Here is a 282,500-nt window from a genome sequence, read left to right on the forward strand (position 1 = left end):
TCTGCTTTTAATTATTGGTGATTAAATGGTAAGAGCCCACACTTAAACTAGGCAGTTCAGATCCCTTTATCACAAGCAGAAAAAAAATTATCTTAAAATAATTAAAATAAAATAAGTTCCTGGGGGAACTCTTCAAAATAAAATGCAAGATATGGTAAAATCCCCTTTTGCTCGAAGAGGCTTCAATCCCCACCTCCCTCTTCCCAGGAAAACATCATTATTCTGTGGCCAATTTCAGATTAAATGTCTCTTGCTTAAACGTCTTACACCGTCCAGCACAAAGAGAGGACGCACGCTTAGCAGTTATCAAGTGTATATATAGATTATACAAGCTATTAATTTCTTTTACAGAGTGTCTTAGCATAAACAATTGCTCAGACTGAGGCGAGAGCAGCTGGGCACCCAACTGAACAGAAACAAGGAGCGTGCGTGGGGGGAGGTTAAGCATGTAAGATATGCAGCCATCTGCAGCACTCGCCGGGGACTGCTGGTAACACTCTGCATAACCAGCCAGACTGAAGAGATTTCCTCTTGCTAAAACGTACACAGAGACTGGAACACAGATATATTAAAATACTGCATCCATAGCAGGGTATGAGGGAAGTGCCCTCGTCCCCTCCCGTGTCAGAAATCTCAGAGAATGCAGGGGAGGAGTTGAAGAAACAAAGAAAGAAATCATGCAGAAATAAGTGCAGCAGACGAGAGCTTTGCTCAGAACTCCAAATCCCAGCTCTGGCAGCTGAGGTGACGTCGTACAAGTTCCAGCTGAAAGAGGCCCTTGGACGAGCAAGCTGGAGTCGCATTTTGTATTTCCCTTGAAGGTTTCAGTCTCTGCACAGCACACTGAAGCCTCCCAGCTTTTGTCTCAGCTCTGGTGTTGGAATGAAAGACAGAACCTACAAGGATGCTTTTTCTCCAAAAGGGCATGAGGAACATGAGGCTGAGGAATGATGCTGGAGAGGGACCTGCATTCTCAGACACATTTGGGAAATGCAGGCTGAGGAAGGCATTTCTTGGGTTGCTGGGGTCTATCCCAGAGCAACGTTCTACAAGAAATGACAAGATTAGAACAAGGCTCTTGTGAGTTGTGGATAGTTAAAAGGGTCAATCCCAAGCAAAGCTCAGCATTTCACAGCATTTGTTTGAGATTTTAACACACAGAGGCCTAATATAAATGTTTTATTTAAAGTAAAAAGTGTGCACAAACAAAGGAAATGATTACACAACAACATTCAAGACCATATTCCATATGAAACAGGAAAATAATAGTGACAATATTAACTAGCAGAGCACCCATAGGAATCCAACTCACATACAAAAAAGGAGGTTACTCCACATAAATACATCATGCTTCTGATGCAGACACGTTCTCCAAAAAACAAAGCCTACTGCACTGGACTGTTTACACCCAATGTCCCTTCTGAATATTTATGACAGTTGCTATATGCTTAACAGTGAAAAATAACAGTTAATATCATGGCACTTTGGAAAAAATTAAAGTTTAAAACTGGATTTACAGTAATTTAAGATATTTGTCACTTTTGCAACATTCTTAATGGTTAGATATGTAAATAGAAAAAGTATCTTTTCTGTGGCATTATCTATGTTAAAAAGAAAAATTAAGTTTTGCTTTACTCTTCTGTGATAAATGGCAGAAATGTCCTTCCTTACATAAAGCCGTTTTCCTTAATACCCCATAGGAAACTAAGCCACTGTAGAGACAAGGCTTTTCTTGTTTAAATAGCTTCTGCATTTAATATCAGTTCTGCCCTGATGTCTAAACCAGCCATGTGGGTGCAGGAGTCAGAGGCTGAACAATCACCATTTTAAAACTGCACGTAAGCAGTTCACTTGACATAAGCGTGTTGAAGGTATTAGCTGCTCTTTAAAAGGTTTACTCTGATATTTTACATTTGAAAAGACACAACTTGAGTTTAAGGGAACATGATTTTTAACAGTGTGGAGGTTCAACACTTCCCTGAAACCGAAGCCTCTCAAATCACTTCCCAGTTTTGAAAACTCAGCCCAGTATAAAGAGTTTCCTATTCTTGTTGCAAAGAAAAATATGAGCTGACTATGATACCATGACACCAGCATGTATTTGTGCAATCTCTCTCCTTCCAGCTCACATGGAAGTGAACAAACATAGACAGGAAGATTTGTACTATGAATTTACAGTGTTGCAATACAAGGATTTTCAAGGAGAGACACTGGCCAAGCAGAAAGTCTTTGTAAAAGCTCCAGGTAATGTCTGCTAACTTGTGCTTGCAGATACTCAGACCTGCTTTCAGTGACACTTAGCTTGTCTTGCAGCTCTTACATAATACAGATTCCTTTCTTCAATGTCTCTTAATCCCTTTTCCCCAAAGCAATAAAAAAAAAAAAAGTGGTACATTTGGCATTTCTTCAGCCCAAAACATTCATAACTATTGCTTAAACATTACAAATAAGAATTACCTGTGCTGTATATTACACTGCTTACTAACATGAAATGTAAGAAACACACCTCCTAGTTTGAACCATTCTTTCAATTGCTTTCCTTGAGCCTGCTCCCAACATTTCAGGTTTGACTGTGATTACAGATCACCATCTCTAAGGGGAGGAGTTAAGGGAGTTATTGTGGACAGCACCTATTTTTATTCTAGATGTGCTTTTTCCACTGGCAAAGTGGAACACATTCCCAACAATGTGGCAGTAAGATCAAAAAGGAACCAACGCCCTGATCCAGGCCCCAGCTGTACCGTGTGCAGTTCTGATGCAGTTAAGACAGAAAGTGTAAAAACAATAAATAGTATGAGGCTCTACATCTGTCAGTATTAGCTGCCCATTACCGCTAAACTATGCTGTAGAGATTTTAACTTCTCAAAGTGTTAACTGAATTCTTTATTTAAACTGACACTTGATGCCGTGTCCAACCCTTGCTGACAGGGCCAGGCTAGAAAGGCACTCTCTGCATCAGCATGTAATTCCTAGTGTGAATTCTGGAGCAAAGTCTACCAATTCTAATATTGAGTTAATCATCTCCTTCAGGACAGGATCAATAAACCCTGTGAAAGCAGCCATTCTTGACCTGTGCATTTCAATCTGTCATTTCAATCTGAAGGGCGCTAACATAGCTCTAAGCATAAAACAGGGAAATCAGATGTTTAGAGAGAAGAGATTCAGAACTACAGAAGTGATAAGTTCTTACTCATCTTGCTGAAAAACCTGAAATCCTTGAATGATAATTAATTACATCACCTGATGCAATTTGTGTTTATTAAGCACTAAAAACCTCTCCTTCCTCAGAAAGCTGTACTGGCAACCTATACAGCCAGACACCTTTGTTCAGGCACAGGAGCCCCATAGACCAACTCCTGTGTTAAAATTCAAGTTTGGCAAAACTGCTGGAAAGTTTAACATTTTAAATCTGGCAGCTGAAGGTTCAGCGTAACAACTGTCCTGGACAACATTAATACAAAAAGAAAATTAGTGAGTAATTCACTGGTGGCAAGGGCAGGATGTTCAGTTACTCATTCTATGCAAGTGCATCCAAATGGAGAGATGTTTATCCATGCAGAAACAAACAGAGTAACAATTGGCACAGTCCAGAAATGGAGAATTCAGACACATTCCTCAGCTGACATCAAAAGAGGATTTATGTATTCAAAGCCTTCAAATTCAGACTGGTCAATCTTCTTCACAATATCACTATTAAGATTAAGAAACAGTCATTAGTTCAGCAAAATTTAAAAGATAACAATATTAACTAATAGTTCGACTTAAAATTTAAACTTGCACAGTGGATTGCAATTGAGAACATTTCCCTTCTCTCTTTTGTTCTTCTCTACCTTTATAGTTACCACTGTTTTTTTTCTAACCCTTATAATGGTACTGAAACACAAAACCCCTCAGGAGCAGTGACTGGGCTGCATGTTCTCACACAAAGCAATCTACAAGGTCTGCAGTTTTAAAACTTTCCCTAAACAGTCAGTTTTGTAAAAACCTGAAAACATTAGATGTGACAGATACTGCACCTGCATCAGGAACTTTTCTACACTTTATTTGCACATTCCACATTTAGAAAGGGATGAAGAAGGAAGCTGGATCTCAGACCTGATTAAGGTGCACAGGTAACATTTAATGCTCACTGTGTTAATGTGCTACATGAATGTTACATAAAACCCTAGAAAAATTCCTGAAATGTGAACAGCAGTGACTCAATCAACCTAGAAAGGCCCTTCCCTCCTCATCCCAAATCAGGGTCCCTCCAGAGTAAGGAACCACAAATCCACTACCAAAATCAACCACATTATCATGCATTTTACCAAGGCTTTTCAGCCAGGATAACCTCACCTGACTACTAACAATTTAAAATACCCAAACAAGCCAAACCAAGCATCTTCTCTTGTTCAGATAAATTCAATTTAAACCCAACATTCTAGAAATAACATTGCTTGAAGCAATGCAAAAAGAAACTACTTGACAAAACAGGTCTTTTCCTTCACACATTCATTTCTTGCAGATGATACCACTAAAACTTGTGAAATAGCACTTGTTTGTCTTTTCCTGAACTAAGATTCTTTATAGCAACTTTTCCATGTTAGTTGATTTTTACATTGTGCCAGAGTAAATTGTTTAATCCAGAAATACTATGTCTATCATGAGGACACACAACAGAATTTTCTTTGAACTAACACAAGAAAATGCTATTTACTGCTTTAAATATCCTTTCGTGTACTACAACTACAGCCAGTAAATGAATTTTGACAACCTCTTCACTGATTTAATCAGAACTTTGTAAATTCTCCATTACTTACTCATCGTCTGGAGTGAGCTGCACAGGTTCATTGGTGAACTGGGAATCAAAGTTATCCAGACCAAACTCTCCAGATATATTTGGCTTAAATGGAGGCACCACTTGTTTTTGCTCCATCTAAGAATAAATGCACTTAATAAGTGACACCAAGAACGAGTTACAACCTATTGAATTGCTTTTAAACAAGGCTGGAAGTTACTACTACGTTTTATATTTTCTACAATCATTCTATTAATCTCCTGGCACTTACTGTGTGTGAAAGGGTTAAAAGATTCTGCATTGCAATCATGGTATAACATAAATTAAGAGCTCAAGGGTTTTGAGCTTAGTCATCTCTTGTGCTCAATACGAGTTTTCAAGCCAATTACTGTAGCAAAGAAAATCAGCCAAGCCAGTGGGCTCTCACATACCAGATCCCAATCCACATTGCGGAAGAAGGGATGTCCCTGGATATCTGCAAACCCTGTTTGAGGATGGCAGCCCAAACGCTCCTTTGGATCCTGTGCAGGGAAGAAAGTATTTCTAAATAAGTGCCATGGCCTATTCATGGTGCCATGAATGGAATGCAAATGCTACAAATCCCACAAGAAACGAAACACCGGAGTCACACGGGACACTGAAGAACTAAGTTCACATTATTTACTTTGGAAACTGCCCCAATTCACTGTCTGAAATAGGCACAAATATATGGAAGCCCCTAACTGAATGTTATATCAACGACCATGCCATCTTTCTTCATTTGTATTCAGACCTTTTTAAACACACCACATGTTTCAGAGCAGGTGTGGTTAGATTACTAATTAATTTGATTTCTAACCCATACCCTCCCCTGCTCCTCCCTGAGCAGATTATGCCAGGCAGTCACACTGGGGCAGTAACTGCAGCTACTGGTAAATACTGTGGAAAGAAGGCTATTTTAACAAGACAATTCCACCTCCATGTACAGCTCTCCTACCAGGGAGTTATAACAGTGTGCAGTGAGCAGTGTTATTTTCTTAAAGTAATTTAACCAAATCTGGTTTCTCCTGTTCCTTTCTTCCTACTCATGCAACTCTCACTGAAGGACAGCACGTGCTTGGACTCATCCACTACTAAATGAGCACCTTCTGACCCTCAGGCTGGAGAGCTCCCAGCAAGCAGTGAGCACATCCTGCCTCTGCATTCCCTCCCTGGAGTCATCAGGAGGTGTTAAAGTGATTTGTTAAGCTGCTTCTGTAAGAACCAAAATAAATCTGATAAGTTTGTTCAGTTCCCCAGGTTAAAGAAATCACCTGGAGCACGTCTATGCCTTTCACTTTGAAATTTCCTTACAATCCCAGCCTGAGATCCTGCAGCTTCACGTTTTCAGACAAGTGTTCAGCCCCACTAAAATTCTGTTTTAGGCTCACGCCTTTTCTACTCTGTTTCTCTATATGGCAGACAAAGTACATCAGCTGCACATCAGTCAACAGGTATTCAAAAATCCAGCTGCTCTTGAGAAGCCTTCAATAAACCCCTTTAGCTCTTACCTTGTTAAGGAAACTCTTTAGAACACCTGCTGCTTTAACAGAGAGGGATCGGGGAATTCGGATCTGTTTTTCCAAAATTACTGCAAGAAAACAAGGTTCCTATCAGCCTTCACATCTTTGAAGTCAGATTAAAGGTAAGCAGAAGCACAGCACTGAAGTGTAGAGTGCAGAAGCACCTATGGTCCTTACCTTGGAAGAGATAATCTTCTGTGTTCTGATCAGGATTGTCAGAACTCCCCACGATGTCAAACGGTGACCGGCCCGCCATCATCTCAAACATGAGCACGCCAAGAGCCCACCAGTCTACGCTGAAGCCTAGAATTCAAGAGAGAAAACACCACTGGAGACATTTCACAACAAAAATACCAACACTTTTGAGGCTAAAAACAGTCAGAGAAGAAAGAATAAATTAAAAAATGTAAGTATTGCCAGTCTTTCCAATCAGCTGAATAAAGGAGAGATAATGGTTGTACCAGACGTTACTTGGATCATTACGTGCACAACAGGAGGGGATGCTGTACAGAGACAAGGAAATGGAGAGTTTAAAGGTTGGTGTTAAGACCTTAACAAAGGTTTAGATAATACTTAAGCTACTCATTACTAACCAACAGTGTGTTATCCAGGGAGGGAGATAAGGACAAGGAGGAAGTATGTGATTCCTAACAGTAGCAAGTCAGTCATTCACGGAGCAAAGCACATGTACTCTGCTAAAGGAAAATCCCAGTAGCCAGGCTGGGACTGATACAGTCTGTCTGGCCTAGAATGTTTGTGATAAGGAAGGAAGATCTAAAGCCAGTCTGAAAGAGACATTTGACTGAAATAAAATGGTAGATTAAAAAAAAAAATACACAAACATCTACTATCTAGGCCCTTTGCAATGCATTTGTATCTAATCTATCACTGCTGCCAAATGTAAAGCTCCAAAGCCAAACACAATTCCAGACTGCAAGTATATCATTAGTAGTATCTAAAATAGTTATAAACAATAATAAATTTGAAAGACTCAAGCTATTCTTCAAGACTGGCAAAAAGAATTTAAAACAGGGAAAGCAGAGTCTCTCATTTGCTTTGTGTGATGTTTTCTGCTCTTCCTTTGAAGGCTTTATTTACTTTTTCAGACAGGATGATGAATTAAGACTTCTAATGGAGATTTAGACTTTCTACTGCTAAGCAACTCACGTAAGAAGTAAGAGAAAAGGTGGAAGTTATGAAGTAGCACCAAAAAAATTCCATTTACCATAATCCTCTCCCCGGAGAATTTCAGGTGCAATATAGTTTGGAGTCCCACAGAATGTGCTGGTTGTGTCACCAGGCCTCAGACCCTCCTTTGAGAAGAGACAGGAAGAAAATACTTTACAGTTAACCAAAGATCCCACACTCTCTCTCTATTAAGAAGTTAATTTTGAGTTCATTTAAGTGTCCTTAATAACCAGCATAACGGCAATTCCAGGGCAAAGTCAAACTTGTGCTCCAGAGTCTTTGTAGTGACAAAAGTTTTTCCAGGGGAAATGGGCAGAGTCACAGGATCCAAACAGAACCAAGCAGGACTGACACATTTCAGCCTCTTGCTCTGTTTGAAATCCAGCTGCCCTGACTGTTCAGTCAATCCCTCCCAGGCAAGTTGATCCAGCAGCTTTATAAAAACACAGAGAGTACCTACACTTGTAGTCTGTGCACTTTGGCATTTGTCTTTTCTCCATGCGTGGAAGTGAAATGAGTAAACAGCTCATGAGCCCTGTGTCCAAATCCATACCTTGACATTTCACATTTTTAAGTCTCTACACCTTTTAATTTATGACAACTTCTTAATTGTTGATTTCCCTGGTTAGCAAGAAAATAAAGCTTACCTTGCACATGCCATAATCTGTGAGTTTGATATGCCCTTCAGAATCTAGCAGCACATTATCCAGTTTTAAATCCCTGTAGATTATCCCTCGTTCATGTAAGTAGTTCAATGCCAGACTGATTTCAGCAGAATAAAACCTGATGTAGAAAGAGATATTGATTGCTCAAGTGATCAAAACCCAACCCACAATAACACAAGTCTTGGTAGTATGATAGTTTTGAAACATAATCCCATGTATTCTCTTATTTTTCCACAGAGAAGTGGCAAGTTGTTTATAATCATCCAAATGTTTCTATCCACTTCAAAATTTGTTTTTAATTAATATTAATGACTACTGCAATCATCTCTTTCATCTCACCATCTGAGATTAAGCATATGCACCAAGAACTCAGCATTTGCCTGGACAGCTGGTAGTGGTTGTTATAAGAGAAACACATTGATTTAGACACGTAAAAAAATACCACAGAACTGTTTTTCTAGAGAAAAAAAAAAAATCACACTCAAATCATACAGGGTAATGCCAATGCAAACAATACCTAAGGGATTCCTACTACAGTTCCTCCTTGAAATGAAAGTACGGAGGCTTGCAGCACCAAAATGAGGATGCAGTTCCACATTGCTTAAATCCTTAACATCTGGAGAGGATTTGCTGGCTCATCCTCATAATCTCTGCACTGTTTTGATGCAAGAAATCTGGAATGAGACACACCTGGCATGCTCCTCTGGCAGCTTCCTCTGCCTCTGCATATGGAACATCAGGTCTCCTCCATTCACATATTCTATAACAAAGAATAACCTGGAACACACAGGATTGTTACAAATGATTGTGCACATGGCTGAAAGGGGTTTGAGATGCTACAGGTCTGGTATCAGTGAATGCCAATTCCATTCCTCCCACCTCTCTTCTAATATGGCTGGTTTCACCACTTCCCCTCCTTTTGGATAAATTTCCAGTGTTAAATATAATATAAAAGTATACTAAGTTTCTCTAGGTAATTCCTTTATTGCTAAAAGAAAGTAGGTAAACCTTTCCATACTCCTAGATTAGAGCTAGTGCTTGTCATTATTATTATATCTATGACTACATAAATAGATGTACATCAGTTTCTATGCACAAATCAGGAAAAAAACCCAAACTGATTTTCATTCCTGATCCCTTTAATCTCCTTTGTTTGTGGATAATACTTTCTTCTCAATTCCCTCCCCTAGCTTGTCACCTTTACAAAACAACAAGAGTATTATTTAAATATACAATAACTGTATTTTATAGGTACTTAAAGTTATTACTATATAGAGTAGGAAAACAATCATTTTCATCTCTATTACTTGTGCTTTCCTTTTAAAAATCCAGATTCTATTTTCTGAGTCTTGCCCAGAGATTCATCTTCAGAGAATCCAGGCAAGTTTGAGACCAATTTCCTCATTGTTTAAACTTATGATTTTCCTCTCGCTTTTCCCCTCCCATTTCAAGGTCCTTTATATCTCATACTCTCAAGCCTTTTTTCCCCACTAGCTGCACTTCTCTTTCTGTCCAGAAATCTTCACATCACACCTAACAGTACTTTATATTCTTTTGCATCTTTCCCATCTGAAAACCTTAGATGAACACGGGATTTGGCTCATAAAATGCTACAATGATTTACAAAACATTGACTTTTGCTACCTGCCTACCACCTTATGCTTTAAATAGGCCTTTGAGGTGCCTAACAGGATGATTTTTTTTTTTAATAAGACTATCTTCTTATTATCTTATGACCTTTACCTGCTTTCTGTCTGAAAGCAAGAGTGCAGTCCAACCAGAAAGGGATGGTTTGAAGCCTGTTCAAAGACGTGTTTCTCTGTCTGAACCCAATCAATATCCTGTTTATTGAAGAAAAGTGACATTCAGAAAAAGGACTGTTGCACTTCTTACGTCAAGTATTAATGACAATTAGCAGAAAGACTTCCAAGTGCTTTGCTGCCCTTATTTTACTTGCAAGAAATTAAATATTACATAGTTCTGCAATGTGAAGCAATACAATACAGTATATTCCATTTTTTTCCTGAACATCCTGTACTTTTAACCTCAGTGTGTAACCACACTTGTGAATGAAACCATCTATCAAAGATAAACTGGTGCAGACAAATGTAAAGTAGCACCAAGAGGTGGAGCAGAAATTAATGGCAGACTGAGAAATAAATGTAAAACCTCTTGGACAGCAAGTCACAGTCACTCAAATCTTTTCAGAGTAGCCTAAAGAAACCCAAGGAAATCCTCACTAACAGGAGGTTTTCAGCAGTTTAACACTGCAGTTGCTGACAAGTTTTCACTCATCACTGTGCAAGGTACAAAAATTGTTAAGATAGAGGTCTGATTTAAACAGCAATTCAAATAACATTGGGAGATTCCTTCGTGACAAAAAAACCCCAGACTTGAACATAAGAAAATCAGACTCCACCCACTTCATTTCAGCCCAGCAAACCAACATAAGAGGAGTGATACAGAATACTGCTCCAAAACAAGGAATCAATCCAGGCTTATTCACTTCAATTCTGCAGGAGTGCTGCTGCAGACAGTGCTGAGTATGGAAGGAGACACTGAGAGCAGAAATCATGAGGCCCATGACAGAACCACAGGCACAGGAGGGTGGCTGGGAGCCACCAGCCTGGCAGAGAAGATCCCAAAATCTGTTACGTGCCTTGTTTACCTTCTATAGTGCAGTATAATAGTACATGTTTAATTTTCCATGAGTGCTGCAGCCCACAGCCTGGCTCCCACCTCGTGGGGGATACTGGAGCTCTTGGGAAGAGCTGCCCAATTCACTGACAAACCCCCTGCCCACCTCATCATCGTTGACGAGCTCTTTCTTCACCACTTTCATGGCGTAAATGCGCTCGGTTTTCTTCAGTCGGACCAGCAGCACTTTGGCATAGCTGCCTCTTCCAATGACTCGGAGCAAGTCAAAATCCTGAAGGCCCAGGCTGGAGGAAGCTTTGCCGCTTTCCCTGATGCTCATTGCCTGTGGATAAAGACACTTGGGAATGGGGAAGCAGCTTGCCAATGTGAGCAGCTGCAGAAGTCGGCATTTCGAACAGAAGAGCCAAATTAATATAAACAAGTAATTCAATTAACAAGTTGTTATTCTTAAAACTGCACTGTCCTGGAAAGGAATGTGAGGGGAAAAAAAGGAGGCAGAGGAGAGGTGGTAGCTAAGAAACAAACCGGACTGGAGGAATTTGGAATACTTTCTAAATCAAGTGAAGGTTCAAAACAAAACAGTGAGCAAGTCATACATGCACACACCTGAGTGAGCAACCCGAATGTGCCTTATGTGCTCATTTTCAGTTTGTGACAAATTAGATTACCAAAATCTACAAACTGAGAGACATACAGGCTTTAAGATCTCTGAGGATCCTCATGGATCCCTTCCAGCTTGAGATATTCCATGCACAGAGTTAGCCTGGTTAAGCTATTTTACCTCTTTTTCTTCACCAACATGGTCCAAGCTCTCATGACTCGAGGGATTGTACGGAATCACTAGAGGTGAAAGAAGAATTATTAGACCAATGCAGCACAAGTATTTTCTTTTGCCCTAAGATTTCCACACTCAGATACACAATTTAAATGCATCTATGGCAAGTATTCAATTGATGGGTTTGAGTTAGAACCATCACTCTGACTGCTACAAGAATAAACTGTTTGGTTACCACTCCAGTAGAAACTCTGCTGATGCTGGAAAGGGTTGGATTTTTTGCTTGATCAGGGCATTTAAAGCTTACTGATGGAAAAATGTAACTGCCAGCCTAAATTCTCTGGTTTTAGTCAAGTTTCTTAAACTGATATGAAAAACTGGAATTTTTATATTTACATCCCCCTGATTATTAAGAAGCTGTCTTACTTCTCTTATTCTACGAAAAAGTAAAGAAGGGTTTTTTAAATAATTTTACTTCAAAGTTCATGTTTCAGCAGGTTGCAATAATTTAAAGAAATAAAATTATTGATGTTACCTGATTCTACATTATCTGAATGCACTGATGATGGATCCATAGGCATTATTGGCTCCTGCAAATATGCACAGAATTCTTGTAATAAACTGTCCAAGCGTGAGAAGCATTATTTTAGAGTCAATAAATGAAATTAATGATCCCTAAGGAATACAATCTAGCTACTTTTTAACTTGACTAGTCAATATAATTACGGCTCTAACCCTTAAACAACAAAAAACCCCAACTGCAGTCCTTATTTTCCCTATTTTCTGGAAGTTACGAGATTTCCAGAAGCTGTTGAAGTGACAACTCAGTACAACATAGGACAGAAGGACAGCAGATGAGAAGTGAGAAAAACCTTAAGTACTTCAGCAGTACATATATTTGTCAAAAGAATTCATAAAATGTAGACTTGTAGCTGTCTGCTTTATTAAACCAGAAGCAGTAATAAAATTTTCTGGTGACTTAAGAACTAAGGATGATTGAAACTTCTTGGGAGAAAAGTTAAGTCTTCTACACTTCATCTTCCTTTTCTGTAAATTGGAAATAATCCAATAATCTAACTGACAGTCAGAGAATTTATTTTACCTGTACTTCACTTTGAAGATGTAAAATAATGTGCTATGTAATGATATCGTGAAGGATGAGATAAATGTCACTTGTATGCTTATACTTGACACAGATGTGAAAACCAGACTCCTGTCTTGCTACTAATTCTGCTCAGTGAATGCCAAATTTTCTTGCAAAAGTCACATTAACCATAAAAAATGATGTTTCATCTACTGTGATCATTTGCAGGCTGCAGTCAGAAAACCAACAGCATAAAATCTTTTGGTTGTTTGATTGGCTGGTTGTTGCTTTTTCAAGACAACCTCTTGGGTAACTTTTACTTACTGGCTGTAGTGTGTGACGGCCACAATCACTGCTGACAAGCTTGTGACACTTCTTGTGAACCAGGAGTTTGCAGTTGATGCACTTGTAGCCCTGGCGCCCCAGGCCCCATATCCGGTCAGTGCAGATGGCACAGTGAGCTCTCTGCAATCATAAACCAACCCTGATTAAAGAGCAAAACCAAACCATAAAAACCATCCAGCCACATTTTCAGTAACCAAGCTCATTTGCTGTGTATCTCATCTCTCTGTGCATAGGAGTCTTTAACAGAGGAAGGCAGGAGAGCGAAAGCTTCAACACATTAAACCACCAGATAACGGGAATGGGAAGATCACAACTCACTGACAGTCACAACACAGCTCTAAAGATCCACAAAAACAGGGTGCCTACAGAGGCAAGAGTGGGAAGTGATTAAACTATGGTGCCTTGACAGCCTCTGACCTGCATGAGGTCAAAAAACAAAACAAAAAAAAAGCCAAAGTTAGATATGAGGATGCTCAAGATGAAGTTTAGTGGAGACAATCTCAAGCATTAAGCACACAATACACTAAGCTTAGAGAAGAAGGAAAGATCATTGAAGCTGTCAAGGGACCTGACTTTTTCCAAATATTTTGGGTTTGTTTTCTGCTGTGTCTTTTTCTGAATACAGCAGACAGCCTTCTGGGTCCTTCACTAATTATATTTGACCACTGCTTCTTGAAAATATTCCAAATGGTTTGTTATTTTCAGTCAATTACATGGCACCAGAAGCAGGCAGTTTTAAAGGAGAAAACTGAGATGTTTCTCCAAAGTAACGAAAGAAAAGTCTATGCATCATAAGCAACTTCAGACCTTTTTACCCCCAGAACTTAAAGAACTGAAAATGCACTTCCAGCTCACAGACATCTAATGCCAGCATCTCAGTTTGCCCTCTGGGAAGATTTTAAGGGAACACAGGAGCTTTTATATGATTGATATCATGGTTTCAAAGTATATGTAAAGAAAATTTATGCAACCAATTTATGTTTTTCTATTTTAAAGTTCCTGATAATTTAATATTAAGTTTCCTGAAAGTACAGGGTTACCAAAAGCCTACAGACAAACAACAAAAATGAGAATAAAACCACCTTACAACTTTTCAAGGCAGTGACATTATCGTTATGAAAGTAAGACATCCCTGTATCATGGCTTTAAGTACCCAACAAGAGTCTCACCCTGTTAAATCGTTTGGCTTGGAAAGTGTGACCATTTGCACAATAGAGCTTTCGCCACCGGCGGGCGCCTCGGCGATAAATGGATTCTAAGAGGAAAAACACAGGATTATCTCCATACAAATACAAACACAGAACTACAACAGCTGCTCATGGACCTTTCTGTGTAGAGGGATTTGCAGAGTAAAGTTTCACTCCTGCACCTTACAGGAAGACAGAGGAACGTTCCAAGTATCTTTTGAAGTTTTGGAAAAATTTGAAATAGAATATCCCAATCAATGCAGTTGATTTTGATTTTCCAGAATTAAAAGGAAAAGTGAGTCAAGAGAAGGAAAGCTGTCCAAACAATACAAACACTGGTGTGCAAAGTATGCACCTGCCTTACCTAAACTTAGGGAGGAGCTGTGGGAGAAGGGGAAGGAGGAAGGGATGTGAATTTTGGGAGCATGTCCTGATTTATATGATGGCTTGACAAATCCTCCAGTGTTTTAGATCCAAAGCTGACACTGTTTGGTTGGTTTATTTTTTTTTAATTATTACTTCTATTTTTTCTTACTTGAGGCATATCAGGAAACAAAACTGAAAACTAAGATATACAAAACCACACTGAGCTGCAAATCTCTTCCTGATTCAGCCTGCAACCTCATTTTTTTCAGACATTCTGCCCAAGTTAACTGCACATTTGCATTTGTCAGAGACTTGGACACCAAGCTGACAGATGTGAGTGTGCATAACATATACACACTCTTTTATAAAACTTTAAGACTGAGGGGAAATTACCCCTCTAATGCCTAGAACATCAGCTAACATAACTTAGGGGTTTTCAGAGAATCCTCCTGATAGTACCTAAAGATCCATTTTAAATCAATTAACCACAGATCTGTAAATGGTGACACAAGTCATTACCACTGGTTACCACTGGTTACAAGCCTTACATTTGTCACCCAGCAATCTGTCAACTCCCAAAAAGACAGGAATAGGATAAAAAACTGTCACGATAGAAAAGGCAAAAGCAAGGAAAGCAGAGTGACATGGATAGTTAACAGGAATGTGAAATGCTTATTAACAATGAGTCAGAAGTGACAAACAACATTAAGTTTAGCAAGACTTTCTATTCCTTTTCAATATTTAATTTATACAGATTTGCATTATTAATATTCATAAGTGTGGGATGCCAAACCATAGAATAGCAGAATCTGCTAAAACAGGAAATCTGAACTGGTTTTCTGTACTTCTCAAATAAGATGCCCACTTACTGTCTTCTCCTGGACAAGGCATGCCAGGCCGCTCTGGTACACAAGGAAACACTGCAACAAAGACATTAACTTCTGATGAATTTTTATTTCAGACAGAAAATAAATCTTTGGGTTAAATGCAACACTCCTGAAAGGCATTCAGCCATATGGGAGGACAACACTGACTGCATTTCAACAAAACATGAGAAATACGAGCAAAAAGCAGAATAAATGAAGTTATTTCCTAAAGAAAGTAACCAGAAAAAAATAATGATTCTGGTTTCTCATGTGACCAATCTTCACAGTTGGTCAAGATTTCCAAATACTATAAATGTATTATATGACAGTGTCCCAACAGCTACATATGATGTTGACAACGTGTCTTTTTTTCTCCAGTTTATTTAGCTTTAGTAACACTACCCATTTTTTACAGTTTATTCAGTTTCAGAACTGTCAAAGAGAAGTATAACTGCGGAGAGACAGCCCTGGTGCCAGTTTAATCAGAAGCTTATCAAATACCAAAATAAATGGAGAAAGGGCAGATCAAAAAGTAAAGTAATATACAGAAACCCGGTGAAATACATCTACAAACAGATTACAGTCTTCTTCCACATTTTAAAACTCCCTGTGGGAAGCTGAAAAGCTTCCTCTTCCTTTCAAATGGGCTGATGGTGAACTAGATTTTTTGCACCCTTTTAAGAGCAGGAGCATGTTAAGACACTGTAATGTAACACAACAATACTTCACAATGATCCCCTGCTCTTCTGCTCTAATCTGGTAAACCAAGATCAACATTCTACTTGCAAAAACTTACAAACAACAAGAAAAATACTTTGCAGAAGCTGCCAAAATAGGCATATAACCCTGAAAAATAAAAATTGAACAATTCCACATCAAACAGGGGCACGATATTATTGGGTTTAAAACTGGTATTGGGTTTAAAACTGAAGTACTTAGTTTTAGAAAAGCCAAACTTTTGACTCATCTGGCATCACAAGTGGAGCTTATTAACTTTTTTCCTAATATAGATGCTGCTCTAAACCACTCATCAATAACAAAGTGCAGGATAGTAAATAAATTTAATAAATAAACCAAACAAATAAACTGCACTGCATCCCTTTTCCCATTCACTGCCAGCAAGTGTATGCAGGCACTTGGGTTGAATGAATGAAGAGACCTTGAAGTCTGTCAGGAAGATTGTCCTTCATCAATAAACTACCAGCAGATTATTTTTCCCCCCTTAATTTAATAAAGAACAGCTAAAATCACAGTGCAAGGTCATCAGCATCCCCCCGACACAACTCCACCACAGGCTTTAACCAAGGAGGACGTGCAAAAGGCACAGATAATGCAAGGTCAGAATTCCACTCTTCACAGGTACAAACATGAGCAGCAATACAGCAAATTTCCCCTTACCATGAATCAGAAGCTCTGAATCCTTGTTTAGTTCATACAACCGAAAGGCCTCTTCTAACTCCAGCTGAGAAGAAACTGTACATGGATCTCCTGTGGAAAGATAACAGAACAACACAGCACTCATCCCAATTTGTTCTGTGCCATTCCACAGTTCCCTCACAGTTGGTTCTGAGATAATTATTGTAACAAAGCAGAACAACATTCTCAATTGTGGTAGTATTTATTTTTAACTCTCTTCAGAGAGTACATCTGAAAATACATTCATATTGAATGCTTTCAGGGGAAATAAAAATATGGGATATTCCCAAGAGGCAAGCAGATCATCATCCCAAAATATCACTGGTTTGGTCTGCTACAAGCATGGGCATAGATCATCTCAGTACAGGGGGTGCAGGTTATGGTCCTGCACCTAAAAACCTTCTGAGATTACATTTTATTTAGCAGATTTTTAATTAGAACAGAGTCAATTCTATTTTCACAGCTGCTTCAACACTGCCAAGAATTTAACCAGAGGTGCAAAAGCAGTTACACCTCTAGTCTCTCCTCAAACCTCAATGAAAACTTCTGACAAATAACATAATCTAAGCACAACATTCCATTTCTCTGATTTTTAACTACTACTTTCACACTCTCACTTTTTTGAAATAAAATCCCTTAAAGAAAGGGCACCAAGGCTGGAAAAAAAGTGTGGGTTGGCTGGTTTTGTTTCTTCTTTTTTATAAAACAATTGCAGTTTTGTCAACCATTTGAGAGGTGCAGGTTAAATTACATGCTAAATACTTGATGATAGAGTTTCTCTGACAAGACTGTGTTTTCTTTGGTGTCTGATGCAGATTAGAAACATTATAAAAAAACTGTCCCCCTAAACCAGTAAGCCTTTTTCAAAATAATACTACAATTACAACTGAAACATTTTTAAAACAATGTTGAATCTCAATCATCTGCCCCAAAGAAAGAAAATATTTCTAGTTATTAGTTCAATTTTTTCCCCCTCTCTCCACCTACACAAGATGTTCTGTGCAAGAACAAGGGATTTATCTCTACCTGCTTGTACTGCAACATGAGCAGAACAAGATTCTTTCTAGCCAAAACCCCACAGAGCAAGTCTGCTGCCATATAACACTTCCAATTTTTAAAAGAAATGCTACTTTTCATGTCCTTAAGTGGTAAACTGGAAGAAGGCAGGACAATTCCCATCTCAGCTGAACTGGATCCACTCTGGAGGTTTTACTGCTCTGAGTCTTTGGTCAAGACCATGGTTTGAAAGTTAACGAGCAACAGCCTATTAACTATTTAAGCTCACTATTAAACTCACCCCACAGAAGTTTTTCCAGTTAATTTGTTTTGTTTCTAATGTATCATAGTGTATTTGTTTCTAACGTCTCTTCCCCCAGCACAGGAAGGACATGGACCTCTTGGAGCAAGTCCAAGGAGGTCACCAAGATGATCAGAGGGATGGAGCAGCTCTGCTGTGAGAAAAGGCTGAGAGAGTTGGGATTGTTCAGTCTGGAAAAGAGAAGCTTTGGGGTGACCTTATTGTGGCCTCCCAGTACCTGAAGGAGCTCATAAGAAAGATGGAGAGAGACTATTTACAAGGGCCTGGAATGACAGGACAAGGGGGAACGGCTTCAAACTGACAGAGAATAGGTTTAAATTGGGTATTAGGAAGAAGTTCTTCCCTGTGAGAGTGGGGAGGCCCTGGCACAGGTTGCCCAGGGAAGCTGTGGCTGCCCCATCCCTGGAAGTGTCCAAGGCCAGGTTGGACGGGGCTTGGAGCAACCTGGGCTAGTGGAAGGTGTCCCTGCCCATGGCAGGGGGTGGAACTGGACAAACTTTAGGGTCCCTTCCAACCCAGGCCATTCTGTGATTCTGTCCATTCTTTTCTGTTGCTAAAATAGTAATAAATGTAAATGGTCCATTTGCAGTGTTCTGCCTCTATTGTTTTCTGCACATCATAATCCCTCAGATGAGACTTTGAAGCCACCTGCCATCATTTTCCATCCATTTCCCTACAATTGGCCAACCTGAACATCCCACTGCCCACCCACTCCACAAACTTACATCGTGCAGAGCACAGGGAAGAGAAGGAACAACTTATTTACTTAGACTCACTATTGGAATCAACAAACCAGTTTCTCTTCATTTGTTTTTGACATCTGTACAAACAGCTTTGTGTTTCCTTTTGGCAGAAGCAAAAGAGGGTCTCAAGAATAAGCAAACCAGGAACAGAAGTTGATAGACATCTCTTTCAACAAGTTCAAGCAGTACAAATATTGCAGTCAAAGACAGCTGGGACACACAGGAAAATATTTACTTTTGAGTTATACAGCAAGAAACAACAGACTGAGGACACACACAAGGCCAGTGCCCATCCCACAGGATGTTTCAGGAGACAGAGGGAAGATGAATCAGCCATATACAGATAAAATAGAAATTTGTCTAAAACCAAATCAAGTTAATCCTATTTTCCAGTAGCATCTGAGAATTTTGGAAGTGATTCCACTCAACTAAATTAGATCTGTCTTTGTGTGCCATTACCTCTATGACACAGGAGTAGTTACACATGATGCTTTCAGCTTGCAAAGGCTAAAACCACACTTAGTATATGCCAAATAAAAGCCTTAGTGACCAGGTAAATCCAGTTCAGTCACACACATGAACGGGCAGTTCAGTCAGGAAGCAGTGATGCCTTAGATCTTTTCTTATACTATAAAAAGCATGAGCAATAGTGTAACACGAACCAGCCCACAACACACATTTCCTCATGTTACTATTAAAGAGCAAACTTCAGTTTTAGTGAAGAGGATGTGATACAGGAATTTTCCAAGAAAGCAAAGCAGGTTTCTAGAAAGAATATCTACTGAAAACACTTCAGAGCAGTGGAGAGAGAGGAGGCAGGGGTCTGGGCAAGAGGCCATGCATTTTTCATGCAAGAATTACTCACAAAAAAGACAGAAGGATTTTTTAAAATACACTCCTCATCACCAAATTAACTTTTTATCCACTGACATTAAACTGTAAGTCAATGATTAAAGCAAACACGGCTTGCTCATGGAAATTAATTCCTTTGTGAACATATGAATATAATTCAGTCAAACTGCAGCATTCCTTTTTTCTTAACTTATGTCTAATTAAAGAGCAGAAATTAAGACAGAACAAACTGTGACTTCAAAGAAATTATTGAATCAGCACAACATTTTTATTAAAATATATATACTTCTTACTATGACAGACACTGCAGACTCTTCCTCTGCAGTGAGGAATCCATTATCCTCCTCATGATAAAACAACACAGCCAGCTTACTGTGAAGTAAATGTTCAACTCCAATAGCTCTGCTGTATGATCAGTCATAAACACTTCATTTTACTGTACTGCATCTGCCTGGTGTAAATAACTGTGGCATAATGAGAGGAAATAAAACCCCCACCCCGCTCAGACTCCCAAACCCACATAATCTTCAACACACCTGCCTACAGGGCTCTTCCAAAAATCAGCTCTGGTCCATGTTTAGCTTTCAGCTCCAAATAAACTGGCAGTCATCCAATTTTGAAAGGGAGAAAACAGTTCTATAAGCACCTTTTAGGCTGATGGCTGCCTGCAAACACCAACCACGGCCAACAAATCACTGCACACTGCAGCCCTTTATGTACTGCATCAGCTAAAACAACTCCACAGCCATCCCATAACCCAGATGTGTCTTTGCTGGGGCTCAAAACTATGTGCAGAATAAACTGATTGCACAGAGAAAATAGGACCTACAAATAACCTTTAAAAAAAAAAATACTACTGTACACATACAGCTCGACTGGATGACATCTGCTAAGGAACAGGGAGAACAGCCTCCGGACTTTCTTCATCCAAGGTAAACTTTAAGATGGATACTGTAAGTGCTAAAGATGACAGGTTCTCAGCTAAAGTTGTTATTGCACTTTGATGAAAAGCAACTATACATCATTCAGACAAGTAATTTCCCTTTTAATATTTAGAAAAGGTTTTATTAGAAGCTATGTGTTAATAGACTTTAGGTTGTTAAAGTAACAGCTGATAACACTCAAGATATAATGTTTTTGGTTACACATACAACTCAACTATATATTAATTTGCACCAATATTTTAGATAAATACTGCTATTTGTATAATTCAGTGTCAGTTGAACTGTTTTTCAAAAATGTAAGACGTAAAGGGAATCATGGTCTTCTTCAGCAGTACAGGGGAGTACTTTCTGTTCCCTTCATAAGAAATCACGACATTAAATTAACATTTTGATATTCACTGAGATCTTACTTTGTTTAAAAAGAGAGAAAGTTACACACTCAGCAGTGTGAAACAACCACCTTTTCATTAAGCTACATTTACTTAAAGGCACTGGATAACCATTATCTTTGGAGTCAGATTTACTATTTCTGCGCTTTATAAGAAGGCAGAGGGAAAGGAAAAGATGGAAAGAAAAGCTGGAAAGTTGAGCAGCATATTGATGAGCATTGATTTACCTTCCTCATCAATCCACTTCATGGTGAACAGCTGCTCGTTGTCGAAGGAGCACATGTCCCGAACTTCACTGCACAGTCCCTCAAACGAGATGGAAGGTTCAAAATAGGTTATCATGATGTCCCTGAGCAAGAGAAAACCAGATTTGAGAAATTACACTGCAAAATGTAGCACTTGACCATCACCTCTAACACTGTTCATATGCCACCAATATAAAACCCACCCCTGATGCAGCCTCCCTCCAAAATGTTAAAGTGAAGTACAGAGGTTCCCCTCCTATAGAAAAGTCAGGCTCCTAGTGATTTTTATTACTTGACATTTAATCCTCCAGGTATCTGCTTCAGAGAAACTAAGATTTAATGCTCAAATAATTATGGAGTGAGTTGCAGCAGATATTAGCCACACAGAGAAATCAGATATATTACACCAATGGAAACTCAAGAATGAAATGCTGCAAATGTTTTGAATAATGTTAACAGCATATTTTTGGTTTTACTTGCTCTGTAACAGTTATTTTGTCATTAGATATCAAAATGTAAAAACATACACATCTTCTCTGACTAATTTCTGATTGTGTAGATGTTATAAAAAATTAATGACAAATATTAAACAGGTTTTCTAGGACATTTGGGGGGATGTTCCAAATATTGAAAGTGCCTTTAAAACAAGAATGGTGTTTCACTCTATGAAGAGAAGGCTGACAGAGAGCCATATACTTAGAATTCAAATTTATCTGTTAAGCAGAATGGGTATTTCTGTGATAATTGAGATTAAAAGTGAGTTAACCTGTTTTTAATACATTAGCATAAAATGCTGACCAATTGTGTTGGTATTGTCTGGCCTTAAAGGGGAACAGGTGACTCAGGGTTCAGTCCCTTAAACAAAGGAGTCAGAAGATACAGTTCAGAGGAAGGTGGAAGGCTGTTTATAACACACTCCTCCTCAAACAACTCATTTAAACCCAATGTCTGAGCTACAAGACTAATTTTCCCATAAAAACCTCAGCTAGCTGGATTTGCATCAGTGGGTGCCAGCTCCCAGGACTGTTTGGTGGGGGGAAAAAAATAACCAAAGCAACAGAGAAAGTTTTTATCTGGTCAAAATTCACATCAAGCTTTCCACCAGAATGAAGTGTACATATGCAGCAAGTCAAATGTCTTTAAATCACCTTGTGCATGGGCAGAGTGGGATCAAGGAGGTGACTTAATGTAACAGTTATGGTCACGGAACCGGAACGACGCTCCAGAGTGCAGAGAGCACACGATAAACAAACTGCTGGCCTGAGGTTCCTCCAGGTTCAGCAGCAGGAATAAAATCAAGCAGCAGTTTCTAAGCACTCCAGAAGAACAGCGAGCCTGCTTCTGGATTTATGAGCACGATCAGCTGGTTCAGGTACAGGAAAGACTCCAGTAAATAGGACAGAGGTGTCCAGGTTAGACACCTCTTCAGTAATCTGAATAAAGCAGTCAAAAAGTTGCTACATGGTTTGGTTGAGGAATTGCTCCTCATCTTTCCACATGAGACAAGATGCAAACCAAAACATTTGGAGCCCAGTATTTAGGCACAATACAGCAATTTGGGGCAAATGAGGCTTCATTTGAAAGCCCCAACTGTGCTCACTCCACACAGCAAACTCTTCTGTGCAACACAAAGGTCTCCCTTTGCATCCTCCCTAAAACCAGCAATAACTGGGAACCCAATTCCAACGTTTGTGTCCCTGAGGGAGGTGGATCTGACAGCGTGTTACTGTCACAGACACACGGGCACCCCCCACAGAGCAGCTCCGTGTTGGGAGGCAAAGCCTTAACCTGTATTTCCTGTTTTTCCGGGAAGGAAATAAGGCACTGCTTACCTGGCAGCTCCACTGATTTGGTGCTAAAGTTTACCATTCCTTTGTTTATCCATATTTTAGTCCTTCAAATAAAGGCTAGTTTAATTATTTTAGAATTTAAGCAAATCCTCTAGATTACTATCTTAATAACTCCAACAGGACATGTATCAGACAGTTATCAGATAATTTGGAAGATCTCCTCTGCTATACCAAACACTGATCACTGTTTCAGAGAACTCTAGCTCAGAGCAATATTAAAAGAAAAAGATTATATTAAGTATAAAAAAGGTTCCACAAGCAACATCTACAAAACAGCCTAATGTATCCCATATTATGTATGTGGAAATACAGATACATTATACATATTATCTACATACCCATGTATTTATCACACACCTGGGTCAGTCATTAAGGCTTTTGGTAATGTCTAATTACAGACCACTGAAATGAAGCCACACAGGATTCCTGGGGAATTCTGCTGTGTCAGGGTCATTTCTGTGCCATAAGGGACAGGCACTGACACTCACAACCATTTAAAGCATTTCTTTCCCCTGTGGAGGTCTGAGGTATCAAACTACCTGATCCCACAATCAGTTTTTCAGGAAAAAATGTACTTTTGCAAAAGTAAACCAGTGTTGAAACAGCAAGAAGGGATGAAAGTGTCTCCATAGGCTTAGACCAAAGCTTTCTTACGCTGAACAATCTCCTTGATCATCAACAGACAACCCAAGACATTATGCTTAAGAATTGGTCAGAAAGTATTCAAGACAAAGAACAATAAAAAGAAAGTATGCAAGAACTCAAGAATCCTTTAGAAATTAATTTTATGGAAATCCTTATGGAGGTACATTTTGATTTTACAATTAAAATTCAATTTTTTTCACCCCTCTTTTCCCACTCATGCAACTACATTAAAATTAAGAAAAGAAGCAAGTTTAACATGTATCACGAGAGGACTGTCAGGAGTATTTTTCATTCGAACCAAGTCAAACTGAAGGCAGGCAGAGCACTGGTAACTGCTTTTTTATTAAAAATCTAACCTACATTACAGCATACACAGCTAAAACCAGCATAAAACCTATGTCAGGCACTGAAAGAATACAAGCTAGGATTTCTAATCATGACAGAAAAATGGTTCTTATACTTGATTGGGTTTGCTTCTTTTTTTAAATCAACAGCATGAATTCTACAGGGTCCCTTGAGCACAAGCAGCGTGTTATTCCCACCTGTTCTCTGCTGCAACAACATGTATTAATGATATAACAACTTGTGCTGACCTGACAAAAAGCATCTACAACAAATGAGATAAGACAAAAGGCAAACTTTGAATATCATCAGAGAGCTGAAATGGGTGTAATTACAGATGCTGATCAGTGCCATAAGCATGGAGCTGCTATACTTTTGTTACTGCATCAACAAAAAACTATGTAAACTTTTAGAGTAATAAATTCCTAAAAACTCCGTGAGGACCCTCTATTACTGCACAAATCACACTAACTCTTTACAACTGGTAACACTACTTTAAGCGTTTTAAACAACCAGCCCTATGAGAAAGATAAGCAAAGTTCACCCGAGAGAAGGAAATACGTGGACAAACTCAACCCACTGCCCTAGTTCCCAAGTCTCCGGGAATTCCCCACCCCCTTATTCTCATGATCTCTGTTCATTTTCAGGAAAATTTTCCTTCCTGTTTTAACATCTTTCATGAATTTAAGATAAAGAATTAGCACTGCACAGTTCAATGAAACAAAGACTCTTCAAAGGGTCCTGTGTGAAGTCTTTGTCTTGGCTGAGAAAAGCAATTGGGCTCCTGGCCAGACCCATGTTTTAGGAATTCAAGTTCGGCTCTTTTCCCCAGGCAAGTATCCCAACTATCAGATTCACAAACCTTTCAAGAACAACTCTGTGCTTCGAAGTGGCTGTTGGTTTTTGGTTTTTTCTTTAACCAGAAACTCCTCCTGGAAGATGAAAAGACCTTCCCAGCAAGACTTTCCGAATAACTTCTACAACCCACTTAAACGCTTCTATTAAAATGAAATTAAGAGAGATTAACATTTCCTGATTAACACTATTTCCCATTAAATCCTCGATCCAGCTCTAATCTCGAGATGGTTTATTTGAGGAAAGGGGAAAAAGGTGCCTTTGATATCAGCATTCAGATCCTCAGTCTCCAAGTCATTCCAGGGTAAGTGCAAATAAAGTGTTTGGCTTTGATACCCATTTGATAATGGGAGTCTGAAAAGGGGCTTGAGACTTTCTGTTGTAAGAAAGTGGAGAGAATAATTTGCTTATATCTCAAAATAAATCATGACTAAGGCATTCAGCCTGTTAGTCTGTAGGTATTCACAGTGGTTAACCAACACCCTCCATGACTCAGTGATGTTATTAAACTGATAACTGCATTAACAGAGAAAAAGTCAATGGATAAGACTCAAAAGAAACATTCCAATATCCCTGAAATTACCAGGGTCATGAGCCAGCATTTCTGCCCAGTGTAGCAGATTTTTTCCTCACTCCCACACCCTTGAGCTGCTTTCTCCCTTCCTGCTCCACAGCCTCCCTCTGCTAAAGCAAGAATTCATGTGATTGCACGTGAAAATGATCAAGATTAGAACTGACCCAGCAGAAGAAAAATAAATGGTTTTAACGCAGAACAATTCCCCTTTTAGTTCACTGTCTGACCAAATGAATGCTTCTGCCAGCTGATAGCCAGGGGCATCTCCACTTCCTTAAGAAAAGGTAGATTAAAGAGACTGTGAAACAAAGAGCTGAGAATTTCACATACTATTACTTTGACAGAGTCTCACACATCCTTTAAGGCCACAGACTGTGCCAGTCTCTAGAGTAACTTCTGCAGACTTCAGGCAAGAAAAGCCCCAAATCAGACACAAGCCAGAAACTAAACACAGCAGCAAATGCCAAATGCTCAGTGTGGTTTCTATACCTCTCCTTAAAATTATAGGGCCAGAGATAGCAGAGAGTAAATACTGAAGAAGTAATGCACCCCTTCTTGTGCTGAACACAGATAACCGCAAGGAAGCTGTCAAGTGTCATGTGTTCACTCTTAATCCAAAAATGCAATCTACATTTTTTGCTGCTTAGATCACCTCCACTCAGACTTAATGGCTCAATGAACCACTGGCAACCCTTGCACTCAAACTTTTTAAGTCCTGTAACTGTTACTATTTAATAGGGGGCCATGAGCCCAAGACAGAACATTTCTTCTGCCTTATATGTTATTGCTGGAGAGACACTGAATTAGGTCAACAAAATTCACATTTCCATTCTGCAGACCTGTAGTATTTTGCTTTGTTTGTTTTTAACAGTAGAAGCATAATCGATGGTGCATAATAATAATAATCTTAGTTACCACTCATAGGCTCCCTTGGAAGTCACTCAGTCCCTGGGAAACAGCCTAAAAACCTATGAAACAGATTTTCATACAAACATCCTCTTTTTCTAGATCTGGACATCACCTAATACAGAGCAACCAGGACCAAAGCTGGACCCTGAACACACGAAGTATGAATTCTGGCGTGTATTATGAAGGAATATGCAGTTGTTTCTGCCAGCAGGGCCTGGGGATGAAGGGAAGCAGGGTGAGCAGGGCAGAGAGGCTGCTCAGGTACATCCTTGTTCATCGGGAAGGCCATCCCAGCAAGAGGGAGGATCCAGCTCCCCCAGACCCCAACACACGGAGGGGAGGCTCCTCCGGACACAAGCGCCGCGCTTGAAACCCATGTAAACACGGCTGGACGGTCGTAGAGGGTTCATCCTACCTTCTCTCCCTCCTCCCCTGCAGTCAGGGGATACCCAGGGCTGGAGCCAGGGGTGTCCGGGGGATCCCGTGCCGGGCACCCCGGACCCCGCTCCCCGCCCGCGGGGCTCGACGCCGCACTCACCCCTTGTAGTAGGCTTTCACCCGGACCTGGTGGGCGCCGTCCCCGCCGAGGCTGCCGCCGAGGCCGCCCGGAGCCGACATGGTGCTGCCGGCGGTGCCGTCCCGCTGTGTCGGCATCGCCCCCGGGCCGGGCCGGGGGATCCTCAGGGAGGGACCAGGGCCGGGAGCGGGGCCGGGGCGGCGGCGGCTGCGCGACCCCCGCGCCTCAGCGCGCCCCGCCCGCGCCGGGCGGCACTACGTGCCGGGAGGGGGGCGGAGGGCAGCGCGCAGGAGAAGCGGGTCGGGGGGAGCCCGGAACCGCGCGGGGCGGCACCGGAGGGGAGCGTGGGATTTTTTCGGAGGAGTCGTTCTGAGAGGAGCCGGGCGGCAGCTCTGCTGCACAGAGACGCGGGTGACAGCGCCCTGTGTGTGCCCCCCCCCGCGAGCTGCGTGGGCTCTCCCCGGCGGGACTCCACACCTCTGGGGCGGGATGTTCCACGCCGGAGCGGAGGGGAGAGAGGGGGCGGCGGCACGCAGGTAACAGGGGCCGCAGTGGCGGAGTCGTCGCAGCCGCCGCTCCCAGTCGGGCAGGTCTGAACCCGTCGGACGGTCCCTCTGCTCCCTTCGCCGCCCCCGGAGCGGGGCCGGCACCGCGATCCACACACAACTCCCCGGCACTTGGTACGGCCCAGCGCGGGGCATGGCGGGGCCGCGGCGCCGGCGCGGCGGGAGCGCAGCAGGATGTGGGGTATTGGATATTCAGCGCCGGGACGGGGAGCTAAGGAGGAAAACTCGTTTTACCCAGGTACCGACGGGGCTCATCCCCACAGCGTGGGCAGCAGGCGAGGGAGGGATTCTCCCCCTCTGCTCTGGGGAGATCCCACCTGCAGTGCTACTTCCAGCTCCGGGATCCTGGACACGAGAAGGTCGTGGAGCTGCTGGAGTGAGTCCAGAGGAGGATCGTGAAGATGCTTCGAGAGCTGGAGCCCCTCTGCTCTGGAGACAGGTTGGGAGAGCTGGGGATGTTCAGCCTGGAGAAGAGAAGGCTCCAGGGAGACCTGAAAGCCCTCTTAAGTGCCTAAAGGAGCTCCGAAAGAGCTGGAGAGGGGACTTTGGACAAGGGATGGAGTGACAGGACACACAGTAGTGGCTTTAAACTGAAAAAGAGTTAGGATTAGATATTAGGAAAAAATTCTACCCTGCGGGGGACGTGAGGCCCCTGGCACAGGTTGCCTAGAGAAGCTGTGGCTGCCCCATCTCTGGAAGCGTTCAAGGCCAGGTTGGATGGAGCTCTGAGTATCCTGGTCTAGTGGAAAGTGTCCCTGCCCATGGCAGGGGGTTGGAACGAGATGATCTTTAGTGCTCCAACCCAAACCATTCTGCAGTTGTTCTTCTTTTAAGGCTGAAAGAGCCAGAAATGCCTATAGAGGTACTGGCTGGACGTAGCTCTCCATCTGTGGGCCAAGCTCCAGCTGAGCTGTTCCATGAAACCAAACCCATCACTGCCATCCCAATGCCAGGAATAAAAAGCATTGGACACATCTAACTAAGCTCCTTCGCAATCAGTTCACACCATGACTCCTCCACTGTTGTGGCTAATCCCAATCTGATTTGAGAGGTGACAGAAAATTCTGGATGTTAACACAAATCCGTGGCAAAAGCAGCCAGTGCAGAGCTGATGGGCAGCAGGAGCTGTTCAGAAATGATGGCAATGCATTTCTTACAATTACCAGGGACCAAAGTGTTTTCTGTGGGAATTCTCAAGACTCCATGCAGGGTGGACTCCCCACAAGACAATATGGTCAGTTCAGGCGAAGCTTTAATTCCCATACATACTTTTTTTAGAAAAGTAACATGAAGGATTTGTTTTCACTGAGAGGGTAAAGAGGGTGGTTAACAAAAGGTATTTTGATTAAAGCTGTTAATCATAAGCCACCTTATCACTGCAAGCAGTATTTCCTCTCAGCTTTGCCTATTTAACATCAATAACTTTGACAACACACATTTATTGCCTAACACTTCCTGAACTGAGGGATGCTTCCGGCAGTCCTAAGAAAATGAGAACATTTTTTTTCTTCTGTAACAGTAAAACAATTCCTTTTTCCCACTGCCCCCTCCAATCAGTATTGGAGCACCCTGGAGTTCAGCTTTTTGTTACAGGCTGCTGCACTTCCAAAGTAACACACTTGGCTCTTCCTCATGTTTGTGATAAAACAACTTAGAGCCTTATTTTCTTTACTTTAGTTGTGGTTGCAAAGTACAGCTTTTTTTTGCTACCTGACCTTCCTGCAGGGATTTGTTCAGTTCTTTGTTCCCCAGAAGCAAGTTATTTGCTCCACCCAGCATCCACAGAGTCTTATTTGTACAACAGGAAGTACCTTGGTTTACCTGAACTCACCCGTGTCTTGCACCAAGACTTCCAACATGTTTTCTGCCTCCTGCTGGGTCTCCACCTCCCTGGGCAGCCTCTTCTAATGTCTAGCAACCCTTCCCATGAAGAAATTCTTCCTGATATCCAACCTGAACCTCCCCTGGTGCAGCTTGAGGCTAAATGTCCAGTCAGCAGTTGGTCAAGCATTTCATTCTCATTCATACAGCTGGTTCTGTATAAAATATTTAAACTGCCATGAACCAGCACTCCTGTCTGAGGTAGCAGTTCTCTGCCTCTCACTGCATGGAGCCACTCTTTCTGTATCCTTGGGAATACAACAGCTTTGGAAACACCGGTATACCTAAGGCTGTGTAATAATGTTGCATAATTCTAAGATACAGAAGACGTTGCTTCATCACAGAAATATATTTCATGAAGAGGGATGAGTTTATCAAGATGTCCCACGTAAAATTTGAATTGGGTCTGTGAGGTGGAGCGACTAGTTGTCTTCACGGAGTTTGGGCTTTGCTCATCTATGCCTGGTAATATGCAGGAGCTGCTAATTTCAGACTGGAATTATTGACATAATTCAATTCTGATGAATCATGGTTAATTTAGGGGGAGGGTTAGTCTTCCCCATAGCAGGGAAAGCTCTGAGGCAGTGTTATATAGGAAGGAAGTTAAAACTCGCTTAACAGGGATAAAAGGCTGTTTCACATTCCTCAGAGAAGTTAATAGTTCACCAGCAGTGCCCTGGCTGGAGCTGCTGAGGTCCTTGAGCAGCAGGTATTCATATATGGAGAAGCACTACAAGCAGGTAATTCCCTGACCTTAACCGTGGGAACGAGGAAGGTGTCCCTGTCCATGGCAGGGGGCTGGAACTGGATGATCTTAAAGATCCCTTCCAACCCAAACTATTTTGTGATTCACCTCCCAACAGCACTCTCCAAGCAGCATCTACCACATCCTCCATTTTCCTACTGTAGCTAAAGCATGAAAAAAATAAAGCTCATTTGTCACAGGCCCAAGCAACACATACCTGAATTCTACCACTCCCACAGGAACCTTGCAGTACCTGTCCCTGCAGCTGTGCTCACTTTGTTGCAAAATGCGGAATATGTTAGAATTATCTGAAGTCAGGATGTTCTGTGATGTAAGATCTTTGTATACTTTCAAGCCTAATCAGCAAGAAAGGAGAACTCATCGGTGGGACAGGCAGCAGATGCATCCCTTAGTCAAGGACATCCTGGAAGCAACAAGCTTTAAGGAAGCAGTAAATCAAGTTGTTGATGTCTATGCATACAGTGCTAACTTGGCAAAATACTCAAGGTCCCTGTATACTATAGCTGAACTATCTTCATTGTAATACCAAAAATCATGCCTACAGGTCAAAAAGACCCTGGCCAGGTGCAGACCCTTCCCTGGAGCATGTGTAGAAGTTAGCTGGGATTACGTACTTTAGAAATTAATAATGAATCCTAATGTCCAGAGGAGGCCACCTAGATGATCAGAGGGATGGAGCATCTCTTCTAAAAGGAAAGGCTGAGAGAATTGGGATTGTTTAGCCTGGGAAAGAGATGGCTCCAGGGTGACCTAACTGCGGCTTCCCAGTGCCTGAAGGGATCCTACAAGGAAGACACAGACTATTTACAAGGGCCTGGAGTGACAGGACAAGGGGGAATTGCTTCAAACTGACAAAGAGGAGGTTTAGATTGGGTATTAGGAGGAAGTTCTTCCCTGTGAGGGTAGGGAAGCACTAGCACAGGTTGTCCCATCCCTGGAAGTGTCCAAGGCCAGACTGGACGGGGCTTGGAGCAACCTGGTCTAGTGGAAGGTGTCCCTGCCCATGGCAGTGGGGTGGAATGAGATGAGCTTTAAGGTACCTCCAACCCAGGCCATTCTGGGATTCTTTGACTCTAATAGAGGGGCTGTGCTTGGGAAGTGACTAACTCCAAACTTCTGTGTATAAATGACAGTGTGGAAAGTCCAGTGGGGTGTGCTGGATTTGTGGGATACCACCAAGCATCTGGGCTTGGGCAGCTCTGAAATAAATAATCCATGTCGCTCTCAAGTGTGTCATTATTGGCTTGTTGCACACTGGGGAATGAGCCTGATTTTGTTCCCCAGACAGTAACCTGAATGACCTCACAGTACCACATGCAGAGCTGTGGGTGTGATGGAGACTGGGCCCCTCACCACAACCTCCCTGCACTGGTATGAAGCTGGTCACTGTCTCACAGTGATCCCACAGCTGCTGGGGCATCCCCCAGCCTGGCTCTCACATCCCCATCCCCTTCAGGAGGATCACAGGATCAGTTAGGTTGGAAAGGACCTCTGCAATCATCGAGTCCAACCGATGACCGAAAGCCACCATGTCAACTTGATCAGAGCACCAAGTGCTATGTCCGGTCTTTCCTTAAACACCTCCAGGGACAGTGACTCCACCACCTCCCTACACAGTCCATGCCAAATGGACTTCCATTCCAAATGGAATTCCAAAAGTCCATTCTGAGATCCCCCAGTGCAGCTGCCACAGTACCTATGGTGATGGGCAAGGGAGGTTACACAGGATTTATCCTGAAGGCACCTCTCACAGCCATCCAAATACATCCAAAACCCGTAAGTATTGTCAAAGTGCATATATATCAGTGATGCAGGAGAGACCAGAGATACTGTTTTAACTCATATTCACACAGTGCTTCGAGCTGATGGGTGGCAGGAAGGGTGTAATGAAGCAGGCAGAGCCTCAAAAAGGAAAGTTGGATGGCTGTGCTGCGATTAAGAGCGAGAAGCTGCTGATAGCATCGAAGCAGCAGCTGCTAAATGTAAGATGCACTTGAAAGAGTCTCTATTTTGTTATACATGGAAATGAGTAGGTTATTTTGATTGAGAACACCGCATTTTCCAAACCGCCGACCCCTCACGGGCAGCGCCAACATGGCGGTGGGCCCCGTCACGTGCCCGGCGGCGGCCGCGCCCCGCGCGCGCGCGGCGCCTCCCCCGTGAGGGAGGCGAGAAAATGGCGGCGGCGGCGGCGGCGCCTTGAGCGGCGCGTCCCAGGCGAGTGTCCCGGCGGGACGCGCGGGGCGCGGGCGAGCGGCAGCCGCGGGGCCCCGTCCGGGCCGCAGGGGCGGGGAACGCGCGCCCTGACCGCGCCCCGGCGGCGGACCGGCCCCTCCCGCCCACCTTTCCTCCCCTGAGGGGGCGGCGGCGGGGCCGGGCTGGGCGAGGCGGGGGCTGAGGGTGGGTCCGGGCGGGGGGCGTCCGGCGAGGGGGCCGCGGGGCTGCTCAGCATGGGGACGGTTCACGGCGTGGCGTGGGGTGTATTCCCACAGAGCATACCTTCGTTATTTGTTTTATTGTCATTTTATTACCTTTTTTTCCCGTTATTTAATTATTTCTTTCAGTGCCTTCTGCCACATACCAAAATGCCTGTGGGTGGTTAGGCTTGGAGGAAATTTTCTGGTTTTTTGGGTTTTTTTTTGTGGTTTGTACCCTTGGAGTTGTAGCGGGAGGTTGTGAATGGAAAGAATAAGACTAAATGTATATATTAAAAAGAAAAAAAAAAGCCCCGACTATTTTTAGATAACAGTTATGGTTGCGGATTGTCAGCAACGTTTGTTATTATCATGGTGTTTACCAAACTTTATAAAACATGAGCTGTGATATTCGTGTGCACCGTGAAGGTAATTTAACCTTACTGGCATAGACTAGCAGGTATTTTTTTTTACTTACGATGTCTGATTTCACCAAAAACTATAAAGCAACAAAACTACTGAATATTTACCTTATGCACAGTAATTTGAAGTTATGTGGCATCTTGTACTGTTACTGCTTGAATAAACACTTATTTTCAATATAGTTTTCTGTTGTGCTTTGTATTTTGGGCTCGCTTAAATCCATAGTGGTGGTTTAAAGTCACTTTAGTGCGTTTTTTAAAACTTACTCTGTATTACGGAAGTTCTTTGACTTAAAAGTTGCTCGAGAGCATCATTGCAAGGTCTTCATCATTAAAAAGGATTAATTTTACTCCAAATTAGCATATCATACCTGCTTGAAGTGTGGTGTCGGAGGAGATGCTGGGCAAAATTTTAGGTGCTCTTTCCTGTTTTCATTGTACATCCATTATGGGAACAACTTGGGCAGTGACAGCGTTATTTTTGAAAATGAGACACTCTGAGCTAAAGGATTAACAGCTCTCATGGGGTGAACTCGTGATGGAATAGTTAGCAAGTGGGATATGTTGCACATCTTGCTTATAACACATCCAAAATGTGGCTGAGAATGAAGGAAATGATACATCCAGTGTTGTTTTCTTAGGCTCATTTAACTGGTTGCATAACTTTGCAAAAACTAGCTAGACAAGTTGTAGGTGTAAATATTTTGAAGTGCTTTTAATGTCCTCTGGAGGAGACAGGACTGGTTTTTTGAGGTACTTTTCATTATGTGAAATTATTGTAAAGTGGTTTTAGAAGTGATGCTGGTTTTATTGCAGTTGGAGTGGTAACCTGTGTGTGTTAATTTGTGCCCTGATGTAGGCAGACAAATGGCATCGATAATGCACAGCACATCTGAATTTTTAACAGCAGATCATACTTCTTCTTTAGTTCTAATAGCAGGGAATCTCTACTTTTAAAGCATCCTTCATTGCCATGAATTTTTTTTGATGGCAAAGTATATGCAAGGATCCAATATGATGATGGGCAAGAGGTCCTTAGGTGACCATATATCTGTTAAAGTTTAGTTCTTGCAGGTGCCCAGGAGCTGGAGCATCGTGTGCAGCTCTGCTCGCAGAGTAGTTGTGTTTTGGGAGGTGAAGGTGGAGCCTGGCACTGTAGTGTTCTGCTTCCAGCTGTGTGAGCTGAAACTCCTAATTATGTTCCCGTTTGATGCAGCATCCAATGGGTGGTTTGTTAAGCACTTGGCAAAGCTGCTTTTTTTCCCAGTACGTACAGCTCTCTCTGATGATTTCTCTGAGCCCTTCTTTATGGTAAGAAGGAAACACATCTTCCCCTCCTCCCTTTTATTAACATCCTTCTAAAAGCAATAAACAGCCACTATGCTGTTTCCTGTTAATTATAGTACTAAGACTGAAAAAGAAACCAAAGTAAACACCCCTCATATATTGAGGTTTGTGATTCATTTCAGTTTTAAAGATGACATTTTGGGAGAGAGATTGTACTCTGCAGCAGAGGGAATTATCAGGCTGGGGAGGATCATCTGAGGTGATTAGATAGGTAGTTTCTTCCTTGTTTCTTGCTGCATTGTGTGAGGTATTGCTGTAAAAAGCATTTTTCAATATATCCTTTCCCTTTCTTTCCAAACAAAACATGCCACCAGTGATTTTTACCAAGAACAGGTTTTGCTTTTTGTCCAGGATCAACCAGCAGTTCAGTGCTGGGCTGTGAGGGAGAGGGATATGGCAGTATGCCTTTGTAGCTGGCTGGAAATCTTGCATGTATTCCTGAGCAACTTTTGATGGATCTTAGATTATAACCACATTTCTCAGTAAATTTCATCAAGCAATAGCAAATACTACAAATTTAGATTAGGTATTAGGAAGAAATTGTTCCCTCTGAGGGTGGTGACTGGGACAGTTGCCCAGAGAAGCTGTGGCTGCCCTGTCGCTGCAAGTGTCTAAGGCCAGGTTGGACGGGGCTTGGAGCAACCTGGGCTAGTGGAAGGTGTCCCTGCCCGTGGCAGGGAGTTGGGCCGAGATGATCTTTAAGGTTTCTTCCAACCCAAATCATTCTGTGATTCTACAAATCTTATCCATTTGAAAACCGTCTGTTATTTTATCTCAGCAAAACTTTGATTTTTTTGTGTTTAACATCAATGCGTGCTGGCCTTGTTTGTGATCACTGTTATCTCCGTCCTGCCAGGCTGGACGGGCGCTGCACAGCGATGGAGAATGAACCAAACACAACAACATGTTCTGCACCTACAACGACTGTCGCCACCACCTCCACCTCCCGGACTGCGCTCCCACAGATCTCCGTCTACAGCGGCTCCGACAGACATGCTGTCCAGGTACTGGGCTGTGGGATGTTCTCCCCTGTCCTGTACAGAGCTCTCAGTACAGGCATTGCACAATACTTTACACAGGATTAACTTTCCAGTCTTAATTGCTGTTGTCTGTCTGCATAGCTGACTTACCATTTTCAGGAGGTGTTGTCTACTGAAGGATGTCAGACCACTTAAGGACAGTGCAGGGTACAGACCTGACTCCCAAATAAGGGAGGGGGGAAATGCTACACTAGAAAGTTTGGTTGGTTCATCATGTGCTAAGGGTATGGATTATTAACATAAACCTTTACAAAATAAAGCTGTTTGAGCAACATTGACTACCCAGAGGTATCTGTGTGGGATCCAGCCCCTTCTTGCTTCTCTTGAAATTAGGTCTCCTTGAACTCTGTACAGTCTATTCTGTTGGGTTTCGTAATTGGGTCTCTCACACACTACCCTGGTCTCTCAAAAAGCAGAACATGATGTAGGATGTGTTGACAAGCAGCTGAGAGGCTGGGATGTTGTGTTGGGAATGATGCTGTATTGTCAGGCTGTCCTTGAGAGCATGAATATATTGATGCTGACAATGCTCTGTGACTTTAGCAAGAACAGTGATGGAGCAAGTTCAGTATTACAAAACTGGTGTGAAAAGAATTTATTTGGTTGTGTCTCCTTGTAAAGGTAAACTTCAACATCATGTCAGCATGGTGTGTGCTTTGTAATTGTAATTAATTACCTACTGATTCATCACAGGTTATTCAGCAGGCCTTGCATCGTCCTCCTAGCTCAGCTGCTCAGTACCTCCAGCAGATGTATGCAGCCCAACAGCAGCATCTAATGCTGCAGACTGCTGCTCTGCAGCAGCAGCACTTAAGCAGTACCCAATTTCAGAGTCTGGCAACTGTTCCACAGGTGAGAGTGAAGATTACTGACAAAGAACGGTGTATTATCTAGAGCAGGGCTACAGTCGTTGTCAAACGTAATAACAGCTTAAGTGCCTGAGCTTAAAGCCTCACCATAATTCACTGTTATGTTCTAATGACATTGTTATTTTAAATTGTATCTTCCTCCAAACAGTTTGGAGGGTTTTGTCTAGTGGTATAGATGCTCCAGTAGGCAACCATTCCATGCTTTATTGCATGCATTATAATGCATCATGTAAATCATCAAGCAGTAATAAAATAAATATTAAAAATAGACTACTTCAATCTTCATCCCATGATTTTCTCTAAATGTTGATGGGGAAAGCAATAAATAGCATTGTATCCTAGTAAAATCAAATAAAAATAATGAACATCTTAGTGTGTTTTACCTCACATCTGGCTGCATTGTAAGTAATAGTAAAATTCAGTTGTAACTCTGAGTGTGAAAATGTAGGAGGTAAATGACATTTCATTTCTGAAACACAGCTTTTAACATTAGTGAGCACTGGAGGAGACCCATTTTGAGCTCAAGCAGTGGCAGCATTTCCTTTGACCTCAGTTGACCTTAGATTGAGAATATGATTTTGCAGAGAGAGGTGGTTGTTAACGATTTTACACATGGAAATGCTAAAATGGAGTTAAAGACCTCAGGGGAATGGCTGCTTGGTGTCAGAACTGGACTGGCTCTTTTTGGCTCCTGGCTTTTCCTTCTACACCTTTTTCATTAGATTGTGGTAATATATTGATTTGTCTTTTTTTGTTGTGATGTATTTGTGTGTGGATATACAGTTACTGAGACAGAGCAAAGGAAAGCAAGCTGGGGGAGGCTGAGAGGTTTTGGTATCAGACTGTTCATACAGAAACCTAAATCCCTGTCCCTGTATCATCAGAAGGGCTGGAATAGCCTGCTGTGAAAGACTCTAGATGTGCATACATAATTTACCATTCTGGAATATGAGGGTGTTCTTTACGGCATTTGTAAGGCTTGTTTTATTTTTTTGAGGAGTCTAATTGTAGTAAAAATATGTGAGTTTTAACAATGACAGTTTTCAATGATGTCACATTTTAAGTTCTGAGTGTCATAGGTAGTGAGCTGACCTGTAAGCTCCGTCATTAACAGCTTGATAGACTTTACCTCTGATAGGTTTTGTTCAAGTCTTGATCTGATAGAACCTTCATGCCTGAAATTGGGTAGGAATTCAAGGAATTTAGCACCTTGCAGATAGGATTCCACAGTGCAGAGCGCACTTCGCTGAAAACTGTTTCCACTGAGAAAACTATTTTTACTGTTAACTCAGACAAAAGGTAAAGGTAGAGAGGGATATTTCTCGTGGTTTATGCAATAATATGAACAACACTTAAACCCTTTCTGATTTCAATATTTGACACCTATTCTTGCTATTTAGGCAAGCCTGTCAGGTGGGAGGCAATGTACTTCCCCCCCTGGGAGTGTCACTCAGCAGTCAAGCATGTCGCAGACCTCGGTACGTAACTGAACACAGCCCTCCATCCATTCCCAACCCTGCTTGGTTGTTACATGGCTACTGGGAAAAGCAGAAAATATGTCAGGATTTAAAATTGTGCGGTTAAAATTGGTATTGCAGAGTAAACTGCAAGACTCCGTAGTAAGCGTTGGGTGCTGTCTGCTATTGTTGCTGGCCAGTGTTGGCTTCCCCAGTCCCAGACCCCTCCTGGTGCTCTGAGGGGCAGCTCCTCACTCCAGAAGCACCAGCGATTGTTCAAACTCCTGCAGGAGTCACTCCCTGAGCTCTCATACTCTTACTCAATTTCTTATTGGATTTTCCACGTTAGTTTCTTTATTGAGGGCACTACAGTAGATTAAAATCATTTACTGTGTATCAGTGATAAAGAGCACCGAAGCTAAAGAATCCAAGTCAATGCTAACGTATATTTATGAAACTGATGAAATGTTTATAGCATTCATTCTTTTATTGATTATCATCTTTTATCATGCATCTCTTTCGCACTTTCACTTCCCATAATCTAGGCATGTGCTCAGGTTTCAGTTTTGAGCAGCTCTGTGTTCAGTTCATGTTGTATTTCTTTAAGTGGCATCTTCAGACATATAATTTGCACAGTCTTTACAGTTTTACAGTTGTCTGGCGTTGGATTTGTTAGTCCTGCAGACATCCTGCTTATTAATCACACCCTCGAGCTGTTCATGACTCCAGTGCATAGCTTCAGTGATTTAACTGTATATTTTTTTAAGCTCTCATAGCTTGGCTTGGCTTGGCTTACAGTTGTTAGAAGTAAAATCATTCATTCATTAAATTTAGGAGGGAAAGTCTTTAAAGATGTCTGATGTTAAACTAACAGAATAATTGGGCTGGGGTTTTTCAAGGAAATCTTTTAAGTAAAAGAGCTGGGCACTTAACTCTGTTAGACTGGTTAGAAAAGAAAAAGGAAAAAGAAAACCAAACCACAACAGCTTTTTTTTTTTTTTTTTTGAGAAGATGCTACAGAGCAGTTGTTGAGGAACATTTAATATGAAATTAGAGAAAGTTGTAGTCTTCAGTCATTTTTCAATATGCATATGGAAAATGAGGATTTAAAGTCCCTATGTGGTGGCACAAAGAAGTATCCTGATAAGGTTGCATAACAAGCATAACAGAAGATACCAATCCAGGCAGATAATATAAACATTTAAAAATGCTTCAATATTAAAATTCATGTGTTTTTGTTAAAATATTGTGGGCTCATGCTACTTCTTCTATAAATGTGTATTTCTATGAGGTATATTTTTCAGACTTCATAATATCATTGTTTATACTCGTAACTGCTTATTATTATTTACTGCAAAGTGGTTGCTTGCAGTTTAAGAACCAAAACGTACAATCTTGCCAGAATTCAGTTTTGTGACGATTGGGTCAATATATTTTTGATCCCTTTACAGTTCAGAGATTTCAACTGCCCCTGCCATTTTTGTCAAAGGCTTTCTGGCTTTAGACCATAGGATGACTGAATTTCCATGACAGAGGCAATATTTTTGTTTCCTTAGATTAACCTCTCCACCTCTCCCACACCTGCACAGATAATAAGCCGTTCTCAGACCTCCAACACCACCAGCAGCAGCATCACCCAGCAGACGATGTTGCTGGGCAGCACCTCTCCCACCCTGAGTGCAAGCCAGGCTCAAATGTACCTACGAGCTCAGATGGTAAGTTTGGATTACAGTCCTTAAGACTGGCTTAGGTCCAACCCTGTTGTCTCCACAGCTCTGCTTGTTAAATAACGTTTTGACACACTGGAAGATTGAAGTTCTCTTTCTTTATTATAGTAGATATTGGGCTGCTCTCTTGTCTTTGTTTCACTCACTTGTAATATTGCAGGGGAAGTCCTCTTGTGTAACAGATCATAGGTGTATTTATAGATTTCAAAGGTTTTTCTCAACATGTAGAACAAATATTTTAAATTATTTTCATTTAGTTTTATTTACTTAAAACTACCATGATAAATTGTTCTTTAAGTAAGTTAATCTAACAGTAAAGTAGTGAATCTTAGAATCTGTGCATCAGTACATGTAATTTATGTATCTCCTTAAGGTGCTGCATTTCTTTTACAGATTTAAAAAATTTCAGTCTGTTGGCATATATTTTTTTCTTGCTTAACAGCTTATTTTTACTCCTGCGACCACTGTGGCTGCTGTCCAGTCTGACATTCCTGTTGTCTCATCATCCTCCTCATCTTCCTGTCAGTCTGCAGCTACTCAGGTGAGCTTGTGTAAACTTATGGAAGGTCTGTGCAGTAGAGTGGGCCAAAACTTAAAAGGAAGGAAACATTGTGTGCTTATAAAAACGGCTCACCCCAGACCTTAGAGCAGCTGAGCTGCTGGAGGGCTCCTGCCAAACTCAGCTGTTCCTCTCTCCTCTCATGGATATCTCAGGTGGGTCACCTGATCTGTGAAGGTGTGCTGAAGGTTGAGTTGTACTCAGAACAGGGTTTGAACACTTCCTGTGGTGACATGCTGAGCATGTGAGAAGTATAAACTAGCTGTTCATTACAGGAGTGCTAAATGCTGAGTAAGGAAGGGGTCATGTAATCAAAATAGTGGATGGTGGTAATAATTAGTCCTCTTTTTCATGTAAATATGATGTAAATTAGTGTACAAGTCATTATCCTTGAAAATAAAATTCTAGCTCAGCAATAGGATTGGAGATCTGGGATCATTCTGTACAGAACCTGGCTGTGATATAACAGACTTCAATGAAAATAATCTCTGCCTGATTTACTTCCAGAAGGCAAACCTGTTGTTTCATGTGACGCTGGAGGTGTCAGGAAAAGATAGATTAATATCACTGTAGAAACAAAGGTCTCAGTTTTGTTAATGCATGGATAACACAGAGCAGATTTTGATCCCACCGACCACCCAAGGTCTGCTTTATGTTGGTGTCTGGAGCTCACTCACAGGCAACTGCACTTGTGCAGTGTCTGTATGAAAATAAAATTGCTTTTGCTTAAGATGCTTTGTGTCATTCACTTTGAAGGCACAATAAAAGAAAAAAAGTTTTAATTCAAATTAATGAACAATTTCCATTTCTTTTGGAAGTTCAATAAAAGACTTTTCTGTGTTTTCTTTATTGCCAAAGTAATAAAGAGCCCTATCCTTCTCTAAATTTTATAGCTTATGCAGATTTTTAGATTCTTTTAATCACATGGGATGAGAAATATTACTTAATGTGATTTTTTTTTTTTTTTTTGCTATTTTTGCCTGATGTTTGTCGTGGACGTTTAAATAGTTTGGGTTTTTTCGTGTTTTGCTCGTTTCCCAGGTTCAGAACTTGACGTTGCGCAGTCAGAAGCTGGGTGTGCTGTCAAGTTCCCAGAATGGCCCACCAAAGAGCAGCAGTCAAACCCAGTCATTGTCCCTGTGCCCGAATAAACCTGTCACCATTTCCAAGGGCAGCCAACCAGATCCCTCAGAAAGCAATAGGAAAGGCGAGAGCCCAACTCCGGAGTGCCGGAGCACGCCGGTCACACGGACATCCAGCATACATCACCTAATAACACCAGGTAGGCTGAAAACAGAGCGACAGGACACTTCTTTTCATTAAAATAATTGGTATGTTACGGTTCTGTCAGAGTTCAGCGCTCTCTGACAGAGTTCTTTTAGATATTCCACATGAATGGAGTTTAAATTTTAATAGTAAATTTATTTATTTGTTGATATTGGATGTTGCACAGGATGTTGACTGAGCAGATGCAGTGATGCAGGAATGTTCTTAAATCACACTACAAGCACAATATAGCAATTGCAATACACAGTTGAATCACAGCACAAACCAAGGCTCTCATTCCTGGTCTCCCTGTATACTTATTGTCAGGCCATGTCATCCCCAATCTCTGGGAAGCATTATGTGGGCTGAAACCCTGTCAAGCCTCTTGCTCTCATCAAAATCTATTTGTTTGTGGTTGGTTTGTTTTCTTCTGTCTTGTCTGTGTCATCAGAATGTTCCTCTATCAAGTACCTTTATAAATCCATAGGTAATAATGCTCAGAATCTTAGTATTTTGTATTAAGAGATAAATGAAAATAACCTGCACTTGGTTAGATAAGCACTTTCCATTGCATGCAGCTTATTTGCATCTTGGCTTCCTTATTTTGAAAGAGTGAGGGTAGTTTAGACAATTGTTCTGAATTCTGTGGAATTCAGCTTGGCTAATGGCAGCTTTTAGAGAAAGAGTGGGATTTGGAGGCAGACATTCTGGAGGTACTGAGCCCTAATGCTCTCAGAGCTCAGTTTGGTAAGGAAAAAATCCATCCTTAGTAGCAGAATAAATCATAAAAATCCTACATAAATGAGTTTTTTCTCAAGTGGACAAGACAAAGCAAGAAGAGGTTTGGATGTGGAGGACAATATGTGTGTGTGCTGTAAGGAATTACTAGTGAGTTACTGGTTCACTTTAAGGTGGTATCTCTGGAAGCTGCACTATTTTTAGATTGTACCTCTCAGTCTGTGTATTCAAGTTCAGGCAAATACTTTCAGTGGTTTAAATTTATACTGAATTCTTGGAGTTTTAGATAATACTATTCTTAGAGACTAAATAAACTTTTAACTTAGCAGTTATCAGTAAATCCTGATGATTGTGACATACTTATAATTTCTATTCCAGTCTGTTTCAAAGCAAAGGTTTAATTCCTTTAAGGTTGCATGAAATTCTTGAATAAGCTGGATCAACTTAAATAGATAAACATAATAAACATAAGCTTAAATAGGCTGGATCTTAGAACTGGCTCCAAAAAGATAAGTTTATGTACTTTTATCTAGAAAGTACATATATGTAAAAAGCATGGCTACGTTTCTTTATTCATTGCTGCATTTTCCTTTGGGAATGGATATATTCTCCTAATAAATTGTTCTTGTGTACTGTGTGCTATCAAAGAAGATATTTCTAAACATGTATCTTAAGTGTTTGAAAAATTGTGCTGATCTTTAAAGCGAAAACTTTTTAAAGTATTTTATAATGTTTTCAGGATTTGAAGAAATAAATACTAATTGTCAGGTGTGGTTTTTTTTTTTTCCTCTCACAGCTTCATATTCTCCATTGCAACCTCATTCTCTAGTAAAGCATCAGCAGATCCCACTTCATTCACCACCTCCAAAGATTTCCCATCATCAGCTGATATTGCAGCAGCAGCAGCAAGTCCAGCCGATCGCACTCCAGACTCCTTCGGGCCAGGAGCCGCCTCCATCCCAGCACTGTCTGCCCCTCCCGAGCCACGGGCTTCCTCCGGCTCCCAGCAGTGTCCCGTCCCACTGCTCGCCGATCCACATCCATCCTCCGCCTCTAACGCTCTCTCCCAGCCCATCCCAGTCAGCGCAGCAGTCGGTGGTGGTGTCCCCTCCGTCGTCGCACTCCCCGAGTCAGTCCCCCACCATAATTATTCACCCCCAAGCCCTTATCCAGTCCCAGGCGAACTCCCTGGTGCCGGCGGCGCTGCAGCCGGAGCCGGCGGCTCCCCCGCCCGCTCCCAGCACCCCGGTGCGCCCGGTGGCGCAGCCGCTCAACCTCCCGCCGCACCTCCCGCTGCCGCCCTCGCCCGCCGTGCACATCGGGGCGGTGGAGCAGCCCGGCCTGGTGTCCCCGGGACAGCAGCTCGTGCCCTCCACGCCACACCAGCAATATCCCGCCCTGCAGTCCGCTCCCATCCCTCTGGCTGCTCCTCCCCAGCTCTCGGCATCGTCCACCCAGATTCAGCCGCTGCCCTTGCAGTCTGTGCAGTCTTTACAAGTGCAGCCTGAAATTCTGTCCCAGGGGCAGGTTTTGGTTCAAAACACTTTGGTTTCTGAGGAAGAACTTCCTGCTGCAGAAGCTCTGGTCCAGCTGCCATTTCAAACTCTTCCACCACCACAGACTGTCGCAGTAAATCTGCAGGTGCAGCCATCGGTTCCCATTGAAACTCCAGTGGTAAGTGGTAACATTACATCCTTTATTCTTTATCCTGGGCTTCTGCAGAGCTGTGACTCTGGACCATTGACTTCAGAGGGAGCTAAGCCAGGTGCTAGACAGAGGACAAGAAGAAAGCTATTGACTATAGAAATGAGTTTTAAGGAAACAATAGACATTTTTCCTCTGGTTTATTTTTTGTTGGCTTTTTGTAATGGATCATCAGTCAAGAATATCAACCAGGAATCATAGAAGTGCAAATATGGAACTTAGAATCTTATCTTTTAGTGAAATTGCAGTATGTTTAAAGTTAAAAAAGTAAATATATGTTAATGATTATGTTAAAATGAACTTTTATAAATGTACCATATGGACTGTAAGCTCTTACCTCTATCTTAATACGAATATAGGCGTTCCAAATTTTGAGTAAGAGAAGCATCTCTATACTAAATGTGAAGGTGTGTAGCAGATTATTAAGATAATAGGGTTCTGAATAATTATTTTTATACTAACATAGCAAATATCCTCATCATAAAAGAATAAGGCAACTTTTGATGCTGTTTTGGTAACCCCCAGCACTGCCATTTAATTGGTTCAGTGTTAGTTTCAGATGTCTGCAGTTTGTAACTGAAGGTTTTGGCTTCAGTCACTGACCTAAAATCATGTACAGTGAAATAAAATGATGTGCAAATAATGCATTTAAGATGCCATCGAGATTAACTTGAGCAAAAGAATCGACAGGTCTTCTAGGCTTTTTTTGGGCTATCAACAGGTTAAGGAAGGAGGTGTGGTGTTCATTTTTAACTTATATTAAGAGTTAATAATCTCAACTGTGATATTTCATGTAGAAATCAGGCAAAAGAGTATAAACCAGGTTTGCTTTTGACAAGGTGGTGTTTTACATTTTAATCTGCTCAACTGACTCAGTAATTCATGTAAATTTAATAGTTTTGAGGAAACTACTTTAGAATCTCTTAAACGCTTATGCTTGATAGTCTTGGTGTACTCTTCTGAAATACTGAGTTTGATTATGCTGCTGAATAAGTTAGACAACAATTTGCAGTCTTGTCATTAAACCTGTGTTTTGTAGATGTGTTTAAGTAGCATCAAATATGTGTGTAAATAAAAATACAGTTAACTACACAGATCAAAAAAGTCAAATTCTCTGGTCTCTTTATATTTTGCTATTTGTAACAAAATACTTTAATTTTGCTCTCATAGACATTGCGATGTCCTCAAAGTTCACTGTTTGGTGTGCAGTTTGGAAACTAGTATTTTATTAGGAGATTAGCATATTTGAACTGGTAATTTATTTTAAAAACTGTATTTATGCAACTCTTTTAAGGTATTAGGATAGAATGGAAATCTCTCTAAAGCAATAGTTTGTTGGATGCAGATTTACCAAGTGGAGAATGTGTGTGAAGAAGAGATGCCCGAGGACTCGGATTGTGTACACATGGCAAGGACACCTACACCACCCACCTTGTCTCCACCAGCCATAACCTTGGGGAATGGAGAGGCCCTTAATTCAGATGATCCTTTGTCAGGTGAGGACTAATGTCCAACTAAGGTAGCTTTTGACATGTGGATTTGTGATTTGTGTAAGTAATTAATGGCCAACTATGCTTATGGTCAGTAGATATTGAGTAAAGGAAAATGTTTGTGTGAGGAGTGTGTGTTTGTGGAATATATAGTCTGTCTAGAGAAACAATCTTGTTTTAGGGGTAAAATCTATAAATCATAGGGAAGAGCCTGTTAGGTGGTGCAGAAATGGGTCTATCACCTCTTATTTCTAGAATTCTGAGCCAGTGGTTGGACATCAGTGATAAAAACATAACATACTTGTTATCTTTTTCAGAACACGGGGGACTGCCTTCAGTGACATCATCAGTCAGTGCCTCAGTAATTAAATCTCCATCTGATCCTTCACATGCCTCTATTCCACCACCACCTCTTTTGCTTCCAGCAGCAACGACAAGGAGCAACAGCACCTCAATGCCCAACAGCATTCCTAGCCTAGAAAATAAACCTCCGCAGGCTATTGTTAAACCCCAGATCCTGACCCATGTCATCGAAGGCTTTGTGATTCAGGAGGGGTTGGAGCCATTCCCTGTAAGTGTAGAAGTTGCTAAGAATTTTTTACTACTGATCTTTGAAACAAACTGTTTGTGAGGATGATATTTGTGGCTAGTAGGTATTTAGATCCTGAATTATTTTTCAGGTGTTGGTTTTGATCTTTTGTCTACTGATTGGTGAGTTGAGTAGTAGGTTATATCTGGAGATAAATACAGAGAGTGATTTTAGGCTGCCATTTGCAGTAACGTTTTTACATTTGTCTGTCTCCAAGATCCCTCAATTTTAGTGATACCTTAATTTAAACCTCAGAGCTGAGTCTGTGTTAAAATTCCAAAATGTTAAAAATTGTTATTTAAAGCACTGGCAAACTCCTTAGGGGGCTAGGTGTGATTAGTGCTGTGCCTGGTTAAGAATTACTGTTGAAAATTTTAAATCCACAAATGGGCAATTTAAGACCTGCCTTATTAACTAATTTAATGTGTATCTCATTTCACCATTCCTTCATTTGTGTAGATATAATGTGTTTCTTCCTTTGTTAAATGTAATTGCAAAGTGTGCAGAGCTGAGTCTTTTATTTGTTAGAGAAGGGGTATTTAGAGCTTTGGCACCACATAATGATTCATGGATAGGGAGTAGAAACTGGTCATCTGCTCGGGTACAACTGCTAAGTCACAAATACCATTTTTAGTTATTCCCTGTTGCTTTACTTTTACTGCAATAGGTCAGTCGTTCGTCTTTGCTGGTGGAACAGCCTGCAGAAAAAAGGTTGCTGGTGGAGGGTCAGATCATGAGTGTTGTGTGTGTGGAGTCAGACTTGCAGAACACGAAACACGCAGACAACTCATCGGACACAGAAATCGAGGATATGATTGCAGAAGGTTTGTGGGTTTTGTTTAAATACCCACTTTTTCCCCTTCAGTTTTGTGTGTAGTACAGAATCCCATCCTGTCTGTACTTCTGGAATCTTCCTCCAGTCTTTACACTGTCTTTAATATAAACTATTTTCAAATGTTTTTTGCTCACTACACACCAACACAAATGTCAAGGCATTATGCACTTGTCCTGCTTAGAATACAGTGGTCTCCAGCACACCTCATGAGCTAAATTGAGTTCCCCATGCAGTGTCCAACACAATCATCATCATGGACTTTTTAGAACTCAGCAGTCAACTATTTTGGATGTGTAACACCACTGTTATTGTTCAAACCCACATGTAGATAGCCTTGTGTGTGTGCTGTGAAATGGAAATCAAACTGTGGCCTGCCCCAGAAAAGCAAAGTTATTCTGTGAACGTACATTTTTGGATAAATTCATCCAAGATTTGAACGTTCAGAATTTTTTAGCCACCTCTGGATTTTCTCTTCCACAACTTGAGTCTTTGTTGCACCAGAGCTGGTTTTGGTGATCTATTTAAATTTGTCTTAATGCATCTCTTTGTTTCATTCTCTTAAAATAGTTCTTTTCCCACTTTAATATAAAAACTGCAGTGAGCAGAGTAAGAAGGGACAAATCCAGTGCCTGCTGCTGCCCCGGGTCTGCATCAGGGAAGCTTGGTTTAGAAAGCACTCTGAACTGAAGCAGAGTGTTTGTTGGTAGTGAAGACAAGTAAACGTGGCTGGAATTTTCGATTGAGGGTGATTTACTTTGCTACTCAGGCAATATGTATCTCTGCTTAAAATTAAGAATATATTTTTACTTATAGCACTGAATTTTAGTAGGAGCTGGTTTAGCTTGGAAGCGCAGCTCTGAAAGGAAATATTGATAGATTGTAGCCCTCCTACTTGTTGATACAACATCAGTGCAAAATCAGAAACTGTGAAAACAGTGCCTGAAAATCCATAAACCAGGGTTTCCTAGGTTGTGGCTGATGATATGATTGCATTTACTAGGATGTCTCTGGATAGTCCAGGGCCCTTCATTTTGCAGTAACAGCCTAATTTAGGCTATGGCAGATATTTGAAGTTCTTTGCTTTGTGACTTTCTTTTGATTATGTTGTAATAGTTGTAATTCTACATAGAAAAATGAAGAAACAATTTTTAGAGTCCTTTTTTAAAGTATATTACACAATATTCTACTACAAGATAATCTGAGGCCCATACCTTATCCTTCACAAACCTTCACGTAGGCATGTCAAACTAAATTTTAGAAGGCAAACATCTGGCACCTTAATAGTGAAGAGTTGCAGTGGGACTGGAAATTTTCTATATCTTTAATTGAGTTTAAAATTGCTGTTGATTTTTGTATCATCTCCCAGTGAGGGGCTTACATTTAACCAGTTCTTTGAGAGGGAAGTCCGGTGATATGAAACCATCAGGCACATCAAAAAAGGTCATCTGGTAAATTGTTTGACTTGTTTGGCATTCTTTGGTTCTTTTGCAGCTCAGTGGAGTTATACTGATTTTCTACACAAAAATGAGACCTGTAAATCTCCTGTCTACTGATTGTGCTTAGTAAATTGATGTTAAATAAACTTTCTTGATCAAAAGTATCGCTCTTTTTTAATATCGTATTTCACCCAATATATTTCAAACAAAATAAACTTTTTGCCCTCTGGTGTATCTTCTAGAATGTTTGAAGCTCTGCTTGCAATAGTTATTTTGCCCTTAATTTGTTACACTAGATGTTAATTCAGTTTTGTTTTCGGTATGAACACTATGCTGTTTCTCAGATTTCAAACAGCTTGTCTGTTTTATGGAATTCCTCAAACATTCATGGATTTGCTTTTAGTTATTGTTCCTGACAGCTGGTGTTAAGTTTATGTACAAAAGTCGTAACTACTCATGAGATGAACTAGTAGGAAACATCCAACGTCAAGATGCATCCACATATGCAGAAGTTGAGCAAAGATTTTCTTGTAGTGAACGAGGATATGATTGTGTTTGTGGTAGAAACACCCTTCAAATACGCTTTTTGGTGTTTCCAGCTCTTTGCTGCCCTAGTGCTTTTTGTGGAGCAGGAAAAGAGCCACCTCATCTCACCAGTAACAGAAAAATATTCTGTACCAGGAGGCTACAAATCAGCAGATACCATAATCCTCTTTTTTCTTGCATGCAGCTTGTCTTTTTCATAGATTCAGTATTCCGTAGATTCAAGATTCAATGTTTTCCTTGCTTTCACGAGTCACAGTTGCTTATTCAAAGAAAGTATTTAAAAGGTTACTGCATTATGTCATTACAGGAGAGCTTGAATTTAGACTGTGGAAGACCTGATTCTCTTAAAGAACTCTTTATAAAGTAATTTATGAAGACTGTAACTCTGTTTAACTGTTTGCTAAGTTCGAGGACATACTTGCTCATGGATGGCTTGAAATACAGCAAAAAAAATGATTAAATTCATTACATAAGTTAATTGAAGGTTCAGTAAGGTTCAGTTTGCTCAAGATCTTTTCCACAGAGAATGAAATCTACAGCTTGCTCAGCTTTGCATAATGGTCTGTTAATCAAAGGATTTAATTAAATGTGTTAGATATTTGAAAATCTTTTACCTCCCTGCTTGAGGTGAGAAATGTGAACATAATTCGTGTCATTGAAACCGACTTCTTTGTGCCTCACTCCTTTCTTTAGAGGGACTGGATGAAATCGAAAATGAACTTCTGAAGTGTGAATTTTGTGGAAAAATGGGGTATCCCAATAAGTTTCTACGATCAAAAAGATTCTGCTCCACATCCTGTGCCAAAAGGTAACTCTGTCTAGTTATTGCTTATCGTTAAGTGGTTAATGGATTAACCTCTCTTGGTTAAGAGAGGAGGAACTCCCAGTCAACATCTGAATATAAAGTCTTCCATCATTACAGCTGGAAAGTTGACATTTAATCCCAGATGTTTTAGAAATGGGGAATAGTTTCCCATTTCTAGTCACTGCTTAGGTCTTTTGTTTGCATTCGTGTGCCTGGAGGTGACCTTTCTCTTTGTGTCTGCTACATTCCCATTTTAAGTACTGGGAGTTTATATTTTTCATTTGGTACTTGTTGGGGCACCACCAGTGAAATAAATTTAAGAAAGGGTTTGGTCCCTTAATCTTAACATGGGATTTTTGCCTCCATCCTCTTTTGACTGGGTATCAGCCAGGTAGAGAAAATGGAACCAAAATATGCAGTGTGATTTTAGGTTTTTAGTGGATATTTCGGAGAAGCAAAACCATATTACGTGATAAAATGCAAAGGTATTTCTGTCATGGAAACATTTTAAAAATGGGAAGGACAGACATCTTCCAGGGATGATCTAGGTGTACTTGATCCTGCATCAAGATGAGGGGCTTGAGTAAGTGGCCTTTGAGATACCTTTCTCTTTTATTGCTGTGACAGCTGTTGTTTTAATTAAGCAGCATTTCTGCAACACTGTGATTTTATGGTTACTTGATTGAATTCAGTCCAAAAAACCATTAGTGCATTATTGAATATATCTTACTTCTTTAGGCACAGCCTTAGTTGCACTAAGAAATTTGGGCTGTTTACATCAGACAAGACCAGTCGTTGGAATCGGAAGTCAGATAGCCAAAGTCTTGGGCGACGCGGGCGTCGGCCGAGCGGCCCTGAGGGGGCGTCACGAGAGCATTTTCTTAGACAGGTCTGTGGAATATTTGCTTAAAACTATGGCATTGCTTTGGGAATTGCAAATAAAGCCTAATACTGTAGTGTATTTGTACTGCGTTTTCCAGCTTCCAATTACTTATCCATCTGCAGAAGAGGAGCTGGCTCCTCACGAAGACGCTGTTCCAACGGCCATGACCACGCGGCTGCGGAGGCAGAGTGAGAGGGAGAGGGAACGGGAGCTGAGGGAGCTGAGGATCCGGAAAATGCCAGAGAGCATCGACCTGTTGCCAGTGGTGCAAACTGACCCCTCAGGGTGGACTGTGGATGAAGTTTGGGCCTTTATCCATTCTTTGCCTGGTATGTTATGTGCAGTAACTTGCTCTCTTGTTCTTTAACAGTGAAGTTCCTTGCGTTATAGCATCCCTGTGATGAGGAGGTGATGTGGTTACAACACTGGTGTACTCCATAGTTGCTCATAGAGACTGGAATGTGATTTGTTTCCTCTTGCTTGTTCCTTCAGCACAAATCCCATGTTGATAGAACTAGTCCCACTTCTGCTGTTGCATCCCAGCTGATGGAGTTTAGAGCTGTTCCTTCCTTCAGTCTGACTTCTCTCAAGAGGTCAGTAGAGAGGTCAGACACACTTCCTCCTTGTTACAGTTCTCTCTTCCCTCCTCACTTGCTGATTATTGAGTAGAAAAAGGAAGAGCAGTGTTATTTCCCTTGATACAACTGATACAACTTGATACAAGTTTGAAAGACCTATCCTGATACAAGTCATTAAAAAAGAATAAGCAAGTTGCTTCTATAAGGTTAAAGTTTATTTTGCATAGCTTTGCTCAGAGAACTCCTGCCTAGAGATTCTGTTTACTGGTAGGCACAGTTTGTTCTCAGAGTAATTGAAGTGGCACATAAGCACAATTCACTTGCAAGTATGAAACAAAAAATGTTATTCTTAAAATGCAGTTTCTGTTTTGAAACATTACTTTTAGAATATTTCACCAGCAGCTGGAATTAGGGTGGCTTTGTATTATATAAACAAGATAATCTTTGATTTTAAATTAACTTTACACTTCTCTATACTTAATGAAAATTTATTGTATTTACTCATTCTCATCTATATGAAGGCCTAGTTTCTCTAATACTTTTTTAAAAAGTTCTTTAAACAGTATTATATTCACAACTGGCCAGAATTATTATTGTTACATCTACAGCTACATTCATGTTTATTGACAGTTTCGGTGTTTATTCTGTTCAATATATTCTCAATTTACTCTCTTGAAAAAATAGTTTTTCATATGCTGTCAGAGTTGAATAATATGAAAAATAATAGAATTGATTTTCATTATGCTGGTTTATATTATGTATCTCCTTGGTGCAGTCCCTGCAGACCATCTGCCATGTTGTAGGAGATGGTGATTTGTCACCTTTCCACAAACATCAGGGACATCTGTTCTGGATTACAGCTTTTGGTGTAGTCTGTAGTTGAGATCTGAGCTCCTCTGGAGCCTTTTGGAGAAATGAAGATTGTAGGACACTTCTGCTGTTACCTCTTTTTTCTGGGAGAAGAGACAGCCACAGTTTAAGGACAATTTTCTCCTTTCTTTCTTCAGTTGCAAGATAAATGGCCCTTCACTCGCTTCCCATCCTTTTTTTATTTGGCCAAGTTATTGCACAAGAAATAGTTGCAAAAGTGCTTAAGAGTACCCAGATGTGCTTGGATTAGGGAACTGAAATACATTCAGCTTCCATCCTCTGCTTTTCCAAAATGACTTTGATAAAAAGTATTTCAGAAGTTGCATGGAAATTCTTTGTGTCCTGCTTAAAGGAAAAAGCCTGCAACAACATCCAGTTATCTGTTTGAATAGGACCAGTTTTGTTCTGAAATGCAGGAATTTCTCTTGATCTCTCAGATGCTTTATAAATGCTGTGGTCTGACAATCACAGTGTCATTAAGTCAGACGTGCCATGGTACCTTTCACAGGAATACTCAATATTTGACTTACAGGTGTTTTATCTGTTGTCAGCACTTCAACAGGAAAACCTTTATGATGATGTTGTAGTTAATTGTTGCATGAGGTCTGTTTAACAAATCATTAAGAAGAAAAGTTGTGCTTTGTTCTTTGTTTAAAGCCAATGTTTCCCAACCTTGAATGTTATGACCTTTACACAGTAATAGTCCAAATTAATTCAAGTTTGGATGTCAATACTGCCTTCCGTGTTTCCTTTCCATTTATCTTGTACACATTTGTAAATCCATCAGGAAATTAGACTGTCTGTTCTTGATAGAGTTTAAATCTGAACACACAAGAGGACATGACATGAATTGCTCTCATCTAGGTAGAAGAGGAGTTCTTCAGAGTAATTTCATATCTCTGTAATAGTATACATTTAAAATGGGAAAATGTAGAAATGCCAAAAAATAGGCTTAACTGAGGAATAATTGAAAGCAGAAATGGAAGGTGGAGCACAAATTAAAGTGTGTCTGAAAGGCTCTGAGACAGATGGAGAGACCACTGGACTGAGAACACAAATATCTTTAAAACCATGAAAAACATGGCTAAGGGGAAAGAAGCTTCAAATAAACAGCTGACAATGGATGCTCTCTTCACATCGTCCATCTAACAGAGCTGCCATGGATTCAGACACATAACTGGCTGTTTCTGCTTAACAGATGTCCAGAACACCTTTGGAGAAACCTTTGTGTCCACAGTGTTCTTCAGTGGAAAAGGACCCTCAATTACTTGGGGCAGTCCAATCCATGGAAGAGTCTTTTGTCTCATGTTGCAAACCTCGGTAACCTGAGACCAGGTTATTTCATGTTCAGAGTTTAACGTGGAAAAAAGATCCAGCTAGTTTAAAGTTGTGCTTGTGAAGTGAGTTACTGCCCTGTATAGATGACAGATATCTTCATGAGATGGTTGTGCTAAAGCCCATAAATCAAAACTTTGTTTCCTCAACCCAGTGGTGTAACACGAATGGACTTAACACCTTTTGGAAATGGTAGCTATGTGGATGTTCTCCTTGAGTTGCACATAGCAGTAGAATATAGTATCTTTCATAACAGTACATAGTAGTATCTTTTTATTTCTGGAAAGAACCTATTTGAATTATGCTCTTGATTACTATGTCAGTGCTGTTTTCCCAATTTCTTCCAATTGTGGGAGGTTGTTCCTCATAATGAAATTTCAATTCTTAATTGAATTTCCCAGTGAGTTACGGTGTAATTAGAGGCTGTATTAGAAATTACTTTCAGATTATCTCAGAAGTCCCCATCGTAATATTGAACTCTTGCATATACTTCAGGTTCTGCAAGCTAAAGGGATGAGCACTGGAAAAGGTGTAGCTGAAAAGCTCTAGTGTGGACAGAATCATTACATCTAAGAATGCATATTTCTAACCAAATAAATCTATTTTTTGTCGCCTTTTAGGTTGTCAAGATATTGCAGATGAATTTAGAGCACAAGAAATTGATGGACAAGCTCTCCTTTTGTTGAAGGAGGATCACCTAATGAGTGCAATGAATATTAAGCTTGGACCTGCATTGAAAATCTGTGCACGTATCAATTCCTTGAAGGAATCCTAGGAGGTGAACACGAAGGTTTAAACAACAGTTTCTCAGTGACAGAACTGACAGTAATATGCCAACATCTTCACTGTGGCATGAGTGTTACTGTGATGTTTTGTTAAATTGATGGGGTTTTCCCCACATAAAGACTTAAAAACGTTCCTTTGATTATACCAAGTAGTCCTCTGTAGTTTCCAACAACTAATAGGTTCATGGTAAAGCCTGAGTAATATTTTGAGTTGAAGTTTTTCATGTAAAAACATGGAGTGAAATACGCTGTCATAGGTTAAATATTCCCCATCATGTACTTCATCTTATGAGTTTAAGGTTAACACCCCAGCCCCTACCCCAGTCTAAACACCTTTTAGATTGTGTTGCTGTAATCTGAAAGATTTTTTTCCCCACATACAGCAGTGTTTGGACTGAACTGACAGAAGTGTCCACAGGCCCTGTGGAAGCACTAGTACCAGTAAAATGCTATGCATTTAGTTGTGCTCTCTGAGTTTCTTTTAGTCTTGAGCTAATTGTTTGTAAGGGGTAGGTTGGCAGCTGGCTTACCCTCATCTCTGCCACTATAGTATTTTCTTGAAGTCTGTAAAATACTATAAACCTTATAGATGTCTCATCAAAATCCTCATGATCAGGCTACTGACACTCCTGCCAGAGGTAACTGAAGCACATGTTACTTTACTCTTTGAATGCTGCTATGCACTAAGGGGGCATTAAGTGTTAGGTTTGTAGTTTCACATGCTGCTAGTTAAGCTAGACCAGCAGTTCTCAAATGGGAGATCAGAGTGGGCCCTGAGGAGGTGTGTGAGCCCTCAGGGTTCAGGTTCCCAAATGCCTGGGTGTGAGGGGCTGAACGCTGCAGCCAGAAACAGTATTGAGACAAGTTACTGGAGAGGCTGGAGGTAGAGAAGGGACAGCATAGCTCAGATGTTCTTTTAACTGATACCTCTTCTGACATGTCTTTCCCTGTAGTGCATTCCCATTGGCCCACTGGAAGCTCCCAAGCACCTTTGTTTGTCCCCTGGCCGGTGTGAGCTGGGCTTGCAGGACTCTGAGGAAGGAGCACAGGGCATTGCTCCATGAGGCCCCTTCAGAGCTCGCTGTAGGAGCAGCTGCTGCTGGCATGAGGGAGCCCAGAGCTGTGGGTCAGCAGAAGGAATACCAACACTTGGCAGCTCTAGGAGAAATCTCCAGGGGCCCTGCTTTGTCCCTCTGGTAGGAGATTTTGTCTTGGATGCTGCAGATTTAGGCAGTGGGATTTTAGTGTCTCCCACCATTTTCCTTCTCACACTCTTTGTGGAACAAACACGTGTTTCCCCAGTTTCTGATGCTCTTGGGAGCTGCCTGAGCTCTGAGGCAGCAGCACCTTCTTGGCCTTTGCTTCTCCATCACCTGTGCACGGATGTTCATGGATGTATTTTGTACCTTCTGTGCCCTCCCTTTTGCAGCTCCACTCCCCTTGTGTACAGACCTGGATCCCTAAACTCTTGTGTAGGGAAAGAAGGGTACGTGTGCTGGTAGTTGTTGTGTATATTTGAATTAAATATGTGTACTTGTCTGCAAATAATGTATTTTGTATTTTATGCAAATTAATGCATTATATGTGATTGTGTAAGGAGGTATTCGGGAGGACTGTAAAGTATTCCTGCAAAAAGAGGAACTGACCTGAAGTTTGAGAACTGCTGCCCTAGATCAAAAGGAGTCAATGCACATACACTGGCTGAAAGGCAGGTTTGTGTATTATTATGTATAATATTTAACTGATGACTTTAAAGAGTAAGTTGGGATTACAGAAAAATCTGTGCTTCATTTTCCTTTAATTAGATCATTACTTTGTTTCCACTAACAGACTTTCTATCCTTATCTTCTGGAGATCAACATTAGAATAATTGTTTTTAATTACAACTGTTTGAGCTTATTAATAGCAGATATCATCGATATTTTTATTAACCACTGAAGCTCCAAGTTAGGACAACCCATTGCTGTTACACATTGGTATGTGGTGAGAGCCCTTGTCCAAATGTCACCAAAGGCTTTAGAGAAGGAATTGATGCCTGGGTTTATTTTGGAGGGAAGTTGCTAAGCACTTTCTAATTTGTTTTTTCTGTCTTTGATTACTGTTGTAAAATAAACTTCTTAGTTGAAGGTCCAGCATTTGGCAATGTTCATCTGAAAGGTGTTCAAATGATGGAGACAGTGTGTTCCCATTTGTAGCATTTCTGTAAGATACACAGTGTAGCATATCTGTAACATATGTTCTAAAGGATATGTTCTGTTTTGATGAGCTAATTGAAGACTAAAGATATCTTAGATATTTATCCTTTGGCTTTTGTCTAAAAGTTTTATTATTTTTATACGGAAAGTTCACTGGCTAATTTTTAATCTGTCTTCTGATTGTACTGTTCTTAGGCAATGTAAAAAGTAGGGCTGCATAAGTGTGGTTTGTTAATGGCTTAAGGCATATTAGAAAACGTGGACTTAGGAGTCTTATTTAGACCTGCAGTTAATCAGTGTTACATGCATGAGAATTTCATGGCTGTTTTAATTTTGCTTTATTAGGCAGCTTTCAGGAGAGCTCCTCCAGCTTGTGTTTGTCCAACTCACTGCCAGGTGCCAGGAGCTCAGAGCAGACCCCAGAAAGGCACATCTGTTCCTGTTCTTCTGGTGCGTGACATTCCCTGTGGGTTTGGGAGAGCCACAGATAGTGAGTTGTGCTTTAAGTATTTTTGAATGCAGCAGCTAAGAATGTGGGCCTTCTGCAGATTGGAAGTTTTTTCTCCCTCACTTATTTTGGTATTAAACTGGAACTTAAAAGCAGACACAGCTGTACCAACCTGTGCTGGTAGAACTGCACTCCTGTGGGAGTGTTTGCCAGCATAGCTGTGTCAATAAAATCAGATTTAAAAAAAAAAAAAGGCACACTTGTATGTGAAAATAGGCTGGAAAATTTCCAAGTGCAGCTGAAGACTACTTCAGAAGCTTTTGAATTTACTCAAAAAAAGCAATATAATACTTAGACTAATAGTCCTCCAGAACCATTTTACTTACCAACCACTTTTTGCTGTTCAAATAGGTGAGGTTTTCCCAGGCTTATACTACCATTTCCCATGGCTTTCCCACACATGAGGCTGGACCCCCTTGAAAAGAGGAAGTATTGCAGGTTTTAATTGACTGGTTTTTAGCACTTGCTCCCACTGGATGTATCTACAAGAAATCCTTTTAATTAGCTTTATTTCCTGGGGTTTTGCTTTCTGTATTCAGACTTCTGCTGTTGTGGGCTACATCTCACAGTAATCCCTGCAGTATTTCAGTTCCTATGGGAAGAAATGCAGGATGTTGTGGGATCTTTGCTCAGAAGGGAGGTATTTTGCATGGCTTTTTCCCTTCCTTTTTCTCGAGTAGTCCCCATCCTGCCCTACTCCTGAATGCAAACTGCAGCATTAGCTCAGGGCAAACCCTTTTACAGAGCACTGGGCTGAATGTGGCTGTCAAGGTTTCATCCAGTAGAATTAGAATTATTACACTTGTCTCAGCTTCAGGGTTTATTTGGGGTTTTAAGGAAATACACAGGAATGATCAAAATGGGTGCTCAGCCTCCCCTGCTTCATCTGGCTCACATCGCTGAGCTTTGCAGCAGGAGCAGGGAACTCTGGTGAGGAAACTTGGCCACCTTGTCCCCGATCACCAGAGAGTCTTTGAAGGGTTTTTAGACAGACAGTTTTGTAAATCCCTTCTTTACCCATTAATCCATCATATTTTTTCCAGAAGTGAAGTTCTGGATGGCAGGTAAAACCTTTGCTAGGTTTTTATCCATGAGATATCTTAAACGGAAGGTTTATGTCCTGCAAACATCCATTTCCTCATTTCTTTCCTGTGAAAATATTTTTTTTTACCCCCTGACTTCTTTTTGGACAAATCACAGTTAGTAATCCAGCCTTTCAAATAGAAAAATGGAGTCTACCCTAAGTGCAGATGTGGCAGCAAGAGGAAAGGAATAGGATAAACCCAAGTATTTCGAGCAGGTCTGTGACAGCTGTGAGGAAACATTAGGAAAGGTGTGGGTTGAATGAAGTTTCTTATGAGGCTGGACTGGGTGTAGTGTGTCACTGCCTGGCATGCCAGCTAAAACTTGTGACTGTTCTCATTTTAATATCACAGTATCATTGCAGGAACTTCCAGCTCAACAGCTTAACCGATTTCTTACACTCTGACAAGTGTAGAGCTCTGAGTGATCAGAGAATTCAGTGACACCTTTTTTAGGAGTCCCCTTTTTGCAAATAATTAGGCATCCACATAATTTATAACATGAGTAGTTCTGATTCTATTGAGACTATTCAAGTTCATTCAAAGTAAGCATGTATAAAAAAGCTTGCAGGGTTATTTTCTCACCAGTATTGCATAGAGATGTCCTGTTAGCATATATTTAGAAATATAGTTGTTATCATTAACCAAACTTCTACTCATCGATTGTTCCAGGCTGCAGATAATGACTCTGCAAAAGAATCAATCTGGGGTACTTTTTTGTAATGTTCAACTTAATTAGTTTATTAGAGATGGAGACAAACTAACATTTCAGAGTATTTTGTTTTCAATACGTTGTTTCTGTTCAATGCTGAGTGGAACAGGTATGAGCAGAGCTATAAATGAGTAATTTCAACGTAAGCTGTTAGTTGCTCGTAGTGAGTTAATTTTCAAGTCATTCTTGCTCAGTGGGCTGCAGTTTGAGACAGGAAATATTGTGAGGAGAAAGAAATATAAACTCATTTAATGCTTAGCTCATTTAAGATAACCCTAAAATAGGTTAATTTTAAAAGAATTTGCCTTTAGTCTTGAGAATTTATTTAGACCTGATCGGTTCCATGTAGTTACATCCCCTGGATGGCTTTGCAAGTACTGACATTTAAACAAGAGGTGGTGATTATGGGCCAGACAAGTGCCAGCTGTGTCCTGCTTTATCCCCTGGGTCTCGTGGTCAGCACTTTCACATGTGCTCAAGGCCCCACCTTAAGCTGTGTAGGTTTGTGTAACCTCAGCATTAAAATCCCCACACACCTGCTCATTCCCTTGAAGGTTGTGTGCAGTATTTACTGATCCCTTACAGTGATGTGGAAGGAAAAAAGCAAAAGTTCAAAGTCGTGAAGATGTTTTTCATTGCAGGTATATAGGAAGCTCATATTCCAGCTTTTGTAGCCATGGATCTAACTTTTCCAGAGTGTGGTTCTGGGAGTCAGTGTTGTGAACAGTTTTCAAGTTAAAAAATGTTAAACTTCCAGCATATATTCCTTCTAAATTATCCAAAATAACTCTGTACAGCAAGGAGCTACAAAAAAGAGACTTAAAAAGATTTTTCCTCTTCAAGTAATTATAACTTGAGCACAATTGTACATTCATAGAATAGTGATCATAATGTTTAAGTGCAATACATAACACTTAAGGAGCATTCTAATTGTGTTTTAAAAGCACTGTGTTGGTTCATAGGGTTGTTGAGAGGCTTGTAGTGTTGTTCCTAGTCCTAAATGAGGGTATGTGTGCTGATTATGGGATTAGGCTCCAAGCAGAGATGTATTCGATTCCTGAGGTATATCTGCCCTGTGGATGAAGCCCAGGCAGCCTGTGGGAAGGCTTGTGTTGTCCTCCACTACCTTGCCAGGATATTCCCATCCTCTGGCAGCCTTTTGCAAAGTCATTTTTGGAAAGAACAGTAAGAGATTCTGCACACTCAGCTTCATTTTTAAGTAGTCTTTGTGTCACAGAGTGAGCAAACCAGTACTGATCAGGAAAGGTGTAAAGATGAAGGGTTTTATCATTTAGTGCCAAACACTCAGAGTTGAAAAGACATAGAATATCTCATTAAAATCAGTGTTGATTTGTAAGACATTCTTTATATGAGGAAAGTACAGAAGTTTCTCATTAAGGGTTAACACTTTGGCTGCTCTTACCATTAATATCAAATAATCCTATAAGAATTAAAGGCTGTAAAATATTTGAAATGTGTAAGGCTGATGTACAGAGGAGATGCAGCAGTGGTTGTCTGCAGTTCTTTTATTTCAGGTATTACCACCATCCTGGCATAGTTTCTGTCCTTCCTGGCAGTGAAACTGTCACCCTGTTCTAGAGAGGAACATGGTCCAGGGCTGCATGGCTGGATCCAGGGATCAGTGTTGGGACGGCCCAGAGGCACCAGGTGTAAAAGAAAATGCACAGAGGAAAAGCCATAATTGCTAGGAAGGCAATAAATAGGATGGAGATCACTGCACAACCGGTATCTCCCTCCATGAACAACGAGGATGGAAGTGGGCTTACAAAGAGAGGTACCATGAATATGTTTTAAAATACTTAACTCGGGCTCAGACGCCCCAGTGGATGCTACGTGGAGAGCTGCAGTGCCACTGCTGCCACAACAGCCTAAAGGCTGATGCTCTTTGGCACTTTCCCCTAAAAGTATGGAAGAATAAATTTAACAGTAACATCAATCCATTAATGTTTGTTTTGGCTGCATGTTGTGGATTCCCCGTGGAAAAAAAAACCAGAGTTTTAAAAACTTCAAATGGCTTTAGGAGCACTGCAGCAACTCTGGCAATTCTGCCATGTTGTGTGAACTGTAATTAGGGGTTGGGCAGCTGAACCACACTGATAAATAAAACACCTCAACAGCCTCACCCAGCTTGTTGCAGTTCCAGTTCTGTGTATGTTTGTGAATCAGAGACCATGAGACCGTGCTAAACACACCTGAAATGGACTGGAAAATAACTTTGCCTTCATCTGGTGTTAAATTAATTTTAAAGGAATTTTTCCCTGCCTGCCTAGTCTGTAGGAATTAGTTATTTCATTATCTTCTGAAATGCCTGGTGCATTACTGTATTTGAGGTATTTGCTGGTTTTTAAATGGAATTAGGTTTTGTAAATATTTTGTCAGCCCCGTTTCAGTGGGTGTCCAGTTTATATAAAACCTGAAGAAATGCTGTGTCAAAACCTTGTGTTTAGCCATGGTTATCCTATAGCATCTCTGCACTGACAGCAATTGCAGTTTGAGAGAGCAGGGAGTGATTGCTTAAGGTTGTTTTTCCAGTTAACATTGTATGTGCTTTCCCACTTTTAACATGGAAGTAGAATTTCCTCCAAGTACGTTTTCCAGCAGAAAAAATGAAATAATTTGTGGTGCCAAACACTTCAAAATATGTTGCTAAGTGTTGCCTCCTCTTATTGCACTAGTTTTAAAATTCAGTTTTTGATCACTTACTGTCCTTTTGATGGCCTTTTTAACAGATTTTCCCCCCAAACCACTTTCTACTCCTGAAAAATGTTTGTGTCCTTTTGATTACATCATGGAAGCCTCAAAGAAATTTACCCCAGACTGTGGGTGAAAGAAGCACTATGTGGGGTGAAGTAATAAAAGAAAATAATCAGACTTTAATATGTTTCAGAAATGTAAGATTAATTTATGATTCAGATGTGATTGTGTATTCTTATGGAGTGAAATATTGGAATATTCTTTTATAAGAAAATTTAGCCCACATAGTGTTAAATTCTGCAATTAAATCTATCTCTATAATTGATATATAATAATGTAAATTATAACCCAAAAATTTAAATTTTACAGTGGAAGAGCACACAGTGAATTATGTAAAAGTATGATCTTCACTTTGTGAGTCATTTTTAAGAAGCACTTTCCTATTACCAACTAGCATGTGAATGATTTTTAGATTCTCTCATTTGTTATGATCTGTAGAAGTGAAACTTCTTTAATCTGTCTGTTAATGGGTAAATCCATCCTACAAATGCTGAAACAAAGCACCTTATACTATGCTGCTTAAACTTGCTTGTAATTGCACCTTTTGTTATCTGCAGAGTTTTCTTAATGAGTATTCTTGTGTGAAATCATTGTTCCCTGTGGGTCTGGGGGAATGATTAACCAACCTACAGCATCATTTAGTTTCTCTTCCAATACAACATTGTATTGTGAGTTCAGTGCTTCAGAAATAAATGCTACTTTCATTTGTCTGCTTTGGTTGCATATCATTTATTTCTCTTCTACAAAATTAAACCAAGTCGTTTATAAAACGGTAAGAATTTGGAAATTAAGAGTATTTTTGCTCGAAGCCTGACTAATTCTTTCCCTACCATAGTCACCCTTCATATTTAACTATTTTAAAGTAATTTTGACTTCAAAATAAACTGTATTTTAATTTAAGCCATTCTTTAGCCTTGGGCATGTATTTATATATAGCAATTAACCTTGTTGCTTAGATCTCTGACTGTAGTAATTTAATTTTTAATATGTACTTATACATTACAGGAGCAGCAGCAAAGAAACAGCGAAGCTTCAGCACCTCTGCTGTGGCTGTGGAAGTTGCACATCTTGCACTGTTTTTGTACCATGTAAAGTTTCCATTTCTGTAGGAGCTGTAGCTTTACATTAACTAAAAAAATTTATTTCTTGTTAGACAACGACCCTTAACTTCAATCAAGCTGACACAAAGCCAGACTTTAACAAGAAAATACACTGCAAAAAAATCACAGAAGTTGTTTGAACTTTGGATCAGCACCTGTATGTAGCTCTCGCCTTGAAGACTTTATTGCATTTTGTACTGTAAAACCTGAGATCATTCCATGTAAAGGAAATGTAAAATTCTGTCATAAACATGAGGTTTAACAGAAAACTGGGCTTATATAAGCAGTGGTCTTTTAAACATGTAATCTGAGGTTGAATCCTGTGAACTGACAGTGCTTGCAGTGCACTGGGACCAGAGTCCTGCACTCCAGTGCAACATTCACTACAATATTGGACTTTTTTCCATGGAGTGTAGCTCTGGAGCTGTTTCCTTGTGTTGTCTGTAAGGACCCAGCCACAGAACCTCAGCGCCCACACTTATTGCAGCCTTTCCAGCCAGCAGCTCATTAACAGATGACAATCACCACACCCGGCTCATCAGCTGGCTCTGTGTTTTCATTGTCAAACGGCACAAAGCAGAATTTCCAGCTGACAAACGGGTCTGAGCTCCACGTCCCCTCTGCCAGCTCGACCTCGTGGCACCGGCACCAGTACACGGCTGCCAGGAGGAAGCTGTTGATGAAGTACAGCCAGGGCACGTTCATGTCCACGTAGGCCGGAATCCGCGCTCCCAGGAACACAACCACGACCTGGAGAACAACTAAAGGTGCCCAAGTGCCAAGGAAGCAGATGAGGAGTCTGCTCAGGAGCTGCCACTTAAAGCAGGTGGTGGTGTTGGACGTGTAGGAGAACATCAAAGCAGGCTGACTGGAGATGGAGACGAGCCTGGCAGACAGCAGGGTGGTCACCACCTCCTTCCAGCGAGCCAGGAGAGCAGTGCCCAGGAGCAGCACCATGGCACACGAGACTGAGTAGCTCTGCAGGCTGGCAGAGACAGGGCACTGGTAAGGAGAGACACTCTTCTGAATTTCCAGCTCTTCATAGACAGCGGGAACTTTCAGAATACAGAAAAATCCTGAAATCCATATAACCACCACAGCGAACACGTACAGTAATTTCTGGCCTCTTTTAGAGAACTGGGATGTCTGGGAGACAGTGGTGTAATAGTCCAGAGCAGCCACGAGGTACACGGGGTAGTGCAGAATCCCGCAGGTGAGAGAGGTGATCTGGGTGAAGAGGCAGATGTGGTACCTGGTGAACCGCATCCCCCAGAGCGCAAAGTCCTCAAAACAGAAAATGAAACAGAAGATCAGCAGCAGCGTGAGATCGAGAAGTGCCACTGAAATGCAAAAGTATCCCATAAAACTGGCTTTCACGTTTTTTGGCTTAACTTGCAACATGAAGAAATCAAGGAAGACTTTTCCGAGCATGATCAGGAGCAACACGCAGCTGGTTTCAAGAGTTTGGTTGCCGTGGGTGCAGTGGTACTGACCAGAACCATTTTCACAGAGTCTGGCAGCCATCCTCCAGTGGTGAAAACAGCAAAAAGCATCACAGGGCACAGTGCTTCATCTCTGAAAAGGAAAAAGTTAAAAAAAATTTATTTCTTGGTACCTCTACCAGTTAGTTAATTCTCCATCATAGCAAGTACCCAATTTACTCTGAGTTTTCCAGGCTCCTTAAGAGTAAATAACTTCACTAACACATCATTAAATTGCCAACAAGTGTTTAAATTTTATGTTCTTCAAATTACATCTTTGAGAGTTACAAGGTCAACGTAGACATAAGTTACTTTTCTAGTTACTGTCCCAAGGAAAGGTTTAGGAAATAAGGGTGACTGTGCTCCTTTCCTTTAGAAAGCATAGAGGTCTTTCTGTGCAGCTGGGCAGAGGGATGGAGGTTCAGAGCTCCTACACATTTTGAAGAAATTAGACAATTACAGAAATTGTACAAGAGATATCGCAGTGTGGCCTCACAGTTCGTGATGCTCATACAACCTGTGAGAAATTCAGGCTGCAGAACTGTCCTAAAAGCAGAAAAAGCATCAATGCAGCCCATCCTTTTCGGAAGTCCTGGAACTCCGAGGCAATCCAAAACACACAGGCTTCATTAGTGACTGGCCTTTTTTGTTCACCTTTAAACAATGTGAGTGCTACAATGACAGACACCTCAGAAGAGCTGGTTTTCCTTCGGACTTCCGTAAGTTTCCTTATGGTAACTCTTTTCTGTATGTTAATTCCTAAGGAAAATGAACACAGGATGGCTTCATGTAAATCAGCAAGACAAATTAGACAAAGCTTTCCATGCTTTCTTCTCTTTCCTTGAAGAAGCAGGATGGCATCAGTGACCTCAGTGAGAGCAGAGAAGAGCCGAAGTAAAGAGGAGTTGCCTCTCTAGGCTCTGTGTTATCCGCTGGATTTAAATAGGCAGCTGTGTTTTGTCACCCACTTGCCAGAGTCATTGAACACTGGAGTTAGTGCACGTTTGAGTTCGTGTGTCCTGAAAGGCAGAGTTGGAGCAACTAGAAGTCCTTGGCAGTACAGCTTGAGAAGTATCAACAGATACACAGATACGTATTTACAAGCCTACCTGGGCTCAGCGCTTCACTCTTTATCGGCTCAAGTGCATCCTCTAACACCTGATACGTCTCACAGAACGACTTAATTCCGTCCATGTTTCGTCTTCACGTACCGGAGGCTGCGCTCCTGTCCGCGGAAAAGGAAACCTGCACGAGAACAGGGTCCCGCTCGGTAAGTGTGTAATAATAATAACAATAACATATATTGTACCGCGGAATCACCATCCAGGCTGTGGGGACCCGGCTGCGGGCACAACCCGCACCCTGCGCACGGAGGGACCGGCGCTGCCCGCGCCTCCTCCCGGGCGCTGCCCCCCGCCCTCCCGGCGGGATCCTGCTGCTCCCCGCAGGGATAGGGAGGGAGGGAGGCGGCCGAGGGGGCTCCGAGGGGCTGCTTCTGCTCCCCACGCCCGGCCCCGGCACCCACCTGCGGCCGTCGCTCCTGCCCCGCGCCATCGCCTCCTCCCCGACGGGGACCGGGCGGGACGGGGCGGGACGGGGCGGGATCGTGTCCAGGGAAACGTAACATAACACACATGACACATCTAACAGATAACATGTAGCACATGTAGCACAAGACAACCGCCCCGAGGAACAGGTTCCGTGCGTTGTGTCCGATCCCCCGGCCGAGGGAGACGAAGCGCCCCGTGGTACCTCAGCGCCATGGGGCTCCCAAATCCTTATGGATGTGGCAGAGAAACGCTTTGGGTTCTAAACGTGTTATGTGGGGGAGGGGGGGGAAAGGCTTTGGCGAGGGGTGAGGTCGCTTCAGCGGGAGCCTTCCGAACCCCGTGACTTGGCTGCATGGCAGGGAGCACAGGATGCTTCCCTTTGGGAAGCCGTGAGTCCACATGGTGGGTGTTGCTTGATGTATCCAAGTGTACAAAATGTCAAGTGGCTGGGAGGACTTTCTCTGAAAGCAACTAACTCTCTGGAATTAAATTCAGATATAAGTAGAGATTTTTTTCCCCCTTTTTATTTTCCCTTTCTCCTTCCATGGTTCGTCTGAAGGATTAAATAACTTCACAGGGAGAAAAAAAAGTGATCAGTACTGTGAAAAACGTGAGAGCTTCAAGTAATCTCCAGCAGCATTCACACCGGCAATAGTTACTTGTCCAAACCATTTTCCCCAGGATTGTTGCACAAATTGGAGTATAATAATTTACACCTGAGAGGGTATTAAGAAAACTACTCTTGAAGGCATTAGCCTTCAGATACTTGTGGGTGGACTGAATACTCAGTCCACCCACAAGTATCTGAAGGCTAATGCCTTCAAGAGTAGTTTTCTTCTTAGTTCTAACCCAAGGCAAAGTAGCGAAAGTGATTTTCCCAGAGGGAGCTAATAAACCGTTTGGATGCTTCTGTTGGATGTTTTGTTTTGTCTGTGTTCATGTCTGTCTTTATGACAGCAGAAAATACTCTACTGGCCTGTATGGGGAGATGCCTGGATGGTGGAAATGAGCAACCAGGAGGGGACAGGGACAGTTTAGATATATTTTTCTGCTGATAAAAATCCCAGTGGGTGTGTGATGTCCAGACTATGTCAGATCCATGCCTAGTGACCCTGTTGAGCAGGGTCCTCAACGTGGCCCATGTTACATCCCAGTTTCAGGTCGTGGCTACTTCTCAGCTTCCCTTTCCCTCTTCCACCTTTTTCAGCTGTTTTGAAAGTTTGCTTATTATGCACAGGTTCCCCCTGTTTTCTGCTCCTGGATACTGTGTCTCATCTTCCATCCCAGAGAAATGATGGTGCAAGATGGGATGCCCTGGAAACCAAATGCAGAGCTTGGCATTTGCAGGTTCTTCTCACTGTGCCAGAAAAGCTGCTCACACTCAGTACTGGATAAGGGCTGGATCTTCCTTTGCAGGAAAACTTGCAGGTACTTGACAAACATCATGTTCTGAAAATAATGGCTTGAGCCCATCCTGCCCGATTAAAGAGGCTGCATTTGTATCCACAGGCAGCAATAGAAGGGTTTAAGAAATCAGTTAATATTTGCATGCAGGCAGCTGTGTGTAAAAACAGAGAGGAGAGTCCTCCTCCAGGATGAGGCATGTGAAATAATGCAGCAAACCTCTTGCAAAAGCTGCTTGTGTACTACAAGCTCGTGTGATGGTTCTGTGTCCTCTGTTGTAACAAGATATTTGCATGAGGCTTCCTTCCTTCTTCAAGGCTGTTTCCTGCTGCTGGTTGCTTATACTTTTGGTTCTGTTGTTGAACTTAACTGTAAGGATAGGATTTTAGAACAAAGGGGAAAGCAACAAGAGAAAAAACCCTCTCTGATTTCAAATCTAACTTGATAACTTTGTGAAAGAAACAGTGACTGAGCAAAGTGTCCTCACTGAGCAGGGGTTGGGCTCTACCCTCTCCTCCCTGTGGCCTCAGAAGTCACTTAAGAAGAGCAGTGTGGACCATTACAGTTCCTGCATGTTGCTTCTGCCTGACTTGGGCCAGGAGGTTTCCTTCAGACAGGGGCAGGTGCAGATAATGAATACAACTCCTTTCCATGAGAAGTGTGGGGTGTTCTTCCTGTGCAGTCAGAACTGAGTCTTTGCTTTTCCCCTGCTCTTCCTGTTTGGGAGGTGCTGTGCTTCAGAAGCTCGTTGCCACCTGACCCTTTATGCTGTTGAGTAGAAGAAAACAATTTAAACCTCACTTTTGTGTATTTCAAGAAATCTGATGTTGGCATCTCGGCCACCTCAAGCCATGTGGGAGAAGACAAGGAGATCAAGTGCATATGTATGTATTTTGATGCCACGTGTGGGGAAAGCTGTTCACTGTGATCTCCTGCAAAACACACTGTGAACTCCTGCAAAAATGATTGTGAAAACTCTCTCTCCTGAGCAGTGAGGGGCTGGGGGAGACTTGGTTTGGAGAGGGATGGTCACTACAGCTGTGGGCAGAGCGGGCAGCAGACCGTGGTCATTGTGGAATGTTCTCTGGAACACATTTGTCTGTAGGGATGAGTTCCAGGCTGGTACAGCCTTGCCTGCATCCTCCCCTCGATGTGCCTTTAACTGGGTGTTGCCCAGCTGAGCATGTTTAATGCCCTATATTAGATTTTGTGCCTTGTCAGCACAGGATCAGCAGCTGGAGTTTTGCAATGGCAAGCGGTTGTGGAGCTGCTGTTCCTGAAAGGCTGCATGGCTCAGGAAGACAGGATGGTGGTTATGAAGATTTAAATTTTTTAATAAAATATTTAACTAACAGAGTATGTAACTAATAAACTATTTAACCAACTTTATTTTTATCTAACTTTATTTTTAAAGAAGAAAATGCTTGACCAGTGTCCCATTTGCAAGATGTCTTCATTTACTTTTCAGGAATCTTATAAGAGCACAGACAAAGTGGCTTTAGATCTTCATTTGAGGTGCTCATCTTAAAAGTAACAGGTTTGTTCTTGGGAAGATCTTGTTGAGGAGAAACACATTTTCATAGTAATTTTAACTTGAAGACAATCTTGTTATAGAATCTCAACTCTGATTATTCCGTGAAAATCCAGTGAACACAGTGCAGAGTTGAATCCATGGATTTTTCAGGAGTGGTGGTTCCTTGGTTTGTGTGCCCACCATGTGCTTTCCCAGTGCCCATGGTGGCCCTGCAGTGTTGGTGTTTCTTGGCTTGTCTTCGACACAAGTATTTTTTCAGGAAACTAGAAGAAAGAAAGTACGAGCAAGGCTCTGGAAACTACATCACATGAACCAGTAATTTATAAAACCCGTTTGATGGCTTGCTGGTCACTTTGATAAGGAACTAAAATTGAGACTAAAGCCAACATGGAGTGCAGGGTGTGAGCTGACCCTCCTTGTGCTGCCCATAAATACCGAAGCTGAGCCAGAAATCTTCTGTAACCTTTTAGTATATCACTACCTCCTGGTAGACTTTAATTTTAAACAAATTCTGTAGTGGCACTTTCACTTAAAAGGAAGCTTAAAAGGGTGGAAATGTAATTTCAATCCCACCCTCAGCGTGAAGAATTCAAAACTCCATCTTCTGACTTCCAACCAACAACCTAATTACAACCAACAACCTAATGGTTGAAGACTCATGTGCCAGAAAGAGAAAATAAGAATTTACTGAGGGCCAGTGAGAGTCACCCAGGACTCTGCTCCATGTTCCATTTATTGACTAGCAAAGGTAAAATGCCAGTGTCTCTTTCCTAAGCACCTACATCCTTCACTGGATCCAGGCTCCTGAGTACTTTTGGGGATCACAAGCTGAGCCTTTTCAGTGTTTGGCTTCTGTTGCACATGATGAGGATTAATGGTTGTTACCACCTGCAGAGAAGGCTTTGCTCTTTATCTAAAGCAGGATCAGTGTTTACTCAGTACTGTTAGCTCTCCTTACTTCGACTTGCACTGATACCCTTTGCACACTGCCATTACTGACTCTAACTCTCTCTAATGTCTTTTATCATAGAACAGTTTTTTTTCTGAGTGACCATTATTTTCACATACAGAAAAATACACATGGCAGAGCAAATGCCTCTGTGCCAGCCAGACAGGAATGGACTCTTTGTGGACACTATCAGGAAATGTGCCCTTTGTTTTCCTGCACCTGTTGCTGAATTACAGATAAAATAATCCAGTGCTTTATTAAATAAAATGAGAAGCCCTAATGAAATTGTACCAGCCATTACCAGGAAGTCTATTGAAAACATTCAGCAGCTGCTTCTGTCCCAGTTCCCTTACACTGATAGGATTGTTTTGCCTGTGTCCTTGTGCTCTAAATGAGGAGGGCACAGTGCCTTGGACCATCTCACACCACTCTCCTCTCGCTCCCTGGGAAGGATTTGGTCAGAATCAGTAATAAATGATGCTCAACAGCACCTCTGAGTTGTACAGGTTTGTTAGAAGTTGGTGTCCCAGGTCCTGCATCTGAGTGTTTTGCAAACATCAGGTCATGTACCCTGACAGCAGTAAAGCAGGTAAAAATCTACTGGTTTATTCTGATTCTATAGAGGGGAGTTGGTCAGAGAGGCTGAGAATCAAATCAGTGAGCCCTTCTCCTTATACAAAATACCTCAGCAGCCTGGAGTGAGCTGGGGATCAGCCTCGTTCAACAGTTAAATGTCACCACTCCTTCACTGAAAGTCTCTGACAGAACTGCTCTCTCTGCCTCTGCTGTATTTAAAAGTCAACCCATCTGTCACAGCAGTGCTGGCAAGTGGGTGGAGACTCTTCCCCAGGACAGGCTGTAGTTCCTAACAAGAACTGTCTAATTTTAAAGAAAAGGTAATCCCAGCACTAATGTCCGTGCTAAATCTTGCATGAAAACCACTAAGAAGTTGCATCTCAACTGCTTTGGAGCTTGGGAAAAGTTTAATACACAATTTCTGGTACAAAAAGCATAACAAAGAATGGTGTTCAAACTTGGATGGTTTAAGGTTTGGTTTTAAAAATGTATGAGAAGTAGGTGGATGAAATGTCAGCCAAGGAGTAAGTGATGCACCCTCCCCTCCCAGCCAGGGAAGGAATCGCTGCACCCAGGGGCAGCAGGAGCAGTGGGAGGACACACAGGCCCTCAGCATCTCCTGCTGGAGTCCTTTGTGACACTGAGAGTGAGCAGGATATTACCTCCAGAGTGGCTCCTGCCCTGGTTTTTTGGTGTTACAAACTTGTGGATCTACTCTGAGTTTATCCCAGTGCAACTCCCCGGGGAGTTTAGACTCAGATATATGTAAGGCAAACAAAAGCTCTCTAGAATGCAGAGAAATAATTCATATAGAACTTCCCTATTGGAAAATTTGATCTGGTCAGAACAAGGCAAACTGGGGGGATGAGGAGAGAAGAAGGACATGTCCCTGTTACAAACAGTTGGGCTGTGTCATCTACAGTCAAGGCTATGGGAACCAAGAGCTCGTTTAGGCTCTGGAGCAAGTGAAGGGGAAGCTGCTCTCTTTGTCCTCACTGGGGTCTCTACAGGGAAGAAAACAGCAGGTAATGTAGGTACTGAGACTTAACTTTTCCACAGTGGTCTTTTTCCCGGGTGTTTTTGGGTGTATTTTATTTTGTGAATTGTTTCTGTTTGTGGCTGGAGTACATAAAGTGAGGTGAGGATGTCACAGGGCGTGCTCAGCTCAGCACCCTGAGGGAGGCTCAGGGCAGGGCACAGCAAGGAGAGGAAATGGGTTTGCTCTGTCAGCTGAGCTCACTTGAGCTGATTCTGCCAACAGATCAGGGGGTTCTGACAGGACTTCCACCTGCTGCCAGCAAATCTCCTGCAGCTGGAAGAGGGTATTTATTTCCCTGTTGCCCAGTGCTTTCAGTGCCAGCTGTGAGGTTGGAATATTGCTCTGCTGTCACTGTGACTCTGTTAGGACAGAATTCCACCCTCAGAGGAGCTGGAGAGAGCCCTGCAGGGCTCTGAGGGCTCAGTGCCACCACAAGGACTGCAGGGGGGCCTCAGGAAGGGAAATAAGGGACCAAACCCAGCAGGTGTTTTCCATTTCTACAGTTCATGTTTGCACTGTCTACATTTAGTGTTTACAGGGGGCAGATGCTTCTGCCACTGCTCTCTTGAGTCCTGGGGAAGATGTAATTTAGGAGTGGACTGAAGAACTGAGACATTGTCCAATTTTACCTGTCCCTTTTTCTGCTCTACGATGCTCAGTGAACTCCAGCCGGTGTTATTTCGAACAGAAACTCAAACAGGCCCAAATGAGCAATATATATAGAAACACACACAGAGCGTTTTATATAATATATATGCACAGGTTTTATATATATAACCTCCTATTTTATATATATATAAACCCAGGAAAATCTGCTGCATGATACACAGTAGGTGAATGCAAATGCTTTCCCTGATCCGCTGCTACAAAGGTACTTCACTATTTGAAAACTGTTTATCATCACAAGCATCCCACCCCACTGCTGTAACTTTTCTACAGATAACAAGAAATAAGTGAGTTCATCAAATAATATTTTTGTTTCTTAATTGCTAGAGAAAGATCTGCCTCTGTTTAAGGACCCTGGAACACCACAAGTGAGCAGGTGTTATTGTATGTGTACCAGAGCAGAGCACACTTGGGTGTAATATCTCTGCCAAATGCTGTCTACATTAAATACATTTGTGTTTTAAAAGTCCAAATCATTAAGAACTTTGAAATGCTCGATATGAAAATGTCTTGATAATTAACTAAAGGTGGCCAAGTCCCTTTGTGATTTTCTCTTTGGACTGGAAATGTTTGTCAGGATACCTAAAGTCCACTCATAATTTTACTATTACTAGCATGTTGTAATCACTTCTCTCATTACCTTGTTCCAAAATAATTCAGAAGCACTGGGGGGATATTTCTAGGAAAACTAGATTACAGTAATGAGTCCCAAGTCCTTTCCTTAACCACTACCCAGAGCTCTGTCTTCATACCGGGTTCAGAGCTGTTCACAGCAGATCAACTGGAGGAGTTTGAGGCCAATTCAGTTTATAAGCCATGGGAGCCTGGAACTCTAAGGTGACAGCACAAATGTTTGGTGGTTAATTCTGAGCCCCAAACACTTGTCCCCAGGTGGGCAGTGCTGGCACGTGGCACCTGTGCAGTGAACAGGGAGCAGATGGCACCATTACAGGAGTATTTATTATTTGACCATTTCAACTTTATTTTCTCAGCGAGGCCCTGAAGACATTATTTCACTTAGAGGAGGAAAAGTACTTGAAACAACTTAAAGCCACTACATTTTCTTTAAAAACTGGCCAGGGCTGCCCCCTGTGAGCCCCCAGAGCAGGTTCTGCTCTCCCCACCACACGCACCCCCCAGTCAGTACAACAGCATTTCGTTTGCTACTTTAATCAGTGACAACACACAAGTGGCCAGGAGTCAATCTGTTTAGTTAATGGGTCCTTTAATTTTTTGCTATATTAATAAAAAAAGTGATCCAATTTATCTGCTTCCTTATGGAGTAATTATTCAGGAGATTTAAGAAGCAAATACATCATATCCATGAATTGTTTATCAATGCACTCATGATGATGTAGATATTTGCACAACCTGAAAAATTAGTATCTTCATCCAGAATGCCGACGCTGGAAGGATGGGAAGCAATTTAGGATAAGGGAAAAAAGTTCTTTAAGTCTGATATGAAAACGTCAAGCTTACCCTCATCTTCTCTGAGTGGGCTGGGGAGACAATCAGTCTACAGTTCAAGTCATCGAGAGGAAAGACGCCGAGTCTTAACTTCTTCCATGCTTTAGGCAGATCCTGCAGTCCATCCTCCACACAGGCAGCAGGGAGGGATGCACAGGAGAAACCCCACCAGCTGCTCCAAAGGGATTTATAAACAAATCATTAATGGTCACTTCATATCAGCTCTGAGTCACCCAGCTTTTGGAGCAGAACAACACTCTCCTGCCTCTTCAGCTTACAACTACTCCAGTTCCAGAGTACAGAGAGGTTTAACATTAAGGCATCCATACAGCTCTGGTGTTTGCTTTCATTTAATAAAGATCAATTTACTCAAATACATGGAATGTTGGCACAAAACTAAAGCTCTTGTGGAACAGCTACCAATCATACACAAATATTCTGTGAGGTCCTCTTGACTTGCATTTCTCCCATAGATACACCACAAAATGGCTTCAAGAATACAAACTGAATGCTGGATCAAATCTCTAAATAATAAGTAGCAGTTAAAGTAAATGGTTTGCTTTATTTGTAAATTATGTACAGAATACATTTTTTTTTCTTAAGTATGATGGAGCAGGAGAAAGAAAACAGCCATTATTTCCAAACTGTGCTGCTTCCTTCCCCTGCAGGAGATGACATCTCTCTCTGCACCGGATGTACAAAACCAGTTTGGATTTCCTCGGTTGCTGGCACATGGGCTGGAGAAACAGAGACACTGCAGCCAAATTCAGCACTACCAGCTCCTCTATTGTCAGCAAAATACTTCTGCTAAAACTAGTTTTCTTAGGAAAGTTCTCACAATCTTTCGAAAACAAAATCAAGAAAAATATCAAGAAAGCTGTGGGCTAAGAAGGGCTTTACCTAACTATCAAATGAGTATAACTAGGAATAATCTGAGATTTGGTCATTCAACTTTTACCTGGTTTACAAAAGCAAGTTTGAGAAGCTAAACTAATTGACCAGTTATGCAAGTACCAGAAAACGATGTTTTTCAGTATGTTTGAGGACAATCTGGGCAATCTATCAATCAATAAAAAACTTGTCAGATTGATAAAACTTCTGTAAATGGATATTAATGATTAACATAGTACCAAGTAATCAAGTTAATGGTTAAAAAAAAAAAAGAAGGAACTAGATATAAAACTGTTTGGTAACACGTATATTTCAGCAAACGAAGATGCTACTGTATGGTCTATGTTTTGGTGATCAGCCAACAAAGAAAATCCAACCATTTGCACATACTTAGTCCCAAACCGCAGTGAGTTATGATTTTCCATGTGAAGGCCTACTTTCAGTATCTTCCTCCTCTTCCTCCTCACAATCCCCTTCATCTGTTTGCTGTTCCAGTTCCTCTTTTGTGATCATTTCAAAGTCGTTTCCATTGCCACTACTGTGCTGGGACCTGTCGTCTTCGCGCCTGTCACTGTCAGTGTCTGAGTGTCGCTCCCCTCCTGAGCCCTCTGTTCCCGAGTTCCTCGTGCCTTCTGTTTTCCCATCCTCCTCTTCCTTCTTCTCACTATCTGATTTCTCCTCGCTGTCGTATTTTTGCTGCTTTTTGGATTCTGATTTTTCCTCTTTCTTTGAGTCTGCTTTTGGTCCTTTGTATTCGTGTGTGTACAGGGGCCTGAAGGAGTCAATGAATCCCACGTCTGCTGTCAGGTTTGGCAGGAACCAGAAGTGATGCCTTCCTCCAGTGATGAGCCAGATGATCAGGAAAAGGATGCAGCGAGCTGTGTGAGAACAAGGGAGATGCTGGGTTTTGTTATGAACACACAGAGCGTACAACCACTGTGTAAGAGATGCCCACTACTAATGCCCACCCCAAGCCAGGGACTGGGTGACATCGGGGGAAAATCCCTCATTCCGCAGTAGCACTGGAATGGTTTGTTCTTACCACGTCTCCCCCATCCCACTAACCATGGATCTTATCTCTGATTTGGCCCTTAATCCCTCTGCTACAGAAATACAACCAAAGAAACCTTTAAAATCCTGGTGACACCATTCTCACTACAGAATCTGTTCTTGTGTGCAGTTCTGGGGTCCTTTTGTTTAAACAGGCAGCAAACGAATCTGCACTACACGGGAAACACCAACAGGTGACACGAGACCGAGATCTCCTTCTTCCCGTGGCACAACTGTGACACCCGGTGGCCGGGAGGGAAACGCACACGGGATCCGGCAAACAACATCCTGGGACGTGGGACCGCCCAGCTCCGAGCCCGGGGAAGAGCCGGGCTGCGCCTCTGCCCTTGCAGGCTCCGCCCGCCAGACACTCACCGACGGCAAGGAGCAGAATACTGGCGACAAAGCAGCCCGCGCCCACGCTGAGGTAATAAACACCGACGCGCATCTCGGCGGGCCAGAGCGGGAACAGCGTGGCGGCTATCACAGCAATCACTGGCCAGGAGGAGAGAACACAAGCAGGACACATCGTTAGTTTTCCCCGGCACGTGTACAGAGGTTCCAGGCTTACTGTTCATTCAAGGTATTGGCTTAGCACAGGGTGAGCTACTGACAGTATTTCTGTCTGGTTTTGTACTGGTAGAGACACCTCATTCAGCAGCTCCAAGTGGCTGCACTTGGCCAAGGGAGCCAAGAGAGCAGCTCTGGGAGAGGGCTCGAGCCAAAGGGTGAGCAGGGAGCTGCTGGGACCAGTGCAGCAGGAACTGCTGGGGGGAGATCATAGTGACCCCAAGGACCGGTCAAAGGCCCAACAGTGGCCCCAAGGGATGACATGGATTCTCAGGAAAGGTGGCTCCCTCAAGGTGAGGAAGCTGGAACGTGTTGGACCACCAGTACCGTGGATGGTCTGTCAGCTCACTGGTTCAGTTAACATCTACACTAATTTAGATTAAAAAAATTGGCTGATTTGGCTTATCCAACACAAATATAGTTTTAGAAATTAATAACATAGTTCATCTTTCCATATAACCCATATTTGCCCATTAGACAACACCCCCCTGGTTAGCTTAAGGCGACACAAATCAACAGCTCGTGTCTACTCTGACTTACCAAGTACAAGTCCCATGGCAAAAGTTTTAAAGTGAACAGGGTCGTAGATCCACACATACACCTACAACAGAAATGACCTGGTTTACAGTCAGAAAACAAGATCTCTGATAAACATCTCATTTATCCCCTCACCCAAACACTCACTGCCAGGCTGCAGTGCTTGGTGCCCTGCAGTCAGCCCTGGAGCCGGGCAAGGGGTCACGATTCCCAGGAAGGGTAACTGACAGGTGATGTAATCCTGGGCAAAACAATCAGATAGTAGAACTGATGGGAAAATGAAATATTCAGAAAAATACCTGAAATCAAGTTTGGGTTTTATCTTTATTCAATAATGTTGTTGAGCATGAAGCCAAAAACAGTTCTGCAAAAAAGTGAAAAGTTTCTCAGGTCCACCAAGGGGAAACAAAAAGGCCTGTGAGCTTTGAAGAGAAAAAAGCCCAGACTGAACACCTGGAACAAAGCAGGAGGCCAAAACCCCAGCCCATGTGCTGGGCTCAGATCAGTGTCACTGCCCCCTCTGTCCCACAGCCAGTGTCACCTCAACGTCTGCAGTTGTGACACTCAGTGCCAAATGTCTGTGTGAGGACTGTGGGTCATTTGAATCAGAGCTGCTCAATCATATTAAATAAAAATCTTCTTGGTAAAGTGCGGGATTTTCTGAACTAGAAAAATCGAGGTTTTTTTTTTTAGCAAGGTAAACACTTGAATCTGAGCTTATAACTCTGAAAAGAAGCTGCTGATTACTAGAAACCAGCATCCCTCGTTGCAGATGTGTCAGTAAGAACTCCCAGAAGGACACCTGGGAGGCAGTGAGGATTCAGTGTGATCAACAAGTATCTGACATTGTGCTTCTCACAGGGGGCCAAAGTTGACTGTACTCGGTGTAGCTGCTGCCAGTCAGCTGTTCTGTGAGCCCAAACAAGCTGAAGATTGTGACTGGGCAGTAAAAGAGTGTGTGATATCCCGTGTTTGTAAGTGCAAAATAATGAAGAAAAGGGAAAAAACAGCTCTAATGCAAATACACAAGAACTGGCTCTAAATTAGCTAAAAAAAAAAAAAAATTACTTAAAAAAAACCTCTTGGGAGTTGCAGTTCTTAAAAAATTCCAGCTCGTTAATAAAACAAAATAGGAACTGATGTTAAGCAGTAAATACTGTGATACTGCAAATGCTGTGGTGCAGCCCCATTTGGAATGCCAAACTATCCCAGGCACTCCATGTAAAGACAACAGAGAGGATCAGAGTTGGGTGTGATTCCACAGGAGACAGGATGAAACAGCAAGGCAGTGTAAAAGAACTGACTGAGAAGAGTAAAAACAAGATACATAAGGGAAGTACATTTTTTCACACAAGTGATTTACTTATGGAATTTGCTGCTGTGTATGTTTTATAACCAAAGGAATACAGGAATCCAAGGGGAAATTCCAGTACAGCCACACACAGCATCAACACAGCACAGTAAAACTTGCCACTCATCCAAAACCATAGAAGGAGAAATGTGACTCTGTACATTACAGAGCTGGTAAACAATTAAGTTCTTTTGTCTTCCAGAAAAGCAAAGCACAGAGAAGTATTTAAGGCCACCATTTCAGCTGTAAAGCCAGGATGAGAATTCAAGAATGCCCAAGTGTCACCTGCCTGCTCACATGGCAAGGTCAGGCAGGTATTTTTTATTTCCCCTCCTGCAACTGAACCTCATGCTCTGAAAGGCTCGTGTTTGGGTTGGAACTATCCTGGCATGGCACTGGCTGGGGGATAACTTGGGTTGGAGGGGCCTCGGGAGTCTCTGGCCCACCCTCCTGCCCCAGGCAGGGCACAGAGGCTGCAGCACCACCCAGGGCAGCTCCAACACCCCCGGGACAAACGTCTCACCTCATGGCCACCAACACTGAATTACTGGTAAATTAAATTTTCTTTTAGATTTCTCCAAGCTACTGTCCTACATGTACATGTCTCTACCCTCCTGGCAAATATCTAAAAATCTGGTTTCAAGATCAGCCATCACATTGCCATCAATTTTTCTTTCAGCATGTCAAGAAGGAGTTTGCAGAAATCCAGTAAATGAAGTTATTTTCTGACAATAGCACAGTGACATTCAAAGTTGGAAAGTACTCATAAATCTTACCTCATTTCCATCCAAGAAAACTTGGTCTTCATGTGGCTCAAGTTTAAATTTCCTCTTAGTTTCCTTTTTCTTGGGTGTTCCTGGAGTCTCATCCTGAGGACAAACAAATATTTTTACCTACATCTATAAAATCATATGTATAAATTATGATATATACATTATATATATATGAATCATATATAAAAATTACAAAAATTAAGAGGTTTTAATTTCTACTATGTTAATGTAGTCTGATAACTGTTCACAAACTTAAGATCACATTCACAATTTTTTTTAAAGTAAAGATGCTTCATTTCCTCCTGTTCTTATTTATTACTATCTGGGTACCTCAAAAATAAAGGAAAATTGTAAGGAAAGAGAAATTTTATTTTTAATTAGTATCTAAAGAGCAGACTATGACTTCAGGATTACATTGTCTTTTCAAATGTATAGCAAAGCTGGGCTGGCATTACCAGGAAGTCTGCACAGAGATCAAGAGCAGAGAACAACACTTCACCATCACTGACCTCATTAGAGTTATTTGGTACTTTGGTGCCATATTTACCACAAGAGCATCCTGGCAAAATCAGTTTCTGCCTGTTTATTCTCTGTCCTCTTCAATCTCTTTCTGGACCTTGTGCTTCCTGCTCCCTTGTCTCCCATTTCCTTCTCTTTGCTTATTTCATTGTCTAAATTAATTTTCTGATTTTGGTCCTGAGTTGTTGTTCAAGTTCCTACTCACTACCTTATATAATCCACTACATATCTGCTCAATAAATAATGACTAGTTTAAAAATTAACATTACATTTAATAATGTGCCTCCCCTCATGACAGCAGATTGGAGGAGCTCATAACTTTCATAATCAGCATTTTGCAGCACCTCAGGAGCTGTTATCTTACACTGGCTTCTATGCTGACACTGCAGCCAGACTGTTCTAATTCTTTCTTAGCCATGCAGGTTCTTTCTGAAATCCAAACCTTTGTAGACAGAGTATACTCTCACTAAATGTAAGAGGAGTGTCTCAATGGGAATAACTTTGGAGCACTGTCCTACTAATTCTCACTGATTCAGACCATTGTACACAGAAGAAAAACCACCTCAATCATCCAGTTTCTCCTGCAGGTCCCTAACATTTTAATTTAGGAATTCTGTTCTGCTTATAATAAAATAAGTAACAAAATAAATCAGGAATGAAAACATGGAAAAACACACATGAAAACTTGTTCAGTAACAATAGTTTGAACCTGAAACATCAAGTAAGATGAGGCAGGATGCAGCTCAGTAAGGAGCTGTCACACAACAGGGCAGCTATTACACAGCCAGTTACAGGCACCACATACCAAATATTACGTTCCAAACATTCTTGTTACCAAACACTGCAAAATTGTTTGTGTTTCACTTGTGCAGCTGTGCTGGTTTTAGATGTTTGGTCACATGCACATGTGTCATTCCACGCTAACTGAGGTACAAAGCCTCCCTGGAGAGGAGCAGGTTTGAATTAATTCAGCCCACACTAGAAGATGATGAGGTGCACAAAGGCCAACTGAAGTCTCTTTTTTGATCTAGATCTAAATAAGAACAATTCAAAAGGTAACAAAAAAAAGCAGCATATTTTAGAGATGAAAACAGGAAAAAAAGATAAGTCATATTTTAGAATAACCAACTGTATTTTTCAGCCAATGTGATCTTAACAATTGGTTAATGTATTTGTTACAGGTTTGACTCTTCTCTTACGGACAGTTCTTACCTTTTTGCACTCCTCTTTTTCACCATCCTTTTTCTTTTCCTTTTCTTTCTCCTTCTTGGTTTTTTCATCTTTGCCACTTTCCTTCTTGCTCTTTTTCTCCTCTTCCTTCCCGCTCTCAGCCTTTCCTTTTTCCTTTTCTTTCTTTGTATCCTTGTCAGGCTTCATTTTCATCACTTTCAATGCTCGATGAAAGAACTGTTTTTTCAGGAGTCTTAAAATGAAAAAGAGTTAAGTGCAGCTGTGATAACAACATTTACACTCAATTATGTTATTAGACACCAACCTAGATTCTTTCTCTAACAATCACAAATAGCATGACTGGAAGGCAGAGGTCACCATCATCTGCTCTATTTACTACACACACCAGACCTAATTATCCCATGTCTTGCCTGTTGCTTTGCTTTTTTTTTTGGTTCATCTGTTCAAAACTGGGTAAGAAATGTACTTTTCTGTGGCAGCATTTTGCAGTTATAGATGAATACATTAGATGTAGGAGACAGAAAGCCACTAGGTCCATTTAATTATCTGTCAGGGCTTACTGAGTTCCTTGGTAAGTGATGTACAATAAACAGAACTGCTCTGTGGAACCTGTGGTACATGTGCAAGTATTCCATCCATGTCAGCTACAGACAGACTTATTGCAAGTGTGTGTATATATATGTGTGTGTGTGTGTGTGTGTGTATGGCCAGTGGGGCACCAGGATGTCTCAAGGTCGTCACCAACCAGTAACATCCTTGAAAGGATCACAGCCACATTCCAAACAGGAAGAGCAGTACAGAATCCAGCTCCTCAGGCAGCAAGGACAGAGAGATTTGAGAGCTCTGACCCCACTAACTTCCAATATTGACAATATTCAGGAAAATCCTTCAGTTTACCTTGCTGCCCCAAGCAGTGTAATGAAAGCCTGAGAGCTTTGAGAGAAAAGATGATGAGACTACATCATTTCCACCCTCAAACACTGCAATAAAAATACAACGTTATTTTTGCACATAACCACACAAGTTTTAGGATGCACAAAGTCTAGCTTACATTAGTTCCCAAATAACTACAATATCTTCTCAACTACAGTAATTAATGACACTGAGGAGTTAGTCTGGGTCATACCTGTTGCAGTAATCAACTACAGACTCCCGGGTTGTAAATAGAGCCTCTTCTCCTTTCTTTGCCTTTGCCCATTTAGAATCCAGGAGGCAATCCACAGCTTTTGAGGCTAGAGGAAAAAGTGGAATTAAAAATGCATTAAAATTAACATTTATTTTAACATTCAGTCTACGTGCCTTGAACCACACTGACCAGTCAGTTCTGGTGATGTTCCACATCCTTTCGAATCTTTAAAGTAAGACTGGTCCCTACTCTGAAATGCATCACTCTTGACAACTACACACCTTTAAATCACAGAGTGAAAAGGTTATTGTGTTTACTCCAGGCTGATGAGATTAATTTTATGGCTTCCTAATGCCTTGATAAGTTTTCAAACCCAAACCATAAGATCAGTAATTATTAGATAAAGCACCAATAATAAAATCAAAGCAGCCTCTCCCGCCCTCCAAGTGCAGCGTTCGAAGAAATGTTAATTATCTGGTTAAAAGTGAGCCTACCAATAAAATAATCAACTCGGTGACCCATCATGTTGGTGGATTTTGTTGGACAGTTGAAGCGCAAGTATTTAGCAACAGCCTTCTCCTCCTTGAATGGCTCCCCAACTTCCTACAGTGGGAACAGTCAGAAATTAGTACAGTTTTAAACACATGGGATTATCATTCATTTGGGCTCAAAAATCCGATGTTGCAAAGTCCTCATTATTTCATGGCGATATATAAATAACAAATAAAATATAAAGGATGTGAAAATAGGTCAAGGCATTTTTTCCCGAGAACTTTCTGTCTACATAAAGCAGGAATTTTTAAGTTAGAGGATCTGAAGGTAAAAGTAAGAACTCTTTAACAGCTCTGAAGAAGAGCAAACTAAAGGAGGACCTAAGAGGAAAGCAGCGGGCACATGGGAAGCTGCTTGAGGCACACGACTGGGATGGAAACAGTTGTGAAGCTGGGAACAAAGGAAACAGGGAGGAATGAGCATGTATGAAATGACAGCAATGTAGGCAGACTGACAGAACACAGAGCAGCCTGAATTTCACATGAGAAAGGAGAAAACCATGTTGAAAAGAAGCTGAAAGATTTGATAGAAAATTTATGTGTGACTGCACGACTACAAAATGACTTAAACTTCAGAGCACGCTTGAGGAGATTCTTCCAATCTACAGAGTAGGAGGCACAGCAGGATGAAGCACAGGAACATCTGAACAGATGCCATATGAAAAAGGAGCCCTCAGTCTGCACACATTCATGAATTCTGCGCTTTTACCACCTTGCAGAGGTAGCAGAACTTAAGAGATGTGTAGGGCAGAAGGACGGAGATGGGCACGTTCGATTATGTAAAATTAAGATCTAATATTTGCAGGTAGGAATGGAAGAACTTTCTAATGTTCCTGCTTCACAAAAACACATCTGAAAAAAAATAAATTGTGATATTAAAGTGACTCAGGCAAACTTCCTCAAAATTCCTTCCTATAAGAGTTCTTTTAATCTGTACGGTTTAATTCTCCAGCCCCTTCTGCTAGTTGTGGATCAGTAACAGGGACATCTTTCCAGACTGCAGCATCTCTTCTGTACCTGTTCTTCTCCTGCTGCCCAAGGAAATAGATTATATAAGCCACAAACCAGATTGGTCATTTACAGGAATTAAAAAAAAATCAGTTTATTTAAAGACATAATGTTCCTAAAGGCCAATAAACATATACAATCTCCATTACCGCTTTTAAGATGTATAATCATAATATCACAACCAGCATGTGAAGTGGAAATGCAAGGTCAAATAGATGTTGTTACACCAGAATAAAAGCTTCAGATGGTAAGAGTTGTTAATTTTCAACAGTTTGCACAGCTAACTTTCAAAATGAACTGGTTAATGAATATCCTCCTAGAGGAGATTGTTGCTTTTCCTGTCTGAGGACAATTTTTAGAGAGAATAATCCAGACATAAGGTATCCAAATGACCAAAAGACACTGTGGTTTGTCAGCTCTGAGGTTTTTAAAAGTCTAAATCCTCTATATGTAAGCAGAAACATGCTCTCACATTCCCCAGTTAGTTTAACAAACATGTGCCCAAATTAAGCCAGATGATCCTAAAAGTCCTCAAAGGGATTATATTATCTCCTTCTCCATGTTCAATCCTTTTTTTTATTTTTACATTTTTAAAATGTGTATCAGACATCAGATAACTCACAGAAAACCATTCCCTGACCTTGCATGTTTGCACATAATTTATATTGTGTGCTTTGATGTCCTCTTACACGGTACAGTTGTCCCAGTAACTGTAAATCACCGATGATGGCACCAAGCTTGGTATCAATTAAATTTGAAACAATTCACAGGGCAACTGTTCTTCATGGCACAGAGAGTAAAACAGTCAGAGAAGCTGCAGATATTCACCTCAGTGTTAATTCCCCTGATAAGGTGGTTTTTCTCCTTCTTCCTAAAATATTTATGATTCTGCTGGGTCATGTGATGCACTACACAGGCCGGGGCTGGCACCAGGAGATTTTCTTGCTCCTTTCTATCTATTGCTTTGTCCTTTCTCTGGGATGGTTTCATAACAAGAAAAGCTTCCCAGTGAGAGAGACTGCCACAGTTTAACTGAGAAAGTATCTCCTGCAATTTAATCCCCATTTTTCATCCTATTTTCATCTCTTTGTTTGCAGAGCCAGGTTTCTGCTAAAATATTAAAACATATGATTGACAGAAAATAATATTATATTTCCTCATAAAGTGAAATCAACCAAAGTTCAGAATCCTGGCCACAACTTTTCAAAGTTGCAGTTCAATCAAACTTTGTGTTCAGTTGTAAAAACCGCCCAGATCCAGGCACTTTAAGCCTCTTTAGGCATTTAGGAAAAGATTAAACAAATTAATCAAGGGGTAGTTCTGAAAAAATTATAAAGCTTTAAACCAGGTAACACAGTCTTAAAAAGGAGTATGAAAACTTCCTGCTATTTAAAGTTTGCTTCCATAGGAAAGACAAAGATTCAGGAAACATCTCAATCTATTTCTAGAATGTTGAAGATGTCTTAATTAAAATTCTATGATTAAACTGTTTTAAAGTAATAAAAAATAATGTCAAACTTTCGAATACTTCTACTCTAGATTTTGTTTAAACTATTGGATCTACTTTAGTTTTACATATAGAAAAATGCATGTTGTCACTAGACAGCATGTGAAATTTAAAGATTTACTGATAACTTACAAACTCTGGGAGAATGCCATTAAAAATAAAATCAACCCAAACTTCTTATTTGTCTAGACAGAAGAACTCCACCTACAGAGAGGAAAAGCAGTGAGTGCTCAGCCTAGTGACTTACTAGAAATGCACTGACGTTTTAAAGAATAATTCTCAATCACAATTCTGCTCTATATGAATTCATAAAACGGTGAGATTTTCAAACCCAGGGACGTTCCAGACCCACCAAAGGGAAAACCCCAATCGAATTATTTACCACTATCTCCCACATCAAAGTACAGCACAGTGCATTCTGAACTGCCTTCAATACACTGATGTAGTTCCCAGTTAATTCAACCCCCAGCTGGGACTGCAGCCTGTACACATCACAAATAACATCTGAACTGAGCTACTGAAACCGGTGTGCCCACGAGCTTCCTTCTCCCCTTCAGCTCTACCTAAGCAGGAGTTGTTCAGGCTTTCTTACTCCTGGAACACTCAATGGAATACAAAAGGCCAGAGGACATTTCTGGTTTGGAAATTTCACTCATTTTATTCCCCTTTTGCATCACAGTTGTGAGAAGACAGCTATGACCAAAGACAGGATAATTTCCTTCCACAGGTCTGTAATGTAAACAAGGTTTCTGGAAAATCAGAAGAGAGTAAATAATGAGTGTCACTAACAAGATAAGTTATTTCATGTGCAGACAAATGCATTACAAGGATTTATGCTCCTCTGTTTTAAAGGGGTCATCAAAATTCTTTTATTTCAATAAAATGAATATCTAGCTTATTTCTTTGCTCTTAGATTTTCAGAACACCATCCCTCACAGCAGAGTGCTCAAGCCTAATAGTTTATACAGTTTTCAGATAAGGAAAAGAAGAAATCTGAAGCACATTCATCATGTGCAGCCTGTTTTTCAAGATGAAAGGCAACATCAAAAACGACAGTGTGCCAACCCAGGTTCCATTCCACACACCTCCCTCTCCTCATACTGCAGGGACACTGCAGCTGCAACAGGGTTCTCTTCTCTGGAGATGGGCTGAGCACATCACAGCTTGGGCTGAACTGCAGGATTATCTTTTCCCCTTCCCTGTTGACTGTCAGGACTTTAGACTGGATGTTCTGGGCAGGGGAGTGGGTGCTGCTCATCCATTCTGCTGAGACATTTATACTTTGTGTAAAATAAACCTAGGTGCAGCAGGACAGAGAAGCAGCACAGACCTGGCATGACTGGATTGCTGGGTGGGAGTGGGCAGGAGGGAAACAAACACATCAGGATCTTAGGACTTGCTCTAAGGACTCCATCTGTGTTTTCTTCAGTGACTAATACACCTAAAACTGCTGGACTCCTGCACTGATGACCAGTACAAGGACTGCCCCGGGTCTCTTAAAAGAAACTGTGGCAGAGCCATGCGGAGAAACCAGTTCTTCTGGATTACCACGGCTGTGTGCAGGCCACAAAACATTAACTTTTCTTTACAGAAAAAGATTAGCAGATGTTTTTCAGTCTGGTTCATATCCTATAAAAATAGAAGTACTGGTTTTCTTCATTCTTTCTTTTCAACCATTGCTAATTTTTTCGAGCAAAAGCTGTAAACGTCCAGAGTTCTCAAACACATCCAAGGAGTAATAAAAGGTACTCTGAAGCCAAAACACACCAGCTTCAGTCCCCTTCTAGCCCCAGGCCAGCTGTTTCAACATTTTCCCTTCCCACCTCCAAAAATGTAACTCAAAATTTCCAAAAAACTGATTCTGGTTTTAATGACAAGTCAGGCTGCTACTTTTAATTCCTATTTTTCTACTTTTTTTTGCCCCCTTGATCTTTGTTTTCTCCTCCTCCTGATGCCACTTAGCTTTCAAAGAAGTTATTTAGCCTTTCTCCTTTGCTATCATCCCATTCAACTTTACCAGAATTTATGAGAAAATAAGGACAAACAGGCAAGCTGGATGAAAATCTGCATTACTAGAAAGCCATTGCATTGTCCTTTCTGCAAATCCTTTCCAGAGTCATTCACACAAAGGTGTAGCACAGGAGCAGCAATGCAGCTGTTGCATTTTCCTTCCAGCAGAGCCCAAATCCTGACAGGACACAACAGTTAATGATTAGTAGATGTCCTTCATCAGGAGAATCTCACAGCTTCAATCAAGGGAAAAAAGTCAACAAGGAAAGTACCTGTCACTGATGCCACCTCAGCCACCAATCTGCAGTGAGACACTGCCCCAAGAGCTGCCCAGGGGCTGTTTGCTGTGTCCCCAGGGGTGCTGTTTGCGTGCATGAACATTTCTGGAGCGCAGGACACGGCACAAGGTGCGAGGCAAACGCTGTCGATCACAACGCAAAGATCAAACCCAAACTTGACGCGGGGAGACTAAAACTGTGCACGGTGGAACCCAGCCAAGGTAATGAAAACTTAATGCCTGCTTAACAGTCACACTGCAGAGCTGCCAACACAGTGCCACGTGTTACCCGGCCCAGCGCCGGGCACAGGAACCAGCGCCCAAGGTTTTGTGGTGAAGGGAATATTTCAGGACATGGATGGAACTGTGTTTTTTTCCAAGACATGAAACAGCTTTGTTCAGGTTGCTGGAGTAACCGGCATTCAAAGCCATCTCCCATCTTTTGACATGTATGTGGCTAAAATAAAAATATTAAACCAGCCATTAGACAACATATGCTGTTGTTCTTTCAGTCAGTCCTTTAAACACAGCAAACATTCTTGATTTCAGACTTTTGAATCCTGTGGGAGCCACTGGGGGAGTGATCTGCATCCTACAGACCAGTCTCCTTTCACTACTGCATCCGAATTCATCTCTATGGTAATTACAGTTAAATTACCACCAGGAATGACACTTGGAAAATTTTACCTCTAAAATATCTTTGTTCAAATTTTTGAAGTTAAAATTTTTGCAAGTTTCACAACTTTCAGAGGAAGAGTCTAAACTGTGCAACACAGATTGGGCAACGCTGTCTTTCGATGAAAACACATTCCATAGAACACATCCTTCCTGTGACTACTTCCGATGGGAAGCACACAGAGTGGACTGGACAGAATTATCTTTTCAGACTGTTTTCATGTCTACCTCTCTGACCCAATTACCATGATTCCAATCTTGATGGCAGGCATAAAATCCTATGAAAATTATTCCAAACACAGGTTCTGTGCACATGGTATTGTAATTGAGCTCCATTACATCAGCCTCTAGCACAGCTAAATACACCACCTGCCCCCAAAAGCCTCACTCCTGTCGAGAAATACAGCTCTGCTTAGTGACAGTGGGGTGTTCAGGTGTCAGACATGCTTGCAGTGTGATAAATAATCTCTTCATTAAGGAGCACACATCACACTAAATTAAGTGCACCCTGCTAAAACAATTGAAGCACCTACAAATCCCATGCTTCATTTTAAAAGAAGAAACTTCCAGCATTAGCCAGAAAACATGATACTTATGCTGCAAGTATATCAATAAAGGTCAAAAAGCTTAAAAAAACCCCAAACCCAAAACCAACTACCAAGAAAAACGTGTTGTTTTACTCACTGACCAATTAAGAACACCCCTTGGGCATTCACCAGTATTCTTTGTTCAGGGTCTTGTCTTCCCATTGTTGCTGACATACATTGGGAACCTACCAAAATCCACATTTATGTCCATAATTATATCACAAATTTAGGCCACGACCTTAAGCGTTAACACTCAGGCATCGATTTAATTACTAACAATCTGGGAAATACTTTTACTGCTAACAGGCTGGAAATTAAGTATGTGCTTAACTGCCTGCAAGACCACAGCCCTGGGTGTTACACAAAACATTAAAATGCATTTAAATTGGGTTGGATGGATGCTTTATTGAGCCGTCAAGGGACAGTCTATAACAATCACGAAAAGAGAATAATTCTGTAATGTTTTACAATAATTCATTGAATGCTGTGATGGATAAGGCTTGTTTAACAAGATTTTGATTAATTACTCCTTGTAATTCTCCCCCTGCCCCCATAATTGGAATTAAAAGGAAAAAAGGAACCATTACAAGTATGGGCAGATGTCCATCCTCTTGGGGGAAGGCAAAGTGGGCCGGGAAGGGGAAAGATGAGAAAGGAGAGAGGGCAACCAAGCAGAAGGGTGACATATGAAGTGCACAGTGTTGAACGGCTCTCTGATCTCTGTCAATATTATCTGCACTTACAGCAGAGCAATAAATCCCAAACAAACACTGTTTAGGCTTAGTGTTGATAATACACAACAGTAATAAGCATTATAGTCACTGATACTGCAACTGTGCCCAACACATGCATTAAAAACTCTGTAAAACTCCCTGCTGACACACCAGACTTCCAGGTAAGCGAAAGCACCACGGTAGCCTTCACTTCGCCTCTCAGTGCCACCGCACAATTATCACTACATTTTAACACGATCTCAAAGCTGATTAGGTCTATTTTTAGATGCGGCTGTTTGTTTATGTTTTCCAGACGCTAATTTCCTTTCCTTACCGCATCATTTCCTGGCTGGGGCACGTTTGCTTTTGAGATGCTTTTACCATCTGTCCCACGTCTTTTGCTTACGATCCCCGGGCCGGACACGCCGGGTGAAGGTGCAGCTCCCGGGTGTTTTGGTGAAACCCGCACTAAGCTATTGTTCACACCGGTAACGGGTGCGATCCTGAGAGTACCACGGCGATTATAAACAGGGAACAGCCTGAAAGCTCTCTCTTTGGTCATCGAGAGACGAAGAACTTCTGAGGGCTCAGACCCCACGGGGATGAAGCGGAGGCGCCTCGGATATGCCGGGGGGCCCCGCCGGCCGCCCATCAGCCCCCCGACACGCTCCGACCTGCGCTCTATTTGCACAGTTTACCGATCTGCCAGAAAATTCTGAGGAAAACCCGCTCGCCCCGTGCCATCCTGGGCTCTCCCCGCGGCCTGAGGCGCCCCCGGTGCCCCGAGACCGGGGCGCTCCCCTCCCTCACCGCGGGCCGCCTGCAGCCGCCGTCTGGAAAACGGGGAGGCCGCGGAGGAGCGGGGGAGGCCGCCCTGAGGACGGGGAGCGAGAGGCGCCGCGCGGGGCCCGGCGGGGGTGGAGGGATGGAGAGGAGGGGGAGTCCCGGGTACCTGGACGCGCTTCCTGTGCCGCCGCCGCTCCGCCATGTTGTCCCCGTCCGCTCCGCCGGTGACGCGCGGGCAGGGAGGGGGGGCGGCCTCGCGAGAGGCGGCGGGAGCGGGCGAGGGGCGGGGAGGGGGCGCGCCCTCAGCGCCTCCGCCCAGCGCCGTCCCCCGCCCGCCCCTCAGCGCCGCATCCACCCGCCTCGGTCCATCAGTGCCTCGGCGCCTCAGCGGCCGGCTGCGGTCTCTCAGTGCCCCGCCTCGGTCCCTCAGCGCCTCATCGACCAGCCTCGGTCCCTCAGTGCCCGACCTCGGTCCATGAGTTTGCCTCAGTCCCTCGGCGGGTTATTCTGCCTTAGCCCCTCACCGTCCCTCATCCCGCCTCAGCCCCTGAACCCCTCAGTCCGCCTCGGTCCTCCAGTGCCTCCCTATCAGCCCTTCAGCGCCTCAGTCCCTCGGTCCCTTCGCGGATCTTTCGCCGACCCTAAGTGCCCTCCCGCCACGGCCCGCCTCAGCACCGCGCCTCGGTCCCTCAGTTCATTCTGCCTCAGCCCCTCACCGCCTCCTCTCAGTCCCTCATCCCGCCTCAGCCCCTCATCCCGCCTCAGCCCCTCATCCCGCCTCAACCCCTCAGCGCCCTCCCGTCGCCGTCCCGTCTCAGCGGTCTCGGTCCCTCACTGCTCCCCCTCAGCTCCTCACCACCACACCTCGGTCCCCCAGCCTCTCACCGCCTTCCCTTCACAGTCCCGCTACAGAACCCCAGGGCTGTTAGGGTTGGAAGGGACCTCTGGAAATCATCCAGTTCATCCCCCCTGCCCAGGCAGGGTCACCTGAAGCAGATGACACAGGAACGCGTCCAGGTGGGTTTGGAATGTCTCCAAGAGAGGGAAACTCCATGACCTCCCTGGACAGCTGTTGCAGTGCTCTGCCACCCTCAATGTGAAGAAATTCATCCTCATGTTGAGGCGGAACTTCTTGTGTTTTAGTTTATGGCCATTACTCCTTGTCCTGTTGCTGAGCACCACTGAAAAGAGCCCCTCAGTGCCTCAGCCCCTCATTGTCCCTCATCAGTCCCTCACCGTCCCCAATCAGCCCCTCATTGTCTCCCCTCAGTCCAGTAACCCAGCAGTTCTCCAGCTCTTTGGCTGTAAAAATCTATACATTTAGTTCTGATACTCCTCCATAATATGTTAGGCCGCAAAGATGTTCTATGCAGCAGGCCTTTGTTAGCTGATACCTATTTAAACAGATTCACTGCCCAGACCTCCTCATTTACTTATAGAATTAGAGTCAGAAAGCAACCTATATAAAGCAGAAGGGCCCTTTGCCTGAGGTTGTCCCACATACTTGCGCTGTGAGGTCACTGAAGTTAGCAAAGCGTATAATCGTTTATCCTGGCTCCATGTTTCCAAACCACACCCTGGCACTTTGGGATGGAAAAGTATGTGCAGTGCTGTGTCGTCTTGTTCAGTCCTCTCAGATCTTGTTGCCCCTTCTTGTGCCTACAATTTTGGAACCTCTCAGGTTGAAAACTGGGCAATTAAGAACCTAAAAACATTTCCAGCAGCGTATTTGCCCCTCAGTCACTGTGCCAGGTTTTGTGCTCTTGCTGGTACGACATCTTTTTCTGTTGAATGTTTTCCTTTTGCTGTTGCTGGGCAGAAAATCTATACAAGTTACAAATTAAGCTGACTGACTGCAGAGCGAGTCAACCAGAAAAGTGTAATTCAAAAGATAAACTAGGGAAAGGGAATTGAAGTTTTTATGGTTACAATAAAACAATGCCTTGTAAAAAGTAGGCAAACTGCATTTATTAAAAAATGTATGTTTTAAGCTGGCAATAATTCAAGCAGTTATTTCTTCTGCTTGACTTACAGTAACATAAAAGCCCATCTGACATGGAGGCTTTCTTGCAGAAGTTATTTCAGCCACTTGTAACTTACAGATTGCTAATAATACATGATGCCTGCAGTAAGGATTTTAGCACTGCATAGCTCAGACCCTCTGCTCTACCTGCACAGGCACAAGCTGAATTTCAGCTGTGAAGCTCTCCCTGCTGCATGGAAGATGCAGTTTGGAACCATACTCCTGCCTAGTCACACTGCCCTCCTCTTGAAGGATGCAATCACCTCGTGATGGGTCATCATCCCTCATGCCTCTACTTTTGGGCTCTTTTAAGATCTTACTTCCCTCTGCTCCCTGTCTCTTTGAATCTATTGCTGATTCATAAACCCATTTTTAATGCTTAGCTCTTCATTTTGCAGGATTTTTTTTTGGCATGGTATGTTATCTGCAGAACATCAAGCTGTTTGCTGCCAGAAAAGCACCTTGACTATCTGGTTAATCTCTATTTTGCTTTCCCCCTCTCCCCTCCAGAAATTTTAATTCATCTGAACTTTGAGAAACACTAAGTTGCAGGAGCTCTTCCTAGGACAGCTGGGCATGGAGCAGCACAGGGAACAAACCCATCGCTTTAAGCAGATCTCTAAGAAAGGACTGAGGGATGGAAACTGGGCCAGGGAATGTGTCCTCCTGTGTAATGCACTGGATGGACCTACCACTATGGAGCACAGAGCAGAGCAAGACTGAAGTGTACCTGGAACAAGTTTATTTGCAGTCATCAGTATGATACAAACACGAGAGAAGCAAATGGCTGAATCCCAAAAAAAAACAGGGAGTGGAAGTGAAGGTTCAAACTGCTTGTGTTTAAGATCAGTGTCTGTCAGCTGAGGGGAAGGCTGCAAAAAGCAGCATTTCAGAACCTCACAGTGAAGTCACAGCCCCTAAGGGGCCAACTGCCCTTGTGATTAGGGTAGATTCAGAATTGCTGTTGGGAAGGATATTGCATACAAGAGGGGTGGTTTCCTCTTTCAACTGAAGCCAAACCAACAGCATTTCATTAGCTTACTTTCCCTCTTCTTCGCCCCAGCTGTGTGATATAACACAGCAGTAAGGATACTGGAAACTTAGTCAAAAAAACAGCTGGATACATCAATGGAATGAAAATGCATCACGAGCTACTGTTAAATACAGAAATCACCTCTGTTTGTGAAATAGGTCCCTGGAGATAAAGAAATTATTCTGAAAGGTTTGCTTTGTTCTTATGCTCTCCTTTAGGTGTCCTCTCTTGGCCCCTGAGGCAGGACACTGAGATAGGTGATGTTCTACTCTTTCTGGTACATATTTTCTTATGCCCTTAAATTCACTTGTTCCTGTCAATTTATTTGCATTCGTGCTCTCTGTTATCTGATTGCTTTGGGCTCAGTCATCCTGGATCCATAAGACCATGTGGACTTACCACTGTGACATACACATCAGAAGGACAAGGCTACATGTTGGCAATTGAATTACAACCATGTCTCTAATTCTCTCTGGAGTCACGCAGCCTTCTGCAAAACAGAAGCTGAAGTCACACCAGAAGTGAGAGCAAGTGTTTGCTGAACAAACCATTCACTTGCAAGAAGCTTATGGACCCATGGATAATCCTTCTGGCTTTGGGGGAAGAGAGGGGAAAACACAAATCACAATTACCTCACCTATTCTGTTGAGGGGCAGGAAGGGAAGGAGGGGAGGGAGGGAGGGAGGAAGGAAGACAAATTCTCCGGCAATATGTTAGGAGACATCTCCTAGATCATCTGCAGGTGATATCTGGATGCAGGCTCTGGACTGACCTCCCTTTTCATCCAGTCAGCTTCAGCACCGATTATGGGTTCAAAGCATAAGGAATAGGGGCCTTGTGCTGTACAGCATCACATACTGTCAAGGCAGGTTCAGCTAAAATCCACCCACAAATACATGAGTCATAACTAAGAAACACGTTCCACTGTAGACATATCCTGAGTCACTTTCATCTCTGAAACTTATAAATATTTAGTTAGCCACTTAGCTTTTAATTTAGCAGAACAACAAAGATTCATCAGACAAATCTCCAGAATTATCTTTCACTAAGAAGCTTCTTAAATAATTCCTCTCATTCAAGTTCCTTTTCATTTCTATACAACTCGGAATTATTTGATACATATAATCGACAAAAGTCACAGGTGAGCTAAGAAATCATTTCTCCTGATTCTGTTCCTTCTGCAATTAATTGCATCTATTTCAAATACCAGCTTTGTTCACTGCAAGAGTATATTCTCATTTTAGTAATAACTGTTGAACCCTAATAAGGACATTAAGGGCATATCTCTCCTGGTGTGGGGTGGCACATCAGATCTTCCTAAAGACCACTGTCAGTCAGACTGTGCTGGAGTCAGTGGGGATGTACCTGCACACATAAATGGAAAACACATCAATACATTTTTTTAAGAACCAGCTGAGATTCGGAGAAAAAAAAATACATGAAATGGGCTTGCTAGTATCTCTGTATTTTTGGCAGTGGCAGGAGGGGAGGATAAGAATGGTAATATTTAAGGATATGGCATTAGGAAAAACTATTTTTTATTGTTTTATAAAAATCATAGATTTGTTGTTATGACTACAAGTGGTTGAGTTAAAAATATTTGTTATATAAAAATGTGAGTCTTGAGTTTACTTCCCTCCATTTAACAGATTGAACCAGAAGCCAGTGAGAGCTTTACAGACCATCCTTCAATGCAAACCATTTAGGAACTGCTGGAGTCCCAAGAATCCCAGCTGTGCAGAGCTGTTTGAACCCTGGGACTGAAAGCTAATCAGCAAAGAGGAGAACCAGGTTGGCTTGATGCTTTCTTTTTTTCCCCCATGGTCAGCAGTGCTTTTTCTGCTTTACTGTTTTGTTTGATTGATATTTATGTCAGCAATTCACACACACAGATGCCACATGTGCTTTTAAATTTTGATAAATCAAAACATCTATTCATGTCTTTGCTGTACTGCAGGAAAAAATACTGCATCATTCTCTATACAACACAGACAATAGGTCTTGATAGGTTTTCTGTGGGCTGGGTTAAGGGCTTTGCAGCCTCACTAACAGGGAAATTGGTGGTTCAAGAAGAACATGTGGGTAGTACAGAATTAATGTCTGTCTGGGAGAAAACAGGCTTGGGCAAACTTGGCAATGAGACAAAGGAAGGGACTGCATAAAGTCCAAGCTAACAGAGTAATTCTTGTGACCTCAGTATAGGTGAGAGTAGGAGCAAAGCCTTCCCAAAGAAAGGAAAGGAGCCTTGCAACTGCAAAAGAACCCCAAACCCTAAACAAGTGAGAAAGGAGAGGTCAGGTTTTCTCTTACTACAACAAGTACTATTATACTGCAATTGCCATAGCAATATAGCTACAGCTCTTTATTATAGCATGAGGGGCTAATCAAAACCAACCACTACAGGTAACAGAACCCTGATGAACACAGTGGGCTGGAACTGGATGATCTGTAAGGTCACTTCCAGCCCAAACCATTCTGTGATAGAGTAGACTTGTTATTTTCCAGTGAATGACAGAGGGCTTAGATAGAACATTGTCAGAGCAAGGTACCAAAATGAGCTGTGTCTAGTTTGGGGTGCTTTCCTGTAAAATTTCTGATGCTGAAGGTGACTCAAAACACTGCACAACCAATCAACATTCTGTGAGGGTAAAGTCAAAAATATGAGAAGTTTCTTCTTAGTTTAAAAAATAGAGGCAATTTTAAAAACTAGAGGTGATTTTTTTTGTGGTTCACACTTAAAGGATAATTTAACATTCTGAAAATTATTTTGTGGCAGATTCACAATAATATGAAGTTTTTAAATTTAAATTTTTATAAAATAGCTGGTGGCATGGGTATGGGTCAGTTTGAAATACCACTGCCCTGTGGATCTGGCTGCCTGCTCTTGTGTTTGTGTGCTGGATTAGAATGAATACCTGATTTGGACCAGGTGGGGATTCTCCTCACTTGTATATTCATAGCATTTTTTAGAGATTTTTCACCTGTGGAATTGAGCAGAGAATGATCTGTTTGGCTCTGTGTGAGTATATATTCCACATCATCACCATATGCAGCAATCATAAGGTCAGAAACCCAGGTTGTCATAGGAAGGATAAGCCATTTCTTCTTTTTCAGGACTTTCCTAGGTGTGTTATTTATAGTACAGAACCATTTTGTTATACGTTTATTGTACCTTTTTATTAATCTTGTCTTTAACCTCAGCCCTATTAAAAAAAGAAAGGGAAGTCTCTGTCCCTGGTAGCCCACACATTTAGTGTAGATACAAAATCAGATACATCTACCTCTTACAAAAAACATTCTCTTCTTCATTAACTGCATCACTGCTATGAACTAACACAGCAACAGATGTTAAGTGAACCATTTCTAATGATGCCACTCAAAATAAGTCATCTGCATCCCCTTGGGATTTTAGTGCCATAGCAGAAGAAATGAATGCAGTGGTGGCACAGACACCAGGAAGTCATTAAGTGGCAGAGTTCTGCCAGCTTTTTTAGTTACTTGTGATTGCTACCTGAACCCCTTTGCAGCTGGAATAAGCACAAAAAGTCAAAAAACATAAGAATCAGTAAGGCCTCAACGTTTACACATGAACATAATTCATGAAAGCACATCAAAGCCTGGAAATATTGGTCTGTCTACTGATTCTATGGTTTTTTTTAATTTATTTTAAACTTTTTTTCCTTCATTTTCTTTGAAGTGTTTGTAGCAGAGGAAACATTCATTACCAGTGGTATTTCCTTCATTAGAAATAGAATCAACTATGTCTGTTTAGCTAAATCCCTTTCCTTCCTATTTCACTCCACAGCTGTTTGCAGTCCAAGCCTTATTGCATTTTGGCTGCTCCAGCACATCTCCCCTGAGTACAGGAAGCCATGAAGTCATTTTTTTTTTGTCATTTTGGGAAGAAGTGCCCAGTGTGTGTAAAGGATCAGGTGTTTGGGGTGTTTTTCAGTTGCAGAAGTAGCACGAGACTGCAGAGTTTTCATCCCAACTTTCTCAGCTTTTGGCATCGTTCACGTCTGAACCATTCACAGAAATAATCACACTCTTCAGAACCACATTTCAGTCATTCCTCCCTGGCATATGGGATTGCAAGTCAAGCTTCTCTGCTGCTACTTTAGAAAAACAGGTTCAGTTTCTTCACATCCTTGCCCTTTTACCTGTCCCTCAGGTGTGCTGCATTTCCCTCGGGAGGGCAGCAGGTGACCTCGCGCGGCTTTGCAGCGACATCTCGTGGCCTGACTCACCTGGAGCCGTGTCAGGGATTCCTCTTCCAGGGTGGAGAAAGTCTCGTGTGGATTGAGTCGAATATTTCGTACAGTGAGGAGGTAGGATGCCATTTGAAAACCACGTCATTGAGTGTGTTTAATTAGGTAAGTGACACTGTCAACATGATTGTCAGTTGTACAAAAATAAGTTAGAAATTGTTGCACATGCTAAAAAGAACATAGGTATTTGCCCTTCTTCCAAAGGCTGCAAGGTTTGGACAGTATAATAAGATGAACATCTGAAGTCGCTGTTGCAAACATCTAATTACACATTATTGAGTGCACAAATATAGCAAAGACATAAAATAAGTTATCTTAAGCTAAAGTAAAAGAACAGAATATGAAAATACTCTCCCTCCTCATGTGTTTAGCCTCTCACCATCTAAACAGCTTTATACCTCTTGGGCTTTAAGTACTTGAGGCCACACAAACTAAGCTAAGGGGAGCGAATCTAAAGTAGCAACATACAGCAGATCCACAATTTGTCAAACCTCAATTCACAGAACTTCAATTATCAAAAATATTTGTGTGTCCTTTGGAGTAAAGAAGTGTTCTCGCAAGGAGAAGAGTGGAAATATACTGACTTCCAAAGCCTCAGTGGAAAACCAGTGTATGAACAAGCCCCTCCAGAGGGAACAAAGATAAGTCACACAGAAATCACAATAAATGCTGGGGGTTTATTCTTAGCCAAAAGCTCTATTTCTTGTTCTCTTGTTCTTGTTTGTTGCGAGATAATGACTCATCAGTAGCACAAGTGAGGGGAAACCATATTTTTGCAGAGAAAAGGGAGTTTTCAGGCAAAAATGGATGTCTTTTTCCAAAAAGAACACTGAGCATGCTGCTGAGTGAACAGCTTTCCATGGCTTTCCCAGGCAGGCCAAGGGGAAGGTTGTTCTGGCAGAGGTTGGCAGGAACCAGGTGGGTTTGAGCCTGGTGCCTGCAGGAACATTACTGTCCTCCAGCAACTGATCTTCATGGCAGAGTCTGCTGGTGCTTCTCCCTAAACTCCTCTCAGCTGTGCAGTCACACGAAGCAAATTCCAGCCCTGGTGATAAGAATGCCTTGGAATAATTAAAATTAATAAAATTAAAATTACTGTCACACATGGTATTTTCATGTCCAGCGTTTAATCCGTGTATCTTTTTTATACCCTGTATACCCTTCCCAGGCACTTAGAAAGGCTTAGTTCTGGAATAGCAATGGGATTAACTCAAATTTCTCTGTGTTCTGAAGGTAATTCCATACTCTCCCAATGAATTCCATATAAATATAAATTTTGTTCAGTAGGAGGAGGAGTCAGCTGTGTGTGGAAGCTGTGACTTTCCCAAGTAGTTTCTCAGCAGCCCACAGGAACACAGTGTAAGACAGATGTAAGACAGACAGTGCACTCTGAGTCTCTGACAGCTTTCAGTAATGCCACTGGACTTTAATGAAAAAAAAATTTCCCTGCTAACTATAGTGGTATTCTTTTCAATGAATTGCACTTGAAAGTAGTTGCATTTTTAACGCCTCTGAGATACTACACTTCCTCATGCTGCACTGGCAGCTTATTTCCTTCAGCCACACAGAGGTTTCAGGCTGTAGCTTCTTCTCAAACACTGTAACTAGAGGTTCCTGTATTACTAAGAACATGTTGTGTCCTGGTCTTAGCTCAACTTTTCTGGAAAGCGATCATCTGGAAGTCAGCCTGAGACCCAGCTGTGTCACAGGGATTTTCCCTGCTTTCTGAAACGATCTGTTCCACTGCTTGGGAAGTTTCTGGGTCCTGAGAGCAGGGACTGTCCAGCGTGTCCCCGCTGCTGTTGCAGTGCAGAGGGGAGGCCATGTCAGAGGGCTGCTCCGAGGGTTTCCCGGCAGCAGGGGGCAGGGGCACCGGCAGAGGGAGATTCATCATGTAGAACACGTTTCCCAGGCGTCGGGACACCTTTAAAGACAAAGGCACAATCGCAGCAATCGCTTCTCGAGACACTGTTAACGCCATTAGACATCAAGGTTGACTCTCGTGTAGCAACGCCAGGGACATCCAGGGGATCCCAGCCATCTCCAAGGGTTATCAGTGATTAGCAAAAGCGAAAAAAAAAATCTCTTGCATTTTCCCTCTCTCTTATTTTTCTAAGCCCGGGTTGTGGAAGGAGCTTGTCAATACTCAGCTTGGGACTGTGGGGCCTGACTGCAGGATCCTCCTGCTCCCTGAGAGCAGCAACACCCCCGGGAGAGAGGGAAGGCAAACTGCCAGCCAGGAGTGGGGAAGGTGGTTTTAAGGACAGAAGAGTGAGAGAAAAGAAAAAAGAAAAGAACCAGACAACAACAGAAACACACAGAGAGTTGGTATTAGTGGATGAAATTAAGGGCAGAAAACTGTAAACATAGAGAGACTAACTGTCTCTGGAAAATGTATGATCATATTCCTTAGGGTCTCTCTGTGTGCTGTGGTAACATGCAGAGAAGCAAAAGCAAACTATGCTGGAGTAATTTCTTTTCTCCCAATATTATGGTAGTTACCTTATCAGTGAAAAAAAAAGCGGTTTAGTTTGGAAAAATTTCATCCTGTGAGCTTCTGGCTCATTCATGTGTCTGTGACTTGGGCATACATTTAATGATCATACCTGAGAGCGGATTTTTAATGCTGGTCCGAGTTTTAATCCCATTGTGTCCAGGAGATGTTCCTCTGTTAGCAGTGGGAGGGTTTCTCCATCAATAGCATGGTCTTTAAATATCTGATGAAATGATAAAACACATCATAGTGTGCTAAAACAGACTGATTGCTTTTTATGCTTAATCCTGAGACACAAAGAATAAAAGGAGGAAATAATAATTTTATTGATTTATCTTTGTATTCATCTCCTAACAGCACAATGAAAACTGCTATTATATTTGTAACTTTGTGACAACCAGTTACCCTCTCACATTTACATTTATTTGGTGACCTTTAAATCTAGATGGTCCTAAAGAACTGAGAACGTGATGAATGTTTATAATCACCTGGGCATAATCTGAGCAGCCTGGGAGGCTGACGATGAAGTTGTGCACGTCATCAACAGTCCACTTGCGAATGTCTTCGATGGAGGAAATGTCTTCTCCATTCAGGATCAGGCCATGTGCTCCTTGGAGGAGGAAACACAGAAGTTATGGTCAGAGAATTTTGCTGGCAAATCAGGAGGAAGTGGTTGTTAACATGAAAATTTTTACACTTCTCCAGAACCCAATAAATTAATAGCAGTGTGTAGTCACAGACAGTCTTGGACAAAAAGCCACCAGATAGTCAGTAGCACCTGGATCTGGAGGGGATTTTTTTGGTTTTTTTTTTTTGTTTACTGCTGGCACTGTACCTACCAGTCACTACACATACAAATGATGCTGCAGTATTTCCTCTAATGAGTACATTATCCAATATTTTTGATTCCTTAGATGTTACTGTTACTTTAATTTTACTACTATGTCAGTAGAACAGAACCAAGCCTTTGCTAACCCATAGTGCCTATTGAGAGTTAGGACACATAGAAAAGTTATGGGCAGAAGGGAGAGACTAACTCACAATTTCAGTCAGCAATTTTGTTTATTTTAATTGATATTCATTTTTAAAGCAGGAATTGAATTCAGTTATTACTGTTTGCAGCATATGAATTCTACATTTAGTTGCAATGACTCTACCTTAACAAAAATTTACTTAAAACTAGGGGAAGAAATGAGACCATATCAATAAAACCAAATGATATCAACATATAACTGTAATCTGGAGATCTGACAAACCTGAAGGTAGCAATGGGTTGTTGGGTACTGGAAATCCATATGGTAATGCTGAGAATGGGATTGCAGAAGGGTACATGTATTTGTCATCAAAAGCAGCACAGGAGCTATTGGCTTCCTTCTCATTTGTGTTGCTGCAGCTGTTGGTTTCAGTAGAAATTTCATGAGTAGCACAGTTCTTTCTCAAGCCTTGCTCAAACTCTTTACAGTTTTTGGCAACTGCAGATGGCTCAGTCTGGTTTTTGCTTTGCTCGTGTTTGTTTGGTGCCTCCACCTCTATTTCTTTCTTGTCTTCTTTCTCATCATCCACTGCAGCTGAGGCAGAGTCCGTGGGTTTGTCCTCAGCCTGGTTCTTCGTGCCATTGGCACTGCAGTCGGCAGTTTTGTGGTTTCCAGCTCTTCTCCCTGGCCGACGACCCCTCTCCCTTTGGAGTGTGGTCACTGGCGGGTACGGGCTGGTTGCCATGAGCATGGTGTTCCCATGGATTTCATCCAGGGTGCTGCGGTGAACGTACAAGTCACTGGGAAGGTGGCCCTCAGGTAGCCTGTGCCTGCCACGGAAAGCAATGGGACTTGCTGGCATCCCATGGTAAAGGAAAGGTGCTTCCAGGCCCAGCAGTCCTTTCCGATGGGCTTTCTCCATTTCCTTTTGCTGAAAAATAGCACTCATCTCCATCTCCATTCTAAGAGACACACAGAGCAGGGGCAGTTAGGGCAGCTCAGTTCCTTCATCACCTTTTTTTTCAGCACAAATGAAAACTCAGATAATTGAATAGGCAAGAGAACTGCTTGTCTTGTCTCTCCCCTACAGTGCTGTGTGTGAGAGGGCACAAACTGCAGATGGAATGGCAAACTGGCTGTATTTAATGTGCTGTCACACACATAGGGTAAGCTAAAAGGAAGGGAAAGTATATCTTCCGTGGGATGCCCCTAGATAATATTTCAGGCAAAAAAGTGTCATTTGTGTATTGGAAATCCAGGAAATGAGGTGATTATGCTCACTTGGGGTTTGAAAAATTGTCTCCAGGGTCCTAAGGGTTGGAGACTAAAGAAAATAAGTGAATTACATTACTAATCAGAAAACTATACTGAAAACTGCAAAATTCCACTGATATTGCAAATGATGAAGAACTAGAATTTTATTATCTCTGGAACATGACATTCAGAGCTAATGCAAAGTCCCTTGGGTAACTCTCCATAGTGCCTGGCACCGGAGCACGGCTCTGAGTGTGAAAAGATTAGATCCAGGTGGTAAGTGTTCAGCTGATCTCCTTCCTTATGGATAAAGCCAATGCTCCAGAGTCTGTGCCAGCTTCCTGCCCCTGGAATAGTGGGTAGGAGGGCTTACTAGTGGGATATGGAAACTACAAGGAGTAGTATTTGTCTCTGCTGTACCAACCTTTGCTGGCATCAGCTTTCTCTGGAGCCAAGCCAGTGTCCAAACGGAAAACTAGAACTCCTAGAGGAGCTCTGAGGAGCTTTCAGTGGGATTTCTGCATCTTTCTTTGGAAAACGACCTGTGAAGTTCACCAAGATAGCTTTCTTAACACTGCAATGAGGATAACAGGTCAGAGAGACTCTGACTTCTAGAAGAGTGGAAAATTGTTGGAGAAACAGTTTGGGCAAAAGCTATCTATTCAGATTTTTGGTTTGAGCAGGAATTAGTTGATCACTCCATTCAGGGATTTTTCTCTGCCCTCTTTTCATCTTTGCAACAGCCTCTGAATTATTGATTTTCTGCTTTCAGAGATCCAAAGGAAGTGTTTTGTCTGTGTACCATGTCCTTGTATGTCTTGCCCCACTGCCATTACCCCCACACAGCTCTTGAAGCGGAGATAAGCAGCAGACAGAATTACATTCCTGCTACTCGTCCAGATGAGATGGTCTGTTCCTCTGAGGACCAGCAGATGGGGAATCACTGAGCTTTGACATGAGGCAGAGTCCCTTGGAGAACAAGGATTTGGGCCCAGGTGCTCAGCAGCACAACTGCAGGAAGTGCAGGAGGCTGTCAACACCTAATTTCTGTAACAGGTGAAAGGACCAAAGGCAGCTCTAAAGGTGATGTGTGCTGCACAAAGCAGTGTGAAAAAAGTGGAAATTGCCAGGGTGGAAAAAAATTGAGGTAAAAGATTATTTCATGGATTTAGGCTGGGTTTTTTTATGTTGGGGTTTTTCTGGGTTTTGTGGGCTGAGGGAAGAGCCTGAACAGGTAGGGCCAGCTCTGATGTGGCTGAGACTGGATGTGATGGTCATGCTTGCTGCTGGTTATTTTACTTGTTTTTCTCAGGGCTTTTCCATGTGGTAACAGCTAAGGGAAGTGCATTGCTGATGCAAATCTTGTGCAATAATCAAGCTAATAATCAAGCTTTGTTGACTGAAGAGCCTAAAACACTTCTGTCATAATTCTCTTCAGATGCCTACTCATAATTTATCTGTTCTTTGCTCTTAGTCTCACTGTGTGTGAGACACCACTGAGTGCTGTGCTGCAGCCCAGGGCGGGAGTGGTTGAGTTTAGAGTTCTGCTATGGAAATGGTGTAGCTGTGAGGGAGGGCACTGCTGGTTACTTAACCAGCTACTGATTACACTCACACTGGAACAAATTAGTGGACTTCTCTATAATCACCCTGATAGTCCAACTATTTGATAAATTAAGAAAGCTGCCCACCCTGGTAGGGTGGACACATAGCTAATTATCCCAGGGGCCCAGCTGTAGAGGCTTAAAATGTGTGTGACAGCACACAGCTGGAAGGTTTGAATTTGTTTCTGAATTTTTGTAACTTCAGGGTGTTTGAATCGAGAGTTCAAGGGCTGAGGCTGGAGTTTCTTTGTTTCCTTAACCAAGCTAAAGGGTTTGTTTCTTTTTCTTATATCAGGTATCTTCAGGTCTTAATAGATAATCAAGGGCCCTCTGCTTCTCTGGATGACTTGAAAAAATATCTCAACCACTGTAAATAGTAAATGTGTGCTTTAGTAATTGCCAACTGCCCTAATCCTGGCAGGCACCTCAGAGCAAAGCTTGCTATGGATTACCTGGCAATATTTTGCTTTTGAGCCAGTTCCTGTCTTCTGGCCACAGCTTCCATGGATTCTGGTTGTAGAAAGCTGTATCCTTAAAGGAAAGGAGAAAATATAAGTCTTTAAAATTCACTTGTTTCCTCAAGCAAGTGCACAAACCCCAAAGCAATGCAGAGACACTTTAAAAAGCTTTTTAAGACTTTGACTATGGACTCCACCAGGAAGCAGATATGACTTTAAGTCAAATCCTATTTGTGATCATTGCTTTGGTGGGAATGAGTAGAAGAAACGTGAAGTCCAGCATTAGGTGTTTGCAGGATCAGATCTGTAGTTAGGAATATCTGCTGTTATCGATAAAGAAAGGAGACAGCAGGGTGGTTTTAGTTGGAGTCCTTGAAGCACATATAACTGCTCAGAAAACAATAACCATCAACTGAGCAAAGCAAACCTGATCCTTCAAGACTGTTTTCAGCCTGGAGCCCATGTAATTTTAAATTACATTTCCTCTCGAGGGAATGTCTTATTTGAGATCCACATTAGGTGGGAAAAAAAGCTGAAGCCAGAAATACTTCTTTATAAATCAATGTGACATTGAGAATTCATTCACTCATCTCAAAAAAGGAACCATGAGATCACTTTGTATGAAGTGATATGTAAATTTATGTGCAGCATGACACGAGTGCCACGGTTGTGATATCCAGCCTTCCCCTGGGAGCTATGTCCTGTAATTTTAAACATTTATTAAAAGGACTTGCAGTTGCCCTACATGAATAAGGTGGCATGTGATATTATCATTATAGAATATGATCAGTAAAAAGCAGCCAATACTCATACAAGAGCAAGAGTTAAATGTAGTGTGAAAGTGCTGTTGATTGGGCTCATTTGTTTAGCTACAGCCTTCTTTTCAGATGTGAAAATGCTTGGAAAATACAGAAAGAAAAAGCGAGTAGAAAAACATGCAAATGACTTTGAAAACAGTGTATTTAGCAAGAGCTAAAATGGATGCGTTTAGACCTAAACTGGCACAGTTTAGATTCTCTGGTGGACAGGCTGTTTCCACTCAGTGAGACTGTTTTTCTAAAGAAAATAAACTGTTGCTGATACTACCAACAAACCAAGGGCAAACCAGTAGGTGCAGTTTGCTCTCTCATTTACACACTCTCACTTTTCAGGATGCAGACGCTGCTTCGTTACCTGGGCCTGGGTAAACTCGGTTGGCCAATATATTTGGCACGTTTGGGTGCTGCGGGACTGTGGGTCCAAGGTGGGAGGATATGTGGATTTGTCTGGGATCAGCCGAGGCCATCATTTCAGTGGAAGGTAACAGGTCTCTAGGAGGGAAAAAAACCCCAACGTTCAGAAATGCAGAGGACACTGCTTAGTTAAGAATAATCAAAGGTCTGTACATGCTCAGGGACAGCACAGTTGTTAATAACTGCAGTGCTGTAACAGGGAAATGGTGCCCTGTACCTGTCGACCAGGCGCGGCTCAAACTGGGCGGGGATCGCCTGCACCCTCTGCTGGCCCGGCGCCATCAGCTGGGGGTTCACTGCCATCAGCTGATTCCTCATGAGCATCTCCTGCCGCTGCCGCAGCTCTGGCACAAAGCAGACACAGCTCTGGGGTCAGTGTGCTAACTTAGAAAGTCATTCTGTCTGCAATACAACTTTACCAGAAAAAAATGATTGTTTTTTTCCCCTCAAGTACGAGTTAGCAAATCACACTTTTTTTTTTAATAGCAGCAACTAAAAAATATGTTTCTGCTGCCACCATAACTGCTTTTTTTAAATAATGCAAATTTATACAATCAAACTGCATTAAAACTAAACAAGGATGTGCACAGTCAAGTGTACAAAAGGACAATTTACAATGAATAGTAATTCACATGACACTATGAAATAGAAGAAGATAGCCATGGATGTTAAGTTCTCTGCTTGAGACAGCTTTTATTTCAAATATAGTTTCATTTTTAGAAAAATCATACTAGCTAGAACCTGCCTTGTCATGAAACATCAACCCTAGAAAGAAGAGCCTACAATGGTGAGCCAGAACATCATAATGTCCAGCTATGGCTTTTGTTGCTAAGTTCTTTTGTGACCTTGACTTGTCTTTCAGATGCTCAGCATCTCTTAATCAAATTCAGAATTCCAAGAGCCCCTGTGTTAACTTTAAATCACCTTAGAGAAAGATTTCTGCAGTTACTCCTAAGATAAATTTGAAATGCCTTTTTAAGACATCCAACCTGTTGCTGGCTGGTTTTTGTATATTGTAGAGGAATTAGCAATCCTATAAACAGATGTAGTTTGGGTTTCTCCCTGCTCACCTCCTGCTGCCATTCCACTTGCTAATCGGTACAGGTGCTTCTCTTCCAGTGCTCCTTGTTCCCCCAGGATAGACATCTTCCTCATGTGCTCCCGAGGAGTCATGCTGCAAGGAGACAGCACCGGCTTTGCTGGGGTAAGGATCTGAATCAGCAGGGCCAAAGAGAAGAAAGACATTCAACAATGTGGGGAACAGAGCAGGTTATGCCAGTTATTTCTCAGAGAAGCAGGTAGTCCTACCAGTCACAGCTGGACCCTTTAGCCTTTGTGGGTTGTACTGTTTTCCATACAGAAACTTTCAGGTTTCAGGACAATGCAAATGTTGCCTGTGTTTACACCGAGTTGATCAGTGTCCTTGGATCTTACAATGCAAGGAAAGCCAGGATGCTGGGAAACAGCAGCTCAAAAGGATGTAATTAAGCCAAAGCCTTTGCCTGCAGTATCACAGCAGCCCTGAGATTAGTGACATGCTCATATTTAGGAAGGCAGGTATCTTTGGGTTCCTTTGGGAATTGTAATAGTTTGGAGCCCTCTTTACTGCAAACTAAGTGAAACAGATGGAGAGAAAGGGTAGAAATGAGCTGTTCTAAAAGACATCAACCCCTTAAGGCTGCCAAATGCAGTAGAAAAGGTAAAATAACATGCTTTGTAGTGATGAAAACGCTGATAAAACAAGTGAGACTCAGATTAATTACCCATATATGTACAGGTGAATAAAGCCAGGCGAAGAGTAGAAATCCAGACTAAAACCTAATACACTGCAAATGCATGGCTGACTAGCTGCACTGTCACTGAGGTGGATTGTGAGAGCATTTCCAAGTCTGTCCAAAGAGGAAGATGACCAGATTAAAAATGATCCTGATACTAGTGGAATGAATAACCACAACATGCCTTGCTAAGGATTTTGGGTGAATAATCTATAGCAGAATTTTTTGTGCAGACAGGTCATAAAGGAAGCAAGTCCTGTAACCCAGAGCCTGGATGTTAAAAAGTTATCCTGTATGGAATGCTTTAAGCTGAGGAGTTGGCAGAGGGAGCAGGCCAGCTCCAAAAGCAGCAGCAGGGGCATCTGAACACTCATTTCAAACCAGAGTTGCACAGCAAATGATTGGTTTTTAATTTCTTTTTTTAAAGTATGTTGAAAGTAGGGGCTTGAATTTCTATCTCCATTTAGCTCTGATGAAATGGACTCTTTCTGTCTTCTGAAAGAAGGAAGATGTAATGCCTAAGTGTTCTCATCCTGTAGATGGAGAGTCATAGCTCCATGAGTTCAGCCAGCATTTGGTAGAGGACACAGTGAGGGAAATGCAAAGACAGGAGCACTATTATCCAAAAATCAACTGGAACTCAAATCCTGTATTTTGTTACCCAAGCCATTTATAACTTAATCATTATAACTTCGTTTGTTGCCTTTGCCCTATTGACGAGTTGAAAAAGAATTACAGGAAAGCTCTCAATCTAATTCACATTTCTCAGGAATTTACCATTTCCTTGGTATGGTGAAGATACTTGGTCTGAACCTCAAAATGCGTTTTCCAAAAGGCAGACAAGTGAATCATTTCAGCCGTTCAGACTGAGAGTAGAGGCTGCACTTGGACTACCCCACTGGTGCTCCCTCAAAATAAAAAATTCTTTACATTTGTAAATGTAAATGCTGGATTCTGTGTTGGCCAAGATTCAGGTCTTCCTGGCAGCAGACATCCTGTCAAATCCAAGACTAGCACCATGTCCTTTGTTCTTGACATATGTATTACCCAAACATGTGCTGCTGGATATATTTCCATTTGCCTTTTTTTTTTAGGATACTTTAGGCTTAAAGCGATTTAGGATGCTGGTGCTTCATGAAGAGCATTTGAGCTGCCAAAGTGCTTCTGAGCTGCTAAAGCATTTTAAAGCTCAGTACTAAAGCGATTTAGTGCTGAACTAAACTTTTCAGCAGCTCAAAAAATAGGTGGCAACTGGGATGATGGTATTTGCCACACCATATTGTCCAGTGAGCCATTTAGGTGGTTTCTTGTCATGGATAAATGACTGCATTAAATGTTCTGCAAAACAAATTGCAATTTTAAACTTCATGCTGACCTCCTTACAGCCTGGTCTTTGGCCTTTGCTTGGTGCATCTGACCAGAGCAACCTGATCCACCTAAAGATGTCAGTGCTTATTGCAGGGGGATTGAAAAAGATGGACTTAAAGGTCCATTATAACCCAAACTGTTCTATGATTTTGTGATATGAAGATGCAAAGAAACCAGCAGAGTTCCAGACAGACATAATAGAAAAAAAATCCAGGTTTTAAACTTTTTATTCTAGTAAATCAGGAAAAAAAACCAACTTAAAAATTAGTATTACCACTGACAAAGTTTCATCTGTCAGATGACTGACAAGTTGTACCACTTTTGGTTTTTAGGAACTGCTGGAGTGCATTGATCCCCTGTTTTAGTCATAGCTGTGAATGTGCTGTATTCTGGGGAATATGTCCCTGTGTGGGAAAAAGACACACAGATAAAAGACACTTCCTTCATCAGGCCTACCTAGAACTTCTACACTTGCCCCTAAAATCACATCTGTGACTAAAATTAGGTTGTTCAGCTCTAAAGTGTAGAATCATGGAAACCCTACTGGGAAAAGATCCATCTTTTCTGACCCAGATCCCCCATGTGGGATCCCACATACCCTGTCTCTTGTGACAGATATCTATCCACAGCAGTAACTATGGTTAGAAACCAGTATCACCAGTATAGTTGTGGTGTTCTCTGTGCTGTCTGTGCAGTCCCTAAAACAAATCTGGATTTTGTGTTGGATGTGATACAGTGTCTGTTGACAGGCAGTCTCTCACACCGCCTCCTTTCAGAGCTGAAGCAGAAACTATTAAAGAATTTGCTTTAAAACTTTCTTTTTAAACGTGAGGTTTTCCCTGAATGTGGGGTATTGAATGCAGCAGCACCCAAAGTGGGGTTGATCCATATTTACTGATAGATTAGAGGACCAAGATTCACAGAACATCACTTCAAGCAGCATCCATTGCTTCAGGCAATGTACATCAATAAACAACCCAGCCTTGCAAAGGTAGACTATGTGGTGTGTTAGTTTGACAGGAAAAAGATATAGTACTGAAAAATAGTATTGAAAATTCATTGATACCTTCTTCCACTCAAGCTCTAGCTTACTGCTTCCATTGACCCAGTTTTTGAATCATCATGAGCCAAAAGGAGGGTTTGATTCCTTAATGAGGTTTTCACTGGAGTTGCTTCATGACATCATTGGTATGATAATCAATCCTTTTTAACTTAACTTGGATTTTTTTCTCAGATACATAAAAATAACTCCGGCATTTGTGATAAAAAATTGAGATGTTATTTCTACCAAAATTATAATCTACTTCTCCAAGTTGAATGGCAGAGTACCAGTTTGGTTCAAATTTAACACAAAGAACATGTTTTGTATGTGTATGTTATCTATATTAAATTATTTCTTAATATCCCCGAATTTCCTGCTCAGGGAAGTATTGAATTGATCAGGTAGGATAAACAGTTAGCTTACTAATGTCCTGTAAAGACTCGTATGTAACTCTGTGTCTGGAGGTGGTACTGAACTTGACTAATCTATGTTATTCCATTTGGAAAAGCACCTCTTTTGGTTACTTAGCTGTGGTTCTGCCTGGCAGGTCAAATTTAGGGTACTCAAGGTTCAGACTATTTTCATAAGAATGGGCATATTAGAAACCACATCAGCAAAGCCTCTGTGAGGGAACAGGGAAAGTATAGTTCTGATACATTTATTAGCTGGGATTTGAGGGCAGCTCAAAATCTGGCATCGGGGTTCATATAAATTCATACACACCAGCTGTCCAGCGTTAGATTCATATATGGCTCTGCTCTGATCCTATTGCACAAATCCTGGCTGTACAGCACATTACGGGGATGAAGACAAGTTAATCTCTACTTTTAGAGTTTTACCCTTAGCAAACCCTTCTTGGCAGCAGGCAGAACCACTCACCCAGGACTAATTCTGTCTCAATTTATTAGATGAGAAGTGGCAAGACACGAACTTCATGAACCAGAAGCATTTGCAAATCTAATCATGCTACCATGCAGTTTCAAAATGTCTGTACCAGGCCGTGTGTCCATGTTATTAATTGCATTGGCAAGATACAGTATAGTCTTATGTATAATATAGGCTTGCTGGAAGACTTGTTTTTATAGTTAAATGCATTAAGGTTTCATTAACTAATATTGCTTTTATTTATATCAAGCACATGGAATTAGCATTTTTTAAAGTCAATGTTTGGTGTACCTCAGTAGTGGCTCCACAGACTGTCTGGAAGAAGCTGAGTATTATTTAAAATGCTCAGTTAATCTGTGTCAGAGACGTCAGTCAAACATATAAACATGTATCCCTGCTTATGACTGAAATCATACATAGTCTCATTTGTGTTTCCACTGGCTTCCTTTTTAGAAAAATCTCTCCTGATTACCTGAGAAATCAAGTGCTGTTTAAAGGAATAGATAAATATTCCAATATTACTAATACTCCTAATGTCATTAGCTGTAGGATCAAGGGTTCTTGCTCTAAACTCATGCTAAAAGTCACAAAACTAAAGACTGTAATTATTCTGGAGTCTGCAGCCAACAAATTAAATGACTTTTGGAAAGCAAAAAAGCAATTATATTAACATTATATCATAGAGGAACACGAAATATGTCTTCTTAATTGGGGTAAGGTGCCATTGGAGAGGCTGTGGGGCTAAATTCTAATCCTAGATACGTGGGCACAGACTGCTCAGAGACTGAGATTAGACTGTAATCCTAAAACTGGATTGAGAACGATACATTCCCTAAAGAAAGGAAAATAACTATATTTATACTGTATGTAACAGCCAGAAGAGTTTGCATTGCATTCACATGGATTTGGAGACATGAATGTTTCCCCATTTCTGACCCAGCTATTTGGTAAGACTGCAAGCAGCAAGTCACTCTTTCTGGTTTTGAAACACACTGGTCTCAGGAAGTAGTCAAGGCTTAGTACTGGCAAACTCAATCCTTCAGGAACTAAGCTGGGTTCATAATAGAAGTTCATCTTGTTCCCCCTGGAATGGCTGGAGGCAAAGGGAAACTTATTCCTGCATGCTACTAAGGCAAGTGATGCATTGACTAAACCAGAGGTGGAGGTGGCTTGTGCTGAGCACAAACACACACTGAGATCCCACAAAGCCTATGAGGTGAGAGAGACAGATGGTGGAGGAAAAAGGAGCAGTCCTGCTGTTTGATATGGCACTGGAGGCATATGGATCCAGGACAGTCAGCAGCTGAGGTGGGAATTGTGCTCAGCTCTTCTCCCTCTCAGCTCAGCGCTGTAACCACAGGACTGGGCTCTGCAGAACCACAGGGCTGATGTTATTTATTTGTGTTCGTAGCAGCACCCAAAGGCTCCAGCTGGGGTCACACTGAGGGCTTGAATTATCCCTGTTAAAAATCTAAGTACAATAACCAAGCAAGAACTAGTAAAAATAGTGGTTGTAGAGGAGAAAGTGTGTGTGTGCACGTGGATATGGCATTGCACACCCACCCTGTATCCTGGCAAACTGGCACAGGGAGAAGGTGTTTACAAGGAATGAGTCTTTCTATTACATCAGTTATATACACAGAGATAAAAGCATGATGTCATTTGTTTTCCCTGTGGGTTTATTTCATAATTAGGGATGACATTTGAAACATTATCCTCTTGTCTTTGACTTTTTTAGAAGCCCAAAGATTGCAAAATATGGCTTAAGTGGGATCAGTTAAAAGGAAACTAAACCCTTTTTAATAATTTAATTTTAAAGCATAAAAAATAAGTAGGGTTTTACCTATCTATTTATTTATTTATTTACTAATACTGGAAATGGAAGTCTTGGGGTGGAAAGCTTTTTAATCATTGGAAGGCAAAGTTGGTACTTCCAAGTGAAATGCAGTTGAATTTCAGTGGGATTTATGTCTTGCTTTAACATTAAATACTGGTGCAAATGACAACTCTTCCAGTGCCAAAAGAAACCAGATAGTGGAAAGAGGAAAGGGTTTTAGGAAGGCTATTAAAAACTCTTTTCATTTGGCAACTCTTCAACTTCACTGGCTATCTAAGAGTTTGAATCTAGAAAACTTGTACTGAATCCTCAGTATCTGACCCTTTAGTCAGGATATTAAATACTGCAGCAGGATCCCTTGGATTTCCCCAAATCCTCCAATAAAACAGAGAACTGCATTTGATGTGCCTTAGATCACTAAGGTAAATCAAGATGGTGTGAGTTTTCATCATTAATAATTCCAGGTCAGCTTGCTTTATTACAAAGCAAGAGACAGTGCATATTCATATGAAAAAAAATATTTGCAGGTATATTAAAATATGTGTAAGTCACACGTCAGATACTAAAACCACTATTGTTTTATGAATTCATGTATAAAGTCACAAGTTTAATACGAAATTTTCCCCCCTATGAGATTAACATGTGGAATTGCACACCTGATCCTGTAAACAGACAATGAAATCAGCAACTCAAACAGACTGAACATTTTCAGCTCCAGTTTGAAGGATCAGACCATGATGAAATCAGTTGAGTTAGGATTGCCTCCCTCTCCCACTCTTTCCATATCTCTGGGGCACTGGGGAGGTCTGGAAATTCACATGTTGTGTAACTAAGGAACTTGAATTTTTAGCTCTGAAGGCAATATATTAGTGCCCAAACCTTTCTCAGCCTACAGCTAATTCCATGCACAGATTCAGATAATAGCAAACTGTAAGGAACCCTTATTACATTATGATATTATTTTTCAAAAATATATCCCACTACATACTCTGGTGTTCCACAAGCTGCCAGCACTGGGGTTTGTTACAATGGCTAAACACACAGGCAAAATTTTCATTGGGTAAATCTAATGTGGGTTTATCAGACTAAATGAGCCAAATATATCTGTGTGATGATGGCCTTGATTAATTCTGATTGCACACTGATTTAGAAAATCCACTGCTCCAGGAAGTATCTGTAAAATGCTGAGGTTTTTCTATTGTACTTTAAAAATACAAATTATCATAAAGATTAAGATAGATATATATATATTAACAACGAGCTACCTTTTAAGAATATTGTGTTACAGTTAGACAAGACAGGGAAACATTGGTGCATATATATTAAGCAACACAATCTGTATGCAAAGTTTTCTAATAAAATACTTAATATGCAATGACAGGCCTTCCCAAAGTAAAATCCTCCATTTGCAAAATAGATCTTTAAGTATTTATAGAATGATCAAGTTTATATCATAAAAAATACAGCATTTGCACCCAAATATGCAGAATTATTTACTCATAGGAATACATATAGCAGATTGCTGAGAAATCAGAACATAGCTAATCACCTACTTTACTTTTTCTGCATCACCTCTGCCTATTTTTAACTTTAGTCTCTGCACTCCAGTGCTGCTCTTACGTAAAATCACCATGAACAAGTTTGCTTTGATCTGCTCCGTTTCTATCGCTAGACAAGACTTTCCTATCAAAATCTGAAAAATCATACACCTCTTGGTATTGCTTAACAGGTGTTGCATCACCATTTACACTAAAAACCAGCACTTTTTGTTTTATATATACTTACGTCTATTGTGCAGACCTTAGTTTTGGGTAAAATGAAGACACCATGAACATCCAACAGTGTGTGACTCTGCTATAAGTCTTCCTTTCAGGCTGCCTCAGTAATGTATTTGGCAGCTTTTAAAACACATGAAGATTAACATGTCAAAAACTGCCTTAACTAACGCTGACTTGACTTTAAATACAAACTGAACTTGTCTTGATTAGCCCTCATCCCTGCTCCTAAGCCCTCCCCACTCTGACATCACAAGCTCTTCTCCAATACCATCCCCTAACCAGGCTGTAAAAACATAATTACATGAAGAGCACTACACTGAGCTGATAAACCTATTTCACATTTAACCTGCTAAGCCGTTGTTAGCTTTTAAGATGCTTGATGCATTCACTTAAAATCTTCCCGTTCCAACAAGAAATACAAGAGGAGGTTTGCAGTTGCCCGGCTCTCGCTGTTGTGTCACCTATTCATAGTGATTTTTAGAAAGGGTGTAGTTCTGACCATTGGCAAGCAGTTATCCCAGAACTGTGATATCCCAGAACTGCGTATCCGATTGGATTGGGGGGAACTGCAAGGTGGAAATCCTGTTAAGCATATTGTGAGGCTAACACAGGGATCAGATGGTTATACTGCTCAAGCCGGCAAGTTACTCTTTAATTCTCACTGGCCAGGAGTTGGCTCCCAGAACCAATTCCTAGAAATGGCAGGTTTTGAAATGCCAGGGAGTGCTTAGTTTCTTCCAATGTCTGTGTCAGCTGATGGTACAGCAGTGTTGATGTTTGTTAATCCTTGGACACCTGCCTCAAGTTCATCAGGTGCTCACTGCAACAACTAAAAATTGTCCCTCATCCTCTCTCAAACACTAAACCAATGCCTAAATCTGGAGAAAATGGGCTCATTCCTACTGAAAATCACTCTCAGGGAAGTTTTATTGTTAGTAAAGTGATGTGATTCTGCTATAGTTCAGCACATCCTCACAGAAAACAAACTAATTTTTTATAACATAACACAAAATACATATGCAGTATCTAATATGGGATTTTTTTCAAGTGACTGTGGTTCTCTAAATATTTTTGTTGCAAATGTCATCGTGGCTCTTTTGTTGCTCTCTGCACCTTGTTTACAAAGAAGAAAATCAGAAACATTGCTTAAAAAAATCCAATAGTAGATTTTAAATATTATTTTAGGACTTCCTTTACAAAAAAATCAGAGACCAGCTAAAATAACCTGAGAATAATTTTCATGTTGTTGTCAATATCTTTGCATGTACAGGCAGACAAGGGAGCAAAGGAGCATTCCAGGCTTAAAGATAATTTTCAGCTTGTGTTCAGTCCACTCCACTCGGTCTGTAGCTGCCTACAGAAACCTGTGACTTGACATGTCATGAGTAGATGCAGTCTTGAAATAAGTTCCTCTGCTGGAATTTTTTGAGATTTTCTGGGTGAAGTTGAAGCAAATGCTGTGTAAGATGTAGGGTTGCCCAAAAAAATTAAAAACAAAGTCTTGCATCAGCATCCATTTTTCATCAGATATTTTAATCCATGTGAATGGCATTTCAGAAAAACCATAAAAATTTTAATACCAGGAAAAATTACTTCCTGAGGTAGAAACAAACCAGGAATATAATAAGGATATATATTTATTTTTTCCTGTTTTATCTAGTGAGGGAAGTTTGGAGAGAGAACAAACTGCTTCACAAGATCCCTGGCATTGAGCCCTTGGTTTCTGGCACAGAGGCAGGATTGCTGTGGGCTGCAGTGACCTCTGGCAAACACAGTGCACAAAGATGCTTCAGTGGTCCCTGTCCAGAGAAGACCAAGTTGTTCTTGATGACATTTTGCAGGCATCAGGCAGGGATGTGTTTCTGAATATGCAGTGGTCTGTGTGTCTCTCAGCATTCCTGTTCCTGCTGGTGGTCTTCACCAGCAGGAAAAATGGCAAAGCAGCAAAGGAGGGAGAGAAAGGGATGTAGGAGATGAGTTGTGAATGGGACAAAGTAATGTAGAGTTCTGGGCAGTTCCAAAGCTGAATTAAGAACAAGGAGACTCTCTCCATTAATTTCAAAAGAAATGTCAACTACTTCACATCTTTCACAATTCCTGGAGTACCAGAGTGGGTTATCAGTGTGGAATGAGCTCCTTGCACTAAAGTAGATATGGTCTTACCATTGTCACTCGACATTTTATCAGCACTGATTTGGGCCAGAACTTTTCTTTGTTCCCTTTTGACAAAGTCAGTGACAGACCTGGGTCAGCTGATGGAATGTATCAGTCTTCAAAAATGGAAGGCAAAAACTGTATTAGATAATTTTATTACTAGTTCAAGGATTATGCTGGTTGTCAAAATGTAGTGCTGGAATGGATTTGTCTAAGTAAAGAACCTGCTAAACTAGAATCTAAGCAGGTTTTAATCCACTGTTTCTAAACACTGCCTGTCATAAGTGAGGAATCTGTGAAAGAGTGATAATCCCTCTTTCTTCTCCTTATCAAATCTACTGAAGCAAGATAAAAATCTACTTATCTCCACTTCAGTGGAGACATATTTCTGTATAATGAAATTAACTGGACTGATACAGAACCTGGTAAATGGCTTATTTATCACAGATCAACCTGTCTTTCCCCAAAATGAAGTTGGTGTTCAGACACATCACATTTTTTATCTATATCTTTATCTTCCATGTTTTCCCCAAAAGGTCTAATCTAGAAGAGCACAGTTTCCACAAGCATAAGTAAAGAAAGGAGGAAAGTCTGGGAAGTCTAGGACCTGTAGGCTGGGAATTGCAAGAATAAGTTTGAACGAGAAGCTGTGTCCTAGAATCCTGGGATTAGGAACAAACACCAGACTTTACAGTGACACAGAGGCTTAGAAACAGGTGGGATCTTGCTTCACAAGAAATTGAAAAATAACCAGGGAAGGGAACAGGCAAAGCTGTGTGTCAGAGTCACTGTAATCATCTGATGTCCTGGCTGTGCACAATGTCCTTCAAGCTAGAGCATTCCTTGGGAGTTAATCTTTTCCCCAGTTCTCAGCCCTTCACTTGGTTGCGGGGTAGCTCCTTATTGAGTTGCAGACACTGAAAAGTGCCCAACTTTGGCGTTCTCCTGTACTAAATTCATACTGACAGGGCCAGCAGATACTCACTGCAAAGGCAACAGGTTGCAACATGATTGCTTGTTCAGTGGAAGAGCATTACATTTACCACAGCTCTTGAGAGAAATTTGGAGAAACCAGTTGGATTACACAGCTGCCTCATTCCCAATGGAAATTCAGGAATTAATCAGAGAGAACTGGAGCCAAACATTAGACAAAAATGAAGCCACTAAATTTTGTTTAGCGTGGCTGATCTCAATTCCAAAAGCCAGTGAGTAAATCTCAGTGATGAAATATGGCAAACCATTAAGATCCTTTGGAAATTAAATTGACCAAATGTTCTATGTGTCCCTGAATCAAAATGGTTGGAAAACATACAAGTTGAGGTTTCAAAGACCTGATTTTTTGTTTGGTTAACATGATGTAAGACAAGACTAATGTGTTTTGGTCAAAACTTTTAAACTTGCCACATGTTGAAAGAGCAAATCAGTTGATAAAATTAAATTACCGTTTCCATGCATGCACATCAGACATAATGGAAACTGCACTGTGCCATATTCATGTCATTTACAGAATTTCACCCTGTACATGCCTTTTTATATTGGAGTAATAACTAACAAAGCAAAACCTGACAATACACATACTTTATAACTCTAATTAAACCATTTCATGGCAGACATTTTGCTATTTGCCTATTTAGCCATTTTTTTCCATTACCTCGAGTATGGATTTAGGGTTTATTTTGAACTAACTTTTGAAATAACAGCCAGAATACAGGGATCAGGTGCCATCTTTTAGGATTACCCTAAAAATGCTTTACAACCAGCTCCTGTATCTGCCTAAACTTGCTCTCCCTGTCAACACACATTCAGGCTGAAGCTGCACACAATGCAGTGGGGAGTTTTGGTGAACTCTCCAGCCCCATTGTACCAGATGGTACCGTATGGAAGTACCACTGATCCTTTGACTCTGTTGATTTGTAATTAGGTTTCTAGTAATTAATATAGTTTGCAGGCCTTGCGTGAACTCTGCAGATTGCCCATTCATGTAAATGATTAACTGAAAGGGGATTAATCCTGGCATAAGTTCAACTAAAAAGAATTTTCCAGACTGAAAATCTTCTCCATTAGTCTCGTATATTGTAAGAGAGAATGAAACATTAAGTTTCTACTTGTGTAGTTCCATTTAAAAAGGAGTAACTTGATATCAGAGTGTAAAAAATGTCTGCATTGAGGATATAAATATACATTTGCTGCTATAGATCTTTTAGTCTTCAATTTTATGGAATTCAAAATGCATATTCAATATGAATGAGTAGTTGGAAAAATCTAATTATCATTGCTAATATAATATAGTTCATAGGGTAAATTCTGGCTTTGAAAAAAAGAATATGTTTTAGAATTCTACAGTTCGTGGCTGTGTTGGTATATGCAAGGTTGAAATTCTTACAGCTGTAATAAATCAGTGGCAACAGGGGCTGTCACATACCTCTGCTCACAGCGAGTCCATCCAGCACATGTCACTGTCATAGAATCCCAGAATGGTTGGGGTTGGACAGGACCCTAAAGACCACCTCATTCCATCCTCCCTGCCATGGGCAGGGACACCTTCCACTAGACCAGGCAGCTCCAAGCCCGGTCCAACCTGGCCTTGAACCTGGCCTTGTCCTGCCAAGTGTGCAGCCCCCTCAGGTCAGGCAGAGCTCACTTTTGCATGCTGGCACCAGAGTTGCATAACTTTACTTTTTGTTATGTTTTAAAGTATTAAAGTACAGCGAAATATCAAAATCTTCCTCAACCTTTCCACCCACGAAGTCTAACAGAGTTTAGGGGGCTGTTTAAGGTTGCTCAGTACACATTTGTGAACCCAAGGTTTTATCTGGCTTTGTATTTTCTCAGTGCCTCCTCAAACTCCTCCTGTGAGCACTCTATGGTTATCCATAAATATGGAATGAGGTGGTTGGATTTGGTTTTCATTTCATTTCACACAGTGAAATGTATTTTAAATGGCTGCCTGAGGAACTACTGAGGCTTCTAGGCCATTAAAATCAGAAGGTTGAATATTTATTTTGAGGGAAAAGATGAGGATACTCAAACACTTTGGATCAAATTGAATCCTCAGGCATGCACATTGATCTGGGAAGTCTGGAACGAGTTTGCTCCAGGGAAGTGTCAATGTTGTAAAATATTTCTGAGAGTGTAGGAATAGATGAAAATAAAGTGTTTATCCAGAGGGTAGCACAGTGCTGATCTGTACCTGGAAGCCTGAGCTGTGTTTCCCAACCTTGGTTCTGCAGAGCACTTCCCAGTGAGTGCAGCTGTGTCCGTTCTTCCTTGGGGAATGGTCTTTCCACCCCATCCTGTTTGCAGTCTCTTCCGAAGGATTTTATCTGGCCCTAAAGCTGATCCCGGCTGCTCTGGGGATTGCCTGGGTGTGAAGAAAGTCAGCATCAAATTAGTGCATGACACAGATGTTGTGGCACAGCATCACTGCCAGCTGAAGGATTCCCAGCTGTGTAGGCAAGGCTGAACTTATGAGGGGTCAAAGTCAGAGCTAAAAACAAGAAAAACAAGAAAAACAATAAAAAACAATAAAAAAAACCTAAAAAGAATAAAGCAATAAAACCTAAAAACAATAAAACCTAAAAACAATAAAAAACTAAAAACAATAAAGCAATAAAACCTAAAAAAATAAAAAACTAAAAACAATAGAAAGAATAAAAAACCAATTAAAAACAATAAAAACAATAAAAAACCAATAAGAACAAATTTAAAAAAACTAAAAAACAATCAAAAAACCAATTAAAAACCAATAAAACCCAATAAAACCCAATAAAACCAATAAAACCAATAAAACCAAGAAAAACAGTAAAAACCAATAAAAACAATTAAAACCAATAAAACCAATAAAAAACAATAAAACCAAAAACAATAAAAACCCCCAAAAAACCCAATAAAAAATAAAAAAACAATGAAAAACAATAAAAGTAATAATAACCAATAAAAAAACAATAAAAACAATAAAAAACAAGAAAAAACAATAAAAACAAGAAAAAACAATAAAACCAATAAAAATAATAAAAAGCAATAAAAAAAATAAAAAAATAAAAACAATAAAAAACAATAAGAACCAATTTAAAAAACTAAAAAACAATAAAACAAAAAAAACCCAATAAAAATAAAAACAATGATAACAATGATAACAATGAAAACAATAAAAACAATAAAAACCCTAAGAGCACTAAAAACAATAAAAACAATAAACCCCCTAAAACCAATAAAAACAATAAAACCAAGAAAAACTATAAAAAAATAAAAACAATTAAAAAACAATTAAACCAATTAAAAAAATGGATGGAGACAGCTGTGGAGTGCATGGTTTGATGTACATGGCTGGGAAAGATGAGGGCAGTGAATGTGGTGCTGGATCAGGCCACTCTTCCCCTACCTCCATTTGGCAGCAGCTCCTGGCATGTGTGTTCTGAGTCAGCACAGCCCAAGGGTGAATCCCCTGGCACTGGCCAAGTCAACCAGGGAGCAGTAAACATTTTTCCATCCCCACCAATTTCCTGGTCCATGAAACTGCCCCCACTTCACTGGGGCAGCAAACTGGGCCACACAAGAGAAGCCCATGGAGGCAAAGCTGGGGAAGGGAATTGCCATGGAAGCAAACAAAGGTCACAGTGTTACTATGTGCTAAAGGACTCAAAATATCAAAAATCCCTGGCAGATAAATACCCAAATCATTAATTTCTGTATATATACTGGGCCAAGTGCCTCCCTGGTATAAGTGCAGCGTTTGTAAGGCAGCAAGGATGGGTTTAGTCCAGTGTGTTTAGATTCTCCATTATTTATACCGGATGCTTGGGGTTTTGTTTTCCTTAATGGATAATAAGGGTCATCCCAAACAGAGTTGTTACTTTGCTTGGGTTTCATTGAAAGAGACACTACTAAAGGGAGAGGAAATCCCCAAAATGATACTTGGTGATTAAGTACATAGAATATAGGATTTCAGTGTTTGCAAATCCTTTTTTTCAAATGAACTTGTGGCACTAATCCTCTAATGGCATTATTTCTTTGGAATATATGCCGGATTAAGGAGTCACAATGAGGCAAAGTACAAAAATCCACATTAATCTCTCACTGATGGATGCTGTGTGGGATGCAACTTTAACTATTTTGTTCCAAAATTGGTTCTGTTCCTAACCTTGCCCTAGGCCTAGACAGAGGGCAGAGTGGACATAAACAAGTGTGACACTGAGCACCCGGCAGATGGTCACAGACATTTAACTGGATAGAGAGGGGAAGGCATTTATTATTTTTAAACTCCAAAAGCTCAGCCTGCCCCGCGCTGCCCGTGACGTGCTGCAGGAAGCAGACACAGGTCTGGGAGGCAGGAGCAGGACACCTGCTCAGAAGTGTGTCACGGAGGAGACAGACACAGCAGATAACAGGGCCTGGCTGTCATGATAGATCCTGTGTTACAGCACAGCCTGTGGCAAAGCACTGCTCGTGTTTGCAGCCCAGTGCAGCCACCTCACTCTCATTAACTGCTTTGGTTTGGGATAACCCTGTTGTCCCCTCTTTCCTCACAGCTGATGTAAAAAAGGTAAAGATTTGCTTTCTACGAAGAGGAGACACTGTGAAACTGCATTTCCCTTCTCACTGAATTACAGGCAGTCTGTGAGGTATTGTCACTGTCACTCAGCAGCCTCCAGTGATGAAAGAGTTTCTGCATGGGCAGCACATCACCTGAAACACTGATGTCAGATTGTGCGAGTTAGCACAGCCCAACCACTGTAATTGGTGCTTAACTTGCTTAAGGATTTCCCCAGTTTCAGGGGACAGAGGTGATCAAATATTCCCATTCCACATTCTCATTGAATTGCAGTGGGCATTGAATGTCTTGGGCCAGAAGAACCTGGCACGTGTTCAAAAATACAGGTTGCTTTGTCCCTGCTTCATCCCTGGTCACTCTTGTTAAGCACAAGTAAAGAGCTGCCAAATCCAACAAATTCTTTACTGACACAAGTGATTGGGATCTTCCATAGTTTTTGTAGCTGAGATGCCTGAACTTGTGAAGTTAAATAGCACACAGAGAGTGATTCTTCCCAGTGGATACGGGTCTGTAATGAGATGCTAGTTTCAGAAACTGGGACAGGACAGCCACTGTTGGTGTCAGAAAACCCTAAAACCAGCTTGGAGATCCTTTCTGTTCAGGAATAGATATGTGCCCTCCAGTCCTGCAGGGAAAGATGGTTGATCACAGTGGGTTTGTACATTTTTCCCTGGTGTAAATGTTCCCCGGTGTGACACTTCTCATGGGCATGATGTTCACTCTTAAGTTTTTCTGTTCTTAATCTTATCCTTTGGGTCCTTGTGCCTTATTCCACCCTATGGGAATCATTAGTGCATTGACACACTGAGTCAGGCCTGTCCTCAGGGCTGGTGTCTGCTCAGCTGCTTGCAATGGAATCATTAGTTTTGTTTACCAGCTTTATCATTCCCCACCAAAACCACTCCAGTTCCCATATGTCTTTAGTGTGCACATATCCATGGATGGCCTCTTGTGTTTAAGGAAGTATAAATTATATTGCAACAGGTGCAGACAAAGGTGAGCAGGAAATGATAAGGGAAGTTGAGAGTTTGCCACATGAGGGGAGACAAGAAGAGTTTGGCTGGTTTAGCCCACAAAAGGGAAGACCTCACAGATTGAAAAGGATTATCAAGGCTAAAGAGATTCAGCATAAATGGCCATTATATGGTTAAGACAGGAATTGTAAGGTTCTCCATTGTGGAAATCAGACTTTAGGGCAGACAGACAAAAAAGAGATATAATGAAGTTTGAGGAAATATAGGGTGTGTCCAATGACTGCATTGTAATGTTGTGTCATCATGTTGCCCACAAGCAGATTGCAGTGGATGATGCAGTGTGACCTCCTCCCGTGTCTCCTGTTGCCCCAAAATGAACAGGAGTGCCTGGTCCTCTGTATCCCTTTTCCTTACTGAACTGTGCAACATCCTGCTGACAGCAGGGCTCTGCTCAGCCCCCAGCACTATTTCTGACCAGTATGGACAAAAGGGGTGGGAAAACAAAGAGCTTTTCTTCAGGTAGTCTTGTAACCTGATCTATAGGGTGACTCAGCCCCTTGGAACAACAGCTGTCTCAGGGAGGTACAGTGCTTTGGGTGCAGCATCGAGGGCTGTGCTGCCACTTCCTGATTTCTGCCTTGAGAGTGATCTCAGCTGGGACATGATCAGAGAATTTACATGGACTTCTCAACCCTCCCCGGAAAAGAGAGGCCAGGCACAGCAGACTGACTTTGGGATACAGTGCAAAGGAATAGAGGCATTGAGGAAGAGCCCACACACGGCTTGTGCAGAGCTGCTGCTGTCAAACTGATGAAGGCAGAAACTTGTGAGAGAAAACTACGTGGAAAGTTCCTCTTAAGGAGAGGAGTGGGGTTTTGTTTGCATGTCATGGCTTACCTCTCCTGCAAGCCCTGAAAGTGCTGTGAAACGTGAAAGGGATCTTCAGGAGAACCAATGGAGAAGACAGGTATGTTCTTTGTCTAAAATAATACCACTCTACAGCATGAAATCACAGCCAGGGTAAGCAGGATTGCTCTGCAGCTCAGGATCTGTGCACGTACATCTTGGTATATTGGTTTGTATCAGCTCTGTATTTATAAAAAATACAACTGTGTCAACATATTAAGAGTCAGACTTTAAACAGTGCACCAGCTTTTTGTAACTGTAAGTGCTCTGCCCTTGAAAACTTGTATTATGGCAGAAAACTTCCAACACAGTGAGAAAATGTACATACATATATGCACATCTGTATATATATACTCACATTTTTAAATACACGCACACAAAGTATATGTGTTCTGTTATTAGCATGAAGGCAATGGTGGTGAATTCTCAGTGCCATTATGAAAGAAGGTAAGCAAGAGTGAACTTTACAAAAGTTAATTCTATGTCTGCTGATCCCCTGAAAGATGACATGCTGAACTGCCAGGATAAGCAGGAAGAGGACACCCCAAACAGTTCCCCGTTTGACTTTGTTATAAAACAGTTCCAAGGAAAGAGCTGTGCTCCTGAAAAAAGGAAAGAGCAGCCTTCAGCCATCAAAAAATTCTTCAGGGGCTTTGACTTTGGGAAATCTGAAGGCAAGGACAGAAGGGAAATTGAAGAAAAAGAAATAAACAACTCTGGAGCTGATGATCAGAGTGAAAAGGAAGATCTCTCTGTAGAAGGTAATGCTGGTACAATAATGAAATATATGTGCATGTGTATATATTTTAATTTCATAGAAAATCACTTGCTTTTTTTGCTAGCCAAAATCCTGTATTTGCTCCTTACAGCTTATCTTTTGATCAGGATTTACTTCTGATTGGAACATTATCAAGGATGTACCCTCTAATTTGATAGGTGCCAAGCAAGGAGTAAGATCCATGTTGCTGAGGAGGGATAAAGCTTTTGGGTGACCTCTCCCTTGGTCTCCCATGCGAGAAGTCAGTGCTGAAGTCAGCTCATTAGTTGCAGAGCTTATTTGGTTTCCGAGCCAAGCTTTGAGCAGCAGCTTGGCCTGTTGTATTTAGGATGGGTCTCTGTCCACCCTGCTGCTAAAGCAATCTGAAGACAAGAAGAGGAGGTGTTTCCTTCCACTTGAAACTGGGGAGGGGAAGGGAAAGCGAATGGGAATTCATCATGTATGTTATTTTGCACACACAAGAATACTCTTTACAATCACACCAGGGAAAATGAGGCTATTTTTAAAAAGGAGCTGGAAGATGAGGCTCAGAATTCCGTCCTTGGTCCTAAGGATTTTTAGTCAGTTTGGGGAAACAGTGACAGGACAGCTCCTGAGAGTGGGATTGCTATTTTGTGTAATTTTTGGCTGCTTTTTTTTCATCTGTAGGCATTAGATGAAATTACTGATGTGTTAAAGGGTTTAGCATTGCATGTAAATGCAATTTTCCTTGCTGTACAAACTGCATAGAAGAAGGAGGTAAGTGGGTGTTGCTTTGCAAAGCCCAGAAAAGCAGGAACTCCCTTACACAGATGATGTATGAAGCTGAACACGGGTTGTCATGAAGGAAGCAGCAGGTTCACCGCACAATTGCAGGGCCACTGGGTGCTGAGGGATCCAGCTCAAATTGCTGAGCAGTGTGGCTGCAGTGCAGGCACAGCAGTGGTAACACAGCTTGTGTTTCCCAAATAGCTGCAGCTCAGAGCTGTGCATGAATTTCATGTCCTTGAACTGGTGGTGCAGTTCCAAACATCCGAAGTCACTGGCACAAGGCAGTGTGGAGAGATGCAATGGGAGATTCTTTTCTCACTCTGCAATAGGAGCTTTGTAGTGATTTGATCTATAGTGATCTTACTGCTCAGGTCAACATTGATCAAAATCAGAGCCTGGTTTACTGACAGATTTAATTCATTTCCTGAAGTCTTTCCATGGCAGTCTCAGGCAGGTTTTACACCTTTTTTAAGTACCAGAGGTAACCAGGGCCCTATTTCTCTGTTGCTCAGATGGACACTCACATCTCATTTCTGAAGCGGAGTCCCCATCTGGTGAGCAGAGATTTAACCAGTTCATGCAGAAACTGGGAAAGAAACCCAACAGCAAGAATCTTGATCTAAATAATTGTGCATTAAGTGAAGAAGATGTAACAGAGCTGGGTAAATAAACATTTTATTCAACTAATCACTTCATACCCTTCTTTCTTATTTACCTATTCAGTTATTCACTCTTCTCTTTTCCTTCCCCTTTCTTTTATACAGGCCTGGCCTTTTTTAACATTTCATCTGGTGGTCCCAGAGAAATATTAATTAATAAATGATATAAATGATGTAATATATATAAATATAAAAATCATACAGGTCTGTGAAGCAGATGAATGTCCTTACACTCAAACTGCAGATAAGAAAACTGAGGTACAAATTGTCATGGCTTTTTAATGCTTATTGGTATAGAAACACCTCAATATTAATATGTGTTGACATCCAGAGTGTGCAGAAACATGCAAATATGCCTTTTCTTTTCTTTTCTTTCCTTGCAGCTTCTTTACTGCCATTTCTCCCAGAGCTGGAAGAGATCAGCCTGTCCTGGAATGGTTGTGTTGGTGGGACTTTGAAGGCTCTCACTGTCCATCTTCATCATGTGAACCTGTTAAAAGTCCTTCGACTTAACAACTGCAGGCTGACAGCTGAGGATGTCATCTCCTTAGGTACAGGATTTCATTTACATTTACTTCCAGACAGCTTGGGGCTAATGTAATCCATCTCATCTCTTCCTACATCCCACTCCTGCTGCTTCCACACTGGGCAATGTCAACTCCTGCTGTGAAACAGCAGAAACTTGGGCTTATGGGTGACCTTATACCCTTAGGTACCTCTGCCGAGTTTGTTCCTCAGGGTGTGAAGCTTTCACACTCAGAAGGGAAGAGAATTCAGTCCTGTTTGCAGGAAAGCATGTTTGCAACTTAGATCAGTATTTTTTTGGCTAGCTGTGATATCTAATGGTAGATAGAAGGCCTGAAGCAGAGTCGGTCAGAGTAGGGTCAGCTCAGGTCTTCAAGCTGCAGGACAGATGAGTGCTCATCACAAAAACCCCAATGGTCTTTTGGAGGAGAAAAAACAGAAATGCTGCCTCAGAACTTCATGACTTGGGTTTTTTTCAAGTCTGAGAGAAGCCCATCCCTCTGTTTACTTCTTTCCTTGGAGTGCCTGCATCCTGCTTTCTGCAAGACGTGAGATTTAAAGGTTATAAAGATGGTATTACACACTCAGGTTCTGACATTGAGTCACCTCTGGGCCTGGAGTTTACTCTGGGGTGGATCTGTGGTTTGTATCTAAAAGAAGGACAAACTCAATCAACTATGGATTATAAAAGTTACTGTTTATTTTGCAGGTTCTAAAACTGGTCTGAGTTTAAAAGCTGGTGTTTGTTTATGTCATTCATATCCAAGCCTTTTCCAAGAAAGGTTCAGAAATAAAATTACATATATGTTGGTAGCTCAAAAGCAGGTCATGCTATCTGCTAGGGAGGAAAAACACATTTCTCCAAAAGCTGGTGAAAATAATTGATCTATTTCTGATGAGGGTAAAATCTGTGGTTTATTTTCTATTATTTTTTCAAATTAAGTTAATTCTTTTTCAAACCCTTTTCTCATACTTTTTTTTTCCTTTTGAGTTTTATTTGCTATATTTCCAATTGATTTATTCTGCAGGGTTCTGTGCTGTTTCCTTCCCATATCTGTTTATCCTCTGCTGAGACAAACACAAAACTGATCACAGGACTTGAATTTCCAGTCCAAATGTGATGCCCTTGACGTGGGGAATAACAACAGTCAGTTTGCATTGATTTTGCCTGCGATTTTGAAAATAACTCGTGTATTTAGGCCAATATTGACTGTTTGACCTTGTCCACATCTATCTGAGGAAATGTGACCTCTTGTGGATTCAGTGCATTCTGCTTAGAAACCAGTGTCTCAAATGTAACCATAATAACCTCTCCTATGAGATTGCTCAGAGCTGTGACTGTGTGAGGTGATAGGAAACCATTCCTGGAGTTATGGTCCTTTATTTATCTTCTGGGTGGAAAGTGTGTCTGGAATGCTTGTCCTAATGTCAAGCAGAAACAGGCTGTGCTGCACTTCTCAACTGTACAGTTTGTTCAGTATTCAAGACTGAGGCAATAATTTAAAATAAATGCAAAAATAAAAATTAAGACAAATCCTTTTCTCTCAAACCTAGATATTCACTTACAGAAATAATTATTTTTCTATTATAAATCTTTTGTGAAGAATTAATTATGAAAACATACACATGAAAGGGTGTTACTATTAAAATACAGTTCTCAATTATTAGGTTGATGACAAGACTTTAGATCAAAAATTTTTGTGGGACACTTTGAAATTGCATTTGCATATGGTCTGATTAATTGATCTTTCTTGGGAATGAGTATATGCAAATATGCATCTGCCTCCCTCCTCTGCAAAGGAAGTTAGGAAGCTGGATTTTATAGTGGGATGTTAGTGTTTCAGAGAAGCACAGATCATGCTGGCAGATGCCTCAAGCCTGGAAAAGGCTGATTTTTCTGGATGTAATCAAGGTCAGTGCTGTCTGCCTTGAAATCATGGGAAAGTTAGTTCAAGTCAAAACAGTGATCATCTTGCTTTCTTATGAAGTGAGTCAGAAACTCCTGTCAGACATGAAACTTTCACATTTCAGAAATAGTAGTGTGAGGAATTCTTCCCTCCCCTCCAAAGTGACCTGTGGACACAGCACAGAGGATGTTGGAAGTTTGCCAAATAAAACACAGCAGAACTGTACAGGACAGTAAATTCAGACTTGTCACTTGTATTGATTTCCCTCTAGACTGGACTTTTTGGGTCCTGGCACAGGTCTACAGCAATGTTCAACAGCCTGATGAGAGTTTGGGAATGTGAATAAATTTCAGGTCTTGTGTGTACTGTAACAATGACTTGTGATCTACAATGTTCCTTAGACAACCTGAGATTTTATACAACTTTGCTGCAGGAGTAACAATTCATTCAACAATTTTCCTGGCAAGACATTCAAAATAAAGTAATTTGAGAATTAAGTGGCTAACCTTCCTCTTTAATATATTTCAAACCTGTATTTTTGTTTGTACTGAAATTGATACCTAGAACGAATCATCCCATATTTCTGTTACAGGAGAGGCATTTGAAATTGTTTCTCAGCTTGAAGAACTGGATTTGTCATGGAACAGTAACATAGGTGGAAAACTATCGCTGCTGACAAAAAAATTCCAGAAAGGATGCAAGTTAAAATGTCTGAAAATTACAGACTGTAACCTGACGGCAAAGGATGGGGAATCCCTTGGTATGTGTGTCCATCTAGCTGGACTGAGACTGGCTTCACAAGAATGGAGCTTGTTTGACTTCGTTGATGGCTGTATGGGGCTCAATATTGGTGGAAAGTTAATTTATTTCAAGCTCTGCATTATAACAGTGTTTACGACACAATGTGGGGATTTAATGCACTTTCTTCCAAAGAAGAAAGTTGTTTTCTCTAATCATGTGAGGGAACGTTGAGGAGAACAATTAGATCTAAATCACAGTCTGACAGCCTCTGTGGTCCAGGGGTGCTGGATCCTTTGAGACCTTGAGCAAAAGAAGTGTGCCAGAATTTCCAGCACTGATTGCTTAAAATTAAGCAGCTGAATATGTAGTTATCCATGGGATGGGAAAAAAAGCCTGAGAGTTGGGAATTTAGGCTGAGCTGGCAACCACTGACCACTCCTCCCATCTGTCTCTCACCACAGTTTAGTCTTGTGTGGTCTTTTTATCTGAGTTTGTGTTTTCAAAGGTGTTTTCTCTGTAAAGAGGAGCCTTTGTGCTCTCATCTCCACTGCAGGAGGAGGCCCACATGTAACATACAATACTCTATATTTTCTCTTTGTATTTCTGCTTTTTATTCTCCTGTATTTTTATAACTGTCCATGTATTTTTTCACCTTTATTTTCATACAGATTTTTCACTAATTTTTCTTGATTCCTATCCAATCTTTATTTTGCTGTATTTTGGAGGTAGAACAGGAACTTAGCAAGCCTAAACTACATGTACAGGCAAACCCAGCCCATTTCTTTCTGTCATGGTGCTGTATTTTTCTAGGGTTCATCTGTATGTACTCCAGACAATTACCAATTCTGGTTTTCCTTTCTTTTTTCTTTTTTTCCCCAGCTGAATTTCTAAATGTGACCCCAAACCTCGAAGTATTAGATCTCTCTATCAACAAACACATCGGCTGCAGCGTGAAGGTTATGGCTCAGGATCTGAAAAACGTGCCAGGCTTGAAAGAGTTAAACTTGCACATGTGTGGATTAAAGCAAGACAGCCTCCAGGGCTTAGGTTAGACTTTATGTTCAGAAAGACTTCCATTCTGAATAAACTGTACATCTGAAAGCCATTTAGGAAAGGCAATGAGGTGGGATTTTGCTGATGTTTTGGCAGCATTAATGGGCAGTCGTTATTTGCTGTTTGAGGATTGATAAAAGACTACAGAGGCTTTCAGCAGGAGTCACATTTATCTGCCCTGAGCTCAAGCATGTGAAAGTCAAGGGGGAGAGTCACCCTCCACACCATTTATCTGAGACACATCTCAGGCTTGATTAGTGGCTCTCTGGACATGCTTCCTCTTTCCCCAAACAGAACATAGACAAGGACACAGACAGGCCAGCTCACTTTTAACAAGATAATCCTACTCTCCCAGGGAAATCCAAATTCACCATTATCACTTAGAGAGTGCCCAGTGAAGCCGTATGAAATGGGCTTGTTATCTGTGTCTCTCCCTAGTGGATGTCTCATGGATAAGGCAAAACAACTGGCATTAATTAGCACATCCATCAGCAGTTCCTGCAAAAGGCTGAGGATTGAATGGATCTGGGGGATGAGCTGGCCTCACCTTCACCTGCTCCTTCAGAGAGGAATGGAGCTGCATGGATGGGGAAGCTTTGCTGTATTACTGTATGTCTGCTGTGATTACACTCTGAAGCTTAGTCTAAGAGCTTTGCCTGCAATACCTTGTGCAAACTTTGACGCTGAAGTAAATAAATGCCCAAGCTCTGACCTGGGCTGTCGCAGCGGCCGGTGACCAGCTTGCCCCCTCTCCCGTTTCAGACACTGCTTTGCAGCACCTCACAGAGCTGAGGAAATTAGACATATCGTGTAACAGAGAGATTGGTGGTGGCTTTAAAGACTCAACAGCTCATCTGGCCAGCTTGAAAAATCTGGAAGTCCTTGATCTTCACCAGTGCTGTGTCACAGAAGAGGACATGACCGTTTTGTGTAAGGACATGTTGAGGAAATTCATTAAGAATCCAGGTTTTGACTTCTGAAAATATCTCAAAGACGTAAGGAATTCTGCCTGGCAGAATAGCTGATCTCAGTACTTTTTTCATTAGGCAATTCTGGAAGTGCAGTGTAGGGAAATAGCTTTCTTGATCAATATGGAGTGGTATCTATGCTGAACCAAAGGAAATCTCAGAGTGTCTGATCTCACGTGGAATTAAGGACCTGAATCCACCATAATTCAGACCCACAATGGGAATGTGGGAACTGCCTCTAAGCACTGCTTTTTTTGATAATCAGTAATTTTGGAAATACCCAGGGACAGTTCCTCCACTTCTATGAATTAGATAGATCCAAGGTGTGTATGTGCATGGAAATGTAGCTGCCTAAAACTCTCCTAGTGAAGTGCACACCGAGTAGAGAGTGATTTTAGGAGTTCTGGCATTGCTGCTGCTGTGGCTTTCTCCAGGTTGAATTGATCCAACTGTAAGTGCTATTGGGAAGAAAAAGGGATTTCCCAATCAATTTGTAAAACAGTTTATTTTTCTGTTTGCATTATCATAACTTTTTGACATTTGTTTTAACCCTTAACAACAACAAAATGCCATGACTCAAAGTCTATATTGCCCACATCTTCTTTTCCACAATAAAGAAGATTATTTGAAAAGTTGCCTATTAAGCACTGGGAAATATTCATTATTAGTAATAGCAATCGTGATTTATTTTTAATTTATTGAATAATAGAGAATAATAATATTAAGATGAAGTTTCAATTAGCAATGAAGACATTTGGAAATAACCCCCATCTCATTTAATGTTTAATTAATGTTTCTTCACCTAGAAAATTTCCTGGAAGCCACGTTCTGACAACCTTCCAAACAGTATGGAATACCTAATTTCTTGAACATTCTTACTGAAAATGACAAGGCTGTTTATGGACTAAAACATTACTCACCACGAATTTGAGTGTAAAACCTTGGCCTTGACTTTTGGATTGACTTACAAAGAAAAGAAATTATACCAGGCAAATATACAACTACACATTTGTTGTGGATAGGTGACTGTCTAATAAATATTTGATGTTTTCATAGCCCAGGTGATACCTTTACTCTCCAGTCTTCAAGAGCTGAATTTATCCTCGAATAAAAGCGTAGGAGTCTCATCCGATCCTCTTCTGGGCCGGCTCAGGTTTTTGCCAAAGCTGAAATCTGTGGCCATCAGCAACTGTGGTTTAGGTGAAGAGTCGCTTTCATCACTAGGTAGGAATGTTCTTTAAAGTGTGTCTATTCTCTGGGTATCCCTGTGGGACAAAGCACTTCATTCTCCTTTGGCTGAACTCCAAGGATCATGGTTACATTGTACCACAGGTCCGGAGGGAAAAAGCCTGTGGTCAAACCAGTTCCCCCTCTATATCTGACTGGCTGAAGCCCTTTTAGCCCTTTGTCTGATAGTGAGCTTTTATATATTGCCTAATTTAGGAGGATAAAGGAACACATGATTTTATGTTATGCTGTAATTATAGTTGGGATGTAACACTTCGTTTGCAGTTTAGGGGGGTAAAGTTTTGACTGAGGGTTTTCCACCTCACTGAAGGTGAAAGCTTCAGTAGAAACTTTCTGGGGTAGAGTGAAGCCTGGGGCAAAAGAGGAAATTACTGCAGGAGTGGAAAAGATATTGCACAGCCATAAAGAAAAGTCCAGTCTAACATAGGATATGTAAATTCAGCCTCTTTTGCCTACTTATTGCAAATCTCAGTGGATTAGTGGCTACACTGTGCCTGTGATAGGTGTTCCATATGGCACATGAAATCTAAATACAGAGGGATCTCTCAGTTACTGTGTATGGTTCACTTATATTTTGTACTGTTTACTACTGACATTAAACCTGTAGTAAGGCTTGACTGCCTCCAGCAGAAGCAGAGGGAATCAAAACTGGTCTAAGGTCCCTGCAGGAAGAGTACTATATTTATATCATTACAATTATATAAGAGTGACACCATAGAAATCAGTGTTGTCAGAAGATACAGAGCATTTCACCTTAAATAGTGAGTTCGCAGAAAAAAAAAAATACTGTCTGAATTAATATAAAATGATGTAAAAGCAAGCTGTTAAATTATATTAATTCAGTGGGACAAGGACAAGCCAATAACATGAATAGAAACATAATAAACCCCTCCACAGATTCATTGTAGAATCTATAGGCAGGCCTTTCTTATTTTCTTTTGTCTGACTTTTATTAGGATAAAAGAAGTCACCCTAAGCACAGCCTGTTGGGATCCTATTTACAGGTGAATTGCAGGTGAGGTGTCTATTGAGGCCGTGTTGTTTTCTCTTAGTAAGCAGAAGTTGCTGGTCTTAATCTTTTCAGCTGAGGCTGCCCTTCACCTTCCTGAACTGGAGATATTAGACCTTTCTTGGAATAAGTGCGTTGGTGGGAACCTAAAGCTGCTTTTGGGAGCACTAAAGCTTGCAGCGGAGATTCAAGTGTTAAGACTGAGCAGCTGTAACTTGGTGGCTGAAGATTTGGCACTTCTAAGTACGTATAACACGGTATTTACCTGCAGTCCAGGCATTTAGACCACAATTCAGGAGGGGCTTGTTCCTTGGGCTGAGCACGTTTTCGCATAAATCAAAGGAAAAGATGGAAAACACAGCAGTATTTTCCCAGAAAGGGTTGTCATCTTGTATGTCCTGTACATGTTCAGTGCAAAAGCTGGAAAGGATAAAATACAAAGAATATTTTAGCACTTTTATCTATTAATAAAAAACCACCACCAAACACAGAAAATGTAGGATTTAAATCTCTTTTTTTATCTCAGATATTTAAAGATACCTCTGGGGACATTTTATTTTGCTCAATTTCTGTTTTAGGGTTCACTACTTTATAGAAAATGTATGTGCTGACAGCCAGTAATACAAGCACTACCAGCTCTCAATCCATTAGGTGTGTTCTGGAGTCAGACTACTGGGGGAGAATTAAAACAGAAATATTTTCACCCACCTCTTAGCAGCTGCTGGGAAACACAGGAAAATGGGAACATGATAAAGGAATGAATTCTAGGATTCTTTTAAAAACTTGTTCATTTTATACTCATCTTTGTGTTCTGTGGCCCTGACTCAGGGGTTTGGCAGTAGCTGTGTGACAGCTATTAAGGCCCTGGAATGTGAAATCTGGTGAGATGAAGCCGGAATATTTTTGACTTTAAAACCCATCACCCTTGATGGGTGTCTCCTTTAGCAATCACACGTTAAGGACCCCAGTTCCCTTTAGGGTATATTAGGCCCTCCCACAGTGAGAGGTTGCTGTTGCAGCAATCCAACCTCATCTAGTTTTGCTTTCCTCTTCCTAAATCTCCCTGTAAAACCTGTCTGCCTATTTTAATTGGCACTTGGTATAACCTCCCTCCAACTGACTCCAGGGTTTTCAGGGTGCCATACCCTTTTAACTCAATAGTTCCGTTCCTTTGGAATTACCCATGTTTAAAGTGCTGTATGCTCCTTCAGCTGTGAAAAAACAATCTTTCTGAGATCAGCAGCAAGTCATTTTATGTTGCTGAGGAGCTCAATCTTGTTGTTTGACTGCTGAAAAGCCTTAAATAATAAGGTATTAAAATACTACTCTCCTTTCTGAGGAGCTTTTAAAGCAATTGCCAGGATTTATTAGTTGTGTTTCTGTCTGTCATCTCTTGCAGCATCACTGACACAGGATGGCCATCTCTCCAGATTGCAGAAGCTGGATTTGAGTTACAATGACAGCATCTCTGATGAAGGATGGGCTGCTTTCTGTCAAGGTTTAGCAGTATCCAAGGAACTCTCGGAGCTGGATCTCAGCCTCCGCCCGTCGTCCTGCCGGGACTGCGGGACGTGGTTCAGTGAGTTGTTGGCAGCACTGGCACAGCTCCCTGCCCTGGCAGAGCTGGGCATGCAGAGATGGGTCCTTTCAGAACCCCAGAGGAAACAACTGGAAAACTTTAATCACGACAACAAAAGAAACATTCGCTTTGACTGTTGATGGAGGCGGAAGGTTTCTGGGAGGCCTTTCACGAGCAGCACATGGACCAAGTATTATGTGTCTCTCACTTAGGAGACTACACACTTTTTAATAATCTCTTGAAATAGTTTCACAGTTATAAAAAACTGTTATTTAACCCTCTGCATCATAGATCATTCTATTTAATAACCTATTCTTTGAGATTCTCTGGGCCATGCTTACGCCGCTATGGACACTTAATCTTCATGGTGTGGTGAGTAGTGCCCAAAGAGCAGTGCTGGACTCAGATGGACACACTGCAGGTTTGCCAGGGAAGTGGAGGGGATGTGTGTTAATGCAGGTGGGTGGGCAGCATGAATGTGGCCTCAGAAAATGCCTCTAATGTGAAAATACTTGAAACCTCTGTGTTTTAAATTTTAGTTTCTTCTCCCCCAAAACTTTTGCCTCTTCGTGAATAAATTAAATCTACATAATTGGGAGATTTGGAAACCATCCCAACAACTAAACATTATATATTAGTCCAGTAAGGAGAATACAGGAGGAGCTGTTTTGCCTCTGCTCTGGTCCTCGATGTCATCTTATAGTGTAGATGAGTCCTGTGTACAGAATCAACATAAAATCAAGGTAAGAAACAGTTGTTCAGTGTCTTTGCAGGTCTCAGGGGCAAGGGAAATGCTGTGGTACACTAAATCAGAGATATGTCCTGCCACCTTAGCAGGATTTTGGACACAGATCAATCCATAATCATTCTGGCTAAGACTATGTAAAAATTTCAGGATACTTGAGGGATGTTCCTTCTCATCTTGAGCTGTTTCAGGCTTACCCAGACTAAGCTTTTGGAACAGACCATTTTATGACATGCAGCACAAAACCAAAATTCCATGTCTAAGAGACTGATCTAGAGCATATGAAAGCCAGTGGGAGCCCCTGCAGTGTCTTCGTGCTTCCTGCATTCAGGATTCATCCATCAACCTTCACACCACCTTGTGACATAATGTTCTTATCCTTACCCTAGAGATGAAGGAAATAAGCAAAGTCTATTATTCCAAGCCATAGGGCAGCTCCCAGGGAGAACCCAACACCCTACTCAATGCCCAAGACTTGTTAGAAAAAGCACTAACTTGGGATGTGTAACCAGCTCCTTTTTAATGTGATAATTACTTTTTTTTTTTTACATTTTATTGCATTTTCTTACACAGAGCCAAATTCTGGCAGTCATTCGTGTCATGGAGCATGTTAACCCACACGTGAGCTCCAAGACTGCAGTGGGATTATTCATCGGTAAGGTATTTTAGGAAGTAAAGATATTAGATCTGCCCACTGAGTGAGGAGTCTTAGAGAAATCCTGAGGCAGCTTGAGGGATAAAGTTCTGCTCAATTAGCTCTGAGTATCTCTACATGCTGCAGCAACCTCCTGGAGGAGAGGCACAACAGGATCAGTCAGTAGCACTTTCCTAACTTGCTAAGGCCTCTCTCACCAGATTCTGTCCTGCAGATGCTGATCAGTATTCACCTTTCAGTCCACGTGATCCTTCCAACATCAGCTTCTGGCTGGTCAGGGCTATCACCAGCAGCTGACAATGCTGTGCTGATGCCTATTGATCATTTAATCCATGACTTCATGTGAAAGTCTCCCTGGATCCAGTTCCACTTGAAAAGTGCACTTGGCTTCCCCAGCTCTGAGAAATGTGAGTTGAACTGGAGTGTCTTGGTCAGAGGCAGCAGGGAATTGCTGCAGTGTGGGATCAGTTACTTCCTACACAGACCCTCAGCCTCTGAAATGAACCAAAGAGCCCCTGTTTCTCACAGGACTGATGAGAGATTTTCAAGCAGTGGCTTAAGACAGGACATATGGAAGTACCATCATCTCTGTTTAACAGCAGCACACCAACCATTTCTCTTAATTACTTGCCTTCCTGTGACTTTCCTCCCCAAATATGCCTTTGGTTCAACTGGGAAATTGATCCTTTATCTGTTCTGTGAGGATGTCTCTTAATCATTCCTTTCCCACTTAAACCTCTCTCTCCAATTAATCTTTAACATCCAGATTCTGTTGAAATCTTCCTGGACTTCAGTGTTGGGGTTTCTTACTCTGCCATAGCTGGGTTCTCAGCTCCAGAGCACATTATGGACCCACTGCAGCAAACTCTCCCCTTGCTGTTCCTGATCCCCTGCTCAGTCCTTTGCCCTCTCATGATTCTGTCATACCTATTGTGCCACTAAAAAGCTTTTATTCCTTTTATCACCTCTATTAAATGTCCTATCTATCTGCCAGTCTTCCCAAAATTCCCTCTTCCAGTGATTTTCTCTAAATTATCCATCTCTCTGTTCCTCTTTGCCTTCACTTAGGGTGAAAAAATTTCACCAGACATCTCCAAACAATCAAAGCAGCCTCAATCAAAGCAGTGAAATGGAAAATCAGAACAGAGCCGTCCCACTTTCCTGCAGTCCCAGCTCTCTCCTGCCAACAAGCATATTAATGAGATTTCAGTATCAATCAAGAGCCAAACAGAAATTAGTTCCATACCCTGGATGCAGATTCAGAGAGATGCAACTCTAGGAAGAGCTGGTCTCAGTAACCTGCCTTCACCACCTCCTTCAGGATGCACAACCTTCCCTCAGGCAACTCAGACAAGGGGAGGGAGAGCAGTTCTGACCAGCTAGTTAAACCAAATAAAGGGTTCTGCTCCCACCCACTCTGCATTTTGAACCTGCACAGTGGCAGGTCCCACACAGCTCTGTGCTCTGTATATGCTGCAAATAAAACTCTGGAGGGGGTTAAGGAGTAACTGAGTAACACAGAATAAAAACTAGACAAGGACATCAGATGTCTGGGACAAACAGCTCTCTGTAAAGTGCTGTGGAAAGATGTGGTTGCAGATAAATTTGGCATGCAAGAATTACAGTGAGGAGTGTTTGTCATGGTTCTTTTGAATAACAAAGATGTTATGATGTGCCAGAACCAAAATCAGGGCAGAATATGGTATCCTGCAGACTCACTGCTTTCATATAAATCTGTCACACAGGCATTTCACAAACTGTCACCGAGCCATCTTGGGGAAGAGATGCACCACTGAGGATGTGACAGCTTGCAGTCATTCAAAATGCTGTAACTGTAGATTGTCAAAACAGCAGTGAACAGTTTTGCAAAAGTGTGGAGATACTTTCAAAACAGCTTTTTACACCTCTGTAAGGCAGGATGGTAATGCAGGTTCTGGTAGAAGTGTGTGTGTTCTGACTGCCTGGAATCGTACTCTGTATTTCCAAACAAGGAACTGATCATTTCTAGAGAAAAACTCATTAAACAACTGCTGGTAGGTGGGGCCACAGATATTGTTTCACTGTAAACATGTTTGTACCTCACTGACTGGCAAACAGATTTCTAAGAATTGCAAGTGAAATACTTTGAGATTCAGAACAAATAACACTTCATTGCACCAGATTCCTACAGGTTAGATTGATTTCCAGATTAGATTAATTTCCACCTAATCATCTGCCTTTATGATTATAGATAATACGCATTCATAATGAGACATCTCAAGAACATTTCTGAGATTGCCTGGTTCAGCTGGGGTCAATGTGGACAAAAACACAAAATCAAACCTAAAAAAATTAATTTGTTTCATTGTCACACTCACTGATTCAGATGCTTTAATAGTGCTTATCTCTGCTCACATTTGTCCATCTTGTGAAAGAAAAGAGTTCTGTGCAGTTTACTGCCCAATTTTCACTTTTTTAACGGGCTTCTCTTTTTCCTTTCTTTCTTTTCCTTCTTTCTCTCTCTCTCTTTATTAATTTTTTTTTATTAAATTATTAAGCATCAAGAAAGTTTCAATCCCTTTCTGGTTCATCAACCCACACCACAAACTTTGGATCTGAAAAAGAGAGAACAGTCTTGTTACCTGGAGGAAAAGGGTAAAAGCAAAAAACCTTGTGGAATGGTGTCACTGATGTATATTCATGGTACAAAAAGCATTTTATTCTTCAAAATCCCCTTTTATTCTGGATTAGACTACATTATTGGCAGCTAAGATGAACTGTCAGTCATCTGATTTTTCTCTTATTCTCTGTTTTATGTTTTTCAAGAGGAATTTCTTACCTAGGCGGACACTAGTCCCCCATACCTTTGATTAGAAAAGTAAATGACAATGTCTACACATCTTTAAATGTCAATTTTTAGTTTGGAAGAATAGTTTGGGAAAAATAGCAGCTCACAAAGAAATTACAGAATTACAGAAAGAGAGGAATAATTTAGGTTTAAAAGAATCAAAGACTGAGGAATCACCTTTCCTTCCTTATTGCCCTGTATTTTTTTTAATTCCATGTGACCCATTGATGATACAGAGCAATGTTCTTTTGGAAAAAAACCCAACAAACCAAACATAAAATCACACAAAGAAAAGTGTCTTGTTCAATGGATCTGCAAGTATCAATGAGCTGATGGCTGTGGGCAGGTACTGCAGACAATTATTCTCCATATGCAGTTCCTTCAGATTCTGGAAAATACGTGTGCAGAAGGTTTAGTAAGTAAAGGATTTTTCCTTAGCTTGGTATATAAACAATGTACAGAGAATATTAGCAAGTGCAGAAGTTTATAAACTGTGAAATTGTTGGGATTATTGCTAAACACAGAGAGGCAACATGAGTTTTAAACACTGATTTCTGATATTATTCCTATTCTGACAGCCCAGGCCTGGTGCTGCACCATGTACCTAAAGAGATTAAGAGACCCTTCAGTCCTGCATTTGGAAGCAGCTGAAGTTCATGGAATTTCCATGTTGCAGCAAACCAAGATCTTCCCCCTTCTCTTGCTCCTGCCTGCAATTTATTGATGACTTCTGGCAGAGTTCTGAATTTAATTCCTTTATCTTATCCCAGTTATAATCTCTGTAATGACTCCAGGAGAAAGACTTCCTCTGGAAAGATACTGAATTGGTTTCCAGGCAGGCTAAGGCATTTAAAACTTATCAGTTCCTTCACCTCCAGAGGTATCTAGACACAGTCATTAAAAAGATACATTATGTCAATTAAGCAGTAATCTTTGGGATTTTGTTTTTAGAGGAAAAAAATCTCCCAAGAAAATGCTGTGGAGCTGCATTACGGTTGATGGATGAACACAGAATATTCTGCTCATTAATGTCACATTATACCTCACAGTATGGTGGAAATTTTGGCAAAGAAATCCATGTTGTTTCCTCTGCTGGAAAGATTTCTTATGGGGTTAATTTTATTTCTTAGCAGAAACATTAGTCTGCTTCTTCATTTCCTTTGTGTGCACAGTGCAGGGGAGAGCAATTTAAATGAATGAAATCTGAAAGTGAGTCTTTTGCATAAATTACTACTTTGGTGAATGTAACTTTCAAGAAGAAAATTGCACCAGTGAAAAAATCCTTCTTAAAGAAGTGTTGCATTGTATAAAAAGGAAGGTGTATTCTGAGCCCTACAATGGGGATGTCCATGAATACTGATACACTTATCATAGCACAGCTTTAGGGTGCATAATTGTTCATGATCAAACGAATAGCAAGTGTCAGTGGAGTTAAAGGCATTAATAATATCACATCCATTTTTAAATTGTCCTCTGTTCAGTTTGCGATATTGATTCTATGCAAATGCAGCTCTGATTTTCTAGTGCACACAGAAAAAAAAAAAAAAAGATGCAAAAAGCTGCAGCAGTTCCTCCAGTCAGTGTTTCATCTTTTGATTCAACACAAAGGTCAGTGTTTCCACATTTTTGCCTTTTCCTCCCTGCCTGAGAGCTGAGATGTCAGTGATAATGAGTAACCCAGGCTCAGGTGTGTGCTGGGTGGAACTGCCTTCTCACTGTAGCAAGGAAAGGAGGCACTTGGAATGCTATTAAAGCAGTTTTCACTCAGATCTAGTATCCTGACACTGGTTAATCTGGTGAAGGACCCAGGTACAGTGCGTAGTCCCACAAAAACATGGGAAAGGGAAGGCCAGCAGCAGATGCGGTGTGAAAAATCCTCCAGGCTGCTCAGACAGTGAGCTCTCTCATTTCAGGGATGTTCCTCAAACCTGGGAGAAGCTTTTGGGGGAAGCTGGGCTCCATTTCCCCTACACGGGTCTGCCTCGGGTGGGTGGAGCCCACGCCCTCCTGCTCACATGGGCAGCAGTGGAGGCACGGGGGGAATTTATTTGCTGGAAGGGGCCAGCACAAGCATCTTTGAAGTAGGGACCGATCCGTGTAGCCACGAGCGGTTCTGCAAAGGCTCCTCGGAGGAGGGCAGAGCACCAACTCCATGCTCTGGGGGTGAGGTGACGAACCTCCCCTGCCCTTCCCGCAGGTCTGAGCACCACTGGCATAGCCCAGCACCCACAGGGGCTCGGGGGGCTCCTGCAGGGCCCGGGGCTGCACAGAGCAACCCCCGCCCGCCCCTCCGGCTGCGGGCCGGGACCTCCTTGGAAACGGGCTCCGTTACCAAACATTGTTCCCCTCGGAGCAGCCTAGTTACCAAATTTACTCAGCGCGGGGCAGCGCTCGCCCTTGGCCGGTCCCCGCAGGTTGATGCGGGGAGAAGGAGCAGGAGGTCATGGCTCAGGTAAGGCCTGCAGGGCTGGGGGTTCATCTGCTGTACAGGGACCACTCCTCTGTTAGCTCAGCTCCTGTGCCACAGCAGGTCAGAAACACCCACCAATCCACGCTTTCCCCTCATGCTTTTCCTGCCTGTATCTGTTGCCCCAGTGCTGCATACCGAGAGTTGTAACCCTTTGCAGACCGAGCCCATTTTTACTGTTATGCAGATCCCGGCACAAAGCCCGCTGCTGGTGCTGTTGCTAAGCTGCCGTAACGATGCAGTAACGCTTTGTTTTGTTTTCCGGCAGTACACGTCGGTTCGCCCAGATCTTCACCTGCACTATGTGCAGGCCTGTCAAAAATCGAGCCAGCCTGAAAACCCCTTCGTTGCTCATGTGCTTCAAGAAGCTGACAAAAATGATGAAATGTAAGGCAATAACAGCGTGTTTCAGGCACTTCTGAAAGCCTTAAACAGGGTAGCAGGATCAGGAATTGAACGATGAGAAAGTTCTGCAGTTTCAGGCTTAAACACAAATCAAATTTAGCATTTACTGCTGAAGTTCTGGTTTGACTCATCTTGACATCATCTTGGCAGACGTTTGTAACTATATATCCTTTCTGGGCAGCTTTACAAGCAGTGAAAGGAAAAAAAAGGTAAAAAAATGTACAGGATGGTGCCTTTCTGTCCCTTAAAAAAGCCAAACCCAGTGTCCAGTCATCCTAACTCCCTTCCTTTTGTCTTGCTCCTGTTTAAAAAGCCTCAGCTGCATCCAGTTAGCTTCCAGCTGGTCATGCTTCCCTGAGCTGTCTCTGAATCCTGCCAAGCTATTAACCACCCAAATTCTCTCTCATTATGTGGCTAGGTAGGGCTTTCTCTTGTGGATGCTGCTGGGGTCAAAGTTAATTTTCCTTTGGGGAAAAAAAACCAGAAAATAAAACGGTTTGTGTTAGGTTTTGATCCTGAGAGCAGGATGGAGTAAATAAAGCAAAGGGAACAATTAAAAAGAAGATGATGAGGTAACCTCTGGAATGATCTTTATTTCCATCTGCCTTCCCCTCATCTTGCTTATTCCTGCTTCCTGTGCAAGTGTGGTTCTTGCAGCTGTGCAGTGCCTTCAGAAAGGGCAGTGCTGAGGGACAGCTTGAATCACGTTATCTGTGCTGGTGTTACCAAAGGTGTATAACCATGTGCAAGCTCCTCAGTGAGGGCAAGCACGGCCACACCTGCTGTCTGGAGAGGCAACTCATTTCTCTGTGTCATTTTCCTTCTCCTCGTGCGCTTACGTTTTTATGTTGCAGTAGATGTACGAAAGGGATCACATTAAAAATAGCTGGAAATAATCACCCAGTGCCTGTGCAGAGAGTTACAGATGATGATCTTGGAGTTCTTGCCTCTGTCTTACGCCACGCTGCATTTGTCAAAGGTAGGGTTTTTCCATGAGTGTTTAACCTTGCTGTGCTAATATAAGAAAACATGATCAGTCTTGATTTCAGTCTTAGTTCATCTTTGTTTCTTTTTGTTTAGAGATCAGTTAAATGTAGGTATGCATCTGTCACATTCCTCATTCTTCATCTTTTTCAGGTTTGGATCTTGCTTATAATGTATTGACTGATGCTGGAGCAAAGACCGTGGCAACATTCCTCCAGGTGCCAAAGTGATGGTTATCTTTCAGCAACTTGTAATTTATTTGGCCATGGAAATATTTATATGTGGTGTATTGGAGACAAGAATGCACTGGTTTGGCAAAATTCCATTGGTTTTGACTTTCACACCCCAATCCATCCTACTAGAATCTTGGGTTGTATTCTCTGTGGAGATTTTTAATTTCTGGTAGAAAGCCATTGGATATTTGGCTAGGGTGTCCCAAGGAAAGAATGGTGGAATAAGCTACAAGGCTTTTAGGCTTACAGTTCAAATCAACAGAGGGGATAATGGTTGTGTCAAGGGCCTTTGTTTTAGCTTCTTTATCACCTGTATTAGCCTTTTTGCAGGCCTAAACATAGGAAACTTTAATGCTGCCTTTTTATCATTGTAAACAACTGGAATACAGATGGAAAATGGTAAGCTGTCGCCCGGTGCCTGTGTTCCTAGAGCTTGAGGGGTGCCATTAAATTCACAAAATGCACCTGAGCTTGACCATGTGCCTCGTTGGGTCATGCTGAGCACGTGGGATCCTGGGTGGTTCCTGTAGGCCCCATGAGGACCCCCACATACCTTTCCCTCATTGTCTGACATGCTCTGGCATTCTTTAACTACTTTTCCAGGTCAGGGGCTGCCTGAAATGCAGCAAAGGACAGAGTTTTGTATGTGTATCCCCTTTCTGAAAAATACAGGTGTGGTCTGGAATAAACTCTCATTGTTTCCTGCTCTGTTTGTTCCTAAGGAGAACTCCTCTCTGCAGTACCTGAACCTCATGTTTAATGACGTTGGCACAAGTGGGGCAGAGCTGATAGCGGGAGCACTTCATGTGAGTGTTTGTCTGGGAGGTTTAGACAGTGGCATCTTGTTGGATATTTTTGCTTTTGATGACCAGTACTGGCTGTCCTGCCAACATCAGAGCTGGCTCAAAGGGGCATCTGTCCTTGCTCCATTCAGCATGTTGCTGTATCACAGGGATACAGCACAAGGTCTGCCTTGTTTTCCCAAGGCAGACCTCAGAAATCAGATTTCACACAGGTGAAAGTTGCACTGTGCTGCCATTAACACTTAATTATCTATAAAAACAATTGTCTATAAACCCCACAACTACTGCAGTTCGATTTTTTTCTGTGTGAAAAATGCTATGCTACAGGATATAGAATGCCATCTGTTTTTTCCCTTTCTTTTTTTCCCCCAAAAACATTGTATTAAATTTGCCTGTACCTTCATGTCAATATTTGTCTTGATTCAAGATGTCTGAGACATGTTTTCAAAACTTTGCTTGACAGCAGCAGCACAAAACCAAAGTTGTTATTTTTGATGTGGTTTCCCAAGGAAATGAGGCTTGTGTGTAAGATTTGTTGTTTTGTGAAGGAGACTCACGTGAGCTCTTTCTTCCTTCTCCACAGTCTTTGAACCCTTGAACTGATTTCAACTAAATTTGACAAACCTCCAAAACACTGAGGCTGTGCAGGAGATTTGTACAACACTGGGCTTGTACAATGCTTAACAGGTTTAAATTAGTTTGATGCACTTTGCATCTCAGATGCCAATTTAGGCAGAAATATTTGCCTGGATTGTTTTCATGTGAAATTTGTGGACTTGGGAGAAACAAAAGTTTTCAAATACTGGAATTTTGCTTGCACTCTCATGTCTTTGATGTCCTCGGGAGGAGCCTGAGGCAACAGGATAAGTTATCACTTACTTATCTACGTTGTCACTTTGACACAATTCTTCTCAAAGTTTGTTTTGTCTCTGTGTGACAACAAGCAGGATTCACACACAAAAAAGGATAGTGTTGTTTTTCAGGCCATTTTAAAGGAATAGATTTTTTTCTTTTTATTTTTATGTAGAGGAATAGAAGTCTTGTGCACATGAGAATGACTGGAAACAAAATAGGAAACCAAGGTGGGATGTTCTTTGCTTCAATGCTGCAAAGTAACTCAACCTTGCAGAAATTGGATCTTGGAGACTGTGATCTGGTGAGTAACCCAGTAAAATTATCAGCAATGACATAAGTCTTTCAAGGGTATTACAAGGGTCCTGTAGAGCTTAATTAGGGGGGAATGCCATCTGTTGTCATTGATTTTTACATTTTGTGACAGCCAGAGGTGACACAATATATAATACAGCAATGTGTGCTTGGAAAGGCACGTTGCACAAAGCACCTGGGAAGTCAGAACTGATGATATTTTAGAGCCATTGTGTCCCTGGGGATATAAGTGCTTGTCTTTCACATCCTCTGAGGTTTGTTTCTGCTGCTCATTTCTGTTATTCCAATCCTGTGTAATTCATGTTGAAGAATGGACTTTTTGTTCCCTGGAGAATCTCTTCCTTCTGAAGTGTGCAGTGCTATAGCACCTGAAAGTCACCCATCCCATAGCTCTGTTGCTCCTCTCAGATCCATAAAGGACATAAGCACAGCAGTGCTAAATTGAGTAGAAAAGCACCAAATTTGATCTTGGATGACCTGCTTCCTCCTGGAGTCAGGCACTGAGACTTCTAACACAGTGCACAGGGAGACTCAGGAGGGTTGGAATGGCCTGTGGATCACTTTTAAAAACCTGTAATTTTTTTTCCTGGAAATTCAGAATTTGCTCCTAGACTAGAGGGGGGAATAACCCCTCAGGAATTGTGAAGGTCTTATGAATACATGAACAAGAAAAGTGTAGCCAGTGTAGGATTTATTCAAAAGCTTAGTATGTGTGTTCTTGGTAGGGAGTTGATTGAGAGTTGGTTTAAAATTAAGTGGCTTTGGGTGTGGACCAGCCTAATTGGAAAGTAGCATAAGTAAAAATTAGTGAGCAAACCAGAAGGAAATAAAAAAAATCCGAATTGACCCATATTCTAGAGTCTCGTTTCTCTGTACCACATGATTGATACTAAATTTGAATTTACCTAGTGGATGAATGTTAGGGGAACACACATAAGCTGATCTTGTTTTATAAATCAGGAAAACCAAAATACAGGATCAATTAAATGCACAAATTAAATGGATCTTTGAAATCTGTTATTCTTGCTTTTTATTTTCTGAGTTGCCAAGTCATTTGTACTATTTAGTCTCATTCCACTCTACTCTTCCATAGGCAGTTGGCATTGGTATTGTCAGAAAATCTGTTAGGTGTCTCTAAGCAGTTGACTATTGTATTCCAGAGGACAGGGAGGCAGAAATAATAGTCATGGTAATTTGGCAGCTTGAGCTATACATTAAATAGGTTTCTCCAAAGAGTTTACTTGTTTTCATTTCCAGGGCCTGAAGTGTCTGATAGCAATAGCCACAGCCCTGACTCAGAACAAATCCCTCAGAGCAATAAACCTAAATCGTCCCTTGCTGTACAGCCAAGAGGTATGTGAGTGACTGTGGTGTCAGCTCAGAGAGGAGCATAAGCCAAGTCAGTGCTGATGTATTTATGGACATCTGAACTACACAGCTCTCTGGAATTTCTTGCAAACTGAAGCAAATGGTTGCAGAAATATTCTTTCTCTTTCTGTGCAGTCACCACCTGCCCCTGTTTAACTAGAAGGTTGAATTTTAAAAAAATCTCTTTCTTGGTACATTTGTTAAATAATGGGCTGATGGAGAGGGCTTGGTATTGGAGAACAAAGTATTCCTTCTGCTGTTCCAGCACGGAGTTTCCTGCTTTGCTCAGCAAACTGAGGGAGAAATGCTGTTTAGCAGGAAATGAGGGGAAGCACAAAGGGCTGCTGTTTACCTGAGTCTAAAGAAGAAAGACACGCTGCAGCAACCCCTCACCTTCCCTGGGCTGGGGGCTTTGGCTGTTTCACTCTGTGGCTGGTGCTGCTCAGCTGGTGGCTGTAGAGTGAGGGCTGTGGTGGATTCACCTGCCTGGCAGAAGTTCCCAGGTGTCAGTGATAGGAACAGTGTTCTCCTGATTGCACGAAGGCCAGATCGTCCTCAGTTCCCTAGGGTGAATTTAACAGTTTAAACAGATTTTAGTTGTTTCTTTTCTACTAAGACAGCTTTAGAAGTCAATTTAAACTACTGCTATTGAAAACAGAGGCCAGTAAGGACCTGGTCTGGATATGTCAGAGACTATTGCCACTGTTTCCACCTTCGACTCTATTATTTTCTAAGGCCTCTGGGTTGTTCCCTTATTTTTGACTCACAGTACTCACTGTTATTTTGTTAACTAAACATGCCAACTTGAGAACAAACTTTCTTTGTCTTACAGTGACAGGACATATTTTTTCCCACAGCAGTCCTGTTTCCTTTTCATAAAATCACAGGATCATTAATGTTGGAGAAAAACAGCAGGATCATTGAGTCCAAACTTTGACCAGTTTTTTCTCTTATGAAAGCGTAGATTAGCATCATGACAAAATACTTTCAATGTTAGCAAAGACTGACTCAAACATTCAGGTTTTTAAGAGCAATGACTGGAAGGAAAACTGATCAGACATAATGACTAAATGTTGGTGCTTCTGATATTTGCAGGGATGTAGATAGTACTCTAAATGTGCAAATATATTTCTAGTATTTTTCTTTTTTTTTTTTTCATCTTCAGCCTTATCACAAGATGTTGTTTCATGGCTATTTTTACACAATATACAAAATAGAACACTACTGTTGACCAAATCTTGATGTTAGTTATGTATCTCACTTGTACTGAAGCAAGGCCATGCCTTATCCTAAAGTTCAGCTTAGTAAAACTGTGTGTGTGTGTTTGTAGGAAGAGACCACAGTCCATATAGCTAAGATGTTGAAGGGCAACTCTTCTCTCGTGGAGCTGCACTTGAGCAAGCATGAAATGAAAAACTTTGGTGTAGAGCGACTGTGTGAGGCCCTGTATGAAAACTCCAGCCTGAGATACCTTGACCTCAGCTGGTAAGAGTCATTAAGTAACATATCCATGACTAACAGAAATTAATTTTCTTAGCACCTATTTTTTTTTAAATATGTGCATCTCTCTTTCAGTAATAAAATAACCTCCGATGGTGTAAAATTTTTGGGAGAGCTGCTAAAACGGAACCAAAGCCTGGTAATCCTGGATCTGAATGCAAACAGAATAGAAGATGCTGGAGCCACGTACCTGAGTGAAGCCTTGTCTGTGCACAACAGGACTCTGCAGGCGTTAGTATCTGCACAGCTTCCCCAGGGACTGCAGGTGTAGGGAACCTGGACTTGGCGGTGGCAGAACTGGCATCAAAGCTGTGTGCTTTGATGTTGATCAAAATAGGAAAGTCAGGAAGTTCCAAATGTTTTGGTCTATTTTTCCTTCTTGGGGAAAGAAACCTGCGAGTGAGAGATTGGGTGGGATTTCTTTGCTAAGCTGCCAGGTGAGATGCCCCAAGACCTGTGGGACATCCTGGGGTGCTGGGGGTGAGCCCCAGGTCTGCTCAGATCTCCCACAGCTTTTCCAGTTGCTCCAAGAGGTATGGGGGGGGGAAGGCAATTAGATCTGTCAGTTCTTTCTGCATCTTTAAAGAGCAGGTCCCTGTGGGGCACAAACGAAAACAAGAGCTGCAGGCCTTCAGAATTCTGAGATAATCAGATTCCACGCAGGGATAAGGCACTATATTTGTTGATTCTGATCTTCAACACTTAGGAAAATCCTCTATTTAAGTTTGCTTCCGGGTGAACCCAGCAGAGCTGTAATCTCTCCACCAGGGCTTCTTTTGCAGCCGCGTTAAACCCTCGCGGGCAGGATGTAAAAGCTGATCAAAGGTGTTACCTGGAGCCATTAGTTTTAAGTAGCAGACTGAGGAGGTGGCGGCTCTGAGGTGCCTCTGAAAGCCTTCCAGGTTCGCTAACATAAAAATAACTGCCACTCCACAAAGATCAAAGCTTAGCCTGGATAAATGCCAAGGCTTGGGCTTCAAAGCAGACTAGAGATGAGACCTGGCCACCATGGAGCAAGTCACTGACACCAGGGAACTCAAGAGTGAACAACCTTGGCTGCATGAGCCTGGAGAAATAGAGCAAGTCATAGTCCAACTGCCTCTGGCAACCTGAGAAGGATATTATAGTAGGACTGGCCTTGATACAATTAAAGAATTGTATTATTAATGGCAAATATAGAAGTTCAATATATATTATATAATAATAACATATAGAATAAGCATAAATCATAGTTAAACTCATATTCTTAACTAAGAGATATGAGTTCCATGGTCTGGCGTGCACACTGTGTAACTGTTTTCTCTGTTTGTCAGGTTGTCAGTAGTAAGCTGCAGTATAAGTGGCAAAGGTCTTACAGCTCTTTCAAATGCAATCAAAGCAAACATGATACTTTCCTATATATACATCTGGGGGAACACATTTGATGAAGATGCTTGTATGGTAAGTGTTTGTTTCTGAACTCCTCTGAGAGGGTTGGGGTTTGTTTGTTTGTTCCAATTTGTTTTTACTATCACTGGGTAGACTACAGCAATTAGTGAACAAGATACCTGATTTACTGTTTTTTTTTAAAAAATAATTATAACCTGGTGGTGCTGGATTGAGACAGTGGAGATCAGCATACTGAAGTGATTGAGTACTTACTGTGTGTTATGTTGTAGAGCCTTCACTGCAGTCAAAAAGAAATTTTATCTGTCATATTCCTGTTTTCATTTTTCAGTCATTTTCAGAGTTAATTCAGATGGGTCGCCTGAATCCCAACTGCACAGATGTGGCCCCGTACGAGGTGGACGGGCAAGCTCAGCTGGCAGAGCTGTCCCACGGCCTCCAGAGGGAATACTACTGGGCCCCAAGGCACAGGGTCGTGGCAGACAGTGCTGCCAATGCCAGCCTGGGACTTGTAGCTGTTTCAGAGTATCTGTGAGTGAGGCAGCACTCTACAGGCCTGGGCTTTGCCCGTCTGGTTTCTAGTAAAATAAATTATATCAGCGTCAGATTTGCTTCATGTTGTTTCTTCAGATTTAAGTCTAAAAGGAATCTAAAACTGCTTGAAATGGCAAAATGATAAAATATTGAACAAATGACCTTCAAATTCAGTGCTAAATAATGCCCAGTCTATGGAGAGTCTATTACTATGAAAAAGTTTACACCCAGGCAGAGCACACTGACAAAAGCTGACACCCAAGGCTGCCAGGCAGCAAATCAGACCTGCTGCAGAGCAGGATTCCTGCTGGAGCTGAGAGCTTTTGTTACCATTCTACTCCACATACTCTCTCCTTTTACTTAGTAATTGCATCCTTTGGATCTTCTTCCCATAGGGACATTTTTAAACCAAAGTAAGTGAACTTAAGCATTCAGCCACGATCATGGTGGATCTTCAAAGCTAGTGAATGGAGTTTACTGGGATCTACATGGAATTTTGATTAACTTGCAGCCTGTACTTGTTTCTTGCACTACAAATAGGAACCACAACCAACCCTGGTGCCATTATTTCTTCCTATCTCTTGAAAACTGTCTAAAAAATTTTCTGTCATTATAGCCCTGTGGCAACTCCTGCACATGAGTTGCATTTAATGGTAGTTAAACATTGTTTAAGGGTTTGAATGCAGACTTTGTAGAAGTTTGGGAATCACTCAGCTTGTTACCTTTTTCCATCCGCTATGCTCATCCCTGCAGAAGTGACTCCATTTATGCTCCTAAATAGAAAAAGTCACCAAACAGAGTCATGGATTATCCTGCTCTCCTATCTATGAGATCCAAGTATGAGGAGAAAAAGGTAAGGAAGTTATTTTACCAATAATAACTGAGAAGCAGCAACGCAACTTCTGCTGTTCTGACTCTGTATTATCACAGTGGGAGATGTACTGACACCCCTTCCCCAGCTGAAATGACCAGGGCAGTTGTGAGAGCTGGTGTGTGTGTGTGGAGGTTTTCTGCCATTTGATTGCTTTTTTTTCCTCATTGTCCCTTGCCTCCACCCCCAAACACAAATGAATCAGGCTCTGTTGCTCCAAAAAGCACCTGATATCACAAGAGGCCTTAGAGGTAAGCCCAGAGCAGGTATGTTTGTCCTACACACCTGCACAGGGCCCTCCTGACCTGCAGCCACTGTGTTGAGCACAAAGTCCACGTGACACACACTGTGAACACCCTGTTTTAGAGGGGAGCTTATATTTTAACTATTGTTAAACAGGAAGGACAGAGCAATGAGAACAAAAGTTGAGGATACACTGGACGTGGTTGTTTGAGAAGAATCTGCATGCTGTGAACATTTCTAAGTTTTTAAACAATTAGATAAGCCTGTATTGGTATTTTCCCAGTGTTGCTGCTCTGGGACATAGCAGGCTACACTCTGATAGTCTACAGAGAGGCCTCTCAGTACTGAGATACTGGTGACAGAATTTCTTGTCAGAAACACCACTAAAAGACTCAGATTAAGGTATTTTTTCCATATATCTTTCTTTCCTTTGTCTGGTATATGAAGTTCAGACTAATTTCAAATTAATCTTTAATTTACTTGTATGAATGACATTCATTAATCTGCCATGTTAATGGGGAACCAACTCTTCCAAGAGCAGTATTTTATTTTTAGTGATGTAGTTAAGATGGCAACAATATCATACAAAAAGTGTGTCAGGATAAATGGCATCTACTTTCAAAAGTGCTGGTGTATGTGTTTGAAATATTTGCACTCTGTCTGACCCCTTGTTTAACAGCAACATGCTCAGCCTAGAAGAGCACTCTGCATTATTGACAATACCCATAAAACCAGCTCATGTGTTACAGTTTACTTTTATATTCTCTTGTAAGTAAAGGCTGCAAAGTAATTCCTGAATTCTGTATAAACAGCTTCCTAAAAACTAAAATAATTATTTGTGCCTAACCCTGTAATGCTAAAAGAGGACTATGCCAGAGACTGCTATTGCTTTTCTTTCTCTGAAAACCAAACCTTGACATCTTGTAAGAATTTATCTTGTGTTCTTTGGAATGAGAGAATTTACACAGGATAGAATCTTTTGCCATGTTCTAAGTTATTTTAGTAGCTAAAGCAAGCATAGTCCTGCTCTGAAAACCATCCTTCCAGCTTTTAGAACTTGCTCTACTTTGCTGAAAGACAGAATCTTTGCCCCAGTTTCAAAGGGAAGGAAAATGACTGATCCAGCTGGGCAGTGGTACAGCACAGGTCCCCTAAAGCCCACTCTGTGCTCCAAGGGCCCCTGTGGTCCTTGTTCCAGGGTGCTGTGAGGGGGGTGATGTCTGACTGTTTCCCTCTTGCTTTTGGTGCAGTCATAAACAGGAGACACAAGGTGAGGGAAAATTACAAAACAAGTTTATTAAAGTCTAACATAAAACACTTCAGGCTAAATATGTACAACCCCCTCCCTTCCCTGGGGATTATAAAATTGAGAGTTGAGGTATATACAAACAGCAGAGGAAAAATTGTATATACATGACATACTTTAAAAATAATTTAACCAAAAAAATCAGTTATTAGTCCTTATCTGAACTTAATTCTGCAAGGCTTATTGAGCCTCTCCGGGATCACAGCCCTGAAATCCTTCATGTGGGACTTGTCTGTACTTGAAAATTGCTCTTTAACAAATGATATCAGAAAGGTTGTCATGCTTTGTGCCCACTTACGGGCACAAATTTGGAAGTAAATGTCATACAAGGAGCTATTCTCACCTAAATATTTCCAAGCAGCCAATTCAGAGATTTCTAGATGCAGAGAAGCTATTCAGGCAAAACTTGCACCAACTTCAGTGCAAAACTGACTGAAACAACAGCTTGTGTCATTGTCTCTAAATGACTGTTAACAGAATTATTAAAATTCCTTCTTTCCTTTTGCAAGGAGACGTCTGCCTACAAAGATTCCATGCTTTCCCATATTAATCCCTTACAGAAATGACCAATACTGTTATGAGCCTTGTACCTCCCAAATGAACCCAGAATCCCTAAGCCTAGGACTTCAGATGTGCAGCTGATTTCCATGCATCTATTGGCAAAAGGTACAGTCCAGACCCACAGCCTGAACACACCTACAAATATATTTATAAATATATATACTTAAAATCTATATTCTAGTAAATGAATACAGTTTGTAGAGATCATACCTCAGCAGCTGAGATATCTTCACGAAAAATGAGGCTAAAAATCAAGATTCTCAGATGGGGACTCAAGAGTGCAGGTCACTAAATTATTGCTCCAAGACAAAACTACAAGCCTGTGTATTCTATTAAGAAAGGTTAAAATTGTTGTCTTGTAAAAAATAATGATTATCTTCTTGTCTATAAAGAAAACTAAATGACTAATAAAGCAAGTGTTACTGTTATAAGTACCTAAACAAATCCTGTATAAATCTAAGCACTGTATTTTTTTAAAAAAGTCTGAAATCTAAGAATACAGTAACAAGCTATAATTTTAGAAATATAAAACCAGTCCAAACGAACACTGTTATGGAATGCATTTTCTATGTAGGAATGTAATTATTGTTTAGGTTTCTTTCCAGAGCTAGTTCTCTCTCATGGTCATTTATCCTGGACATGTTTACCTTCAGCTACTTTTCCTCAGGGAACAGCAGCATATCGTTAGTTTGTCTTCCAAACCTGTTTAGATATGGAAGTTATCAGTTGCAGGGTGTTTCTTTCTCAGTATTCATGACTAAGCCTACATCTGTCCCAAGATTTCTGCTCTATTTTCAGAGAGAGAAAGTAAAGAGGAAGCTTAGGACAAGCTACACACAGAAAAGATCCCGATCTTTGGGGTTTTTCAGTCTTAAATGGCAAGGCTAAGGAATCCCTCAGGGGCTACAGCAACAACAGGAGCTAAAAGAGAAAAGAGGGGAGGAAAAGGGGAAATGCCAAAGAAACAAGAAAAAAAATACCAGAGAACTTCATCCTTTGTCTTCTGCTAGTGTTTTGAACATCAGCTCTTCATAAATGTTGTGGGACAGAGAGATAAAGAAATTAAAGGTCAGGCAGGTCCAGCAATAATCAGCTCCAGTGGACAGAATGAGAAATTCCTGAATTAAGGATGTTCCCATTGAACATGGCTGTACTCTTGCTGTCCATGGCAGACTTTATCAGCCAATTTACCATATATTAAAGCATAAAATATGATCGAGCAGCAGGTTTTAAACGTGGCATATACTAAGATGATCAACACAAAGAAGCAAAAGGTCTATTACAAGTACAAACATATAGGAAGAGAAAAATAAATCTATAGTCATGGTCAGGAGTCAGGGGATCACTCGCAGAATATTTAGATGAAACCCTACAAGAAATTTTTCATGAGTCTGTTTCATTAAGGTGCAGATTAATTATTACTCCGTGTAGAACAGGATCAGTTAAGAGGTATCTCCTATGCTCTTCTATTTATCAGTGTCTGGACACAAGGCATCAGTGGAAATAAATGCTAGCACCAAGTAAATAAACAACAAAGTACAACTTTAAATGCATTGTTGGTACAGTATGATCACTGTTTCATTACTATTTGATGATTACTTAAATAATGCTTACATTGCTAATGGCACAAACTGGCAAAATAGAGTAGGAGAGTACTCCTATGGTCACCTAGTCTTTTATGACCCTACCAAGACACTAAAAACGTTGCTTTTTAAATATATCTGTTGCTAGGAATAAAACGTATCTTTATATGGGCCTTGCTAAGTACCAGTTTTGTGCATTTACTGTGGACAAGTGACATGAGAGTTAAAGCAATACACAAAAACTTCAATTAAATTAGTCACACTAACAAAATCTTCCCTGGAAGAATATCCATCTGCTCTGCTGTATTAGTCTTTAATACCCCCTCATGTAGTGTTCACTTACTATTTTCACAGTGAAGGGCAGGATTTATTTCCTCTTCTGGACCTCCTGTCTAGCACAAGAAGCAGCACTACAGTAAAAAAAGGATTATGAAGCTCTCGTTGACGCCTCACAAATTAAGTCACTGCATCTTTTTGTCTCATCTACAACACCCATGTTCCAGCTCTTCTTTTGTTGCTGTTTGTGCCAAACCCGGGGCAGTTTAGGGATGTGAACAATAAATCTGGGACAAGATATGACAATGCTGGATTGACTTAAACAAACTAACAAAGGCAACTTGTTGGAAAGAAAACCCAGTAGTTACTATGCCATTAGGACCCTCTGACTTGCCACACTACAGAAAGAAGTTAACCTTCCTTTACTCGTCTTGTCAGGAAAATACACCCAAACCTTTTTTTCCCTCTGGTCAGGCTTCACCTGCAGATGGCACTTCTGGCAGCCAGCAGCAAATCTTTGCAAGCACCTCAGCAGAGCCCTGACCGACCTTCCCCATGGACCATTCCAGCACCTTGGAGTGCAGGCTTATGAATATAGCCAAATTATGACTTTCCCTTGCATCTCTGGGTTAATATTCTTAAACTATTAAATATGGCTTAAAATATCTGTTCTCAAGTGACACTGTGACACATCAAATCAGCAGAAACATGGGAGATCTCCAAGACACATTAACATACGTAACAGAGAATTCTTAAGGCAGGTGTTGCTGGAAAGGAATCGTCTCCTGGAAATCAGTGTTAATTGCAAATAGAAATCTGATTGTAGATTAGCACAATTCAGCACTGCACGATGGAAATGCCTTACAGGTGTCTTTACACAAAGGGAAAACAAAGAACAAGTCCAATTCAAAGAGCGTGACTGCTTGTTTGATCATGTGCATCTTACCAAATGTTTGCAGGTTCACTACCAAACTACTGCTCTGTCAGTACAACTGCTGCAAGAAAATGAACTGAGGTTCTGAGTATCCAGTCACAGCAGATCTCAGCAATGTTTCTGATGAAGGGGACTGGCTCCCCGTCACGGGAAGCAGCATCTGGTGGTCTTCAGTCCCAATGGGAAGAGGAAGTGCTAAAGACATCTCAGAGGGCTTCACATCTATGGACTCCGACAAAGGACTTTTCTGACTCTGAATGGATTCTTGTTCATTGAAAGAATTATCGAGTGCATTAGAATCGGGGGGAGTTTCGGGTCCTGAGGAAAAGACAAAAAAAAAAAGAGATGTTTAAAAGTTCCTGTGCAAATTCTGCAAATTCCTTCTCAACTGACTGTCAAAGCCAACACTAGGTGTGTTGCAGGCTGCCTGGACAGCTGGGATACCAGTGGCTTCCATGTGCTGTAAAGCCAGAGCAAGCTGTAAATACAGTGTAAGCACAAGGAATCACATCTGCTGCTGCTTGTAGTGTGACAACTAGAAGGATGATGCATTCCAACCTGATCTCTACTTGGCATGGTACAGGAGATAACAAATCCTTAACATCACAGTGAACAAAGGACCTTTAAAAAATGTAGTTATGAAAGTTTCCTTGAGATTTCCCACCCCAGAAAATCTCGGAACCAGAGCCACAGCCAAGCATCCTTCTCTAACTAAGGTAGCAATGTACAATGTATCATTTATCCATAAACTTCTTTGGAAGAAGATATTTGTTAACTCCATTCCAGCCAGACACGTTATAGATTTTATCCAGTCACTTGAGAAATGACTTTCTATTCCTAATTGAAATCTCTGTTAATGGGCTCCTCGCTGCCTTCCTGTTTGAACACAGCCTGACACTGCTCTTGGATGGCAGTGTTAAACTACACTGGATATCTGACCCTTCCTCTTTCAAATCATGCTCCAAAGCCTGTTCTTTCAGTGCTGGGGCACTTCTGTCTGCCTTCTGTCTCTCCATGAGAGCTGGCCTGCCTTGGCAGCTCTCCCAGCTCACACCCTTGGGCTCTGCCGGGCCCTCTGCACACTTAATGCTGCTCTCCCCTCACCCCCGGCTTCCTGCTGCACTGGGGCCTTCCTAAATTCAAATCTGTCTCTGCACATGGCTCTTGCTTTCTCATTCTCTCTCTCCCAATCCAGATGGGCACAGACACCCATTATTCCTCTTTCCATATGACAGAGGCAGGGATTTATGGCCAATACACAAGGATGGACAGATGAGGTGTACAGAGCCACTCCTGAACAAGGCTGGATACCTGAACATCTCTAAAGCAGTAGCTTTTGGCTCTAAAAGAGAACTATTATCCAAAAATCTTTTATTTTCTAATTTTAGGCCTGCATGAGCAAAAAGATTTATTCAGCACTGGAGGCAAAAGAGCTGATGTAGTTCCTTAACCTTTCTTTGCACAAAGAACTCACCTGCGTGAACTTTCGTTTTGTGCTTCTTTAGATTTTTTATATCTGTGTAAGAATTTCCACACATTTCACAGATAAATGGTCTTTCACCTGAAAAATATTGGTTTGGTAGTTAGAACAATCTTGACATTGAAAGAAAATACAGTTAGAGATGCAGGATAATGGATTTCAGTGTTGTATTTTAAAACACAACTTTGTAGCTCTTAGTTTGTCTGTGCGTCTGTATTCAGAATAAAATTGTTTCCAGAATAACAGTTTAAAATAAAGCAAGAAGGCCTTAAAAATTTAAAGTAAAGCCTTGATCATACATCAACACCTACGCTGGTGCAAAGATACTACTCTGAAAAAGGCAATTAAAAAAATGAATTACTTTTTTCTTTACATTATGTTAGCCCAGAGATGCATAAATTAAGAAAATCTGCTACTTTCAGGTACAGCCCAATACAGTGCATTTTAAAGGCAAAAGGGTAGAATATAATTTAAAGTGCAGGAAGCAGCTTGTCCGAAAACTGACCTGTATGGGACCGAAAATGTTTATTGAGCTCTCCAGAGGAAATAAAACTCTTTTCACAAATGCCACAGATATATGGCTTCTCTCCTAAAGGAAACAAGGACTCTGTTATTTCAATACATAAACCAGAATACACACAGAGAACAAATCAAACTGAAATGGAGGTAATGTCCAGTGGGAGAAAGAGCTCCCTAAACTGCAATCAGAGGGAAAAAAACATGAGAAAGGAACTAGATGACAACTCCAGAGGTAAATTCTGTGTCATTACCCATCTCCAACCCTTCTGCAGGATCCAGCCCTCCCTGGCCAGGCCTGTTTGTGCTCCGTCCCTTGCAGGTCCCTTCCAGCTCTGGGATTCTGTCCCCCCTTACCTGTGTGTTTCCGGGAATGGGTGATGAGTGAGCTGGAGACAGCAAAGGCTTTCCCACAGCTGTCACACACGTAGGGCTTCTCCCCGGTGTGGCGCCGGACGTGGTAGGTGAGGGTGCTGGCCTGGGCAAAGCGCTGCCCGCACCGGTCACACACGTACGGCTTCTCCCCGCTGTGCTTCCTGAAAAACAACACCCCAGTCACCTCCAGGAGGGAAGGGAAGCAGCATCCACTGCTGAGGAACCTGCCTCAGTTAGTGCTTCATCCCCAAAGCTCCTTCTGCTAATGGTCTGGGATACAGCAGAGATGTAACAACTGAGTCTGGTTTGAGCCTGCAGTTCTCGCGGAGTGAAACTCATGGCCTGTTCCATCTGGGATCAGCACATCCGTGATTTCCACGGCAGCTGAACTGAAATACAGGCCCTGCATGTGTAACATACACCATGGGAACTCAGCATGCTTTGCATTTTAGTGAAAGACAAGATGACGATTCCCAACAAGGGAATACCATTCCTGCTTCTGCCAAAAATGCTGAAAGCCACACACAGACAGCAGCGAGAACTGCTCTGTCACTTCCCACCACGGAACTCTCTCTCCCTGGTGCTGCAAGCAGTTTAAAACAAACCCTGTGCCCCTGCCACAAGGATACCAGTGCACAGGCTGCAACATTCATACAGCACAAATCTCCTCCCTAATGAGCAAGTACATCCATGGAATTATTCTGTTAGGCACTGTGAGAGAAGTCCCATGAGAAAAGAGGGAGAAATGCCAAAATTATGTGAATGTGTAACTCTTGCTCACACTGGAGTAAAGGATTCTATTTAAACAGACTCAAGGACAAGCATTTGCAGGATCTCCCTCGTGCCCACCTGGCGTGAATCTTCAGGTTGCTCGAGGTTGCGAACTGCAGGTTGCAGACGTCACATTTGTAGGGTTTCTCCTCTCCATGATGCATCCGGCTGTGGAACACCAGCTGGCACTTCTGAGCAAAGCCCTTGTCACACAGTTCACACTTGTATGGCTTCTCCCCTGGTGAAAAGGAACACACTTGTGCTCTCTGCATTTACCTAAGAAAGCTTTGCAATCCATGACCCGAGCAGAGCTCAGGTGTCTGTTCTAATACTTCACGGCGGATAACAAGACTATTTTGTAACACATTATGTTTGTGGGAAAAAAAAAGGTAATAATGTTTTTAATAGTGCCACTTTCTCCACATTATTTTAAGAATGCTGCTACCATGTTTTCAGACTTTTTGCTGGTTATGTCTATTCATCATTCAAAATATTCAAGATGAACTAGTAAATCATCTGCTTTTTCTTGCCTGCCCAACTAACAAATCTATTTCATAGAAAGTCTTCAATGTACAGTCTAATGCTCACTAATTTCTTATTAGTGTCTGCTGCAGAATGCTGCAGGTACTTCTCTGACTAGTCATGTTCTCTTAGTGCTGAACAGTCTCCTGCAAGGGCTTGTGCAACTCTGCATCCCACATGACAGTAAAAAATGCCTTTCTCTGCCATTCTGTGGCAGGGCACAATCAAACCACAAACTCAACAACTCACAAGCATATTGTGTACATAAAATCTTCAAAACTAAAAGTATTAGACATCTAATGTGCCATCTAGCAACCAACACCACGGAATTCCCTACCCACTCACGCAGAAATTCCCAGGACAATACCCTCAGAAGTACAAAGTACAGCTGACATTCCTACCAGCACCATCCCTGAATTCTGCTCACAATCAGGCTCCAGTAACTTGTTGTTCATCATCTTTTTAAGTCAGACATGTTTTAAAATACTTAAGTGTTTCTAACTGATTTCTCTTTGATGCTTGATATGACACAAACTCCTGGTAACGTTACTGAATGCAACATCACACATTCCAGCTGTATTTTTACTAAATAAAATCACAAATGCTGTAGTAATTCAGCCAACTTCTCTACTTGTTTCTGAAGACCCTAAAGGACAAGTTATGTGTAACGAGATGCTCAAACATGTATTGTTTTGAAGTTTAAAAAAAAGCAAGAGGAATTCTGGTATCAAGTACAGAAAGATTTTCATGCTCTACTGACAGTAGCTTTTGGCACTCCATCACTCTACAGAGCTAAAGCCAGCTCTTCTGAGTCTCTCCAGAAAATCAAGATGCTCAGACTTATAAAGTCCTTTCTAGCTACTAAAAGTAGAAACTATGATTTTGTACTGAAAAATGCTGAAACATTTCATGCTACCAGGATATCAGTACTATCCCAACAAAAAAAATTTCAGGAGGAAGAAGTCAGAATGCAAAGATCTTTCTAGTCCTGCGTTCAGAGGCTGTGTGTGATTTCAGGTCTCCACAGCCCACGAGGCCAAAGTCTTACCTGTGTGAGTTCTTACATGTGTTTTCAGCTGATTGCACTGGGTGAATGCCTTCCCACACAGGTGACACACGTAGGGCTTCACCCCCTTGTGTATCCTCATGTGCCGACGGAGGCTGCTCGCCTCCGAGAACACTTTCCCACACGTGTTGCACACTGGCTTGGCTTTGGAGTACTTCTGGTCCAGCTCCTCTCCCGAGCTCTCCAGCTGGTAAGAGCCCTTGTCACTGGCTATGTTGGACATGCAGTGCTCCTTCAGGGCACAGCTCTGCTGAGGCTTCCCCCGTTTCTGTTTGGCTGCCATGGTCTGGGCCAGCATATCCTGCACTGCCAGCGTCTCGCTCTCCCCCACGGCTGCCAACTGCAGCTCGGAGTTATCACTGCCCTGGGCAGCCTGCTCTGTTATCTGGGTGGCCAGTTTGTTTGCATCTAAAAACATCTCAATGGATGTGTTCTCGGTCACATCGTTCTGATACGGGAGGGATTTATTCTCTGTGCTTTTGGGGGGGCTGAAATTCTTCTTCCGCTTTTTGGGTTGAGGCGATTTCTTTTCCAAAGCTGCTTTCTTTGCCAGGGGTTGAACCAGCTCTGCAGCAGCAGCAGCAGCAGCATCTGCTTTCTCCCGATTATTGTAATCTCTGAGAGTCAGAAGGCAAGTCTGCTGATTCATTTCAACGTTCCCAGTGATACTGGATGTCTCTGTGGAAGAGGGATTAGCAATAAAAGCAAAGTCCTCCATCTTGATCTTGCATTTAGTGACCACTTCTTCCACTTTGAGATAGTCGGCAGCCTGGTGAATCTCTTTAACATTCCAGCTGCAAGGAAACAAGGCTTGGGTGAAACATTCCGGACAAAGAAAACAGTTGTTCTGCACCGACTGTATCGCGCAGGGACACAGAGCTACGGAAAAGTTACAGTGTCAGAAAATATAACTTTGAGACCACACAGCAAGGTCTGATCTCTCAGTGCTGCAGCAACACAGGGCTCTAGAATGTCTATTCCTCCTGAGCTGAAGTCATTGTCTAGTGGGGTCTGCACACCCTCGAACTGAGGACTTTTATTTCCATTACATGCCTTTGTTGAATTTTAAGTTAAAAGTCAATTTGTAAGGTGGTGATGCTTATTGGACCAAGAAGCTCAGAAATCACAGCAGAAAGAGATAAAACACTGGAGAATAAAATGCATAAATTACCATCCCATAATCCTTCTGGCAAAAGTGTCAGGTGATTCACCAGCAGCACATTCACCTCAGCAATTCTGTGAGGCAGGTATTAATCTTGCTTTATAAAACAATCTGCAAAGAGTCTTAATTCTGTATCAGCTGCACACAGACACCACTAACACCAAGGAAGTCCTCATTTAAACCACTACACTATTTTGCAGTTCCTACAACACAGACCTTGATGGTTTAGAAAAAACTGATTCGGAAAAGGTGGCAACATGTACCATCAATGGGTACCACCAAATTTATGGATTTACAGCACTTTAAAGAGAGATCAGTGGTAAACAACATAATTCTAACACTCTATTACACAGTAAATGCAGTTGAACAATAAGTAACTTGCACAATTACTCTCTGTACATGAATACAACTGTTTCAGCATCTTGTACTGTATGAGCACCGGGTTCAAAAAATCCAGAAACTCTCCTGCTGCAGTCCCAGGCTCCAAGAAAGCTGCACACTTCTGCTCATTTGTAACTGTCAAAGCACCAACCACTAACTCCAGCACGTGGCTGTGCACTGCTCTACTGCTGGTAATGCTCGTAGCTAATTAAAGAAACACCCTGCATCTGGACTTAAATTATCATGAGTTTTCACACTTCAGTAGAAACAAAGGGGTTTTAAGCCTGCATTTGACACCAGACACTGTGAAAAGAGTAAAAACTCTTAACTAGGTACTTCTAAGTAGCCACAATTCCCTCGTGAGGGATCTCTTGCTGACAGAAAAGCACTGAAAGGAATCCTCACTGTACCTGGAGCAACACAACAGGCACAAATTCAGTGCAGTAATGGGGGGAAACACTTTTTCTGTGATTCCTTCTGGGCACTGTAATATGAGATTTTAAGTAATAGATCATGCTAATTTTAACAAATGTGATCTTTTGAAATCATGCCTATCCTCATGCATCACTCAGACTTTACTCTCTACCACGTACAGAGTTTCTGTGTGTTTTTGCAAAAAAAGACTACTGTAATTCACCTCCAGAAACAACACACTGGTCTTTCCCTCTCCTGGTAATCATGCAAGATGTTTAACCCCTTCCAACCCAGACAGAAGGAGCGGGAGACTGGAACTATCAACCAGTGAAATATCAGACAACACACCTTTGTTTTGGCACTCCCACGTGATGCAGTATTTTAAAACACGCAAACAGATGAACTTCAAGTTGTTAATATGCATCACATCCACTGTTCCTCCAGAACTTAATACAAAGAATCCAGTTCTGCCTTACCACAAAGTTTATTTCCCTACCCCCTTCCCTCCTTTAACAGCATAAATTACCTGTCAAGGTTTAAGTTTCCCGTATAAATAAATTCCAGGAGCTTTTGGAAGCCATCAGCTTTCACTTGAGTCTGATCCAGGACAACATTATTGTCGGACGCGTCTCTGTAGAAGGCCCCGAAGTACTCGCTGAAGGAGGCGAGCACGTTCCTGTGCGCTTTGAACTGGAACTCCCCGATGACCACAGTGCAGTCGCAGAGGAATCCGGCCTCTCGCTGCTTGTTCAGCCTCTCCAGCAGGTGCTCACAGTGATGGGAATACTGCATTTTGAGAACGCGCTGCAGCCGCTCTGTTCTGACCTGTGAAAGCACAAAAATAAAAATAAAAAAATTATTTACGTGCAAGCTGTCACTTTGCTTTGCCCTCAGCGGAGTTGATGATCACAAAAGAGTCAGTGTCCGTGATCACCGAGGGCAGTTTGAGTAGCAGCGGGACGGAGGATCCTCCCGGACTCGGGGAGCCGCCGGTTTTAGGACAGGGGGCGGGCAAAGGTTTTGTGCTCCGCCGGCCCCAGCCGCTGAGCGGTCCCGCCGTGTCACACCGGGCCCGGGGAAGCGCCCGAGCTCCGAGCCCCGCGGCTCGGACCGAGCCGGGCACCGGCACCGGGCGGTCCCGGGCCGGGCTCTGGGGCCGCCGAGAGAGCGAACGAGGCGCGGGACCCGCAGCCCGGCCCGGCCCCGCCGCCGGACGGGTCGGAGCCCGCAGCGCCCTCCCCGGCCCCGCGTTCCCCGCTGTCCTCCCGGCGCTGCTCTCCCGGCCCGGCCCGGCCGCGGCGGCCCCCGCGCACCTGCGGGGGGAGGGAGGAGGGAGCGCTGCCTTCAGGCCGCCATGTCCCGGTGACGCCGCCGCCGCTTCCGGGACGCGAGTTCCGGCCGGGGGCGGCTCGGGAAACCGGGAAATAAACCGGCTTTAATGTAATGTTCCCGCCGGTCCGCGCCGCCGCTTTAATTAAAACAACTCTGGTGAGACGGCTTTAATAAACCGAGAGCGGTGCCCTGGTTCCTGAGGAAAATAAAACGAGCCTCCTCGGCGGGTGTTTCCGCCCGGTTTCGAACCGGGGACCTTTCGCGTGTTAGGCGAACGTGATAACCACTACACTACGGAAACTCCGCTGGTACTCGTTTTTCCCAGTTATCCACTAATTCCTTCTCTCCCCACCGTCCTCGCTGTCCCTACCACGACCTCCGGTGTCTCATCCTGCCCCGCGAAGTGCACAAAGCACCGGGATCGGGGAGATCTGCATCCCAAGGGACCCGTCAAATACCCCACGAAGACCCGCATCCTCCTCCCGCCTCCCGTCCCCTCTCCCCCCGCAGGTCACCCCCACGCGCGGGGGGCTCCGGGGTAGTCCAGTGCTGCCCACACACACCGGGAATAGCACCATCCATGTGAAACAGAAATTTCAAGGAGGAGATGGGAAGTGTTTGGCACTGCTGGAAGGGCAGATGAACGCACAGCCGAGCTGGGAACAGGACACAGAGCGTGTCACACCAGGCAGCGACTCCTCCGCAGGCCTCTCGCTGCAGCTGGAGTTGGAGAATGGGGAAGCCACTAATCCTCCCGGATTTTCTACTCCACTGGGCACTAAAAATGCCTGATCTTGGAAGCAGCTACAGAAGGGAACTTGGTTTTGCCATCCTTTGCAAAGGGGAACACAAGCCAAACCCCAGCCAGTGGGAGAAGGAGTAAAAAGAACTGAGAGAAATGAAATAGGAAAGGCTCCAGAGTGACAGGGAAGGGAAAGGGGAAAGGAAAGAAAGCTGGAAGCAAGTAGCGACAACGTTCTGTTGAGTTTGGCAGTGGCAGCTACAAGATTTCTTAATGCTACTGCTGTAATCTTGCAGAGGTTCTAACGGCTGCAAGGATTTGCGTGCACAGAGGTGACAAAATGAGCATCCTTAATAGCTCTTTTTGTTCTTGTAACATCTCCCAGGTCCATGTGGAAAAACACTTCTGGGAATCCAACTTCTGCACAACTGTAGCACTCAATGTGAGTTTGACATTGCAACCCACCCCCATATCTTCCCAACACAGATAACACAATAACAAAGTAACATAATTACACCCATTTTGTTCCTGCAAGATCTTCAGCAGTCCCCAAGGATTAAATTTTAATAACTGTAAATAAACTAATAAAACACAATACAAATTAACTAATGTATATGTATTGCTGTTGGCATAATAATATTTTCAGTCACAGCTTGACGACCACGGTTAAGGAAGGAAGGTCCTGTTTAGGTCACATGCTATAACCTTCTCCAAAGAGCTGAATGGTCTCAGCTCTCACAGCTGCTGAATTTGCCTGGATTGTGAACAGGTCAAATATATTTCCAGTATTTTTTTCAAAACAAACCACATAATTTAGATATATACATTCCCAATGTCCTTTACCTATGAGAATTCCAGAGTACCTTGACCAGAGGGAGATGCTGGTGTTGCCATGGAGACTGGGGTGGAAAAATACTTGTCCGATAACACTGTATTTTGTTTGATTCCTGTAGGTATCCAAAAAAGCACGGGATTGTCATGTTCTGGGCAGATGTGAGGCTGTGGGGAAGAAGTGGCACAGCTACTCCCTGAGCAGGCTGATGTGCCAGCTCTGTGTCTGTCCAGGCTTTGCTCACACTTGATGTCCCAGCACACGCCATGTCATAGACTCCAGTTATGGTGTCACCCACAGTGACAATCAGTGACCCCAATCTTTTTAAGGCTGCTCCTGGCCCCGTGTTATTTTCCACATTTATTATTATTTTCCATGTTATTGACCTGGACAGCTGTGAACTTAAACAGCACTGAGCATGGGTTCTCAAAGAAAGTGGCACCTCTTACGTCACCAGAGCTGAGAAGCTGATTGTACAAGGCGCAAAAGTAAAATTAATTATGTGTGTCTCAGGCTCAAGGAAGAGATGACTAATTATCCTACTGAGGTGGAAAAAACTTACCACCTTCCGTGAAATTACAGTTCAGAATCAAAGGTTTAGTTGCCCTGAAACCCTCTGTCACTGTCCTGATGTTGGCACAGAGTTATCAGGGATTGACAAGCTCCACTCCAATTCTATCATGAATGAATTATCATCATGTTGGTGTAAGGACTTACTCCCACTGCAGTCCTTTCTGCTGTTTTCTGGTGGCCTCTTCCCTGGAATTAAGTTGAATGCATGCTCCCGGGAGGTGTTGGGGTCAAACTCAAAGCCCCTCCTAATAAGAAATTTTCAGTTTTGTTCGAAGGTTTCTCTCTTCCTTGAGTGCCTCCCAGCCAATAACTGTGTCAGAGTATAGGGAGGCTGAGCCTAAAACAGTGCACAGAAAATGTTTCTAAAATACATGTGATTTTATAACAGATTTTAGTTAACACTTCATGGAAAATAATATGAGATTACAGTTACCTGGGAGCCAGAGTCTAGGGGGAACACCAATAAAATCGTCTGGCACAATTTATTCCTAGTTAGTCCATGAATACATCTTTCTGAATAGGTGTACAATACTTTTTTTGAGGCTCTTTACCAGAACGATAATGAACAGCACATGTATGACTAAAGTTGAGAAGACCAAGAGCTCTACACTACTGCTTTACATTTCGTTGTACCTGCACAACTGCACTGCCTGGGAACGCCTTGCTTTTCCATGGAAATCTCAGTGTCAGAAAGCAAACACACTAAAACCTCTGAGGAACGTGACGCGGCAGAGGGGAGGCAGCCGGTGTCCAAGGGGAGTGCTCCAGGAAGCAGGTCCTTCAGGGAGCATCCGCCTGGCACCGAGAGGTCACGGCAGAGATAAACAAATACTCTCATCCAATGGAGCGCGGGGGGCTGGCACAGCCCTGCTCGGGGGGGAAGGCGGGGTCTGCGCCCGGCTCCTCACCAGGGCTCCTCGGCTGGGACGGGCGGGACTTGAATGTGGCCCCCTAAGTTCAGCCCGCGGGCACCAAGTCGTGGCCCTAAACCCCCAGACACCAGCACCCAAAATCCTGGCACCAGCCCCTAAATCCTGGCACCACCTCCTAAATCTTGGTACCAGCCCCCAAAATCCCTGGCACAAGCTCCCAAACCCCAAGTACCAGCCCCTAAATCCTGGCACCAGCCCCCGACTCCCACTCTAAGCCCCGGGCCCGGCTCCGTGTCCCGGTTCCCTATCCCAGATCCCAGCTCCATTCCCAAATCCCGGATCCCGGCCGCGGGGCGGGGCGGGCGCGCTCCCGGTCCTGGCGCGCTCCCGCGAGCACGCGGCGCGTTCCAAACTCCCGCCACTCTGAACGCCCCGCCCTCTCTTCCCGACCCATCCAATGGCGACGGAGGAGGGCGCCCCTCCTGCCAATGGGAGCGCGGTGGGCGTGGCCGCGGCTCTTTAAGAGGCGGTGCGAGGCGCGCCCCTGGTGCGTGCCGTGTGGGGAGGTCCCTTGCTAACTAACCCTAATGGCGCCCGCGCTCCCTTCGCCTGCCCGCTGTTTTATTCGCTGACTTTCAGCGGGCGAGGGGAGCGCCCGGGGGGGTGGGGGGAGGCGGAGGAGGAAAGGGGTCCGGCATTAAAAAATGTCAGCGAGGGGGCTCCTCACCCCGGCCCGCTCTGGGGTCCCCGTCCCGCAGCCCTGAGCGCTCCCGCCGCCGCGCCGCACGGAGGCCGCGGTCGGCCGGCCCAGGGCCATTGCCGCCGCGAAGAGCTCGTCTCTGTCAGCCTCGGCGGCGGCCGGGAGAAAAGAGGCGGTCCCCCCCCAGCCCCGGGCAGTCGGGGGTCCCAGCAGAGCAAACCGGGAGCGGCGCCGCCGGGCTGGGCAGCCGCGGCTCCCTCAGCCGTGGGGTGCGCGGCCGGCGCCGCCCCGACACCCCCCAAACCCCCCCATCTCCACCGGCACGGTCCGACCCACCGGGGTCGGGGGGTCCAAGCGGACCCACCGGCTCTGCCGGGCTGGCCGGGGACGTCAAAGGGAGCCCCCAAGGCGTCGGTCCCCGCCGAGGTTCGCTGTGTGCCCCCCGGTGCGGGATGCCGAGATCTTATCTGGGAGAGAGAGCCCTGCGGCCATGGGAGCTCGGAAATGCCGGATTTAACGCATCGAGTTTAGGAAATGTTGAGTTCTACTCATCGATTTCTAGCAGCGCGGGGCTGAATTTGCGGAAACATGCGAGACTGAGCACTGGGGACAAATATTTCGCTGAGGTGTGGAACAGGGATTGTGAGAGGAAGGTGTCAGGGCTTGTCCCATTCCTCTCTCTGTACCGAGGCCTTGGCGCTGCCATGAAGAGAACCTGCCTGTGGTGTGCCAGGCACAGCACCAAACCTGGTTGAGATGTGCCAGGCACAGCACCAAACCTGGCTGAGATGTGCCAGGCACAGCACCAAACCTGGCTGAGATGTGCCAGGCACGGTACCAAACCTGCCTATGGTGTGCTGAGCCACAGTACCAAAACCTGCCTGAGTTGTGCCAGGCATAGCACCAAACCTGCCCGTGATGTGCTGAGCCACAGCACCAAAACCTGCCCGTGATGTGCTGAGCGACAGCACCAAAACCTGCCCGTGATGTGCTGAGCCACAGCACCAAAACCTGCCCGTGATGTGCTGAGCGACAGCACCAAAACCTGCCCGTGATGTGCTGAGCCACAGCACTAAAACCTGCCTGAGTTGTGCCAGGCCTGGCACCAAACCTGCCTGACGGTGTGCTGAGCCACAGCACCAAAACCTGCCTGAGTTGTGCCAGGCCCGGCACCAAACGTGCCTGACGGTGTGCAAGCACAGAGGGAGGAGTGCCCAGAGCCCACCTCCTGCCATCACCATCATGGGAATGGGCTGTTCAGTTACCTCTGCTGGTAATTCTGGCCACAGGCCAGACCTTCTTGGTTTTTCTGTACCGACCACTTGCAGAAGGTTCCCTGGAGCTGCTGGTGTGATGGAGCCAAGGGTGCCCCACTGCCCCATCCCAGGCCTCAGCAGGGAACAGACATGGCCCTACAAACAGGGCTCGGGAATCGCTCAGTGCTCATATTAACCAGCCCTTCCATAATTTCCTGAGTGTTTGACCAGTGCCATCTTGTGGCCTCCATTTCTTTGCACTAAGGATGGGAGTGAACTTGGGTACTTAATTTTTTGATTCTGTTTGAAAGAAACGTTCTGCTGCCAGAATAAGTAGATATGGGAAAGTCTGACCCCACACACTGGAAGATGTGTAGGTCCTTTCTGGTAGTGGAATCTGAATGTTGCTTAATAAACCCGATCCAGCTAAAGTTAGCACTGGCTCTGCCTCTTGTAATGCTCTTTCTTGGTTCAAACAACTGTGTTTTCACTGTTTTATCTTGTTTCCAAGCAACAGCTTTCATTTAGCATCAAATACTTCATTTCAGACTCGTGACTAAACATGTAAAGCCAAGATATTTCATGCACTTACTACATTACATTTTTCAAATGAAACTCTCCTTGTCTTACAATTCTCTCTCTGAGAAAAGTCGTGTCTCCTAAATATATCTGGTTTTGTGGCATTTACAATGGGGTTTTTTTTCACTGTCAGTTCTCTGAAAGAGATAATAAGCTTAAAATGCCAAGTTTCTGCATGCATGAAAAAGTATGTGCTCTGCAGATCCATGTCAGAGTAAAAACGCTAAGAAACTGAGAGCTTGGTCTACTTTTGTTTCTATGTATTTCTGGAAGGAAGGGAAACTGTGCAATGCTGTATTGTTGCAGAGATTACAACAAATGGAGCTGTTGCTACTGTTTCTGAACAGTCTGCAGGTGCCCTCCTGTCCCCAGGGAAATGGTGAAAGGTGCTAGTGTGGCTTTTTAGGAATGAAAAAAGAAGCTCTCGGTGATTTCTCCCCTGAAGAGTTTAAAACCATTCCCAGCTGTGTCAAAGGAATTGTATTCAGTGTCTCCCCTCCAAGCAGAACTTACCTGGCTGAGCACTGGTTACCTGCAAGAGCCAGCACCTCCTGGAGTAGCTCCACCTCAGCACCGAGCTTGAATTGTGTGGCACTTAGTTGATTTTCTTCCCTCAGAGTGTAAGTGCTCTTCTTAATATCTCCAGATTTTTTTTTTCTTTTTAAAAATCTAGTAGTTTGTTTGAAGCTTGTGTGCACTGAGAAGTTTATGATCAGGTGATGATTTTTGGGAGAAGAGGGGATCTTGTGCTCCGTAGTTATGGAAGCACATTATTGAGGTTGATACTCTGGGCTGCCACACAGTTGGTTTGGGATTTAGGGCTTTGCATCCTGGGTGATTTGTTGAGTGCCAGATGCTCAGGAATTAACACCAAGTTGTCAGGAGTTTCTGTGGGAAATGTTTGGACAGTGAGCTTTGAAGGATGGCTTGCTGCTGTCTGCTTGTGTCTGGTTAAAGTGTTATCACTGCTCGAGGTCAGTCACCCATTTGCTGTACCAGGTTGGGCACATGGACAGTGCTCTGGCCAAAGGTGATACAGCACTGTCTGAAACCCCAGCAGCACGAAATGGCCTCACTGCACTCTTATGTGCCTGGGGTTGGCTTCCTTCTGCATGGTCATCTTTTAGTGTGCTGTTCCCAAACACTCCAGAGTTTTCTGTCCCTGTGGGAAATTGCTCCTCTTCTGTGGAGAACCTAGAGAAAAAAAATCATCACAACGTGGATGAAATCTCTTAGGAGATCCCATAGAATTGACAGGGTAGCAGGAGGGGTAATGTTACCGTGCTTGTGCAAACAGCCCGCTTCTGAGGGTGTTTGGGGAGCTGACAGATGTGGGGCCCCTGAAGGGACGACTGGAACTCCCCCTTTACCACATTTTCAAGTGCACCTTTCTAAGCATGAAATCCCAACCCAGGGTTGATTCCAGCTGTGGTGCTGTGTGGCAGGCGGGGTCCAGAGTGTTCCACTCCTGGCTCTGCCTTCAGCCACCTTTCAGTGTCGTTACCCTTTCCCACCCCCTGAACAACTTGCTGTTTAGAAAAGCAGCAGAATTTACATTGCTTTCATTATTCTGTTTCCAGTTTACATTTTAGCTTTCTTGCATTAGTTTAAAAGCAATCACGATTGTTTGGGCTCTGTGTGACGTATCAGTGCACAACAAACAAACCAAGGAAGGTTTAAATCAGTTCAAGAGGTTTATATGCAAAGATGGATAAACTTGAGCAAATCAGAATAAGTTTCCCGTGTTGGTATGACTTTGTGTGCAAATTTGAAGTACGCTTTGCTATGTACTTGAAATGACCAACAGAAAAGCTGGAATATTTTCACTTAGTGAAAATTCTGCTAAATGCTTCCTAGAGTTGTTGGCAGAGGTGGCAGCACAGGCAGACTTTGTAAGAACAGCGCGAGCAGAGTTAACGTTGAACTGCGATATTGAGTCGGACAAAACAGTTCAAGTTGACCTTGCTTATGAGACAACAAAAAGTGTCTTAAGGAGAAATAATAATTATCAAAGAGTAAAGAATGGTTTAATTCAAAGGCTGTTTAACCTCCGACAGGTCTGGCAAACATTAATAGAACCCTACCCTAATTCTGTTTGTAGATTGCCTCAACAAGGGGTACTTTGAAAGTGTGGTTGGATGTGGTATCTAAGGACATTTATCAGCAGAGGGAATGGAAGAAGCATACATCTCAATCATTTTTACATAAGTAATTTAATGGTGAAGTGAAATCACGCAATCAAATCTTTGTAAATACTAAAAAACGTGGACTAAAGATGGTTTAAGAATGTAATAACTCTCTGTGCTTTTCTTTGCCCAGTTCTCTGCATTCAGCTTAACACTCCCAAGCTGGGAAGTTCTATCCAAAACAAGTTTGGAAAAAGCGACCCCAGGCAGTGCTAAACCTCTGGCACGGGAGCCTTGGTCCTGTGCTCGGTGACTCTGACCTGCTTGCTGGGTCAGAGCAGGTCTGCCTTGAAGGCAGAGCTTTGCACTGCATGGCCTTTGCTCCGAAAGCTGGGGGATGGCTTTTACCTCCTGCATTTACAGTTTCCAGGCTGTGGAGACCTGAAATGACTGTAACTTGGGTGGGCCTATTAGCGTGTTAAAATTAAGCTTTATTAGTTGATCTGTGTGTATTCAACTCCAGCTGCAGTTCTGGGTGAAGTCTTACAAACCCTCAGGTCTGTACAGAAAAACCAGTATTTGGATCCATGTATACTTCCCAGCTGTATCAGACCTAAAATGATGGTAGTTTAGGAGTAGAAGGACTTTTTTCCACCTCTCTTTGGTCAGTTGAATATTGTATTTCAAAGATTTCGTTAGGGTGAGCTGCTCCCCTGTGGCTGCTGAAGCCTTTGTTTTCTGTATCTTATCTGTGCTGTGAAGGTCTGTGGGATGTGCTCTTGCTGTTGATCCTATTTTTCCAACGGTAGATGGCAACAGACATTCATTTGTAAAACATCCGAGTGGAGCTTGGTGCATTACAGAATTTAATATGCAGGGAGGATCATTCTCTGGTAGGAATTTAAGTAAAACTATGTGTAAATACTTTTTCTTTTTTTTTCTTTTCTTTTTTCTTTTCTTTTTTTTCTTTTCTTTTTTCTTTTCTTTTTTCTTTTCTTTTTTCTTTTCTTTTTTCTTTTTTCTTTTTTTTTTTCCTTTTTTTTTTCTTTTTTTTTCTTTTATTTTTCTTTTCTTCTTTTTTTTCTAAGTGCAGGCAAACTACCATTAAATCGAAAGATTTGCAATTAAAATAAATTTTTATAGAATCCACTTGAAAACGAAAGTTTGGAAAGACAATGTTTAAGCTTCACAGGAGAGTACTATAATGAAGTCAGGTATTTAAAGTGCACTTTCCAGTGTATATTATAGATAAACTCAAGTGATGGAGAAATGTTGGTTAACACTAGATTTTTGTTCCCTTTCAAGTTTGCTCAAAACAGCACTAATTTTCAGTTTATCTTTGGTTGAGAAACTAATTAAAACATATCTTTGCACAAATTAAAGAATTCTATTTCTTGTCTATCCTGTTTAGGATTCATTTTGATAAATTATTTTGACAACATGACCCCATTTAAAATAGTGTCAGAGATCAGCATTTGCAGATCTTCAGTTTTACTTTTGCCTCTAAAAATGCATTGTGTGATTTGAAACTAGATGTGCAAACATCAGCCTTTCTAGTACACGGCACTACGTTGTAGGAAAAATTGCTTTCCACATTTCTCGTTTATTTAAATAAATTTGCTGTTTGCTTTTGTGGAATATACACTTTGTTTCCCAAAAGCCAGTGTGGGAGCTGTGTGAGTGAGGAAGGTAATCATCTATAACAAAGTTACAGCCGAGTCACAAGACTTTTGGGAATTTTACAGCTGCAAACTGAAGTTCTCGTGCATTATCATAACATTCTGGCTTGCAACGATAACGAGTTTAAAGGCTGGAATTTCTCTGTTTTTATGGAAAAGATAATCAGACTTTCGTACATTAATGATGGAATATTGGCAGCTGCGATAATTTCATGGTAAACATTTTAGTGCTGCAATTAGTATTTTAATAAGGCTGTTTCTTATTACTGTACTGGTATTTATCTGAATTGTACAGTTGGGCGCTTCGCTGTGCTCCGTGGGGGACAACACGAGGCAGAAAGGATAAAAACTGACTGAAACCAAGTGATGAAGGGGGTTTGGTCCCAGGGCTGCTACTGGGTCCAGATGTGCCCTTCTGAGCCTCTTGGATTGTTGCTCTATAAAACGGGGGTGAGGATCCTGACCCCCTGTTGAGGCTGTGGATGGGAGGTGCTCAGCAGCATTATCCGCCTGTCCCCTTGCCCGGGGCAGCAGACCCATCGAGCCCTATTGTTTCCGGAGGGACCAGGCTCTTCGTGCATAAAACTGTCTTCTAGGTCGCAAACTTCCAGGATCAGGAACATTTACCACGTCTGCATGCTTAAACCTTTTCTCTCCGGTCCAGCCTCCGAGCCTCCTAAAGAGCAGAATTCCATCACTTCTTTCATCACTCTAATATTCCTTTAAACAACTGTATCATGGGATCTATTGTACTTAGCTGTAGTATGTCTACCGTACAGTCCATGTTTTTCATCACAGGAAGCAGCTTGAACTGCTTATAACACATGGAGTAGATATTTGTCTTGTTTTAGAACAGCTTTATATCGTTCAGCTGGCTTTACAGCCTCTTCTGTGTCTAAAGATAAGTACGTTTAAGGATAATCCTGAAGTTTTTATCTTCTGCATCATCAGCCCACACTTTCGTTACGGTTTCATACTGTGCTGCTCCAGGCAGCTTTGAACAGCCTTAGCTTGACAATTAAGGGAGTGAACCGGCAAAACTGCTAATTTCTCTCCCTGTCCTTCCACTCTTATCTCGTACTCTCTAAGGTACACGTCTTTATCTGCGTGTTTCCAAGAAGGTGTTCAATTAATAACTCAGACAAGTCAGAGCTGATAGGATCTTTTCATGTATTAATTTAACTCTTCCTTTCAAATGGAGTGCCAGAAAATGACTGTTTTCATGTTTTCTCTATTTATTCTGGCTGGATTTTTTTATTGAAGTTGCACGCCACAGTCCTTTGATTCTGCTCCCAAGAAATTATCAGGGATTACCGTAGTGGCCTTACAGGTAACGGGGGTTCTCACTGATGTGTTGAGTAGTAGCTTTCTTCTGTATTAATGTTGATTTCAGATTGTTTTTGCTTATAGCAAAAAAATAAACCCAGGCACTTGGCCATGAAGGATATAGAAATGTTATGGGGTTTTTTACTCAGTTTGTTGTGTTTGGGTTTTTTTTCTGATAATAAGAATGATGCAACTCAGATGATGAGTGCAACAGAATTAATTTTCAGTGGACAATCATAAGACTTGTTCAAAGGCAGAGGTTTATTGGTTTGTTTGTGTGAGTCATTTATCAGTTACAGAGAGTGATGTTTGAGCTCCCTGTTCTTTCATTAGACATGAATGACAATATATTTAGTTTCCACCTGTGTGGGTCTTGCAGCAGGTTTAAATTTGCAATAAGAGCTAAGGTGATTCGATATTAGGAAAAAAAAAAAATCCTCTTGGCTCTTGTCTATGGTTTAAATTCATCTGGTCCCAGGGGAAACTCAATGTGAGCTGGGAGATGCAGAAAAACCATTGTGGTTCTTGGCTAAACAATAGACAGGAACACCCATCTCCACAGACAACAGGTTGTTTAATGAACATGAAATTTATGAATCTCCCCGAGAAAATAGGTAAGCAACTAACTAAAACATAAAGTTCTATACCGAACAAAAATTCTTTAAAACCCCTCTCGGGGAGCCTTTTTTTGTTTTGTTTTATTGGAGATGAAGATAATGATTTTTTTATTGGTGTTTTTGATGCCAAAATATCACTGATGAAGTATTTTACAGAAAATATTTCAGAAAATGAAGTATTTTACAGAAAATACTTCAGAAAATGAAATATTTCTATTCTTGTGGCTTATAAGTCCATGTTCTAATTGCTTTCAGAGAGAGCAATTGAATTTGAAACTATCAAAATAGATGGCAAATTCTGAAAAATGACAAGTAGCTTCTTTCTTCTGATTTTCCTTGTGAAAGCACAAGAACCTTTCAGTGAAAATTTTCCCTGAAACTAATGTGTAGAATCTAAATGTGATGTTGGCCACTACAGAAATAAAAAATAAAATTACCCATTAATCAGCATTTTGATATCATCCCTTTTTCTACCAAGTTGATTTTTCATTCTTCAGTCATGAGGACTTTCCACAGTGATTTTTCCTTCAGGAATGCCATTTTTAATGTAGCAAACTTATGTCACCAGGACAAAAAGTTGGTTAACATCCAGTGAGGATCGTAAACACATGTGGACTAAGAGTTGAATCGCTGATCCTGTGATTAATACTGACCGTTGTTCTAGCTGTCAGTCTATTTCATGGAAATCTTCTGAGTGTGAAGTTCAGGTTTAATAAGCTTGGGGATTCAGCAGTTCTGGAGTATTTCCAGTAGTTTGCTTCCATTTCCAAGTTTATCTTGGTAGTACCACCAAAGCAGGTGACACGTGAAAGCTGCAGGTGACTCGCTGGCTCGTGAGCCTGCTGTGTCACGGGGCTCAGCTACAGCACTGTAATGTTACACTTCCAAATACAGTTTAGTCTTGTAATAGAAGCCAGTTCCAGTTCCCATCACATTTTAAGTGTGTTTCTCTGCCGTAAGTTCTGGCCACGTGTTTCAGATGGTTCAGGAATACAGCTTAAAGAAAAATACTGCAAAAAGGAAAAATATTTAAAAAGGTGAAAGTCTGCTTTCTCGAAGCCAAGTAGTGCAATACTATTTTCCTTTTTTTTTTTTTTTAAGTATAGTGAGGGCTTCAAAGGTTTCCCATCTTAATGCTTGTGCAAGATAAAATATACCTTTTAAATGAGCCTTTTCATATAAACAAATAAGAGATATGTACGTGGTTGAAGGCTTGGGAACCAAATGTGAAACCCAAAGGAGATGTTGTTGAAAGCTCGCTGGTGTAAAGGCAGGTCTTGGGCTGTCCCCAGGTTCCTAAGGACCATGTACTGCTTGACAAGGAGGAATATGCACTGACAGCGTTCCTTAAAGGAATGCTTCAAGGACAAAATTAAAACATTTCCGTAGGGTGTAGCCATCAATCACCAGGAGGATGTTCTTGTACACCAAGTACAACACAGCAGAGCTTTCCAGTGACCTTAACGCACTGGCCAGCATAGGAGCTGCTACAGTAATTACAGATTACATTAAGTATCGAGCAAAAGCCAACAGCCAACTACCAGGCAAACCTTTTATACATTATTAAAATCATATCCTTCCCAGAAGATCCAAGCTAATAAAATTGAATTCGATAATGCAATCAGTAAAAAGCGGGTTTAAAAAAAATAAAAATAAACATTTCTCCTTTGTTGATAACGTCCCAAGAAATCCCCCCTGTTTTATATAGTGCCTAATATACGTAAGTGTGAAAATAATCCCTCAGGTATATTAAGAGTTTCAGTTGCACAATCTCTGAGACTGCTTCGAATTTTTTATAATTACATTTTATTAAGAAATAATTGTTATATATCAAGTGTGGCTTGCACTTAGATTAAAGATTGAAGGCTGTGGTTACCTAATATTTCAGCAATTAAAATACTGGGAAAATTTTAGAAAGTATAAAATGGGAAGGATTTTTCTTGTATATTAGAAAATCATTCTTCCTGAGCAAGTGGCTGGGACAGTTTGTTACAGGCCCTGAAAAATAAAAAATATTAGAGGTTTATCATGAAAAACGAAGGAGGGAACAAACACTTTGTATGTAAAGGAGACCAATGTTCACTGCTCACATTTCTAATAAACTACTTTTGACTGGATATGTCCTCTGTTTAGTCACCTTAAAAGAGCCCAGGTGTATCTGACCAAAAGATTTTGAAAACCTGGCATTTTGAGGGATGGACTGAATAAGAAATTTTCTTCTTCTTGGCCAAGTTAGAATATGTTATTATTGAGTAGAACCAGGGTTACCTGTGTTGGAGAACTGACACTGTACAGCAGCTGCTTTTGTGAGGTTATTGGTCAGTCTGTTATTTCATACGAACCTTAAATGTTAAAACAAGGCATATACTATTCCCATATATCATATACAAAGCTTAGAAAGAAGTTAATATTGAACAATATTCTACAACTAGATTGGTTTTCTGTTTCTGTGAGCCTAAAGGGTCTGTGACCTGGCTGTAAAGCTGTCAGCAAATGAGTGGAGTCTGCCCTGAACATCTAGAACATGGCTCGAAGCAGAATGGGGTGCAGATTCCCTGAGTAGGTGGTAAAATGATTAAAAATAAATAAGACCAGGAGAAATCAGTTTCACGACGATGTATTTTACACACAAAACACCGTCATTGCAAAAATCTCTCTCTTAAATCAGTAGCTGGCACGGCAGTAGAAAATTCGGCCGTGCCCGGGTGAGGACCTACGTGTTTGTTGTTTCTTCAGTTCTCCCAAAATGATTGGAAATGTTGCAACTCTGTGCATTAGATCACAGCTCTTACCTAAAGCAAGAAGTATTGCCTGCTCTGTTCCTGTGGAAAGGCACGGAAATCCTGCTTCCAGTAGGAGTTAACTGTGAGTTTGTCATTCTTAATTTAGGCAGTTACTCCAGGTCTGGATGTAGTCCTAGCTATGGCTTTTGAAACAAAGTTGCCCCCACAAATTCTATTACTTTTTAAAAGTCACGTTGCTCATTTCAAAGCCAAAGTGTAGGTTCCTATTTTTGTAAAAAATGAAAAAACCCTCCCCCCCCGGCTTGAGTCTTTGTTGCTCACTGCCTCAGGAAACTTGCCTGAAGCAGCAAATGGATGGAGGAGCAGCAGTAGAGCAGGCCAAAGCCAGCCCTCCTGCAGGTCCAGTGCAGTCCTTGGAGCAATGCCTGCTGAAACTGGGGCTGGATTTGGTTCTCTATCTTTGCTGTGCGAGTAGAGATCCTGTTTCAGTTCTTCAGAGGTGCCCAAGAAAACTTTGTAATTGATGTTTTCCACTCATTTTCTTTCTCTGCTGGTTCTGTATTTTGGTTGAATCGTGTTTCCCCAGCTTTCAGATGTATGTTTGAACGCTGGAAAAACTCACTCTCATGCATAATGAAAGAGGAAAAGTAACAGAGGAGGAATTTATTGGCTGGAGTCTCCATTCCTGCTCTATATCTTGCTCTACAAGCTCCCACAGCAAGTGAGTGGTAGAGCCAAGAATAGAACACCACTTCTCTGACACCCAGTCCAGTGCCTTAACCCCTGCCTCCCGTGAGAAATTTTGTTTCGTTTTTCTGTGCAGTGCAAAGATAAGATCATACTTTATTTTGGTGCCTAAATTGATCTCTGGGGTGAATGAATAAAGTTGGGAAATAGCCAGAGAATAACACAATGTAAATAGTGAAACATAAGGAGGTTATATATATATAAAACACTACAGCTTCTCAGACTGCTGTGTGGCTAGATAGAATTAATTAAAAATTGTATGAAGCATTTGAGTTCTCTCAAGTTTGTTTTGAGCATATGAGATCTTCTTCAGCAAGAAAGCAGGATTTCTTTTGCTCAGCTGGATTTTGATTGAGAGCAGCCAGTGGAGGTGTTCTTTGGTCTGTAATGCAGTCTCTGGTAGCATTTGCTTTGTTGGGATAATAGCAGGTGTTGTGCTGCCTCTTTGGGGACAGCAAAGGAATTTGGGAAAAAGATGGAGTTAGTGTGAGTTGATTAATGCATTGGAACTGCAAAGCATTGCTGTTCTTAAGGACTGAGTGTAATAGGTGTGTGTAAACCTAACAGAGAGATGTTGATATGAAATACTGAACTGCATCCAGTACTCACAAATGGTAAAGACAAGAGGGGTCTCTAGAGGTGCTGACTCTGAAACAGCCACTCTAAGTTTGGTTAGGAAAAGTGTACCCTCTCCAAAACCCCCAGCTGTGCTCAGCTACCAGGGATACTCACACTGTCCTTTGGTTTGGTGTCCAAACCTCCCAGGAGATTCATGGCTGCTGCTGTGCTCTGTTACAGCCAGCTCCTTTTCAGGATTTCTCCTCCTTTGAGCTCTGATAAATCAGGGAGTTATCACCTTGCACTCAATTTCGGGCAACTAAGAGCTTCTCTTTCCCAGCCTTTCCCAACATGTGAACAAGGGGCAAGTGCTAAGTGCCAGAGGTGAAACCTGGATCCCACCTCTCTTTTAAGAGAATATAGGTTTGAAGAGTAAATATTTATGAAAGATTTATTTCCAAAATCTCTCCACACATCATGAATGGGTGTGTGTATGTAAATGCAGGGGAGACAGATTGCTGTGAGAGGACAGAAGAGAGGTCACCGTAGCTTTCTGTCTGTGTTCTTTAGCCACACTTATTGCTTTTATACAAAGATCTGCAACACAAACTGCTCAAACGCATTTAAAAATGTCCCTACATTATTTCAGGTACCTGGCAGTGTGGGTGCACACACAGGTTGCTGGGGACAAGCTGAAGCATGACCTTACAGCACCACTGGGACAGGGACATCCTTCTCTGCTGATGGCAAAGTAACACATTTCCTTGCTCACTGGCTAGAAACGATTGGGAATTTTTTGGCAGTGCTTTGCACTTGGGAACTCTTTATTTCTCACCACTGAAACACTTGGTGGGAACATGCCAGTTTCAGTGAAACTTCTGTAATAAAAAGTTTGTTTTCAGGCTAGACTCTAGAGGGAGCGTGCTCTAACCCTGATCTGCCTCTCAAAGAAGGATTTAACCCCCAAAGTCTTCACATTCCAAGAGAGCTCTAATTCTGAGTTATGATGTTGTTAGAGTGCTCTTTTTCCTGTGCTTCTGTGAAAGCAAACAAACAAAAAAACGCAAACAACAAGCAAATCCTACTTCTAAGGTCATCTTGTTGTGATTGAGAGTGCTTCTGAAATTTTGAAAGGATTTCTGGGATGGGAAAAATTCTTTTCCTTCTCTTTCAACTTTGCACCTCACCACTCCGTCATGAACTTTGCATCTGAGATTTTGCTCTTGATGAATGAGCTCTCAGCCATAAAGACTGCTGTGAACTAGGCTTAAGGACTTTCCTGAAAAATGAAAACCAAAAGGCTAAACCACAGTTACCTTAGGAAATGTGAGGAGGGAGAAAAATGAGATCTTCACTCTCCTGCCTCTTCTAAAGGGTTTTGTGATTCGTTCTTCAGATTCTCCTGTGCAGACACTGGCTGCTTTTGCTCAAATGTAGGATGTGGTAGAGGATTGCTCTGTTATCAAGAAGGGTCTGCTGGGCTCTCAAGGGACTGGCAGGCAATGGGATGGTTCTGATGGAACTGATCCCTTCATGATGCTGTGTCTAAGGGAAGTCACAAATTGACTTGGCTCTTCACCTTCATGGGCTTCTTTGGTTCCTGCAGTTAGAAATGCCAGCTGCATTGTAAAACAAATGGAAATTCCATCTGTTGTTCTTTCTGAAATATGATATCTATTGTTATTTACTGCTTGCTGTAGTTGTGGCTGTAATATTTTGTCATCATCTGTGTGACAATTGAAATAAAAGAGCTGAATTTTGACCTCATGGTGTGGGTTGACTACTGCTTATACTCTGCCTTCTTCCAGGCAGCAGATACCAAGAGGCTGCTCCTCCAGGCTGTTGGAGACCTCATGGTGTTATCTTTACATGGAGTTGTATCAAAGAGAAAAATTTAAATCTTGTAAATCACTACACATATACTCACCCCCCCTCTGGGAAGATGCTGGGGGAAAAAAGTGGTTGAGAGCTGTCTGGTGTGCTCTTAGACTGTGCTCATATTATGGCTATGGGCACAGAATGAAAGAAAAAGTGTAGAAAACAAATGGGAATGCTAAAGAAAATTTTCCAGAGACAGTTTGAAAAAGGACTACTTGGTAGTCAAAGTGTTGCAGTACTGTACTTGATGGGGCTTTAATATACATTGGGTTTAGGTATGGTGGAATTCCTTTGGGATTCCATATCTAGCAGAAAGTTCTGAGCAATGGTAAATGGACTTATGTCCTAAGCAGAAGTAGCAGCATGTAGCACACAAGGGAATAATTCCTGTGTGATGTGGAGGGAATTGGACACACTCTGCTGCTGTCAGCTGCAAGCACTGTCTGTGTGTGCCCTCTGTTGATAAAAGGTGTGTGTCCATACGTGCTTTCATACAACCCTGCACAAATTGAAAAAGTGGTGCTCTAAAGATACCTTCCCCCTTAATGTCTCTTAGAAATAGCTTCCAAACCAACTGTTAGTGTAGTCTTGCAAAGTCTGGCAGTGCATTTGTGCTTTAATACTGATGAGTCCTGTGCACAAAGTGCTTTGAAAACACCTTTCAAGAAAGGAGAGCGAACACGGCTTGTCTCAGCCAGTGTGGAAGTCCTGCAAAACTCCTAGTGAAGGATTACAGCAGAAGGGAATATTTGCTGGGCACTGGAGTGCAAAGGAAGCCCAAAAATTTTACATTTTTTCTAAATTATTTTTGTGAGTACTTCAGATTTGCTTCCGACAAACTGTTTATTTCACTATTAATTTTAATAAATTGAAGGCATGTTCATTTCTAGGTAGTTTTTACTCAGTTTTCGAACATTGAGCCTTGTTTTAGTTCTGCTGGCACTGGAGGATGGGGTTCTTTGTTTTGGTGCAATAACTCTGCTATAACCAGCCATCATTTTCTGTTCCCTGCTCCCTTAACTTCTGTTCTTTATGTGACGCTATTTGCATCTTTGCTCCAGCAGGCATCAAATAAGATGTTTAATTAAAAATGTTATTGGAGGTCCAATTTAAGATCAAAGATCACATGCTATCAGAGATCCAGTACTTTGATACCACAATAATAGGTACCTTAGAAGTAGTCAGATGGGTTAGATTAGATAGTAATTTATTTTAGCTTGTTTCCTTTCTCTTAGTACTCATTCCAGATACCATAACCTGCTAGAAGTTTTAAGAAGAAGCAGTAATTTTTAAAGTGAAAAGTAAAAGGCTCCCAGTTTAAACAAAACTGATCAAAAAATTATGGAAGTAGGAAATTGAGACCTTTAGAATATATATGACCAAAAGCATAATAAACATTGACTGGGAGCATAATCCTGAATGCTAACAGAAGTCCGTTTGTTGTAACAAACATTTCATCTAATTTAATCTTCAAATGTATTGCTGCCAGAAAGAATAGAACTTTCAGGCTCTAATGTGCCGGTTACTCTTGAACTTCAGCTTTAACTAGTGATGCTGATAGTGTCTCCCACTGAAAAGACCATTTTAATTACGGTTGTCATCCATCTCAGTGAGGTCTGTGCATGTGTATTAGTCACAGATCGTTCTTTAAACTACTAAATAAGTTGTGTACCGAGATCGGAACAGGACATAAAATTAGGTTCTGTTGCCATCAGAGCACAGCAGTGTGTGAGTTTGAGCTCTTGTGAGTGCAGAGCTCACGGTACAACACAAGGCCACGTTAGTTCATTCCCTGGCTGTGCATCTGCACAGTTAGTTCTCAGGTCCCACAAGGCATTAATCACCTCTGAAAAGATGCAAGAACCCTCCACTTCTGACACAGCCCATGGCAGTTACTGGAACCGGGCGATGTGTTTTTACCTGTTTATTTTTGTTCTACTTCTGAATTACCTTGATTTTAGATTAACTAATCTAAATGTCTGCTTGGTGGAGAACACTAATTTTTTTGTATCCTTTCACGCTTATAAGTTATTCTAACAGCTCTTCCGGCTAATAAATCATAACTAAGTTGGTTTCTAATGCATTTGAACTGTCAGCCAGTATGTGCAGAATGTTATCAGTTTTCACGTGTTACAGATAGGGGACGTGGAAAAGTGGTTTTCAAATGGTGTTGAGCTACTGCAAAGATTTTCCATTTGCTTCCTTTGCCTTTGTGCAGTCTCGAGGTGACTGTGCTGAAGTGGGAGGGGGGAAGGTCTGCCAGGAGGGACGCTCCCAAAGCTTCCTTTGGCACCAACGGAATCCAGAAATCTCTGAACTGGGCAGAGTTCTGTGAATCTCCTGGAAAGACAAGGGAGCAGAACTCCAGCTCCTGCTTACCAACCCCGAAAAAGACTTTAAATGACTTTCCATTTTTTCTTGCCCCAAAGTGGCTTTGGAAACACGGCAGGAATGCAAATAAACGTGTAAAAGAGTCAGTCTAATCGGGTGTATAGTTCTCAGAACTTCATTACTCTTGCTTATCTGAAAAACTGCAAATAAGAAGGGAAATGCCAGCGGGGCAGAGATGCATTGTCACATCGCAAATTTGGTGTTTGGAGGGATATTTGTGAATGCTAACAGAAAGCCTAACATCCCAAATTCGGTACTTGGGTTCAGTCTTGTGAATGAACACTATTTTTAGAAATGAACTCAATTGAAAAATCCTTATTTTCCATGTAAATGGACATCTTGTTTAAATTCAGAGGCAAAGAAACCTGAGGTTAAGTGTAAGACCCACAATTCAATTTGCATGTTGAGTAATTCAGACTGTAATAGAAGCTTTGTCATGTTAAGGTTAGGTCTTTCCTGTGGCTGTTCAAGTGGGCTCTAAAGACTTTTTAACATGTTGCAGGATATTAAGAGGGGAAGGTTTGACCTACATCCATTTTTTTCAGACCCACTTCTGCAGGTTTCATCACACTTCCCGTGTCTCACACGTGGGACATTGCTGAGGGCAGAATAGGTGCCCAATTGCCTACATACAATTTCATCAGGAAAGGTATATGATTTATTGCCCTGTAAAGGGTTTTGACATGAAGCCTGTGAAAAGCACTATATAAATGCCAATACAATATAAAACGTCACACAAATACTTTGCTCATTAATTCCGACCCTGTGCTTTTGTGCTGGAGAGAAATGAGAGTGAAATATGAATGTGTTCCTTATGCTTTAAAGGGAAAAAATGGGTTTGTGGATTTTATAAAGGCTGATGTGTTAACCTGCCTTTGTGGTTCCTTTAAAGACAAGCAGCAAGAAGCCCCCTCTTTGCCTGGTAGTAACAGGCGAGTGAAAGCAGATAAAGCCCCGACAAAGGGGAGCCCCACGTTGGTGATGACAGTCCTTGGTCACGACACAGCTCTCACCACGCAAAGAGATGATTTCGTTTTTTTCATTTCAAAATTTCATTTATTTCAGCACTACTAGCCTTTCTGCCATCACCCAGCTGCAATTTTACCCCTTACATTTTGTCATATTATCTTCTTTAAACAGCCTAATATCCAAATCTTCCCCAGCCTTCGTGGCCTGTTTCAAAACGTGGCTCCAGCAAAAGAAAATGTGCTTCACTGGAGTGTTTTACTGACTTGTTACAGCTGAGCAGCCCCTTTTGCACATCTTCATTGTCTTGCCTGAGTGGCACAACAGCTCCTCAAAGCCCAGATCTCACCAGTCCCCGGGTCCATCCTTCTGGGAAGCCACAGGACCAGGGAGGAAGAGGGAGGTCACAGAACATACCAGAAACCCCCCCTTTCATCCTCTGCAGGGATTTTCCAGTTTTGCCCAGTTCCCTTAGCAGAATGGGAGCGAGCCTGGCCCAGTGGGTATAAATGACAAAATTCTTGTGTCTGATCAGCTGAAGTTTTCTCTCACCTGCATGGTGGGGCTTCAGTTTTTTTAAACACTCACGCATCAGCTTAAGCTCTGAACACTGAGTAAAATTTACTCCATTCCTTTATTTTGATTTCAGGTTGCTTTTCAGATTCCTTTCTCCTCTGAGTTTCTCTGTGATTTTGATTGTTTCTATTTTCACTTTAAATAGGATGTTCACTTTCTGCTGATCTCTGCTGACACTTTCCCCTTCTGATTTGTAGTACTATTAATTCCCCCTCTGTTCAATGTTTTGTCTACATTCAGAACATGTTTGTTTTTCTCTAGTGGCCTGTAATTACTTTCCCCCTCCTTCTCTTTAATTTTTCCAATTATGTTCTCCACTGATGCTCCTTTAAGAGCAAGACATACTGTGGGTAACTTCTTGAGGATATGAGGATATGACTTTTTGGGCCTGAAAGTGCTTTTAGACTTGGAAAAAAGCTTGAGTTGAGAATATTGATTGCAAGTCTCTTTGGTATAGGGATAAATTAGTGTTTTGGGTGCAGTTAGTTAATAGGTGAGTCCTGTTTTTTGTCCAGGGATGGTCCTGCATTGCCACCTTCTAGAGGGATGGGGGGCAAAGGCAAGACAATCCTGCCGTGCACTTTAAAACAGAGACCTTCAGCTCTTGGGTTTAGGGAAACCTCTGGGCATTTCAGGTGAGGGCTGGAGGAATCCAACAGCACCAACTCAAAGTAACACAGGAAATCTGGAAGGAAGCAGAAAATCAGGTTCAGTTCTCCAGTGTCCCCATTTACCACAGGGGCCTCCACCCTGGTCTTTCAATCTTGCCTCTGGCCTGTTCATTTTCCTCTGTTTTTCTTTCAGTCTGTGTTGTGGAAATCCAGGTCGTTCCTACAGGCAGAAACAAGATCTACTTCATAGTTGGCACCCCGTACCATTTTCACAGGGAAACATTTCTCGAGGAGAGCTCTGCAGGGCTCGCTGCCGCTCCGCGCGTCTCCCCGCCTGTGAATGCACTTCATTCTTCCCGGCCCCGCGTTTCCAGCGGCACCTTCACCAGGGACACGCTAATTCCAGGCCTGCTGGAAATCCAGAGGCAGCTTCTCTTCCTGGCAGGCGCCGGTACCGGACCGTAAAGCAAACCCGTTTGGGGAGGGTTTTCCCCGCGGGTTCAGCGCGGGGCGCGCACCCCGTGCCCGCGCCCTGCAGTGCCGCGCCGCGGCCGCGAGGGGGAGCCGCAGACCGCGGGGGCGCGCAGGGGCCGGGCGGGAGCGCGCAGGGGCGCGCAGGGCGCTGCGGGGGCGCGCAGGGCGGTGCAGGGGCGCGCAGGGCGGTGCGGGGGCGCGCAGGGCGGTGCGGGGGCGCGCAGGGGCCGGGCGAACCCCCGCGGCGGCGGCGGCGGCGGCACCGCGCGGGGTTTCCGCGGGCGCGCTCTCGCTCCCCCCGGGTCTCTCCCCAAAAAAGGGTCGAGCAGCGTCCCCCGGGGCGCTGCGGGCGCTCCCCCGCCTCGAAAGTCGTTTAGAGGCAGCGGCGCAGCGCGCAGACAGGGAGGCTTTGTGCAGGCGTGTGCGTGGAGCACAGCGCAAAGCGGGAAAAAAATAAAGAAAAGGGAGGGAAGAAAAAAAAAAAAAAAGAAAGTGGTCAGGGTAGGTTTGTTAAGGAATCCGGTAAGTTATAGGAAGCAAAATTAAATGTCTGGTGCTTACACGACGGCATGTTTTACAAGGGAGAAGGAAACTGTGCAGAAAATGCATGGGCTTTTATTGTTGGTTTTCATTGCCTGTATTGTGGTGGATGCTTTATGCTACGGAGAGCAAGTTTAATTGAACCAGATCGCTGATTTCATATAGTAGGGGGCATGGGGTGTGTTTTTTTTTTTGTTATGTTTTCTGAGTTAACCGTTTCGGGGACTGGAGGCAGGCAGGGCTGAGCTCCGCAGCTCCGAGTTTCGAGCCAGCAAATAAAAACACATTACATAAAAACAAACACCGAGCCCGGTTATCAAAGCCTCGATCTCTCTCTATTATTTTCCCTTGTATTTGGTGCGTTTTTTTTTTTTTTTTTTTTTTTAATCACATCTGTCGTTCCCAGCCTTTCCCAGGACTGCAAAGCAAAGTGGACAGCTTCCATGTGACCACCTAGTACAGGAGGCATTTTCTGCTGGGAAACTTTGCAGTGGTTTTCTCCTTTCCTTTCCTTTCCTTTCCTTCTGAGAGCTCAGAAAAGAAAATGTGCAATCTTCCCAGTGATTAAAGTCTCCGTATTTGTCTTCAGAGTTATCGGGTTTATCCAAACTTTTGTGTGTGTGTGTGTATCCCCCCGCCCCCCCTCCTGTGCATTTGTAAAGTAGCCCCATCTAGCAATGATAAATATCCCTGTTGATCACTTGATTGATTACCTCTCGGAAAGGTCACGCGGGCTTGCAGTAATTTCCTTTTGCCTAAGGCTCCCTTTTCACTTTTACTCCCGCACGACAGCTCCAAGTATACAGGATCTTTATTTTTGATTTTTAACCCCTAAATAGCTCCCCGAAAACAATGCGTTGGTGAAAAGAAGGAGGGAAATCAGCCGGCGGCTCGGCGCTGCCCCAGCCCTGCCGCGCTCTCCCGGGGCGGTTTTGGGGAGGGAGAGCCTCCCTCCCCTGCTCTCCTGTGGACTGAGAATTCGGATTTAAACAACCAGACAAGCTATTAATTTACCCATGCTACCCAGGGTCCTGAACCCAATTAATTTCTAATAATTACAGCCCAAGGGGGCTGGAGAGATCCCTCTGCCTCTTTCTAGCCTTGCCACTTCGCGGCACCGAGGTCAGCATATAATAATAAAGTGTATATTTTGAAAGTGATCAGCAGAACAGTGAGTTATTGCAATGAATGAAAATTGTTTCCATTTTGGCTAATTGAGCCCGTGGCTGAAAGCTGGAGTTCTGAGACTAAATAAAGAGGACTGTTTCATTTCGACATGGACTGGAAATCCCTGCATAGCTTTTCGGTCACCCAGCAAGAAGCTTAATTTCTTAACAGCAAACCTGAAATCAAGCGTTGGGTAAACAGTATTAATAATTGCATTACAATGATTAAATTAATCTTACTGGTAGCTAGGAGAATATAGATTGAGATTGAATAACACGATGTAAAGTTCACTGCACAAAGACAATAGCACAACAAATACCTCGATGAAGAATTCCAACTTTTCTCCAAGTAGGCTGCGGGGCTTGTTCAATTATAATGTAAGGAAGAGAAAATTTCCTGTTACGGGGAATGCACTGAAACCTGTGTGTGAGGGGGTGCCTTTGGTCTCCCAGCCTGTTAGAAATAGATTTAATTCCACTCCTCCACCTAGGAAAAAAAAAAATACAACCCCAAATTTAAATCTGTGTTTCTGGCCGTGGGTCTGCTGAAAACGATCCCGCATCCCCGCGGCCGGTTGCTTCCCACCGGGAAGGGAGCGGAGATTGCCGGCGCGGAGAAGCTTCCCCGCACGAACGAAACGGAATTCCCGGGGGGCTGCCCGGGACCTTTCGGGGAGGGGGGCGAACCTGGTGGGGCCGCGACGGGTGACCCCGAGGGCCGGCGGGCGGGCGGGGGGGCGGGCGGGGGGCGCCCCGGGACCGCGACCGGTGCCCCGGGAGGGCGGCGCGGCACCTGCCGGGCTCCCGGGGCCGCTGGGACGGCGGGCAGGTGGCGGTGACAGCGGGGCACGGCCGGGGTCAGGGCTGCCCGCCCGGGAAACCTGCATCTGCAACCCCGGCCCGGCCGCGGGGCTCGGCCGCCCGCGAGGGAGCGGGTCCCCGGGTGCGGGGAAGGACGCGCATCTCTGCCCGGGCGGAGGCTTTGGGGGGTCTCTGTTTGAACCGCGGGAGGGGGGCGTGTGAGAAGCGCAGGGAGTTTTGCAAAGTTTACGGGCGTTTTCATTTGTCCCGAGTGAACCGGCGCCGCAGGTCGGTGCGGAGGGGGGTGATCTGGGGACATCCCGGTGCAGCCCCGCAAGGAGAGGCGCTGCCTGCGAGCGAGGTCTGAGGTCGGGTTGTGCCGGGCCCCTGAGGGTGGTGTTAGGACCCTCAGGGCAGTCCTGGCCCCTGACCCTGCCCCGCGCATCCCCCGCGCAGCCCGCGGCCGCTCCCCGAGCCTGCCGGGGCAGAGGGGCCCAGCTCCGCCCGGGACAGCCCAGACTGGGCACCTCGAAGGGCCAGGGGAGGCAGCCCCCTGCCCTTCTGCCCCTTCTGCCCCTCCTTCTCAGTGGGCGTTGGGTGCACCCCTGCCCGGCTGCGGGGGGGTGTGTGGTGGGCACACGGTCCTAAAAAATATACTAAACCTAAGTCACAAATTAAAAATAACGACGGGCATCAAGGACGGCTCCGCAGAGCGGGTTCAAGCGCTTGCGCCCGTCTGACGGGCGTTCGGGGCAGCACTGTGGGATCCGCGGTGCCCCCGCCCCACGCCGGGGGCTGTCACAGGGGGGGTGGGGGGGCTCGGGCCGGGAAGGGGGGGCTCCACGGGCGGCCCCGATCCGCGGCACCGGCAGCCGGGGCGGCGGGGGTTGGGGATTGAAGGGGGAAGGGGCGATGCTGAGGATTTTATTAAAACAAAAAGTTGAGCAGCGTGTATGTACTGGCGCAGCCTCGAGTCTGAAAGATTGTAATTTTCTTTTATGGTGTCTGGCAGGATTTGCAACAGATATTAATGGGAACATAAATAGCGCATGGAAGGTATTGAACAAAACTGTTTAATGCAAGGAGGTTGTACCAGGGGAAAATCTATACGTAGTTTGGATTGATTCATACCTCGGACACAGCCATCCCCTAAAGGAGTTCCCAATTTCTGCGCGCTCCCTCTTTGATTGACAAACCTTGTAATTAAAACAGATTAGAGCGGTCGGTGTTACTGTTTTTAAAACGCTTTTTTTCTGCCCAACTGGTGGTGGCTGAGCCGAGTTCAAGGTGGCGAAAAAGTGTGCGCGCTGGGAACGTGTACGATTTCATGGTACGCATACATAATAAAACATGTAATCAAATTATATCTCCCTGCCTATATATACGGAGAGATCTACGGTAATTGCTGCCGGGTGAGAATAAACTATTTAAACGTTGCGAAGACGCCAGAACAGTATTAATATCCCATTAAAAAAAAAAAAAAAGGCAGGAAAAAAAAAAAAAGGTGTCACTTTTCCCCCCCCTCCAGCCCCTGCCCGACGGGATCGCGGGTCTCCCCCGCCGTGACCCCTCGCGGGTGCGCGGGCGGCGGAGCGGCTGCCCCGCGGTCGCGGTGGCGCAGCCCGGCGGCCGCTGCCCGCCTCGTCCCGGCCCGTCCCGGCCCCGGTGCCGGCTGTCAGGGTCCCCACCGGCGGTGATGGATCGCTGCAAACTTTTTTTTGGCGGCGCTGAAATGTTGAAGAGCGGGGGGGAGCCGCCCGTGCGCATGTGCGAAGGTGTCCAAACTGACAATGCTGGAGAGATAGCGAGCCGGGATTGAGAGAAAGGGAGAGTGTGTGTGCGGGAGAGGGAGAGGAGAGAGGGAGAGGGGGAGCGAAAAAGGAGGAAAAGCCCCGGGAGGAAAAAAAAAAAAAGAGCCCCCCCCCCAACCCCACGCCAGCATCGGCCGCGGGACTGGCAGCATGCGATCCAAGGGCAGGGCGAGGAAGCTGGCCGCAAGTAGGTGCAATACCCCTTTCTCTTGGCTTTTCACCCTCCCCTCTCTGCCATGTTGCATAGATATGTCTGGTGCGCCGCGGAGCTCGCCGGCAACCTGCAGCATCCCCTCCGCGCCGCCCGGCCCGGCTCGGCCCGGCCCGGCCCGGCCCGGCGGGCGGCGGCGGGACCGGGGCGGGGGGTGCGGCGGCCGGAGCCGGGCCGGGGGCTGCGGGCGGGAGGTGGGGAAGGAGTTGAGGAAAAGTTCAGTGGCGAGCGCTGGAAGTTGCTGCTGCTGCTGCTGCCGGGGGCTGGAGGGGGGGGGTGTCGGGAAAGGGGGGGTGCGAGAGGCTCCGGGCCCTATAGTGGGCGCTGTGGGCTGTCGCAGGGCCGGGGGCCGTGCGGGGGGAGGGCGGTGAGTGCGTGTGCGGGTGCGCGGAGGGGCAGCGGCAGCTCCGCGGGGGAGGCTGGCGAGCCGCGGGCGCAGGTAGCCGGTGCGGAGCTACCGGAGACCCCCCCGCCCCGCTCATCCGCGGGCTTGTGCCAAAATCCGACTCCCCGCGCCCCGCGGAGCCGCGCGTGGGGCGTGCGGGGCAGCGCGGTGCGGGCGGGGCCGCGGGAGCCGCCCCGCGTGGCCGGGATGCCCCGCGCGGTTTTTGGGGGGGACACGGCGGGGCCGCCGGGCAGCGCGGAGCGGTTCCCAGCCCGCTGGAGTCACCCGCTAAAAGTTGATGTAAATGTTGTAATTTCAGGCGCTTTTCCAGCACTTTTTTATACAGTTTGGCCGCCCGAAGGTCTGTGTTCCGCGAGGCGAGGGCTCGGCCGTCCACACGCAAAGCCCGACTTACTTAATTATTTGTCTTACGCTCACCCCATCTGTTTCTCCTTTATGATAGGGACCTCTGCTTTTAACTGCTGCAATGTTGGGGCTCTATATTTTTTTTTTCCTTTTTTTTTTTTTTTTTTTTTTTTTTAAAAAAAAGAGGGATTCAACAACAAAACTTCACCAGCTTTCGTGTCCTATTTTAAAAGCAACTGATGTCTTTATTTTCTCTGACACATCTGGGCAAGTTTCATTTGATATCCATGGCGATGGCAACTCACATTCTCGAGTGAAAAGAAAACGGGCAGGCGAAAAAAAAAAAGTGAGATGAAATGTTGCATAAGTTGCGTGACGTAAAAAGCAGATGCATATTTACTCTTTATTTGTGAAAGGGAAAAAAAATAGAGGAGCGTGGAAAAGGGGAAGCAAAAGATGTCTCTGGATCATCATCAGCTTTTCTGTGAACCTGAACAACTGCAGCAACCTGCGTTTGATTAGGGTGATTTTAAAGTGGATAATCCAGCGCCCTCGGTTTGAAAACAAATATATTGTTAAATCTCTAGGTTGCCATTCTTGCTTTGGAGATAACTATGGAAAAAGAAAAGCTCACGTCCCCGACAAAATCCGTCAGGTTTCCTTGTCTCTCCCTTGCTTTGCTCTCTGCGCAGCGATGCAGGGCTCCTGCTGCTGCTCCTGCTCCGGCTCCGAGTCCGGCTCCGCGGGCGAGATCCTATCGACTGCAAAGTTTGTGCGCCTTGGCTTTCGCAGCAGCAGCAGCAGCAGCACTTTCCCCCCCCAAGACAGATGCGTTGCATTAAGTAATCCTTCGGTTGCAATCGACTCATAAAGGAAATCATATTTAAAAAGCCGGGATTTCTTTCTTTTTTGTGTTCCGAAAAGCTGCTTCTTTCCCCCCCGAAGAGCGTCTCAGTTTCATGGCAAGTGGAAGGAGGGCTGGAGGCGACCCCTGTAATTTAGTCGTTCGAGAGGAAAAGTTTTTAGCTTTTCGTTTCTTTCTGTCTGAGTTAGGAATAGAAAATATTTTGTAGCCTTCGCCCTCTTACGTGGAAAAAGGTACAGATCAGGATCGAGCGCACTTCTTGTATTATTTCACTTTTACTGCTTCATGCGTGAAACAAAAATTGCCCCCATTGCGTGACTGTCGCCAATACCCAGGAAAGCTTTTCCCTCCTAATTAATGGAGAACAGCTTAAGAGCATTTTCTTGACCTCAGTGTAAAATCGCTAAAAAAATAATTTTGAGGCTTTGCCTCCCCCCCCCCAAAAAAAAAGTAAAAAAGAAAAATAATTCAGAAGAAAGAAAAAGAGCCACGCGGGGAATAGCTAGTGATTTTTTTAAATGGCCAGCTGTAAAAATAAGGGCAAACACACGGTCGAGTCTGTCTCCCCGCCACGCTCTCGGGAGGCAGGCGGTGAGGAGCGGGGTGCGGGGAGCGGTGCGGGGCGCGGGCCCGGGGGGTGCGGGCCCGGCCTCCCTCAGCCGCGCTGCACCTGCGCGGGCATCCCCGGCCCTCGGGGCAGCTGCTTTTCCACTCGGGTGGGTTTGTGCCCTCCTGGTGAAACCGTATCCCCGAATAACCCCCGCCCCAGCACGGGCCGCCGCAGCCCTGCAGCCGGCCAGGGGTAGCCCCAGCCACCCAGTAGCCTCATAAAGAGACAGAAGGTGATCAGATTAGGGGAACACACGTGAATAAGGAGGCACTTGTTACTTTTACACTTTATCACCACTTTTTTACAGGCAATTTAGTGCAGCCAAGGTAGATCCAGATCCCTCTAACCATCTGAGATAGTAAAATAACACTTTCCTAAGTTTCAGCAGGTTTTCCTGCGCCTGTAATTTGCCTCAGTCTAGTACTTAAAAGGCTTGATTGAAAAACAGAGCCGGCAAGTTTATTTGCCTGTTTAAGACTCTGTCCGGGAATTTGTTTTCGAGCAGGGAGATGTTTGCCGTGTCCCGGCTCCCGGCCCTCTCGGCGAGGCTGTTTATTTGCCATCGCTTTACCATCACTTCCCACTCCGGGCTCCTGGACCGCCGGGGGGAGTCGGTGCCGGTGTCCCCGGTCCTTCTCACACCGCCCCGCCCGGCCCAGCCCGGCCCGGCCCCGCCGCTGCTGTTGCCGGTCGGCACCGCCCCGGCACCGGGCTCGGCTCGGATGGGCTGGCTCGGCTCGGCTCGGCTCGGCACTGCCCGGCCCGGCGGCAGCCCCGGCGCTGTCCTCGGGTGGCTCCTGCGCGGCGGGTGCGGGCACGGGAGGCTGCGGGGACGGGCCAGACAATCCCATTATATGCCGGGCACATTTTCACCAGGCGCTTCATTAACCCTTTTCAGGGCACAGAGTGTGCGTGTGGCTTTTCGCTCCCGCTTTCTGCCCTTCCTTCTCTCCTCCTCTCTCTTTCTTTACTTCTCTCATTTCTGTCCCTTTTTCTTTCTCTCTCCTTTCTCTTTTTCCCTTTCTCCTTTTTTTCCTTTTCTTTTCTTTTCTTTTCTTTTCTTTTCTTTTCTTTTCTTTTCTTTTCTTTTCTTTTCTTTTCTTTTCTTTTCTTTTCTTTTCTTTTCTTTTCTTTTCTTTTCTTTTCTTTTCTTTTCTTTTCTTTTCTTTTCTTTTCTTTCTTTTCTTTTCTTTTCTTCCCTTTCCTCTCTCCCTACTTTCTGTCTTTCTCCCACTGTCTCTTACTCAGGGCCAGCTGAATTTGGGATCAACTTTGTTGTGCTGCAGTAGGTGACGCCGCGCAGAGCTGAGCCCAGGGCTGAGCTCTGCTGTGCCTCCTGGCTGCTCCCCGGCCACACCGGGGTGCTGGGCAGAGAAGGGACACAAAGGAAAAGGACGGTCCGAAAGGAGAGCTCGTTATTAATACAGCCCTGCTTGTAAATGAAAAATGTAACCCTTGTTAATTAACGCTGTTTACATGGGGTACAAGAAACTTAAGAAATGTTTCTACAAAGGGGAAGGAACTGTTTACAAAACTCTTTCAAAAGTGTGACATATTGCTGCAGTTCCAGCACTAAAAAGCCAAACACACTTACACGCCTTTGAAGTTGGCTGGCTGAGGCAACATTATTTGACTCGGATTCAGATATTGCTTGTGGGTATAACTAATGGCTTTTACCTAGTTAGTGGGCTGGGAGGGGCGAGGGCCTGGGCGCCGTGGCCATTGGGTCCCTCTGGAGAGCCGGGGCTGGCTCCCTGCCAGCTCTGTACAATGTCAACATTGAATATTTGAATTCCCAGACTCTATTTAACAACTTTCTAAATAAATAAACTCATTGTGTGTCTGTGTTTAAAATTATTTCACCTCTTTCATGAAAGCTACAGCATCTTATTACACCGGCCTCTCAGGCTGCTTTTCCCCCTTTTCTTTCCAAACAAACACAAACGGAGCTGAGCACGGGTGGGTTTTTTTTTACTGTCTCATATCTCCCATTCTCACTTTCTGTCTCAGGAAGCACGAGTGGAAGCTGCTCGGACATCCCACCACGTCCTTAGTGGGACAGCTCTGTGCACCCTGTTATCTAATCACAACTAAAACCAAAGCCAGGTTCACCAAGTCAGTTAAATATTAATCATTTCTAAAAGGAGGCCCATGTGAGTGCCATTGCTGCAGCAGTGCCCTGTACATACTCAATCATTTTGGCTGCCATACCCTAGGCGGGCTCCAGGGACAGCTTTCATTGTTGTTGCCATAAATGGCTATTAGTGTTCATATTCACCTATTCACCTACTTATTTAAGTGCACATAAGTGTGGATGTGGCTGTGCTTGCTGGATATGTGGGCATACGTGTGTGTTCATAACATACTTTTCTGTTTATGCCACAGAGATATATGTGTGTGTGTATATATATCTATAATTCCTATATCTATGTGTGCACATACAGAAAGAAAGGCAGGTAAATCCATTTGATATTTGTAGTTGCAATTAATGTATGTACAGTGTATGGACTTGATGTGCACGGGCTCCTTGGGTGCTTGTAGTCCTGGCACCAATATCTGTACATCCACACAGACTCTGAAATGTTCTGGATGCATATAGGAAACACAGGGCTGAGATACAGCAGCCTGTATATATATAAATATGAATATATTGCAGAGGTATGTTGTTCCCTGGGATGCCTCCCAAATGCACTAATTGTGTGCTTCCATGGTGGGAGTATTCATTGTAAAATATTTATTGGCTTCACTTGTAAGCCGAGGTGTGTGGACAGAGAAGGTATTTGTGGCAGGGAGCACAGCTCCCTGATAAAACTGTCTGAGTTGCTGAAGGAGAAAGTGGGATGAATTTTCTGCCAGGACAGGTATGTGGTGGATGAAAGAAAAGTGTTACTGGTTGCTCCAGCCCAGGGTAGATGAAGAAAGGGCAGTGGGGAAGCAGATGGAGTTTTATAAATCTCAGCTAATGAAACCTTGTCCACAGAAATTGCCTTGCTTTGTAGTAAACCACTCTTTAAACAAATGTACTTTAGCTTTGGAAGGGCTTGTACAGACACTTAGGTTTCCAACCAAGAATTCATAATATTTGTTTATTTAAAATTTAACTAGGTTTGCTGTCATTTTTGGAGCAAGTCGGTGTTCTTTTGCTGTAATTTAATACAATCAGTTTTACATCATTTCAGTTTAGTTAGGCAAGGAGTGGCTTATGAAGAGCAGAAAGAGGTTTAATCCCGCATGGTTTTCAAACTAGCAGATGCAAGTGTCATGTTATTCAGTAGGCAGAGCTAGAACTGGACAAATGCAGATTAGAAATACAGTTTAAAATTTAAGTAGTGAAGGTATTTAACCAGTAAAACAATTTACTGAGACCTGGGTGGATTTCAGCATCACTGGAATTCCTTTGTCTTAATTAAGGTTGGCTGTTTTTCTAAAAAGATATGAGCTAATCCAAACAGGAATTAATTTAGGGAATTCCTGTAGCCTGTGTTGTACAGGAGGGCAGACCAGACCCTTCTTCCTGGTTTTATAATCTATGCACCTAGTTAAAGCAGTGCCGTTTCATATGGAGACATAAGCTCAAGGCTGGGATCACAGGAATGCACTTAAAAACTAAATGGCCATTAAAAAAACCCGGGCTCAACTCAGACAACGCAGAACCAACGTCTGGCTCAAGGTCTTTTCCATCCTTAGCACTGCTGACCTGGATCACAGGCTTCCTCAGAGCCGTGTTGGGCTCAGGAGTGCCTGTCCATGGGTTTGAGGGCAAAGGCAATGATGGGTTTAACAAAGACGGGAAGAAGGAATAGGGTGTAAGTGCTGAGGTTTGGATACAAAGAAGGGGATCTGGGGTCACAGGTTTGATCACTGCTCTGTGATGGGTTTCCAGTGGGTTCCTGCCATGTGCAACTGGTCTCTGCTGCAGTTCTAAACACCCAGAGCAGGAACCAGACAAGACCAGTATAGATCATGATACGGACTAATGAGCACCAGGAAACACCTCCAGGCCCCCCATTGCTGCAGGGGCTTTTGGGGGGGGGTGTTTGCTGGCAGATAAATGGCAAGGTGGGAAAGGGCATGGAGATGCTAAGGAGGAGTGGATGTTGTTGTCCCAGGACTCTGTCTCTTTGCATTGCCATCTAAAATAAAAAACTCAAAATGCTTAGGGTGCAAAGCAAACCTGCCTGATCATTCATTGACTTTATGTTCCCTCCCTTTTGTTTGCATTTCCAGGCTATGCTGAGGCATTGCCTTCTCCAGTGCTGCTGGAAGAAAGGGCAGCCACGGATACGTGTGGGAGGAGGGAAGCTAGTCTGCAGTGAATATTGTATTTGGTGCTAAATATGTAACAAAGAGAAAGAAACGTGAGTTAATCCAGCAATAAGAGTTGGGAAGTGAAATACAATTCATTTTATTTCAGGGTTTAATACCGTGGCCTGTTTCAGTGAAGCATTATCTTTTAAAGTAGGATATACACAACGACATGACCCCCACTACCTTAAGGGAGTGTCAAAGTTTGATCTCCGAATAAAGGAAATTCAGAGTTAAGGCTGAAATGTACCACATGGCCTCCAAGTCCCAGGAACAACAGGAGGCAAGGAAGTACCTAAAGCTGTGGGCTGCACTTTAAAATGAGTCCAGCAGCTACCAAGCTGCCAGTGCTCGTTGCAGATACGCAGCACGGTTTGAGCTGGGATTTGTGTTGACTAGAGAGAGCCTGGCTCAACAAGATCTGAGATGATCTGGAGTCTTTTTGGAAATCTTGGCTGATCTGTGATGAGCATGTGAGTTTTACGGTGGAAGGATTACAGGTCTGGGCTTAATTTATGCAACAAAAACACTCTGTCTCCTTTGACACCAATAGCTTTTGTTTAGAAAATCTTATATTGGAGCAAAATTTCGGTTCAGGAAAGAAATATACCCAAGTTACAGCTTTATTCATTTTCTGAAGAATTGCTTATATGTCTGAATGGGTGCACTACATTTTAGCCCTGTTTAAGCTCCAAACTAAATTTAAATTGCCTGTAAAATAATCCGCAGAATGGAAACTGCCACACAACCGTAGCCCTTGCTCCCTGACCCAAACCCATATTCCATTGCAAAGCACTGCACTGCTCTGTTCCGTGATTACAGTAAGTTAGAAACCAGAAGAGCAAGACTTCTATGAATAGGTTATTTTTGGCAATTGCATCACCAATTATGTATAAAATTTCAAAAAATGTGAGTTCTGCCAGTTTGATCTCTGAGAGGGATACAGAAAATGAAAGCTTTGAGACTGCTGTAACATCATACTATTTTGTCTATTAGATATCATTAGATTACCAGAATACTGAGACCTTCATATCAACCAGTCTAACAAAAATTTCCCAGGTGGTTTAAATTAAAAAATTAGCCATAAATATATTTTGTATAATGCAATTTATTATGGATGTTTATTGTGTGCAGTGGGAAAATGTTTGGTTTCGGATGATCTTACCGTATAACATGTGCCCTACTGAAACTGTTTATACTGTGGCAGGCTGTAAAAGCTCCAGTCTAATTCCAAGACCGGCTGGGCTACATGCTCTGAAAGCCACAGGAAGGCAGAGCCCGTCCCCTGGAAAGCCAAAGGGGCAACAACATCTTGTATGGGACATGTGCAACAAAAATCTTGGCAGTGGGGAGAGAGCTGAATGGCAGAGAAGACTGGAGGATAGTTCAGGGCATGTTTATTAGGGAAAAGGGGATAAAAATGGTACCAGCTTGCAGCAGGTCCTGTTATACTGGGGTGGGAGGCTCACCTGTGTCTAAGAGGTGTTTTGCCTCCTACATCCCATGTTTTATCAAGCCTCCTCTTGTTTCAGCTGGGTTTGGAGAGTGGGCCTCTGTACTGATGCCCACCCATGACTCCAGAGTTACCCTTCTGCAGCAGAGAGAAGGGACTAACGTGGGCTTAGAGACCTTGGGGTCCCTGCAATGAACACATCTGCACTCTGCTGGGATGCTGCAGCAGGGAGCTGACGGCTTCAGGAAGAGATCTCCCGCCTCCTCTCCTGTTCTTTTGCACAAAGTCCTCACGCTGGCAAGGGTGAAATCATTCCTCAGTTTAAAAAAAAAGCAAACCCTCAAAAAATTCCCCCCCGCCCCAAGCTCCTTCACACATGTATTAACACCAAACTGGCAAAGCCAATGGAAAAGGATTTTGCGTTCTGGCAGCAGAGCTGGCTCAGAGCTCACTGCGGGCCTTATCCCAAACCCACTGGAGCTGAAGGAGCTTGTACCGACTTCAACGGGCTTTGGATTGGGTCTGGCCAGGAAGAATCTGCTTCTCTTCATCCTCGGGGGCTGGGGGGTTATCAGCAGCTTTGCTCCGCGGTGAGCCCCAACGTGCGATGCTGTAACAGATACCTGGATTTACATCAATGTAAGGGAATTAGGTTGGCCCTATAATCTGACCTCATTTGAGAGTCATTTTAGCCATTACAATGAAACATGAACGCTGCTGATGGGGGGATTGCAGTGACTTTGAGTACTTGTTTCCCACCATGCCCTGCCTGTTCCCCCTGCTCTCCCTCTCTCCTGTGGGTTGAGGACTTCTGGGGGCACTTGGGGGATGCAGGAGGGGGTCCAGCACCCCTGGCTTGCGCTGCAGGGCTCCACATCCCAAAGTCTGTGGTTCTCCAAATAGCCTGAGTTTGTACCTTCTGAACAAATAGCTTTGCTGCTGAAATACCTGGTGCCTCTAGTAAGTGCTGCATTTATTACCTCCTGATTTCATCTCAAACAAACAGAAGGTATGAGAGGGACAAGCACTGACCGCTGGAAAAAAATCACCCCAAACATGTCTAAAGCACAGCTCGAGTCACTGGTGGTGCCCATATTTTTGATTTAAAAACCATTTAACATTTCCAACGTTTGACAGAAATGATTAACCTTCCCTTCTTGAAAACTCTTTGTGATTTGAACTTACTGTGTCAGATTTTATTTACTTGCACCTTGGTGAGGAATTAAGCAATGCTTTTGGTGAGTTTTAATCTTTCCCATTCTCTTTGTGGCTCTCTATAAAGGAAGAAAAGGAAATATGTTGTTTGAAATAATTTTGAAGTGATGTTTCTATTTTACTTTTTTTAGGCTCTTGATGTATTTTTGGCTGCAGGGACTGGCATGGAGCAGTGGTCTAAGAATACATAACGTGGAAAAGCAAAGGGATGTCAGCTGTATCTGAGTTAACAACATGGCTCTATACTTTTGCTGGTTTGTTGTTACTGTGTCATGATAATGATAATTTACAGCCATAATGAAAACTTGTTAATTGTAAAAGATAAACAGTATGAGATATTTGTCCTGATTCTTTCAGTTTGTATGGTAAGCAATGTTTCAGTAGTCACTGGCTGGCTGTGTAAGGGCTATTAAGCAGTTATGCTCTGACTGAATAATTACTGTCCAGGAGTCTAGGCTTCCTGATAAAGCCAAGGTAACTAAGAAATGAAGAAATGATACACTAGGTCACTCCAGACGATGCGGATCAGAGAGGTTTGAGGGAATAAACCTGTGCAGTATCTTTCATATCAGTGACCAGGCTCAGAATGAAAGGAAAGGTGAAATGATCTGTACTGACCCAATGCCCTGAGTGAAAACTGAACTGAAACTGAGCCAGAAGGGGTGGTACAGAGTCAGACCCAGGATGGGATGCAGCAAAACTTCCCAGCTGGGGCCTTCACCACGCACCAAGCTGAAGGATCAGCCACGGACCAAACATGGGAGATTTATTTTCATTCTGACATTATTATTTATTATGACTTGAATTAAAACAGCGATCACAGAACGCAGCCAGGACTGGATGCCTGTTGTGCCGAGCTCTGTGCAAACACGGGCAGCCCGCACAGAGCTTAGGCCTTGAGAAATGCAGATTAAACCTCGGGCCTGCTGCCCTACATGAGCAATTACAGCATCATTGGAGGCAGTAATAAAATCCCAAGGAGAAATGGATGCTTTAAGGAAAATCCATGAAGTCAGGACTGCGGAGTGCTAGGCTTTCCACTTGCACATGGGTGGACGTGCTTCAGCTTTAATCCCATCAGACCTTTCCCCCTGCAAGGAAATGGCCCTCCTGGCTCCCTCTTAGCCGACCCTATTATTTTTGGCCATGTCCATTAATCTTGGGTGATCAAGCTGCATTAAGCTGTGAGTGTCCTTGCAGCATCACCTGCTTGCTTTCAAAGAAAATAGCTCTGAGATTCCCAGGGAAGGAAGAAGGCAACACGGGCAGGTAATCCAGCCCTATAAAATCCCCGGGTTGTGGTTCCAGCCCGCTTTCCACGCGGGCGCTGCGAGAGGGACCTGAGCAGTGTGGCTGGCAAGTGCCAGCAACCAGAAAGTCCCTCAAGCCTATAAGGTTTATTAAGGTTCTTTTTAAGTCTGTGCCAACAAAAAGGGTCCACACAAGCTCCGAGCGAGGCTTCATAAGCTCAGTTTTATGTTCGGATAATTTGGAGCCAAACCGTCACGGAGTTCACATAGCGAAATACCCCACGGAGCATCGCAAACTGCGAAGGAAATATATTGAGGAAAGAGAGGACTGATAATTTTATGGTTTTCCTCAAAGTTAAGCAGTAAAATGGGCTTTATTTAGCAACTTCCTAACTTCTGATTGCAATTCTGTTACCAGGGTAAGGGTTTTACATATAACGTTTTGTAAATAGGGAGAAATGTTAGAAGCCAAGGTGCCACAGCTTTGTGCACAGCGTTTGGACCTGCTGTGGGAAGCAGTGCCACACACTCCTGGTTCCCAAAATGTTTGACTTTTGGATCAGACCCCTGATCAGGACATGGCAGCAGCAATCAGCTCTGCTGTGGAAAGCTGAACATTGAGCTCGGCATGGCTGGGTAGCCCTTGGAAGGAATAATCCTTTAAAGAGAAAGGAATAGCTTGACCCGGGTTCAGGAATGAGAAACATACACTTAATTTTGGAGTGTGAAGCATTTCTAATTTGAAATACATTGAAGAGCCTTGATTTTTACAGGTGAGCTGATCGTCACAATCTCAAGGCTCATCTTCTAAAGCAGGCTATTAAAATCCCTTGTCCCTCAGCCTTTTGGCCAAAATATATGTGTGTAAGTCTAGGTCCAGAATTCCTCCGATGGAATTTATAAGATAAACCTCCATTATGTTTACTCCTCACACAAATAACTATTTTACACTTGGCATGGCTCATCTTTTAAAGATCTATTTTACAATGTAATAATTCACACCCACTTCTCTTTGGGAAGTCTGGGAAGTCATTTATAAATGGGAAGTTAAACGTGGCTGGGCATTAAAGGGAGTACTGCTGATACGTGCAACAGCTCAAAATGTTGAGGGAAGTGGTTATGGATATGGGAGAAGATGCCATCTTGACCTTGGCGGTTTGTTTATTAGACACTAAATCACAGACATTTCTTCTTCCAGTTATAACTGGTCTGAGGACGCAGATAATAACCTTAAAAGCCCTTTCTGGGGTTTTAAACAGAATTTAGATCTCATCAGCGCTCAGGATTTATGCAGCTTGAATGAGAAAAGGGAATGCAGAGACCACTGTGGGAAAGGAAAAAAAAAGGTGAAGAAACTAGAGAAAAAACCCCCGAAATGCTCATTCCAATGGCTGTATTTCCTTTTCAAAAGGTTGCCCGTCCTGGTGACACAGAGCAGAGAGAATTAGAAAATATTTCATGTCTTTTTACCCACTTTGTTTATGCACCTGGTGCATACAACAGCCAGTAACCATCAAACTCAACCTCCTATATTCTCTGGAAGGAAGGGCTGTCTCTCACTGTCAGCAGCAAAGGTAGCACTGGAATTAAGGTGGAAGTGACCGGACAGTGGAGCAGGGATGTTGGAGAAAGAATACTGGGAGATGGGACGTGCCTGATGGATTGCTGTCAGACCCCTGAGCAGAAGGTTGCAAACAAAATCATCTCTTTTCTGGGTAGAAATAATTCAGGAATATACATCTCTCTCTCTCTCTCTCTCTCTCTCTATATATATATATATATATATATGTGCATGATCTTGGCAAGCTAACATGGCTAAATCACCTCTGTGCATCCTGACCTCCTGCTTAGTCTCTCGTTTCAGAGACTCAGTGTGAATTTGGGTGCTGGGCTTACTCTTCAGGTCCACATATTTGCTCTGTGTTCGTGCTCTGCAGAAACAGCTCTGCGGGTCGGTGAGGATCCAGCTGAAGCCTGCGAGGGCTGGAGGGAGCAGTGTTGCTTTAGGCTCCCTGCCTGTGGAGTGACATATCAGAAGCAATAAGTCTGAGCCTGAGCTGATGTCTAACAGCATCGGAGAGCGGGCTGGAAGGCTGAACTTCTGCAAAAATGAAAGCAAGGAATTTAACAGCAGTAAAAAAGAGGTTAAGGAAAGAACAAAAAGGAAAGGAAATAAAAGTGATATGAATGGCTAGAAAAACAGCTATGTCCAAATATTAACCTCTGCTGCTGTATTTGGACACTGGACTGAGTTAATGGGGGTAGACGGTGAATACATGTTTCGTTGGAAGAAGCTACTTAATTTCAGAAATTATCTGGATCATCTTGATACAGAAAATATATTAGCACAATATATTTTATGTATGTTCAAATCTGCCAATAGCTTGAAGACATATTCTGCAGGAGGTTAGCAAGAGAATATGTGTTTTACTGGTGGGCTTTTCAGCCAAACTCTTTCGCTCTTGGAGCTTCTTATCCCTTTCTTCTCCAAGATATCTTTCCCCCAACCATCAGAGGAGCAGGAGCAGACAGACCTTTCCCCAGCCTGCTCAGCCATACCTCCTGTCAGCTGCAGGAGCCACACAGACAGCACTGGCTTGAGGGTTTTTTTTCTCTTAGCATGATAAGGAACAGTCCCAAAGCACAGGAGTTAAACTGGTGTCAAACTGGTGTGAGAGCAGAATCTGCTTTGGCCCCAGTGCAGCTCCTCTGGCTGTTCCTCCTGGGATGCGTCCAGGATGGGGAGAAAGCAGATACAGGGCAATCTTCACTTGTCAAGGTTTTTCTCTTGTCTCTAACACTTAGAAGTGGGAAATATTTTTGGTTCTTTAAAATAATGGTTTTTCTCTCCCTCTTGGATTTCTGGATGTCCCTGGGATTTGCGTTCTTCCAAGAGCATCATATGTTTCACAGCAAAGAGTCACGGTGAGACAGCCTGGGCTTTAATTTCTGGGAATATCTTTATAGGCTTGTTTTCATGGCTATATAACAACATTATTTTATCTATCCATCTCTCATTCCACTTCCTGATATACTGAATTATCAGGACTACCCATCAGTCACTCTTGTGTTTTCTAGCCCTCGGTGCCAGTATCAGTTTTTAGGATATTTTTCCAGTACTACAGCTATGCTGATCTTGGTGACTATTACAAAAATTATATAATATCTTTAAAAAACTCTGCTGAGATGTGCAACACCAGCTGAAAAGAAGCAAAAATTAGATTTGAATTATATAATTACTGGCTTCCTGAGTGTTCGAGTGAGGAAAGACAGTTGACCAAGTTACTTTTTAAAAAAAAAAAAAAAAAAAGCAGTGTGGAAGAGAAGGACATCTGCTTTTATAATTATGCACTAACAAGCTGTGACTGTGCCCCACCTAATGTTGTCCTCTGCAGCCTTTCAAGGCTGTCCAGCTGATTTCTTTCCATGATTGCATCAGGATTTCTCAGGTTTTCAGAGGCTCACACAGTATGTTCGTGCACCTGACATGTCAGATGGCCTGAGATGTGATGGGACATAGGGGTGGTGGGAGACACAGGGGTGAAGATCACTCTGTACAAAGAGAAAAGAAAGATTTTGAGGGTGTGTCCTGCCTCTCCTGATCTTTACCTCCACACAGCTGTGCGGGGACCTGCTCAGCTGTGCCACATCACGGGGAAATTGGGCCCTCTGTTTTAGACTTGTTTGCAAGGTAGGTGGCTGGTGAGTTGGGATGTTGGTTTTGTGTTAGACAGAAGAAAAGTTTCTCGCTGCTGAGTATGCTGCTGTTCATCCTGTAGGACCTCATGGGAAGTGTTTTACACCGTGCTCCAGGTAAGGCTGTGTGTTTGTGGAGTCACCATCTCAGGTACTGCTCAGTTAGTGATAGTTTTGGGCTGGGGACTTTTGGGCTTTGCCAAACTGTCCTGATGCTTCTTTGCTGCCTAAGTTTCCTCCAGCACTGCCTGCAGCTGAAGCTGGGGCTGTTTCCATCTCCTGGGTGTAAAAGCATGCATTAACAATAGTCTCAAGGTGCCATCCTAGAATTGCTATCAGCAAAATGCTATTCCTCCTGGAACTTGGGCAGAGGATACAAGAAATGGTCTGATGTTTCCTTGAGAAATACCTAATTTTCTTCTTCTCTTTTTTTTTTTCAGTGAAGTTTTCACTTATTTAGTATTGTGTCTACTGGCACTGCTTTTTTTCAGTGTTGGTTACAAAGTCCCAAAGCAATAGGAGGAAGAGGTTTTTTTCCTCCCCTGTGTGCTTTTTAGATCATATTGGAGATTAGCTCGGGGGAACGACAAACCACTCTGTTCCCAGCAGTTTCCCAATCCACAGCTAAAATGTTATGGGAGTAGGTGTTGGATACCATGTCTGGTTTTATTTCCTATTACAACCTTGAGTGCCAGCACTTCCGTTGTTTCTTCTTCCAGCCCTATGATTCTGCCATATTCTTTGTACTTTCCTTGATGTGGAGAAATACATATAAAAACCAGAAAACATAACTCCTGGCTGCAGGTTCAGATGACCATCATTCAGCAGCAGAAGTCAGTGTGTTTCTTCAGTTTCCTGCTGCCCTGGTCAGCACTGTGTGGGAAGGGAGGTGGGAGATGGTTTTGAGGGTGCTCAGAGAATGCTGGTCTCTTGAAAGCTCACAATGTGCTGCGTGTGGGGAGAGCTTTGCCTGTTTTGTTTGCAGTGGTGGAGGTGATGGAATAGCACCATCTCACTCTGGTTTTGGTTAATAAGCAAGAAAAAATGTGCTAATCCTCTCAGAGTGTCTGATAAAACCAGCAGACAGGCTGTGATGTCCCATGGAGGCTTTGCTGACCACAGCAAGGGCAAGGTGTGTGTTGGAGGCTGTTGGTGTTGAGGAGCATCCTCTGGAGAGGACAGGAATTGCTGAAAGGCTCTCCAGCTTCTTGTGCTGCCCTTAGCACTGGGCCAGTGGGATTTCCCATGTCGGTGGTGGAGTTTCCCACATTTATGGGAACCACAGGCTTCCCAGAGCCAGCAGCCACCTCTGGTCTGAGCAATGCCAGAAGCAGGAACCTGTTGATCCGTGCAGAGCACACTAGAGCCACAGAGTGGTAGGTGATAACTTTTGTTCCTGAGGCTTTGAAGATTTTTTTCTTTGACTTGTGGAAGGGGATTTTCACCTCTGATGCCCCAGGTGAGCAAGCTGGCGTTGTTAGAGTATGGTTCCTGCACGTGTGTGTCACTGTGGGCTCTAGCACCTCTTAGATGGCTTATCCGTAGCTCGGGGTTCAGTAAGTGGTGCCCATTTTCTGGATCTGTGAGGTCTGTGAAAAACCTGGAAATATATTTCTGACCAGACTGAGGCATCATTTGCCATGTAAAACTGTAAATCTGTGTTTATCCAACATTAACAGATGTAACATAAATGAGTTCCTGTGCTGTCTGCTGGTTCGCTAATGGCACTTGTTTATAAGTGCTTTATGTTAACAGCTATTTGATGGTGCCCATTAGTTTTTCCTAGGTTAATGTTATATAATAAAGTGAATGCTGGCCAAAAGCAATAGTAATACGATAAACAAAAAATCCAAATGCTGGGTGAGAAATGTAATGGAGCGAGGGCTGAACTCTGGTGGGAGTTTGGTTTAATCTAAAGGTTAAAAAATGTTATAATTTGGGTTTAAGTAAATTGGCTCTTTAGTCCCAGAGGTCTTGCTCTTGTACTTCTTGTGCCTCCAAAGCTTCCACTAATGCCGATGGGAGTCTTGGGCGCACAAGAAATGCGGGTTCAGGTACTAAAGTTACAGATTGGCTTGGACCAAAACCCCTAATCCAAATACCTCTGGCTTTTGAAAGCATTTGCCAATTGGATTTGAATCTGGACACAAACATTGTGGCTTGAGCTCATCTGAGCTCACTTACATCTGTGTAAATCTGTAGTATGGCCCTGATCCAGCAAAGCACGTAAATATGTGCCTAATTTGACTTCAAGGGGACTATTGTGCGCTTAAAGCTAAGCATGTGTTTAAGTGCTTTGCTGGACTGAAGTCCAAATACATGGGAGTCAATGAAATGACACCAACTAGTGCAGTGTAAGTGAGATCTGAAATGAACCAAAATGTTTGCATTTCTACCTGGAAATGAACACCCTGTTCACATCCTACATATCCTGCATGGACTTTGTGTTTTCATCCATCTGCACATAATGTGTTCTGTACAGTAACCTGTCCATTCAGTACAGTAAAAAAAGAAATATACTTTGAATTTTCCTGCTCTATTACTCATATTTCATGAAATGTGTTCTTATGCCAAGTGTCTGTTTATATATATTTATACATGTTGTTTCTTTATTGATATTGGCAAGATGCAAGAAGAAAAGAAATATTTAACAGGTAAAAACTTGTAAACAGTTTTATCCCTCACTTAAAACCTTTTTTTTTTTTTTTTTTTTTTTTTAACGAGTTTACCTGACATGGTCAAATTACTTTAGCTTGGTTTTGGTTTTGCCAGTCTGACCAATATGAAAAGTATTTGTTGAAGATACAGGTTTGTTTTTAGCTGCAAATACACACGTTAAACGTGTTTGCAATTAACTGACACGTGAACATGCCTTTACATTCAACTAACAAATGCCACTTTTGTACTTTAAATCCCATGTTTAGTGATTGCCACGCTACATAAAGCTGTCAATGAATATTTTCACATGAATACATTAATACCGGTTAAAAGATTGTGAATTGCTTGTCGGCTGCTGCAGCTCATTGCAAAGAGAACACAAAAGGGTTAATTGAGCCCAGTCCTGTGAAGGTGGCAGAGGCATAGACTAGAATTGGGAATTAAACCCAAAACAAATACAACAAGAAATAGCCCTCGTGCCTGAGTATGACAACCACAATGCAGACATAAAGAGGTGTAAGCTGCAAACGTCTGTAGGTTATTAATGAGGTAATAGAAGCAAAATTAGGTATCAGCAGGGTTTGGCTCTGTTTGAATAAAACAGAGATCTTTTATCTCAGAATCTGCTAGGCAAGACTCATAAGCTGTGATTTGGTGGTCTAGGCTGTGCCCTTCTTGGTTATGGGAGTTGACTCATGCCATTTAATTCACCAGTGTTTTCCACTCAGGGCAAACAGATGTGGAATCAGATGCAGAGAAAGGTTGGCAGGGAAAAGGGAAAAGGTTTTCATGGCAGTTTATGAGCAAAAATGCTTTTGTGTGCCTACTTTCAAATCAAAAGAATATTTTGCACTTCAGCTTTGTGTGTCTGGAGAGCTGATACTCCTTTCTTGCAAAGCCAGTGTGGAGGGGCACGTAATGGCAGTGCTAAAACCTCTCTGTGTCCGGCTGACCCCTGCCCAGGCTGAGGTTGGTTCTCTGTTGATTTTGCCAGCTTCCCTCTGGATTCATTTCAGCCTAGATGAGAGCAAAGCATGGGCACAGACCTCTGATCAAGGCTCAGCATTTGTTCCCTTTAAGAGTAAACTTTTCTCCAAAATAACAGAAAAATACTTCTTTCCTGGCTCTTGGAGGACTTGAGAGCCAGAGATGCTGCTGATGCACTGCTTGGAATGATCTGCCCTGTCTGAATCCCTCCTCAGCCCCACTGTCACTGAGTAAGTGACAAAACTCCCATTAACTTTAATGATGCAGAATCAACCCTAAATGGGTATGGTTTGTCTTTAAGAAAAATTACTAAAGGATTCAATTACACCATAAATATATTCAGTGGTTGTGAAGTGATTCTGGTGCGTGTACAGCCAAACCCTGAATTCCTTCTCAAGTAAGTGTCTGGGTGAGGATTGATTACAAACCCTGCTCTAAGTTACACCCGTATAACTCCCCCAGAGCTGATGGCATTCCTCCCTGCTTCCCTTGCATGGACAGTGCAGGGAGGCTGAGCCGTAGGGAGCCTGCCACATCGTGCTTCTACTCTGCTTGGATGGGAGCTGGGAGGGATGGAGCCTGTCCCTGCGGATCTGCAAAGCTCCTTGTGACCTGGAGCAGCACCTGTGGTGTGATGGAGGCTGCACCAAGGGTGCTTTTGGCCCTTCAGCCTTTGAAGAGCTCTGGAATGATGTAATCCCAACCCTGTAAGCCGCTGTGGGACCCTGGGGTTGAGAGATGCCCTATAAATCTCGGTCTCTGGGTTTTGTTACCTGCCTGCTCTGTTACATGAGTAATGACTTCAGGTAAAGAATGGGCACTGGAGAAACGGGTAATTAACAAAAACATCCTTCTGTGTTTTCTGCTCAGCTTCCGTGACTGGCGTTTTCAAAAGCTGGGCACATGTGATTTGTAGCCTCCCTCTTTCACCAACGCAGAGGCAGGGCTGGTTTGAAACCTGGCAATCCCTGAACACTTGCCCACTTTCCTGCCCTTTCATTTGATGCAGCCAGGGCTGGTTTTCCAGAGTCGCCGGTATCCGCCTTGACGTGACGTTTTCACGCTACAGTTAAGTTTTTTTTTTCTGGAGCGTGGGTTGCTTTTGAGAGTGGCCTGGTGCAAGTGCATTAGCAAAGTGAGCCTGCTGTAAAATATTGCTGCATCCAGCTGTCCCGTCAATAGGTCAAGCTATTTGTCCGATCCAGACAGGGTGTCTAGTTCTCCTGGCAGCGTCCCTCGCTTTGGCATGGGAAAACCTGTTTTGTTTAGCACTAGGGAAACAATATGTATAAATAGTAATGCTTGAACCTAAACACTCCCGTTGTCTTTATGCACAGAGTGCTGTGTTATTGGTTATTTTATGATAGATTTTTTTTTTCTCCCCCCGAAGGATTCGAGTCCCAGCCTGCAGAATAGCTGCCGTTGAGTGGAAGCATTCCTGCTATTTTCCCCTCAATTCAGAGGAAGCAATGCACTTGTTGTGTTACCTTGGTGAATCGAAAGTGGTTTTCACTTCCCTTAATTAAGCCTGCTTTGGCTCTGGCCCCTCCAAGATGGAGAGTGGAGCGCACTCAGGAGCGCTGCCGCTGATTTGAATTCCTAAATTCCTCTCCTTGCAAACTTCAAAGGCAAGTATATTGCTCTGTCTAAGAGGCACCAATTATGTAAACCCTGGGCTATTCAGAATGTTCCATAATTATTTATGTTCAACGAAAGAGGTTTTAACCCAAACTAGACAGAAAACTGGCATTTCTCCAGTTATTAGATTCTATTGAAAAAGGTATTAAACAATGGGCAGGGTAACATGGTAGATTAGTGTCCCTTCATCTTCCTGACCTGGGCATGTGTCAGAGCTGTACTGAACTGACCAAAATTACTTTGATTTGATGGCCATTAAAGGTCAGGAGCAGAATGGGATCAGACATCTTAGTTGAGGCTGAAGTACAGAACATTATATATTGATAGTAATTAAGTTGTTTCATTTAATAAGCACCATCAGATTTAAAGGCATTGTTACAGTATCAAGGCTGGGAGGAGGAGACAGGCAGCTGTGATATGGGCTGGGGGAGAGAGAAAGGGTTCTGGAATGAGTGAAATGTGTCCCTGGAGTAATTTTTTATTTTATAAACTGAATGCAAACCTGATGGAGAACTATGGAAATGAGCAGTCATGCTGGATACATACACACACACTCTCTCAATATTCCTATACTGTGGGTAATGAAAAGTGCCTTCAGGGATGGGGTGGCCCTACCATTCATCAGTGCCATAGCCTTAAGTGGGTAATAACTAAGAGCTCCCATATCTAGTGTGTATATAAATTCTAGCTCCTCAGTATATTTGCTGCAGACTGTATTTAATTTATACAATTCCTTAGCTTTAAAGCTGTCAATTGATAACATTCAATCTGCGAGCCTGACTGATAAAAGGGAAGGGAAGAAGTATTCTCTAGTGACTAGAGCAGGAGAAGGGTGTAGGGGCCAAAGATGTGTGTGGGTAGCAGTGGTCCTTCATGTGGGCTTTGCTGAGGCCAAACAATTCTATCTTTGCTTTTCTCTTCAGCTCTTTGGGACACAAGCTGGTCCCTCTGCTCGAGAATGTATTGAATAGGTGTTGAATGTATCCACAGTCAGCAGGCAACCACCTGACATCCCCCAATTGTGGTGAGAATGGCATCCCCCTGTGCTGCTGACCTTTGTGAGTTTGGGAGATGCTGAGAGTGGTGGCTTCCCTGCATCCATATTCCAGAGGTATCTGTAGGATCAATCACTCTGTTTGGGAGGGTTGGTGATGGAGCTGACTGGCTTTTGGAAGGAGCAAGATGGGAAAGAAGCCTCCAGTGCAGCAAAATAAAATGATGTGGGTAAGTGAGGGCTCTACAGGAATTAGCTGTCCTGTGGATGCATAAGTGGATGTTGAACATGGTCAGTAGGTGCTAATCCAAGTGTTGACTCTCCCCTTGGACACAGCAGTGGTGGGGGATGTGAGTCTCCATGACTGAGTGGTGTGCCCGTCACACGAACACTATAAAGACAGCCAAGCTCTCACACTTCAATAAATTTGGGAAGCTGAAGGGAAAATGGCCAAGCCTTTTGGAATTCAGCTTGTGAACCCAGTATTGCACATTTTTCACCTCTCAAAACAAACTGTTATTAACAGGGAGCTTTGTTCTTGATCCATATTTCAAATATCTTTGTGTCCAGGAGAGACTGGTCCAGAGCTTAGCTCAGGTTCCCTTCATTGCAAGATGTACTGGTTCTTCCTGACCCCAAGCTGCTCCTGGGCAGCAAAGGCTGTCCCACACAGGGCCTCTCTCAGGTGAAGGGTGTGGCAGAGCAGGTGCTGGTCAAGGCAGATCTTCAGAAGAGCTGGCATCTCTTTCTCCTGGTATGTGGTTACACATCTTGCTGACAGAGGCACCAGGAGGTTAACCTGGCTTTCAGGGTAATTTCTTCCTCTGTATGAGACTTTGAGAAATGTCATGCCTTGCATGTGGAAGCTTTCTAAAAGTAATTTAATGTATTGATTGGGAAGGAACAATAATGAGAGTGGACTGGATGGGGACTTTGTGGATGAGGCACGCAGAGATTGTTGCTCTTATGAAAGAGTTGTAGTAGGTGCCTGTGTGGGCTTGTGTGTTTGCTGGTTTATATGAGAGGAAATCCCACTTGCCATGGTGGCCTGAGACAGTCAATTCATTGAAGACTATCTTCGCAACCTGGATTCACCTGAAACTCCAAATAGTGCCTTGAAATGCAGTTAGATAACACTCTCTGATTCGGAGCTGATGTACCTGTTGCTCAGGCTGCAGTGCTACAATTCAGTGAAAAGGAAGAGTAACCTACCAGTAGCGCCCACAGGAGAGGGATGGATGTGAATACAATTGCTAAAATAATTGTGTGGGATGCTCTGAATCCAGATGGTGTTTTATAAGTTCAGCTGTAGTTTTAAATGACTGAAACCTTGACGTTGCTCTTGACTGGAGCCACGGAGCTCAGCTCCCACAAAGTTCACTGGCTCCAGGCAGCTGAGAGTGGAAATGATTGTGCAAACTGGGAGGTGCCGGATCCGGCCGGGAGCAGTGTGGGACGAGCAGGAAGCGTGGTGTGGGGCAGGCGTCCAGGAAGAGGATGCAAGGAGGAGTGGGCACCTCGTTCCTGGAAAGCTGGTCGTGAGGAAGCGCTCCTGGCCGTGGGTGGAGATGGGAGTGGTGGCAGGGTGCTAGTTTCAAGTGTGGTAGCCTGCAGGACAGAAGACATATGTCCAAGTGGAAATGTAGGGGCTGGGCTGGATTTGGGTTTGCTTTGGGCTCAGATTCAAGAATAAAACCTTTTTTTGGCTTAGCAATGCCCTATCCATGCCCCTCGCTGGAGACACTGCCTTTCTTAGTGAAGCAGAGAAGTTGGCTCTCATATCCACTCCCTACTTCTCCTACTGCTACCTGCACCTGTGACCCCACCTCTCCAAACAGCCCATTTTTCAATGACAACTGAGCACCTTATTTGAGCAAAATAACTCCATTAGGAGAGGGTTCCAGTGCAATCAATAAACAAGCATCGAGTAGAGATAAATAAACTTGAAACAGGCATCATAATTAATCTGGGGGGGGTGAGAGCTAAATGAATTAGCAGTGTTTAAGAATTTGGCATAGAAGCTTTCAGCTGGCACACCTGCTTTGCCCAAAAATCTTTCAATGGGAGAAGAATCTCCTGAAAAATTATTCGAATTGGCCCAAATCACAGCTCAGAGCTTGCGATAGCCCAAGACAGGAAACAAAAAGAAGGAACGTTTGCCAAAGGAGGGCTGCAAGGTCTTGGAGAGCTGTGATGGAAATAAACCTGTTGAGGGCTAAACAAAACCGTGCATCGCCCCAGTACAAAAGAAGGAAGGAAGGTGATCGCCGCGAAACGCTGGCGGGCTCCATGAAACCCCTGTACCCTTCTAAGAATACCCTTTCAGTATGTGGGTCAGGAAGCAGCGGTGGCTTCAGCCTGGATGCCTGGCGAAAAACAAAGCGATTGTTCGGTGGTATGTTAATGTGGCAGGTGCAGTTTTATTTAAACAAGAGGTAGCTATTGTTTTCTGGAAGTGTGGTGATTTAGAGGCTCATAGCTTATCCTGGAGGATCAGGGTGTTAAGTCATGTGCGTGTATGTGTGTTTTAGCCCGGGGTGGCCGTTCTCCTGTCGGCGTTTCTGAGCCAGGAGGAACTTAAAGGGGACGGGCGCCTGTAAGCTGAGGGATGTTAAACCAGGGCTGTAATAGGTAAACTACTGAAAGTGGGGACCCGGATTTGGAGTGAAAGGGAGGTGTGGTCTCCAGCCCATGTTATGGTCTTGGAGGCTTGTGTAGGACTCCAGCTGATCTCAGTGGGATTTGTGTGTGAGGATTTGTGAAAAGAACCTGGCCTTATAAACACTGCTTGCCTGGCAAGCCACGGGAGAGAACAGGAATTAACAAATATCTTCATTCCTGACAATTATTCCGATGTGGTACCTCCATGGCCGAGGACAGAATTGTCAAACACTCAATATGTGACCTGGCATCTCCCCTCTCCCTGTCCTAATTGATTTTGCTTTTGTTGAGCTTCATCCTGAGCAGAGGGGCAGCAGAGAAGGCCCTTGTCCCATAGCAGAGACACTGAGCTATGTGGGATGGAGGCCGGTCCTGCCCCAGCAGGGAAGCCCAGCTGGTTTCCCTTCTGTGGGGCTTTAACACCATGGCAAGGGGCTCCTGCTGATGCTCTTGGTGTGGTTCTATGCATTTAATCTGATTTGTGAGCTTAAATAGGTCAAAAAGCTGTTAGGAAACCTATCTTTGCATGGTAATGTGTTTGTGAGGTTTTGGTTTGGCTTTTTTTGGGAGAGGGTGTCAGATAACCCAAGTGGGCTAGGTAGCTGGGGAACCATGTCTTGTCCTGCCTAACTCCACAGCAGCACTTTCATCTCGCCTGTACCTTGCCTAAATCTCTGCCTCTGGGCAGAGTGCGGGTATGGATGCAGGGAAACTCTTCTGCACCTGCTGGTTATTTATGACTCTTTATTAGTGCTCTTCTGCCTCGAGAGCATCTTTCCAGATTGGTCAGGTTGTTCTCTGCTGTGCTCTGAGTCCAGAATTTTTAGAGACTGGATAAAATAGTATATTCCAGCCCTGAAAAACCTACTGGATTTCTCTAACCAGGGGATGAGGGCTTTTTTTTTTTTTTTTCCTCTTCTTGGCTGGAGAAGAGGGTCTGGGTGTGATTCTTAAATTTTACTTGGTTGCAGAGTGAGAATAGCTTAATTGGGATACATACATTTATACCAAAGAGGAAGCATTGTAAAGAATCATTTAAATGAAGCCAAAAATTGTGGCTCATCCACTTACACAGGTTATATTTGTGGATACTAGTGTTCTGGAGTGAAAAACATCTTGCTTACACTTCCTTTTAGCATTGGGGTTAAACATGATGTGAGTGTGGTGTTGCCAGACTTGCCCAGCAGTGGGGTCTGCCCTGTGCAAGCCCTGGCCAATCCCTTGGAGAAATCCTGGCTGGGTTGTCGTTGGGTTATGCCGGGATGCTTTGGAGGAGGTCGGATGGGAGCTCAGGTCCATGTGCTGTGCCCCGTGCCGGTCAGGCTGAGCCCCTGGACCTCCCTCCCTGCCCTGCTCCTCACTGGGCTCAGACCCAGCGACTTTGAAATGGCAACTTAGTGCTGCACTTTCACTTGTGGTGATTAATATTGCTCTAATATTTGTCTGATGGTAACTCCCACCGACAGGCAGGGCAGTGCCCTGTTGTGCTGCTCATTGTACGAGCTGTAGTAAATGACCGTCCCTTCCTCGGTGAGATCACGGGCTAAAATTAATAGCAATTTTGACATGCAGGGTACTTTCTGACTAAGGGTTGTTGTTATTATTTCTATTTTTTTTTCCATAGAAACAGAACATTTTATTACTTTCGCTGAAGAAATCCGCGTTATCAGTTTCCTTTCATGCAACAAAACACCCTCCCATTCTTCTTTAATAAACATTAAACACTTAAATCTTGTTCTGTGCTTTGCATGTAGAAAACACCGCAGAAATGCCAAGTATCCTTCTTATTTTTTTTCCTCATGGAGCTTCCAATTCACTGAATCCACCAAACCAAGATAACACCATCTCGGAGGGCCAGTGCTGTGACAAATTTACAGTCTGGGAGCTTATATCTTTCCAGGCAATTGTCTTCAAACAGACAGTGCATTTCTGCGTGTCGGAGTCTTAGAGCTGGAGTTTCTTCTGAGAAATGGCCGAGTCTGCCACCACTGAACCCCTGAGTGACAGCAAGTGCTTTTCGGCTTCTGTTGTGATTTTTTCCTTTTTTTTTTTTTTTTTTTTTTTTTTTTTTTTTAAGAAGGGTTGGCAGCCTGAGCTATTCTCAAGGATTTGGAAAAGAGCCACAAACAGGAATTATTGAACAATTGCTCTGTGAAACTTAAGATAACAGTTTGTTCCACCACAGTGGAATTGCTTTGTGGTAGAAGGAAATTATCTTTTTAGCTCTTGATTAACATTATGTGAGAAAAATAAAATTAAAGCCTGATTGTATCTGTGGTTGAATGGAATGCGTGTTCGTGCGAGGGGAAGAGGGGACAGATGTTTGTGGGTGACACATACAGAGATGAATGTTTGTGACACCTCAGATTGTAGGTGATTCACAGATTAGGAATGTTTTTAATGTTTGGAAAATTCCTTATTGCTTCTTTATTGCCAGATTAATGCTCACTCTGCGCTCAATTTGAGTGTAAGTACTAGATCATTAATGAGTGTGAGCACATACCATACATTGCAGGTTGGAAAGCATATTTTTTTGGTGCAAATTAATATTCTTGCCGCTATGAGTTTTGGTGCTTTTGGTTGGTTCACAGAGTTGAAACAATAACTTGCATCTCCATAGTTACTCTATAAAATAGTACTCTTGCCCATGAGTTTATCACTCATACTTCTTAAAAGTAAATAATACTATTGAGAACCCAAGTACATTTTTAACATACCGACCCAATCCAACTGCCTTGGAAGCCAGTGGGAGGTTTTCTGCTGGGGAAGCAGAAGCTGAGGAGAAGGCATCAGGAGCAGGACCAGTGTTTGGGGTACTGAAGGCAGAGGGTTGCACCTGTTGAACAAATTCATTAGTTGAACAAATTCATTATGTGAGTGCAGGGTTTTAGTTCAGCAAGCTCTGTATCAGATCTCACAATGGGGGGAAAATGCATTTACAAGTACTCCAAAAGGGCCATATTCAGTCTTTCTCTTTAATAACCCACGGGCACAGGCAGGAGTTGCCCTTTCATATTGAGGGAATGGTTGCCTGAAATGGATGCTCTGAAGGAGTGAAGCCCAGGGACGTGCAGGAAGGTGATTTGTGCAGGGCATGTGGGGTTTTTAAGGCACTGTGGCTTTCCCAAAGGCCTGGAGCTCAGCTCTGCAGTCGCATCTTCCCGGCTTCCTGCCTGCCCCGGGAGCCCCACCACTCCCTGACAGCGGCAGCTTTGACACCCTGCGACTCAGAGGGAAGCTCTGAGGATGCCGAGTTCCAAACATGAACTTTCTGAGCAGGCCAAACTTCTGCTGTGATCTCCCAGCTCGGTGCCTGTGCTTATCTGTGTTTGCAAGACACGCTGTGAGATCAAAATATGCCCCTTTTGAGGCGATAGGAAAGAGACTAGATGCTTCTTTAATCATGTCTGATAAATTCTCACTTGTAATGAGAGCCCTAATTAAGGGAAATTACCTATTGGAAAAGAGTTAAAAGGGGCCCCCATACTCCTTCCAGCAAACTTAAAGACAAAAGGAAGTTTCTAACAATGGGTCACTGGAGATGCATTTCCGCTCAGCTTTAAAAAACAAGGTACTGTCTAGCTGATGAGCGGTGAAGGCGAGCAACGAGGCTTTGATGAGCCTTCTCCTGCTTCCTGATATTGTGACCCTCTTAACAAACACCCCAGACGAAAATCAGCATGCCTTCGGTATGCTGTAAGTGCAGGCAGGCTATCTGAAGAGATGCCTCACTCGCAGGATATGGTTTAAATCCTGTTTTGAATAAGGTTTACATCCTTGTCACTGAAATAATATTTTTGTACCGTAAAAATCAATGTGAAGAGACGGGCAGATAGGTCCCCCAATATGTAAACAACTTATCTTTGATGTCACTTCTTACTGACTTTTCTTGTCCCAAGGAATACCCAAGAGTTTAGCTGTTTAATTTTACTTTTATGTATCTCTTCATGAGGCCAGAAGGTGTGCACTGTTCTTGATTTCAAAGCCGCAGGGTGGGAGGCGCACGATCAGCGTTCTGTTTTGCCCTTATTGCTCTGAAATCAGCACTTTTGCTTCCACTTGGGTGGCTGGGGAAGTTCTGGTTTTCCAGTCAGCTCTGTGATTAGAATAAAAACAAGAGGGATTCTCTCTGGGTGTGGGGGGGGAAAAAAAGAAATAAGAGGCTCTAGGTCCAAGAGTTTTGGTCACCGTGATTATCTGGAATGAGCTTTCCACGTATCATTAATTTCTCCTCGATGGTGCTTGCTGGAGTGAGCTGAATGTGGTGCTCCAGGCATACTTTACATACTGATCTTTCCTTGGGCTGGTTTGCAGTCTCTGATCTCTGTGTCTTGCAGGGAGCATCTGTGAGAAGCAACATATCTACTCTCCTTCTAGTGTACAAACTGCAGATCCTGTTCGCAGCAAAGCAACAGAAAGATGCATATGCAATAAAAATACTGGGATTTGCTTGCAGATACAGTGAATCCCAGTTCCAGTATCAGATATTAGTGCCTGGACTGGATGAACAGGAGCTGTTTGCAATCCTGCCATCAGGACTGCTGCATTCAGCTCACAGAGTTCTAGGTTCCGTTTCTGAGCCCTGAAAACATTTGAATTGACATCCAAATTTTTCAGTCTGCATTGGTTATTAATATAAAGAGCATCATTGATCAAACTGTAACTTTGTTCCGTGTTATGCTGTACTTGTTTATTTTTTCTTTCTCTGAAGCAAATCATCAGCAATTTTCCCCATCAGTAAGATTTTTTGTTTCACAAAACCACAACCACAACCAGCAGTGGCTTGAGTCATGTTATTTCTTTATTGTTAGGTATTTGTAATGTATTTTTATTAGTCATGATATGAATGTGGCTGAGGCGTGTTTAACCACCGCATTTGCTTCCCAACACCTCTGTGGGATGAGTGTTGCTACTAGCTTTTGTAAAGTAAGAGTAAACTGGGTAGCACAGAAATGAAACTATTTTCCTAGAGATCATGGAGGAACACAGGGGGCTGAAACGGGGATACAGCCTGCGGTTTGGCCAGTCCTTGTCTTAACCACGAGCTCCTCTGAGCTCTCTGGAGTGAAACATGTGGAGGGGTTGGAGCCACAGGGAGGGATGGGGCATGGGCATCGCTCCAGCTTGGAGCAACTCAAGTGGTTTGCATTGGCATGCCAGGAGCTTTGGAAGGACACTTGCCTTTCAAATTAATAGCACGCTTGAGGATTTTCCAGGTACTGCTAGAAAATTACGTGAGCACACTCCCAAATGTAAAACCAGATGTGCTGGGTCAGACCACAGGTCTCTCCAGCCCAGCGGCCTGTCTCCTGCAGTGGGTGGCCGGAGCAGAGCATAAGGTCAGGAGACGTGAGTCATGGGATGTCCCAGAAAACCCTCCTGTGTTTGGCACCGAAATCTCTCTGGTGAGGAGGTGATAACTGCACACACTGAGTAGTCACCAGGAAGCTGCTCTGCAGGCTCAGCCACATGTTTGTGTAGCTTCGAGAGCAGCTCACTGGAGCTCCAGCTGCCTCCTGAAAACATTTGGCCGTTGCCAAATTTGCTGTTGGTTTGCTGGCATTGGGGTTGAGCTTTTAATCTAAAAATGGAGGAGCTGTGTGGGGTGCTGGCTGTGTTTGTGCACTGGGAGATGGTGAGTTTGCTGATGCAGAGCCCTGCCTCTGGTGTGTGGTGGTGTATGTGACACCTCACCCACTGATCTGATATCTGAATGACCTCTGGAGGTGGCCTAGTTCAAACAAAATCCCCTTAAATATTCTATTGGGCATATTCTCCTGAAATGTAGGTGTTGATGACTCTGGCAAACCACGTTGACACTGGCTGATGGTGTTACAACACTATAGTTTCATGTGATGTAATCCAACCAGGGGCTCTTTGGGGTGCAGCCCTGCTGGCATCCTGTGCAGCCTTCTTTCTGCCTGTCTGGAAATCCAGTGCCTTCCAGCAGGCAGAGCTGGTGAGCAGAAAATGCTGCTGCCATCCTTCTGGTGGCACCTACTGCCTGCCACCAACTCCTCTGATGCCTTTGGGAGACCACCTGATCCCTGCCTTCTGGCACCTGGAGCATGGTGGTGCTTGTGATGGTCCCTTGTCTCATTGATTGCTGAAATGGGAGAAGCATCAGAGACAGTATAAGTCCTTGCTCTGCTTTTATTTAATAATAATAATAAAAAAAACTTAAAACCTTTGCTTTTTCAGAGCTACTGTCTGCACAGAGGAATCTGCTACATACATGGAAATGTGGGAGGTGTAAGAGCATGTGAGCAATGTGTGTTTAGATGGACTTTTGGTCTAATTTGAGAATTGGTTTGTTTTATACCAGCTTCGGTTGTAAAAAGGAATGATTAACCCAAACAGGAGCACCCGTGTTACTCGCCTTTAATTATGTTTGCAATACATCATGGTGATATGGGGGAGCAGAAAGCTTTTCTGTATCCAGCACATTTGCCTCGTAGCATATGGTCCTATGGAAACTGTTTTGATTCAGAGCCCCCAGTAGCATATGGTGAAAAATCCGCCCCTGAAGTCAAATTGAAAGTAGAGGCTGGTCCTGGGCCCCAGAGGACTCCGTGTCTCCTGCCAGCCGGCAGGACCAGAGTCAGAGTATGTGTCACTGTTTCACTCATCATGAAGATTTTATATTTGGTTTGGGACGCTGGTGCATGAGGTTCTGGATGTAAAAGTCAGAAGAGATATGGTTCCTGTAATGTCTGTAGAGATCCTTGTGTCGATAAGGTCAGCAGCAAGTTAATAGATTTTTATCTTCTCATCACATGAACTTAATATAGTGCAACTGTTGGAGGGGAGGGGAGGGGAGAAACCTCCCTGCCATTATTTTCTGATGTGTTTCAGGGGGTTTTAAAAGACAGTGTGTGCCTTAAAAGCCTCTCTATGCTTAAAGTGAAAATCAATAGTTCAAAATTAATAATAAAAATATTCAAATGCAAACTGAAGGTCAAACATTGCGTAGTAATCGCAGCTAAAACTGATTAGAGATGGGTGAAGAGGGATGCGTTTCTCCATGGCAGTGATGGAATGGAGAAGGAGGGGGATGGAGATTTCCTATTCAGTGCTCCCAACATCACCAGACTGAGTTTACTTAAACGATGCCAAAGCAACGTTCAGCTCTGTGCTCCTGCCATGCAGAGTGATGCAGAAGCACAACCAGAGGCTTTACGCTACAAAAATAACCATAAATGCTACTCAGCGTTGTTCCTAAATCGATGCACTTATGGGAACGAAGACCCTGACTGAGCCCTGGGGTGCTCACAAAAGCTTTGGTAAAGGAGGTGAACGGTGCTGATCGCTGTGGGGTCTGCTGCCAAGGGGTGAAGAGGAATCAGAAGCGGCGACAAGGAGATGGAGAGGCAGAAAGACGCTCCATGGCCATAAATATCTGTCACCACCAAAATCTGGTGTTGCTCACGTTGCAGCCACCGTGATGGAGGAGAGATTCTGTGGTGATCAGGGAGGGGCTGCTCCTGCACCAGCAATGGAAACCTGGGGCTGAAATACGGCGTCTCTGTCAGGGGCGAAATCCATGGAGGGACACCGGCGGGTCACGCTGACTAGTAGGGCTCAGCGATCAAACGTGTCACACCTGTCTTGGCCACGGGTGCAGGTGTTCTAGGTCAGCTCTCGCTGTGGTTATCAATCGCTGACAGTTGACAGTTTAATTTTACACCACAAGTACCTCATTACTTGTGTAGGCACTTGAAGAACATGTGGGCACTGGGTTGGATCAGTGATCAATGACAAAGGTTGCGCAGGGTGCAAGTGGTAGCAGTAAAAGTGAAGGTCTCCGTGCATGAGTTGGCAGTGGTGGGGATACATGACAAGGGGAGTTTAGCTGACAAACAGTCTGTCAGGGCTGGAAGAATGGAGGCTCGCTGGAGAGCTGGCGCTCCATTATAAAATACAGCTCGCCATTTAAAAAAGGAGGGGATAAAAAAAAAAGGGAGAAAGATAAAAAAGGGCTCTGGCTTTGAAAAAGTGTTTAAACAAATTTAATGCATGTGAGGGACTGTAAATTTTTATTTTACAAGCATTTATTTCATGACATGGAAGCATCCAGGTGTTTAGGAATGTTGTATTAAAGGAAAGTGGAGATGCTATTTCATAGACATACACATATGTGGTTCTTCTAGTTCAGGCTGCCCAATGGGTGCAGATTTGGGATGTTCAATTTGTAACCAAATCTTCCCACACGAGATTCCCCTTCTCTGCGTATTGACAGGACGATTCGTGACCAAATTTGTCTTGATGGATTTCTTCTGCCACAGTAGCGGAAAAATTGTTGTTCCAACACACTTAAAAGTGTTGCTTTAATCGATCCCATCCAACTTTGTTTTGCTGCTTGTTTTCCTTTGCGGAGTTTCTGACATTCTTTTCCACGTCGAATCCACCCGGCGGATTATGTCACTGGGGCGATGGCTGAGAGAAAGAGACATATGGCATTAGTTTGGTAGAGCTGTGTATCTTGCATTAGGATGTAAATCTTGTTTGCTTGAGAAACCGCACTGAAAGACACTTTGCTCGAGGTATAACGTTATTGAGTGCACCTTATAATAATTGATACGGCGGGAACAATATTAATGGAAATAATGTGAATTTCACCCAAACTGTAGTAAATAAGGAAAAGACTAATAGTCTTTGCCCTTCGCTGAATTGAACATGTCTTAAAACAGAAAAAGATTCTTGATTATGTCTTGCTCGCTGATTAGGTGTGGGCTAACTTTGATCACATCACCTACGGTTCCCACCGAAAGGACACGTGCAGTGCGAGTCGCGCTTTTAGGAATTGTTAAAATGATTGAATAAACAGCTCAGAAAACACACGCCTTTAAAAAATGAGATGCACACTCTCTGTTGGTGCTTTGTATTGATTTAATGGCAGTGCTGGAAAGCCCTCCCAGGGCTTTAGGTGTGCAGGCTGAAAGGTCCCTCTCCCACCGCTCGCCTGCGGAGCCGAAGGCACCATCGTCTTTGCTCTTTGTTTAGTTCTAAGGTATGTCCAGTCTTTAGTCAATGACAGTGGAAATGAATGAGCCTCATGTTAGGGATGGAAAAAAACTCTCAATAAATTGTAGCAAAGGACAAAATCAAAATGCTGGATTCAGATATGCCTGAAATATTAATTAACTTCTGAGTCAAATCTGGGCTTCTGCAGAGTCTGGTTGTATTGTGATCTTTTTTTTTTATTCAGTGCTCTCTAGTATTTTTTTTAACTTTATTCTAGGTGGTAGAAAGGGAAGTTTTGGGGATATGCTGTTATTGTATCTAGTGACAAAGTGATCTTTATAAAATACTAGTGGTACAGACTGTCACAGCCACCAAAGCAGTGAGCCTGATTTCAGTTCCAAATGGGTCTATCAGTGTTCAAATAGTCAATTAAGATTATTTTCAGTACTTTTTTGTATTACTGTGCACAAATAATATTGAAAAGTTTCCTTGCCATGTTCATGAGTACCTTTTTAGCGAAAATGACCTCCTTTAAAATTTAGAGCAGTGCTATCCATGATAAAAGATCGTGTCTGATGGGCAAATAAAGTGTATTAATGGTGGCCTGATAGGTATAGTAATTATTAGTAATCAGACTATTATTATCCCTTGAAAAGGGATGTTTAAGGCAACGTAAAAGCAAGCCTCTGTCTTATGATCCAAAAATGCTGTGTTTGGTCCTGATGTTGACTTGAACAATCCCATCAACTTTAGTGGCACGAAGAATGGTCCAGTAGGGCTTTCTTCATATGATAATTAGCCAAACACCCTTTAAATTGTTTTGAAGTCAATAGATACGTGAACCCTCTTGCTGTCTACAGATCTATATCTCTAACCAGCCATCTGCTGAAGGCAAAGAGGAACAGACCAGTTGTGGGTGTGTTGAACCATTTAAATGTGGCACCACAGATGTGAGAATGGGAAGGAAACATGGGTAATGACAGGAGAACAAGGGGAGCTCGCAGGAGAAAAGAGGTGGGTAAGATGTACAACCTTTTCTGTCCCTGTTCAAAGGGCGATATCAAAAGGATCTAACATGATACAAAGATGTGGAAGGGTTGTGTTGTGGAAATGAAGGAAAAAATACCTGGAGAGATGGAGGAAGTTCTGAGCTATGAGGAGCAGTAATTTGGGTCACTATTAGGCCATGTTAGAGAAAATGAACTCTGGAGGAGTGGTGGAGGGGGACACACGCTCTGGAAGAGAAGAACGGGGCAAAGAAAGGGAAAGTAACTGAATTCAAGTAGTAATGATAATACAAAGGTCTATTCTTACAAGACTTTGGAAAACCAAGAGTTTTCTGACTGTGTGCGTCCAGCTTGAACCGGGTGGGTACTGAGGGAACATCCAGTGTCCTTGCCATTGTATAAAGGAAGGGAAATTTTTGCCAGAAATATACAATACCAGAAAATATCTAGCAGAAAACAAAGCACCAGAACCTGTAGTGATCTACGGTCTGTGCAATGCCACTGCCTTCGCTGAGGTTTCACAGCCAGTGTGTGTATGTAGGAAACAACCACCTTCAGTTTTTAAGGAATTATTGGGCCACATGTTTTTTCTGGCGACACTGGTGCAAATCCAGGGCAATCCCACCAAAGCTGGAGGTTGCTCCAGCTTTCCTCCGGGTACAGATGCTTGGGTTTGGCCAACTGAGGTCGCTTACACAAGTGTGACCTCACTGCAGTTGGTGTTGCTCTACATTTGAGGTGACTGAGTGAAGAAGTTGGCTCAGTTGCTGCTGAGGAAACAGTGTTCATGTTTCCAAGAGTTACTTTAAATACAGGGGATTTTCTTTTCACATTTGTTATTGAGAGCTAAAAAGAGGCTGGTCTTTTCTAGCTACATCAAAATGTTACTTTGGGGTTGGTTTTTTTTGTACCTCCTTTCTCTTCTATCCCAAACCATCTATTTCTACATTTCCTACAGGCCTTTTGGATTTAACAGGAATAAATCCTATGGTCTCCTGCAAGTAGGCTTAGCATTGTTAACCCCTAAGCAGCAGTGCCCCCAGCCAAGAAATGGGCCCAGTGTATTCAAATCTCATATAATGCAGGGCTGTGACAGGAAGGGACAAATGGCTCCCTTTCCTCTCCCTACCTGCATGGTGGATTCTTCTCTTCTGGTTTCTTTTCTGCTGGCCCTCACCCTGCCTCCCTGCTGGGTGAGGTGGTATCCCTGTTTCACACTGCTCTTAAAATGGAGTGATTTAAAAATTTTCAACCATTACTTTTTTAAAAAAAGGTTTTGAAATGAAGAGTTTCTGGCAGCAGTGATGGGGCAAAACTCATCCCCTTTGCCCAGGAGCTTTCCTTGGTGAAGGAGCACTGGGCAGAGTGCCTGGGTTACTTAAAACATTGGGAAAATCTGCTTTTTATGGCAAAATGCACTTATCTTTGGATAGGAGCCAATAGTTGGGGGTGGGTGGCTGCCTGTCCCTGTGTTGCAGAAGGAATGTGAGGATGGCTTCCCCTGCATGCCCGTTCCCTGCTCAGGGCTCATCCCTCTTGCTGGGTCATGGAACCAGAGCCTGGGGAAGCTGAGAAGGAGCTGAGGAGCACCAGCTCATAAAGAGGAAAGCACGTGCAAGGCCTTCCCCTGCTCTTATTCCAATTATTTGCAGCTTTTTCTGCTGATTTACATGAAAGCAGAGCTGTGGTCACTGTGACATTATTAAACACTGCTATAATGAGTTTAACACAGCTCAGGCACATTTTCTGGTACCATCTCCCCTGTGCAGGGCCATGGAGACCTCAGCAGCTCTTCCCTGGAGGGGGTGGGTGGCAGTGGGAGAATGACAAATGGGATCAGGATGTTTTTCATATGAACAGATAGTACAGAACAGGTGTGTTGGGGAGCCTGGGAGGGCAGGCAGTGAAATCTGGATAAGGTGCCATGCAAAGCAAGCCCTCTCTGATTCGAAAGATAGAGATGATGTGCTGTGATGTCACCAGTGGGAAAGGACGTGCAGGTGGGAGAAGGATGGGAAACACACTTTGATGCTGAAGCATCCTGGTGATTGGACACATCTTGTTTGTTAGTTTGTTCTTGCCTTGCTGCTCAGATCATGAGGCACATTCTTTGGGTGAGGGAGAGCTGTGAAGATTGTACCTTGCTAACAAGTCCTGTGAGGCTGGAGTCTTTTCCTCCAGATGTAGGAATAAATACACTGCCTATCACAAAATACAAAGAAGAAATGATGCTGGAAAGCCAGGCAGGATTGAATGTGGGGCAGGTGAGGAGGTGACAGCTCAGCCCCACACCAGGACGTTGCAATGGGAGCTGCAGTTCGGCACCCTCTTTGCCAGCATGTTAACATCGCTGAAATCCAACCAGATTGCAGAAAAGGTTTTAAAAAAGTGCATTTTATTTTCTTTTGTGGGTAAGCGAGCCACAAGCCCCTGTGGGGAGGCACACTGTGCTGGCCTGGGATGCTCAGCTCTCCACAGGGGACAGGGCAGAGGGCGGGGGGAAGCCCCGAGTGATGCGCTGGCCCACACCACAAGCACATCCGCCCCGGTGCTCCCCAGATTTGGTGGTCTTTAATTTGGCATTACATACTTGGTGCTTGTCTGCAGCTCGTATGATTCAAAGTTCTCCATGGGGTCTAATGTACAAGGCCTGGCCTGTTTTCATTAGGTTTCCCGAGCTCTCCTCCCTTCTCCCCAGTGTTGCTGCACAAAGACACTTTTGTCAGGCGATGTTGGACTCTCCTCAAAATCCAAGCACTTTCAGGAAAGGACTTGGAAGTCTATCTTCTCAGTTTCCATATCCCTTTGCCCTCTGCTTTGGCATTTGGTTTGATTGGTTGTAGAGCCCTCCTTTTTCTCCCCCCCCCTCCCGCCCCCAACTTCTTTTTGTTGATCTGTCTGCTCCAGAGTCTATCTTGCAAAGAAAAAAGTGTATTGCAAATCATGCAATCCAGCTCTCTGAATTATTGCACATTTTAAAGTATTAACTCCTTCAGTCCTCAACTGGTTTAAGTGCTAGGACCAAAATCATGATAGGAATGTTAAAGGAGTATTATTATATTTTATGTTCACTGCCACAAGTTTAGTAAGAAATTTAATCCCCCCTCTCTTGCTCACTCACACACTCTCTCTCTCTCTCTGCCTCTTGAGAAAAAAAAAAGAAAAAAAAAAGGAAAACTGGCACCAAACTTCCATTTGACTTGGCAACTTTTTCACTAATGTGATTTGATATGCTTTACTAGAAAGCGTAACGTGCTAATGTTTCAGAAGAAGCTGATTTTCTGTTAGTGAAAGTATGGTATATAAAAGATCAGGCATTGCTATTAAACTCTTCAATCAATGAATTTGTAGCCTGTTCTAAGTGGTAATGATATAATGGAATGCGATCATTTAATATTGGAAAATATGTTTGGTTTGACATTTTGGGGATTCCAGGAAATACTGCTATTTATACAGCTACATCTGTGCAAAAATTAAAACAGGGGGGGAAAGGATTATAAAAGGAAACCCAGCCAGGTTGTTTAAAATCAATTTATCCAAGATGCTTTCATAATGTATTACATGAAAATATCAAACATGATTTTTATATATCTCTTTCCTCAGAATATACACCATGATTTATGGACCCTGAGTACCCATAGCATAAATAGAGTGGTGGGGTACTACTTTGTTTCACGCATTTCTAAGCCAGTTTGTAGATTACTTTTTCAGGGGCAGAGGTGGAAATAGTATTTCTGCCTATGGGATATAATTATATTATGATTACTACAGAAGAGGACATAGTTCAGCCCCAATGTTTCAATTAATAATGTACTGTCAGCTCTGAGGGATGATATGAAACTGTATTGGATCAAAGATTATCAGCATCAGCTGGGGCTGCTGCTCTCTCTGCTTTTCTTTTTCCTCTTCTTTTTTTTATGTGCCTGAGTGACTCTTTGCAGTTTTTGGAGCATAATATTTTGCTTAAAAGTAAAATATTACATTCTTGCAAGCCTGATTAGGTTACTTTTAGGGGCAGGAGTTGGTTTCTTGATGTATGTGAGCAGATGTTAAGCTCCTTCCATTATATTTTAACATCTAACATCTTGCATATACCTTTTAATTGTTAATGTGGTCAGGCAATAAATTCAGTGTCTTAGGGGAACTAAGAATAATTTTCCAAATTTCATTCACTCTAGCCAGTTGCTAGGAAATGAAGTGCTTTGGTTAGTAATATATATATATATAAGATATTTGCAAGATCTCAGTTTAATATTTGTGCTGTATTTACATGAGATTCTCATCAAAAGAGAAAGCATAATTAAAATACATTCAGTTTTTGGTAGCATTTAGCACTGGCTTGAAACATACCACTAAAAATTATGAAATCATTTTGCAGACGAATGGGAAAATATTATTTGAAATCTGACAAGGTTTATTTGAAATAATGCTTACTTTAAAAAATAACTCCTTTTAGGTCTTACAATTCTGCACTTCTTACTGAAAAATGGTTTCCCAGTAGCATACATATCCTATATCAATGTAACTAAATTTATATTGTTATAAATTTTTGAGGTTGGATTCTTGAGTTTTGAAATTAAATAACCACAGTTAACTGTATTAAGTGTAGACTTGAATTCGATCGAAAATAAGAAAAGCACTTATGACAACCTCTGTAAATGCTTAAATACTTTAGTTGTGTTTGTGAGCATTAAATTGTATTATAAGGAGCCAACACTGAGTATACACGCTCCTGTGGGACAGCTTTGACTTTTGGGAGATTAAAAAATCGTGCATTAATGAAATTCTGCAAGTTTTTTATTTAATAGATAGTGCTTTTCAGGGTATGCAAAATAATTGGTAGTGGAATGCTGTATGCATCTTTACACTCACACCGCGTAATGTATATAATTACTTGGAGAAACTGCTTAACTTTAATGGGGCGTTTCTTGATCATATAATAGGAAAACTAACACCTTTAATTAAGATTTATGAAGCAGAGAGGTAATATATTCTGCTAAATTAGGTAACTATTGGTGGGTAGTGTATTTTTAAGCAATTAAAGGCCCGATCCTGCAGCTCTTTTGCTGTGTAAGTTGTTGCCAGCTCATGCAGGTAAGTCCTGCAGCCACGTGAGTGAGGGCTGTGGGAATGGGGCCGAATTTTGCCAGTGTGTTTTACAGTCCCTAAGGCATGGCAGAAAAAAGCTATGGGTATATACTGGGCTTATTCCCATTTTTAGGCCTGGCTTTGAGGTAATTTTCCCCACTCCTAATACTTGGCATGCTGTAATCACCAAAATGAATTGGTTGGCATTGCCCTTGGTGGATCAGCCCCAAGGAGCCCTCATCACTGTGGAGGGAGCTTCAAGCAAGGCTGTTTGGGGATAAACTGGAGTGAGGAGCAAGCAGGGCAGCATTTCCAACTGGAAAACTTTAACTGTCCATCAGAAGAGAGGTGCAGAGCCCTCTTGGAAAGGCTGTGTTGTGTGGTGGGGCAGTGTGTGTGCTGCAGGTAGTGGGATGCACTGCCAGCCACATGCTGGAAGCCACCACAGAAAATGGGATTGGGCCAGAATCTTTCATACTGCCATGGTGCAAACTTCCACTCAGTTTTCTCGTGTGTTGCATGATAAACTTGATTTTTTTTTTCTCATTAAAGCACAGGTGAATAGCACATCTTGGTTCTGGCTGTGGCCAATCTCCACATTCCCCCTGCACCCTTGCGCCTCTGTAGAGTGGAGGAAGAGTGACAGCCATGCACAGGCCCTTATTTCCAAAAATGTTCTCAATTTTAAACCACACCAGTACACGACAAACCTTTTCTAAATGGTTACTTTCCACCCAAGCACACAGGAGAATTGCTGCCTTTCTGAAGTACAATGACCTGGTCAACAGAGATCCTATGAATTGAGGATGAGGAAGATCTGAATTAGTGAAGGATTGATTTATTACTTAAAAGCAGATCAGACATTCTATTGCACAGTTTAATGCCCAGCAGAAAATTAAAGGTTCCCTCCACAGAAGTCTTTAGATGACCTTTTATAACTGCAAAATGGGGACACTGAGACAGGGACTTGGCTAAGATCATGGGTTGGTAATTTTTTTTCTGCTGGATTGTGAATCCTTTTTTTGGTTTTCCTTGTGCTAGTGCCCTTTGAACCCCATGCAAGCCAAGTTACTTGGACTACAGCAAGAATAAGTTTGTGTCGTGATGGGATTTGTTTTAGTTGTTTTTTCCCCTTGTGCTCATACTGGTTCACCATTTAAACTGGGGCAACTTGTGCTGGGCTAAGGAGAAACAGCACTGCTAAGGAAATAAGGGGTTCTTGAGGTCTAGGATGGGAGAGGAATTAAATGCATTAAGGTTCCCTTCAAATATATTCAGTGTTTCTGTGTCACTGCCCTCTGTTTTGCCCCAGTTCCTCAGCTCAGTTCTTGTTTCCCCGATGCTTAGTGGGCTTCTCTGTTGAAAGGAAGCAACCTCCCAAATTTCCCTGTAGGCTGCAAGCTTCAGCTGGTGACACCCCCCTGCCCAAACCTTTATAGGGAAAGCAACTGGGGTAACCCCAATTTCAGTTTTAAATACAGTGAATTTCCAGCACTGTTGGTGGAAAAGCTGTGCTTGAAAACATGTCCTGGAGCACCAAGCCCAGTATCTCATTAAACACGAAGTATCTCACGATTTTTAGGTCCCCCTTCTCATAGCTCATGGTTTTTGTATGCTGCACCCTGACAGTCTGCAATGGTACTTTTGGGGTTGGTCAGAGACTCTGGCCCCAGACTTGGCCCATCAGTGCCCGTGCTCTCTCCGTGAACATGCCACGTTTGAAGGCTCACATATCATCAAGGCCGTAATTCTAATGAATTTGGCTTGGGAAAAATATGAGCACTAAACAGAAGAGGAGGGCCGTGGGAAGCACATTTTTTAAAGTATACCCAACCAGATAAATAGGCTTTTTAAACCCAAAATAAACAGATAGAGAAAACTCACTTAGGCAAAGGATGCATAAATTATCTTTACCCTGAGGATGCAGTAAGTTATTCCCTCTTTACATTCAAAATCTCTGTTTTCCAAGTCCGTATTTCATGTCTAATCACTAAGAATGCCCTCTTTGACTTCACCCGTGCCTGCAATCATGCCCTTTCCTGAGAAGGGCCCATTTGTCATGTGGGGAAAGAGGGTTTAATTAACTAGGGAAAATGTACCTAAGGTGGAAACTGTGAGCTCTGGCCATGTTTCCATAGAAAATACATGAAAAAACATGTATAGATGATCCCAAACTACTTTTTTTTTTTTTATTATTTCATGAAAAGATATTTTCTGGTTGCCCACTTCACTCTTCAAAATCCATAGAGCTTCTGGACAAGACAGATGGGAGTCCCACATAAAAGAACAAGTGTGGAATGTGCATTTATCCCTCACAAAAAAATACATTTTTCAAAATAATTTTTTTATCCGTTTCCTTTTTCCCTCTGGGAACCCAGCAAATGTCTCTGTTGTGCTCTCCAAAAAAAGCCAAGGTTTTAACAGGGAGTAGTCAAGAAAAAAAAGGCAACTTGCAGATCCTGTGCTAAAATTTCAAGTATTCCTTTAGAACAAACAAAATTGAAAGAAACAAAGGGAAACTATCAAAGGAAAGCATTTAAGTTACTGGAAATCTAGGGGAAGCCTTAATTGTCATGCCAGCAAAAAAATTTCTATGAGTTTTATATCAGAGCTTTACTTACTGTTGTGCTCAACAGCATATAACCACTTAACATGAGAAATGCAGCAACCTGCAGCACCTATACCTTGTCCTTGAGTGGCAATGTATACAACAAATTAAAGTGGGATCTGCCTCTAGATTTTTCTGTGTTTTCAGACCAACCAGGGTTTTGTTTTTTTTTTTAAGCAAATCCATGGTTGTAGTTTAGCTCGTGTCTGTAACTCTGGATCCTCAGCAACCCAATGGGTCTGGCTATTCATGCACACATTTGTTTTTGTTGTGAGTCTTTGCAGCCTTAGGCCCTTGTAACAATCTGTTTGATTTTTCTCTAAGCATTTAGTTGGTATTTAGGTATAGTTTTGCCAGGCAAAGACAAACAGTCCCTCTGACAGGACAGCACAGCTGGGTACTGGAAGACAGGCTGGTATTTGGTCAGTCCTTGAATTTCCACACTGTCACTTTGTTCCCACAGACAAAACATGCCCCAAAGTGCCTGGTGACTTTTCAGGTGCTGGAGCACTGAGATGCTGCCTTAAAAGAGAGATATTGCAAAGGGCTGATTTTACTTCTCTTAAAGTTGTGGTAAAACTCACAAATCAGTGAAAAAGAGGACTGGGCTCATGTTATCCCAGGCATGGCTATAGTCCAGGCTTTTCTTACGGAACTATTTCCTAGGAAATCTGTTTTTATCTTCTGAAGCTCTGAATTGTTCTTCTCCAAGCTGAAATAAGATGCTGTGGGGACAAAGGGACAAGGGGTAGTGGAGTGACAGAAATGGCAGGTCCTCTCACAGAGCTATGGAAATGTGTCGACACTTTTGCAGAAGGGATGAGAGAAGCCTTCTTTCTCTTTACATGAAAAGCATGGGGAGGAAAGGAAAAGGGCTGCTGCATTTCTATCATCTATAATCCTCCACTTAACCTATGAATTAGCCCTTGTGTGAGCAAAAAGGAAAGTTGGTGGCTAAACCATAACCCGCCCCCCCAAGTGGGTACAAGTCTTCCTGTTCCCGTCCTGAGCACTATATATAATGGGCCCCTTGAATTAAGGAGATATATTAAAAAGAATCCTGGCTGGCTTGCACCGTTTTCTTCCTGACTGTGCATACATTTATGTAATGTCCAATACCCCAGAACCAGCATTTTCAGAGCTGGTGTCAAGGTGTAAGGTGCAATTTTAACCTAGTAATTCCACACCCACTTTAAACTGCTGGCACCAATGCTGGCAGGAGTGGATTCCTAATTACTCGTTTATACCCAAACTGCAAATTAGATTTAGCTTCAGTGTGCACTGTGGTTCACAGAGAGGGTGAAAATATATGCAGAGTTACCTAGAAGTGAGTCTGAGCCAGCAAAAACAAAGAGTTCAGAAAGCAGAAAATCCCACAGTGAGCTGTACAATTTGGCCAAGGACCCTTGCTCTGCCATAGCCGATACCATGTACTTAAACAGAAAATATGAGAGGTTTTGAAATAAAAAGGATGAGAGAGCTTCCCTGTAGGTTGCCACAGAGAGTGAGATTCATCTTGCATATATATCGAGCTGTCTGAATGTTTGGATCCAACTTCGTGTGGCACTCAAAGCCTTCTTGCTGGGTGAGAGCGAGAAGACCGTAATGAGTCCATCCATCTGCGGTGAGATCTCAAATCTTCCTTCATGGATTGCAGTAAGAGGCTGGGTGACCACGTGATCAGAACTGCCTTCCCTAAAGCCAGGTGAGATGCTTTCTGACCACAGGAATTGGCAACTGTAGAGATACGAATGCCAGAGTCTGTGGTTAGTGTTCATTCCGTGTGATGCTGGCACTCACTATCTTCCAGGTTCCCTTCCTACCTGGAGGGGAGGTGGATGCTGCTTAGAGTAGTTGTGGAGTCTTTAGCATTTGGTTGTTGAAATGTTCTTGTTCCAGGGCTGGGCTGCATCCACACAGGATGTGGGAGGGCAGGAGCAAAGCAACTCAGTCTGGCCAAAGGGGATTTATCAGTGAATCCGTGAATGAAAACAGAAAAATGTGGGCTCTGTGGCTTCTGGTCTCTTGCTATTTCTGCTGAACTGTGTCTGATGTGTGTCCCATTGATGGCAGATGCTTGGGGCTGGAGGCAAGGAAATGTCAGTGACAGTACATATGTTTGTTTATGAGGAAAATAGATGACAAAATGGGATGTGTGGCTCTTCCAAGGGAAGCTACGAGTTCACTGAACAGAGAGGATTTGTGTTGTGAGTAAACTCCATACAAAGAGACTGCTCTATATCTGGGCAACACCGTCAACAAACCATTGTACCATCCTCACAGGGATTCGACAGAGAAGGATATCACCCTTACCTGAGTCCAGGAATGCCTTTGTCCTGGAGGAGCAGCAGGCGTTTAACAGCAAATAGCCCCCGTGTTTGACTAGTGCTGGCCCTCAGTCCAGCTGGCCACACTGTGACATGCCATTTTTTATTATGTAGAAGGAAATTTTGCAAATATGCCCAAGGGCGAGGCAACATCAATAAGCAGGGAATGAACGCTCTATTACATTCATTTGGTTTCGTAACTTCTGTTGGGTCACAGGGGAGCTGCTAAACAAAACAAAACAGAATCTCTTGTATACCGGCTATGTTTAGTCGTACGGAGCTTTGCGTTTGTTCTAGGGCTGAAGAACAGCATGTCCAAACCTGGAGCTTGGGGTTGAGTGTGTACTTAAGCCCTGGTCCTGCAAAGACTTACGTAGTGTTCCTAACTTTGCACATTTGAGTTCAAATGAGCTGTGGGATAATGAGACCACTCACGGGTTGTAACGGGAAATGTCTGTAACCTGCGCGGGTTATTCCTTCCACACGTTCATAACACTCGTGCACGCACGGGAGTACAATGTGTGTTTGTACTTGTGTGGTGCATATAGACATCCTTGAACTGAAGGAAAAATGTTGACCTTTGCCTTTCAATTGCCTACCCAAATGTGGCTAAAATAGCATCTTATATAAAATAACTTGATTGTGTGTTTCAACATCAAACAAAACTCCCGGCGGTGGCTGGCGGTCCCCGCAGTTGTGGCCCCTTCTTGTCCACATGGGCTCTAAAACCAGACAACATGAACCCTTTTCCACTAGACCACGTGACTACACCTCCATCATACCTCTATTTTTTCCTTTACTGTATCCAGCAGAGTGCTGGATTGTTTTGGAGGAGGGATTTGAAATAATTTGTGTGGGAATATGTATATATGTTAGGGAAAGTTAGGACCTGTATGGACCTGTTGTCAACAAACAGTGATCAGGCTGCACTAAAATCAGTCACAGCAGTTTATGACAGGAGTTTTCATAGTCATTGTAACAGGTTTTCCAGTTTCTGGCAATCAAAACTCATGAATCAGGTGCCTCAAAAGCATGGAAGTTAGAGCATGTGGTTTTCTTTATGTTTTCTTTAAGGTTATGAGTTCCTAAGGTAGCTTGGGTAAGAATTTCAAGCCATCTTCTGTCATGTTGTAAGCTGCTGCTTCTAGTAGAGAGTTAAAATCCTCAAATATTCACATGACTGCAAGAGCTGACTCTTAAAGCAAAACACAAATTGTCAGTACCGATGCTAAAATTGGAAGAGTCAGAGGCACATCTAGCTGTGCCGTGAATACAGCACAGTTTGTGAGCTTCCAGGGTATTTTTGTTGTCACTGCAGTGTGTTATATATTCTAAGTTGCCTACTCAGGTAGTCAGATTCATGATGTACCTATTCAATCAAAAAGAGGATTTAAACTTTGATGGTGGAGGATAAGCCACGGAGATGTGTCTCTAAAATGCCCTTCTGTGATGAGTCTGGGAGGCTCCTGATGCTGGATTCCCCCAGCCCACAGGCAAGACCCACAGCCTTGCAACAGACATCACTCTCCCCTTGCAGCAGACAAAAAAAAAGGTAAAAACAACACATGAGTTTTTTTTGATTACTTAAAAGTTGCTGCAGAAATGCACACTCCTGCTTGCCTCCCCATTACTTTACATAAAATTGTTATGCATTCTAAGTAGTAGCAGCCTGGGCCTCTTGACCTCACAAGAAGAGCTGTTACTATACATTTAACAAAAACAAGGTATTATGTATTAGCCTACACATTTTGCAATAGCTCCAGCAATCTAGTAACTACAGTCCAATTTAAACCGTGCCTGGAGGCAACAAAAATTGCACAAAATGGCAGCTAATTTATAGAAGGGAGAGAGGAAATATTTGGGGGTCTATTCCTTCAAGCCATCTGATTCGTATTATTGACTCATTTAGAAAACAGAAAGTGAGCAGAGACAAGTTTTTAAGGAGTTTGGTTTCACACAAATGACTTGCAATTGCAGCCCATTATTTTTATACCAAGACTTCATTAGTCATATCCCCGTCAAACCTGTGAGCAGTGTCAAATGTTTTCAGAAAACACACCAGGACAGGTATGGAACTCATCAGCCCGTGGCAAAGGTCGCTCTCATTAAGGAGTCAAAAATGAAAACTTTCAGTGTCTCTAACACATTGCACAGACGTTCCTGCCCCCACTTCTGAAGCGCGGGGCCGAGCGAGCACCTCCTGCTCCCCAGACATTCAAATAAGATCAAGATGACAGGGCAAGAAAATGAATAGGATTCTTAACTGGCTGTACTTTATAATATGGTACTGATTGGAAACAACCAGAAAGTTGTTTGCCATGTCTATAGTACCATTTCCTGAGGTTAAACATAACATCTGAAACGAAGCAATTAAGTCTCCTTAAAAAAAAACCAAAAAACAACAACCAAAAAGAAAACCCAACAAAAAAACTGGGGTGGCGGAAAAAGGAAAAAAAGGGGAGGACGTGGGTCTGCGTGGTGCTGACTCGGCACGCCAGCCATGCTCCGATGAGCAAAAGAAATGTCTGTGCAAACTTCTTCCCACCTGGGAGGTTGGAGGGGAGATAGGAGAGCTGTGACACCGGAGTTGTTCGGGGCTGGCTCTCAAGCTGTGCCGTGACAGATGTGTTTTGAGGAATTTTGAGGCGCGGAGATAAGAATAACAAAAAGCCATTCACTGGAGCACAGTTACACAGGCTTAGCACAAAGGGGCGAAGAGAAAATGTGTCAATACGCTCCTTATTTGTGGAAGGTTTGCCGTGTCTCTGCAGCACGCTGCAGTTTGATCTGTGGGCTGTCGCCAACAGCAGCAAGGGTTGCTGTGCTGCTCCTTAAAAGTTATTCAGAGCGCCCTGGCAATGAAAAAGGATTCCCTTTAGCTGCCTCGCTCTGGGACACAACAAAGTCCTTCTGATGTAGAAAATGTTGTTTGTCTTACAGAGGGTTTGCTTATTTAAAAACAGCGTCCGTGGGGGATTATGTAAAATGGCAGAAATACTTTTAGGAAGTTTTTTTGCTTTTCATCTGCTCAGCTCATGTAGACTTGGATCTGCTTGTTGTGCTCCCGACAGGTACTTGGGCAGCCAGGGATGGGGTCTCCAAAATGCCTTGGCTTTTTCAGTCTTGGTGTTCCCCAGTGGATTGTGACAGCCTTTGGTTACAGGTGTAACCTCTGCTGGGTTTCCTGTCAAATGGGGACAAGAAGCTTGATTTCTGTGGGTTAGTCAGTACTTGTAACATTAATTCATGAAGATTTAGGTGCTATAGTGATGACTTAAAGAAAGTGGTTGAAGTTGCAGGTTATTTTGCATGTAGAAAGATGAGTGTATGGATAGCTTAATTATTTGGAAATCTTGGTGTCTTGTCCCATGCACCAGCATTTGTGTGGTGTATTTATACAAAATACAAATTATAAACCCACTTGAGTTTATTTGCTTCTCTCTCCCTGCTTTGCCTGTTCATGCCTATGCGTGTGTGCTTGAAAAGCTGAAGTGCTTAAAACCCCTCCAGCCTGACAGCTGGGGGCACAGATCTTGGAAAAGCAGGGAGAAATGCCAGTGCTGCTGAGCAGCTGTGCCACTCTCATGTGGCTCCTTGTGACTCGCTTCTCCCACTGGAGAGTTGGCTGAAATTGCAGATTGCTCCTTGAACATGGAAAATGGAGGTGATGTGAGACACAAAAAACTTACAGCTGTCTTTGAGCATCATCAGGAGTGCATACACGGGGTGAGTGTCCTTCCAGAGCCAGCTCCCTTCTCTTCTGGTTGCGTGTAATCCACTGGGAGCCACAGTGAGGAAGAGGAGAGCTAAAATTTCTGGGTTCAGTCATTCTCAGGCAAATCTACTTCTCAGTAGCTTGGTTCCCCCCTCTGCAAAGCGAGACCATTGTGACTCTCTTTGTGAGTGTTGGGAGATCTCCTGGATGGAGCTGTTGGTAAGCAGAGTGCTACTGTCAGGGGTGAGGTGAGAAATGCTGACACTCATCCCTGACAAGCAATCCCTCGGCTGGACCCACCGAATGAAAAGTGATTTCTGACACCTCTTACCTACCCCAGGCTCATACTGGAGAGCTGTTCCCCCCTGTCCCAAGTACAAGATGCAGGGGGTTATTAGACTCTCTCTGCTGAGCAAGTCTGTTTATCTGCTACCATATCAGGGCTGGGGTTTCCCGGGGTGTCCATGCCCTCACCTGCCAGCCCTCGGTCAGCTCCTGACCAGGCGGCACATCCTGAGCGCCAGCCCTGTGATTGATGCACTTGGCCGAGAACTTCCCTCCTGCCCTGCTCAGGAAACAGGAGGGCTGGGGAGATAGTGCTCGCCTTTCTTTCACAGTCCCTGCTTCCGAACTCTAATCACCTTCTGCTGTGGGAAAAGAGATGAGATGCTGCCTAAAAAACAGATCATTGTCCGCCTCCTAGATTAATGCAGAGAAAGCAGTATTGTCTGCTGAATGGATAAACCTTCCTCCTGTCACTCAAAACCTAAATTCAACGCTACTTCATTTCTAAGAGGCTTATCTTCCTTGAATAGACCCTTGCAGCTCAAGTAAGAGGCGATGTAATGAAGCGTGTTTTTTTCTTAAGTGAGAAACCTGCTGCAAAGAAGGGGTGAAGCCTGTGCAGCTGTTCTAAAGGGCCTTTGCAGACTCTCGAAATACTTGTCATTTATCTGGTCTTGCCTGACAGCAAATGAGAGAAGATCAAGTTCAAAATCTGCCGGCGCGGCTTTCAGGGCTTCTTCATCTGTTAATTAAATAATGGTCATTAGCGCACAATGCCCCCCGATAAGGGCGGATACGATGCCGACGTGGAAATATGGGGTTTGGGGGTTATGAATAAGCAGATGGTCCCCAGGAATTTTCCTGCTTTGACCCCCCCCAGCGATGCCTCGGTATGTGGCTGGAGGAACTGGCAGTGAAACAGGTGGCACCGGGCGGATAAATAAATTCGTAGAAGCGTGCTGAAATCATTGTAGAATTCACTCCTTTCATGTGGGGTAGCGATTAATTCAGTGATTTCCCACAAACCCGCCTGTTTTTGGAAAATCACACACACCACCGTTGCCACAAATAATGACCTGTTTGCTTTCCTGGAGCCTGCTGCAGTAAAGGTTTAAAACTTAAACTTTTAATGTATTTTGGGAAAAGTACGCTCTAAATTAAGATTGGTTGCTCAACATCAGAGGGCCAAATCCTGAGGTGTTTACTCAACTTCTGTGCAGTCAAAACTTTGATATCAAAGGGCAGCTCTGAGAATTGCTGAGATGGGATGTAAAATCTGCCTCTGTATAACTGCAGGTGATAGAGGAATTTGTTGTGGACGTAAGAGGTTAGGTCTTCTTGTGATGGTCTACATATATTTAATTTTTCTACATGTTTGCAGTCAGATTTTACCTAAAAGCACCAATCTTGTGAGTACCTCTTTCTTTCTTCACTGATAGTGTGACTTTTCCAGTCTCACCATCACAACATAGACTGTGGCCATCCAGTTCGTGCCTCTGCAGTTATGGGCCATGTCTTGAAAAGTCCTTCCTTGGCTCTTTCAGACACTGCAGTGAATGTGGATTTACCTCAGCTGTGACCACACAGGACTTACGTGACACTGAGTTACCCAGGATTATATCTGATTTTTCCATTGAACTGCTGGTTTTCTTCCTGGGGCTATTTGGTAAGACAAGGGAGGAGACCCAGCATGGTGCTCAAAATGTGGGCAGTGAAGGCTCTGCTCATGCCAGAACTACATGTGCCTGAATGATGTCCAGTCTGGCTTGGACAGGAAAATAAAAGGCTTTAAGAAAGTCCTTGAGGAGATTGGCCATTGGCAGGGTGGTGGTCAGCTCAGGGGGATTTGGCAGCTCCCTGTGCTAAGGAGAAGCGTAAAGGAGGAGAAATGAGGCACCTGTTGGATGTGACTTAAAGAATTTTTTGAGCAGTGTGAAGGAAAACTCAGAGCCTGGAGTGCAGCCCCCTGTCATGAGATGGAGCATTTCTAACCCTGCAGTGGGTGCCCAAGGTCCCGTGGGGCAGTCGGTGTCCCCGGGGTGGGTCCCCGGCATGGCATGGCCTGGCCTGGACCAGTGTGGAGACCAAATAAGTCAAGGAGAAGTGGAGAAAGGCTGGGAAAAACATGAAATGTTCAATAAGTGTATTCATGCAACAAATCTGCGCTAAAGCAAACATTATGCCTGTGACAGAAAACAATAAAAGTAAGGAAATTTGCAGTTAATGGTAAAATGTACCATATGTCCACAAATGCCTGGGCACACCAGGGCACCTTGTAACTACTTTCTTGATGTCAAGGTGTTTGAACACCAGATGGTAGGTTTCACCTCAAATTACAGATTTTCAGGCTGTTCCTATGTATTTTTGTCCTTCGTTGCCTTTATCATCTTGTCAGTGTGTCTTCACTGACCTTCTCCCACCATGTGCTGAGGCAAATATTTTTGAGATGGGGATGATCTGCAGTTCTGCTTGGCAAAGGTTGTTTTTCAGGTACCTTAGAGTGGGAAAACCTTGATGATGGTAGTAGTGCCCTGAGCAGGTTAGTCAATGCTATCACTAAATGTACTGTAACCCTAAAATACTGTACCTGGTCTGGTGGAGAAAAAGTTGTCATCACAAATCATAGGTTATTCCTCCAGCCCTACATCCTGAGATGCTCTTGACAAGTATGATGCTATATTTCTTGGATTAATAGGCATCAATAGCCCAATTCCCTGGACTACGGAAAATTAACAAACGCTTTCATCTCTACTTTCATTACAGGAATTATTTACAGGGATGTTCTGGTGGTAGGTGCTGTTTGTTAACTGTTTAGGGAGCTGGCTGGAGGCTTCGTGTCTGCAGATACTGACCTTTTGCAGATTTTTTTCCCCTTAGCTGATGTCGTCGTCAGTAAGGAGACACCTGCATCCGTGCAACTCCGGCGAGCAGAGCAACACAGCACTTCAGTATTTCCCCTCCTTCACCAGCTGGATAAGACCCCTGATACAAAACCTGAGAAATGTGCCAAAAGCCTTCAAAGTTCAGGCCAGAGGTGTTTGTGTAAGATAAAAATGGGACAATATAGCATCCCTGTACAACTCATCCGTTTACACATGACACTCGCGCCGTGGTCTCTGATTAGCTTGTTAGTGAGGAGGCAGGAAGAGGTTCAATCAAGTTTTTATGATTCATCATTTCTGTTCCCTGTTTGGGAGACAATGTCAGTGCTCTTTGCCAATCATAGAAGGTGGCTTTCGAGTGCCTTAGGGATATGCTTTTTTTAAAGATGCTCTCTGTGTTTGTGAAGGCTGAGCCACATTTCTAAATAATAGGGAAGTCCTGGAGTTTGTTTTGTGTTGTGTTTTTTTTTTTTTTCTAATTGTATCTACTAACAATGCTTTTATGTTTGCTGCATGTAAGCTGAAAGAAAACATGCTGCCAGTTTGTCTGTGATGCTGTTTTCACTCAGAAGTGTTTGTGCAGAAATAAATTAGAGATGGTACCTGGAATATTTTCCACAGTACAAAAGGCAAATGTAAGTTTTATTAAGTTGAAAAGGATACATTCCCTTCTTCTGACCTTGATTTTTTAGCTATATTCTCTCTACCCCTGCTTTAGAAGTATTATTCTTCATCCCATCCAATTACCATTTCTATCAGCTCTTCTGAAAGATTATGCTTTTTGGGTGTTCTTCTGTAGATGTCTTTCCAGTGGCTTCACTTGATGAATGTGACAAGTTTTGTGTTTTCTCCCTCCCCTCATTGAATTGAAAAGTTTTTTGATAAATACAGGCCAATAAGTGCCCAAAGGCAGTGTTTCAATGGCTGCTAAATCTTTCAAGGTTAGGACTTAACCTCCGTTCTCCCTAATTCAACTGCAACCTTCAGTCTGGAGCCAATCAAGAATATCAGATGATACTTAAACAATGAAGGATTTCTGATATTCAGGTACAGCCTCTGTTCAATAGGATTGCAAATTCTTTGTGTGAAGAAAGTCGGTTTTGCTCTAAAGTACTGTCACAAAAAGTGAAATTACCATTTGCTTGGAATGATGCCATTCATCATTGTCAGAATACTAAGCATTGTAAGTAGCTAGGCCTCTCCAAATTAATGCCTTGTTTTGCATCGGCTAAATTTTCCAAATCCTCGAGGATGGGTCATACAAAACTCATCTCACCGTTTTAATTTATCAATCCAATATGAGTGCGGTGAAAGGGAGCTTCATTCGGTCTTAGCTCTTTTATTTACAGTCTAATTCTAAAAGAAAAGGAAATAAGATATGAAAATAAGTTGGAAAATAAGATAAATCTCTCAGTGAAATCACAAGATCTACTCAGTCCTGTAGCAAACCCTCTATAATTCATTTGTAGGTCAGCTCAAGGGATTAGCCATGACGTATTTGGAAATTCATTTATTTTTATTTTATTTTGCTGTTTCTTATGCATAAGGGTAATGCTGTCCCCAAGGCTTTTCAGGTAGCCCTCAAATCTTGACAACATTTGCTGTCTCTAAGGTCTAAGCCAAAATTAATTTTCAAATAAACAGCATAAAAATGTATGGAGTTGTATAAATTTGAATACAAAATGCATTTGTTTTGCTTGCTTCCATCCACCCATACATACTGTTGGCTCAGCCAAAAATCATAACATGACATGGAAATTAACGGCCATATGTACATCATGAAAGTCAAAAAAGTTTCTTAGTTTATTAGAAACACCATAGTGTGGATTTTTTTTATTTTTTTTTCACCCACACTCTCCTTGATATGCTCTGCTAGATGTGTGCTGGGGAAGCACTGCATGTTAATTGTGCTGCTCTCTCTGGGTGCCTCTGAGCCTGTGGCTCTGCTCCTGGACCACTTGCTGTGTCCTTGCATCCCGCCTGGGATTTCGATGGGTGTGACGCCTTGAGAAGCCTTGACATGTTTTCAGTGAAAGTGAAATTAAAAGCTGCTTGGTATCTCTTGCACCGAAAGTGAGAAAGGTTGTTTGGACAGCCAGGCTGGGAAGTGCCTCTGGTCCTGCAGTGAGTGGAGAATTGGACTGGAGGGTTAAAAACAAAGCTGTGAAGGCGAATCCCCAGTTTTGGGCTGAACCAAAACAAAAAACCCAACCAGCAGCTCACACTGAGGGATTATAGAGTAATGATGCAAACATTTTGCTGGTGTTTAAATGCAATATGGAGTGGATTCTTCTGTCATGTTGCCGGTGGCTCCAGTGCATCCCGAGACGTGCCAGGAGGCACTCCCGCCCCAGGAGCCTGCAGCACCTGCAGGATCAGCCCTGCAGCAGCTAAAAATAACTCCTCTGCTGTCTTAGATTAAAACAATGCCTCTTTTCGGCGTAGTTTGTGAAACCTCATTCCACAAGGGGGCTGCAGGCACGCTGGAGATTTAGCAGTTGGCAGGCTGGGGAGTACCTGGGAGAAAGGATGCCTTTTCCCAGGTGGAGCTGCCCAAGCACGGGCCAAATCCAGAGGGAAATGGTCCCTGAAGTCAGAGCGGTGCCTATGCATGGCTTTTTCTGAAGGTGTGACAAGTGGTTCTCTGACAAAGTCAGCTGTGCCTTCAACTGGGGACGGTGGAGAGCAGGAGGGAAAGCCTGAAGGGGTATGTTGGGATGCAGAGCTGCATCATCACACTCCTGCTGCTCCTACCCCAAAGGTCCTCCCGATTAATTGGGTAAGCTGAAATATCCTTTCACCCGTGCTCAATTAAAAAAAGTATAGCTGTGTGAGATCTCACTGGTGCATTGCCTGAAACTTTGTATCTGGAGCAGTATCAGCTGACCAACAAATAGTTGGTTAATTATTAATTTGCTAAAGATTATGTTTAGAAGGGTAGATCACCTTGAAATGTTGCTTTCTATTATCTTTCCCTGCCAGGCAATGAAAGATTTCAATTTAATGTGACATGACAAACTACAAACAAGTGTGTTTTAGGCTTTGGCAGGTGAGGAAGCTGGGGTCCGGAGGGGTGCTGCCAGAGACTGGTTTTTCTGCACCATGCCTAGCCAGGATTGGGTGTCATCCTCCTCCCTGATGTGTTTGGGGTGTGTATAGATCCTCTGTTTACCAAATAATTTATGTCCTGGGTCATCACGAGTAACTTGTGAATGATCTTCCACCTTTCAGTATTTTGAAGCTTTTCTTTTCAGAAATAATTACTCACCCTGCTGTGCACAGTACAGGACCTTCTGTCCCAAACAACATCGAAGTTCTTTCTGGATTATTTTCCAACTTTATTTATGTCATGCTGGACCTTGGGGTGAAACAAGTGGGGACACTCCCTCGCCCTGCCCCTGCATGTTGGCTGGTGCAGCGGGCAGGCAGCTCCAGGAGTGCTGCTGCTCTTCCCCAGCCAGGAGCGTGTCCTTGATGTGGATGGTGCGGTTCAGACCTTCCCACCTGGCTCTTCCCAGCTGCTGTTTGCAGGAGTGAATTTTCCCTCCAGGCTGAGTGAAAAAGCCGAGGCCAGTTGCTGAATGAACACTCTTCTTCCCATCCACCACAGAAGAGCTGCCCCGTGGCCCTGGCTGAGGGCTGAGTGGGGAGCAGCTGTGGGCTCTGTGCCAAGCTTGGCCTTGGCTGCAGATGGAGCATCTCCTTCAGCTTTTGGTCTCCTTCCAGATCTCCCTGGTTTAGCTCACCCTCCATCACTTGGCAGGTTTTGCCAACTGGGCTGCAAGAAATGCAAGTGGAGAATTTTTCACTTGATGCCCAGAGCCCAGCCCTGGGTTAACTGGGGGTGGGAAGGGGAACAGCTGGGAGCTGCTGCCATCCCCTGCAGGCTGGGAGCTGCTCTTAGCGGCCCAAATCTACTTTCATGGTTGCAGGTCAGAAAGAAAAAGAGAGGAGGAAAGACAGTTTTGCTTGCAAGTAAAGGGTATTTGATAAAATGCACTTTAAAAAATGTGGCAATCAACATGGATACTGCCATACAGCACAACTTAAGACTGGAAGATGGATTTTAAAAATGAATAATCCCACTAATATCAAAGATAAAAAAGAATTTGGTTTGTATATGTTTCTAAAGTGAAAAAAGCAGATAGGATCATTGAACCATGTGATATTGCTTATCATCTGCTCTGTTTAGTGTATCTTTTGAGATCTGACAAAAAATCACTGAGGGCTTTTTTTTTTTTTTTTTTTTTTACATACTTGGAATCTCCTCAAGTCAAAATCCCAGAGGAACACAATGCCTTATTCTTAATACACACTATATACAAATTGCTTTTTAATTAGTAACACTTCCTAATTGCTATTTTAGGCAGCATTTGTAGAACAGCAGAGTACAGTGCTGCACTTCTGGCTGTGTACATTGCAGCCACTGACAACATGTTTTTGACATGTGAACTACGTGTTTTGCTGTACCTAAACTCCACCAACCCAGACACATCAATAATATGTTTAGCCCTGTAAGTGTCTTTCCATTGTGCTCATCACCCTCTTATGGCAATTGCTTCTTAGGTGACTTTCATTTCTTGCCAAAGCGTAAAACACCCCATGATGCATGAAATGTGGGATTTGCATTCCCATTTGAAGCCTCGAATTCAGAAGTATGTTGGTGCCTGGTTCCTCGAGGGCCTGTGTGCGTCAGTGCAGGGTTCTGCAAGGCTTGGCAGAGCAGTGTAGGGGGGTGGTGTCAGCGCTGGATCCTGTGGAAGAGCAGAGAAACAGTGGGTTTTGGTTTCTCTTAGAAAAGGTGGCACTTGGTTTCCCTGGCCATGCAAGCAAAGGGGCAGGTGGTTGAGTGCTTGCAGTAGCACCAGCTCTTTGCTTTAGCTAAGCAGGGCATGTGGCTAAATTATAGTTGTTCCCTCCTGGCTATGCTCCTGGAGAGCAAAACCCCCTTACCTTTTCTTCCTGCTGATGTGCTGTTGTGGGGACAGGTGGCTGTGGCACCTGGCAGAGCCATCCCTGTGTCCCTGTGCTGAGACTGGCACCCCCCTGTGCTCCTGCTCTCCCCAGGCTAAGGCAGGAAATCTCTGTTGGCTGCAGCAAGGTGCATTATACTCTCTTCTTTTCTCCTGGTTCATTGCAATCTTTTTATCCTGTGGTAATTATACTTCATATTGATAAAGGAAAAGGGCTGTGTAGTCCTATACCTGTATCTTAAGTAACTGCACATGTTTTATGACATCCAGCCATCGCTGGGAAGTAAGAAAAGTTTCAGTGTTTTGGTTAAATCCATTCTTTGGACTCCTGCACGAAGTTTTCCGTAAAGTCTTCCTGTTTACCCCAGGTGAGGATCTGACTCCCTTCTTTGCTTTCAGTTTGGCACTGCCACTAACTCCAAACTTGAGATATTTTCTGTTTCTGTTAGGAAGAGGGGAGGGGTGGAGGGGGAGGAAGGAAATTTCGAGGAAAAACTCCAACTTCTACATTTATGAGAGTGATTTTAATAACTTTGAGTTGCCTGTGCTAATCCTTTAACAGGAAGGGGGTCTGAGAACCGACCCAACCTCCTTTCCTTTCATTCGATCCCAAAACACCTGCAACTCTCAGCAGAGTAATCTATGAATCACTGTGTCTGTCGTCCACTTATTGTCTTGTCTAGTGCACTCCACGGTGGAACTAATCAACAGCCCTGAATGAAGCATTGCTCCTGAGCTGAATTCCTTAAAGCTCCTGAAGTATTCAGCAAGGAGGAGAAATCTTTTAGTATGATTTGCTCCACATTCCAAATTCATTTATAGAAAGAGAATAGATGATTAACAACGGGTCGAGAGACACAGATTTAGCACTGCTTTGCCCTGACCTGCCCCGAGTTACTCCTTCCACTTCCCAGGCTGCTCTAATAAGATGGGTTCAAGGAGTGGGATGGCAAAAGCTGCTTGAATCCCCTGCACCCAGCCGTCTTAATTTGGTTTATTTGCCTTAATGAAGAAATCTGGGTCCTTAATCACAGGTGAACGGAAAAGGTCACTTGCCACTCTGACAAATGGGTTTACCCTGAGCTGTTTGTGTCGGGCTCACAGATAGTGTGTTTTTTTTCCCCTTTTCTCCCCTGCAATGAAATGCCAACGTCTCTGCGGCACCTCCTGTTGCGGCCATTACCTGTGGTGCCTGGGCTGCCTGCCAAGGAGCACCCTCAGTAGCAACAAAAGCATAATCATTTCCAGTTGGAAAAGGCTGAGCTGTGGTAATTTTCCTCTTTGAAAGCCGCAGCAGCCGAGCTCGGGTTAAGCAGGAGAACGTTTGGTCCCAGGACAGAGCACAACGAGGGTACAAAACTTCGTCATCTGCAGCAGCCATTTGGGAAGATTGTGAGGTCCCCAAATATGTTCTTCATCCACACTGAGCAGTGTCCAGCTGACCTCTGCAGGGGGGGTGGCCAGGAGGAGTTTTGCAGTTTGCAAATGCCTCTCTTTTGCTTAGGTATGGGTGGAAAATGCTAACAAAATGGGTGCAAAAGGAGTAAGTAACATCTCCTAAATGAACAGGTGGTCTGCAGAGGTGTTCAGAAGAATGAGGGGTGTAAAAAGGGCACCCTGCATCTCCCAGGACTGGCCATGCTGTGCAGCAGTACATTTTTAGGGCACATTGCAGGCCCTTTCCCAACCAGTGTAAGCCTTGAGCTCGCTGACCCTCGCTGCTGACTTTAGTAGTAAACTGTAGCAGTAAAACCATGCCTCCATCCCGATGTACTGCTGGAAGAAGCCAGCTGAGTGGTCTCATGCAAACCCTGGCTAGTGGCTTACTCCAGGAAATCCTTCTGCGGCCGGTGCAAAAGGGAAACCATTTCAGAAAGCAGCTTAAGAGCTGAGCAGGTACGTGCGGGGAAATCGTTTCTTTCAGGTAGGGCTGAAAACCTCGATCTGTGTAAAAGACAGAGAGCACTTAGAGCATGTTCATGGTGATGTATGTTTATCACCACATGTGAGCTTTGTGGACATGTGGGCTGTGGAAAATAAAACCTTTGAGAAGCGGCCCAGGAGGTTTGCAGAAGTATCGCCCATGCGGAGCGGTGTTCAATGTCAGCTGAAGATGAAACTCTTCTCCAGGCCTGGGTGCTCGCAGACAGCCTTGCTGGCAGCCTTCTTGGGTCACATAAAAAATGAGTTGGGTCAAACCACAGATGTGCTGACTGGGTGTTGAGATGCGCTGATGTTCACTTTGCAGGAAAAATGATGTCTCTTTTACTTCACACTTCTGTTTTGAAACAAAAAGCAAGGGGGGAGCTGGTCCAAAACAGAGCTTTCCAATTTTATTTGGCATTTAAATTCTGCTATTTTGGAGTAATAGTCAAAAAGATAAAGCTCTATCCTGCAGAAATGTCCTTGGACATGGAAAAATGCAGCAGACAGGTGACTGGCAGGAAGCGAGAGCGGCTGCTCCCACGCAGATGCAGACGACTAAATAAGTTTTGAGATCATCGTTCCTGTTCAGGTCTTTTCCTTTGATTCTTCAGATTATTTTTGTGTCAGAGGCAAATAAGAAACAAAGACAAATCTGCAAAATGACGGGCCGGGGTTTATTGGAGCAGGAAAATAAACCATTCACACTACTTCCCGGTTTGCCGTGAAAGGCAAAATCATTCACAACGGTGAATCATGGCAGCCTCAGCTGCCTGAAATGACTGCTTTCTGGAGTTAAATTGCTGCTGGAATGCATGGACTAAACAAAGATGTTAGCTCTGTTCATTTACAAGTACAAGTTTTCTTTAGCTTTGCTTTCACATGTACTTTTGCAGTGCCAATGGATGGCCTTATTTTCTGACAGATGACATTTAAGAACATCTCTGTGTTTCCTTTGGGGAGCTGTGTAATTTTAAAGAGAAAACCCCATCAGAGATGATGAAGAAACGCACTCAGTCCCATCTCCAAGAGCCAAAATGACGAGATAGACATGGGCTGAACTTCTTCAACAACTGAAACTGTTGCTGGTGAAAGAGTCTGATTTTTCTCCCTGACATGATCATGGACTTTGGAAAGAAAACCGCTCCTTCTGGGAGAAAGCATTAATTCATCCAAGTTTTCTGTGAGAACCTCCTTGGCATGGACTTTCAGAGTCAGCTGGGTACCAGTGACTTTTAGAGATACTAAAAGTACTGTAGAGGAGCTGAATGTTACATCTCTAGAATGTATTTTTTGACAGGTCTTATTCCTTCCCAGGTGTTGGTGAGAGGAGATAGGTGGTTTATCACAACAAAAACATAGCTCCTGAACTTCAGCTGTTTGGACTGAGCTAGGTGGGGGAAAACCTTTCAGAGTCCAGATTTAACAGCAAATAGGTGCTTCTCCAGCACAGCAGTTCCTGCCCTTCTGGCTCCTGGGCATGTTGTCCCTTGGAGTTTCATACCTTTCTCTGGCTGCAGGGAGCAGAACCTCTTCCCTGCAACCTGACCAAAAGTTTCTCACTCTGTTCTACCAAATTTAACCTGCATGTGCATGGGCAAAATATCTGACAGGACCATCTGCTCTGATGCCTTGTCGTGCCAAAACTTTCCATTCCTTCCAGTTCACAGGCTCTCCAGGTGGGATTTATCTGCTATAGGTGCCTATGAGCAGTCCTACCACTGAGCAGATAGTTTAAATTTCTTTTGTACTTGACAGACAGCTTGTAGGATGTCATCTCACCTCAAACTGGACATCTAAACTGAGTCCCCTAAACGGTCTCTCCCAGGACTCAGTTTCCTGCAGCCTGGGTGAAGCTGATGTGGGTACTGTAAACGTCCAGAGCCGGTGGTGGCGGATCCCGGCGTAGGATGTGTGCAGACAGCAGAGGGTGCTGGAGTTTTTTCCCTTTCAATGCACCTCCAAGGTTGCAGGATCATTATAACCTAAAATCAATTGGCTTTTATTCTGATTGCTGAACACACAGAAGCCAGGCAGGTACAGCAAGAGAGGAGGTACTGAACTTGAGTTAAATGGACAATGTCACCTCCAACGTCACACCTCTGCCAGAACTTCTGTATCTGCCAAACCAGTAAGTGAAAACTGAGATTATCATGATATGAATCAACAGATTTTATTTTTTTATTTTTTTTTTTTTACTAGGATTTTCCTTTCTTAAAACATTTTAGAACCTTTTCTTTTTTCCCAGAAAAAAAAAAAGCCTCTACAGTCCTTTATTTCAGAGAGTCAAGAGTCCAAAAAATTTTGCTCTGACAGAAATACAACTTGCAGACATCCTCAACCTCGAGCAAGTTGCCAGGGTAAAGTTTTACAAATCAGAGTAGCAATGTTGTCAGCTGGCATCTTGCAGCAACATCCAGATCTGTACAACTAAAAAGCTTCACCCAGACTGGCAGTCCCATGGCCAGGGCTGCAGGAAGCGGTCCCTTCCAAATGTCAGTGGTAAGACTTTCAACAGCAGGATTTAAAAGAAGCAAGGGTAGCAAACCAGGGTGCCAGGCTGTAAGACTGGAATAACTCCCTTAAGCTCAACAGAGCTTAAGTGACTTAAAACTCTCAAAGCCAGGCTTTCTCCATCAGCACATGGATGCACTGGTTCATTGCAGAATAAGTCTGAAATTCAGACTTGCTCTTCAGATCCCCCCCAGGTATGCCATGAATGAGGAGCTTGAGGGCTGTGTTTTGGGCTGTTTCATGTGTGCTGGCACATGTGCTAGAGTTTTTGGTGGTGCTTGTGGCAGGGAAGGGGAGCGGGTGTAGAGCAGCAGCTGCTTCACCTTCCAGTTAATGTATCCTTACATCCATCCGTGTTTAAAAGCAGAAATTTCACACCCCAGGTTACCACTTCAGCTGATGTCATAGCCAGGATTAAAACTTGGGAGTGACTGGCTTCTGGCCTATTTATTAATCTATTAAATCACAGAGTCTCTCTCGCTGGTTACTGGGATTGCTTGGCAGCAGCCAGCCCAGCCCGATGTCTGTTGCTGGCTGCGTTACCACATCAGCTTGGTTGCCAGCTCAAGGGCATCCAGTCAACAAATGTCTTATTTTTGGATTCTCCCATTCTCCCGAGACCACTGCTATGAAGAATGACCTCCCTTACCTCATTCACCTTGTTTGCTGTTCCCAGCCCAGATAGTGCTGTGGCTATTGCATGAGTCAATCGTCCCGTGGAGCGGTGGTCTCGCCGTGATGTTTTCTTTAGCATTTGAACCAGAGCAGTGGTTGGCATCTGCAGGACGGTTCAGATGCACATAGAAAAGTCTATATTTTAGTCATGTTAAAGCTATGACTAAGCTAACAAAAGTCAGGAAATCCAAACTGAAGACTGACAGGTTGTCCTTGGATTGCCCTGCCGTGTCTAGGCAAGGGATGGCGGCACACATGGGATGGAGCATTGCAGTCCATGAGGAGGTGCTTCCCTGTACAGATGTTCTGAGGGGGGAAGAACTGTACTTGTACACACACAGTTAGGACTTTGATGGGTTAATTGGTCTTCTTTTTAAGGTCAATGTATTCTACTCCAGAAGTTAACTTGTTTGTTTGCAAAAACTCATTTTGCAAAGATCCTCGCGTTGAAGTAGAAATCTTCAGATCTGAAAGCCAGGGTGGTTTCTCCACCTCTGAAGGGTATGTACACGACTGTCTCTGGCTCATGGGACCTTTTGCACAGCAACACCCAGAAACTTCTTCCCAGTGCAAATAGGCCATTTCCCCATTGTCATTTTTTGTAGCCAACATCACTTCTCTATTTTGATTTTTTTTAATTTATTTTTTTTCTCCCATATTTGTTTATAGGTGAGAGCCATCTTTAGAGAATGCACTATGGGAATCCAAAATCTTCCAGTTTGCCTGCAGTAGAGAGTAGTAGAGTCACAGATTCTTATGCTAAACTATGTTTTTTATGAGTAGTTGGAAGGCCTCATCTCTGTTTCTTATTAGAACTGGTAAAATTATTCAGATGAAGTTAATTTTCATAATTTCCAAATTTCTGGTTCTGTTCCACAGTGTAATTCTTTAAAAATGTTTTGCTTCTCTCATTATCAATGTAAATGGGTAATTTTAATTTTCTTTCCTTTTGACAACGTTGCACGTGCAGCGTTCGGTGTTTATAGCTGTTGCTGAGCGGACTGACCCAATGTTGGGGTGGAATGGCTGGACAATTTGATGCAAAAAAGAATGACATTTAACTATAGGATTGAATTTTGCAACCTGATAAGCAGCAGCAATCCCAACGGGATCAATCCAGGCTCTCCTCCTGGCACGCAGTGGGTCCCGGCGGCTCTCCGCTATCTCTTGGGGCGACTGGGAGTTACAATTGCCCTGCAACTTCCTCCCCTCTCCTTGCAAGGAGAGGATGGGAATTTGCTGAAGGCTTTTATCAGCAATATGCATCTGCCCCCATTCTCACTCAGCAGCTCTCGCCAACCAGTGGGAAAAGTCGGGCCAACGTGTAATCTGCTCCCAGCTTGCTTCCTGCTGCCGTGCCCCAGGGATGGAGGAAGCAGACAAGTGGCCCTGTGTGCTCTCTCTTTGCCAGGCCCAAAAGTTCAAGAGGCTCAGGGAGACAGAGGAAAGTTACTTGCTCTCTTTTTCAGGGATATTGCATATTTAATGCTGGAATATAGTAAAAGTCTGTAAAGATGAGTTATATGGGACAAAACTCAGAGGAGTCTTACACCTTCAAGCTCTTTGGACACCTGCTGAGTGAATTTTGGCCACTTGCTCCGTACAATCCGATGTGATATTAAGGTGCTATCTGAAGAGTCTCCCAGTTAGATGAGGTGTCTTCAGGTTTCAGTTTGTACTTTTGCTCCACCTGCAGTTTGAGTGTACCTGGGGCCACCACTTGATTTGTTTCTTTGCCAGTTCAGAAAGCTTTAGCATCAAGATTTTCTCTCATGTCTACAAAAGTTGTTTCTGATGAAGCGTGGGGTGGAAGGGACATCTCTACTCCTGGTGCATGTAATTTAAATAAGTTTGGTAGAAGCTTCTGGATATGAAAGACTGATATACAAGGCCAGTGGGTGAACACAGGGAGTGTGATGGGGTCCCACAATGCACTGGAAACCACCAGTGAAATGCAGAGCAGAAGCTGTGCTGTTACAAAGCACCATGAGCCCTCCAGACATGGACAATTTTCACTATTTATCTGCAGTCATTGGTGCAACAAGGTCTTGATCCCCAGATAAAGCCATGAGGTGCAACTCTGGTATAAACAGGAGGAACACAGTCTCTCGCCTCTGCTGGTGTATGAATGGGAGAAAACACTAATTGAGACAGAACAGCCATGTTTGCTCAGAACTAGACATTTGAACTAGAACTGAACATTAGAACTAGAACTAAAGACTTGTTTTCCTGTATTTTGAAATTTTTTTTTCCCCAAAGCAAGATAATTGGTGAAATCTTGCTTCCATTTAAACCATAGGAGATTGATCTTGGACTTCTATGGTGCCAGAATTTCCCTCCATGTGTTTTTTTAACACCTGAGCTTACGTAGGGTTCAGAAGAAGGCATCTGCAATTAGAAAGTTGCTCCCAGCCTTTCTGTGTTGTATCAAGGTCTGGAGTTAACAGGGCAGTCACAAAGCATGGCACATAATGCATTTCTGCATTAAATACACCCACATTATCTTACATCCCAAGCAGCCCAGATTGTCAGTAGACAATTATGGGTTTTGCTGGGTTTATTTTGATTGGCCTGCTCTCAGTTTTCCATAGTGGTACTCTATTTGTAAAAACAGATCATTAATGATAACAACAGATGACATGTGTCTGAAATATGGGGTGGACGAGGGAGTTAGTTTTTCTTCCTACTTTTTTTTTTCCTGAGTGTCTGCACTTTGACAGCACGTTTGCCAGGCTGTCACTTGGTTGAGAGATCCACAAGATTAGGACCTCATTGTGTGAATGTTTTCACAGCACTTGTTGCTGTAAAGAATCTTCACACTTTGGTGGATGAAATCTGGACTCCTAGACACAAACTGTTAAGAAGCAATCATAACAATTAGCTAATGTGTCAACAATTAGCACTTTCCATCAACCGGCATTGAGTGGAACCTTCTTCTTATCCATACGCAGACAAAAATGCAATGATGTAGTAAAGAAAAGCAGTGAAGTTGGCTGGGCTTGTCCCTTGCTGTAGCCAGCAAGCTCCCATGGGCATTGTTTACAATGATTATTCTTCCATTATGATGTTATTGCACAGGTCAGGGGTGGTAGCTAGACTGAAAATAAGCTTTTTTTTTCTTCCCCCTTTTTTTTTTTCCTTAAACTCTTGGCTGCTTTTACAAAAGTACAACAGAAACAACTGCTGTGAAAAGGTCAGCCAGTAACAGTACTTTAGTGTTTAACTGGTAAATATTTCAAAATAGTATTTCTAATATTTTACCATTTGGAAGTTTTTCAATGCATCTCCAACCCAGTGCGACTCAATCATTGTAAGATTTTCACGGTCTCCACTGGGAATTCTTTACAATGGGTACATTATGGTCTGTTACTGTATCTACCACCAGTTGGTCAGAATTTGTTTTAATATCTTTTTATATGGTATGTTACTGGCAGTAATATAAAATGCTCTGTTTTCTCAATTATTTTACGTATCTCCATATGTAAGCACTGAAGAGAACTAAAGATAGTTCTTCTGACATGACCTTGCAGCCACTCATACAGTAGCTTCTTAGAGGACGATGCATTTGACTGGAAAGAAGATCAGTGTCTTCTCCAAGGAAATGACTTTTGGGAATGTTTCCTGTAACAAATGGTGCTCATAGCAGACTACTGTGAGATGAACATAAAGCACTGCAGCATCAGTGATGGTTTCTCTGGTTAATTTTGGAGCTGGAGCCAAAGTGAAACCATCTTAAAAACAAGCAGTACAGTTTCTAAAAGTAACACACTGCTTGACTGCCAGCCAAAGCGATTGATTTAAAACAGGGCACGGTGCTGGAGCACAGCCTCTTCTGGTACAGCACCCTGGGAGCCACAGTCTGGACCATGTGTGCATGTTTAGGAATTATTTGACAGCTCAATAAAGAAGGCGTGGCAATATGAACAAAAAGGTGGTTGTAAGAATGCAAATAAAACCAACAGTAATCAAAGTTTACTGATTTCTCTAAGTGCAGCATATGCTGTAACAAGGGGAAAGGACGACTCTGCGGTTTAGGGGTAGATGCACCATCTCCCCCGCTTTTCCCAAATCTCCCTGGGACTGCAAACACAAGACCTCAACGTGCCTCACTTGCCTCCTTCTAATCCCAGTTCTTCCCTGTCCCTTCCTTCCAGTCTGGGACATTGTGATACTAAACAAATGTTTGAGATTTTTGGAGTGGCAGGGGGCGGGGGAGCATAATTACACTAAGGATTATTAATATGGGAAATATGGTCAATAAATGTGAGAGGGGTTGAGTAATACAGGAACATTCTTTAAAAATTCTTTAGTAACAGAGAGGGCAGAGTGCCACAGACAAAGAAAATCCTCTGAATTGCAAGTGTGTTCTTACGGGTTTTGCCAAGACGAGGACAAACCCCGTCCTTTCTTCCCGCATTAGAACTCCTATTAAACGATACACTTAAGCATGTTTTTAAATTCTGTTGACATTTGAAAGCACTGTTGACTTTAACAGGACTTAAGCACCTGTTCATGGTTAATTGTGTACTTTCAGGGCTTTTCTCAAAAAAAAAAAAAAAAGATGGATAGACGTAGGCATGTGCTTAAAGTTAAGCAGGTGCTTAAGTGCTATGCAAAGCTCAGGCCTTAGAACTGAGTCTAATCTCTGAAGTCAGAGGATGGCTTTTCCCTGCAGCACGCAAGTTGTTTAGGTGATAAAATGAAGACATGAGAAATATCTACAAGAATATTTTTTTCAACAGCACCCAGCGACTGGTATCAGCTGCCGACACCTGAATTACAAAATTAGTTTACAACCAGACTAAATGTACTAAACCAAAAGCTCTCCAAACATTTCCAGCTACAGGGGCAGATAATATCACTGAATAACTCTAACTATACGCTGAAAAAAGCTATTTTTTTTCATTTTTGCATGGATACTAGAGTTGCTTCGGGCCAGTGCAGGGCTTGATCCCCCAAGTGAAGCAGGATTGACAGCCCTCAGGTGAGATGGGAGAGGAGACATGTTTTTTTTCCTCTGAGAAAAGGCTGCTTTGGCGTAAGCAGTGATTGATGGCTCAGAGAAAACAGTGCCAGAGGTGTCTTTCCTGCCTCTTAGCCTGAAATTAGGCAAAAAGCTTTTGGGTGGTGGTGGGATTACAGGGACTCGTTCTTCTCCAGAGCTGCCCTGGATGTCCCTTCATCTCCACTCCTTGTCTGAGAGGAGCAGGCAAGGGTTCTTCTCTCTTTCTTTCTCTTGGTTCATATTACAAGTTCCACCACATCAGGGACTGCCTTTTTGGAAGGTGGTGAGTAATGCTCAGTGAAGTGGATCCTGCCTGGGACTTCTAGCTAGTGCAGCAGTGTGCTGATCTTGGCTGGGGTAATCTTCTTCACAGTGACTAGTATGAGGCTGTGTTTTTGATTAAAAAGTTATTAAAAAATACTAAAAAATTTTAAAAAATAGCCAAATGAATGTAGATTTGGGGATCAGAATCTTACTTTAAAGTTAAAAAATAGTACCTTGGCTTTTACCCTCCCCTCATATACTGAGCATGGAGGGGAGCAGTGTTTGTGTTTTCTTATGGTGAACATCCCGAAAGATAGATAATCCAAATGGGATGATCTGAGGTGTGGTGTCAGTGTAAGTGTTGACTTCAAAGCCTGGACATGTTCCCACCATCCCTGGAGAAGGCAGAAAAGGGTGATTAAACCTTTCTGTTCCCTGTGAGCCTCAGCTGTCCTACCCCATGCTGGGGCGCTGCTGGCTGGGCTGCAGGAACAGTGCGGGGCTTTGGTAGGGAAGGGTGGTGGCTGGTGCAGATCTGAGGTGTGGGTCCTGCTCCCATGGTGGAGATGGACCTTGAAGATGCTGCAGAGTTGATGGTGATGCACCATGACAAGGCAAATCTAAAAACATGAGTGTTTTGGGGAGTGAGCGGGTTCCCCACCAGTGCCTTGACCATTCATCTTGCCATATTTGGTGGTTTTCTCAAAGCCCCATTTCCTTCAGTACTGTGAGTAAGTGACAATATTGTCTTCTATTAAAAAAAAAAAAAAGGAAAAAAAAAGAAAAGAGAGAAGTTTCCAGCCTTTGTGGTAGCAGAGATAAGCTGGAAAGTGTGAGCCAAAACCATTTCCAAATAAAAAAGCAAATAATTAAAAACCAGCACGCATTTGTAACAGCAACAAAACCCCCCAAGCCCAAAATAAACCAAAAATTAAACTGTATTCCTTGCCAACTGAATTTGGATGGTGGAGGTCAGCAGCACTGTCTTGCTCACGTGAGACGAGTGATGTCCGGTGCAGATTCCCTTTCCCAGGACTCTGGTTGTGATTTAACCCCTTCACCATGAAACTGTGGTAAAGTTAAATGCAGTGGTTGTGGTTGGGGCTGTGGTTGGAGGGATGGATTCCTCACCTGGCTGTAAGGGTTTTTGGAGAGGATGTACATAGGTCAGCTGGACAGGAGGAGTTTTATCTTCGGTCAGGAATCTGGTAATCAGAGCAGAGTGTTTCACACAAGACCTGCCAATTCCTGTCCACACTGTATCACAGATTAATAGGAAAATAAAAACCTTGAAAATTATTGGGGTGTTTTTGTATTCAGATTATTTACAAAACATTCATACAGCAAGCAATCCTTGCCACTGCAGAGACAGGAGAACAAAAACAAGGAGAGCCAGGTGCTCCAAATAAGAAAATGTCAGGAAGGCTCTACGTCTCCGCCGAGCAGCCTGTGCTATAAATTGTGGAAATGCCACCACTGTGACCTGGAGCCTGGGGGAAGAGAATAGTATAAAAATGATAAATCACAGCCAGAGTTCCAGATCTTAATCAGACAAAGAAAGCTGGTTCCATTATCAGGCAGATTTATATAATCGCTTACTAATAACGCTGTCTTCTTCCTCCGGTTTCTTTTAGTGGACGTGGGGTAAGACCCCAGATAACAATCCTGAGGTCACGTCTGTCCTGGTGTTGGAGGGGACCAGTGCTCTTCTAGGCTGAAATTCTGCATCACACAGGCAATAGTTTCCTTGCATTATTCCCTGCTTGAACTAGAGCATCTCTCAGGAAAGCAGTGAGTCCTGCTGCCTTGTGAGTGCAGCATCTGGTGAACTTGCCTGACAATTGTTTTTGGTTGTATTCCTCATGCAGTGTCCCCAGCTCCCAGCCACTGCTCTCATTATATATCCACTTACTTCAGCTCTAGGGATTTCCATGATCAGACCAACGTGATCTTTCTCCCTACTCTCTCTGTAAGCTAAAGAAGCTGTTCCCCACATTTTTCTGTCAAAGGCACACTTTCTGTGTGGAGGTTCCAGACCTCATGGCAATTTTCCAGGAGTATTTTCTTCGGTACCATCACTGTGGCACCACTGCTGTGTCCTAGGCAGGTCCGCCTGCTCCTGTCCATCTTTCAGGGGCAACTGATTCCTCTGCTGACTTGTTGTCTTCCCTACTCACAGGTCCTCAATTTTTGCATCTTCTGAATATTATTGAGGTGCCTTTTCCTTGTCATCCATTAAAAACTCTGATTGTGGTAATGCCTGAAAGTGATTCTTGTAGGAGTCTTGTGAAATCAGTTACTTGACAATTACTTCTTTTTGCAGTTGCATTTAAACTTGTTTGTTGGGTGTGTGTTGATGTCATTCTATTTGATTCCATTATCAGATAAAATATGATTATTTAATAGTAAGGTTATCACTGTATTTCAGTTTCTAAAATATTATCCAAGGATTTATATTATAATATAAATTTATAATATTATCCAGCCAAATATTTTGAACATTCTGTGACCAGGACTCTCTTTGCCAGATAAATATACAAAAAATTTTCCTTTTACTTTGATAGGATCTATTAATAATAAATGCCTATCAATTAGCATTAACTCTAAATGTATTACTTTAATTCCTAAGGAAAAAGCCCTTGTTTGTTAAGGAAATAACATTAGTGTAATTTGTCTGCTCTGATAGCAACTTGATTTGACTTTGCCTGGCCCATCTCACGTTCCAGAACCAGGCTGGATTTCCTTCAGTCCTCTGAAACTGGCACTTTCTTCTTACAAATCCACTGTCACAGTTCAGGGGATGTCTCCTTCAGCTGCCATAAAACTCTTGCGTGCTAAGGTTTTTTATAAGTTAATATAAAAAAAAAATCTGGCTTTCATTGCTGCAATTCCCTTTTGGGTTATTCTGAGATTGGGTCATCACTGAATATTTGTGTGCTATGACATTTTTCCCCAAATATTTTGCAGAAGAATCTGTTTGAGCACTTCTTGCTTCTGCATCTTGTTTTGTACAATTAACTAGTACCATAATTCATATCATTTTTTTTTCCTACTGAACTTGGAGTTTTTCTTGTGTCATTATTTTCCTCTGGCAAATTTCTGTAATTTATAGCTTGAAATTAACATTTATGGTTCTTAGCTTCCCTCTTTTCTGTTGTATTTATATCAGCTCCCACTTCCCCTCTAAGTGACACTGTTTTATAGGTTTTCTGTTTGTTTGGGGTTTTTTTTCCATTTTTTACTTTAGTAGTAACTTACTTTCTCAACTACAGAACAAAGCTTTGTAAACATCTTGTAAATGTTAACTGATCCCAAGTATCATTCCTATACTTGCATTTAATTTCTCCTTTTCCACTGAATGCTTCGATAATTGCTTTCAGCTTAGTAAAACCATCCCTTAGAGCAATAAGTGTGTTAACTGGTGGGACTTTTATTCTTTTTACACATAATGAGCGTAATTAATGTGATTTCATGAGGACTGGGTGTCATCAGCATCCTGCTGTAATCCAGGTCATCGCAGTGCATGAATCCCAGTTGAAACTGTGTTTTCCCAACCCCCCATATTACTTTCTAATTAAATTGGGTATTCTCTGATTGCATATTTTGCTGCTGAGGCCCGTGTAGCCAGTCAGCATATACTTGTGCCAGCTCTGTATTCACAAAAACACCACTACAGAAAGATCAGTGTGTTGGGAGACATCTCTGCACCATCCTTATTTTCCTTGGAGGAAGGAAAACCAATATGGGAAATGTGTGCCCCTGCGCTGTGAAGCGTGCTGTCCAGACACCTGTACATAACGTGGAGTTAAAGAGGGGAAATAATAGGGAAACCATTTCTGTTGTCATTTCCATTTGGATCATCCTCATCATCACATTTCAGGGTGACAGGTACAGAAATAATGTGTGAAAGTCTCTTTCCATGGTGCATTTTGAAAGGGCTGCACCTGCGTTCGAGTAGTTGGTCTGAAACAGGCGTGAGATAAGGCTTTGAGCTGTTTGTGTGTGTCTGTGTGTACCCCTGTATCTACAGAAAATTAAATTATGCTTTAGTGCCAAATACATTTGAGTGGACTGGGAAAGACTCTTGGGAAGATGCTGGGTCTTTTCACTATGATATTTTCTGGTAATTAAACAGTTCTCTATTTTATAATAGTTAGTGAAAATGAGAGTGGTTGGAAGGGTTATTTCTGTCTGTTACTATTAGATTCTCCAGATTTGCTGACCCTGAATAATTAAATGTTTTTGATCACTCTGTTTATATTACCTAGAACTGAAGTAATTCTGATCCTTCAGCAAACTTGAAGCACAGCATGGAACATACTGAAAGGCGCCAAAAGATGAAACATTTCAGTTTTGTGGTTCACATCTGTCTGTCCTGAGACCAGGAGACCATTATAATACACTTAGAGCATTTAAAAGCTCCTCAAGGTTGAAAGCCCTGATTAGGGCAGTATCTGTTCACGTGTGGGAGTCCTGGCTGTGCCAAACCTGGGAGCAAGGAGCCCTCGGGTCCCTCTTCTATGGGAAAAAGATGTTAATGATGTTGGGTAGTGGGGGAAAAATAAGGGGAAAATGTAATCAAGGAAGCCCTGACACTGAAGTGGAAATAGCAATGTACACATCCATCAGTTTGTACTGTTTTTACAGAGAGTATAAAATATTTAAACTGAAGCCATTAATCATCCTGCTCCTCCGTTCTAATCCATGGGAACCACAGGAGGTCACCAAATATGCATTTAATATAAAAGAATGAGAAATACTGGAGGGAAAAGTAGTGTAGCCTAAAAGCTAGAAATGCTTAGAGCAAAAAAAAAAAATATTTCAGGCAGAAATTTTGCTAAAAATCAAAATATTATTTTTATAATGTTCTGTTGGAAAATCATTACATTTTGGGCAGAAATTCAAAATGTATTTAGATTTAGCTAAAAAAAAAATACCTAAGATGGAAATTGGTTTTACTTCTTCATTTTTTTTAAGATAGTGCTGGATAGGAGCATTCTTTATTTTGTTTATTTTGATAAAATCCCAACATTTCTCATGGAAAACAGATGCTTCTTGCAGAAGCCATTGCCAGGTTCACATTCCAGGTTTCCGTCAGGTAATTTTGATGGATGTTTTAAACCCCTCACACCGCTGGGTTTTGTGATATTGGTCCCCAATTTTAATACCTAAAAGGGAGAGGGGAGGGAGAGGGGATGGGGATGCATTTTCCTGCCTTCACTGGATGCTTTGGGTGTTGGCGTGGAGAGGAAATCCAAGGACTGTGGCTAAGCTGCATCTCTGTGATTTATCCAATATTGTTTGAGTTTCCTGGAGTAAGCCTGGCTATTTATTAATTTATTTATTTACTGGTACTATGATGGTGTGTGGAACCAGAGCTCGCTGTGCAGGGAGGGAATTTCTTGGTGGAGGGAGGTGAGGGGTGGCAGAAGCAGATTCGCTGCCCAGCCATGGGTGAGAGGGAGGAAATATTTCCATTATCCAGGGGCACTATCCCATGGCTGCTATAAGAGCTCAGGGGCGTGCAAAGCAAGAGCACAGAGCTCTGCTGTGCCTTGTGCCACCTGGGAATGCCGGGAGAGACAGAACACACGGCACAACTATGGCTTTCCAAAACCTGCTTTCAGCTTTGGCACAATACAGCCACTGTGGAAGAAGACATTAGGAACAAAAAATAAAGCTTGAAGCTTCAAGAACAGGCTGCCAGAATTATTAAGAAAAACATCAAAATGATGCCATTAAAAACAGATGGGGATTCTATAAAGTATTGAAAAGAAAATGTTTAATTATGAGCCTTATGCAAAACCCATCAAAGTTGGATTAATATTATAGTGCTGTTGCTGTAGAGGGTTTAAGTAGTCCGTGGTGGAACATTAATCTTTCGCTCCTTTAAAAATAATGTTTTCCTTTTGTTGATGACAAATTCCATCTCTTCACCGTTGAAATCATATATCCAGATTAATAGCATCTAACATAATGAAATCAAAAGGCACAGGTAATATGGATTAGTTTAGAAAACAACAACAACAAGGGGGAAAAAAAAGCCCCAAGGGGGAAAAAAAGCTTCACTGGATGAGTGCTTTTGTCAACATCACTGTATTTTTTCCTGTTGTCAAAGGATGAAGGGGTAGTTTCTGTTCATAGGTATCCTTGTCTGGGATATCATGTCATGGATGCACATCCATACTGTTTCTAAAAATGTGTCAAACAGAGGATGCTTTACAATTTTTTGGGGTGAGGGAGTCTCGTCTGTCTGGAGTTTCTGGAAGATTGCCCATGGCTGAACAATCTGAACACCTCTGGCAAAAAAGTGGTGCTGTGAACTTGCCTGTCCCAGCTCAGCTGGCTGGAACAGCTAGAAAGAGTTTCTGGGATTTTATTTAATAGATGTATCTGAAGTGTGGAGTTGCTGGTGCAGAGAGGGTTATTTTGGGAATGTAGGGCTGCTTTTTTCACCTCCCCTCACCGTGGCATTGCACTGTCCCACCATCTGTGAGGACTTCGGGGCTGCCTTGGTGGGTGCCCTGCCCACACAGACCAGCCCCTGCCCAGCATTCCCCATCACTGCTGGGATCTGGGCCACCAACCTGCATGAAGAGATTTGCACCCCAGGCCAGCAGTTTCAGGCATTTTCCTTCTTCATTAATCATGTTGAGCTTTGGAGGATTTGGCAAATTTTTTCACATGTGTTACGATGCTTTTGGATTGCCCAGAGAGGTTGTGGATGCTCCATCCCTGGAACTGTCCATGGCAAGATTGGATGGGGACCTGAGCAATCTGATCCTGGTGGGTGGCATCCCTGCCCATAGCAGGGGTTTGGAATGAGATGATCTGTAAGGTCCCTTCCAACTCAAACCAGTCTGTGATTCTCTGATTTTTTTCCCCCAGTGGGGTTGGGCATGGGTGTGAGCTGCTACTTTGGGTTGGAGAAAACTCCCAAATGAAACATTTCCCTCCAGCCTCTGTCATCCTGGTGTCTGAATTTAGACCTCTTACATAAATAAGGTGAGGAGATTTTGTTTCTGTATTTATTCTCATCACCTCTTCTCTATTTAAGGCTGGGCCGTGGTGCTTAGTGCATTAACCCACGTGTTGGGATTCACTGCCCTGACCCTCCATCACGTGTCTTTCCAATGTTTGCAGCCAACTCTTTGTGCACAAAGCTCTACCTGTGCTCTTTAGCATTCAACTGCTTTATCAGTGAACCACAGGGGCAAAAACTTGTTGCTGTATTCGCTTAATACAACAGGAACAATTTTTCTTCTTCCCTTCCACCCCCCCAAAAATAAAATTAAAATAATCTGTGCTATATTGAATCACCAGGTACACCAAAAGCAGGCTCTTATTTTAGCAAAAATATCAACACTGACTGCCAAGACAGATTTAAGGTATTCATTACAAAATATTTTGTCCTGGGCTTTAAGAATAATGCGCTTTCACTACAAAGAAATGGTTACTCTGAACATTGGACTTTTTTTTTAAGTTATTTACAATAGGTTTCAAGATTTAGAATTACCATGAAAGATTTACTTATATTGCAGTTCATGTAAAATTTAAAATCAATAAAGTAAATAAATTTAGCTTGTCCGCCTGAATCGATTTCCTCCTGTGCTAACGCAGCCCTGTAATACTGCACCTCCTTATCTCCCATGTCATCCTCCAGTGAGAGTTCCAGGGTTGCAGTGGTGCTGTGGTATCATGTCCTTTGCCACACACTGTGCCTCTGAGTGGCTCACCACTTTGATATTTCAGACCTGGGTTTTGAGCATTGCCTGCCCTGAATGGGGAGCTGCCCGTGCTGGGAGCCTCCTCCCCCACGGAGCAGCCCCATGGGTGGAGAAAGGGAATACTGCTGCCAAAACAGAAGCAGGTATCTGAGCTTGGACACAGCCAAGACATGGATGGAGAAGAGCTGAAAGGTTCTTTCGCAGGGCAACCCCACAGGAGAGGGCAGAAGGACTGCACTTTTTTTTTTTCAAAGATGCCAATACTTAGGAACAAACAGAGCTTCTATTTTTTTTCCCTTCCTTTTTTTTTTTTTAAAAAATTCTAGTTTTTATTTTTTCCTAATGTATAGGATTTCAATAGTGATTAAAAGGCAATGTGCTCATCCAGCTGTTGCATTGCTGTTTTCCTCAGCATGAGAGATGGGGCAATTGCAGTGTGCAGGAAAGAGGAGAAACCCCCAGTGATGGATTTTTGTTGTATTTGCCCTCTTTTTTATAAAGATGCCTTAGTCAGCTGTCAAAGGTGATCCACCTTTGGGAGATGCCCTGGCATGACTGAAATGCCATGCTGAGGGAAAGCTCTTGGTCAAAAATGTTGTAGCCAGTTCCAGGTTTTACCCTTGGCAGTCTCCTTAGCGCTCCCCACGGAAGCTCAAATGATAACCTAAGCCATGAACCTACCTTGCAGTGCTGTCAAGTGTGCTCAGCAGACACAGCTGCACCATTCATAAGATTTGCAACAATAATAATCTAAAACTGATGAGCTTTAAAAACATTGGATTTACTTATTAAAAAAGGAAACGCATAAATACAAATGCTTTGATTCTGGGTCTGGCAAAAGGGTAACTGTTTTTATAGCCACACAAAACACTGTTCTTTTAAGGGAGTACTCTGGTTTCATGTGAAGTAAAATGTTCCTTTTTTATTACTTGTGAAAGAAAAGAAAATATCAACCCCGTGTGTCAGTGTTGCTGTCGAGTTAAGATGGAGCACCCTTCCGGAAGCTGTGAGAGGGATGTCTATAAAATGTTAGGCAGACTTTAAAGGAAAACAAAAAGGAGAATAGAAAACAGAAGAGGAGAGGGCATAGTGATATAACAATAATAAAAAGAGGAGCAGTTCTCTTTCTGGTTTAAGTTAGGATAAATTGAAGTGAAACCAGTAATGTGCTGAATTTATACCAGTTCAGCAGCAAAACATTTGTGTATGTCCAAAACTCATGAATTTGAGCAAATAAATACAAGCTATGTAATCAGTTTTATTTATTTTCTGAGTCATGTCTGGTGCATGGAGGCAAGAGTCTCCAGTGGAGTTGTCCTTCAGTCCGGACTAATGGTAAACTTGGAGCATTAAATCAGGAAGCTGCAGGATCCCCTGTTTCAGCTCTGCAGCCACAGGCAATTTTGCAGGTGATTTTGAATGTGGTGTGATTCTAGCCCAAATGCAATTCTTATACCATCCTGGTCAGTCTTGGAGAAAACAAGATGTGTTGGATTGGGTGTGTGCATTAATGACCAGGTTTCCCAGATGCAGAGTTGTACAGCTCCCGAGGCTGTTTCTCACTGGAAAACTTGGCCAAGATGTAGGGAATTGGGCTAATTAAGAAGATGTTAAACACAGCTCTGCAGTAACAGCAGCTGACTGGCACGCTGTCTGGAACAGGAGGCTTACTGAGCCTGACTGTCACGAAGCTGAGAAAGGAAGAGCCTGTTGTTTTATTAACTGCAAAACTGTCTTTGATTGCATTAGCAAGGCTCTCCCGCAGCAAAGCAGCCTAATTTTCTGGGGAAGGCAGAGTGGGTGCCCGGAGGAGAACACTGTGCTCCGAAGGTCAGCCCGGGCTTTCATTTTCCCCCCTGTTTTTTGATAAAGAGCTCTATGTTGTCAGAAGTGAGCAGTGGTGGTTGCCCTCCTAAGCACCTACGGATAGGCTTGAACAAGTGCTTAGTTTAAAAACTACTGAGCGTCAAGTCAAGAGACTCCCTGTCCTGTTCTGCACTGCTGGGAACCAGAGCACTTCTCCTGGCACCAAGATAAGGGGAAAGACAGGGTCTATAGTCACCCATGTAGAAATGATTCAGAAATGCCAGCCCAAACTTTTGAGAACTTTCTGCTTTCTGCTTTGCCTATTTAATAAATAGATAAATAATTAATCAATCCCATACAGTGTTAGTTTAAATTCTATTATCTCCTGTTTTGTCACTGAGGAGCATAAGCTGTGCCCCTGCACGGGGTGACTGAGGTTTAATTTTGCAACCAAGAAGTGGCAATGCTCTGCTGCTCTGCAGGAAGAGCTCAGTCCATGCAAAGCAGAAATGCTCAGGACCAGCCAGGAATATTTCTGAGTGTATGTAATCAGCACCAAGCTTGCAGACTTTATTTAAACCTTCAACTTTTCTACACTTAGACTGTCAAACATTTTAAGCCTATCCACCAAGTCATCCCTTCCACTCCTCTTGTTTAGTTTTGTAGAATTTGATTTTTATTTTTTTCGCTAGATTTTTTTTTTTTTCCTTTTCAAGTAACGAAAACACCCTCTCCTCCCTGGGGCAGGTAGGGGCACTGGTGTCAGAGAGGTTTTCCTCTTCAGCACAAAGATGCTGAGCTGGTTCCCCAATGCTTTAGCTGTGCCTTTAACTCAGCCACCACCACAGTGACTTCTGCCCATCATTTCACAGAAATATGAAGCTGTGATGCCAGTCACCATTTACTGACAATACCCTGTGGTTAATCCAGTATTTCCTCTGAGAGGCATGATATGATAACAGATTGTGGTTTTAATTTTAATGGCTACTAATGTGTGATCCTGTGTGCTTTGGGGTCCATTAATTAGGATGTGAGAATAGCTGAAAACAGATAAAGGAATGTGTCAGGCTGACAAACTCTTGTATTACTAATTTTGCCATATCGAGTATTTACATTGATCCAGCTGCTGGACTCCTGTATACACTCCTCCACCTTGAGTTGTAGATGAGATTAAAATCATGTCTCTGCTCATCTTTCTCAGGATGGAGAGAGAAGATATCAGAGGAGGGATGTGATATCAAATAGGCAACCTTGGTTTACAGAGATGCCTGGTTTTCTTGCTCCCATATGCACAAACCCAGCCATAAATATCAAATTCTCACAGTGTTTCAATCTTTGGGTCTTATCCACATTGAACACTGAGAAGTTGTTTTGAACAAAATATTTATGCAAAAAGTGAAAATGTAAGGTAGGATCTCAGACCTGATTAATTTAATTGTCTCTCTAGAAAGCTGTAAAGTTTACTCCCCAAAAGTATTCCCTCCTGGCACTAAAGAGAGCATAAAAGTCAACATCCATAGTGCAAGGAAAATACGAGGGGGTAGAGCAGTGGAACATATGGACTTGGGGCAAACTTGGCTTGACCCCGCTCAGTCCTTGGTTTCCCTGTGACTGGAGGTGATGTAAGGGATGTTCCCATCCCTACCACGTGCTCTGGGAGGCAGGATGGAGGATCTTAGTGATGTCTGTGGGCAGAATGACAGGATTTGTTTTCTGAGCTGCAGTTTTTGCTCTTATAACAGAGTTTGGAACACAAATAGATTTAGAAGGTTTTTAAAGTTATTATTTCAGTCATTTTATTGCTCAGCTCCACCTGCTGCCATTTCAGCTTGATTATGGCTGTTTTCTGTCCTCCCTTTGTATGTGCACACTCAAGTCCTGTGCGATCCCGGGTACAAGCGCATCCCTCAGAGCTGTCGAGTTCCTCTCGGGCCAAGGGGCTGGAGCTCAGCATTTCGCAGGGTTTTTCTGCGCTATCTCCAAAATCAGCCCCGCACCTCCTCCTCCTCGTTTATCAGCCAGAGCACACAGATAACATCCTCGTGACGTGGCCCTGACCTTTGTCAACCTTTGTTAAGGCTCCATCTGAAGTCCGGCCGAGTGTTTGTAAACAGGATGTAATTAAGGCTGGGAACTGACAGCGCCTGATGGGAGGACAATGCGGAGCTGGCGGGACCCGGGCTGTCAGATGTCCGCCCGCATTGTGCTGCCGGTGCCGTCGTGGTAATTGGTGTCCTCTGGCCGAAGGAAGTGCACTCAACTCGGATTAATCTGCCGCAGTGCGGAGGCCATCCCTGCGAGCCCGAGTGTTTCCTCCGATAAACCCCGCCGGCCCCTCGGAGCGGGGCGGAGGGAGCCGGGAGGGAGCTGCGAAAGCCGAGACCGCGGTGACAGGTGCCCACCGAAAACTGGGAACAGGAAAGGTGTGGGGGGGAGAAAAACTGGCAAAGGCAAGACGTCTTCGCAGCTCGCCTTATCGGCCGGGCGAGCGGGAGAGGTTGTGGCTTTATCGCGTCCCGGGGCAGCCGGAGCGAGCGCAGGAAGATGAGCGAGCAGAAGGGATGCAGATAACGCCGGCTGCGGGACACGGCTGGATCGGGCGGCGGGAGAGCCCGTGGCAGCCTTGGGGCAACAGTTTGGTCACACTTTTTGTCCAGGAGAAAGTTTAAAATACGATAAATATATATACATGCATATACGTTTATATGCATAAGTATAAAATGTGTATGTGCAGATACGCACACACGCACATAAAACTAAAACTCACAATTGAAGGGAAAATGTTTTCCTGGCTTTTTAGTTATTTATTATTTTTTTAATATCCTGATCAGGTTTTATAGCTCATTTTATAGTCCCGAACTGGTGCATAGATGAGAGTAGAATTGACTGAAAGTAAGACTTGAAGCCAACTATCCCATTTTGTTTGCTCGCTGCTTGTCCAGGGATGAGGAAGAAGCTTGGCTTTAAAGTCTATTTTTCATCACCTAAAATGAGCAAGTATGTTTCAGAGTATATCCCTTTAATTTTTCACGTTTACAGGCTGACAGATGTCTGTCCAGGTTAACCTAAAGTTAGATACATATTCATGGGTGTGCATTGACTTAAGAGAGGTGTAGCATTCTCACTTTTTTGGCATACATGTGCCTAAAAATGTTATGGCATGTTTTTCCTGTAGATTTAGATTAGATAATCAGCTTAAGGATTGTACTGATCCCACTAAGACTTCAGGTTTATTCACTTAGTATTTAATGCAACACAGTCTACTCCATATTCACTAGGAAATTCAAAAATTACCATTTCAATATACACAGACCATTCATTGAATACTTTTAAACCTTGTAATGTAGGGCTGGAGGAGTCAGACTGTGCTCCTAATGACATCAGTAGTCAAATTTGTGTTCTATTTTGCTCCAAGGAGAGATGAGCAATAGTAGGGGCATTCCCCATATCCCAGCCCAAGAGCTCAGCTGTGTCAGAAGGAAGAGAAGAAGGTGGCCACTGTGTTGTACATCGAAATGACAATGACTTCTAGGGGAATTAGGAGAAAAAAGGGCTCTGGTAACTTTTTCCCACTTTTTTGGTGTCTGCCTGAGAAGGAAGGCTTAAAGATAAAAGAAACACCAACAAAAAATCCACCTGTTCCCAGGGGAGAGAAATGATTCCCAGAAGCCTACAAAGAGACTAGAAAAAATACTCTCTCTCTCTATATATTTATGTATGTACATATATATGTGGATATGTCTATTTCTGTGTGTGTATGTGAGAAGACAAATGAATATTTTTTTCCTCTATATGAGAAGGAAAACAGAAAAAATGTTCTTTGGCAGCTCTGAGAGTCATAGTTTACTCAGCTCAGAAATATGCCTCAAAGTTCAAACCAAAGTTGACCAATCCTCCAAAGCTGCTTATAGCTGCAGATAGCGACATTTGTTTCCAGATGTTAATGGGAATAAGGTAGAGGAGAGCAATAATGCCTGGAGCCCGTTGAGTGGAAATGCCTGTTTTCCTGTATTAGATTGTACATAGTTGTCAGACATCCATATCCCGGCGCTGGGAAGACAGGCAGGAGCACGGCAGTGTCAGAAGGTTTGCCAGGTTTGGTTTTATGTACATGTGTGTCTCGTCTGCAGAGTGGAATATGAAGCAGAGCCCTTCGCTCAACAGCAGCAAATAAATACAAGAAAGCAAAGGGCTGAGCACAACACCTTTGGGAGCAGAGCAGGGCAGGAGAGAAGGGGAGGAAGGACGGAAGCTGCTGAGAGATGCAAAGGGGCTCATGGCTAAAGAGAGATGAGGCAAACCAGGGCAAAATGGTTCCACTTAACCTGCCTAACCTGCTTAACTAAATAAACCCTTGCTGCCACATGCAGCGGGGTTTCCCTCAAAGACCACTGTCATTAGATGAAAGAGTTAAAGACAGAACACTTTGAAAGAATTAATCTTGATGTTTAAATGTATTTTTGACATGTAAATGCACCCACCAAAGGAAAAAGAACAAAATACCCAATTCAGCGAGCATAAGGTGTTTTATTTTTTGTTTGGGAAGGGTGGGTTAGGTTTTTTTTTTTTTTTTTGGTTAGGTAAATCATTTTCTTTTCAAATGAAATTCTGTTTGACTGCATGAAATATGAACAGTAATTAAATGCACAGTCTGTGGGCCTTCCATACTTTAAAGCTCTTTCTTAAAAAAAAAACCCAACACGACTGCTCACCTCAGACAGGCCAATTACCCAAGAATGATGGAGTCAAGAGGAAAGTAGCTAAATTTCTTTACTTGAATGATCACAACCACAAGCCAGTGATTAGTCCCTGCAGCACCAGCGGGGATGTGGTGGGGACACTCACATTGGAAGACTTCAAATAGTCATTTCCTTGGTTAAAATAAAATCTGACTGCACTAAATAGACAGTTTTTAATCTCAATTGGACATCTGAAGATTTCTCAAGCTGTTGTTGGCTGCGGCAGAAACAAATTTTTCTGCTTTGTTGATTAAACCAGTGGTCTCCACCATTGCTTATCGGCCTGCGACGAGCTGTTCTTTTTAATTAAAAGTGAGCCACCACGAGAGAGCAATTAACAGCTAGTAATTACTGTGCTCTTCAGAACTGCAACATTTTGCCTTTCATTCCAATTATATAATGGACAAGTGGCTTTTTGATCTTCAAATTAGTGAGCTCTTGTACTATTTGTTTTGAGGCAGATTTGGAAGGTTAATGATGGCCTGTGGTGGCACTCTTTCCACTGACTGATGTAAGACAAGAAAAAAAGGGGAAGGAAACAGGAATAGTCTATCAAGAAATGCAAATGCTGCCTTCATGATAATGAACAGGAGAAACACAGGCAACTTAATATGCAGGTTATTTAATACAAACCAAATAAGCACTCGTTTTGGTGCTAGCCTGTGCTATGGAATTCTCTTTTCTTTTTATTTTTTTTAATAAAAAAAAGTTTAATTAAGCATTTCAATATAGATTCTTTAGAGAGTGACACATAACATTTAACTGTTTGATACTTAATTGTGTTTGCCTTTGATTGTGGCACCTTTAGTTAAATGTTGTACAACATTACTGAGGCATTGAACTGTCCCCTAGGACACGCGATGCATTGACTTTGTCTAAAATCTTTTAAGTAATAAGTCTTAATATATTTAATGGCCACTGTGCCCTTTGAGTACAAGGAGCCCTTACATCACAAACAGTTGTCTAATTTTAATTAATATTGATTTGCATCTCTTAAATAGAAACTATAATTGTTGCTGTTGCTTATGGCTCTATAATAATCCTGGAGGATAGACATGGGGAATATGTAGTGTATATAGGAGTGTGTGTTTTAAAGGAAAGATCAATAATGCTGTTATTAGGGCAGATCTCTGCTCTTTTGATTGGAACTGCTACAATCAGCTGGGTACTGCTATGCTGACGTACACCAGTTTTGGTATTTGTATCTGATTTTTAAGCTGTTTTTATTACTGGTATTACTTTTTTTGTGTACAGGTACAAATAAGGTTTGTGCTGGTCTCAGCTACCCTGATTTTTTGGAAGAAGTCAACAGCTGTAGTATTCTGCTGCCTCCAGAGTGGATTAAGAATTTGGCATTTTCCTTGTGCTGTGCATGGCTGGATTATTCACATCTGCACAGTTTAACAAAACCACGGACCCAATCAAACAGACAAATTACAGATGTTGGGGAAAAAAATTAGGTATCTTCAGTGTGATGAATAAAACATAAATCTCTTTCTATGGATAGCTGAAACAACAAGGCCTGTGTTTAAATTTCTTCACGTCCATTGATTTAGGTTTTCCTTGACTAAACACAATCATTAATTACACAAGTAACAGTAGGCGTGACAGAACATAGACAAACCTTTTCTTTTGGGCTGTTAGAGCTTTAGTCTTGCAGTTGTTCCTGTAGAAGAGAAATGGACTGTTGACTTACTTGGAGGCAGAATCAGGTTTGTATTGCTCAGCAGATGCTGAAAATATAAAATCAGATATAAAAATCAGGTTTTTGAAAGTGTTTAAATCTTGTTTTCAATGTCCACCTAAAACCTGAGCTGGAATATGATACTATAGTTATGATTTTAAAGAAAGGCTCTGCAACCAGTGTGCCAAGCTGGTTACATGGCTTATGGTCTGCTGGGTAACTGCAAGCTGAGCTCTTGAAAATGTACAGTGAGAGTCTCTTCCCACGTCCTGATGAACAAAACTTCCACTGATAGAATTTTGGCCTATTGGGAAGAGTTCAGAACTGAACCCACACACACAGGGCCTTGGAGGTGAAAGGAGTTGGACAGCTGGAAAATAAGGAGGCTGAATAAAAATATTTTAAGCAGGAATAGGGACAATATACATACACACAATTTGGAAAAAATACTTGAGGTGCTTGAAAGTTTAAATCACTTTAGAGGAAACAGGTTTGCTGTATGGGACAATTGTTGGCTTTTCAATTACAGGTTTGTTAAGGATCATGGAATGTTTTGGTTCACTGTCTAGAGCATCCTCCCAGGTGGTTCCAGATTTAAAGATGAATGTGTGCTCTTTGTTCTAGTCAGTATGGAATCTCTCACAGTAATACTTGCCATGGGCTGAGATGTCACCAATGTGATGTTTGTATTGCAGGGATGTGGAGAAAGCATTGAGGCTGCATTCTCCATTATCTTCCATTCAAACAGTTATTTGAAGTGGTTCATAGTAGCTCTGCTTTGTTTTCCTTTTTCCCAATATGTTGGGGTTTCTGTTGGAGAGGTGAAGGGAAGATTAAGATGAACACAGGATCTCTGAGCCACTGAAATGAACTGGGGTCACAATGGGGAAAATGGATAGAAGGGAGTAAAGACTTAAACCTTGAAAATTTAGGAAGATGCTGTTGAGAGAAGGATAGACAGCAGGACACCCTTGAGTTGGACTTCTTGGAGTCATACACCACGAGTCCTCTCAATTTTCCTTTGATTTTAGCAAGCCAGCCCATTTCTTGGGTCCTGACATGCCTAGGAGAGGTGAGGTGTGTGCACCTCCAGAAACACTCCTAACAAGTAACTGGTCCTATGGAGAGGGTTGCCTTTCTCATTTCCTAATCTGAGGGTGGTTACATTCTGAATATGTGAAAACCCGTATAGTTAGTAATTTTGGATGACTATTGCTGGTGGTGATTCCTTCTGCACTCAAGACCAAGTTAGTTTCGTGGTCACTGTCCCCTGCCTCATGGCACTGATCTGGTGTAGTTCTGTATCTAAAAACTTCCGGTGGGGATTCACAGAAATGCTGGTAAAAGGAATTGGCAGAATTATTGAGATAATTGCCGTGGCTTGATCTTGGACATTTCTGATATCTAACTCAATATAAATAAGAACTTGGCTGTGATCATTTGCACGTAGCCCACAGGGCAAAGGCACATATGTTAAATGCTGACAGGTCAGGAGGACACCCAGTGTGCACAGATACATTTACCTATGCAGGGTGCAATGTGGTGGAAACCAAACCTGAAACACTGGTGTGCTTAGGTGACATGTTAAGGTTCCATCAGTGGCAGTGCTGCTCTTCATTGCAATGAAAGGCTCTGGGGATTTCTGCATGTGGTTATTGATGTCAAAGCCATTAATTTTGTAAAACCCAGCAATGCTCTCCAGCCCTTTGCCTCACTTCTGGGATGGCCACGGATCCTCAGCCTGACTTCAGCCCAACTTATCCTGACAGATATCAGCATGAGGGGAGGATCCAGGCATTTGCTTCAACCCTTGCAAACTCTTCACCATATATCTACATCTTGGAATCCGAAGGGGAGCCCTGGCAGCAGCGCCTGCAGTGCGGTTCACCTCCTTAAACAATATATTCCCTTGATCTGCACACATATGGTGACTCCTGTTAATGGGAGTTACACATGCTGGGTAAGAGGAGACTAAACCTTTCCTACATTTTTACTAGAGAAATACTGGAAATGGGATGATGGCAGCCAACAAGATTGTGAGGAGTCTTGTCAGAAATATGATTAGGAATTTGTTTCCATGTAGCTCACACAGTAACAGACATGAGCCTCGAGCCAGAGACGAATAGTAGTTAATATCTAGAGGAGGCAAAGTGTTCTCTGAGATGTTTAAATGAGAATTCCAGAGCAGATGAAAATTGGTCTCTGAGGGAATAACATTTTCTTTTTCTTCATAACTGCGGATAAAAATTCCAAATAGATCATCAGTATGTATATTGAGGGGAGATCACATTCCTGTGATATTGCTGGAAAATTCGGTAGCAATGTATTTTTTATTTTTTAATTTTTTTTTTCCTCCCTGAAAATTTTTTTTTTCTTGGATTTTTGCCATATAATGCAATAAAATGCGCCCATGAGATACAAGAGATTTAAGGTCTGTTGGTGTTCATTACATTACTCAGAGTCATATAGAATTTAAGGTCCTATACGTTAGTCTGCTTCTGAATCAACACAGGCAAGTACATCCAAGGAAGAAGAAGCAAAACCCTGGATGCCTCTGCTGTAGCTGGAAATATGAGAATAAGTCTTCTGGATGTGTATTTATTTTGGAGTCTCAGAAAAACCCAATAGTAGCAGGGCTGCTTTATGTGAGGCCTGGAGTGAAAGAATATATATATTCACCAAAAAATAAGAGTGATCAATTTAAATTTCATCTTTTCTGCCTTGTCCTGTGTTGCTGTCACATCTCCTGGGCCGAGCAGAGCAAGACTCCATGAAGAGCTTGAAGGGAATTAAAATAAAAATCACTATATTACTAAGGAAGAAGATAATATAATTTTAAATTATAAATTGCAATCTGTACATTTTAGTGAGAAGAGCTCTACGCGAGTTCAGCTGGCCTGTTCTCTTCTGCAAGGTTTTGTCCTTTAGGATTTTGTCTGGTCCTATTTGCCATAGCCAGGCAGCTCTTCTCGTGGTCATGTCCTGCTCAGATATGGCAATACTTGGGTTAAAAACAGTGTTTCTCAGTACAGAAGTATTTGAAAATTGTCTGCAGATATGTCTGAAAAATGGCAACGTTGTGGCAACACTAAGAATAATATTTTTCTCAATAGAGAAAAAGGAAGTTTCTTCAGACAGTTTTGGAAAGTTCAGTCTTTGTAAAAGAATCAAAAATATACCTTTAAAAACGTGTAATATCTCTCACTTGTTTTGTAATACATCTTGATTTTTAATACGTGCTTTAAAAATATTTGCAAAGATCCTCCAAAATATTTGGAGTCCTGTCTATGACATCATTTTTTTGTACCCTTTCTTCACAAGTCCAATCTTACGTTACCAGATTATTATTTTTTTTTAATTGCATTTTTGCTTAAATTTCCTTCAGGTTTCAAACATTATCCCCATAATCAGGTTCCTCTATCTCTTTCTCTGTTATGGATATCATACAAGGAGATACTGAGATCTTCATGGTTCATACTAGAAAAACTGTAGTGAGTTATTTTTTTGGCTGGAGCTAATAGTTATTAAATCCCCCATATTACTCCTGCCCTGTGGATGTCTCTCCTCCAGTGAGCACCATGTGCTAATCTCTTGTTCTTCCAGTGTATGCATCCATGCCTAATGTGGGGAAACAGGCTTAAACTTGTTAAACTCATGTTAAATGCTCAGACTTGGCTTTTCCAGCTGTCCACATCCAAAGGTGGGAGGGCATCCCAAAGCCTTCCCAATGCTGCTAGTGATGCAGAGTGTGACCAGGCACAAAACACTTTGCATTTAGCTGCATATTTTAAGGTTGGAGCTCTGGCTTTTGAAGTTACCTGCTAATGCCATCGCTCCTGGCATGTTGCTTTGAACAATCATAGAATCATCCAATGGTTTGGGTTGGAAGGGACCTTAAAGCCCGTCTCATTCCAATCCCCTGCCATGGGCAGGGACACCTTCCACTAGACCGGGTTGCTCAAAGCTCCATCCAGCCTGGCCTTGGGCACTTCCAGGGATGGGGCAGCCACAGCTTCTCTGGGCAACCTGTGCCAGGGCCTCACCACCTTAAGAGGGAAGATTTTCTTCTTAATATCTATTCTAACCCTGCCCTCTGTCAGTGTGAAGCTACTCCTCTTGTCCTGTCACTCCATGCCCTTGTCCAAAGTCTCTCTCCAGGTCTGTTGGAGCCCCTTTAGGCACTGGAAGGGGCTCTCAGTTCTCCCTGGACCCTTCTCTTATCCAGGCTGAACACCCCCAGCTCTCCCAGCCTGGCTCCAGAGCAGAGGTGCTCCAAGCCTTTATGATCATTTTGGTGGCTTCCTCTGGACTCACTCCAACACATCTATGCCCTTCTTATGTCGGGGACCCCAGAGCTGGATGCAATGCTCCAGGTGGAGTCTTGTGAGAGCAGAGCAGAGGAGAAGAATCACCTCCCTCAACCTGCTGCCCAAACTGCTTTTGATGCAGCCCAGGAAGGTGACAGAGAGCGTGGCCTCCTTGGCTGGGTCCAGGATGCTTAAAAAGTTCCTCTTTTCTACCTGTGAGGCAAATCACTTCCCAACGTTGGGAGCCTTCCCTTTTAGCGGGGTCAGACGCTTGTCCTCACCCAAGATTTGCCTGTGGAGCTGCCTGGTGAACAAAAGGGGTTCTCATCTATGTGGGGAGTATAGAAATGATGTCAGATGCAGAACATGTTTGTGCTGTGCCATCATAACCTTGTTTTCTGTTAGGGGCAGCAGAAGCCAAAGGAGCCCCTGTGTTTGGAAACCCACAGATTTGGTAGCAGCGGGAGCTGCCTGAGCTGTTTGTCTGTGGAACTGCTGGGTGCCATGGTAGGGTGTAGCCACAGGAGATTGGAGACCATGCAGTGGACTGCAAATTAATTGAAATTTGTCTAATGGCCTCTGTTTTTTGCAAGTCTAAATTTTATCTAGCACTGTGACCCTTAAAACATGGTTTACTTTTGTGTTGTACTACTTTTCCTTGCTCTCTGTGAAGTGGGAGATAATGTCCTGGTTGTCCAGCCCCTTTTCCGGTAAATTAAAGACATTTTATTTGCATGCTGATCACTTTAATGCACATTGTTCTAGGGAATATAATGCACATTCCTGGGAAAATACTCTTTTTCCAATAGAGGGAGTGTTAGTGCCAGGCAATGCCCTTCTTTCTCGCTCTCTTTGCATCTCGTAAAGTTACCTATAAGCAAATAAAAGTATGTGTTGTGGCTTGGTGCTGTTTGGGCTGAGTTTGCTCCCCAGTCTGCACTGGCTTCTCTGAGCCAAGACACACACACACAAAGCAAGATCAGTTTGTTCATAACAGCAGAGTGAGGTGAAAGTTGGTCCTCACAGAAACCTGCCTCTGGATGGTAAGGGTGAGACCCCATCTCTGTCACCCTTTGCATTTGTTTGCCTAATCTCTTGCAGACAAAAAGGTCATGTTGGCATCCAGAAGTTCTTTAAAGAAAAGAAAAAAAGTAAAAAATAAAGAAAGGAATTCAAACCTCTAATCCCTGTCACCTTCCACTGAGAAGGCTGGGGGTGGTGTGGGGTAGGGAGGAGGAGAGCAGCCCCAGCTCTCAGAACAAAACCAATATAAGCCCCTTGTACGCCAGACAAAGCCTGGGAAGGGGATGCTTGTCTGGGAGTAGCAGCTGGGCTGTGGATCCTGAGAGCTCCTCTGCTCTGAACCTCTCTGCTCTGATCCTTGTGCTGCTCAGTCACTCTCAGGGGAGGTGGGATGCACCAGGACATCACTCTCCTTAGCCCCCAGCTTTCCTTGGAAAATCATAGACCTCCTGCCCCAGGCATTTGAAAAGGAAGGAGATGGTTAAAGGCAGGATAGGGAGTTAAAAGTTGGCATCCAGCATGTATTTGGGATGGGATGATGAACGAATTCATACAGCTCCTGCTTGTGGAGGGTCTTCTGTCCTAAGAGCAGTGCAGGCTTGGTGCTTGTTTGGATCATGTGGGCCAAAGTCTACTCCAGACTCAAAGGACACTGAAACTTGCACTTCTGCTGCAAGTGAGATCAGGATCTGATCTGATCTGAACTTAATCTCTAGCAGCTGCCTTGATTGGGAGTTTACCTTCTGAGCAAGACAGGCAGCACTGATTAAAACCCAAGTCAAGGGGGCAATGACCCCCAATTTACTGCCTGCCCTTAGGCAGTTGAGAGGGTCCAGAAGTCAAACTCCCAAACTCTGAAAAGGCTGTGGGAGTGGAAGAGACTCTGGAGAAGTCCCTGGAGAAGCTGGGAGCAGTGCAGCAGCGTGGGGAGGCAGAGTGGGTGCGAGCTGGGCTGTGCCTGCCCGGCGAAAACAAAGGCTGTAAATCCAGCGTGAGTCATGGAAACGGAATTAACTTAAAATTATACTTTCAGGGTGAAATATTAGTGGTTGTAACAGTTTGTTTTTGTCACGCGGTCGTGTGCCGCTGTGAATTTTAGGAAACTTTTCCTGGTAATTTAGCTTGAGGATATATGGCATATGCCGGGATGTCTTTAATGGGGAGATGTAATACCGTGTGCTGTGGGACCTGTGGGTTCAACACCGAAGCAGGCATTTAAAATGTAAAAGGGAGATTTATAACGTTTCCATTGACACAGAATGATAAAAGCCAATAACCAAAAGTATGGAAAATTAGTTTAGATAGAAAAGATGCATCCTTCCGTCTGTCTCACATCTGCTGTTCTGGGATTTCTGCATAAATCTATATGTTTTGGTTCTATTTAGTGCTGCGGGTACTTTGATTAATTTAGCTACATGTTACTGTCATGTTGGGCACATTCATCTTCTGTCTTGAAGCATGTACTCCTCAGCCTCTCTATCATTCCACCCCTTCAGGCCTTATTTTCATCACATTTAAGAGAACTCTCCCCTGCCTGTCTTTATCTTGTTAGGCTTTCAGCAGCTTAAGTTGAATCTTCATTCTTTCAGTCTTGCTGTCAAACCTCCTTTACCAAGTTATCTCATTTTCCTATTCATAACATCTAACCCATTATATTTAATACTCAGACACAATTGCATCTGAACATTATGTAGGACTTGCCAGCACAAATACTTGTAAATGAAATCAGACCACCCCTGGAAGGAGTAGTGTTGGCTTTGCCTTGCCAGTGTGTTTTAAATTGAAAAATGCCCAGGACTAAATCCAGTCCTGGAGAAAGCAGAGTGAGTAGAGCTTCGTCTGAGAGCTGAGATGGATTTGACCCTTCAGTATTGAAAGCTGGAAGGTTAATAATGATCACAAAATCTGATATGAAGCAGAAATTAGTGTCAGAACTGTCCCAGTGGGTGTGCGTACATCTACAAATGACAAAGCCCTTTACAAGTGTGGGTAAATAACAGCCTTCATGCTGCAGCTGGAAAACTGAGGCAGGGTAGTTGAGGGATGTCCCAAATCTCAATAAGCCCACAGTGTTGAGCCTGTGCTGAGGCCTGATTTTTTTCAGGAGGTGATCCAAGTCTCCTTTCCTGGTGGCAGTTTCCAGGTCCTCAACCCCAGGGTTGGAGGCTCATCCCCGTCAGACTGGAAGGTTTGGTTTTTCTCCCTCTGCTTTTTGAACTGACGAAATGGTGCTGCAGAGGGGCCTCTTCAGCAGCAGATGGTTTGAGAAAAAAAGCAAAAAAAAAAAAAAGAAAGAGCGTGTTTCCTGGGTTAAACACACTTTTTGGCAAAGTCCTATTGCTCTTGCACCTTTCAGAGGTTGGAGCAGCAGAGGATGGGAGTTGCAGAGGCACCACTGGCCATCCTAGGGCTCCTGCTCTGTTTTTGAGGTGAATCCCAATGTTTCTGCCTGTTGCAAGAGCTGGGCTGGTTTGTGAAAGACGATATATGAATTAGTTCCTTCTGGTAGCGCTGGACAAAACTCAGTGACCCAGGAAATGTTTTCCTCCCCTTTATTCCTATGACTGCCTTCTTTTGCTGGCAAGCTGACCTTTTTAAATGCTTCATCCTTTCCCTCCCAAATGTGGAATTTCCTCCCAAAAAATCATTCTGGCTCAGGCCCCAAGGCTGGTCAGACTCAGCACAGGCTAGAAATGGGTTTTGATAGAGGACAGCATCATGCTTTTGGCAGAGTGTCCTGGCCTGGGAGAGCAGCACTGCAGAATTCTGCAGTGCCGGGGCTGGCGGATCCCTGCCTCCCCCCTGGGGCTGGACTCACACTTCTCAGTCGCCTCAGAAAGGGGTTGAAGTGTTTTCTCTGTGCATTGCACTATTTTTAGGAGGAGGAAAAGCTATTTTAGGATACGCTAAAATGTTTTTATGGTTCTTTCTGAGCCTTCTGTAGCTAGCTGGTCTCAGGGTAATTAAGGCATTTGGCCTTACAAGTGGAGGGATTATGAAAACAGCTTCAGCGATTTCTAGAAGTGCTCCAACATATTCCCAAAATAGGATTTTTTTTTGCATGTGTGTTTGCTTTTGATTTTTGTTTTTACAAATGAATGATGCTAAGTGAAAGCACACTGTCTGCCACTTTCACTGGGGTGCTCTGACCCAGCCCCTGAGGATGGAGAGCACAATAGTGCATTTCCTAGACATTAATATGCACCACTTACATTATTTTTATTAACTGGAGCAATCAAAATATCTTCGCTTAGCTTCTACTTATCCTTACTGCTGGCAGAAGCCGCTGGAAGATTTATATGGGAATTTTTCTTGGACAGAAGAAGGAAAAGAGCTCCGATTTGGGGCTCAGGGACAATCCACTGCCTGTGGGATCATGGCACTGAAATCACACTGCAGTTCGCCGCCACCTCCAAACCTTTTAAAGTGATGATTAATGTTTTACCTCTGCTCTTCCCGCTAGAACCAAGTCAGCTAAACCGAACTCTTTCCATTAAAAGTGAATATTTTCTGGAGTGCGTAGGTGATGTAGAAATGTTACACACCCACTGGGTTTGGGTCCGTATCAACCCGCAGTGTTACGGGATCGTCTGCATTTAAATGGCTGTGTAAAGTAGATGGGATGAGGCACTGAAAAACAAAAAGTATCACTTTCAGGGCTGGCAAAGTAAATGGCTTCTTGTGGTCTAAAAGAGATGTGTGGGGCTGTTTGGCTGTGGGCAGCCCAGGCTGAAGAGTTGGTGCAAACCTGTGTCGATGCTGTTAACTTTAATATGGAATTGGAAAAAATGAGGTTGATGGTGGCCCCTATGGCCAACAATTTGCTCTCTGGAACATATTTCTAAATTCCCTGTGATAGAAACAAATAGAGATTTAATAATGTCAGATGAACACGTAAATAGAATAATGTCCTAAACAATCTCATTATAAGTCCTAGTGCAGTCAATATAATCAGTCTAAAACCTGGCAAGTGGATAGAAAAATACCCCTTTTGCAAAAACTACATTTATTCAAATATTTCTAGAACTATTAATATCATTGACTTGAGGCACAAACACAGGTTAGTGCCTTTGGGCCTGAGTACCTTAAACATTAAAATTTATTATTATTATTTATTTTTATTAGGTTCATGCGGCAGAAGATTTATAATATTTTAGTTTTTATTAAGTACTTGTGGTTTTTAAAACTGATCATAATTGTTGCTGGGCAAATCTCAAAAGGGGAAGAGGATTGGTTGGTTTAGTTTTGATTAAACTCTCAGAAGTTTGGGCATTTGCCCAAACTATCTCAGCCTCCCGCATTTCTAATATGGGTCTGCATATCTTCAGAGGATAGACTTTTATTTTTCTTTTTATCTTTTCCTTTCCTTTTTCATTTCTTTTGTGAAGGTTCCCGTCCTCCTCCTGTTTGGGTCAGACACATGGTAGAGTATTTTGGTATATCTGCTTCTGAATATGACCTGGGAAAGGCAGCCAGGAAGAGAGTTCAAAAAGTTTGCAGCAAGTAATTAAAAAGAAGTTATCTGTATCCCTTAGCTGTTAACCCTTAAAAGCCTGGTTCAGTTTGTAATTTATGCTATACGATAATCATAGGATCACAGAGTATCTAGAGTTGAAAGGCACCCATAAGGATCACCTAGTCCAACTCCATATATGTCTGTATTTTGCGCTGCAGACACATCATGGCCTTTCAGAGGTAAATCATTAGATAAATATTTTCAACAGAGACATGAAAAGAAAAATACGAACCGTTCCTCATTAACAGAGTGCATTTTTGTCTATGTAGCTCTACTGTCAAATATTTCAGTGATCTTCTTGCTTGCATTCTTCAGAACCATGCATGAAGAACACCTTCATATTACAGGTCATTTTGACAAATATATAGTAAATGCTTTTCCTACAACTCTGCCACATTAGATTACAGAAAAATAGGTCAGGAAATGTCCTACTATAGCTCCCCGTTAATTCAGTTCTGCAAATCAATTCCTGTAGCTTCCCAACATGTCTTGGAAACAAAAGACAGATTCTAGAGCAGTGCATATTTTGTTTTGCAGGTGTTTTGGGTATACACAGAGATGCATGAAATTTATTTGGCCCGTGGTTTTCAAAGTATCTTAAAGGAAAATTTCAGTGTAATTATGCTTGTGTGAATGTAATTTTTTTAATTCAGAAGAAAGTACATGCATTATGAATATTTTTTTTACCCTGGTTTGTGGAAGCATCATTTTCATCTGGCAAGTTTAAGGCACCTGTTGCAGCAAGTTGTTACCATGGACTTGTTGGCACTGTCAGAGCTCTCAGGGATGGCACAAGGACCTGGGGCTGTTGGTGCTGTTCACACACACATAAAGCTGTGTGTGCTGACCTGAGCTGGGGTGTTGCACAGTGCCCATGGCCACTCAGAGTAATGGCTTTGAACAACTGCTGGTATTTCCCTTGTTCAAACTGGTGCAAACTGGCTGAGTTCTTGGAAGGAGCCACGTTGAACTGATGGGCTTCTCTTACAAAGTTGGTTTGGGTACAGGCAAGTGTTGAGGAGGAGAGGTGCACAGGTGGGGCAGTTTTTGTATGGATTGTGTCCATCATAGTCTGGAGAACCTGGATTTCTCCCTGATGGAAAACCAGCATGCTTCCTCTCCTCCTGGAGGAACAAATGAGTCCTCAGTACCTGGTACTACCATGGAGCACAACACTGGGTTTGATCTCTGGTTTGAGAGCTGTGCTCAGCTCGCCTGCTTTGTTTAAGTTTTTTTGTGGAGCACTGAACAGACCTTTATTCCTTTCTTCAGCAAGAACAACTTTCTCCATTTCCTCTCAAGCACAGGCTTTTGCTGTTATAATCGTGCAATTCCACCTGGGTTAAAACTGAAAAGTGTTTCTAATTGGATCCAGGCTAATATCAGGCCAGCACGCAGTGGTTTTCCAGCGTGACTGGGATATTCCACCCTCTGCCAAGCAAAAGGACACACTTTTTGCTGTAAAATCCCCACGATTTTCACTTGGGAAAAAAATACCCTTTTTTCCTTAAGAAAGCCAGAATAATATATATAATAAAAATATTTTATACAGGGCTGTATTTTGATAGTTTGGGAATGATGCTTTACTAGACCAGTTTCTGGTCACTGGTAGGTTTTGGTGGTGCTGACAGCTCTGTGCACAAACCCACCAGCCGTGTCTGAGCCGCGACCACCAGCGTTTGCATTCGGTCACCTTCTTCAAGCGCTGAGTTTTAAGTGCTGCAGCATTATGTAGTTTTATTATTTTAATAGATGAGAGAGGCCTGTGATCAATAGCAGGGATGCTTTTATCTTAA

General features: G+C 42.9%; 9 protein-coding genes and 1 non-coding gene across 21 annotated transcripts in view; 4 read left to right on the forward strand and 6 right to left on the reverse strand.

The window, feature by feature from the left end:
- Positions 1–1,164: 1,164 nt before the first annotated feature.
- On the reverse strand, positions 1,165–27,188 carry PRKCI (protein kinase C iota). The gene is made up of 18 exons (XM_027733273.2): positions 27,073–27,188; positions 21,342–21,463; positions 16,851–16,940; positions 15,456–15,506; positions 14,203–14,288; positions 13,013–13,153; positions 12,140–12,194; positions 11,611–11,669; positions 10,975–11,151; positions 9,915–10,012; positions 8,862–8,948; positions 8,154–8,289; positions 7,544–7,631; positions 6,496–6,621; positions 6,307–6,386; positions 5,209–5,298; positions 4,800–4,915; positions 1,165–3,690 (listed from the first exon to the last, which is right to left on the reverse strand). The coding sequence occupies exons 1-18, from the start codon at positions 27,186–27,188 to the stop codon at positions 3,603–3,605; spliced, it is 1,806 nt and encodes a 601-aa protein (XP_027589074.1). The 3' UTR covers positions 1,165–3,602.
- Positions 27,189–32,434: 5,246 nt separating this feature from the next.
- On the forward strand, positions 32,435–65,412 carry PHC3 (polyhomeotic homolog 3). 9 transcript variants are annotated; one of them, XR_003543034.2, is made up of 16 exons: positions 32,435–32,481; positions 35,304–35,451; positions 36,181–36,339; positions 37,757–37,834; positions 39,370–39,528; positions 39,983–40,081; positions 41,141–41,381; positions 42,900–43,777; positions 45,153–45,303; positions 45,615–45,868; positions 46,554–46,710; positions 49,397–49,511; positions 50,247–50,397; positions 50,489–50,720; positions 53,795–55,671; positions 56,500–61,941. XR_003543034.2 is itself a non-coding variant. In XM_027733278.2 (16 exons), exons 2-15 carry the CDS (start codon positions 35,326–35,328, stop codon positions 53,947–53,949), a joined length of 2,955 nt encoding a protein of 984 aa, XP_027589079.1. In that variant the 5' UTR covers positions 32,435–32,481; positions 35,304–35,325; the 3' UTR covers positions 53,950–53,952; positions 62,385–65,412. The 9 variants fall into 9 exon arrangements, 8 of the variants coding, with proteins under 8 accessions (XP_027589079.1, XP_039237808.1, XP_027589078.1 ...); XM_027733278.2 differs by lacking the exon at positions 56,500–61,941 and adding an exon at positions 62,385–65,412 and having other exon boundaries at positions 53,795–53,952; XM_039381874.1 differs by having other exon boundaries at positions 53,795–53,952; positions 55,557–61,941.
- On the reverse strand, positions 62,731–63,855 carry GPR160 (G protein-coupled receptor 160). Its single transcript, XM_027733283.2, has one exon. The coding sequence runs from the start codon at positions 63,853–63,855 to the stop codon at positions 62,839–62,841; it is 1,017 nt and encodes a 338-aa protein (XP_027589084.2). The 3' UTR covers positions 62,731–62,838.
- Positions 65,413–72,487: 7,075 nt separating the features above from the next.
- Positions 72,488–89,382, reverse strand: SEC62 (SEC62 homolog, preprotein translocation factor). Its single transcript, XM_027733284.2, has 8 exons — positions 89,286–89,382; positions 81,500–81,608; positions 81,006–81,111; positions 79,901–80,111; positions 78,173–78,265; positions 76,049–76,109; positions 75,314–75,433; positions 72,488–74,766 (listed from the first exon to the last, which is right to left on the reverse strand). Exons 1-8 carry the CDS (start codon positions 89,319–89,321, stop codon positions 74,300–74,302), a joined length of 1,203 nt encoding a protein of 400 aa, XP_027589085.1. The 5' UTR covers positions 89,322–89,382; the 3' UTR covers positions 72,488–74,299.
- Positions 89,383–89,452: 70 nt separating this feature from the next.
- LRRC31 (leucine rich repeat containing 31) lies at positions 89,453–134,502 on the forward strand. The gene is made up of 14 exons (XM_039381877.1): positions 89,453–90,136; positions 93,825–93,966; positions 96,347–96,548; positions 105,579–105,663; positions 122,144–122,790; positions 123,233–123,490; positions 124,770–124,919; positions 125,300–125,467; positions 127,941–128,108; positions 128,969–129,136; positions 129,905–130,072; positions 131,167–131,334; positions 132,443–132,610; positions 133,767–134,502. Exons 5-14 carry the CDS (start codon positions 122,778–122,780, stop codon positions 134,084–134,086), a joined length of 1,749 nt encoding a protein of 582 aa, XP_039237811.1. The 5' UTR covers positions 89,453–90,136; positions 93,825–93,966; positions 96,347–96,548; positions 105,579–105,663; positions 122,144–122,777; the 3' UTR covers positions 134,087–134,502.
- On the reverse strand, positions 98,095–105,632 carry SAMD7 (sterile alpha motif domain containing 7). Its single transcript, XM_027733265.2, has 8 exons — positions 105,530–105,632; positions 104,677–104,803; positions 104,401–104,537; positions 103,222–103,300; positions 100,194–100,873; positions 99,426–99,547; positions 99,050–99,160; positions 98,095–98,367 (listed from the first exon to the last, which is right to left on the reverse strand). Exons 1-8 carry the CDS (start codon positions 105,630–105,632, stop codon positions 98,095–98,097), a joined length of 1,632 nt encoding a protein of 543 aa, XP_027589066.2.
- A 3,977-nt stretch (positions 134,503–138,479) lies between the features above and the next one.
- On the forward strand, positions 138,480–152,318 carry LRRC34 (leucine rich repeat containing 34). 4 transcript variants are annotated; one of them, XR_003543028.2, is made up of 12 exons: positions 138,480–141,027; positions 141,900–142,024; positions 142,183–142,247; positions 142,985–143,068; positions 144,093–144,221; positions 145,490–145,585; positions 146,931–147,085; positions 147,176–147,331; positions 148,414–148,540; positions 149,774–149,873; positions 150,291–150,536; positions 152,001–152,318. XR_003543028.2 is itself a non-coding variant. In XM_027733271.2 (11 exons), exons 1-11 carry the CDS (start codon positions 140,617–140,619, stop codon positions 149,019–149,021), a joined length of 1,269 nt encoding a protein of 422 aa, XP_027589072.1. In that variant the 5' UTR covers positions 138,480–140,616; the 3' UTR covers positions 149,022–149,091. The 4 variants fall into 4 exon arrangements, 3 of the variants coding, with proteins under 3 accessions (XP_027589072.1, XP_027589067.1, XP_027589069.1); XM_027733271.2 differs by lacking the exons at positions 149,774–149,873; positions 150,291–150,536; positions 152,001–152,318 and adding an exon at positions 148,818–149,091 and having other exon boundaries at positions 138,480–140,625; positions 140,909–141,027; XM_027733266.2 differs by lacking the exons at positions 149,774–149,873; positions 150,291–150,536; positions 152,001–152,318 and adding an exon at positions 148,818–149,091.
- MYNN (myoneurin) lies at positions 151,406–162,838 on the reverse strand. Its single transcript, XM_027733261.2, has 8 exons — positions 162,795–162,838; positions 162,008–162,306; positions 159,507–160,318; positions 158,015–158,174; positions 157,148–157,326; positions 156,780–156,863; positions 156,269–156,355; positions 151,406–155,112 (listed from the first exon to the last, which is right to left on the reverse strand). Exons 2-8 carry the CDS (start codon positions 162,271–162,273, stop codon positions 154,844–154,846), a joined length of 1,857 nt encoding a protein of 618 aa, XP_027589062.1. The 5' UTR covers positions 162,274–162,306; positions 162,795–162,838; the 3' UTR covers positions 151,406–154,843.
- A 203-nt stretch (positions 162,839–163,041) lies between these two features.
- On the reverse strand, positions 163,042–163,114 carry TRNAV-AAC. The gene has a single exon. It is a non-coding gene; the product is annotated as a tRNA-Val (tRNA).
- A 26,289-nt stretch (positions 163,115–189,403) lies between these two features.
- The window catches only part of MECOM (MDS1 and EVI1 complex locus), a 333,598-nt gene continuing 240,501 nt past the window's right edge, over positions 189,404–282,500 (forward strand). Inside the window, exon 1 of the mRNA XM_027733289.2 lies at positions 189,404–189,565. Coding sequence (XP_027589090.1) covers positions 189,529–189,565 — 37 coding nt within the window. The 5' untranslated portion in view covers positions 189,404–189,528. The remainder of the gene's footprint in view (positions 189,566–282,500) is intronic.

Source organism: Pipra filicauda, unplaced genomic scaffold, assembly GCF_003945595.2.
Source record: "Pipra filicauda isolate LSUMZ 115617 unplaced genomic scaffold, ASM394559v2 scaffold244_size1468961_pilon, whole genome shotgun sequence".
Lineage (NCBI taxonomy): Eukaryota > Metazoa > Chordata > Aves > Passeriformes > Pipridae > Pipra > Pipra filicauda.

Bases quoted from the DNA above. Each gene is read 5' to 3' on its own strand.
- SAMD7 (XM_027733265.2), bottom strand. From the start codon at position 105,632: ATGACTCCTCGGGAGCACATGAGGAAGATGTCTATCCTGGGGGAACAA. The intron at 104,804-105,529 runs GTGAGCAGGGAG...GCTTTGTGCCAG, and splicing joins AAGTGGAATGGCAGCAGGAG to AGCTGCGGCAGCGGCAGGAG. The intron at 100,874-103,221 runs GTAATCCATAGC...TGTGTCTCTTAG, and splicing joins CAAAAGCAAAATATTGCCAG to AATGGAGATGGAGATGAGTG.
- MYNN (XM_027733261.2), bottom strand. From the start codon at position 162,273: ATGCAGTATTCCCATCACTGTGAGCACCTGCTGGAGAGGCTGAACAAG. The intron at 158,175-159,506 runs GTAAGACTTTGG...CCTTTTCACCAG, and splicing joins ACATGTAAGAACTCACACAG to GGGAGAAGCCATACAAGTGT. The intron at 156,864-157,147 runs GTAAGGGGGGAC...TGTTTCCTTTAG, and splicing joins CCATTCCCGGAAACACACAG to GAGAGAAGCCATATATCTGT.
- PRKCI (XM_027733273.2), bottom strand. From the start codon at position 27,188: ATGCCGACACAGCGGGACGGCACCGCCGGCAGCACCATGTCGGCTCCG. The intron at 11,670-12,139 runs GTAACATCAATA...TTTCACCTCTAG, and splicing joins TTCAGATAATGTAGAATCAG to TGATTCCGTACAATCCCTCG. The intron at 8,949-9,914 runs GTAAAGGTCATA...TGTGTGTTCCAG, and splicing joins TGCTTTCAGACAGAAAGCAG to GTTATTCTTTGTTATAGAAT.
- SEC62 (XM_027733284.2), bottom strand. From the start codon at position 89,321: ATGGCGGAGCGGCGGCGGCACAGGAAGCGCGTCCAG. The intron at 76,110-78,172 runs GTAAGATTTATG...TTTCTGTTGTAG, and splicing joins TTTTCTTGGATGGAAATGAG to GTGTATGTGTGGATCTACGA. The intron at 74,767-75,313 runs GTGAGTGTCTGG...GTTCTCACACAG, and splicing joins TATTCTGCTCCTTGCCGTCG to CTCGCTGCATCCTTTTCCTG.
- GPR160 (XM_027733283.2), bottom strand. From the start codon at position 63,855: ATGGCTGCCAGACTCTGTGAAAATGGTTCTGGTCAGTACCACTGCACC.
- LRRC34 (XM_027733266.2), top strand. From the start codon at position 140,738: ATGCTTTTCCTGCCTGTATCTGTTGCCCCAGTGCTGCATACCGAGAGT. The intron at 142,248-142,984 runs GTGCCAAAGTGA...TTTGTTCCTAAG, and splicing joins CCGTGGCAACATTCCTCCAG to GAGAACTCCTCTCTGCAGTA. The intron at 145,586-146,930 runs GTATGTGAGTGA...GTGTGTTTGTAG, and splicing joins CCTTGCTGTACAGCCAAGAG to GAAGAGACCACAGTCCATAT.
- LRRC31 (XM_039381877.1), top strand. The intron at 125,468-127,940 runs GTACAGGATTTC...TTTCTGTTACAG, and splicing joins TGAGGATGTCATCTCCTTAG to GAGAGGCATTTGAAATTGTT. The intron at 128,109-128,968 runs GTATGTGTGTCC...TTTTTTCCCCAG, and splicing joins AAAGGATGGGGAATCCCTTG to CTGAATTTCTAAATGTGACC.
- PHC3 (XM_027733278.2), top strand. From the start codon at position 35,326: ATGGAGAATGAACCAAACACAACAACATGTTCTGCACCTACAACGACT. The intron at 39,529-39,982 runs GTAAGTTTGGAT...CTTGCTTAACAG, and splicing joins TGTACCTACGAGCTCAGATG to CTTATTTTTACTCCTGCGAC. The intron at 40,082-41,140 runs GTGAGCTTGTGT...CTCGTTTCCCAG, and splicing joins GTCAGTCTGCAGCTACTCAG to GTTCAGAACTTGACGTTGCG.